General features: G+C 57.7%; 4 protein-coding genes across 11 annotated transcripts; 2 read left to right on the forward strand and 2 right to left on the reverse strand.

Moving 5' to 3' along the window:
- Window positions 1–258: 258 nt before the first annotated feature.
- PIK3R5 (phosphoinositide-3-kinase regulatory subunit 5) lies at window positions 259–40,031 on the reverse strand. Of its 4 annotated transcripts, none has more exons than XM_040081628.2 (19): window positions 39,950–40,031; window positions 19,559–19,668; window positions 14,449–14,549; window positions 13,738–13,806; window positions 12,951–13,089; window positions 10,248–10,317; window positions 9,525–9,699; window positions 8,492–8,645; window positions 7,990–8,073; window positions 6,664–7,447; window positions 6,137–6,287; window positions 5,909–6,034; window positions 5,576–5,701; window positions 4,761–4,854; window positions 3,509–3,585; window positions 2,889–2,982; window positions 1,606–1,688; window positions 1,317–1,429; window positions 259–400 (listed from the first exon to the last, which is right to left on the reverse strand). In XM_040081628.2, exons 2-19 carry the CDS (start codon window positions 19,653–19,655, stop codon window positions 259–261), a joined length of 2,679 nt encoding a protein of 892 aa, XP_039937562.1. In that variant the 5' UTR covers window positions 19,656–19,668; window positions 39,950–40,031. The 4 variants fall into 4 exon arrangements, with proteins under 4 accessions (XP_039937562.1, XP_039937565.1, XP_039937561.1 ...); XM_040081631.2 differs by lacking the exon at window positions 39,950–40,031 and adding an exon at window positions 28,840–29,135 and having other exon boundaries at window positions 1,317–1,426; XM_040081627.2 differs by lacking the exon at window positions 39,950–40,031 and adding an exon at window positions 28,840–29,135.
- Window positions 40,032–53,085: 13,054 nt separating this feature from the next.
- Window positions 53,086–139,299, forward strand: NTN1 (netrin 1). Its single transcript, XM_040081623.1, has 6 exons — window positions 53,086–54,109; window positions 103,678–103,866; window positions 117,513–117,662; window positions 119,995–120,048; window positions 132,181–132,255; window positions 138,902–139,299. Exons 1-6 carry the CDS (start codon window positions 53,086–53,088, stop codon window positions 139,228–139,230), a joined length of 1,821 nt encoding a protein of 606 aa, XP_039937557.1. The 3' UTR covers window positions 139,231–139,299.
- Window positions 125,693–231,148, reverse strand: STX8 (syntaxin 8). 4 transcript variants are annotated; one of them, XM_040081625.1, is made up of 8 exons: window positions 231,102–231,148; window positions 230,585–230,684; window positions 226,266–226,360; window positions 225,717–225,827; window positions 220,308–220,432; window positions 219,012–219,104; window positions 178,218–178,319; window positions 125,693–126,014 (listed from the first exon to the last, which is right to left on the reverse strand). In XM_040081625.1, exons 1-8 carry the CDS (start codon window positions 231,116–231,118, stop codon window positions 125,818–125,820), a joined length of 840 nt encoding a protein of 279 aa, XP_039937559.1. In that variant the 5' UTR covers window positions 231,119–231,148; the 3' UTR covers window positions 125,693–125,817. The 4 variants fall into 4 exon arrangements, with proteins under 4 accessions (XP_039937559.1, XP_058278893.1, XP_039937560.1 ...); XM_058422910.1 differs by lacking the exon at window positions 125,693–126,014 and adding an exon at window positions 138,788–138,918; XM_040081626.2 differs by lacking the exon at window positions 125,693–126,014 and adding an exon at window positions 145,500–147,478.
- A 946-nt stretch (window positions 231,149–232,094) lies between these two features.
- Window positions 232,095–240,705, forward strand: LOC120760924 (TBC1 domain family member 24-like). Of its 2 annotated transcripts, none has more exons than XM_040081699.2 (7): window positions 232,095–232,156; window positions 233,991–235,026; window positions 236,085–236,243; window positions 236,590–236,653; window positions 237,577–237,672; window positions 237,849–238,116; window positions 239,255–240,705. In XM_040081699.2, exons 2-7 carry the CDS (start codon window positions 234,101–234,103, stop codon window positions 239,398–239,400), a joined length of 1,659 nt encoding a protein of 552 aa, XP_039937633.1. In that variant the 5' UTR covers window positions 232,095–232,156; window positions 233,991–234,100; the 3' UTR covers window positions 239,401–240,705. The 2 variants fall into 2 exon arrangements, with proteins under 2 accessions (XP_039937633.1, XP_039937632.1); XM_040081698.1 differs by lacking the exon at window positions 232,095–232,156 and adding an exon at window positions 232,893–232,995.
- The last annotated feature ends 22,621 nt before the right edge of the window (window positions 240,706–263,326 follow it).

A 263,326-nucleotide genomic window follows, 5' to 3' on the forward strand; every position in this document is an offset into this window, starting at 1 on the left:
TCGCCCTGCCCTCCCACCCGGGCGCTGGCATCTGCAGATCCACAGGCAGAGATCCAGGAACCGCCTTCCTCCCCTGGCTGGGAACCCCCGAGCACCGGAGCACGAGGATCCCACGCCCCGAGGAGCAGGAGCAGCGCCACGCCGACACCACAGCCACTCTGCCGCTGCAGGAGCTCCTGGCCCGGCAGGGCTGGGCGTCCTTCTCCTCCTCCTGAGCCCGGATTGGCGCGGGATGGAGTCTGGAGGGACAGGGCTCCCCTAGGGCAGCGCCCCGCTGAAGGTGGCGATGGGCAAACACGGCAGGGACTGGAACTCGGAGGGGTCCTGGGGCGGCGCCGGGGATCCTCTCAGGGCCAGGCCGTCACCGTCCTGGGGCTTGTAGCACACGGAGATCTCACACCTGCGGGGGAGCACAGGGGAACGAGCTCTGGGGGAGGCTGAGAACCCTCAGGGGCAGCGGGAACGGGGCTGCAAACCCAGCGGGAATGGGAATGGGGCTGTAAACACAGCAGGAATGGGAATGGGGCTGTAAACACAGCAGGAATGGGAATGGGGCTGTAAACACAGCGGGAATGGGAATGGGGCTGTAAACACAGCAGGAATGGGAATGGGGCTGTAAACACAGCAGGAATGGGAATGGGGAATGGGAATGGGGCTGCAAACCCAGCAGGAATTGGGAGTGGGAATGGGAGTGGAAATGGGGCTGCAAACCCAGAGGGAATGGGAATGGGGCTGTAAACCCAGAGGGAATGGGGCTGCAAACCCAGAGGGAATGGGAATGGGGCTGCAAACTCAGCAGGAATGGGAGTGGGAATGGGGATGGAAATGGGGCTGCAAACCCAGAGGGAATGGGAATGGGGCTGTAAACCCAGAGGGAATGGGAATGGGGCTGCAAACCCAGTGGGAATGGGGCTGCAAACCCAGAGGGAATGGGGCTGCAAACCCAGTGGGAATGGGAATGGGGATGGGAATGGGGCTGCAAACCCAGTGGGAATGGGGCTGCAAACCCAGAGGAAATGGGAATGGGGTTGCAAACCCGGTGGGAATGGGGCTGCAAACCCAGAGGGAATGGGAATGGGGCTGCAAACCCAGTGGGAATGGGGCTGCAAACCCAGAGGGAATGGGAACGGGGATGGGAATGGGGCTGCAAACCCAGTGGGAATGGGGCTGCAAACCCAGTGGGAATGGGAATGGGGATGGGAATGGGGCTGCAAACCCAGTGGGAATAGTGCTGCAAACCCAGCACCTCTTTCCCACCCACAGCTCAGGGACGGGTCAGGATGCCCCATCCCAGGAGCTCTGGCTGCAGTTCCCACCTGGTTACGCTCTGCAGGATCTTCTGCTCATCCTGGTCCAGGCACACGGCGAAGGAGGACTGGACCCCGATGATCTGGACCTTGTCCACTTTGATCTGGGACACGCTGATCTGCTGAGGGGAAAGGCTGGAGTGAGGGAGCGCATTCCCTGGGCTGGGCAGGGCAGCTGTGGGCAGCAGCCAAGGGATCCCCCCAGGAGCTGCTCTCTCCAGCCCTGCTCCACTCCCAGCTGGGCCAGGTGACCTCATCTCCATCTCCCCAAATGTAAAAGCTCCAGGGCTGGGGTTACCTGGTTGAAACTCTTCTTGGATTTGGAGTTCTGCCTCTTGACCACCTCGGTCATGGTTAAGTTGAGACATTCTGTCTTCGAGGCTGCAACGGAAGGAAACTGCCGTGAGCTGGGGCCCTGCTGGAACCCAAGCGGCCCCTGCGCCTCTCAAAGCACCCCCGAACTGGAGCTGCGGCAGGATCCCGCTGCTGGGGGAATGCAGAGCAGTCCCAGCTTTCCTCCCCTCCTGCTCAGTGTCCTCTGTAATTCCAGCTGCTTTCCAAACACATCGAACCCCCTTGGGCTGCGAGCGGGAGCAAAAGCTCTGCGCTTCAGCGTGAGCAAAGTCTGCCTCTCCCCCGAGCCCGCCCGGAGAATTCCTGTGCCTGGAATTACAGTGACATCCTGTGGTCAGAGTGCTGAACGGGAAAAGCAGCGCAGCCAAGGGGATCCGGTTCCTCATTCATGGAGAGGTTTCTCCCGAGAGGAGCCGAGGGCAGCCCTGATGCAAACCCTGAACTGGAGCATGAACATCCAACTCGACGCTTCGAGCGGGTGAGAAACCCATTCCTGAGGCTTTTCTCCCAGGATTGGCTGCGTGGCTCCAGGGATGGGAGGCACAGGAGGGGCAGTGGGAGCCCCGGGGGGCATGCAGGGATGTCTCCTGCCACTCCCCTGATTATCCTGCTGACAAACACCTGCCAGGCACCAGGCACGCCAGGAAAAGGCACCTCAAGCCCCTCAGTCCCCTCAGAACCGGACGTGTCTGATGGCCAACAAGAACAAACCAACTACACGCACGGACCACGGAGCTTTTCAAAGGCTCAAAGCTTGATTAACTGGAAACCTAATTAGAAAAAAGGCTTCTGAGGCCAATCCAGGGGCTGGGAGCTGCGCCTGAGCTGCAGCAGCAGCTGAGGAAGGGCGTGCTGAGAGGTGCACGAGAGGCAGGGCTGCTGCGGCCGCAGGACCAGCACCTGGCCCTGGCTCCAGCCTCATCTGAAGTTTTACCTGCCGTTCCTTCTCGCTAAATAAGCGTTGTTCTGGAAAGCATCGCCCTCCAGTGACCACCCTGGGGCTGGAGCCACTCCTAGTGCAGTTTTGGGACAGGGGGACAGGACACGTCCCGTGTCCCTGCTGCGGTGCCGAGGACTGGCACACACCCAAGGCCTGCAGCACAGCGCAGGGAGCTCCCAGGAGTCTGCTGCGTTCTCACCTCTCTGGATCCAGCCAGGAGCTCCACTCCGGTCCCTCTCTCCCCCAGTGCCCCCCACCCTTCCCTGGGCACGGGCCCCCGCACCCACCGAGCTCCTCGTGCCTCCTGCAGGCCTTGCTGAGGTTGACGGACGTGCAGACCTTCTCCACGTCATTCCAGTGACTCCTGCCACTGGCAGCTGTCTGCAGGGACCAGCCACGGCCCAGGGGAGAGAAGCACACAACCATTCAGCATGGAAAAGACCTCTGAGGTCAAGCCCAACCCTAAATCTAACCCTGCCAGGTCCTTGAGCACCAACCCTACATCTTTAAAGCATCTCCAGGGATGGTGACTCCACCAGTGCCCCGGGCAGCTGTGCCAGGGCGGGAAAACCCTTCTGGTGAAGAAATATTCTCTCATACCCATTCCAAACTTCCTGTGGTGCAGCTCGAGGCCGTTCCCTCTCCTCCTGTCCCTGTTCCCAGAGCCTGACCTGCCCCGGCTGTCCCCTCCGGTCAGGAGTTGTGCGGAGCCACAAGGTCCCCCTGAACCTCCTTTTCTCCAGGCTCAGCCCTTTCCCAGCTCCCTCAGGAATTCTCCAGCCCCTTTCCCAGCTCCCTCAGGAATTCTCCAGCCCCTTTCCCAGCTCCCTCAGCCTCTCCCAGTGCTCCAGCCCCGGGGAGTCCTTGTCCCCAGCACGGGAGGTGCCCCAGCAGTGCCAGCACAGACCTTGCTGTACACAATCTGTAGTGTCAGTGGGATTGCTTCCCTGTCTCCATCTATGCCCAGCCTTTTGCTGCCTGGACCTGCAGGAAACAAGGAGCAAACGTCACACGGGGGTTTTTTATCCCCAGCCTCCCCTGGCTGCTGATGCAGCAGCACACCCAGGACCCGCAGAAAGGGGAGAAGGGCTTGCAGAGCGCAGCTGTGGGGCAAAAGGGAAAAAAAAAAAAAAAGAGAGAGAGAAGGTGGGTTAAAAGCTGCAGAAAGCAAAGAACGCAGAGAGGAATTACAACACAAAACCACCCTGAAAGCGGCTCTGGCTGAGCCGGCGAGAGGGGTCAGAGCTGCAGGGAAAACACAGAGCAATAAAGGGCACAGGGCTCTCGGAGCTCTGCCCACATTAAATTAGCCCTGAAACACTGCATCTGACACTTTATAACTGTTTGTTTTTACCCCCAGATAATTTTTTTGCCGCTGTGAAGCGGCGCCAGACGAGCCAAGGGGAAAACATCGGATTCGGCGCTGGCGGGGTCATGAGCTGGAGGGAAGAGCTCTTTGCCCAGGGCTGATTTTGGGGGAGCAGGGCGGGCGCTCCTCGCAGGGGGGTGTTTTACGGGCTCTGCTTCCGGGGACAAGTGGAGCTGGCAGCAAAGCCGCGGGTTAAAGCCATGAACGGCGTGCTCAGGTGCAGTTTTGGGGGCCGGCCATGAGGGGTCTGTGCGAGCTGCGCTTCGCCAGAGCGTCCCGTCCCGGGAGGAGCTGCAGCCAGATGTTCCTGCCGCTGCTTCTGCTCCCTTAATGTCACTAATGTTGTAAATGCAGGACATAAAAGCACAAAAAGTTACGCGCAGAAGGCTCCAGGCACACGCAGGCGAACCTGGCTTTGCCCAGTAAAATAAGGAGATGAAAAGAGGGATTTTATCAATGACGCTTTTGGACAAAGCACAAAGAGAAAGCAGTAAAAAGGAAAGATTTAGGGCTGCTGCATTTGGCAGGTGCTGATGAGAGGAAGGAAACGGGCTTGGAGGTGTTTTCTTGTGAATCCATTCTGGATTTAGGAGCAGCACAAACAATCAGGCGTTGCCATGGCTTCACTCCCGGAGGGAACACAGGCTGGGATGTTTCTCTCCCAAACCAGTGAGGAGCTGCCTGGATCCCGTCCTCCTGCAGCCCAGGCTCCCCCAGCCCCTCCTTCCCTCCCCTCCCAGCCCTGGTTTCGGACCCCAGCGCAGGTGGGGCTGCAGAAGCAGCTACAGACCTGAGGCCTTGATGGCCCTCGTGGCTGCTGAGTGCCCCAGCTCCAGGGAGTGGATGAAGACCTCGGTCCTCTTCTCCCCCCCGATGAAGGTGAGCTGCCAGGGGGACAAGAGAGAACACGTGGGGGTGAGGGGGCCCAGCCCGGCCAGGCAGCCCTCACCCCTCTCAGTCCCCAGGAAATGGGGCAGTTTGGGAAAATCCTCCCAAGTTCTCAAAGCACCTTCCAGCAGCTGCTTGGGGTGACACCTGCCTTTAGCTGGACTTCAGACCGCTCGAACAGATCCCCAAAACAACCCAAACCTCTCATTTTCACCTAAAACTCCACTCCCACTGGAAAACAACCCCACAATGACCCGGCGGCAGGGTGTGGGGATTGCTTTGGGAGCACAGATCCTGTGCAGCTCTGCTCACCAAGCCCTGCTGCAGCTGATCCCCAGCCCCAAAGCAGGGCCGGCAGCCCCAGATTCAACCTGCCCCAGGCACACAGCGGGCTGTGGAAAACCCGCCTCGTGGAGGGGCTGGGCTTGGGAAGCAGAGCCCTGGAGAGACTCCAGCGATGTGGAAAAGCTGGCAGCACCGCCAGGCACCTCTTTGTGCCACAGGGAAAGGCACTGGGGTGGAAAACTGTTGCGGGATTTCACGGTCTGGGCAGGAGCTGCTCTCGGTCCCTGAGCCAGGCGCATCAGCCGGGGCACCACGGACACCCGGGGCACAAAGGGGACCGAGCTGTGCCTCGGCGGAGCTGTGGCCGTGCCACACCCCCCGTGCTCCACGGGCAGCTCCTGACCCTGCACAGGCGGGGCCCCCCTCTTTTACCTGGGTCTGGTAGAGCTGCAGCAGCACGGGGCGCGCGGCGAAGCGGCAGTAGTAGAGGATCATGTCTGCCAGGATGGGCAGCTGCTCCTGGGAGTCCTCCTGCGGCTCGGCCTCGGGCTTGGCACACTGCGGCGGCACCGCGGGGCAGAAACGCGATGGGGAAGGCGGCGCCTCCGGCCACACCGGCCCACACCACCCCGCCGGGGACGGACCGCTCCTGCGCGCCGCCGGGAGCCGCGTCTGCTCCCCGCGCCCGCGGGGCGCAGCGGAAAGCTCTCCGAGCGGCTCCCCCGGGGAAGGAGCACCCCCGCCCTGCCCGGGGCACGCACGCACCTGGCACAGGACGTCCATGGGCAGGTTCATCAGCCCCAGCACGTTGCGCTCGTACCAGGGGTCCAGCAGGCCGATGTAGTGCGAGATGTCGTTGGTGCTGCCCTCCATCCCGGCCGCGGAGGGGTCCTGGAACCGCACACCGCGGTCACCCCGAGGGTCCCCTCAGCCTGCCCCGCCTCACGCAGCACCCCCGGGCCCAGCGGAGCCCCGCGGGGAGGGGACACCCACCTGCGCCCGGGGCGGGGGCTCCGCCGGGGCCGGCGAGGGGTGATGGTGCATCTGCGGGGCGGGCGGAGCGGCGCAGCTCCTCTTCACGGGGACGTAGAAAAACAGCAGCCTGAAGTACCGCGTCAGCGAGGGGCAGGAGCTCTCCTTGCGCCTGGGGAGGAGCGGAGGAGCGGGGCTGAGCTGAGAGGAGCTGAGAGGAGCTGAGCTGAGAGGAGCGGGGCCGAGCGGGGCTGAGCGGAGCCGAACAGAGAGGAGCGGGGCTGAGCTGAGCGGGGCCGAGCGGAGAGGAGGAGCGGGGCTGAGCGGGACTGAGCGGGGCTGAGCTGAGCGGAGCGGGGCTGAGCGGAGGGTCCCGGCGGGGCTGAACTGAGAGGAGCGGGGCTGAGCTGAGCGGAGACGAGCGGGGCTGAGCGGAGACGAGCGGGGCTGAGCGGAGGGTCCCGGCGGGGCTGAACTGAGAGGAGCGGGGCCGAGCGGAGGGTCCCGGCGGGGCTCTCACCGCGCTGCCCCCGCGGTGCCCGGCTCACCTGAGGTCGCTGTAGGCGCGGGCCACCTTGCCCGAGATGCGGTCCGAGCCGAACACCACCACGCGCAGCGTGCCCGCCCTGGCGTCCCCGTGGGGGTGGCTCGGGAAGGGGCGGCGGGGGAGCCCGAGGGGCCGGGGGGCGAGCGGCGCGGGCCCGCGCTGGCCCGGGCCGTGCTGCGGCAGCGAGAGCGCGCGGCGGGAGCGCGCGGGGACGCGCGGCTGCGCCGGGGACGCGCACAGGCTCTCGGAGCGCCGCAGCGACAGGGACAGCGACAGCGACAGCGAGCAGGGCCCCGGGCAGTCCCGCGGCTCCCGGCGCAGCGCCAGCTGCTGGCTCTTGCTCTTGAGCAGTTTGTAGAGCCTGTTGGTCAGGGACTGGCGGTGCTTGGGCGGCCGCCGCTCCGCCCGCAGCTCCGGCCTGCCCGCCGCGTCCAGGGAGCTCTCGTCGCTGTCCTCGGCGTAGCCGCTGTCCATGCAGTCCTTCAGGCTGGACACGAAGGACTTCAGGGACTTCCTGGAGACCGCGGTCAGCTCCGAGATGGACTCCTTGGAGGAGACGAAGAGGGACACCCGCGAGGGCCTGGAGCCCTCCTCGGACAGCACGGAGTACACGGAGTCGCTGGAGATGGCGCAGAGCGGGGACAGCGGTGAGCCCTGCTCGGGGGAGCCGCCGTCGGTCTCCACGTCCTCCTCCTCCTCCTCCTCTTCCTCATCGTCCTCCTCGTTCTCCGAGGCCAGGGGCTCAGCAATGCTGCACTCCTTGCTGAGGACATCGTTGAGGATGTCTGAAAGCAACCAGAGGGAGAGGGCGTCTGCCACGGGCTCCAGCAGAGCCGCGGCAAACGTGGTGACCCAGACACCCGTGCCACTCCTCACGGCCAAAGCTCTCCTCCATGCCGGTGTCAAGCAGGGAGCTGGAAACCTCCTCCCCGACGTGTTTAGATTCCCACAAAAAGCTCGGTTGCAATGCAAAGAAAATCGTGTTTCTCTCCTCGAGGTTCTGGCTGGCCCCTCAAAAGGCAAACTCCAGCTGGGGTTTTGCTTCCTTCCCACCCAGCTTGCACCATCCCTCCCTCCTGACGCGGGTTTAACCGGAGGGCAGGAGCAAAGCCGAGCCCTTGGCTCACCAAACCCCGCAGTGACCCGGCCTGGCTCCGTCAGGGCTGGGCCAGAGCTCTGCTCTCGCCTGCTGGGGCCGGCAGGGAAGGAGCACGGAGCCTTCCCACGGACAAGGCGCTTCCAGGAGCGGGGAAGCTGCACCAGCTCAGCACCTTCCACCCCTCCCAGGCTGCTGGGCCGGGCCGAGAGCTCAGCCAAGGCCACTCACCGAAGTTGTCCTGGTCCCAGCTGTAGGTGTAGCAGCGCGCGGGCGGCAGCGGGATGGGCTGCAGCTTGCGGGGCTGGGCCTCGCCTGCGGAGAGAGGAGGGACAGCAGCAGGTTTGCAGGGGTCCCCCAGCGCCACCCCGGCTGGCCTGGGGGGTGCCACCCACCCCCTGCGTGTTTCGGGCAGCCCGGGCCGCGCTGAGCCCCGGCGCTGCTGCCCTCAGCTCCAGGCGGTGCCATCGGGACGAGGGGACACCTCACACCTGCACAGCCACCAAGGGGTTCTGATTTAATGCCTTCATCTCACCCTTAGACCGCTCATTTCGGTGCTGTTTAATGAACCCGTTTATGGCTCGCGGCGTGGTTGTTAAATCGGCCCCGGGCCGGTGCTTTTTTATCTTTGCCCTGGGCAGAGACTCCGCAAAACCGCTCCCCAGAGCTGCTGCGGCAGCAGGGGCTGAGCTGGCAGAAGGCCCCGGGGAAGGGAGGGGCGGGGGATGCTCACCGGCGATGGCAGGGAGGGAGGCGGCCCCGGCGATGTCGCGCAGCGCGGTCTGGAGGCGCTCCCGGGCCAGCTCGGGGTCGCTGCTGGCCACCGCCGCCTCCTGCGCATCGGCAGCGCTGGCGTAGAGCTCCGAGAGCTCCTCCAGGGGCTTGGACTGCGGGGCAGAGCCAGGGCACACGGTCAGGGGGTCCCTCCACCGAGGCGCCACACGGGCAGCATCGCTAACGGGGTGATTCCCTCCCCTCCGCTGCCCCCGCCCCCCGAAAGTGCCCCCCAGCTTTTCCAATGAAAATAAAAATGACTTTGAAAACGCCCCAGGGGTTTTCTTCTTTTTTTTTTTTTTTTTTTTTCCTCTCCCTCAAGCGTTTCCCTGGTCAAACGCTTTTGCTGATTTTCAGATCTGCGGGCCCTTCCTCTCGCCACTTTGGGGTGGGAAAGTGTAGGAACAGGGTGAAAAGCTGGCACGTCATTTCTGTCTTTTAGTGCACCTAACGAGCAATTTGCAGGTTCACACATGAAGCTATTTTGAGAATGAGAAGTTCCTTTAACACAACAATCTATTCTGAAGGTAAAAAATAAATGCACCTGTAATAACAAAGAGAATCCCATGAGAATCAGTAAAGAAAATATTTAAACAATCCCAGAATGGGTAGATTTGATGGACAACTAAAATGCCTTTTACTAACCGATAGAATAATTAACAAGAAAGCTGTTAACCGATTAAAAGTTGCCCTGGAGGTTTGTAAAAGCAGTATAGAGGACAGCATGGGGCCGTAATAAAGAGAAGCCTTCTGCAGATTTTATCGTGGCACTCTGTGCGTCGTGGCCGCTCTTACAACAGGAAAGGAGTAAAAGGGGAGCGAGCCCTCTGCACACACTTCACAAAACACTTCAGACCTCAGGCCTAACTGAGAAAGGAAAAACGTGCATTTTTCCCCCGGGAAGCGTCACCAAAACTCTTTTCCCTTGCCAAGCCAGCGCTATTTTGTGTAGGAGACCCAGCAGCCGAGCGCCCTGCGCTGCCCCAGCCCACCTTGAGCAGGTGCTGCAGCCTGTCCAGGTCGCAGCGGGTGCCGAAGTTGGCCTGGTAGAGGTGCTGGAGGAGCAGCACCAGCGTGGAGCGCTGCGGGGGCTCGCTGGAGCTCAGCCTCTGCGCGATGGACAGGAACTCGCTCTGCACCTCCGAGCGGTTCAGCAGCAGCACGGTCCTGGGGACAGGGACACGGTCAGGCCGCGACACTGAGCCCACGCAGGGCTCACCGGGCACTGGGCTCATCCCCCTCCTGAGGAGAAGCTTTGGGGGTGGCACGGCGCTGTTTCCCAGCCTCATCCCCCTGCCTGCAAACGAGGGTGGCAGGGGAGGCTCAGCCCCGAGGTGCAGCGTCTGACTGCTCAGAGCTGCAGGGCTTTGTGCACCGGGGCTGCGGTGGACTCGCTCCTGGCTCCTGTTGTGGTGGTGGCTCCCAAAATCGTGGATGGCAGCATTTCCCAGCTGCTCTCCACCACGTGCTGGGATCAGCAGCTCCCTGGGGAGGAGGCTCTGCCTTCCCCTCATTGCAGCCCTGCAGGGTCGCTGGCACGGGGAGCCCTCAGACCCTGTCCCCAGGCTCTGGAAACACCCCAGCTGCTCTCCTCACCCTTCCCACAGCCCAGCCCGGCTCCCAGCCCTCCTCCCCAGCCCCTGGGAGAAGCTGCAGCAGTGCCAGCCCGTGGGGATGCCCCAGGGAGCCCCAGCAGTGCCCGTGGCCACACTTACACCGTGGAGCTCTGGTAGTTCTTCACAGGCAGCCCCTGCTCCGTCCTCACCAGCCTCTGGAACGTGATCCCTGGGGGAGAGCAGAGCAGTGAGGGACAGAACCCCTGCAGGCTGCTCTGACCAGCGGCACCGAGCTGGCTGAGCCCCCCAGGACAGTGCTGAGCCCCCCAGGACAGTGCTGAGCCCCCCAGGAGAGCGCTGAGCCCCCCAGGAGAGCGCTGAGCTGGCTCTGAGCCCCCCAGGACAGTGCTGAGCCCCCCAGGACAGTGCTGAGCTGGCTCTGAGCCCCCCAGGACAGTGCTGAGCCCCCCAGGAGAGCGCTGAGCTGGCTCTGAGCCCCCCAGGACAATCCTGATCTGGCTCTGCCCCTGCCTGGAGTGGGAATGGCAGCACCTCGTGGGGACAAGGCACAGCCACTGGCTGAGGGGCCAGCCCAGGAGCAAGGGAACTCGGGAGATGTGAAGGGTAAAATCCCAGAGTGATGGGACAGGAGACCTGCTCCAGCCCCCGTCCCTTCTGCCCCGCTGCCCATGCGGGATGGGAATTCCATGGATGACATTTCCCTGCTTCCCCCACTGGCTTTAGCCCCCAGGATGTCACACGGAGCCAGCAGGTCACTGCCACCGTCCCTCCTGCAGGGATGGAGCCCAGACCGGTGAGCAGGAGAGAGGCTGGGTGGGCAGCCACAGCCTGGGTGCCTCCCTGGGACTGTCCCCAGGACACCGGGTGACATCCGACGGGTCTGGGCGGCGACAGCAGAGCCCGTCACCAGGACAGGGACACAGCTTGGGAAAACCTGATGGCATCAGCAACATCCAGCCCTTATCCGTGCAGGGAGCCACACCCCACCCAGCCCAGCACCCACGGGGGCCCAGCACCCACGGGCCCACCCCGCTTCCCACAGGTGCCGCAGCAGTGGCCCCTCCTGCAGAGCCACCAGCCCCAGGGGGCAGATCAAAGCTGTTGTGTTCCTGGCAAATATTGACTGCGGCTCATTCCCCGTTAATCTTCACCCTCGTCTCCATAAAAAGCTTTGGCCTCAGCCCCGCAGCAGGTCAGGGGGCCGTGAAGCAAGCCTGGAACAGCCTGGAAGGTCCTGGCAGCTGAGCAGCAGGGGACACGTCCTCACTGCTGCTGGAGAGGGATCCCCAAAACCAGAATCCCAGAACAGCAGGGAATCCCAGAGCCGGAGGGATTCCCCAGCACGTCCCACACAGCACCTTCAGCAGGGGGAGGAAACCTCTGGGGACAAAGCTCCCCTGACACAGCCTGGGGCCCTGGGCATGGCACAGGAACGGGGGGCAGCCCCCACCTGGAGCTGTCCAGAGGTGTGTAAAGCACAGCCCTGACCTGGGCACAGCCAGAAGGGGCCAGGAGGGAGCTGGGGAGCCCCACGAGTGTCCCCATGGCCCTGCAGCTCTGAGATGAGGCTGGACACAGCCAGACCCTGCCTGGTGGCCGTGGCCATTGCCAGTCCAGAGCTCCCACGGCACAGCCTGGGATTTTTCCATCCTTTTGGTCCTTTGAAAGCACCTTTCATCCCATCCCCAGGCTCTCATCACACAGGAGCTGCTGCCCTGACAGAGACCCTGCATTTATCATCCCCCAGGGCTCCCCAAAGCACCTTCCCAGTTTGAGGGGGTGGGGAACACCCCCAGCCACCGCCACAGCCCCCTCCCGGGCCTCCCAAACCCTGCCTGGGATTAAACACGGGCTGCAATGTGCTCTGTGTGATAACAGCTCTTCAAAAGCCCCCAAAAGGCAGGGAGATTAGCAAAAAAAAAAAGGCTTTGAGAAATAATTGGAAGAGCTGCTCCACTGGGAACCACAGGACATCCACAAGGAGCCCTTAATTAAGAGGAGCACTGATGCTGCCCGTGCTTGTGCCCAGAGCTGGGTCACAAGGAGAGTCTGGGCTGGGAAGGACAATCCAGGGAGTCCCTCAGTCCTGTGGAAACCTCCATGGAAGAGCAGGCTCGGAGTCTCCAGCCCCCCTGATGCCCAGGAACGGCCCCGCTGCCGTCCCCTCGCTCAAAGGGCAGGCTGGGGGAGCAGCAGCGCTCTGCCGGGGAAGAGACGCTCCAGGCTGAAACCCGGCCAGGAAATCCTCATCCTCTGATCCGGGACAGCCGGGGATGCTCCTGGCACACAAGGGACCCACCAACACCGCCACCCTGCCCTGCCCCCCGCAGGAACTCCGGCCCACCCCCTGGCAGGGTCCTGACCCTGGAGAAGCTGAGCTTTGGGACGGACACTGCGCTCCCAGGAGTGGGGAGGGAAGGAGGGATGAGCCAGGAGCAGCAGGGGGACGAACCCCGGGGCAGGGCCGGGTTTGGCGCTGGCACAGCCGGGTTTGGAGCTGGCACAGCCAGGTTTGGCACTGGCACAGCCCAGGGCAGGGTTTGGCGCTGGCACAATCCAGGGCCGGGTTTGGCGCTGGCACAATCCAGGGCCGGGTCTGGCGCTGGCACAGCCCAAGGCTGCGTTTGACGCTGGCACAGCCCAGGGCCGGGTTTGGCGCTGGCACAGCCGGGTTTGGAGCTGGCACAGCCCAGGGCCGGGTTTGGTGCTGGCACAGCCCAGGGCTGAGTTTGGCACTGGCACAGCCACGTTTGGAGCTGGCACAGCCGGGTTTGGAGCTGGCACAGCCCAAGGCTGCGTTTGACGCTGGCACAGCCGGGGCGGGGCAGCAGCAGCGCTCACCTGGCGCCTTGAGCTCGTTGCTGATGAAGGTGAGCAGCTCCCGGAAGGTGTCACAGTAGGGCACGGGCCACGTCAGGAAGCTGTGGTAGACGCTGGCAGCTTTCAGGAGCAGCTCAGAGCCGGGTGGGAAGTGAGGAGCCTGCGGGCACAGGGACAGGAGGTTCGGCGGGAGCGGGGACGCCGAGAGAGAGCTCCAGGGTGTAGGAGTGGGAGGAGGAGAAGCGAAGCAGAGGCTCTCCCTGTGCCACCCCCCAGGGAAGGGCCAGCGGATCCCCCCGGGCACAGCTCCAAGAAGCTCCCTCCCAACCTCCCCAAGCCGGGCTCACGTGCCCAAGCCTAAATATAAATTCCTTCTCAAGCCCCACAGTCCGCACAGATGAGTCCCACACAGCCTGTGCTGGTGCAGGACCTGGCAGCAATGGTTTCCTCGGGATAATGATGCATTGTGCTGCGAATAATAATAATAAAAAAGGTGTTTCCTGGGAAGGCTCTGCTCCTTTTCATTCATGTTACCCCTGTGTTTTACCCAACTCTAAAGGGAAAAGAAAAAAAATCCTCTTCATTGTCCATCTCCCCTTCCGATTAGCCTAGCCTTAAAGAAATAGCTTCAAAACCCCTGAAGCTCATTTTCTTTGTCTCTCGGCTTGTGCAGTGGGTGCTTGATCCTGGTCCCTCTGGATTCCTACAGAATCTTTCATTTTGGGGTGAACTGACGAAAGCAGGATGCTCCAGCCTGATTTTGGTGTCTGTCCCGGGCTGGGGCCGGTGCAGCAGCCTCAGCACTTACGTAGAGCACAGCCGAGTAGAAGAGCAGCGCCAGGGGCGTCACCAGGTCGTAGTCACACCTCTCCTGCACCTGTGGGAACAGCCCCAGGGCGCAGGGATGAGCTTCTGGCCAGGAGCAGCGCCCAGAATCTCCCTGGAGGTGCTGGGAGACTCCAGCCCCACCTTCCCAGGCCTTCCTGGCCACAGCCCTGCTTGAGAGTGAGCCTCGAGCTCCCCTGGCACACGATGGGACGGTGGCAGGTCCATCTGAGCGTCCCTGCTGCTGCTTTGTCCCCTCTCTGTGACCCCACTGTCACCTGCCAGGCTGCTGGAAATCCTGCCCGTGTCCCCAGTGTCCCAGCCCAGCAGGAAACCCGGCAGAGCCGCAGCGAAACCTCCACCAAAAACAACAGGAAATTTTCCACTTGCTCTGCTCTGGAGCAGCAGCTCCATGGACGCGGCCAGGGGAGGGCTGGGGAAGGCTGGAGGATCCGCACAGAGCCCAGCAGAGCTTTGGGGGATCAAACCCCATCCCTGGGGATCCGCAGGGCTGCCCAAACAACGGCTACGAGCTTGTCCTTGTGGGACACAGCACCGGTGCCACCAGAGCCCGCTGACCCGGCCCCACACAACCCCTCACGGCCCGAATCCCCCACCCAGCTTTGCCAAAGCCCATCCTGAGCCAGGCACGGAGCTGCCAACGCCTCAGAGCCCCCCCGACAGCCCCACTCACCTCCTTGGTCTTGCCCAGGATCTTCTCCACCAGGATCAGGTAGTTACCGGCGTCCCGGCTCACCAGCTCCTGCAGGCTCCAGCAGTTCAGGCACAGCCCGGCTGTGGGGACAGAGACACGGTCACTCACGGAGCAATGGTCACTCATGGAGCAATGGTCACTCATGGAGCAATGGTCACTCACAGAGACACGGTCACTCACGGAGCAATGGTCACTCACGGAGCAATGGTCACTCATGGAGCAATGGTCACTCATGGAGCAATGAGTGTCACTCACAGAGACACGGTCACTCACAGAGCCATGGTCAGTCACGGAGACATGGTCACTCACAGAGCAATGGTCACTCACTGTCCCACGGTCACTCATGGAGCCATGGTCACTCGCAGAGACATGGTCACTCATGGAACCATGGTCACTCACGGAGCAATGGTCACTCATGGAACCATGGTCACTCATGGAACCATGGTCACTCATGGAGCAATGGTCACTCATGGAGCAATGGTCACTCACAGAGCCACGGTCACTCACGGAGCAATGGTCACTCACTGCCCCACGGTCACTCATGGAGCAATGGTCACTCACAGAGACACGGTCACTCACAGAGCAATGGTCACTCACTGCCCCACTGTCACTCACTGTCCCATGGTCACTCACAGAGCAATGGTCACTCACGGAGCAATGGTCACTCACTGCCCCACGGTCACTCACTGCCCCACGGTCACTCACTGTCCCATGGTCACTCACAGAGCAATGGTCACTCACAGAGACACGGTCACTCATGGAGCAATGGTCACTCACAGAGCAATGGTCACTCACTGTCCCACGGTCACTCATGGAGCAATGGTCACTCACTGTCCCACGGTCACTCATGGAGCAATGGTCACTCACTGTCCCACGGTCACCCACTGCCCCACGTCCAGGTGCTGGGGAAGGTGAATTTAAGCCACTGCACGGATCTGCCACGGCCCAGGGACACAATGCCGATGCCAAGACAGGCAAAGCCAAGGCTGAGGCTGCAGAGCCCCGCTCATCCCTCGGCGTGGGCCGGCGTGTGCTCCGTGGGACACTTGGCCGTGGCTCTGTGCCAGGCCTGCAGCTGAATCAGCAGGGAAAGCCCCCCCCCGCTGCCACACAACTTTGTACTTTCAGTGAATCAACATTTTCCAGCAGAGAAAGCTCCCGCTGGAGACTTTCCAAGCGGCTCGGATGCACTCGCTGGCAATTACAGATGCAATCCTCAATTTTCCTCTGCCCTGCTGCCATCCATCAAGATCCTGGGATATCTTGTCAGCGAGGGAACAGCCACATCGATTCAGGAATTCAGTGACGCTCCGGTTTTCCTTTGAGCCTCTTCCAGAGGATGGCACAAAGCCATGGGGTGGCTCCAGCAGATTGTCCAGATAAATCGATGTTGTCCCAGAGCGCTGCGTCCCCCAGGGAAAGCCCCAGCACGCGGCAGGGAGCCAGGGCAGAGCTGGCCCAGCAGGAGTGCCCAGAGCTGCTGGGAGCTTTGCTGACCTCAGCAAGGAGCTGCTGGACTCGGGTGGTGCCTTGGAAAACCCACCCTGCCCCAGCTGGGAGGAGGATTTACCGCAGAGCCTCTCCCAGGGGCTACAGGGAGAGCGGGAGAGGGACTGGGGACACTGGCGTGGAGAGGCAGGAAAAGGGGGCAGCTGAAGGAAGGCAGATTTAGATGGGATATTGAGACAAAAAGTCCTCCCTGTGAGGTGGGGAGCCCTGGCACAGGGTGCCCAGAGCAGCTGTGGCTGCCCCTGGATCCCTGGAACGTCCAAGGCCAGGCTGGAGCAGCCTGGGACAGTGGGAGGGGTCCCTGCCATGGCAGGGGTGGCACTGGGTGGGATTTGAGGTCCCTCCCAATGTAAACCAGTCTGAGATCCTTTAATCTCTGAGAGCCCAGTGGTGGGGAGCAGGATCCTCAGGAGGAGCAGGATCCCTGGGATCTGTGAGGTGTGGGGAGCAGGATCCCTGGGATCTGTGAGCTGTGGGGAGCAGGATCCTCAGGAGGAGCAGGATCCCTGGGATCTGTGAGCTGTGGGGAGCAGGATCCCTGGGATCTGTGAGCTGTGGGGAGCAGGATCCGCAGGAGGAGCAGGTTCCCTGGGATCTGTGAGCTGTGGGGAGCAGGATCCCCAGGAGGAACAGGATCCCTGGGAGGAGCAGGATCCCCGGGATCTGTGAGCTGTGGGGAGCAGGATTCCCGGGAGGAACAGGATCCCCGGGAGGAGCAGGATCCCTGGGAGGAGCAGGATCCCCAGGAGGAGCAGGATCCCCGGGATCTGTGAGCTGTGGGGAGCAGGATTCCCGGGAGGAGCAGGATCTCTGGGAGCTGGAAGAAGCAGGATCCTCAGAAGGAGCAGGATCCCTGGGAGCTGTGAGGAGCAGGATCCCCGGGAGGAGCAGAGAGGAGAGCAGCCCACGGCTCTGGAGGGGCCAAGATCACCAATAAAGATGCACCTTGAACAAACAGCACAAACCAGAACTGCCCCTGCCAGTCCCTAAATCCAAGGAATTTGCCCCAGAGGCCCGGGACACCCAGCCGAGGAGCTGCTGCCATCCCCTGCCCTCACCCAGCCTGGCTCCACCAAACCAGCGCCAGTTATTTCTCCTTCAGACACAGAACGAGCCAGGTTTATCTGCCAGCGGCGCAGGCAGAACCAGGAACAGCCCATCCCCAGCTGGGGCAAAGGCAGGACTGAGCTGGGCGTAACCCAGCGCCCCACCGAGCGCGACTAGCCTAAACCCAGCGTGACAGTGACCCACAGACAAACCTCCTTCGGGAGGGCAGAGCCTCTGGGAGCCAAGGGAAATCCTCCTCCCTCTGGGGGAAGAGCAGAGCAAAGCCCTGAGCAGGGGCTGCTCAGGGAGCCTGGGCTCTCCTTCACCAAAATCTCTTTTCTCTCTCTTTTTTTTTTTTTTTTTTCCTCCTACTCACCAGCAAGAAATAAAAATTTTTTCTTGTTTTTCACACTCTAACTTGAGCATGGTCTCCTGCCTGCAGCGCAAAGCAGGGCCAGCACTGAAGTGGTTCCTCCACCAGGAGGTTTTCCTTCCGAGCACTTTTCTAACGGGGATTTTTGTGAGTCAGAGACAATTCATTTTTGTTTGGTTTCTCCGATAAGTTCTGCAGAAAGATCTTCTATTTACACCGCTGAGCTGGCCACGGGCTCATCCAGGCTGTAAATGTGGGATGGCCAAACCCTCACAACTCCTCCTGGCTGACCTCAGCCCTCAGCTCCTCATCCCTCACTCAGGGGGAGCAATGTGCTGGAAACGATTACTCACCCTCTCCAGAGCAACCTTGTGAGAAAGCTAGCACGGAAAAACAAAGCTTTGGATGATTTAAAAATGGACAAAATTCAGCAAGACCTCAGCCCGAAAAGCTGTGACGTGGCATGTGTGTTATTTTGGTGTATGGAAAGGGTGAAAAAAAATAGGGGAAAGCAAAAAATTGGGAAACAGAAGTGAAAAATGAGGAAGGTGAAGGCTCCAGCCCTGCCAAGAGCAAGATGAAAGGATTCACTGACTGGTGAGGATCAGCCCTGCCACGAACAGCAATAGTGAAACTGTCATTTGTAGCTTGGGGAAGGATGTGACAACATCTCTGCTCCGTTCTGGAGAGGCAGGAGGGGACAGCCCTGGGCTGTGGGCGCTGCGCTCTGCCTTCCCTGAATCCCTCCTGTCACCACAGCCAGCCAACAGCTCCACACTCCACGAGAGCCCTGGGGGGCTCCTGGGGGTCCCCGGCGGCAGCACCGGGGCTGGGGCACAGCAAAGCCACCAACACCCACCCAGGGCACGCCGGAGATCCCTGGCACAGCACAAATCCTTTGGGTGAGACGGAGAGCTCTGAGGTGCAAAACGCCCAAAATCCTCCCAGGAATGTCAGGTCCAGAGCCCAGAGAGCCCCAGGAAGAGGGCTGGGAGCCAGGGGAAACCACTGGGGGTGGGACCCCGGGGACTCAGCAGCGCTGCCCCCAGCGCGGCCCCCAGCCCTGCGCACCCCAATCTTCGCTAATGAGCTGCAGAAGCCATGGAGACGCTGTCTGAGGGCTCCCCCAAGCCAAAGAGCAGCACCGAGGGGCTGGAGCTGTGAGTGACACAGGGACTGATTGATGGTAATTACAGCAGAGGTGAGCTCTGGGCACGCAGGGCTCCTCCGGCCACGCGCTGTCACCGTGCCAAGCACGAGGTCGCGCTTCCAGGCTTCCAGGAGCCGGCAATGTGGGTCACACACTTCAGGGCCTGCTTCCCAGAGCAGGGGAGAGGAAAAGGACACGGGAACCGCGGGCAGAGCTGCCCCAAGCGAGCCCCCAGGTGACGTTACGGCAGGGAAGTGGCACGGCCCCGGTGGCTGTGAGGGGGTGGCAAAGGGATTCCTCTGGGACCGGGCAGCAGGTGGGATCCCGCCTGCACCTCTCTGTTGGTCTTGCAGGGAAAAAGAAAAGCGGAAAGGGTTGGAAGGACTGCACAGACCAAAAGGAATCAGAACCTGACATCCCGCAGATTCTTTCATCCGCAGGAGGGTTTGGCAGTGATTTAGTCACAGCTCACAGACACGGCTCCGAGGCGGAACGCTCCGAGTGACATTCAGAAATTATTTCTGTTGTTTCTGCTCTGCCCTCACCACGTCAGCCCCAATCCCCTCCCAGCCCCCCGAACAAGGCTCAGCTCTTTATGGCCACCGCGGGATCTGAGCCTATCTGAGCCGGGGTTAAATGATAACAACAGCTCTGAGCCTGTGTGACAATGCAGCACAGCTCAGAGCCCTGCCCTGGGGGCCCTGAGCACCCTGGCTGATTGCACAAAGGAGCCTTTCCTGGCGCCCAACAAAGCCTCCTCCTCTCCCCAGCTCGCTCAGGGGTGGCTGGCAACACGCACGACTGCCCTGCGAGTCCTGACACGGGCCAGACCTGGCGTGACCTGCTCAGGGTCCTGGGACATCTTCCTGTCCCAGGACTGACCAGGCTGGACCTGACTCTGAGCGCTGGGAGGGAGAAGCACCAGCAGCACCCAGAGAGCCCTGGGTGAGAGCCAGGGGCCCAGGTGGATCACACAGAGAAGGCCGTGGTTAAATTGACAGGTCACCTACCAGCCCATCTGCTGGACACAGCGTCCCTGCTGAGCCCGTGGAGGCACCTTTCCAGCGCGTGGTAGATCCTGTCCTCCGTGCACGTGGTGTGCTGCATTTTAATTCATCTCCTGAATTCAAGAGGAAAGGAGGAGCACAGTTAACGAGGGATTGCATTTTAATTCATCTCATCTCCTGAATTCGAGAGGAAAGGAGGAGCACGGTTAACAAGGGATTGCATTTTAATTCATCTCATCTCCTGAATTCGAGAGGAAAGGAGGAGCACGGTTAACAAGGGATTGCATTTTAATTCATCTCATCTCCTGAATTCGAGAGGAAAGGAGGAGCACGGTTAACAAGGGATTGCCCTCCACGGCTGCAGCGTTCGCTGGCAGTGGCCACAAACCCCCTCCAAGTGGCCAGGGAACGCTGCAGAGCCGTGCCTTGCTGCCACAGAGCCAACGTGAAGGAAAGCTCCCCGTGCCCCTGTGGCAACGGTGGAAAACACCGAGGGGACGTGAGCCCAGCACACCAGGACATTGTGAAATCGTGGCTGTGGCCCTGTCACGCCCCAGCTCTCCTCCAGAGTTGGTGTGACCCAACCCTGGCTGGCAGAGACGTGCTGGGGAGGAAGGGCTGATCCCACCCCGTCCATATCCATCCACCTGGGACACCAGGAACAGAACGCCATGCCCTGGGGCTCTGGAGCAAGCAGAGGTGACCAGAGGGACATTCCCTCCTCCCCTGCGGCCCACAGGGACCCTGGGCACGCGTCCCCCTCTCCCAAGGCACGGGTCCACCCCAGCCGCGCTGCCCTGCGCCTGGCACGAGGAGCGCTGAGGAGCCGCGGGAAGGAGCGGGGAAATCGCAGCCCAGCAGCTGGGGCAGGCTCGTGGCAGGAGAAAGGCGGTGAGTAAGAGCCCAGAGTGACTCACAGACACCTCTGCAACAGCCAGCTCAGAAAACAGCTCAGTCCTCGCAGGGGAACGGGCTCCTCACCCCACACCACCCCAGCACCCCTTCCCTCGTGTCCCAGCACACGGCAGGGAGGGAATTTAAAAAAAAATACACCCAAGATACTGCCATAAAACACTCCAAGATATCGCCATAAACCCCACCAAGATATCGCCATAAACCCCACCGAGAAATTGCCATAAAACACACCAAGATATTGCCATAAAACACACCAAGATGCTGCCACAAAACACACCAAGATATCACCATAAAACACACCAAAATACTGCCATAAAACACACTGAGATATCATCATAAAACACACCAAGATGCCACCATAAAACACACCAAGATATCACCATAAAACACACCAAGATATCACCATAAAACACACCAAGGTATCTCCATAAAACACACCAAGAGATCTCCATAAAACACACCAAGACATCTCCATAAAACACACCAAGACATCTCCATAAAACACACCAAGACATCTCCATAAAACACACCAAGATACTGCCACAAAACACACCAAGATATCACCACAACACACTCCAAGATATCGCCATAAAACACACCAAGACATCGCCATAAAACACACCAAGAGATCTCCATAAAACACACCAAGAGATCTCCATAAAACACACCAAGATACTGCCACAAAACACACCAAGATACTGTCATAAAACACACCGAGATATCACCACAAAATACACCAAGACATCGCCATAAAACACACCAAGAGATCTCCATAAAACACACCAAGAGACCTCCATAAAACACACCAAGATATCACCATAAAACACACCGAGATATCACCATAAAACACACCTAGATACTGCCACAAAACACTCCAAGATATCGCCATAAAACACACCAAGATGCTGCCATAAAACACACCGAGATATCACCACAAAGCACACCAAGCTCTTTCCTTTCAAACCACACAAGGCACTCTTGGGGTGGTTTTTTCCTGCTGTGCCATGGACCACACACATAAACCTGAACCTCCTCTCCTCCCAGGGCAGTGCTTAGGGAAGCATTTTCCGTGGGAAAAGCCCCGCTTCATCCGGAGCACGAACTTTGCAAACTTTTCTGCTGTGTCGTCCCCTCAGCTGTCCCCTCCTTGCCACCCACCCACGCTGAGCACGATGACGGGGCAGGGGACTGTTCTGGAGAACGTAATCTGACTTTCAGGAGCCCTGTTAAGCATCTTGAGAACACCAAGAAATGCGAGTGCTGACGTCGGGGGTTTGGAAAATGCTTTGCTTTCCATGAGGGTGTCGAGCACCTCCAGGTGACCCCACCCCAGTGAAGGCACAGCCCTCTCCACACTGCAGGGACAACATCTGGTTTAAGAGTCCTCAGAGAAACCCATCGGCCTCAGGGTTTTGTCCATTTATCAACAGATGCCAAACAATTCCCGGCGTCAGGGCTCAGGGCAAGGCTGAACCCATCCCCTCTGAGGGTGTGAGCGCCCAAAAGGGTAATTTATAACAATTAATTTGTAATGATGTTCTAACCAATGTTTTTCTTAAAAAGCTGATTTCTCACTCAGTGATTAAAGTGAGTGTGAAAAGGCCGAGCACACCAAAGCTCAGCTTGGGAAGCATCCCGAGATTATTTGGGAAATTGTCCTTGCATGGGCGCCAGATCCTCGGGGAATTTCCATCCAAGATTGCTTAGTTGAGAGGCTTCATTCATCCCTGTGGGTCGCAAAGGTGAACAGACAAATTAAATGTTTCTGTTAATTAACACCAAACCGGTAAACATTTACTTCCTTGGTGGGAAGTGGGAACTTGCTGACCACCAGTTTTTAGATTTTCCCTCGTCCTGCTTGAGGCAAAAAAGTTTCTAAAAATGAAAAAAAAAAAAAAAAAAAAAGAAAAAAAAAAAGAAGTCTTTGAACAGTATGAAAAAGAATCATCAACAAAATAATCTTTTCCTGCTGAGCTGTGAAGCCACCAGAGCACCAGAGGTCACGGGAAGCCCTTGGGGTGTCCCAGACCCCTGGCAGGGAGTTTCCACTCAGCTGGGATCACCGGGCTCCACTGAGCCTTCAGAGCCCTGGGACCTTTCCCTGCCGCTCAGGAGCTGCTCCAGGCCCAGCAGCACGGGGCCCCTCGGCAGCCAGGGGGGCACGGCTGGGACAGGGCACAGAGCTGCTCTCCAGCAAGGAAAATAATCCCTTCTCTCCTTCTGAGTCCCCTCTCAGTAACTCCTCGGAGCTCCCTCTGCAGCGGCGGAGCGCAGGGCAGCCCGCAGGAGGCGAGAACAGAGGGAAGGGCTCAAAGATCCGCAGCGAAGGAGCGAAGAGGATCAGATCCCCCCTTGCAGGACTGCTGCGACCCAGCAGAGCAAACCCCCGAGCCTGGGGGCTGCACACGCTCCAAAATCCGCTCCTGCAGCCCAGCAAACCCCGGCAGACGCAGCTGAGCTCTCCCCTCCCGCGGCAAATCCCCGCAGCATCTCCCCGCGGCGCCGAGGGCAGGGCAGGACCTGCCAAAAACCTTTCCAGAGGGAATCCTGCGGGGGGAAAGCCTGCGGGTACCCTCGGGGCAGCACAAGGCCCTTTCCTGCCCGGATTGTTCTGAGCCCGAGCATCCCGGGCAGGAAACAGCGGAGCAAAAACAAAGCCCGTGGCCCTGGGGAGCAGCTCTGAGCTCTGCCCGGGCTCGGGGGCGCTGGGTGCAGGGACTGGGTGCCTCGCCTGGGTTGGTGCCAGGACGTGGCTCAGCACCCGGATCCGTGCTGCAGGAGGGCTTTGGGCACTGGGGGGTCCAGAACAAGGAGCATGACAAGGGTGAAGGAAACAGGAGCTTGGGCTGATGCTGCACCTGAAGGAAAAATCACTTAATTTGGTTTAAAGAAAAAGAATCCTGCCCAGAGCGGTTTTCAAGGTAAGATTCTCACACAAGCTCCCCAGAAAGGTCAACCAGCTCCCCTGAGCTCCACCTCAGCTTTGTGCCTCCTCCCGTCCATCCTCCGCAGCTCTGGAGATGCATCCTCACTGCAGAGGAGAGCTGGAGGTGGAGCTGTGCCAGGCAGGGCAGCAGCACGGGCCTGGGACCTGCTCCTCCAGCGAAACCGTTTTTCTTAGATTACAGAAGAAAATCTTGGGTTTCAGCTGTTTGCTTGCAAGATTTTACTGCCTCCCCTCCACCTCACACAGGAGCCAAAGATAGAAACCCGGAGCGAGGGAGGGAGGGAGCAGCCGGAGGAAGCCTTTGTAGAACACGGGGCAGTGCGGGGAGAAAGCTGCGATTTTCAAGAAAAGCTTCAGCCTCGGTGCGCGGCTCCGGCAGGCAGAGCTCCGCGCAGAGCAGAGATGAGGGTGATAAGGTGTGCGCTCAAACCACACCGAGGCAGGTCCCAGGCCATCCAGGAGGCAGCTGGTTTGACAAACATCCTCTCAGGGCGTCTGCAGAGGAGGCTGTGCCACCCAAACCCTGTCCCACTGAGCGGGGACGCTGTGGCGCTGGGGACAAGGACACGCCAAGGGACGAGGAGGGGCTGCAAAGCCTCGCCCCAGCCCCTGAGCCAACAGGCGAAGAGGCAGCAGAGCAGCAGCTCAGAGAATCGCCCCCAAAGCGCGCTTCAGGCAGTGATTTCGTCTCAAAGCAGAAGATAGAACTCCTGGCGCAAGAAGAAAATCTACTTCTGGAGTACCAAGAGCGCCTGTGCCTGCAGGATAACGGTGCTGAGGGGCAGGAATGACACAGGGCATCCCACTGCTCACAGGAGGAGGCTAAACCCGGAGTTATTGGTGGGAAATGGTGTTTTGGCAAGAGGAGAGGTGGCTGGCAGCTCCCTGGAGAGAAAGAACAGGACCAAGCCCTACCCCCGCAGCTTTTCTCAACTGCCACGCCTCATTTACACCAAAAATGTGAGAACTGGAGAGTCCTCGAAGAGCCACAACTGCAGAGCTCCCTCAGAGCCGGAGATCGCTCCCTGCTCTCGCTGTCTCTGAGAACCGGGCTGCAGGAGAGGCTCCCGCCACGGGGCAGGGAAAGCACCCAACGTGCAAAGCAGTTTCGGAGCGCTCTGAGTGTCAAACAGCGCTCACAGGAGGTGACACTGCAGGGGCAGCGCAGGTTTTACACCCAGGGCTGGCTGCCTGCTCCCCCTGCGCCAGCGGCTCAGGGTGTCCTGGGCAGCAGCAGCGCAGGAAGGGGGATGAGCCCAGCCCAGGGAATTGAAATTCACCCAGACTGCCACCAGCTACAGTGACACTGCTCTGTGAGCGTACCCGGGGCTGCTCAGCTGCGGTGAGGGGCACCCACGGTGGGCAGCGTGCCCTGCCTGCCCCTCCCCACCAAAGGCAACCCCCCCAGCATCACCCAGCTCGTGGCTGCGCTGGACTGGGCGAGCCCAGCACGGGTCTCAGCCCCGAGGCGCTGCTTTGCGCAAAGAAGCCCAAATGAACCCCCGGTTCCCGCTGCCGTAGGCCGGTGGCTCCGTGGGAGGGCACAGCGGTGGCCACGGTCACTCCACGGCCAGGACACGGATTCCTGTCACACCGGGAGGAAGCCAAGCCCGAAATGCACGTTTGTGGTCAGCTCTGCTGCTGCCCTGGCTGCCAGGCTGACCACGGCCACGCAGCACCAGGATGGGGCACAAAGAAAGGTCTGCAGTCAGAGGGAGAGGGTCTCCAGCTTGGGGAAGAGCTTCAGAACGCCCTGCAACGGATCATCACCATGAAAATGGGGAAAATGACATCTAGGAAAGGCAGAAACAGCCTGAGATGAGCAGCCCCTGGTCATCGGGTGTGTGTAACCAGCAAAGCCACACCTAAGGCATCGAACCCCAGCTAAAACCTGGAGACGGGGAGAGCTGTGTGCCCTGGGTGCCAGGCAGGGGAGAAACCCCAAATCCTCACCCCACGTCAGGCAGGATGGACTTTTCTTTCTCAGGGTCTCTCTGGTGCTTCCCTCTCAGGGCAGGGCCAACCCAGTGAGCTCTGAGAGGCAGCGAGACCCGAGGAGGGCGAGAAGGGGACAGGGGACAGCACAACCACGTGTGTGACACCCACAGCGCTCAGCACCGCGTCACCTCCAGCAACGCCACCCAAAAAGCCCCAAATCCCTCGCCCTGAGCACGGCCAGGGGAGGGGTGAGCCTGGGGAGGCGCCGGAGCTGCAGCGAGGAGAGGCTGCGGGGCTCAGGCAGCAGAGCTCGCGGATCACCGGTGGTTTCATCGCCCCAGCCCCTCCCGGCACAGCCCCGAGCGGCTCCGGGCTCAGAGCAGGAAACCCACAGGAGGCTCAGAAAAGCCTAAGACGAGTCAGCCCCGCTCAAAGGCCTCCATCCAAGCCCTTGGTGCCGCTGCGGAGGGGAGTTATTCAATGGGATTTCCCAAATCCCAGCCTCAAGGTTACTCACATTCGCAGCCAGAGCTTAAGGCTGGGCTCGGGAGGTGAAGGATCTGAGAACGCCAAAAAAACCCCAAATCCCAGAGGTGCAAACAAACAACAACAGCTCCAAGGCGTAACTGCCTTTGTTTGGGACATTTGGAGGCAAAGGCCCCACTGAAATAAAGGAAAAAATCCCAAATATCAGGGGCAGGGTCCCTGGAGCAGCCTCGGTGATAACGGAGATGCTTGACCTGAAATTTAGGATTGAGATTTCCCAAGGCTGTGCAGCCAAAGCAGCAAACTGAAGCACAGGAGGAGCCAAACCAGGGCTGCGAGAGACTCGGCAGAAAGAACAAAATAATCCAAGAAACTGCTCTAAGGTCAGGGAATTCCTCAGTGAATGGAGAGGATGTCAAGAAATGGATCAGAGGGTGTGCAAGGAGGGATGTGGAGCGTCACAAGGAGTCAGAACGAAACCTTGCAGCTCATCATTTCAAAACAATGTTTGCCCTCATTTGACTGTGATTCAAAAGGCAAAAATCAAGCCAGAAAAAATGAAACTTGTCTCTCCTGGTCGAAGGAGACATTTTGCTCCACACACCGGTCTAGAGTCCCACGGCAAAGCGCAAACCCCCAGCTCCCCCTGAGCTCTGCGATGGCCCTGCTGGAGGTGAGGCACTGGGGTCCCGAGGGCACCCCGAACCCCGAGCGTTTCCCCCTCGGAGCTGCCATAAAATCCGGTCACCAGAATTATCCTGTCTCAGCTTTCCCACCTTTTCTATTTTAACCTGCAGCGCTCACAGCTCAGCTCACACCTGGATTCGGCCGGGAGCTCGGGGCTGGTTCTGGACGGGCTTTTTGAAACATTTAAATATTTTAAAATAGAAACAGCACAGAGGGAGGCTGGGGGCGCATCCCGACTTCCCAGCTCAGCGCTCCCGGGCTGGCAGCGCTCACTCCCCTTCTCACTTACCTCCGGGGAGACCTCACGTTATTCCTGCGCTTTTTAACCCCGAAGGCGAACTCCAAAGAGCCGCGAGGTTTTTCTGCCCGAGCAGAGGCCGGGGGCTCCCAGCTGCAGCCTCCGGCAGGGATCAAGAGGCTCGGGGAGTGGAGGGGGATCACCTCCCGGGAATCCAGCTCCCTCCGGGAATATCCCGCGCTCTCCAAATGAACCGGGGAGGTGTAAAGACCCGGCTAATTAGCCGGCCTGGCCCCTGCGCTATTAGGGGCAGCCAATTAGCGGCAATTCGCTGTCCCGGCGGTGGGGCCGCGCTGGATAAACACTCGCTGCTGCTCTGGGGGGGCAAATCCCTCTGGGTGAAGAGCAAAGTGCTCTCGGTCACAGCTCCGGGACCCTCCCGGGCTGCTCAGCCCCTAAAGCCAGGCAACAGGAGCTGGTGCTGTCCAGCGCTCCCAGAGGGAGCCACAAATCCAAAACCAGAGCCCAGAGTTGGGTGAGACCCCCCGTGCCTCAGTTTCCCCTCCTGCTCGTCACAGTCCCTCAGCTGCCAAGCAGTGGCAGGTAAAGGTGAAGCAGAATTTTCTTCCATCCTCTCGCTTTTATCGCCTTCCCAATCCCATTTACAAACCTGGCGGGCAAAGCTGGCAGAGCAGGACACGCCCAAAAAAAAACAAAACCAAAACAAAAACAAAACAAAAACAAGCAATCAAAAAACCAAAACAAAAAACCAAACCAAAACAACAACAACAAAACAAACACAAAAAAACCCCAAACAAACAAACAAACAAAACCCCGAAAACAAACAAACCAAACCCAAAACCAACCAAACAAACAAGGCATTTTTATAATACATAAAAACATCCCAATACTTCGCCGGGGTTATTTGTAACCCACAAGAACCGCTCGCCTTAACCAAGACATCCTGCCACGGGCGCCCGGCGCCGCACCCGGCCACCCATCCCCAAAGCGAGCAGCAAAACAATGACACGCAGCCAGAGCTGCCCAGGCAGCAGCAAATTGCAGAAATAAAGCTGCACACGAGAAACCCACGTGTTCCCAGCAGCAGAGCTGTGGATTTGACCGCTGGGACCAGAACTGACTTGGAACTGGCTTGTTGTTGTTTTGTTTTTTGGTTTTTTTTTTTTTTTTGAACACCAAATTTCCAAGAAACAAAATACAGAACTGCCTCGTCCAGGCTCTTGCTGCCGCAGCAAGCCCTCGGCTCAGTAAAGCTAATTAATGAGCCAGGAAAAGTGTCAGTGGTTTGCTAACTACTGCACCCGGGGCTGCCAAACAGACAGATAAAGGATTTAGCTGGGGCCTATTCCAGCCAAAGGAGCTGGGAACCTGGCAAGGGAGAGCAGGAGATTAGAGGGGGCTGAAAAGAAAAGGAGAGGAGGGGGGAAAGGGACAGAAAAAAAAAAAAAAAAATAATGCCACTAGATTAGCAGTTGGAAAATGCAAGCATGTAAATCAGCTTAGGTCCCATATAATGCCACCCTTGTGAGCATCTGGGCACAGCAGCGCCCGGCCCGCCCGAGCCCGGCTTTATTTGGGCTCGGGAGTCCCACGCCAGCAGCTCCCTCACAAAAACAGCAGCTCTGTTTTCACCGGCCCTGGAAGTTCGCACAGGAAGCCAATTAGGGGAGACCTGGGAACAGAGGAAGATTCATAATCGCAATTAAGGCTTCAAAGTGCTGATCGCAAGCGCAGATTGGATCGGGCTGGGGGAGGGAAAAAGCCCAGCAAACCCTTTGAACCACGGAGCTTTGGGATAACCCCCAAGCTGGGAGAGCCCCTCATACCCAGGACCACCCCAAGGCATCACCTGGCAGAGAAGGGCTCAGCTCTGAGGGGCCCGGGAGATTTGGGGTTAAATCCACATCAGAGGGATCCAGCCCTGGTCCCTTACTGCTGCTGACCGTGGCCCTCGATCCCATCCCACCTGGAGATGGGCTCCGGCCCCAGCCGTGGATCTGCTGCTCCTCTGTGCCGCCGGCAGGAGAAAAGCTGAGGGAAAAGGAAACTCACCCAAGGTGTCGGGGCCACCCTGGAGATGTGGGGAGAGCCCAGAGGGGCTGCAGCAGCTCCTGTGCCACTCAGGACCGCTCCACTCCACCCGTGCCCGCTGCCAGCCTCACAGACACTTCCCTGTGGTGGCACCTCCTCTCCCCCAGCCCCTCCTCCCGGAGCAGCTGGAGAACGCCGTGCTCCAGCAGGGAGCTGAGCGGGGGGCTCGGGCTGCTCCCCTCGCTGGGGACGCTCCTCCTGCCTCCCCCCAGCCCCCAAAGGCTGCAGCAGGAGCCCTGAGCCCAGGCTGTGGGACCCCAGAGCCCACAGGGACAAGGTGACGTCCCCCAGCCACCTCCACCCACAGCGTGTCCCACACCGCTGCTGCTCTCCCCCGTGGGTCCAGCTCCCCCTCAGCCGCCCTGGGGAGCTGTTCCCAGGCTCAGAATCTGTCCTGTGACCTTGGAAAGTCCTGTGTGTCTCTGTGAACTCACTGGCTCTGGGTGTTTTTTGCATAAGCTCCTTTCCCCGGGATGTTTTGCCCTGGTGCCGGGCACGCAGGGCTCGGTAATCAAATGAGGTCAAAGGAAATTCCAGCCCACACCCCGGCAGCCTGGGTGGGAAGGGCCGAGAGCATCCCAGGAACACAGCCGGGACCTGGCTGAGGGCTCTCCCTCCCCAGCAGCACCAGGGAACCATCACAAAGTGGGAACCATCCCCTGGGAGCCAGCAGCATTCCACGGGATCCAGAACAACCCCGGGCGAGCAAGGACACGGTGATTCCCAAGGGCTGGGAAACTGGGAGAAGGTAACTCCCAGGAGCAGGGCCTGCAGCGCCCCATCCTCTGGCTCTCCCGACCTTCCCACCCCTCCCTGGTGAGGAGGAAGCCCCAGGCCAGGAGCTGACCCTGACCCCATCCCCACGCGGATCCCCCTCCCCGGAACAGGGTTTCCAAGAGCCACCCGCGCTTCCGCAATTTCGGAGATCTTCTTACCCCACCTCCCGTGCGCTGCGCCAAAAGGAGAAGTGCCGGGAGCCGGGGGGAAGTTGTGGCACCCTTTCCTACTCTGGAGGAGGATTTCAGGCTCCTGCCACATCCGAGGGGCAGCTCCGGCCGCGCAGGGCCCTGGTTTGGGGCAAGCGCTTCCAGGAACCCCAACAGTCGTGAGCAAGAAATTACAGAAATGAAGCCCGGGCAGAAGTGACCTGGTCAGAAACGGCCAGGCTGTCCCTGGCACTCGCCAGGCTGTCAGATCTGTGTCTGTGCCCACGGAGGGCTGGGCAGGGACACGCAGGAAAGCGGCTGCAGCGCCAAGCAAGGGCTCTGAGCTCCCTGAACGATGGCACGCGTGGGTAAGCTGGGCTCAGGCCACCCTGGGGCCTTCCCTCCTCCTCTGCGGGGTCAGTGCCCCTGCAGGCAGCTGCCTGGTGCTGGGGAGCGGCAGAGCCTCTCCCCCCGGTGTGTTCATGGAGCCGGATGCTGAAAGGACGGCTCCATCCTGACCAGCTGCTCCCAAAACCTGAAGGAGAGGCTCTTCCCACCATCCGTCACCGGAGTTTGCCCCACCTGCTCAGAGTGGGGGCTGCTTTCCAGTCTCAGCCATCACTCCTTTCCTTGCAGCCTGGAGTTCTGCTGCCACAATGGAAATTCCATCCCCGTTTAAAGGCAAGGATCTCCAGCTCCCCTTCCCCAAGGGGCTAAGCCCCGCTACCCGAAGCTTTCCCCAGCACACCTCAAAGTGGCTCAGCCCTTAACGGGTTCACTATTTACAAGTTCCTTCTGTAGCTCATCGCCAGAGAGGCACCTGGGGGTATTTTCGGAGGGAATATCCACGGGGGCTGGAATTACAGGGCATTAATTAGCAGGGAGAGCATCCCACAGTCACCCGGTGAGAACGCAACATCCAGAACTCCCAGCTGGTTGGGAGTCACCGAGGGAACAACACCACACGGGATCTGCCACCTCGAAGGGCTCCCATCCCCCCGAAAAACGATTTCCTCAGATGGACCAAGTCCTCAGGGACAGCCAAACTCACAGAGCTGGATGTTGGTTGGTCACACGGAGGGGCAGATTCACCTTCCCGAGCCATTTAGGTCTTTCCTGAGGTGGTTCATAGCCTGGCCACGCCTGCCCAGCCTCTCCTCTCCCATGGGGGCAAATTCCTGGCAAGGAAGGGTCAGGCTGGGGCAGGGCTGCCCACAGCTCCCGCTGCTCCAGGGCACACGAGGAGCTGCGGCCCAGAGCAGTGACCCAGAGCGGGAATCGCTCAGGTTCCATCGCTGCTGGGCAGGACATCCCCACCAGAGGAGAGGATTCAGCAGGAAAACCCAGTTCCCTTCCAAAAACTCCCCAAAGCGCAGCTGCTCAGAGAGGGAGAAACCCCGGGGGGATTGAAGTCCACGCTCACCCCCAGCCGCAGCAGGGAACTGCCGCTGCTGGCGCACGAATTATGGATCTTGACAAGGATTGAGCTGAACTGAGCTGTCGGACCAGGCTCTGAATGGACTCCTGGGGGAGCACCTGGCCAGCCACAGCCAGCCCCGGGGCTGTTATCGCTTTTTGGAGACGGCTTTTGAGGGGAACTCCGAAAGTCCCGTTCCTAGAGATGCTGAAGGACAATGTTCAAATTGAAGGCTGGGGAGAAAACGCGCCCCGGCGTGCAGGAGGTGGGGAACGGGAGGAACTTCCCACAGAAAGGCTACTGTGAGGAGACCACGGCCTCGAAGGCAGAACAAGCAGACTCAGAGTGGCAGGTGGGACACGGTCCTTGTCCCCAGGCCAGGAGGGTCCCCCAGGAGCCCTTCCAGCCTCCCCTGCACTGCCTCGGGCAGAGCAGCAGCCACAGAGCTCGGGGAATTCCTTGGGTGAAGAGCACCCCGACACTCACGGGGACTCCCTGAAAATAACAAACGGCTGGGTGGGGATCCAGCTCCTCCCTGTGCTGCTTTTCCTCTCCCTCAGACCCCCCAGGCCAAGACTGGCAGGTTTCAGCAGCCTGGGCTCTGCTTTCTGCCCAGGAGCACAGAGACAAACCCATCTCTTGCGCTCACCAGCGACAGAACTCTGCAATCGGCAACATCTCCAACCCCGCCTGGAATCAACACATCCATGGGGGTGGAGAGACCCCCCAGGACATCTCCAGCCCCTCCCCACCCACTGGGCTCGGTGAGTTTGGCAAAACTCGGCCAGGGTAAGAGTGGCCTCTGCTTTCCTCCTCAAAAACCCCAAGGCCAACAGAAATGACACAGATCTGATGTGAGTAAGAGCAGCCCAGTTTTATAGTTGGGTTTTCAGAGAGGAAATGCTCTTGTTCCTGGCAGCAATTCTGAAAAACCCTGGCCACATGATGCAAGAGTTAATTTTAGCCTCTACCACTCATTGTCACCACAGCGAGGGCTGAAGTTCCACCCTAACATCACAGGCAATTCCTGGCCCCAGGTGAAATTCCTGGCTCCAGGTGAAATTCCTGAGAGGATTTAGGCTGGGGACAGCCTGGTGTGGTCACAGCCTGGCAGGAGTTGGGTGTCACCAGCAGGGCGTGGTGGAAACCCCAGGGGTCCTCTCTAGGGATGGTGGAAGCTCAGCACAGGAGTTCCTGTGCCACAGGAGAGACTGGGGGGGAGGAAATTAAAAAATATTCAAGTGCATAATTTAGAGAGGAAAGAAAATGTGTTTCCCAGAGCAGAGCAGCAGCCCAAGCTGCTCCTGCTGGGGAGGAGCTGAAGGACACGGGAGTGGCCGGGGGCTGCTCCCAGCGCTCCCCAGGACACAGGGGGATGTCCCTGCTGGGGGTGGGGGGGTCCGTGGCCACTCACCTGGGGTGAAGGTGGTGAAACCCCGGTTGTTCCCGTGCTCAGAGACCCTCCCCACGGCCAGTGGGACACTCCTGCGGGGTCTGTGCCCACGCAGAGCAGGAGCTGGGCTCCTCCCATGACCTGCTGCCAGCGGAAGCTGCTCCAGGGAAGCGTTTGGGTCAGGAGGGCACGGCCCTGCGCCCCACAGGTCCTACAGCAGCTGCCCTGTCCGGGGCCCTCCTCTGGATCCCGGGGAAAATCCCTCTGCACTGAGCCAGGTCCCGTGTGGGTGGCACTGTCACCCTCAGGGCAGCACCGACCGGGAGCGCCGCTCGTGGCCCGCTGCGTGCTCCACCGGGCCGGCGCTTCCCTGGCCTCTCCAAACCCTTCCCGAGGGTTCTCGCTGCCCACAGCCGGCCCGTGGCTCCTCACTCTGCTGCCCCGGCTCACAGGGAGGGCTGCTGGGTTTTACCTGCTGAATAAAACCTCTCCCAGCCTCAACGGGGTCAGGGACCACCCCAGCAAGGGGGCACACAGGGGACCCCAATCCCCGCCCCGCTGCCTTCCCCTTGGAGCTCCCTGGTGACGCAGGAGGGGAGAGCTGGTCCTGATTCCTTCTGGCCCTTGGGGAAAACAAGTTTACACGTGAGATTTCAATTGGCTCTGTCTCTGCTTAACTCCTCCAGCTGTGAAACAAAGTGAGTGGGAGACAAAGCCCTACAAACAAGCAGCGTGACCATTTCTGAGGGCTTTTTGTGAGCTCCAATGCCAGACCCACTAAACAGATTAACTTCCAGCATAAACAAGCAAGTAAATCTTTCCCCCAAGGCCCTGTGTATCCAAAGGAAGCTTTAGAAGTTGCTTCCTGCCATTGTGGAGGCCCTGCTGGGAACCCAGGAGCCTTTTCTGTCCCTGGCTTGGTTGCCCAAACCCTTGAGTTGACTCCCAGCACCTCTGGCTGCAGCAGCACAGAGGACAGATGACGGCCGGTCCCCATGGCCCTCAGGCCGAGAGCTGGAATTCACAGATGTGACAGGAGGGTGTGAGCCCTCACACAACCCGGCATCCCCATCACAGCGAGGGGAAGAAAGGAACCCCCCAAATGGAGAGGGGGGCACCCGTCCAGCAGAGGCCAAGCCCAGCAGCTCCATCCCCTGAGCACCCTCAGACATCCACAGCAGCACCCATGGCTCCTTGTGAGGGACAACAACGAGCACAGAGCCTGAACCGCTCCCAGCCCCGTGTCCAGCCCTGGAAGAGGCAGGTGCAGTGCTGGAGGCCGTTCCCGAGCCCCAGACCTGCCGAGGTGAAGGGGGCCAGGCAGCACAGAGGGAAGGTGCTGCCACTGGGGACGTTGGGATGGTCCCACTGGGGTCAGAGAGGTCCAAGCCCCAGGGCAATCCGTGCCCTGAGCTGAAATTACAAAAGCCATAGCTGATCAAACTATAAAAGCCATAATCTAAGCAAAACCATCCTTTGGGCTGGCCTTGTACAGCCAGAGCTCCATCCCCGGCAGCCCAAAATTCCATGGGGAGCACAAGGCAAGAGGTGCCCCCTTCTGCACACGAAGAACCCGTCCATGGCTCTCCATCCCCTCTCACAGCTCAGGGACTGGATGTGAAGGTGACACCACAGCCACAAGTGACACCAAGGGCAGCCCAGCTCTGAAGAGCCTCCAGGGAGGCTGGCACAGCCCTGACCTCAGAGCAAGCCCCCAAACCCCCCAGGCACCCATCACAGGAGCAGGAAGCTCAGCACAGGAACCTCCAGCTGCTCCCAGGATGGGCTGGAGCGTCCTGGCACAGGGGCTTTTCTCCCCACAGGGGACATCCTTCATCCCAGCCCTGCTCCTGGGGGCTGAGCACTGACCGTGAACACCCCAGCCCAAAGGCTCCTCCCTTCCTCCTAAAGCATCACCCTCATGCCCATGCCCTGTGCGGAGCCGCCCTGGAGCAGGTGGGACCTCATTGAACTCTCAATATCCTCCACCGCTTCCGAACCCGGCACCGGGATCTGGCAGCTCAGGGCCGTGGAGTTTCCAGGCTCTGGGTGATAAAATGGGTTTGCAACCATTCCTGCACAGCCCGGAGCTCCCCAAGGGAGCAGCACCCCTGGCGTGAGACCAGATCAGCCTGGGGACAATCCCGGGCGAATGAGCAGCCCTTGGGGAACGCTAAGCTTGATTGCAGCCCAGCTAATTGATCCAGGGAGGCCTCGGGCAGGATCCCCACAGCTGGATGAGGAGCAGCAGGGATCTCTCCCAGGCTGGAATTCCCTCATTCCCGCTGCAAAGCCTGCACACCTGAGCGCTGCTGTGGCTCCCCCGGGCAGCTGCACGCTCCCCTGTCCCCGTTTGTGGCCTTTGTCAGCACAAAGACAGCGAGGGTGAAGAAACATTGGCGGAGTTTCACGTGTACAGACGGCCAGAAACAATGAGAAAAGGGAAACGCCACCTGAAAGGACGGGAGCTTGTTTGCCGAGAAGCCTCTGGGCCGAGGGTTTAAATAGACACAGCGCGAGGGGGGAAGCAGCTGAAAGGGGAAGCGTTTCATCCTAATTTGAGACAACGAAGAATGGGCCTTTGTGGAAGGGACGAAAAACACTTCTGCAGCTCGGGGCAGCGGCGCCTTTCCCAAAGGGAGCCCACGGCGGCCGCGCCCCATCCACACCGCCCCGCACGGCCACCACGGGGGCGAAAACACCCGGAGCGGCCAGGGAAACCCTCCGAGGCCGGATACAATCACGGCAAATCCCCTTCCCCGGCAGCCGCTTAGGGCAGTCACAAGATCGGGGCGAAGCTGAGCCCTTCCTGGTCAGACACAGCAGCGCCGGGAGCGGCGTGAGCGGGGACGGTGCCCCGTGTGCCCTGTCCCCGTCACACGGGCTGCTCGGGCCAGCTCTGCTCGCTCCTGCTGCAGCCCGCCCCAAAACCGGCACCGGTCTGGGAGCATCCGAGCGGCTCTCAGCGCCAGCGCTGCGGGGATTCGGAGCGATGGGACAGAGGGGACGCCGAGCCCCCGCCCCACCTCTCACAAACACAAACAGAGCCCTTGCGGCACCCGGAGTCACTGAAAGCCGTCACTGATGATTGCCAGTGATAACTGTCGCTGACAAGTGTCACAGCGCCGCGGCACCACCCCACGCAGCCCGGGAGCGCTTTCCTCCTCGCCTTTAGCTCCGGCAGCGCCTGATGCTCACATCTGCCGCCTCCAAACACGTGCGGTCCCTCTCCCTGGCCGCCGCAGCTGGGGAGGCCGGGCCCGGGCACCCGGAGCGTTCCGGGAAGGAGCAGCCCAGGTGGGAGCGCTCAGCCACAGCTGCCCCGGCCTCACCAACCCGGGGACTGAACCTGGGCGAGCTCCCAGCCCCTGCGGGTTCAAGGTGGCTGAGGTGAAACCAGCCCAGCCTCGGGCTCCAAACCCCACCCCGAGCTCCCGGAGCATCGCTGTGCTCCGGCTGCACAGAGCCAGCTCCCGTCCCGCCGCGCCTCCGCCATCCCGGCCCAGCATTCCCGCTGCTCCAGCCGCCAGCTCAAGTTGATTTTTTGTGTTTTTTTTTTTTTTTCCTCTCTCCCCAGTGGCAGAGCTTGAAATCAGAGCTGAACAAGCCTGAAGGAGCTCCTGCCTGGCCTCTCATGTATTCCAGATGCACACGCTCCAATCGCCGCCTGCCAAACAGGATACGAGGCGCAAGGAAATAAAGCATTTTATCTTCAAGCTTTTCCAAGAGGGTATTAGAAACAATGGGGAGGAAATACAAAATTAACACTAGAGAAGAGCAATTGGCAGTGCCCTTGCGAGGCCGTTCTTCATTACGGGGCTGCCTATTCAGCGGCTTTCATTAGGAAAATCACATCGCAGAGCCATTCCCAACAGTGTCCCTATTTCCTAATTAGGCTTCGCCAAAGAGCCGCATCTCTCCGCTCCCGCCCGGCGCACAATCACAACAATTACCATTTCACTGCCCCCGGCTGCCGAAAACACCGCAATTAAAGCATCTGAGGAGTCACACGGGCGCCTCGGCGGGGAGACGAGTTCTCACGTCGTGCTAATTGGCGGCCGAAGAGGGATCAGAGGGACGGGGACGGCGGGGCTCGGTCTCCGCGCTGGGAAAGGCGCTGGGGGGCTGCGGCCGCCCCCCGGGCTCCCACCCAGGAGGGCGCGGACGGGGCTCGGTGCCAGCAGCGAGCGCTGGTGACGGGTCCTGTCCGCACCCCCGGATCCTCGGGAAGATCCTTGGGTCACACCCCCGTCACCAAGGAACCCTGAGCCAGCACCAGGTGGTCGCAGCCCTGGCGGGGTTGCAGAGGTCACCTGGAGTCCCCATGGTGGCTTTGGGGAGGTGGGACCCTGTCCTGACACCGGGCATGAGAGCCGGGACGAGGATGGAGAGTCCCGAGCCTCTGAGGAAAGCGGGAGCAAAGGAGAGAGGAGGGAAAGAGCCGGGATTGCATCCACAGCTCCCGTTTTCCTGCAAGCAGTGACATTCCCAGCACGGAGCTGCAATGAGGGCAGACCTGCCTGGCAGCAGTGCAATGCCCAGGGGGCTGGGGGGACAGAGCTTCCGTAAAAACCTCATCCCTCCACCCCATCCTTTCACCTGGAAGCTCAAAGCGCCGCTGGGAGCGGAGTTCAGACGCAAAAGGAGCCTCCCGTTGCTCAAAGCACCTGGGGCACTCACCTGAGCGCTCTCCCCTGACACCCTCGGGCACGATTTTCCACTTGCAGAACAATAAAGCAAATCTGGGCAGCCCTGCAGTGCTCAGCAGGCACCCAAAAATGAGAAGTTGAAACTACCCCAAGGTGAGCTGCAGCACAGCAAGGCCTCCCTGCCGTGGGGTGTCCCTGGTCCCCAGCAGAGGCAGGGCACTGATTTTGGCATCCCTCGGCCCTGGGGCTGCTCAGCACGGGCAGCTCGCCCCGCCAGAGCGGCTCATCCTGCCGGAGCAGCCACTGCTCCTCTCCAGCAACACTTCCCACTGCTCTCGGTTCTTCTTTCTCACTGCACAACCCACATCTTCATTTCCACCTTCAGCAAAAAGGCAGTGGGGGCCGGTTTTGGTTTCTGTCCCAGCTGGATGCTCCGATCTCCCTGGGGAGGAGGGAGAAGCCAGCGGCACCCTCCTACAGCCCAGCGCTGTGGGGCTGCCCTCACCCAGCCCTCCACCTCCTCCCTCTGAGGAGACACCTCCAACACGCCGCACGCCCTTTCCTGAGCCCCGGGCCGGCTGCAGAGCTGCCGGGAGCAGGACAGGGGTGGCCCCACAGCCCCAGGGAAGGGTGCAGAACTGCCGGGAGCAGGACAGGAGTGGCCCCACAGAGCAAAGGAAGGGTGCAGAGCTGCCGGGAGCAGGACAGGGGTGGCCCCACAGCCCCAGGGAAGGGTGCAGAGCTGCCGGGAGCAGGGCAGGGGTGGCCCCACAGCCCCAGGGAAGGGTGCAGAGCTGCCGGGAGCAGGACAGGGGTGGCCCCACAGAGCAAAGGAAGGGTGCAGAGCTGCCGGGAGCAGGACAGGAGTGGCCCCACAGAGCAAAGGAAGGGTGCAGAGCTGCCGGGAGCAGGACAGGGGTGGCCCCACAGCCCCAGGGAAGGGTGCAGAGCTGCCGGGAGCAGGACAGGGGTGGCCCCACAGCCCCAGGGAAGGCCGAGCACCGAGCTCTCCCCTCCTCAGCTCAGCAGGACCGCATGGCGAGGCTGCAGCTGCCCTCGGGGCACGCTGACATCCCCGCTCCCGCTGCAGCACACCTGGCTCTTCCTCCAGAAAGCTGCAGAGCTCCCCCGGCATCACCTGAGCCCTCCGGCCTCCCGCAGCCACCGCGGCCGAGGGATGGAACCACTGCCACCACCACAGCCGGGCTCTGGCTCCTCATCCTCTCACCTATCTGTGTTTGAGCTCTAATCTGAGCAGCACTCAGGGCTCCAAACCACTTTGCAACCGGGTTTCGGAAACACTTCACGACTCCATCCAAGTTTGTGCTTTGAAGAAGAGAAAAAAAAAAAAACCCCGAACACCAAACCAACGGACCTTTCTGACAGCCAGGGAAATGAAAGCCTTGACATCCTGCATAATCCCTGGAGTCTGCAGCAGACCGAGATTTAGAAAATCGACCTAAATGGGAGAACAAAATAAATGGCAGCTGTTCAGCATCAGGGCGAGCAGCAGGAGCAGCAGCAGCCCGCAGCTGCCGGAGCAGTTTCGCTGCACCGGGAGCAGCAGAGCCCCGAAACCAGCGCCTAGCAAAGCTAACGTGCAGGGCGACAGCGGCCGGGCTGGCACAAACATGAAAACAAAGGGCTGAAAGCTCTTTTCTCCCGCTTTCGTTAGTGATTTGAATCAGCACAACCTTTTCCTCCCTCGAGGCTCACCCCTCCAAAGCAGCTCAGCATCCTCTGGGTGCAGGCGGGAGCGTGGCCCGGGGCCGGGCACTGCCTGGGTGACACTGGTGACACTGGGAGGCCACAGAGGCACCTGATGGAAGGTGCTCCTTGGAGGCACCACAGTTATCACGGGCCGCTGCAAGAGGAGCCCGGGCACAGCCCGGGGCTGGCGCGTGTCCAGCCCCCGGTGCTGAGGGGTGACGCTGCCGCGCTTGTCACATCCCAAACCACATCCTGTTGCCGAAGCAGAGCCTTCCCTGGGGCTGCGGAGACCCAGCCGAGGGAGCAGCAGGAGGCCGGTGACCTTTGGGTCCCTGAAGGGACCCGCTCGTGTTGCAGTGACCGGGGCTGAGTCACCGCCGCCCTGCCAAAACTCCGGGCCAGGACCGGAGAGCCCCCGGGATTTCCCGGGGACCCCGCCACGGCACGGTGGTCCCCGGGGGCGGGCAGGGGCCCCACACCTGGCCCCGAGCAGCAGCTCCGTGGGGCCACGCGGAGGAAAACAAACACAGAGTCCCCAAATGAGTCACGGCAGCCGGGCCGTCCCCACCCGCGGGCGACACCGGCTCCTCCCGGCCGGGCACGGGCTGCAAGGGCACCTCGGGGGGGGACGCGGTGTGGGGGAGCCCTCCCAAGAGAAACCCGGGGGAGCCCTCCCAAGAGAAACCCCAGCTACACGGTACCCCCGCACGACACCGGCTTCTGTCCCCCACCCATTACCCCATTTACAGCGAGCCCCCCGCAAACGACACGGCCCCTCCGGGCACGGCGGTGCCCACCAACGCCCCAACCCACGCCGCGAATACAAGGGAGCTCTTCCTCCACGTGCACGGGGTGTACGGAGCCCCCAGCCCCGGTTACCCCGGGCTCGGTGTGCGCACGGTCCCCTCGGTCCCGGTCACAGTGTGCGCACGGTCCCCCGGTCCCGGTCTCTCCCCACGCCTCCCGGCTCTCCCACCTGCGGGGCGGCTGCCGCCGGGGCTCCGTGCCCATCCTCGGCCGGCCCCGCCGGGCTCTCCCCGGGCTCTCGCCGGGCTCCGCTCCGCTCCGCTCCGCGCCGGGCGGCACCGGCGGCACCGGGGCAGGCGGGGCAGGCGGCGGGTCCGCCCCGCACATGTGCGCCGTCCGCCCCGCCCCGGCGTGCCCCGGTACCTGCCTCCCGCCCCCCGCTTCCTCCGCCCGCCCAGCCCTTCGTCCTCGCCTCCCTGCATCCAGCCGTCCCGGCCTCGCTGCCAGCGCCCCGCCGTTCAGCCAGCCCCTCATCCCCTCGTCCATCCGTCCGTCCGTGGATCCATCGGTCGTGGCACCACCAGCACTTTCCCTTCCGCCCTTCACTCTTCCATTCATCCACCCCTCCTCCTGTCCCTGACTCCTGCACAGCCCCTCATCCATCCGTGCATCCATCCACCATCCTGCTGTCCACACATCTGCCCTTCCCTCCATCAATCTCTCCTTCTTTCCATGCAGCCATGCACCTTTCCATCCATCTGTCCTTCCATCCATCCATCCATCCATCCATCCATCCATCATCCATCATCCATCATCCATCATCCATCCACCCATCCATCCATCATCCATCCATTATCCATCATCCATCCATCATCCATCCATCCACCATCCATCCACTCATCCATCATCCATCCATCCATCCATCCATCCATCCATCCATCCATCCATCCATCCATCATCTATCCATCCATCCATCCATCCATCCATCCATCATCCATCCATCCATCCATCATCCATCCATCCATCATCCATCCATCATCCATCCATCCATCCATCCATCCATCCATCCATCCATCCATCCATCCATCATCTATCCATCCATCCATCCATCCATCATCCATCCATCATCCATCCATCATCCATCCATCCATCATCTATCCATCCATCCATCATCTATCCATCCATCCATCATCCATCCATCATCCATCCATCCACCATCCATCCATCCATCATCCATCCATCATCCCTCCATCCATCATCCATCCATCCATCATCCATCCATCATCCATCCATCATCCATCCATCCATCCATCCATCATCCATCCATCCATCCATCATCCATCCATCATCCATCCATCCATCATCCATCCATCCATCATCCATCCATCCATCCATCCATCATCCATCCATCCATCCATCCATCCATCATCCATCCATCCATCATCCATCCATCCATCCATCTATCCCTCTCTCCCTCTCTCCGTCTCTCCCTCTCCCTCCATTCCTCCATCCTGTCCATGATGTTTTCCCTCTCTCCCTGCACTGTCCTGTGTCCCACCTTTTCTGGACAAGCCCTCAGCCCCTCTGTGCCAGTGCCAAGCCCAGGCTGGTGTCACCAGGCTGGGGACGTGCTGCCGGTGTCTGCCCTGGTGGCACCTGGGAATGGCCTTTGGCCTTTTCCTGTCACCCCGTGGCTGCTCCTGAGCAGAGGCCTGTCCCTCCTGGGTTCTGTCCCCTACACCTGTCCCCAAGCCCCACGGAGCGCGTGGCCGGTGCCGAGAGCAGAAACCCGGTCAGGTTCCTCTGCGGATTTCGGTTTGTCCTAGAGAGTGACCGCTGCCGCCGCTGCTCCGAGACTCGAAACCTGCTCGAGGGCCAAAATAGCTGCGGGTTCTGCAGTGAAATTCCAGTGAATTTCAAAAAAAGCAACCCCAGTCAGAGCCGAAATCCCCTTTCATTGGTGACCCACGGGGACAAACGCGCGCTGTGCAAAGCACAAGGGACGAGAGCCCCGGGTGCCTGCGTCACCTGCGCCAGGTGAAAGCCCCGTGGAGGGACACGGGCTGGGCCCCACCAGCTGGGCGGCCACCAGCAGTTCAGAAGAAATCCAAGGCAGCAAAAATAGCGGGACAGGGAAGGTCTGGTGTCGCTGTCACGGTGCCACCTGCCCCAAGGCGCTGACCGCAGGAACAGCCAAGGCTCAGGTGGAGCTCTGTGTGCCGGCTCCTCCTGGCCTGAGCCCTTCCCTGCATCCCAGTGTGGGACACCAGTCCGACCTTCCCCAGCCCTTCTGCCCCATTCCCACCTCCTCATTTCACACCCAGCTCTTCAGGCAGATCCCTGAGCCGGAGGGACTGGGAGGTGTCCGAAGGGCCGAAGCTGCAGAGGCCAAACTCCTCTGGCTGCTGGGGCCGCGGTGTGTCCCCTCCTGTGCCCTTCCCTCCCCACCTGAGGCACCGGGAGCTCCTTGTTTTGCTGCTGGGGGCCCGGAGCAGCTGAGGAAGTTACCAAACATGGGCTGGGGGGGCTCGCGGCAGCGGAAGGAAGCGGAGGAGGGCAGGGAGGGGCCGTGCCAGGGCGGCAGCGGTGACAAACAGCACGTGGGGCCGCCAGGCTGACACAGCCAGCTCGGGGAGAGGGCTCTGGAGCAGGGCACCTCCCAGGGATGTCGACACCAGCAAGTTCCTGGGAGCTCCCTGGGGCAGGGAGCTGTGTTCCTCATTATTGCTCGCTGCTCTGGGTTCAGGGGATCCTCCTGCCGCACCAGGGTGACAGCAGGCAGCAGGAAGTGATCCCAGCTGGCTTTGGGGGTCACACAGAGAGCGGGAATGGCATCCCCAGGGGCTCCCACCCACGAGGAGAGGCAGCGTTGAGCCTGGCTGTGGTGACTCCAATGATGCCAAAGCTGTTGGAGCTCCAGCCAGAGCCATGGAGCACCGGCAACTCTGGCACATCCCAGCTCAGTTCCTGCCCCTGGAGCTGCTGACCAGCCCCAGCAGGAGGAGGAAGCTGAGGCTAGGCTCTGATGTGCTCATCTAGACCTTTGGGTTTTCTGTGAACACCCCAGAGTCAAAGAATGGCTTGGGAAAGGACCTTAAAGGTCACCTTGTCCCAAACTCCTGGCAGGTGAAGGGACACCTTTAACTGAACCCATTGCTCCAAGCCCTGTCCAGCCCGGCCTTGGACACCAGAGTTCAGTTCATCGCAGCCTTGTTCCTGTTCCTCTCTGCTCCACACCCAGACACACTCCCTGGAACAGCAGCTCCAACCCAGCCCCAAGCTGGGAATCGAGCATTTCAGCCCCCCAAAAAAGCCACGAAGTCACCAGCTCTGTGCTCAGGCCAAGCTCTGCAGAGTGCAGCCAGCACATCTCCCCGGGGTGCTGCTGCTGCTGCTGCTGCCGCGCCGAGGGTTTGGGTTGGGGACGCGTGTCCCTGTCCTCGCACAGCCCCGAGGCAGCTCTGTGCTGCTGGGGCTGCGCAGGGGAGCCCTTGCTTCCCTCTCCCTGAGCTCCCCCCGGGACGGAGCATCCCGGGCCCGGCAGCGCAGCTCTGCAGCTCTCCCCGCCTCCCGTCCCTCGGAGGGAAGGGGAAGCAGCGTCACTGAAAAGGGAACCTTCTCGTCTCTGGTTTTCCCCACAACTTGTGTTTTTCATTTCTCAGTGCGCGCTCAGAGGATCCTGACAGACTCTTCCGCAGCCCTTGAGAAATGAAACTGGGGCAGAGACCTCGCTGCGGGCAGATCCGACACCGCACGTTCCCCTTCCACCTCCCGTGGACGAGGTGACATGTAACTTTACGTGACCCAGCCTGCTGAGGTGTCAAAGGTTTTCTGGCCAGTTCTGGGCCAGGAGGGCTTCAGAGCTGTCCCACTTTCGGCAGATGAGTCTGATCTGCCCTGATCCGGGGCTGCCGGCATTCCCAGCTCTCCACCCACGCCCGGCTCCGGGCGGGATTCAGCCGAAGCTGGAGCCCCACTCCTCACTGCCCAGAGCTCCCTGCCCTGACAGCAGGGGGTTCCTGTCCGGATCCCTGCCCGGATCCCTGTGGTGATCCCTGCCCGGATTCCTGTGGTGATCCCTGCCCGAACTCCTGCGGTGATCCCTGTCCAGATCCCTGTGCTGATCCCTGCCCGGACTGCTGCCCGGATCCCTGTCCGAGTCTCTGTCCGGATCCCTGTGGTGATCCCTGTGGTGATCTCTGTGGTGATCCCTGTCCGGATTCCTGTGGCGATCCCTGTCGGGATCCCTGTCCGGGACAGGAGGAGCGCAGGCAGCCCCGGGAAGAGGCGGAGCGCTGGGAAGAGCCGGGCTGGGAGCCGTTTTCCCGTGGGCTGAGGTTTCCACCCCGTGGCCCTGCCGGAGAACTGCACTGATGGAGGGGGTTCAGCATCCCCGGGGCTGCGGCTCGGCCGGCCCTGTGCACCCAGCCGGGCGATGGATCCCTGGAAAACACTTCCCAGGGAGTGCTCTGCCTCTGGCAGCCTGCCTGGGGCAGCCCGCAGGAGGGGCGATGGGAGGGTGCTGGAATTCCCGTGGTGGCTCTGGTGACCCTCAGCCCTCCGTCTCGGCCACCTCTGAGCGTCCAGAGCCAGCAGAGCCTCCACCTCCCAAAGCACCACAGCTCTGCTGAGCTCCTCGGCCACCGAACCGGGATTTGAGCTGCGTCCTTAACCAGGACTGAATAAATCCGGGCAATCCCTGGAGCTGGCTGCAGCTGCGCCTGCGCTGTGCTACCCCCGGGCCTGAGGACAGCTGGACACGTCCCCAGACAGACACACGTCCGGAGGGGGAGGTGGCAGTGTTCTAGGGCGGTGAGCCTGGAGCAGTTTGTCCTTCCCCAGGTCACAGCCCTGTCGTTGCCGTGTGCCACCCCTGTCATTGCCATTGCCATTGCCGTGTCCCACCCCTGCCATTGCCATTGCCATCGCTGTGTCCCACCCCTGCCATTGCCATTGCCTCTCCACTTTTGGATGCACCTTTTATGCTGGCCAAGGTGTAAATCAGGTGTAAATCTGAACACCTGAGTAGACACCGCTGGTTCCTGCACCCCTCAGGAGCTGGGCTCTGCCTTCCCAAACACAGCGGCTGAAATTCCTCGGCAAGGGACATCCCAGAGCAGAGAGGGACAGCCGAGATCCTCAGCTGGGACACCTTAGCGGGAGAGGGCCAGGCCCAGAAAAACAAGGACGGGGATCCCGGCCCCTTCCAGCCCCCTGGAGGGGTCCCTGCCCCCGGAGCCATCCCCAGTCCCCATCCTGGGCTGGCGCTGCGACCCCAGCAGATGGCAGCAGGGCCTCAGGGTGAGCTCCTGTGGCTCCTTTCTGTCCGTGAATTTCCTATTTTCCCTGCTCGCTTTAAATAAAAATGATCCCCCCTGCACAAATCCATGCAGATGCGCCTTGGGATGAGCTGGAGCGGGAGGGGGAGGCTTGCCCTGCCCCTCACCCGGGTGACAAACCCGGTGTCCTCCGCAGGCACCTGAACGATGCACCCACATCAGCCCCGAGCAGAAAATGGGGTTTGTGGCGAGGGTTTGTCTCACCCTCGGGGAGATGGGAAAAACGGGACAAAGATCTCCCCCAAGCCAAGCAAAGGAGGCTGGAAGCAGGACCGAGCCGGGCTGGGGCGGCCCATCGCCAGTCCTCCTTTGGGGTAGCAGGGCGGGCAGCACGAGGGGAGGTGCCCAGGCGGGCACAGGTAGCTCTGAGTGAGGACTACACCAAATCCAGGCTTGCTGCAGCTCCGGGCAGGAGGCACCCCCGGCTCTCTGCCGTCCATAATCCCTTAAACCTCCATCCGTTCTGCGCCGTTCCCAGGGGCCACCTTCATCCCGGTGCTTTAATTCACAGCTTTTGTGGAGCCACCCCGTGCTCAGCAAAGCCTCCGAGGTGCCATCAGCGGGTCCAGGCTTAAATCTGCAAACTGGCGAGTTTAAAGCAGATCATAAACCCAACCCTCTGGATTATCAGCAGGGTGGGTGTGTTTGGGTGTGTTCCAGGTGTCTCCAGGTCCGGCAGTGCAGTTTTGGGTGCCACGAGAACGGCTCACACGCCTCACAACCCTCACAGCAGCGATATTTGGCTGCTTCTGTCACCATTTAATCAACGGTGTCACCAAATGACCCGTGCCAGGGGGCAGAGCCGCGGGCAGCGCGGTCCTGGAGCAGCCTTTGAAGGATGCGAGGTGTTTGCAGCTGGAATTCCGAGGGGCAGCTTCTGCGTGCTTGCAGCGGGACGCTCGGGCCAGGCAGGATCGGGGGATGAGGATCCAGGGGATCCAAAGCGGGCGCTGCGCCGAGAACGCGCTTGCTTCTCCAGCAAAAGGTGAACAGTGAAAAACAGCGCGGGGTTACCGGAGCCAGGGAGGGAAGGGACGGGAAAAAGTGCTGCACCTTCTCCTCCCGCTCGTTCCTGAGGCATCGGGAGCGGGGATGAGACCCGCAGCCACCCCCGGCTGAAGTTCGGAGCTGCCTTTCCTGCCACGGGCGGCCAAGAGCTTTACTGAGGCTGCGAGCATCTGCTCAATGTCTGGGGAAACTGAGGCTGCCCCGGAGCGCTCCGTTCGCCTTGCCCCACCGCCGCCTCCATGCCCTCCCCTTCGTGCTTCCTGTGCTTTCTCCTCCGGCATTCCCGGGGCTCGGGCACCCCGGGATCGGCTTCCAAGCGGGCCACGGTGGGGCTGAGCAGCGGCCGACAGCGAGGAATTCGGCTGGGCAAAGCAGCTGCCGGGGGCTGGGGGCCGGGGGCCGGGGGCCGTGCCGACCCCGCAGCACGCAGGGGATGATGCTCGCTCGGGCAGAGCCGTGCCGGGGCTTCGGGCTCCGCTCGCTCAGACCCACCCGTGCCCGCTGGCCTGGGCCATGAGAGCACCGGTGACGGCTGGAAGGACGGACAGAGCGCCGGGACAAAGCCGCGGAGCTCAGCCCAGCACCAGGGGTGGCTCCGCATGAGCCCAGGCCTGGGATGGGGCGGGATGAGCGCTGTGTGTCCCGGGAGGAGGCACGGGAAGGTTCCTCGGGAAGGACGGAGCCGTGGCCGCATCCCCAAAGGCCCGGCCGGGCTCGCAGGACGCGGCCGGATGCGAGGCCTCCGTTAGAAGGCTGGAGTCTCTCGAGGGCCACTTCGTCCCCGCTTAATACATCCTTAATTATAATTAGGTCAGGATGGCTGCCAAAAGGAGCCCGAACGCTGCGCAGCGGCCTGGGGAAGGTGCTGGAAAACTCGTCCTGACCGATGGCAGGGCTCTGTTCAGGGTTCTCTCTGTTCAGGGCTCTGCTCAGGGCTCTGCTCAGGGCTCTCTCTGTTCAGGGCTCTGCTCAGGGCTCTGCTCAAGGCTCTGTTCAGGGCTCTCTCTGCTCAAGGCTCTGTTCAGGGCTCCTTCTCTTCTGCCTCCCCCGATTTTGGGGTGCCAGGAAGGCCCCAGCACGCGCCGTGCCCTGTCTGATATCCAAGGACATTTCCCTTAAGGAAAGTACAAACCCAAAGCGTGGACGCGGCTGTTGCACCGCCGCCTTTGCCCTGCTCCAGCCTTGCTGGCTCAACCCCTGCAAATCCGCCACTCCTTCCCTCGGGGACAGGGCGCTTTCTGGAATATATGTACATATATATTTATTACTTCTAAACAAAAAAGAAGCAACAAAAGGCCCCGTTCATCTGCGATGCAGGGACAGAGCCCGCCTCGGGACAGCTGATGTGTCCCACGAGCCCCTGCCTCGTTTGTGTCGTGCTCCGTCTGCACCCATCCAAACCAAGCCGTCGTTTCCCTAGGGAAGGGCACGAATAAATCAAAGCCTTTGACAGCTCTTCCATCCGGGAGCGCCCCTGTTTTCCTGGGAATATCTGGGCGCCGCCGTGCAGCAGCGGCTGGATCCACCTGCGAGTGCCTGAGCCGCTCTGGCTCCTGTTGGGGCCGGCCGGGAGCTCTCCTGGCTGCTGGGCGTCCCGCAGCTCTGCTGAAAATAAATCAAATATTACTCACTGAGCTTCCCGGCCTGCCTGCCCTAAAGAAAAAAAACAAAAAACAAAAAACAAAAAACACATTTTGCAAGAGAAAATATAGTATTCCGGAGGCTTATCTCACTTGGTGGCAATTGTGGGTGTGTAATTGAAATCCGAGTTGATCATTAGAGGTTCACAGAGATGCTGAATAGCCCAGTGTTCAGTGGTCTCTGCCAGCCACCGCCAATTTACATTAAAGGCTTGATTCCTCCTCCAGCCCACTTCTCAGCCCCTGGGAAATCTCGGTGCTTATCCCTCGTTTGCGAGGACGGTCGAGTGAGAGGAAAAGCCTTTTCTGGCTCTGCTGTGGCCGCTGCCCGGGCTGAGCCGGGATGTTGCTCCTCTCTGTCCGTGGGCATTTGCGGGGGGTTCAGCGCCAGCCCCACGCCCAGCTCCCCCATCCCAAAGGGACAGTCAGGCTCGGCCCGCCCTTCCCGAAACTGTTACTTTTTCATGTCAAATTAGTTGTGTTTGAGGGGTTTTTGTGGTGGTGTTTTTCTTTTTTTCCTTTTTTTTTTTTCATTTTTAAAATTTGTTTTGTTTTGTGACTTTTTTTTTTTTTTTTTTAGTGGTTTTGTTTTGTTTTGTTTTGTTTTGTTTTGTTTTGTTTTGTTCTGTTTTTCCACCCATGAATGAGAGGAGCCAGAGGTGTGGTCTCCCGGGAAGCGAAGAGAAAACTGGATTAGGGGCCAAAGAGCTACAAAGCGATCGGGGAAATTACACTTGTTTGGGAGCAAAGCGTAAATATTAGAGCGACAATAATAACAATAACTGCCTGCCGGGAGCCAAGGAGCCTTAGGGTGGAGGATTAAACGTCATGTGCAAATGCTGTCAGCTGTGCTGGCAGAGAGACACCAGTCCGGAAAGAAGAGCCAGCGGTGCCTTCGTCCCAAATTCCCTTGGGGCCGCTCTGCCACCCTTTCTCCGCGGTGTTTGTGTGACCCTCCGAGCCAAGGATCCGCATCCCTGCACAGTCCCTGGCCCTCCCCCTTCCCCCTCCCATCGCAAAGAAGGGACCGGCTGATCGTTTTCCCATCCCGGGCCGGCCCTTGGGAGCTGAGGGAATTCGGGAATGCCCCGGGCTCTCTCGGCGGCGGCTCAGGTGCCGGTGAGCGGCTGCAAACGGGTTTGGGGACAGCGGGGCTGCTGCTCCCCGCGCTGCGGCACCGGCGCAGGTGACCCAGGGTCCCCGTGCTGGGGAGCGGGGAGGTGACCGGGAGAGCCCGGAGAGGCCGCCGGAGCCCCGGTTCAGCCCCGCCCGGAGCCCCGCGGTGCCCGGCGGCCCCGCCGGAGGTGAGAGATGCGGCAGCGGCAGGGTAGTGCCTGGGCAGGGGCAGGGGACCCGCAGCCGGACCCGCAGCCGGACCCCGCAGCCGGACCCCGCAGCCGGACCCACAGCCGGACCCGCAGCCGGACCCGCAGCCGGACCCACAGCCGGACCCCGCAGCCGGACCCCGCAGCCGGACCCCGCAGCCGGACCCCGCAGCCGGACCCGCAGCCGGACCCGCAGCCGGACCCCGCAGCCGGACCCACAGCCGGACCCACAGCCGGACCCTGCAGCCTCTCCTCGGCCTCTCGGCCCGGCTCCGGCCGCCGCTGCCCCCGCGCTCGTGGAGCGGAGTTTGGGGGGGTTTGAGCGGAGCAGCCCGGGCCGCCCGCCGTGCCCGTGTTTAAGGGATCGAGGAGATATTTTCACACCTCAAACCGCCGCCCCCCTCTCCCCTCCAGCCCCCATCGCCTTGATTTAGCCCTTGGTAATTAATTTGGCATTTCAGAATAGCTACTGGGCTGGATAATGGCCTCATTCATCTCCCCAGCCTAATCTGAACAGAATCTGGAAGAAAAGCTTTCAGAAAGACAGAAACTGCCATTCGGCAACTGCTCAAAAGAACTGTCACTCCAGGGGAATAAATCGCTCCTGATTATTTCAACCCGGGTCTTCTCTGCTTTTCCAGCCGCTCCCGGTCCCGCCGGGGAACGGCCCCCCGAGCGCCGAGCACGAGAAGAGCCGCTCGGGCCTTCCCCCTCCCTTCCGCAGGCCCGGGCCGTGCAGGGGGAGGTGGGCGAGGAGCAGCGCATTGTTCCCGGGGAGGAGGACGAGCTCCGGCACCCGGAGCCATTTGACTTTTAAAACAGGCTCCGAGCGCCGGGGCCGCCTTTCCCGCGGCTGGAATAAAACTCCTCCCGGTTCTCGGGCCGCGGGACCTCTCCCGGGACAAACGGGGGACAACGGGGCCGCACGGGGGCGGGCCGAGCTCCGGGCGGGGACCGGGGGACCGCGGATGATGGATGCTCCGGTGTGGTCCAGCGGTTCTCCGCTCTCGGGGCAGGTACGGGAGATGCTCCCGTGCTGGTCCCATCAGTGTTCCGGCCCCGGTGCTGGTCCCATCAGTGTTCTGGTCCCGGTGCCGGTCCCATCAGTGTTCCGGCCCCGGTGTTGGTCCCATCAGTGTTCTGGTCCCGGTGTTGGTCCCATCAGTGTTCTGGTCCCGGTGCCGGTCCCATCAGTGTTCCGGCCCCGGTGCTGGTACCGGAGATGCTTCGGCGTCTCAGCGGGGCTGACTTCGGCAGGACAGGAGGGAGTCCCGAGGCAGGACAGGCCCGGGAGTGGCTGGTGCTCCATGATAGGAAAGTCAGATTCGAAGTGGGGGGCACGGGCTGCTTCCCCGAGCATCCCCCGCTCCATCCTCCCGGGACGGCCCCGGAAGGGCCCGGCAGACTCGGGCCCGAGCTGTGCCTCGGTCCCCGCGGAGCTGCTTACACGCATTTAATAGCTCGAGGGCGAGGTAATTAGAGGAGAAAGCCTCAGTAAATCACGTTAATGACCGCAAGAGCCATTACAAACCCCGGGGGTTGTGAAACGCCGAACAAACCCAGCGAGAGGGGCAGCAGGGAGGCGAGAGCCGCGGCCGCGGGAAGGGCGGCGGGCAGCGCGGAGCCCCGCGCTCGGCAGCGCCGGAGGTTGTTAAATTAACACCCCGCTAATGGGATTAGGCGGCACCTCGGCCTTGCGGGGGACTCCCGCGGCGGGCAGCTTTCCTGAGATTCACCCCAAGTTTTGCGGTGAGGCGGGGAAGGACCCTGCGGGCTGTGAGGGGCCGCCGGGCGACCTTGGGAAACCCTCCCGGGGTTTAGAGCAGCGCGGACATTTCAGCCCTGCCCTGGGCACTGGGGGCATTCCCGGGGCCGCCAGAGGGTCCGGGGGGTTCCGGAGCAACCGGAGCCAAACCCGCACCTTTCCCCGGAGTAAGGAGGGGCCGGGCAGCGGCACCGGCTGCCCCCCGAGCGGGCCCCTGGCGCAGCGCCCGTCCCCCGGTCCCTCTGCAGCCCCGGCCACGGGCGGCCACGGAACCCGCGGTGACAGCTGGCCCCGGACACGCGTGGTGGAAGGAAAAGCGCCGGGCGAGTAAAGCGGAGGATCACAAACGATGAGCGGAGATGCTCGCGGCGGGCACCTGCGGGGCTCTGTGCGCCCGAGCTCGGGCTCTGGGTTCCCATCCCCGCCGTCCGCACCCGCCCGGAGCTGGGGACGGCCCGCACAGGGCCGGGATGTCCCGGGGCCTCCCGCAGCCTCTGGCCCGGCTCGGCCCGCAGGGTCCGGGACAGCTCGGTCTGAGTTATCCCGATCCCTCCGTCCCAGAGCTGGACGGGAGCGCACCCCCCATCCCAATTCTGCAAATGAGGCAGCGATTCGCGAGTGGGGCCAGGACTTCCTCCGGGGCTGGGGTATCCAGGGGCTGCCCCTGAGTGTCCCGGGGTGGCTCGGGTGGGACCAGAGGGGCCGGACACCCCCGGTCCCATCCGCACACACCCCTCCTGCTCCCGGCGATGGAGGGCGCGGCAGCGGCACGGAGGGGCTGCTTCCCGGGGAAGAGTTAACAAATCCCGGGAGCGGCGGGGCTCGGGGAGCGGCTGGGGGGGGGTCCGGGGGGAGCGATGGGGGCAGGGAGGCTGCGGAGCCCCCGCTGCCCTGCAGGGAAGGCGGTTGCATTGCCAAAGACGCCCCGCTGGGCTAGCAGGCCCGGGAGCAGATTAATCAGGCACTAATTCAATTTACAACAACCACTTTTATTCAGCTCGGTGGCAAGGAATTCAAAGCGGGGAGAGGGGCGGGCGGAGAGGAGGGGGCGGAGGCCGGGCCGGGGCTCGCCGCTGCCCGGGCAGCCCCCGAACCCTCGAGGGGACCGAGCCGCAGTGCCAGGGCCCGGCCGCTTGAGTGACACGGCGTGGGCAGCGCTCCGAGAGAGGGCACCTCCGTTGGAAAAATAAAAGTGCCCTTTTAATTAAAGAGGGAGAGAAGGGGGGCGAGCGGGGCGGCCGGGAGCCCAGGGAGGGAAACTCTCGGCTCGCTCCCTGCACCGTCTCTCGGGATCTCGGTACCGGGGGTCGGCAGGGGGGGTGGGAAGGGCAGCGCGGGGCTGGGCCACGGCCCGGTGCGGGACAAGTGCGGCCCTTTAACCCCTGCATCGCCGGCAAAGCTGGTGCCCCGTCTGTGCCGGGGCCATGACAGAGACACTGCCTCTCCTCGCCGAGATCAGCCCCCTAAAACAACCTGCCGAGGCTCGCCAGGCCCGCTAGTTCCCGTGCTGTGTTTCCCGCATTAAACTTCCCCGGCAGCGGGATTTCTGTCCCAGGGGCGAGGGCCGGTGCCCCTTCGGCCCAGCTGAGGGGTCAGTCCGTGTCTGGAGAGGGGAGGGGAGGCCAGCAGGGACCAGGTGGGAGATGTCCCCATCCTGAACCCCCCGGCGTCCCCACAGGTGGGCGTGGGGCTCCTCCCGGCCGCTTCCCCCTTCTTTCGAGGAGCATCCCCAGCTGCAGGGCCCGGGGGGGGGCCCGGCTCCCCCAGCGCCTTCGGGGGCGCGGAGGAACGGGGGTGAGGGCGAGGGCCCCTGCCCGGCTCCTCGGGGCGGCTCGGGAGCCCCGCGGAGGAACCGGCGCCCATCGCGGCGGTGTCGAGGCGGGCTCCGTCCCACTCCCATCCCCCGCGCCCTCCCCGAGGCCTGTGCGCGTCTCTGGCTGAGCCGCCAGTGGATGTCGTTGTTCTGTTCCTTGAGCGCGATGTCGCTCCTTTAGCATGACCTCAAACGCGGCGGGGGCTGGGACCGCCAGTCATTCTCCGTGCGAGGGCCGGGGCGGGAGGCAGGCGGGACCCAGCCCCGCCGCCAGCCCCACTTTTGTGGTGCCGCCGCCGTCGCGGTCTCCCCTTTCTCCGCGGGGCTGGCCGCGGGGCGGGCGATGCTCCGGGCTCCCTGAGCCGCCGCACCGCTTCCCCGGCCCAGGCGCCCCGCGGAGCGGCGCGGTCGAGCGGCGGCTCCCCGGCGCTGCCCCGCGTCCCCCTCCCCGCCGTGCCCACGCAGGTCGCGCAGGATGCCGCGGAGGGGAGCGGAGGCGCCGCTGGCCCTGCTGCTGGCGGCGGCGTGGCTGGCGCAGCCCCTGCGCGGCGGCTACCGCGGCGTGAGCGTGTTCGCCGTGCAGAACGCGCAGCCCGACCCCTGCTACGACGAGCACGGGCTGCCCCGCCGCTGCATCCCCGACTTCGTCAACTCGGCCTTCGGGAAGGAGGTGAAGGTGTCCAGCACCTGCGGGAAGCCGCCGTCGCGGTACTGCGTGGTGACGGAGAAGGGCGAGGAGCAGGTCCGCACCTGCCACCTCTGCAACGCCTCCGACCCCAAGCGCGCCCACCCGCCCTCCTTCCTCACGGACCTCAACAACCCGCACAACCTGACCTGCTGGCAGTCCGACAGCTACGTCCAGTACCCCCACAACGTCACCCTCACCCTCTCCCTCGGCAAGAAATTCGAGGTGACCTACGTCAGCCTGCAGTTCTGCTCGCCGCGCCCCGAGTCCATGGCCATCCACAAGTCCATGGACTACGGCAAGACCTGGGTGCCTTTCCAGTTCTACTCCACGCAGTGCCGCAAGATGTACAACAAGCCGAGCCGCGCCGCCATCACGAAGCAGAACGAGCAGGAGGCGGTGTGCACCGACTCGCACACCGACGTGCGGCCCCTCTCCGGCGGCCTCATCGCCTTCAGCACCCTGGACGGCCGCCCCACCGCCCACGACTTCGACAACTCGCCCGTGCTGCAGGACTGGGTGACGGCCACCGACATCAGGGTGACCTTCAGCCGCCTGCACACCTTCGGCGACGAGAGCGAGGACGACTCCGAGCTGGCCCGCGACTCCTACTTCTACGCCGTGTCCGACTTGCAGGTCGGCGGGCGCTGCAAGTGCAACGGGCACGCGTCGCGCTGCGTCCGGGACCGCGACGACAGCCTGGTGTGCGACTGCAAGCACAACACGGCCGGCCCCGAGTGCGACCGCTGCAAACCCTTCCACTACGACCGGCCCTGGCAGCGAGCGACCGCCCGCGAGGCCAACGAGTGCGTGGGTGAGTCCCGGCCGCTCCGGTACCGGGGGGAGAGGGACCGGGACGGGGAGCGGAGGTCCCCGGGGGGCACGGGGAGGGAGGGCAGAGCGGAGGAGCCGCGGGGAGCGGCAGCGAAAGGCACGGGGACATCCAGGGACACGGGAAGCCGTTCAGGGACACGCAGGGAGATGGAGAACAGGGTTAGGAGGAGGACGGTGAGGTATCGGTACACATGAGGACGGGACACCGAGGGACCGTGGAGCGGGGATGTGAAGGCACCCGGGAGCGCCGGGGATGGGACGCTGAGGCGCCCTGCAGCTCAAAGCAGGGGACATTGTGGTACTCGGGGGCTCGCTGGTGACAACACCGAGGGACCTCCAGGTGCAGAACAGCTGGCACGGGGAACCCGGGACCACCGGGCAGGGCACGGGAGTTTGGGGCAGGGGACACCGAGACGTGGGACGGGGACACCGGAGGCACCCGGCGGCGCAGGACGGGGTTAGCGGGGGACTCCGATGGGCAGAGCAAGGGGAGGCTCGGAAACGCCAGGCAGGAAAACCCAAGGAGCTCCGCAGAGGGGATAAGAGGCATTCAGAATTCCGGGAAAACGCCGTTCGTGTCCGGGGAGGCGCGGAGGGGCCCTGGCTGGCCGGGCAGGGTCTCCGGTGCCGGGCACGTCCCGGCCGGGGGGCCGCAGCCCAGAGCCCGGCTCCGCTCCGGGGATCCCGGGGCTGCCCCGGGACACGGGCTCGGAGCCGCCGCAGAGCCCGAGAGGCTCCGCTCGGGCGGGACCGGGACGGGCTCTCTCCTTTCCCGGGGAGGGAAGGCGGCCGGGAGCAGGGCAGGGAAGCCGGGCAAAGCCTCCAGCTCCGTCCCTGCACCCTCAGGAGGTGCGGGCGGCCCTGGGAGGCGGCGGCGGGGACTTGAACGAGCCCCGGGGCCAAATGAGGACCGGGCAGCAGCAGTTTCGTTCCATCTCCAGCGAGAAACGCGCCGTGCCGGCTGTCCCGGGGCGGACACCGAGCGTCCCTCGCCTCTGCCGGGGGGATAAGAGTTGAGGGTTTGGGGAGTTCTTCCCCACACATCCCGCAGAACCTTCCTCCGGTTTTCCACCCCCGCTTCCCTGCGGGCTCCCCGCGCCCTGCCGCTCCTCTACTCGCGGTTTAGGGGCCGGTGCTCAGCCGTGTGCCCGTGGGGACCCGATCCCGGGGATGGGATTCCCGGCCTGGGCTCGGCTCCCCGCGCCGGGACCCCCCGGCCCCGCGGAGCGCAGCCCCGGCCCCGCCGCCGCCTTGTTTACACGGAAAACACGGCCCCGTCTTCCAAAATATTTGCAGCTCCGACGATAGGAAAAAACCCTCGCCGAGCGGCCGGGGTTGGCCGCCGATTTTTTCCCTTTTCTTTTTTTTTTTTTTTTTTTTCCCCAAATCACAATCAGATGTGTCCCTTGCGGAGAGCGCAATTTCTTCGCCGGCGTCTCCAGCAGGGAGGCACGGCCAAGCCGGGTTATCAGGCGGGGACAGGGGCTCGCTCCCGCGGCCCGGTGGCAGCGGGGCACAGGCGGTGGCGGCTCCGGGGACGGGCGCGGGGTCCCGGCACGCTCGGGGCGATGCTCGGCCCCCGGCCGGGCTCCCGTCGGGCCGGGGGAAGCGGCCGGGAGGTCCCCGGAGAGAGCGGCGGGTGCCCCGAGGCTGCCGGGGTCAGCTCCGGGTTTGCTTTTCCGCCGTCCCGCGGGTCCCGGCAGCTCCCGGGATCGGAGCTCCGGGTCTCCCTTACTCCCCAGAGCCGCCCCTGGCCCAGCAGCGAGGCCAGGGGGGCAGGAGGGCTGCGGCTCTCCCAGCCTCAGCGCCGCTCCTGCCTGCAGAGTCCCCGCTCTCAGCGGTGCCGTGAATTTCGGTGCGGTCTCGAGGCGCTACCGGACCCCCGGTCTACTCTGCGGGATGCCCAAATGCTCCTGAAAACCCTTCTAATTCGGTTAGTGCGCTGGCGCCGTGCTCCTACCGTCCTTCTCCCTTCCAATTTATTTCCAATAAAAGGGAAGCAAGTTCCCAGTTTCCAGTAAAATATGTCACTTTTATGCCAGGCTTTGCATTTCAGACCGTGCGCAGCCCCAGCCGCGTCAGGCTTCTGCAAACGAAAATCGCTCTGGTTTTCCCTTTTCCACCGGCTTTGCTGGGAAGTCAACGTTTTGCAAGGATGAAGCTACCGTAAAACAATTTTTCCCGCAGCCCGGCCCCGCTGCTCCTTCCCTGGGGCAGCACCTATCAGTCCGTAAAAGCAGCCACGGCCAAAACCCCCGCGCCGCCCAGCCGAGCCCACACGGCCCGGAGTAATCCCCGCAGATAAAGATCACAATAACCCCATTCAGCTCCCACCCCCTCGCTCATGACCGCCGGCCCACCCCGGTTTCTCTCCCAAATCCCCAGAGAAAGTCAGGCCGGGGGTCAGCGGAGCCGCCTGCGCCGGGCAGGGCCAGGGGACGAGCGGGAGCTGCGCCCAGCGCTGCACGGGGATCAGAGCGGCCCGAGCCGCCGTGCTGAGGGGAAGGTGAATCGGACAAACCGGCTGAATTTGCACCAGCCAGCGGTGGGAGAACTGGTTGCTTTTTTTGGTCTATATTTTTTTTTTCCCAACTGAATTTCCTTTTTTTTTTTTCCCCTTTTTTTTTTTTTTTTTCTTTTTTTTTTTTTTCCTGGAGAACCGTTGGGAGCTTTATTTTATTTTATTTTAATTTTCCTTTTCATCCAAGGAGAAAAATCGTAGAACGCGTCTGCTTTGCTTAAAAAATTTGGGTGTTTTTCTTTGGTAAGCCCATTTCCCCTGCCAAAACGGAATCTTTGTTCCTATTCATGCTTATTTGGGGCTGAAAAAGAAATGCTCCGGAGTTTCTGACAGAAAGTCAAAATTTCCCACGGGAACGGTTTTTGCCAGACAGATCGAATTTTTCTTCATAGCTCCTTGCGATATCCCGGCGCTGCGCGTGGAGAGGACGGGGCTCGTCCCAAGGAGATGAGATGTTCTCCAGGGATCTGCTCCTGCAGGGCTTTTCGCAGCTCCAGGTTCCCACCGGCTTCACCTGGCAAGTAACTCATCCACGTAGAGCTTGGCCTTGCGGTCCGGCTTTGGCCGGGCGCCTGGGAGCCGGAGCGCTCCAGGGAGGACTCAGCTTGGAGGAGAGCTCGGAGGTCTGTTCTCCATCCTGCGCCTCTCCAGCGCCGCTGGGCCGGCTCGCTGCTCAGGTCCGGCCCGAGCCCCCTTCTCCAGCCCGGTTTGTGCTGCTGCGGCTTCCAGCTCCCCCGGGAGAGCAGACTGCAGCTGGGAAAGCTCTGAGCTAAAACGCCGTCAGAGCTCAGCTGCCGGTGCGGGGAAATGCGGGCGGGGTCTTTGATCAGATTTAACATCACTGAATTACCGCGGGCAGCGTTCCGCGGTTTCTCCGCGATCGCGGCGCCGTTTGGAGCGCTGGGGATGAACCGGACCAGCGCCCTCGCTCCGGTTTGCACAGAGCACCTTCGCCTGGGATCAGGCGCTGCTGGCCAAGGCTGGGTCTCGTCCCGCTGACAGCTGAGCTCCAGACTCGGTTCCCAGCGCCGGATCCCCGCGGCCTTTCCCCCGCGGAGGCCGGGGATGCTCCCGGCACCCGCACGTGTTCCTGACGTCAGCGGTGGCCGCAGGTGCCGGGCGCCGCTCGGGTTTTGGCCCTCCGCGATGCCTTGAGAGCGTTTAACAAAGCGGGGAGCGAGCGCGGGGAGAGAAAGGAAACACATTGTGTTCCCAGATAGGGGATTTGGCACAGGCAGCGCGGGGAGCCTGGCGCTGGACAGGCTCTGCTCCGCTGCCGGAGGGTTCCCAGGCCGGGATGTGTCTCATGTCAGAGCAATTTCCGAGCAAGTTTCTCATTCGGCGGAAAGGAAACTTCGCCTCGGACAAGGAGCTGACCGGGAACTCTGCGAGAAGCGCCCGTCAAACCCTCCCGATGGAAAACTTCCCTCCGGTCAAACCCGGGGCTTTGTCACCTCCGTGGTGGTCCAGGGAGGCACCTGCAGGGCAGCGCTCGCTGAAACACCGAGCGGGGCCCCTCATCACAACCAGCGAAATCAAATCCTCCCACACAGCCAGCTCCTCTCGCTCCGCTCCCGCGGAGGGATGGGAGGGAGGGATTTCATGCCAGGGAGTTCCCGGTGTCCCTTGTTAAATTCAGGGAGTCCCTTTCCTTTTCCCTGCATTAATCTCCTCCACCTCAGAAGTTTTCCCAGTTCCCGTCCTGTGTGTAGCCATTCTCCCCAGGCTGGCACGGTGGGGTGCTGGGGACCCCCATGAGATGATTCCTTCTCCTTGGCCTCCAAACGGAGGAGGGAGCAGAGCTGGTGGCGGCTTTGGCGCTGGACAGTCCCTGCAGGGATTGCTGTGGCGCCAGTGCCCGTCCGCAGGGTCCAGGCACCCCTGGAGCCGGGCAGAGTGGGGGCCAGGGCCAGGCCTGGGCTGCCAGGGGCTGACAATGGCTCACAGGGGCCGGGATGCATCCGGCCAGGAGGGGCTGGACTGTTAGGAGATGTCCTTTCTGCCTTCTCCTCTCCCGTGGTGGCTCAGGGCTCTGCAGATGGTTTATCCTGAGGGGACAGAGGGACAGAGGCGCTGGCTGCAGCGGTGGGAAGGGACTGGCAGGGACCTGGGCACACAGGGGCACATCCACCGCACCCTCTGCCCCGTCAGCTCCGTGGTGACATGGGAGTCAGGGGAATTAAATGGTTTTGCAAATCCCTCTGTGAGGAGAAAAGGGGTCTGAGTGTCCCCATGCTCACCCTGCTTATGGCCACGTCTGCTCGAGAGGGATGGGGAAAGTTTCAAGCATCCATCCATCCCTTCCTTTTTGCTTGGAGAAACAGCCACATCCCCAGCCTGAGCAGAGAGGCTCTGAGCAGGAACCCCAGGGTCCCACAGAGGATCCCCAGGGTCCCACAGAGGATCCCCAGGGTCTCATAGAGGATCCCCAGGGTCCCAAAGAGAATCCCCAGGGTCCCACAGAGGATCCCCAGGGTCCCACAGAGGATCCCTGGAGTCCCTCAGAGGATCCCCTTGGTCCCAGAGCAGGATCCCCCCTGTGTAACCTCCTTTGTCCGCCCGAGGCTGTCGCTGGTGCCTGGATGTGGCAGCACAACACAGCTCTGCTGTGCTGGATCCAGCCAGGGTTCTGGGGGGTTTTTGGAGCCGCTCTGTGGTGGTGCTGCCCTGAAGATAACAGCAATGTTCATAATTTCCGAAATCCAGGTTTGTCCTGGCCTCAACTTCCCCATTTATAGGGAGCAAAGGGAAGGGGGCTCTGTAAAATCCTTCGGACTGGGTTGAGAAAGGCACGAAGCATTACTGCAGCATCCTCATGCTCAGGAAACTGCAGCTGGGGAAGCTGCACCAGCAACTGCAGCAGACCCTGCAAGGGCCGGACTTCTGGCGGCTCCACTGCCATCCAGGGAGCCTCAGGCCCTTTCCAGGCGCTGCTGGTGCAGCTCCCAGCGGATTGTGCCGCACGAGCAGGGGGAGCTGTATTGCTGAGCAGATGGGTGCTGTAGCCATAGAAATCCTCGCTCCCGGAGCTGCTGAGGCTCCCATTGTAGCCTCCCAAGGGAGCCTCGCATGGGCAGAGCTTTCTCACAGGCTTTTATTCTCAGGAAGCTTAAAGTTAAACTGATTTCCAACAGAAAGGTTTTTACACCAACAAACAAACAAACAAAAAAGCGCAGTTAAGGCTAAAACAAAACCAGGCTTGGCACTCCCGGGTTGGACACTTGCCTTCCCTTGAGCTTGTCCACGGCTAATCTCTGCCCTCCTCTTTCTGGGCCAAATCATGTCATCCTTATTCAGCCTCCGCTGTCCTCGCCTCGCAAGCTCCCTGTGCCTGCCCGGGGGGACGTGCTGCCTCTGCAGGGACGCAGCAAAAAGCACCCGAGGGCTCTGGAATCCCCCCTCCCTGTAAAAGCACTCCCGGGAGTCTGGGATTTCTGTCTGGCCTGTGAAGTGGCGGCAGTTGGGCACACGAATTTGTCTCTGTATTCCTAATTTATCTCCCCTTCATCCTCAGGGGTGGGAGATGGATTTTTGTGACCACCGAGGGTTGATGCCTTTTTGGCCTTATCCCTCTCCTGCCTCCCTTTTGTGACACCCGGGTTTTTGGAAGCGGTTTTGGAAGCTCCTGTGTTTTTTATGGGACTGCAGGATTTCACTCCAGGGAGCTCCCGGTGTCTCTTATTAAATTTCGATGGTTCCTTTTCTCTGCCCTGATCGATCACCTCCACGTCAAAAGACTTCCCGGTTCCCATCCTGTGTGTAACCGTTCTGGGGTTGGGCTGTGCAAGCAGAGTTTTATCGAGGGCTTTCTGGAGGATTTCGGGGTGCTGGGGTGCGGTTTTTCCTCCACCACCACATCTGCTCCGTCCCCAGGCTGCCTCCGGAGCAGCGGCCGCCCTTCGGCCTCTGCCGCTGCCAGCGGGAATTTCGGCTTTGCATGAGCCGAGCTCCCGTGCCAGCATCGTGCCCGATCCGCGCTGCTCCCCGCACGGAGCGGCCGCGGCCGGGGCTGGCACGGCTCCGCCCGGCTCTGCTGCCCGGCGGGACGGGACAAGCTCGGGCGTGAGCGGGGTCAAAGCACGGCACAGGGACGGGGATGGGACAGGGATGGGACCGGGACAGGGACAGGGATGGGACAGGGACCGGGATGGGACCGGGATGGGACAGGGAGAGGGACAGGGACCGGGACAGGGACCGGGACAGGGACAGGGACAGGGACCGGGACAATCCCGGCTCTGCCCGCGGCAGACTCGTCCCCGCTGATGGCGCTCCGAAGAGTCCCGAGAGCTGCGATGGGGCCGGCTGGAGTGACAGGCAGGCTTTTAAAGAGATATCTGGATAATGGATTTGGTTTATAAGGGGATTAGGATGCCCTGGGGACTGATAAGGAGACAGGGAGGCTGCTCCTGCTCTCAGCCAGGGCAGCCGCGGAGGTTTTTGGAGAGAAGGGAAGGGAACGGGGGCTCGGCCGCTCCCGCTCCATCCCAGGCAGAGGGACCAGCAGCACGGAGGGGCTCATCCCCACACTGAGAGAGAGTTTGCTTTCGGCTCAGCGGAAAACGGGGAATTAATGTTGGAGGGGGGGAAAAATCCCATCTTCTTTTGGGAGATACGGAAGAAACAGATCCTGACCCGGCAGAGCACGGGAATGGAAGAGACACTCAGCTCTGCTGGGAGATGAATTTACGGGAGTATTTTGAACACCGCTGGTTTTAGTGGAGTTTACAAACCGATGGAGTGATGTGGCCAGAGAGGTTATTTTTGCTCTGGGGCTCGGCGGGCACGGGGGCACAAACTGGGCACAGAACTGCTGCTCACAGCAGGCACCTCCTGCATCGCCGGGATTACAGAGGGCAGAGGAAGGAACGGGCAGGGAAAGAGCCCGGATCCGTGTCCCACACACAGCTGTGAGGCCGTGGAAGAAATCTTCCCGGGCAGAAGCTTCCGCGGAGAGAAATTTTCCTTTCCAACCTTTTCGAAGTGTCTTGTGAGTGGCGTGAGGTCTGGAGGTTGTGTCTGCCCGGTTCCTGTTCCCCTGGGGATGGATGAGCCCAGGAGAGCTTGGCCATCTTTTGCCAAAAACGAGCAGCAAAAAGAGATTGTGCAGGCAGGTGAGTGAAATTCCAGAACAGGAAAGGGGGAGCAACCTTGGGAATCTCTGCTTGAGGATCGAAGCTGCTGCTGCTGCATCTCCCTCTTGGGGAGAGGACGGAGAGCCCAGGGCCTGCACCCAGCACCCCCAATTTCCCCCGGGAAAGGGCAAAAATGCCATGAGAGGCAGGGGCAGGCAGGACAGTGACAAAGGCTGGGAGCAGCCCGGCGCTGTGGGGTTGTCTTACAGCAAATTTCTCATTTTTGACGTGCTGGCCTGGGGAGCTCCCTCTGCCAGCAAGAAATGGGCACAGATCTGTTGGCGGTGCCTCACGGAGCGGCGAGAGCCCTCGGCAGCGTCTCAGTGCACGAGGGAGCGGGGTGAGGAGCCCTGCCCCTGTCCCAGGTGGGAACTGGAGGAGGAGCGCGGCAGGAATGCTGCTGGCTCAGCGCTCCGGGCTCCGAGCCACGTCCGCGCTGGGTCTGTGCGCTCCCAGCTGTTCCCTCCCCGGCCCATCCTCGCAGCCGGAGCGCTCCAAGTTCAGGGCCCGGCACGGGAAGATGGATGAGGAGTCCACGTCATCTCCCCTGCGGTATTTCGGAGCCATCCATCACCCAGATCCCTGCCAGGCTGCTCCGGGTGGATCGCCGCGATCTGTGCTTTGTTTTCACCCAGGACAACAACTTTCATTGGAATTATCATTAATTATCCTACGGGAATAATGAATGTCCCTTAATGGCCGCTCTGTGGGTATTTAGGGTGCGGGCTCAGGCAGTCAGGCCACAGTGGGTGAGGAGAGAATGGAAAGCGAATCTGATTGGAAAAGGGAATTGTAGCGCTCGCTGGGGGCTGCCCCAGCCCTTGCTGTGCTCTCACGGCCCCAAAATGATTTTCCCTCAGGGTCTGAGGTGTCACCTCTGCCTGCTCAGGAGGTGCTCTGGGGAGAGCTGGGCCCTACCTGCAGGCAGGGGAGACCCAAATCTCCCTGCCGGCCGCCTCCTCTTCATGTAAATCCTTCCCCGGACGGGTGGCCCTGCCTCCTCCCGGCCCACCGGCTGCCCCGGCAGGCAGCCGTGCAGCCGGAGCCCGTTCCAGCAGCAAAGCGAGCCCTGGGGAATGGGACAGAGGCACCGGGACACTGGAAATGGAGCAGGGAGAAGGAGGGTAAAGGATGGGAAGAGCCGCGGACAGGGGGAAAGAGGCCGGGTTAAAAATCAGAGCTTGCGGCGCACCAGTGCAGCCCGAAGAGCATCCTCGGGGTGGGCGAAGCCGCTCCCGTTGTTTTCCCATCTGATAAGCGGAGCAGAACCAGCCCCGCGTTTTGCCTTCCTCGGTCAGCGCGGCCCGTCCCGAGCCGGGCCCGATCGCTGCCTCATCCTCCTCATCCTCCTCATCCTCCTCATCCTACTCATCCTCCTCATCCTCCTCATCCTCCTCATCCTCCTCATCCTCCTCATCCTCCTCATCCTCCTCATCCTCCTCCCCCTTTCGCGTGAGGGAGTCAGCTCTGGTTAATGTTGGAGATGGGAACGCGATTACCGAAAGGCTCACGAAATGAAATCGCTTCCCTTCAAAGCGGCCGCGGAGGGAGGGAGGGAGTGAGAGAGGGAGTGAGGGAGGGAGGGGAGCGGCGCTCTGGCAGCGGCCGTGGCCGGGAGGATGTCGAAGCAGCCTGGTGGCCGGCGCTGCCCCGCGCACAATCGGGCTCTGACAGCGGCAAGGCAAATACAGACAGCAGCTTGTGTTCGCTCACAAAGGCTCCGCGCCCCGCCATCCCCGGCCCCGGGCTTTACACCCTCGGCCCTCGGGCAGAAAAAAAACCCAAAAAACCAAAAAACCCACCAAAAAAGAGTCCTGGGAGGGTCGGAGGGAGGGGAAGTCGGCTGAATATTTGGGGATGAATTGAACTGTGCAAACACGCCTTTGGGAGGCTCGCGGGGCAGCGCCTTGGATCAGCTGCCCGCCGGGGCTGGAACGCAACCGCTGCGCTTGAAAGGGCGACTTTCACGCTGAAGCAAAACGGGACAAAGGAAGATAAATGAAACGGGCTCCCGGCAGGGTTTGGTTTGTTTGTTTTTGTAACTCGGCTAATATTCCCGCATTGTTCAGCCCAGCGGCCCAGTGTCTGTCCTTCACACGCTGCTCGTAAATCGGGGCTGGGCGGGCGGCGCGGGCAGCGGGCGGTGCGGGAGGGATGGGACCAGAGGGACGGGGATGTGACCAGCGGGACAGGGATGGGACCAGTGGGACAGGGATGTGACCAGAGGGACAGGGATGGGACCAGAGGGACAGGGATGGGACCAGAGGGACGGGGATGTGACCAGTGGGATGGGGATGTGACCAGTGGGACGGGGATGGGACCAGAGGGACAGGGATGGGACCAGAGGGACAGGGATGGCACCAGAGGGACAGGGATGGGACCAGAGGGACAGGGATGGGACCAGAGGGACGGGGATGTGACCAGAGGGACAGGGATGTGACCAGAGGGACAGGGATGTGAACAGTGGGACGGGGATGGGACCAGTGGGACAGGGATGTGACCAGAGGCACGGGGATGGGACCAGAGGGACAGGGATGGGACCAGAGGGACAGGGATGGGACCAGAGGGACGGGGATGTGACCAGTGGGATGGGGATGTGACCAGTGGGACGGGGATGGGACCAGAGGGACAGGGATGGGACCAGAGGGACAGGGATGGCACCAGAGGGACAGGGATGGGACCAGAGGGACGGAGATGTGACCAGAGGGACGGGGATGGGACTAGAGGGACGGGGACAGGGACAGGATGAGCGGGACACTGACAGGGACAGGGACAGGGACAGGCGGCTTCGGCCCCGGCCCTGGGGGCCAGGGACTGTCGTGTCTGCGGTGCCGGGAGTCGGGAGCTCTGCGCGGTCGCGCTGAGCCGGGCAGGTCTGAGCCGGAGGGGGAGCGCTCAGCCCCGTTCATTCCCAGCCGCTCCCGGGCTCAGCAGCCACGGCTTTGGGCAGTTCAACATCTAACAGAGATGTGTCCGGGGGTCTGTGCCCCAGCAGAGCTCTGCCGTCGCTTCATTCCTCAGCTGAGCGTGGCAGGTCCTGGTGGATTCTCACGGAGCTGGCAGCAAATCTGCCGAGATTTGTCCAGGTGGAAACATCCCAGACAAACCGTGGGGACATCCCAGACAAACCGTGGGTACCAGTGCTGATGTGCCAGCCCTCTCCATCCCATCCCATCCCATCCCATCCCATCCCATCCCATCCCATCCCATCCCATCCCATCCCAAGGAACAGCGCTCATCCTCCCCGTGCCAGGGGTGGATCCCTGCAGAGCTCAGGCTGGGATGCGAATTTGGGCTTAGGGATTGCAGGGTGGACTCTGCCAGGTTGATACAGGCGCTCTTTTGATTGCAAAGATTAGAAAATCCCCAGCGCAAGCCTCTCGAAAATTCCCTCTCCCTCCGGATTTCAGGCAAAGCAGGTTTAACACCGCAGCATTTCTCTAGTGTGGGCTGAGCAAGCAAAATTTAATAATCAGCCGCATAACAGTTTAGCTCAAACCAAAGAGCAAGAGCCGCGTCGCCTTTAAAACATTTGAATAACATTTAATATCCTCCGTAGCATTTACTTTTCACAAGCCTCTGCAAAACCACCAAAGGCTCACAGAAATTTGGCCAAACTGACTTCTTCACAAAGGCAGCTCCCAGGATGAGCTGTTTGTCAGTCTCCACTTCAGAAAAGTTTCGCCCAATCAACAACAACAACAACAAAAAAATCCCGACAAAACCCCAGACAGCGCCTCACGTGCTGGGGGCGACCAAAGAAATCCCCTGATTTGGGTGAGCAATGAATGTCCCCGGCAATGAAAAGCGAACAATTTGTCGGCAGCCCCTGAGCTTGAAAACGAATGATCCAAATTATTCAGCGAGTCTCCCTGGATAGTGAATCCATTGAAAGGGGATCGAGACAGAGTCATAAATTATTCATTACCCAGAAGAGAATGAAATGCATATAATCATAACAATAATAATAACAACAACAATCGTTACACTAATAATAGCAGCCGGAGCCCACGCAGCTCTGCCCGGAGAACCAGGGAGCCATGAAACCTCCCAGAGTTTATTTTCCATTTATCCCAGCCCCTATTTAGAGCAGCTGTGTTAAATAAAGGAATGTAAAGCGGCTCGACATTTGGAATAACTGTATTTATTGCCAGTGATTGGACTCGCTCTCCTTGGTTGGGGGTGATGGGAGACCTGAAATGCTGATGTTGTTTGCCTGCAGTAAATGATATCTCTGCTCTTCACGGCTTCCTTTTGAGGTGAAGTTACGGGGATTTTAACATCATTAAGCCCCAAAAATCACGTAACACTGAAGTAAGAAACAACCGTTAAAGTTCTGACTTTTTACCTGAGGACGAGAATTAGTTCAACAGCATGTTACAGCACAAACGTTCCGATCTGGAAACTGAGAACTTGCAGGGACTAACAGTGCCTGCCATCTATGAAACACGTTGTCAATCAAAACAACAACAATTTTCTCAAAGGCAAAACACAAAGCCAAACTATAAACAAGACAAAAAAACCCCAACAACAACAACAACAACAACAAAACCACCAAAAAACCCCCAAACCAAAACAAAAAAAAACCAAAAAACCAACACCAAAAAAACCAAACTAAAAACAAACAAAAAAAAACACCCCACCAAAACAAAACAAAACCCCCCAAAAAAAAAAAAAAACCCACCAAGACCCCCTCATCTCCTGGATTTTAAGGTAGCAAAAAAACTTTGTGCTCCTGTCCTTGGCAGGGAGCAGCTCCATGAGCTCCCGCTCATCCCTGCTAATTGCTCCACAGAATGGATTTCTCCATGTCCTGGGCTGCTCTTAAGGAGGCTTTGGAAGCAGCTGCAGCGGAGGCATGTCTTGTCCCCGTGTCACAGGAAAATTTATTGGAGTGCATGGGCTGAAAGAGAAGTGGGCGGTGCTGGCCCGACACATCTCGCTGGGCTCTGGCTCCTCCTGGCTCCCATGGGACCCGGGCTGTGGAGTCACCCGGGAGCCACCGAGCGCTGCAGGGGCTCAGGAGAGGCCACAGCACTTGTCACCCAGCATTTGTCACCCAGCCCTTGTCACCCATTCCTTGTCACACAGCCCTCATCACCCATTCCTTGTCACCCAGCATTTGTCACCCAGCCCTTGTCACCCAGCCCTCATCGCCCAGCATTTGTCACCCGGCATTTGTCATGCATTTGTCACCCATTCCTTGTCACCCAGCCCTCATCACCCATTCCTTGTCACCCAGCATTGTCACCCAGCCCTCATCACCCATTCCTTGTCACCCAGCATTGTCACCCAGCCCTCATCACCCATTCCTTGTCACCCAGCATTTGTCACCCAGCATTTGTCACCCGGCATTTGTCACGCATTTGTCACCCATTCCTTGTCACCTATTCCCTGTCACCCATTCCTTGTCACCCATTCCCTGTCACCAATTCCCTGTCACCCATTCCCTGTCACCCATTCCTTGTCACCCATTCCCTGTCACACATTCCCTGTCACCCATTCCCTGTCACCCAGCCCTTGTCACCCATTCCTTGTCACCCAGCATTGTCACCCATTCCTTGTCACCCATTCCCTGTCACCCATTCCCTGTCACCCAGCCCTTGTCACCCATTCCCTGTCACCCAGCCCCTGTCACCCATTCCTTGTCACCCATTCCCTGTCACCCATTCCCTGTCACCCGTTCCCTGTCACCCATTCCCTGTCACCCATTCCTTGTCACCCATTCCTTGTCACCCAGCATTGTCGCCCATTCCCTGTCACCCATTCCTTGTCACCCGTTCCCTGTCACCCATTCCCTGTCACCCGTTCCCTGTCACCCATCCCGGCAGTTTCCCGTTGTCGCTGGCACGCCTGGCCTTGGCAGGGGCAGCCTCATTCCGGTGCCTTTCATGTCCCCGGCAGTTTTTGCTGCCCTCGGGACCCGAGGTTTCCTTTGGGCACCTTTGACTCGGAAGTTCCTTCCAGCAGCCCCCGGGGATCTCCTCTCTGGGGGAGCTCTCTGCTGGGCCCCGCCGAACGCTCGGATCCATCCCTGCGCCCGCCCCGCGGTGGAAGGAGCCCGGCTGCCGCTCCGGCATGCAAATGAATCAATGAATCTCCGTCCGCGGCGCAGGGGCTCGGCCGTGGCGCCCGGCCATCTCCCGGGCATTTCCCACAGGTCACCCCCCGGTCACCAGGAGGGCTCGGAGGGGCCCCAGGGTCCTTTCTGTGCCTCCCTCGGGGCTTCCTCCACCTGCTGCTCCCCGGGAGGACAGGGGAGGGTGGCTGCTGACCCCTGAATGAGGGGGAAATTATATTTTTAAAGCTGAGGAGCGGCAGGTTGGGCTGGGAAAGGGTGAAGAGCTCTCCTCATCCGGCTCTGCGGGCGCTGGGTGCCACAGGGGGGCTCAGCACCCGCAGGGTTTGGGGTTGGGCGGCTCGGGGCTGCAGCAGAACCAGCCCCTGGGGACAGTTTGGGAACAGCCTCACAGAGATGGGTTTGGTTTTTGGGGGGGAATTAATCTGCACCTCAGGGCGAGCCTGCCCGCTTGGGGAAGGGACATGAGGCAGGGGCAGAGCGGCTCCGGCGTGAGCCTGGTGCCATCGGCTGGGCTTGGGGACACGTGGCACACGTGGAGCCCCTCGCTGTGGCGCGGCAGGAGGGCCGAGCTCGCACATCCTCTGCTGCCGGGCAGCTGCGAGGCACGGAGCAGAAGAAAGAGTTCCTGCTGGCATTTTTGTTGGAAGTCGCCTGAGTATTAAGTGGAGCACGGTTTTCATTACCAGCTCCATTTCGGTGCAATAAATCACGAACTAGAAACACACTTCTGGCCTGGATTCTGCCCTCAGCTCTGAGTGGCAGCAAGCAGAGGCAAAACCCAGCCTGGGCTGCAGCCTTACAGCCCATATGGTCACCTTGTGGAATTCATTTCTTCTGGTAATTTCTGTGTAATTAGACAGCACCGGGGGCTGCTTCCTCTCCTGGGCAATTACTGGCGCTGATCTCGTGCCAAAGGTGCAAAGCACCGCACAAACCTGCCAGGACAGACCAGCTCAGCCCCCGGGTGACAATCCAGACCCTCAGCAAGGGCACCCTGGACACCCCCGGGGCCCTGGCAGGAGGTGAGGCCACCGAGCAGCGATTCAGCGCAGAGCAAGCCCTTGCTGGTGGGCTGTAAAGGGAACGCGGAGTGTTTGTGCGAGCTCCAGCTGCTGCTGGAATATTTGGGAGGTCATTCCTGCCGAGCAGGCTGCGGGAACCTGTAATTGCAACAGATGCTCTCCAACAGCGGCGGCCCCGTGGGGGAGCAGAGCCGCTCACCCCCCCCCGGGCAGGAATCTAATTTATATCTCATAAGACAGTTTTATTTTTCGGGATTACCGGTGGATTCCGTGCCAGAGAGCCCCGCGGGCTCCGGCCGCTGCCTCGCTCCTGCCTCAGACAGGGGGAGTGCAGGGTCGTAAAAGAGACTGCTCGTGCTGGGTTATGGGGCCTATAAAATTATCCCTGCGAGGAGCCGGCTGCCCGGTTAAAGGAGCAGTTTAAATGGATAACAAAGGCGGCCCCTCGCCCCCCTCGCAGCTTCTGTACGAACCCTGAGCTTCCACGGGGAGCAGAGCCGCGGAGGGTCGGTCTGAGCCAGGCTGCTGTGTGCTCAGACGTGTGCTCAGACGTGTGCTCAGGTTTGTGCTCAGGTTTGTGCTCAGATGTGTGCTGAGATTTTGCTAATATGTGTGCTCAGTTGTGTACTCAGGTTTGTGCTCAAATTTGTGCCCAGATTTGTGCTCAAATTTGTGCCCAGATTTGTGCTCAGATTTTGCTCAGATTTTGCTCAGATATGTGCTCAGTTGTGTGTCCGGATTTGTGCTCAGATATGTGCCCAGATTTTGCTCAGATTTTGCTCAGTTGTGTGCTCAGATGTGCTCAGTTGTGTGCTCAGGTTTGTGCTCAGATTGTACCGAGATTTTGCTCAGTTGTGTGCTCAGGTTTGTGCTCAGATTGTACCGAGATTTTGCTCAGATTTTGCTCAGATTTGGCTCAGTTGTGTGCTCAGATTTTGCTGAGGTTTGTGCCCAGATGCTGCTTCCTGGAAAATTTCTGTGTGCAAATGTCTCCGCTTCCAATGGGACAGAGGACAGAGAGTGAGAGCGGCGAGGAGGAGGAGGAGAAGTCATTCCTCGCCTCACCGCTGGTTTCCGTGGGTTTTGGAGGGAGCCCCGCTCTCCCCCTGGGCAGTTTGCTCAGGGTTTGGATGGAGGGCGGCCCTGGCCGCCTGGGGGCTGATGGATTTGCTCCTGCTCTGCCAGAGGCAACAACGCAGCCCCGAGCAGGAGAGCCAGAGACCAGAGGGGAAGGTGCTGCCTCCAGTTTGGCTGCCCGGAGTGCTGGGGGGTGGAGAGCACCTGCAGCCCCTCCTTTGCTCTGGGGGCTCCCCAAAGCCAGCCCCAGCTCAGTGGGGCACAAACGGCTCCCCAAAGCCAGCCCCAGCTCAGTGGGGCACAAACAGCTCCCCAAAGCCAGCCCCAGCTCAGTGGGGCTCAAACGGCTCCCCAAAGCCAGCCCCGGCTCAGTGGGGCACAAACGGCTCCCCAAAGCCAGCCCCAGCTCAGTGGGGCACAAACGGCTCCCCAAAGCCAGCCCCAGCTCAGTGGGGCACCAAACGGCTCCCCAAAGCCAGCCCCAGCTCAGTGGGGCACAAACAGCTCCCCAAAGCCAGTCCCAGCTCAGTGGGGCACAAATGGCTCCCCAAAGCCAGCCCCAGCTCAGTGGAGCACCAAACAGCTCCCCAAAGCCAGCCCCGGCTCAGTGGGGCACAAACGGCTCCCCAAAGCCAGCCCCAGCTCAGTGGGGCACAAACGGCTCCCCAAAGCCAGCCCCAGCTCAGTGGGGCTCAAACGGCTCCCCAAAGCCAGCCCCGGCTCAGTGGGGCACAAACGGCTCCCCAAAGCCAGCCCCAGCTCAGTGGGGCACAAACGGCTCCCCAAAGCCAGCCCCAGCTCAGTGGGGCACAAACGGCTCCCCAAAGCCAGCCCCAGCTCAGTGGGGCACAAACGGCTCCCCAAAGCCAGCCCCAGCTCAGTGGGGCACAGGGTCACAGGCTCACCCTTTCCCTCACTCCTTCCTCTCAAGGCACCAGAGAGAACCTGGGAAAGCAGGAGCTGAAACCAGCTACAGCAAACAGAAAAAAATGGCCAAAGCCTCTCAGAGGAGAGAAAACCCCTCTGGTTTTACCCCCAGCAGCACTGTGCACTCAGGAGCCGTGGCTGTGCGTGGATCTGAGCATTTTGGGGGACACAAAGGGTCTGTCCCTGCCCCAGGGTGGATGCTGGGGAAGCAGCCACAGCCTCTAAATAACTCCCCAGGCTCCCAGCCTCCTGAGAGTTTAATTTTTGGGAAGCTTTAACATCCCCAGCTTAGCAAGCTCTGAAAGAAAGGTCAGCTAATCCTTCCCAGCGTCTGAATGAATTCAGGCCCAGAAGTGAGATTACTAAACGGGGGAGCGGGAGGCGGCAGAGCTGCATGGATACGGGGACCCTTCCCAGAGCCAGGGCTGGCTTCCTAAAGAAATGGACCCTTTATTCCAGTCCTCACCCCCTTCCCAGGAGCAGGGAGGGGCTGGGCAGACGTGGCCAAAACACCCAGCTCCTCCCCTGACAGCAGGGCTCGGTGCAGGGGAGCCCTGAAAGAGACCTGAGGTCCCCACCCGAGGGACAGCGGGGACACTGCGGTGTCCTGTGGGCACTGAGCGGTGCCCATGGCCTTTGGATGGCCTGCCCTGCAGGTCAGCTCAAGCATTTAGGAAAGAAACCCCAAACCCGGGGTCCTTCTGTCCCTCTTTGGCTGCCTGGGTGGCTCCAGGTCCCTGTGTGAGGGCACGGAGGTGCCAGCAGGGCGCAGGGTGACACTGACAGCACGCCGGTGGCTCAGCCAGGAGCTGCTGGCCCAGTGGTGGCCCTGCGTTCTCAGCGTGCAGCTGGGAGGAAAGGAGAGGCTGCTCTTTGCTCTGTGGTGGCTCCAGCAGGGTGGGGTGCCCCGTGCCCACCTGCAGAGCACCCCGTGCCAGCACGGAGCTGCCAGGTGCTGCCCCGGTGCCCTGTCCCCCCCTTCCCCACCTCACTGGGGTGTCTGATGGGAAAAGCCCGTCCAGCTCCCGGTGAAAGCCCGAGGCCAGACCTTCTCCAAGGCTTGGTTTTTCTCTCAGAGCCCTGGGAGGAGCCACAGCAGAGCGGAGGAGCTGCCTGACCCTCTGGGTGCTGTCTGCAGCTCCTGCAGGGGAGCTCAGCCCCTCCCTGCTATCCCAGGAAAAGCAGGGGGAGGGATCACTCACCCCCTCAGCCCCCTGGGGGTGCTCCCAGATCCCTCCTGCAGGGAGTAAACTCCAGGTGCCGCCGGGAGGGATCTGTGTGATGGGAGGCTTTAACACCAGCCGTGGCACGGCCGTCCGGATCCGTTCTAGAGGCATCTGTGCTGCTGTGAAATCCAAAATTGAATTACACAGGAGCCTGGATTCTGAGTAAATGCCCAAATTAGGGCCAGGAAATGCTCACAGCCGGTCCCCAGAGGTGGCTTTCACCGGCACCATCAGGGCAGGGGCAGGGAGGTGCCCTGCAGGGCTCCGGGATGTGCTGGAGCCAGGAGCAGCCTCCCTTCCCTGTGACACCCGTGACAGCAGCAGGGACAGCCCGGTGCCGCCAGAGGCACTTCGAGAGCAGGGTGAGTGCAGAGGAAAAGGGCAGGGGCTCACGCACAGGGACAGAGGTGCAGCACAGCCTTGAGCTGCAGGGCTGAATCCAGCCCCGTCTGCCTTTTGGGGAGGTGCTTTCCTCTCACTGTGTGGGGAGTTCCCAGCTGCAGCCCTGATCAGAAACCGAACTGACGTTGGAGCGCCTGAGCACGACATCTGCGGTGACGTGCGGTCCCTGGCCTGGGGACACTGAGGCAATGAGCCACCAGAGAGGCTCCCCGCTCCTAATTCTCCTCCTTTCCCCAGCCCTGCACTGCTTTTGCTCCAGTTCTTGCTTTACCGGGAGGATCCTTGCTGTGCTGGGGGGCATTAACCTGGCGCCTGTGGGCTTTTGGGGGATTCTCCTTTAGCTCGGTCTGATTTCAGGCTGGGCTGGTTCCCGGGGCGCCTGCACCTTTCCAGCTCGTTTTGCTGTCCCCAAGCAGGGACAAACATTAACCACAGGCGGCTGTGGGACAGACGCAGCGAGTCCCCTGCGCTGGCAGGAGGAGAGGGCTGCGCCAGGAGGGAGGAGAAGGGGACAGCGCTGTCCTGGGCAGGAGAAGCGCGTCCCTGCCGTGTCCCTGCCTGTCCCCTCGTGTCCCAGCCCCGGCTGAGCCCATCTGAGCCTCCCCGCGCCCCCTCCTCAGCTCCCGCTCCTCCAGACGTTGCCCCCAGCTATTCAGCCTCTCTCCGGATCATTAAACATATTGAGCAACACCAGTCCTGTGACTGGTTAATTAGTAAAGACCTGACTAATTAGTTAATCGTGTTTACCGAGTGCTTTGAGAGTGCTCAGTGTTATTATTTTTAATTATGGCTGGCCCCGGGTGCCCCTCCCCTCCGCATGCCGAACCTTGCGGGGTTCACAGCCTTTGTCTCTGCTACCCCAGGCTGGGCTTGGGGTGGGAATTTGCCTCTTCTCCCCTCTCCAGGTGTCCTTAAGAGCCTCTTGGCGGGGATTTAGGAAAGCCCCTCGCAAATTTCCATGCACTCTGGCACACTGAGCGGGCTCTTCCAAAACCATCCCACCCCTGGAGGGGTCAGGGTTGGCTTGGGAGGCTCTGCAGAGCAGAGCTGCCCTCATCCCACATCCCTCTCCCCACCTGAAGGGACGATCAGCCCACATCCAGCCTTGATCTCCCTCCCTCCCCGAATCCAGCCCTCAGTGCCGCGGACACCGCGGATTTGAGAGAAATCAGATTCCCGGCAGAAGACGAGGCAGGATATTCCCAAATCTGAGCGGGGCAGGCCGGAAGGAGGACGGGCAGAGATTTCATCTGCCCAGAAGAATGTCACTGGGGTTTGGCAGTCAGGGGAGGGTCTTGGCATCTCTGAAGAATCACCCGGTCTGATCTCTTTGGGACGGTCTTAGTTCGTAAAAATGTCACCAGCTCGTTAAGCGGCCTGGTAAGGAGCCGCCGTCGCCCCTTATCGCTGTGGGATCTGCAGGGGAGGCTGCCAGCACAGCTGCGGGAGCAGCCGCACCTCCGCGGGGCCAGCGAGGGGACAGCTGGCTCTGGGGCACACCACGAGCTGTAAAAGTCACCCGGGGCTGCCACGGCGGCAGGCCTTGGGGGTATCTGTGTCCCTGGGAGCTGGCTGGGAGCCAGCGTGACAGTGACCCTCGTGCTCCCAACCCTGCTGTCCCCGGGCTGCAGCTGGGAGCTCCTGTAGAACCCCCAGAGGCGTGGTCAGGGCCTGTCACCTCCGGGTGACACTCACCTGAGTGGCTGATGTCACCTCTGGGTGACACCTGAGTGGCTGATGCCACCTCCGGGTGACACCTGAGTGGCTGGTGCCACCTCCAGGTGACACTCACCTGAGTGGCTGGTGCCACCTCCGGGTGACACTCACCTGAGTGGCTGATGCCACCTCCAGGTGACACTCACCTGAGTGGCTGATGTCACCTCCGGGTGACACCTGAGTGGCTGGTGCCACCTCTGGGTGACACTCACCTGAGTGGCTGATGTCACCTCCGGGTGACACTCACCTGAGTGGCTGACACCACCTCCGGGTGACACTCACCTGAGTGGCTGATGCCACCTCCGGGTGACACTCACCTGAGTGGCTGGTGCCACCTCCGGGTGACACTCACCTGAGTGGCTGGTGCCACCTCCGGGTGACACTCACCTGAGTGGCTGGTGCCACCTCTGGGTGACACTCACCTGAGTGGCTGGTGCCACCTCCGGGTGACACTCACCTGAGTGGCTGGTGCCACCTCCGGGTGACACTCACCTGAGTGGCTGACACCACCTCCGGGTGACGCTCACCTGAGTGGCTGGTGCCACCTCTGGGTGACACTCACCTGAGTGGCTGACGCCACCTCTGGGTGACACCTGAGTGGCTGGTGCCACCCCTGGGTGACACTCACCTGAGTGGCTGGTGCCCCCCTCGGGCCGTGCTGATGGGGTGTTGCTGCGGGGTCGCGGAGGCGCTGGCTGGGAGGTGCGCAGGAGTTTCCCTCTGCACTCTGGGTCTCCTCCTGGAAATCCTCCCTCCCTTCAGAGCTGCCGGTGAAGGGCAGGGCAGCCTGCAACGGGCAGCGGTCAGGACGTGGGTGATAACGGGGGTGGGGGGCAGCCTCAGGCTCTGAACTGGTTATACTGGTCCAGAGAAAGCACCCGCTGGTGCAGGAGCCTGCTGCCAGTCTGAGCAGCACCAGCAAGCCCGGGAGCTGCTTGAGCACGGAGCGGCCACCTGGCAGGTGGGGTTTCTCTGTATTTGGGGGTTTCTCTGTAGTTTGGGGGTTTCTCTCTCTGTAATTCGGGGGTTTCTCTGTAATTCATGGATTTCTCTGTGGTTTGGGGGGTTCTCAACCACAGATGGGATCCGTGCGGTTCATTTTCCTGCCATATCAGTAGTAAGAGTGGTTTAGTGGCTTCCGCTCCTATGGATCACACATCCAGCACATTTTCAAGTGGTTTATTGGATTAACTGGCAAGGGATAAGGGCTTAGATGAGGGTGGGACAGTTTGGAGTGCGGAAATCTGATTCTCAGCTGTGCTGCATTCGTGTCCCCACGTGTAGAGGTCAGAAGGGGCCCTGGACTCGGTGTGGGCTGTGGCTCCAGCCTTGTCACCCCCAGGAGGGAGCCCGTCCCTGGTGCCTGCAGGAAGGGCAGGAGCACCAGAGGCCGGTTTAGTTTCCTCCACAACACCAACTTTCCTCCTTGTCCTCCCTCCTCGCTGCCATCCTCCTCTCCGAAGCCATTTCTTTGCTCCACGCAGCTCCTCCTGCAGCCAGGGCTGGGGGAAATTCCTTTCCTGCAAAGTCCTCCTGGGCAAGGCAAGACCCTGAGCCCTGCTCCTCAGCCTGGGGGCTGCCAGGGCGGCACCCTCGGGTGTCAGAGCCGCCCCCCAGCCACAGGGTTTCCAGGCAGCAGAGGCTGCTCCATCTCAGCCTCTTCAGAGAGAGAGAAACCCGGGCAGGCAGGGAGGGAGGGAGGGAGGGAGGGAGGGAGCCACGGCTGCACCTGGGAGATGTCATGGTTGGTTTTCCAGCTCGGAATGGGCAGTGACAGCAGCTCCGTGGGGGCGTGAGCAGGCGGAGCAGGGCAGATTTATGGCCGTGGGTCAGGCTCAGGCTGAGCCAAACCTCCTGCCTAGCATCAGTTTTATGAACGAGACGAAGTGCAGAGCCTCCAGCGCGGGCGCCCCTGTGAGAGGAGAAGCCCTGGAGAGCAGGAACAGGGGGTTTGTGAGGGGCCATCCTGCCCCTCTCCCTGCTCTGCTCGGGGCTCTCCTTTCCGGGCGGGCTCTGGGGGTGCAGTGACCAGGCGTGAGCAGCCCCAGGCAGCTGCTGGGTCTGGTCCCACGATCCCAGAGAGCTCACGGGCTGTGAGCCATGAGCGGAGCAGCTGGAGGCCGGAGGAAACAGGAGGCAAGAGCTCCCCTCTTTCAAAACAAAATAAAATTTGCAGCAATTCCCAGCCCTGCAGGAGGGAGCAACGGCAGGCAGGGAACTGAAACCTCGGAGACAATTCCAAATTCAGCGCCCTGTTGGGCACCGGGATCGCCAGGCCAGGGAGATGCTGGGGAGATTGTCACGGTACCGCAGGACGCGAGGGCCCAGGCCATGCCAGGGCTTCTCTTTCTGGCCAGAACCGAAACTCTTGTAAACTCAGAACCTCATAGAAAAGGTTTGGCCAAATTCCTGTAGGCTCCCGGCTCTCCCTGAGACCGGCGTGGGACAGACCTTTCTCCCAGATGTGGTGAGATTGTCACTTCATCGCCGTCTGGCACTGAGAGCTGGGCTTCAGCCGGGCTTTGACGAGCCACTGGAGGATGACGCAAGGGTTATTGTGACTGCAGTGTCCCCACGTTGTCCTCTTTGGCAATGCCTTTTGATGTCCCTCTTCAAAGGACGGGGGCAGACCCTGCGCTTTCCCTGCCAAGGGATCACCAGGAAAGTCTTGGCAAACCCCAGCAAAGTGCCTGTGGTGTTGGGGCTCCTCCAGGTCCTCCACCTGAGGCAGGCAGGGTGACTTCCTGATACTTTTGCTGCGCCAGACCTCGTGGCATCTCCCGGCTGAGCTGGGGGGATCGGTGGGATGAGCTGTTTGCCCTGAGCCGCTGGGTACCCACACAACGCCCCGGGCAAACAAAGGCCGCAGCTCAGTGGCTCTTAACGAGTTCCAAACCCTCAGCTTGGACCTGTAATGGGATGAAAGTGCCGTTATTTATTTATGGGATTCAGCTCGTTCCATCTTGGGCACAGCCGCTGGAGGAGCCGGTGGCAGCTGCTTCTCTGGAGTTCATGGAAGCATCCCACTGATCCCAGCGGGAAATGCCAGTGCTGGGATACCCGTGCTGCTCCCTCCGTGCCCGGGATGAAGGGACTGCGTGTCCAGGCAGCTCCTGCCTGCAAAGGCCACAGCTCTCCAGGTGGCTCAGCAGCTTCCAAACCGCACCGGGTTTATTTTCCAGGGAAGCTCCCTCCAGCTTCTCTCCCGGCTTTTACTCTCGGTGCTGCTGCGGTGCCTGGTGAGCCTCAAACACCTCCTGGCCCCAGGACCCGTCCCCAGAGCCTGCCAGGGTGCCCTGGGGACAGCCAAGGAGGGCAGGGTGCTCCTGCAGCCCAGCCGGGCAGGTCAGGAGGGGAAGCTGCTGCAGTGCCTGTGCTGAGCGTTTGGGAGCAGCTGCCCGCCCTGCAGCTGGGTCGGAGCCTGGCTGTGGCGGGGAGGGTTCCACAGCCCCTGAGCCCGCTCAGCAAAGCCCGACCTGGCAGGGAATGGGGCAGGAGGGGTCTCTGTCCGGAGAGCGGGGAGCTGCTGAGCCTCGGAGCCACATCCCCAGGGAGCGGGGCACAGGGCTGGGGGTGCTGTGGGACAGGAGGCTCTGCGGGGACACGGAGGGACGAATGGAGCCAGGGGAATCTTGATCCAAGTCAAATGCGAGGATCCTTCACTCCTCCAGCACCGTGGGCAGGCCGTGGAGCTCCTCACGCCCGGATGCAGAGGATGGCTGCGGGTGTTGCGGCCCCAAGGAGTGACTGTGGGGGACAGGGGGGGCCCAGAGGCTCTATTGACGCGTAAGGGGAGCTTGACTGCCTCTTTGTGTTTGTGCTGGTAGGAGAAAATGGAGCATTGTCCGCACCCCTTGGGATCGGGAAGGGATTGGGGAGGCTCAGCCTTGTTCCTGGGGAGCGAAGCCCAGCGAGGGCCGTCAAGCAGAGGAAAGCCGTGTCAGAGGAGGGATGTGAGGGCAGATTACAGCGGATCCCTGGGGCGGCATTGAGCCGCCCGGCCCTGCTCGGCTCAGGCGTTATCGCTCCCCCGGCCGCTGCCTGGCAGGAAAACCCCAGCCGCCGCTGCCCCACAGCCCGGGTTGTGCTGTCACCGTGTCCCTGACGGGCTGCCCTGTCACGCACGCCGTGGGCTCCCCAGGAGTCCTTCCCGGGGTGTTTTGGTGCCGCAGCTGGTCGGTGGTGCCCGGGATGGGCTGGGCTGTGCCGAGGGCTGGGACAGCCCAAGCTCCGTTCAGCACAAGGACACCCCGAGCCAGCAGGTGGGACACGGACACCCTCCGTCCCAAATCCGTTTTTGTTGCTGGAATCCTTTTTTTTTTTTTCCGTTGGGGATGATGCTGCTTGTGGGCAGCAGCGAGGCGTGGGCTCGCCCCTGGGAGAGCGATATTATTCCCCTCCTTTTGTGCCCGGGCCCATGTTTGGATTGGGAAACAAAGCTGAGCAGTTTGTGCCTCCTGTTGGAAGCCTTCCTGCCCCGCTGGGGATCCGGGACCTTTTCATCTCAGCCCCTGCACTCCAGAGGCTTCTGCCTCTTCCCATCTTTAAGTCTTTAGTAAATATCAGAAAAGAGAAAATAAAGGCGCTCCCCAGGGCTCGGGAGTGTTACCTTCCCTGCATTAAACAGAGGGGGGGAAAGGAAAACAGCCATTTATCCTCATTTTAGCATTTTTCATGCGGCGCTTGTGGAGAGTAAATAATATTTAGCCTGATTTTGCAAGCTGGGGATGCTGTGAAGCAGGGTGGGTTTTGCTCTTTGTGTGTGCACACAGATTTCGGGGGGTTCCAGACCCCGAGCCATGGGAAGATGAACAAAGCAGTGCCAGGCAAATGCCAGCTCCGACGCTCCCGTCCCAGCAGCTGTGGTGGGCAGGGCAGGGACAGGGAGAGCTCAGTCCCCTGGAACCATCTGGACACAACTCAGCAGCAAAGCTGCTCCCTGAAACTAACCCAGGAGTCAGGAGAGGCACAGGGGGGTGTGTCCTGCAGGGAAGGAGGTTACATTGCTGCTAAGAAAGGAACAGTTTAAAGAACTGAAGGACTAAAGTTTAAAGAACTCTTTAGTTTAAAGAACTAAAGAACTAAGAAAGGAACAGTTTAAAACCATCCAACTCCTCCTAATTTACTGTCTCAGATTCGAGGTGGATGTTTGGGAGACGCTCTTCCCTTTCCACGGAGTTTGTGATTATCTGGTGGAGGGCAATTCAAAACAGGACAGGAATAGTTCCCTTTTATTTTATTTTGTTTATTTTTTTTGTTGTTGTTGTTGTTTGAAACTCAAACTTTTGGCTTGGCTTTCAAAACCCCAAATGAAATCATTTAAATCCGAAATACACCCAAAAATGTTCCTACTACGTTTTGATGTTTTTCCACGGAAAAATGAAAATTCTTCCTCCCACAACCTCCAAGCCCGCTGTGATTTGTGTCTGAGGCTCCAGTGATCAGCTCTGGGTCTGACACCCAGGCACAAGGCGAGCTCAGCTCCGTGCTCTGACATCCACGGCAGTTGCACAACCCCCTGTTATTCCCTCTGCAGAGGAGCACTGCAGGAAGAGGTTTCCTGGCACAGATTTGGGGATGGCACTTCTTCTTCTGACTAATGATGTTCACATGTGGCTGTTGTTCGTTCCTTGCTCTTTAATGCTTCCTTTGCCTCCCAAGCCCGGCCAGGTTTGCAGTTGGGTTCATCTGGTGCCTCCAGGGCAGCTGTTTGTGCCTGGGGGTGATGGAGGGGCTGGGTGCCTCCAAGGCGGCTCAGGGGACATCCAGAGTGTCCCTTGCCCGCCGTGCCGTGTCCCCTCTGCAGAGAGCTGCCACCTCAGGAACACTCCTCCCTCCCCAGCAAGGTGCCCAGAGCCATCCCGGCTTCTGCAGGAGGCGTGGGGGGGGTCAGGGCTGGGGGTCCCAGGGAGCACCAGGACCTGCTCCTGCCGGCCTCGGGGCAGTGGGGAGATGTGGGATGTGGCAGAGGTCACCGTGCCACCCCTCCGCCGTGTCCAAACCTCGGAGCAGGCACCAGGGCAGGGACCAGGAGCACAAATTTACCCGCACAAACAGGTGTGCGATTGGGAGCTCACGGGAAAACAGCCCCTTCCCAGGACCCCCTGAGGAGCTGCGGGGCCTGAGCTCCCCCGACTCTGATTTTCAGCCCCTCGGTCACTGGGGTGAGCCAGGTCCACCCGGTGCCAATTCAAGTGTGGAAGGAATGAGTTCGCTGCCCTGGCAGCTTGGGAGGGCTCCCAGAAGCCATCCCCTGGGCTGGGAGAGCACAGGAGGCATTTGGGGCTCTCTCCATCACCTGTCCCGGGGCTGGGAGTGACAAACTCCACCAGCAGCACTTCCCAGGGGACCTGCCACCCTGCCAGTGACAAAGGAATGCTTTAACTTTAACCATTCCCGGTGTGCTGGGGCTGATTGAAGGCTTTTCCCTGGGGTGTGTGGGCCGGGGTTGTGCGTGTGCCCCGCTCCAGCGAGGAATGAACGTCTGGATCCAGCTCCCTGCACTCCGCGGGTTCCCCCAGGACTCCCCTAATGGCCACGTTTGGTTTGCTGTGCCTCGTTATTTCCCAGTTTTCCAGCCCTCAGCGCCAAGGGGGGGCTGCAATCGATGTAATTCTTACTCAAAACTTCGAAAACTTGAAGGAGGAAAACCCGGCCGTGAAACAGCTACAGAGAGGAGTAACAAGTGTGAGCTACGGCCCTGCCCTGCGCTTCGCCTGTGATGGGGTTGTTCCACCCAGGGGGAGATGCTGGAGAAGGGAAGGTTGAGTGGGTTGTTTTGCTTCATCTCTCTGCTGTCAGAGTCGCCGTCCCCGGAGAATGCAGATCTCCAGAGAAATGTGCCTCCCCTTTGAGAGGCAGCGCACATGCCCAGCTCCCAGCAAAGGACTTTTGTTCTGCCCTGATTTATACAATTCTCTGGGGGCCAGGAGAAGTGGCTGTCATGGTTGCAAGGATTACCCGCGACTGGAGGCAGGGGTGGGCTGTGCAAGAATAATTTGTTCTCCTGGCTGGGCACGGAGATCCCGCTCCCCCTTCCCCCGTCCCCCAGCCCTGCTGAGCTGACTCCCAAGGTCCTGCTCTGCCCTGCCACGGGGGATCCCTGTCCCCTCACAGAGTGGGGGACAGCCTGGGGACGCTCCAGCCCGTGGCCCAGGGCTGGAAGGGGACGCTGAGCATCTCACCCAGAGCAGGGGATGCTGCCAGCAGCTCACTGCTCACCCTAGAACGTGCCCAGGGCCGAGGCGCAGCACCCAGGGGTGGCAGCTCCTCCCCTGTGGCTCTGGAAGGGATTTGGGGTGTCTGGCTCTGGGGTAGCCCATGTGGCTACTGAAGCACAGGCTGAGGCTTCCCCCAGGGCCGCAGCCGGCTCCTGTGCAAGCTCTCCGTGAGGAGCAGCCCCTGCACGCCCACGGCGTGGGGTGAGGTCTCTAAACTCCGCTTCCAGGCGAGGAAAGCCCCTGAGCTGTTCCCGGGGTCCAGGCATGTCCCCGGGGCTGCTGGAGGAGCTGAGCTCGTGGTGGTGGACGTGGTGGTGTCCTGTAGAGCCCAGCAGCCTCAGAGGGCTCCATTCCTCCATCCAAGGGTCACCTACCGCCTCCAGCAGCACCTCCGTCATTCCAGGGAAGGACGCGGCTTCACTTATCCGCTGCCGGAATTTCTCCGCTTGTTTGTTTTGTTTTCATCCTGTGAGGAGCAGCAGCAGGAGGAGGAGGAGGAGGGTGGTGCCTCCGCACGCACAGGGCCGGCCACCTCTGAACCCCAGCGCCAGAAGCCCTTTCCATGCTCTATAAATTTTATTGGCAAATCTGTTTCTCTTGGGGGAGGTGTGGTGCTGGCGGCGCATTTCTTTGCTCCGCGGGTAACGCACCGTGAAAGGGCTGGTGAAACTCCAGCTCCCGCTCCGATGGATCCTCCCGGGCAGGCAGAGGTGACACAGGCTGATGGCATTTCCAGGCCGGCTGTCCCCCGGGACCGAGCAGACGCCTTGGACGGTGCCGAGGTTGCTCTTGGCTGCGGCGCTGGTTTGTGGTGGAGGAACGCCTGAGGAGCCAGGCACAGGCTGTGTCCCCGGCGGCGCGGCAGGGCTGGTTCCCGTGCGCGTTCCACGGATTGCCGCGGGGACACGAGCTGCTCCCAGCCCCGGAGGGCTGGGGAAGGTGAGGGAGGGACAGCCCGGGTGCCACACGGCCCCGTGGCACAGAGCGCTGCTGGCTGAGCGCTCCTGCGAGAGCGCCTGTCTGCACCAGGCTGTTTTGTTAACCTCAGGCTGCAGCCTGGCCCTTTCCAAGGCTCTGATGTTCTTGGAAAAGCCCGGGCTAACGAGACACCTTCCCAAACAAGAGCAGGCACAGCTCCCAGCAGACTGCACCGAGGTGGATCTCCCTGCGCCTCAGTCATTCCCTGTCCCCAGCACCTCTTGGCTTCAGCCCTGCAAACTCCACCTTTACCCAGCCCCTTCTCCACCTCCCTCCTGCCAAGCCTCACCTGCCTTCTGACGGGACGCGGCACCAGTCTGAGAGCTGTGCGGACCCGAAGCACAAATCCTCTCCTGCCCCGTGGTGTTGGAAAGCCCCGTGCAGCTGGAGGCAGGAGGAGGCAGGGGTGTTCCCAGGCTGGGTCAGGGATGTGCCTGGGGCCACCCAAGGTGTGCTGGATGGAAGGCAGACCCCGCTCGGGAGGTGCCAAGGTGCCTGAGCAGTGCTGATAGTTCTGTGCTCACATCCAGCTCCGCGGTGACACCAGGCAGGGATCCATCGGCAGAAATTCCCTCTCCCTGCCAGCTCCCCCTGCCCTCAGCAAACACCCAGCCCTTCCCTCGTGGAGGGTTTCGCCTCAGCCTGGCCAGGGACCAGCGAGGTGCACCCGGCACCGACTCCACCTTTGCCCCGAGGGGCTCGTGGTGGCCAAGAAACATAAAGGCTTGTAATGCTTTGTTGGGCCAGGGGTAAAGGGGATTTGTGGCCAGAAGGTTCCCGTGTTATGTAAGGCAGGGTGAGCTGTATTTGGACTGGCAGAGGGCAGTTGTTTTCACTCAAGCAGAGCCCAGCTCACGGCTGCTTCCTCGCTGAGCTCTTGTTCACCTTGGCCTCAGCAGCCCCGGGTCAGGGCGGCAAGGCTGTGGCTCCTCCGTGGGAAGGGAGAGGTGCAAAGGGCAGCACAGGACAGTCCGTGTCCTGCCTGGGGCCGGGAATCGGGCTGGGGTCAGGCACAGCCCCTGCCGCCCTGAGCCCCGGCACAGCGTCCAACACGGGGCTGGGTCCAGCAGCTGCCCCGAGCTCCCTCCCAGTCACTCCCAGTTGGGAGCTCTCAGGATCCCGGTGGGAGCATTCCCAGCACTGCCCTGGATGGAGCTGGAGCAGAATCTGAGCTGCAGCACGGAGCCAATTTTACTGAATCGGGGCTTTCAGCACTCGGAGCTGCTGGGAAGGAGTGGGAGCTGGGCACGGAGGTGTGGAGCATCCCTGGCTCGGCTGCGCAGCACCGGGAGCACGGCGGGATGAGCCGGGGTGGGAGAGGGCCACGGGCAGCAGGGAGGGGACCCCCGAGCAGGGGGCACAGGGTTTGCTTCCACCTGCCACCCTGGGGAGTTTCTGTGCCAGCAAAGCAGGATTGGGTGTGTGGCCACCTCTGCACTCAGACAGCCGAAATGCAGCTCTGCGGCTGGGGCTGCAGCCTGAGCAGTGTCAGAGCAGCCTCTGGGCACAGATCCCATCCCTCCGGTCATGTCAGGGGTCAGGAACGGGCAGAGCAGCAGATCCACAAACTGAACCCAGCAGCCAAGGGTTGTCTAAAGTTTCCTGTCCACAATCTTTGTAGAAGACCTGAAGCTGACCTGAAGGAACGAGACATAAGTGTGATGCTTGGCACAGAGAAGGTTTTGCAGTCCCTGCTGAGTGAACTCTCTCGAAAGGTTCATCACTGACCTTGGGATTGCAGAGATGTCTCAGGGGTCACGGGCTGATGTCTTTCAGCCAGAGCCTGTGTCTCCCATTTATAGCCACGATGCCCTAAAAGGAGCTTTTCTGGTCAAGTGGGGAGCCTCGCTAAAGCTGCATTATAAATCAGACCGAACTTTGCCAAAAATGCGGTGAAAGGCACCAGTTGTGGCAGGAGATGGGCCAGGAGGATTTTTCCCTCGGTGCAGTATAAAAAGGGTGGCAAGAGCAGCAGCAGCTCTGCCAACAAACCACGGCAGGGCCTGGGGAACCTTTCCTACCCCTTCCTCAGGGCTGCTGGCACAGGGAGCTGCAGGATCCTCGCCCGCTTTATCTGGGGTGGCTGAAGCAGCCCGTGTCAAAAGGGGATGAACACGACACAACGGAGCCGGACTTTGTTTCCGTGCTCTGGGATTCATTCAGGGGGATTACAGGCGCTTTTCAGCCCACCACCACCTGGAGAGGCAAATACAAGGCGGCGCTGCTTGCGCTCGGCTTCCCACCAAGCAGCCTCAGTTCTGCCGCAGCCCGAGCCGGGCAGGGTTAGAAACGATCCGGGCAGGAGCGGGGCTCAGCCCAGCCGAGCACGGGCGTGTGTCGGGCTCACGGGGTGCTGGAAAGGGTTTGGTGCAGGCTGCACAGGCCAGGACCAGCTCGGAGCGGGCTGCAGGCTTGAGACCGAGCTCCGAAGGGAGCTGCAGCCTGCATTTACAAGGGGATGGGGAACGGCACGAGGAGTAACGCGGGAGGCGGATGGGGCTGAGTTAGACACCGCTGCGGTCCGGGGAAACCCCTCCATCCCCGTTCCCTGGGGTGGGTTTTGTTGTGGATGGAGGGATAGATGACATCAGGGCAGAGGGGCAGGTGTTGTTAGGGGCTGTGGCTCTTCTCCGTGCCCCCAGGGGAGATGGAACCACCCTGGGATGGAGAATGCAGGCAGTTCCACATTCCCTGCACTGCTGGGCCCTAGGAGAGCGTCCCAAAGGAACCCCCAAAATGGATCTGCAGTGCTGTGCCAAGGGAGAGGAACCTGAGCTCCCGAGGGAAGGGACATCAGGGACAGGGTCGGGCTGGTGGGCCAAGCCTGCTTTCAGAAGAAGCGATGCTTGTCCTGGTGAAGATGAGTTTGTTTCTCTGCTTGTGATGGGAGTCCCCCAGTGTTCCAGGTGAAAACACATCCGTGTTCCAAGTGCAGTCAGCAGCCATCCCCCTGCTGAGTGCCAGGACCTCCACCCAACACCCCATGGCAGCCAGGGAGCGCTGAGGGTCAAATACAAGAAGCTGTCAGACCCCCGGGCGCTAAGGCAGGGCTGGGGCCGTGTCCCCTCTGCCTCAGCCTCTCCTGGTACCGCCCTTGCCAGGCTGGCCTTTGCTCCACGCTCTGGGTGTGACAGCCAGGTGACACTTCGGTGACGGGTTTGTTTGCCTCGTCTCCACCCCCGAGTCCTGTTTTCTGCGGCTTTTGGAGGCATTGTTTCCTGCTGCAGGAATATCCCCGCGGGCCCTGCGCATTCCCTGACATCAGCGGGAGCGGCCCGTGGGCTCCCGAACATCTGGGTTCCGGGGAAATGCCGCGTGCTCCCGCCGGGATGGCTGGCTGTCTGTTAACGCTCAGAAAATGATGTGGATTTCCTGCCGCGGGGAGCAGGCTGCAGCTCGGGGTTATTTCCAGGCGCCGGAGGTACAAACCGTGGCGAGCGAGGATTCACAGCCTGGTGCTCAGCACCGGGCAAACCCACGGGCATCCCAGGGCTTTGGGTTAGGAAGGGGTCACCCCGGGGAGGGCAGTGAGGGGAACTGCTGGGACAGAGCACCCCGAGCTGCCCTGGGTGGGTGGGGGTGGTTGTCCCACGCTGCCCCAAAGCTTGGCCGTGGACAGAGGCACCCACCACCCCTGGGGACAGAGGCACCCACCACCCCTGGGGACAGAGGCACCCACCACCCCTGGGGACAGAGGCACCCACCACCCCTGGGGACAGAGACCCCCACCACCCCTGGGGACAGAGACCCCCACCACCCCTGGGGACAGAGGCACTCACCACCCCTGGGGACAGAGGCACCCACCACCCCTGGGGACAGAGGCACTCACCACCCCTGGGGACAGAGGCACCCACCACCCCTGGGAACACCCCGTGGAGCGGCCGCTGTTCCGCAGGGCAGCTGGGCTGCGAAACCAGCCGGGAAATCTTGTGTGGCAGAGGGTTTGCGCATCGGCCCCTGCTGCAGCCGGGCGTTTGGGAGCTCAGAGCGTGGGTCTCTCCCAGAGCTGCGGCTTTGTTTTGGGGCCAGCAAAGGCAGAGGCAGGGCTCTGGGCCGGGGAAGGTGGGTGTGGGCTGCTCACCTCCAGTCCGGAGGGGTCTGCATCCCAGGACGCAGCCCCGCAGGAGCCGGGAGTGGGCGAGCGCCGGCGGCTCTGGCCAAGCTGGGAACTGCAAAAGCTTTTCTGTCCGGAGGTGGGCTCGAGCTCAAGCCTGCTTCCTTTTCCCTGCCAAAGCATCTGCGGTCCTGCACACTTCCCTTCCCCCTTCCCCGCAGCATTTCAGGCCGTGGAAATGTTTGATGTGAGCCCCCCGGCACCGCTCCCTGTGGCTGGGTTCTCTGTGGTTTGATATCCCTCCTCCGGCTGCCTCGAGGTGACCTCGGCTTCACAGCGTCCTTTCACACCGGAAAACCAAAATATTGCGTTTCAGAATTGCCCAGACGGGTATTTCCAACGAGCTAACCGGAAAAGGAGCGTTTCTTCGCAGCTCCATCACCCCGACTTTCTGAGCAGCTCCAGCTGGTCCCAAGCTGCTTTAATTATCAATAATTTATTTGGCTGAAGTGTTCCCAGCCAGGGTGGGGTCCTGGGGCCGGTGGGTCTGGGTCCTGTGGTGACCCCTGGGATCCAACTGTGATCCCTCAGGGCCAGCTGTGATCCCTGGGATCCAGCTGTGATCCCTGAGGTCCAGCTGTGATCCCTCAGATCCAGCTGTGATCCCTGAGGTCCAGCTGCGCAGCATCACAGATGTGGAAATCGGGTGTCAGGGCTGTAGATGTGCAGTGCCCAGAGAGGAGCCTCTGGGCCAGGAGCACTCCTGAGACACTCCAAGGACGCAGCAGATCCTCTGCCCTGGCCAAGGGCAGGAGCTGGTGTGCCACCACGGGAGGTGGCTGTGCGAGAACCAGCTGCCCTGGCTGCCTCGGCATTGCAGGGGATCCCCGTGGGAGCTGGGGGTGGAATTGGAAGAGGATCCCACTTGGGGGGTCAGACCTGGGTTTAAAGGCTGCTCTGTGTCTGCACTGTCCCATCAAACCTCCGCCATGGTCCGTGGGTGGCAGCAGGGTGGGGGACAATCCCCCCTTCCCTTTGACCCCCCTCAAAACCCCTCCTTGATCTGCGTGGGATCAGCAAGTCCCAGGAGGGGTCTCCAGCTGCTCCTGCTGGCTCAGGCACGAGGAGCCCACAGCAGAAACACTTCTGGCCCTTCAGGACCGAGGAGAAGCAGGGATGTCCTCCTGGCTGGAGACCTGGGGGCCGCTGAAATGAGGAACGCCCGGGAAACCACGGGCACAGCAGCACCGGTGCCCGGGGGGTGTTTCTGGGCTGCTCAGCATCCTCATCCCAGCAAAGCCAAGTTCCCACTGCCACATCAGGCCCTTCCCTGAGCGGGCATTGTGATGGAAAAGCTCCTGAAGGCCCTGTGAAGTCACTGAGCCTCGGTCTGTGGCCATGCTGGAATGCACTAACCAGGAGTTGTTCTGAGGTCAGAAAGGAATAAGTTGTTTGCAGACAATTGATGTTGTTATTAAAAACATCCACGGCACAGAGCAGGGGGAGGGAGGTCCCTCTTTCCTGTTTGGGAAATAGTTTCTCACTGCATCCATCAAACGAAAGAATTCCGTATGAAAAATTAATTTAGAAAAAAAAAAGTTTCTGGGGCACACGCGCCTGAAAATGAACCGCAGCAGGATCAGAGGTTTGGCTCAGAGCAGCATCCAAGACTCAGAGGCAGAAGCCAGATTAAAACCCAGGACTGCTCCCAGCCTTGCTGGAACTGGAGGAAATGCAGTTTCCTTCAGAGAAATGCAATCCCCTCTCTGTAACTTTTGGGCACAATTCAGGAACTGCAGCTGAAGGCCGGAGCAGTCTCCCACTGAGACAGACTCCGTGTGAGTCTGGAGCAGCAGCTGGGCTGCAGGGAAGCGGGGATCACGTACAAAAAGGAAGGAAAACCTCTCAGATGAAGGGATTAGGCTGCCACCCTGCCCCACACGGTGAATCTTCCAGCCCAGGCTTTTCCAGTCCTGTCCTGCAGCAGTGCGATGTCGCCTGAGGTGTCACCTGAGGTGTCAGCTGAGGAGCAGCCACACCACAGGGACCTGTCCCACCAGAGCCAGGTCACCCTTTCAGCATTCAGCACCGCCTGGGCCCTGGCTGCCCCTGTTCCCAGCCCCTCTGTGGGGTCACACATCCAGAGACCCTTCCCATGGGATGGACAGGAGGGAGGACACCCCGGACATGAGCCAGTCCCTGCAGTGTCCCTGGCATGTCAGGTTTAAGCTTTGGGCGTAGCTCCAGGGTGTTTTGGGCTGGGGATCTGTTCGTGGCTGCTGTCAGGATTTGTGGGCACGTGGCTCAGTTCCTGCCCGTGCCCAGGCTGTCCCAGCACCATCCTGGTCCTCCCTGCCGGCGTGCTCAGGGACCAGGACACGGGGAAGCCTCCCCTCGTGGCGTGGGATGGGCAATTTTAGGGACCAGGTGGCACCAGCCAGGGGCTGAGCGGCACAAGCGCATCCCTGAGCATCCTCCTCACCACGGCCAGCGCTGCCGCTCCCACCCCACTCCCAATCCCATTCCCGGGAACGTCTGCACCTCGGCAGCCTCCTTTGGAACCGGCCGGCTCTGCAGCCTGTGCCGCGGGCACTCGGAGCTAATTGCCGGTGTTCAGATGATTAAAGGGTCCCGATAAAATCTGCCTGGCAGCGACAGGAGCGTGCGGTGGCCGCGGCGTCCCCAGGGCGAGGGAGAAGGCGGCTGCTGGGACACCCGGGCTCCATCACACCCCTTCCTCCCCCCTGCCCTCCAGGGGTTGCCGACACCTTCGCTCGGGCTCTCATTCCTCTGCTCCAGGTGTGCGCTGGCAGTGACCCTGGGCTTACAGGTGTGACCGGGGTTGGGGCAGTGGCTGCATGGCCACAGCCCCCTGCAGAACAAGGGCATTGGAAAAGGTGGATGATGTGGAGTTCGGAAAGGGGGGACCACAGAATCCTCCTCTGCCCCAGGGAACCCACTCCCGGCCATTCCCATTCCTGGAGTTTCGGCCGAAATGAAAAGCAAACACTTCCCACAGCCCAACCAGCCTTTGCTGCCTTGCAGGTTTACGTGTCTGGCTGTTCATGTCAAGCTCCTCCCCAAATGCCTGCCCGGTTTCCAGGAATGCTGTCCCATCCAGGGATTACCCATCCTCCTCAAACAATCCTGGTCTTCCCTGGCCTCCCTGCCTGGGAGAAAAAAGCAGCGAGGGCCAGGCTGGCCAAGGCAGTGTCCCAGGGCTGTGGCATGCACGGGAGGCTGATCCCAGCAGAAAAGCTGGGAAATCCCTGTGTTTGACTAGCTTTGATCTGGATTAAATCCCTCAGACACGAACAGACTTCCTGGGCTGTATGTTTTGACTTTAAACCATCAAAGTTTGCCCCGAGCGACCCCAAAAAGTGAGCAGGCAGCTGCAGGCCCTTGGCTGGGCAGGGAGGAGCTGCTGCATTTCCAGGTGTGTTGTCCTTGCCCGAGGGGGGCTGGAGGGTCAGATTTGGATTCGGGATTGAGTAGATGTCTGCCTGTTTCATCCTTGGTGCTGCTGAGTCAGTGGGATCACTCCAGCCCCACACCACCTCGGGGCTGGGCTCTGTGCAGAGCCAGGGGCTGCGTCCTTCACAGCGTGTCCCCTGCTGCTGGCAGTGTGTCCGTGCCCACCCATTCCCCTTGTCCTGCACCACCGGGAATTCTCCATCCAAACGCTGGCTTAAGGCAGACGAGACCTTCCTGAAAGTCCCTGCCCTACCACAGTCCCACGACACCAAAGAGATTTGTGTCTCCAGCTCACAACTCCTTTCTGTAGGAGCCTCACACCTCCGCTGTCCCGCAGCCTTGGGGTGGAGGAGCAGGGAGGGACGAGCACACACAGACCGTGAGCTCCTGGAGATGCTGCACGTGAGGAGCACAGGGTGCTGACCCAGCCCGCCACACCCAGAGCCTCGCTGGGGGAGCTTCCAGCCAGCACAGCTGGGAAAGAGCAGAGCAGAGAAATCAGGCATCCCACGGCAATCCCACGGTGATCCCATGGCAATCCCATGGCAATCCCATGTCAATCCCATGGCGATCACATGGTGATCCAACAGTGATCTCATGGCGATCCCACAGTGATCTCATGGCAATCCCATAGTGATCCCACGGCAATCCCACAGTGATCTCATGGCAATCCCACAGTGATCCCATGGCAATCCCACAGTGATCTCATGGCAATCCCATGGTAATCCCATGGTGATCCCATGGTGTTCCCACAGCAATCCCATGGCAATCCCATGGCAATCCCACAGCAATCCCACAGCAATCCCACGGCAATCCCAGGGAAAGCGAGGAGGGGAAGTGCCGTGTTCCAGACGGGATTGGGTGTGGGACCCCCGGGCTGGCCGCTGCTCCCTCCAGGGTGGGGAAATGGCCTCAGAATGTTCTGGTGCAGGGGTCTGGGTGTGAAACGCGGGCAATGCGGGTCCCATTCCTGCGTGGAATCGTGGTGCTGCGTTCCGTGGACGCCCCGCAGGGGATGCTGAGCCCAGGCGGGGCCGCCCGGCCGCCCTGAGCCCGGCACAATCACAATCCACATTTCTGCCCAGAGCCTGCTGCAGAAAACCATTAACAGTAGCGCAGCTGCCCTGATAAGGCAGGATAAGCCTGTCAGCTTTCGATAAAACCCCAATCTCCAGGAAAACAAAACACAGCAGTGCCCTGTCGGAGTCCCGGGGCCGCCCAGCCTGGCGGAGCAGGGAGCTGTGGCGTGGGGGGAGCGGGGCAGACAGCTCTTCCCAACACCCCCTGAAATACTGTCTGTCCTCGCCGTGATAACATCTGGGATGTCAGGCTCGTCAGAAGGAGTTTTCCTTCCCTCTCAGATGCCCCGATAGGGCCCGGAGATAAGGAGATAAGATAGCTCAGTTTGCGCAGAGATAAGATAGCGCTGTTTGCCCAGGGCGGCAGCAGGGCTTTGTCCGCAGCCCCGGAGGTGCGAATATCCCTGAGCAAACACGGCTCTTCGCACCTGTAGCCTTGTCCGAAAGCCAGCCCCGAGCGACGCGGGTCCAGGTGAGCCGGGGTGAGCACCCTGTCCAGCACCGTGATTCCTGCTCGGGCTGGGTTGCAGGGTTAGCTCGGGCTTAGGAAAGCTTGGAAGTGGAACTGGAATCCACCTCTGCAGAGCTTTCCCGGCTGGAGCTGTGTTTTTGTGTCATCCAACATCATTCTGCAGATCCACAGACAATTCCGGCTCCTGTCACCCAGAGCCCTCAGCCTTGGCCACAACAAAACCCTGCCAGGATCCCTCCCCCTACTCCCAGCAGGGAAACTGAGGCACAGCGGAGTTAGGCCAAGCCATGACAGGACCTTTCCTGGGTCTGGAGAACATCTCCTCTCCAGGGCAGAGCGGCTGAGCAGCAGGGGCTGAGGCCCAGCTCTCCAGGCCAGCCCCGCGCTCGGTGCCGCTGTGCCGGGTGGAAGGGAACGCGCTGAGCTGCCAACGGCTCCCCTGAGCCAGCTGGGCTCGGAGAGAAACCAAAACCCCTCCCGAGAGCCGTCATCTGTCAGCCTTGGGTTACTGCCTGGCACCTCGAGTGGCCAGGCTGAGGTTTGTCACTCACGGGAGCGGGAGCGCTCCCAAAGCCACCCTGAGCTCCATCTCCCGGGGAGAGGCAGGGGCAGGAGCAGCTCCCAGAAACGTGTGACAAACAGAGGAGTCCCCTTGGACAGTCCTCCTCCGGGGGTTTTGTCCGTGCTGGGGGTTCTGGGATCTGCCTGCAGGGTAAGGTGCTTCCCCAGCCCCAAGGGGATGCTCTCTCCAAGGACGGGGTCATCCTCTGGGGGGTTTCCCCTGCTCCTTGCTGCCACGGGGGTTTGGGCTCTGGGGTGTGGGCACACAGCTGCAGCCTCTGGCACTGCCCGGGAGGGCGAGGATCCTGCAGAGAGGAGGGAAGGCAGCACTCAGCCAGGCCCGGGGAAAGGCCAGAAGGAGAGTGGAGAGACTGCAGAGGGAAATCTGCGGGAGCCGCTCCTCAGAGGAGCTTTTGGTGCACGGGCACCGCGCTGGGGACGCCGCCGGCCCGGGGAGGGATGAGGAGCCCTGCGTTGTGCCCAGCTCCGTGCTGGCTCCTGGCAGCAGCCAGGGTCCCTTCGGAAGCGGGGCTGGCTGGGGCTGGTTTAACAATTCCCCTGGCCCCGCTCCAGAGGAGGTTGGGAAATGAGCTGGGGTTAAAACAACACAACACGTTCCTGAGCGCTGTTTACGAAGAGGAGCCCGGCACAGCCCGACCTCACAGGAGGCTGAATGAGCAGGGAGCGGGCACGGGAGCGGCGTGGCTTTAAGCCGGGTCTGCCCTGGGGGAAGCTCAGCCTGAGCTGGTTTAAAGCCGCCTCGCTTTGCTTTCACCCCTGGCTGTGGGGAAGCACGGCCAAGTTTCCCGGCTCCCTGGGGCACCGATGGAAGCGGAGCTGAGGCTGTTTGTGTCCCCCGTGCTTCTGGGCCGAGCAGTTTTAATCCAGATTTGAAAAGCCCTTGACTCTTTGCCGGGCTGGTTGCGTTATCAGCCTCGTGCATTTTGGGCAACCTTTGCTCTGAATGAGCAAATTCTTTCAGTGTCTGTGCTGTGGCAGTAACACTGAAGAGGCTGATCCCTCCCTGGGCAGAAATGTGGGAAAGCTTAGAGGAAAATGTCCTGGAGGATCACCTGGAGCTTCGGGGTGCTCAACCCCACCTCGTGCCCTCCTCTGGAGATTCGGGGCTCTGGTTTTACAGAAACATGAACGTATTGGTGAGATCAGGTGCCTGGGATGAGGGTTTTGGCGATTTGGAAAGCATTCCCTCATCCTGCAGCAGTTCCGAGCTGCTCGGAGGTCGCCGGGCTGGATGAGAAACACCGAGGTGTGGGACAGAGAGAGGAGAGAGGTCTTGGGAAGCACCACAGCCCTGCAGCAGCGGAGGGGAGCTGCTGCTGAGATCGGCACCAGAGAAGAGGGAAACCACCAGGGCACAGCCTAAGTGGGTAAATTGTTCCCAAGTGGATTCTCCTTCACTCTAAATAAACACGGATGCTTCGGGAGCACCTTGGAGCTGGGCTGGGGGCTCTGTGCTGTCCCTGATGACCCAGGCACTGCAGCGTGAGCTCTCCCATCAGCTCCTGCCTTCCGACGGCATCGGGGTGAATTACGGGATGCAAACAATTCGTTTCAAAGGATTGACAATCTCAGGAGACTGGGCTTGGATGGTGAAATTAAACAAAGCAGGCTGATGACAGGCTGGTATCATCTCCCAGAGTGAAATAGAGTTCACTCCTTGACTTTTCCCTTCTAAAAAAAAAAAATAAAAAAATTAAGCTCTTTCCAAGCTGAAGTTTATCTGCAAACTTTCTGCACACCGCCTGATTTGCAGAGAAAGATCTCCTGGTCAAACCAAAACCAAAATCTAATCCTGGTCAAAGCTTTTACTGGATGTTTTAAGCTGCACCGGGGGAAGTTAAGGCGAGCCATTAGAAAAACTTTGTTACAGAAAGAGTGGTGGGGCGTTGGGATGCGCTGCGCAGGGAAGCGGCGGAGTCACCGTCCCTGGAGGTTAAAAAGCGCCTGGATGTGGCACTCAGTGCCATGGCTTAGTGACAGGGTGGTGTTAGGGCATAGCTTGGACTCTGTAGTGTTTGTGAGTGTGTCACAGCAGGACCCGGTGTGGGTGTGTCACAGCAGGACACAGGTGTGTCACAGCAGGACACAGTGTGAGTGTGTCACAGCAGGACACAGGTGTGGGTGTGTCACAGCAGGACCCGGTGTGAGTGTGTCACAGCAGGACAGAGGTGTGAGTGTGTCACAGCAGGACCCGGTGTGAGTGTGTCACAGCAGGACACAGCTGTGGGTGCACAGGTCGGACTCAGTGACCCCCAAGGGCTTTTCCAGCCCCGCTGGCTCCGTGCTCGTGAGCAGTCCCTACGCTGGCACAGCAGGACCTGCTGTGGCTGCAAGGTGCTGGGCAGGACAGGACAGGGCAGGACAGGGCAGGGACACCCTGCCCACGCCACAGCCCTCAGGGGACACCTCCTGGAGCTCCATCCCAGCGCTCAGAGCTGGCTCCGGAGGCAGACTCCTGCTGAGGCAGACTCCTGCTGAGGCTGAAGGCTGATCCTGGGACAGCTCCGGCCGGGAGAAGGCTCCGCTCCGGTCTCAGGGCAGCGCTGTCCCCCCGCAGCACTCCGCAGCAAGCGAGGGCAATTTACAGCCCATTTCCAGGCTCTTGGAGCCCAACCGTGTGTGCTGCACCAGGGCAAGGCCGGCTTTGTGCTCCCCATCCTGTGTTGAGTAAGAGCGCTTTTGTCTTGGGAGAAAATGCCTTGGGTGAGAGGCTGCCGCCAATCCCGGCATTTCGATGCGGCACAACGGGGCCGTGGGTTCCTCCTCCAGCCCCGTCCCCTGCCCACGGACCCCCCGCTGCCCGGTGGCCTCGAGGGAGCCGCTGCAGGTCACTGGACACGTCCCCAGGGCTCCAGCGAGGAGCAGAGCTCAGCCGGACCTCGAGGGCTGCCAGCAGCTGTTTGCCACGTGTGCCGCCTGGCAGTGGGGAGAGCTTCACTGCCCAGAGATTGTTCAAATCTGGCTCAAAACCCGAATATCTGGGAGCTGTAAATCTCCCAGGAGCGAGTCCTGCTCTTGCTGCTCTGATGCTTCCTGTGGGGCCAGAAACACCACGTGTAGGGCCAGGAAATACCTCAGGGGTTCTGGTGCTCCAGTCCAGGCTGGAACAAATAAATGTGGAAAGAGCTGTGGAAATCTCTCCCTCGTGAAATGAATCCAAACCTGGGTCAGACCCCAGTGCGGCAGGTCGAGTTCCCAGCGGTGTCCGTGGCTGTTGGGATCAGCTCCCGTGGTTTGTGGGGCTGAGGATGGACGGGCAGCCGCAGTCCCTGGTGGGCAGGGATCCTCCAAAGGGATCTGGCACAGTTGGGAAGAGTTTTGGTCTCACCAGGCTGCAGGAAGTTGATAATTCTGAGTGCCAACCGTTAACCCTCAGCAGCTGATGTGACAGGAGTTGTTCTTTCCTCTTGGGGGCTTGATCTGTGAACAGCTCTGGACTTTCTCCCTGGGTCTGCTCTCAAAACCAGACACCACATTTTGGGATTTGGCCGTGCCAAGCTGTCCATCTGCTGCCCGCTTTGGATGGGCACTGTTTCATCTGGCTCCGGGTGTGGATGGACAGCGTTTGCTCCTCTTCCCCGCTCCCCAGCATCTGCTGGAAGCTCTCCCTTCCTGCTGCTGGGCTGACAGTGACCAGGGCAGGGCTCCCTTGAGTCCTGATGGACGGAGGTGAAGCTCAGGCAGGAGGGGTCAGGGTGGCCCTGCCACGCTCAGCACCTGAGAATCCACCAGCAGGGGATGTGGGCTTGGTTTGGGCAGTAAAAATCAGATTTTCAGGGAGTTCAGCTGCAGAACTCCATCAGCTTGGACCAAATGTCCCCCCTTTTTCAGGGACTGAGAAATTCAGCCAAGCCTGAGCAGCTCTTCCTAGAGACAGCAACAGACACATCCCTCGCAGAGAGCAGTGTTTTTCTTTTTAAGCCTTGGCTTCAAACATGAGGGCAATAGATTTTCTTTAAGGACATAAATCCCCAAATTTGTTAGGGTTGGCACAGCACAGGATTTTTCACTCGCCTTGTTTCTCGTTTCCAGCTGAATCATTTTAGCAGGGACTTTTCTAGAAACTCTCAGCCTGACTCAGACACCCAGTCTCAACCATTTCAACCCAAACACTGAGTCCGGCTTTTTTTTTTTTTTTATGGAAAAGAGAATGGGGGTCTTATCCTTGGCAATCCCAGGCGGGTGTCAATGTTCTGTGACCAGCTTCGGTGTCACAGAGAGTTGCTACACTTTGCAGAGCCGACGCTGACAGCAGGACACGTCCAGAGCCTCTCTGTCCCTCGGGCGTGTGGGGGTTTGGGAACGGGCAGAGTGGGAAGTGAAGGGCACTGGGGCGGTGCAGCCTCCCCAGGGAGGTCCTGACTCACTCTGATGACATCTCCTCCAGAGCTTTTCCACAGAACGGCCATTCCTGAGGATTTCCAGGCTCGGAGAAGTGTTCTGATCCCCAATCCCTTTCTGTGCCGAGGGGAGATGTCCTCAGCGTGTTCCTCCCCAGGATCCTGCTCCCCTGCCTCTCCTAGGCTGGCACTTTGGGAATTCCCTGCTCCCACGGGCGGAGCGGGCTCAGAGGCATCTGTGCCTCATGAGGAGTGATCAGAGCGTGAGGGGCTCCCCAAAAAGCCCTCACCCCAGGGGGGTCCCAGCAAGGCTGGGCTCTGCCTTTCCCTCCCTGCTCCCCATCCCCACTTGCTGCAGGCTGTGTCTGCGGCTCCGGCCCCGGGGGCCACGCCGGCCACAGCTGCATTTTTTGTGGTGTGTCCACACACTTCCCTCCTTCCTCCAGCTCTGTCTGGCAGGAAAACCTGGGCCTGGCGCAGCCCTGGTGTCTGCCCCTCGCAGCCACGGCACGCCCGTGGATTTCCCCCCGCCTGAGCCGATTCCGAGCCTCCTCCTTACTCACACTCAGCCGCTCACGCAGATGAATTCTCCTGAGCAAACATCTTTGTTTGGTGCTGGCCAGCTGGGGCTGTGCTGGGTGGCACTGGGACACACGGGAGGGCCTGGGGACACCTGCCCTGCGAGCAGAGCTGGGTCTGACCCCTCAGTCCCACGGCTCCAAGCTCCTGGGGCCACAGGTGGTGACTCTGCTCTGCAGGACTTTGCCACTGGTGTTCATCCTTGAGTGGCCAGTCTGCTGCAGCAGGCACGGACAGAAACCCTGGGATCATCCAAACCCCAGGAGAGATCCTGTGAGGTCACAGCAGGCACGGACAGAAACCCTGGGATCATCCAAACCCCAGGAGAGATCCTGTGAGGTCACAGCAGGCACAGACAGAAACCCTGGGATCATCCAAACCCCAGGAGAGATCCTGTGAGGTCACACCAGGCACAGACAGAAACCCTGGGATCATCCAAACCCCAGGAGAGATCCTGTGAGGTTACACCAGGCATGGACAGAAACCCTGGGATCATCCAAACCCCAGGAGAGATCCTGTGAGGTCACACCAGGCACGGACAGAAATCCTGACCCAGCCTGGAGTATTCCAAACCCCAGGAGAGATCCTGTGAGGTCACACCTGGAATCACTCACCGGGCACAGCCCTGGCAGCCGGTGCAGGACTGGTGTGGCCCAGTGACCTGCAGTGGTGTGAGAGCTCATCCAGCCCTTCCAGGTTCACGCCCAGCTGCTCCAAAGCCCCAAACCAGTGGCAGTGGCTGGAAGGACACTGCAGGGACCCCCTCCTGCTGTCTCCACGGGTGATTTCTCTCCGCCTCCCACTCCAGACAGATCTCCACTGCCCCTGGCTGCTTCACCTCTGTTGTCCCCGTGGGTGTTCCCTTGACCATTATGGTCAGAAATAACATCCCTGAAGATATCCCTAGGGATTCCCTGGGAGCAAAGCCCCCCCAGGATGGGCACAGGCAGGGACTGGGACTCTGCTTGTCAGGATTTCTCCCACAGAAAAGAAATAAAGGCTCAGGCTGAGCTAGCAATTTTCTGGGGGGGAAAAAAAAATGTGTTTGGAAAAAGGATAATTTTGAGGAGACTGAGACTGCTCATAAATTCAAGTCAAATTTAGAGATTACTTTCAGTCTCTGGATTCTTCCATCCTCCCCTTTTCCTTCCCCCCTCCCCCGAATTATTGTCTGCAAAAATTAAAACAAAATGTTTTGGGGCTTTCGTTTGTTTAAAAAGCAATTTGCATTTTGGAAATTGCCAAAATATAAGCTTTGGGAGGGGTGGGGTCTTTTGAAAGGGCAGCATTGTCATTGCTGAATGAAAACCACGGAGAGGAATTCGTCCTGGGAGACTCAGGGCGCTGGGGACGTGGTGGCAGCACAAAGACCACAACCACAGCTCCCAGCACACAGCCCCATTCATGTCCCTCCTCTCCTTCTCCCACACGGAAAATCCTGCCCACCTTGACCTCCTCGAGGGATTCGTTTGACCGAGTCACTGGTTTTAACACCGAGAAGATTCCGCGGTGTTTTCTCCACCCGGCTCCAAGCCGCAGCTTTCCTCTTTCCCTCTGCAACCTTTCCCAGGTTTCGGAACATCTGCGTTTAAATGAAATCTGGTTATCCAGAGCCGAGCCTGGCAGCTCAGGTAGGGATGCTGTGATGCAGCTCTGCACATCTGTGCACAATAAAGTCCGGGAACAAAAGGCTTGTGAGGTCCTTGGCAGGGTAAGGGAAAGAAGAGAGCGGGAAGCAGCAGGGCTGCGCTTCGTGGAGCACCCGGAGCCAAAACCTCTCCTCACAGAGCCCTCAGCACCCGGCCCAGGTTTTGCTCGCAGCTGGGGGTGCAGGGGTGTCCTCTCCACCAGGTGCAAAGCTCGAGGAACAGAGACCATGGCAGTCCCGGGAGGTGATTTTTGTTACAGCCTGCAAAGGCGTTCATAGAAAGAAAAGACGAGTTGCTAAAGAGACACTTGAATTCAGGGAAATTCAAACCAAGAAGCAGTGGCAGAAAATTAAAGCCAGGCCACGTCATGTTAGGAACAAGGCAAAAGGCTTCAGCACAGCAGGGGATTAACCTCGGGCCGAGCAGAGGGAGGGCGGGAGCCGCGGTTCCTGAGCGCCTCTGTCCAGGGAAAATGTGGCCAGGGAGCCACACGCCCTGGGGACATGCACGGGTTTGGAGCTGGGATCCAAAACCATCCCGACCTGCTGCTGGGACCAGGGACGTGCCCAGGCACTGCCCGCGCTCTGCACCTCCAGAGCGATCCCACCACGGCTGTGCCAGCCTTGTCCCCACACGGACTTTGTGACGCCTGGGTGGGACATTCCTTACATTGCCCCAGCTCCTGCATCCCTGTGTGCCACAGTCAGGAGAAATGGGATGGGCATTTTCCTTCAGTCCCCCTGTCCCTGTGTGTGACTGTCAGGAGAAATGGGATGGGCATTTTCCTTCAATCCCCCTGTCCCTGTGTGCCACTGTCAGGAGAAATGGGATGGGCATTTTCCTTCAGTCCCCCCATCCCTGTGTGTGACTGTCAGGAGGAATGGGATGGGCATTTTCCTTCAATCCCTCCATCCCTGTGTGTCACAGTCAGGAGAAATGGGATGGGCATTTTCCTTCAGTCCCCCTGTCCCTGTGTGCCACAGTCAGGAGAAATGGGATGGGCATTTTCCTTCAGTCCCCCTGTCCCTGTGTTCCACTGTCAGGAGAAATGGGATGGGCATTTTCCTTCAGTCCCCCTGTCCCTGTGTTCCACTGTCAGGAGGAATGGGATGGGCATTTTCCTTCAGTCCCTCCATCCCTGTGTTCCACTGTCAGGAGGAATGGGATGGGCATTTCCCTTCAGTCCCTCCATCCCTGTGTTCCACTGTCAGGAGGAATGGGATGGGCATTTCCCTTCAGTCCCTCCATCCCTGTGTTCCACTGTCAGGAGGAATGGGATGGGCATTTTCCTTCAGTCCCCCTGTTCCTGTGTGCCACTGTCAGGAGAAATGGGATGGGCATTTTCCTTCAGTCCCCCTGTCCCTGTGTTCCATTGTCAGGAGAAATGGGATGGGCATTTTCCTTCAGTCCCTCCATCCCTGTGTGTCACTGTCAGGAGGAATGGGATGGGCATTTTCCTTCAGTCCCCCTGTCCCTGTATTCCATTGTCAGGAGAAATGGGATGGGCATTTTCCTTCAGTCCCTCCATCCCTGTGTGCCACAGTCAGGAGAAATGGGATGGGCATTTTCCTTCAGTCCCCCTGTCCCTGTGTGCCACTGTCAGGAGGAATGGGATGGGCATTTTCCTTCAGTCCCTCCATCCCTGTGTTCCATTGTCAGGAGAAATGGGATGGGCATTTTCCTTCAGTCCCTCCATCCCTGTGTGCCACAGTCAGGAGAAATGGGATGGGCATTTTCCTTCAATCCCCCTGTCCCTGTGTGCCACTGTCAGGAGGAATGGGATGGGCATTTCCCTTCAGCCAGACCAAGCCTCTCCCACCGGGCATTCTGCAAACACACCAGGCTACAGGCAGCGCTGCCAGCTTGCCCTGGCTGATGGCCAGCGGTGTGCAGCTCTGGCCACTCCAGCCCCGGCACTCAGGGTGGACACAGGATGCAGTAATCACAATTAAAGCCCTTCTCCCTAAGATTGGCCTCTTCTGACTGCAGAAACAGCTGGATCAGGGCAGGGGGATGCTGGAAAAGCAGCCAGGTGTATGGGGTTGGGAGGGAACCGCTGCCCAGCTGTTTCCAGCTGTTTCCTGGGTGCCCTGGGGAGTGGAAGGAGGAGGCAGAAGGAGGCTGAGCTGGTGGAGCCAAAAGGAGCTGCGAGGTCACAGTGAGGGGGTGGCTGTCACTCCCTGGGCGCCCTGGGGAGCTCGAGGGAGGCCGTGCTGGTCCTGGAGCGGGGCTGGACCAGAGCACACCATCCCCAGCTCGCTCCCTGCCTCCCTGGAGGGTTCATCCCCCGAGGCACCCGCAGTGTTTCGCTCGTTCACTCTGCATGAGGACAGGCGTGGCTGTTTTGGGGAGCTCCTTGCAGCTTCTTGTGAGGTTCAGGCTCTTCCCTTCTTCAGGGTTTTCCTGCTCCCGGAACACCAGTGGAAAATTGATGCTGGGAGCGGAGCTGGGAGGAGCTCTGCGCACTTATTCCTGCACATTCCTGTGCAGCTCTGCTCTGGTGGCACCAGTGGAAATGTTAGCAAAGAACTCGAGAAAATCCCCAGAGTTCTGTTTTCCTGGCTTTGCAAAAGCATTTCTGCTTATCAAGCAACCCGAAGAAATGTGAAGATTTTCACTCGCTCTTCGTGTGGGCTCAGCTTTGAATTTTAAAAAGGGATTTGCCAATGCAATCTTGCAAAATACTCCAGTGCCAAGTCCAGCTCTCCTAAAATACAAGTTTTAGGAGGAGGTGAGCTTTCGCTCTCCTGGGAAAACATGCATTTCTGACAGATTTGAGGCAGAACTAAGGCTTCTGTGAGGCCACGCCACTCCCTGGAGAAATGTCCGCTGCCGTTGATCAACAGGCACCAAATCCTGTGGTTTGTGGCACCAAAGGCAGAGCTTTCAACGATGGAGATGTGCCCACCACAACCTACAATAGCCCTCAGACTGAGGGATTTAAATCTTTTTCCCTCTGTTTGAGCGAGTCCTGAGGCCGTGCCATGGCTCCGGGTGCTGCCTTGGGGGTTAGGTGTGGCCAGGAGATCATTCCCTGTGTCCCAGCCCGGGTCTGCACCCTCAAGGCTGTGCCCTGAGGGAAGGAGCCAGCCCTGACTCCTGCACCTCCGGGAAAAGGGTTTCACCTCTGTGAACACAAGGCTTGGGAATTCAAACCCCCCACTTGCTTCCCGAAAGCTTTGCTAGCGCGTTCTGCAGGGCAGGAACGCCCTCGAAACCCCTTTCTGTGGTGTGGGCTGGGGCTGCTCAGCACGTGTGGGACGAGCAGAAAGCCGAGCAGGGCACAGCAGGCTGCTCTTCCTGAGCCTTCCACGGAAGGGCAAAGCCCTGGAGCGGACGCACACGAGTGCCCGGCGCGTGCTCCCGCGCTGCTTGGAGCCGCTGAAACTGCAGCTTCAGCACATGTGGGGCTGGGCCAGATCTGAGGGAGCCCTTCCCTCCGCAGGCAGGAGCGCTGTCTCCCGGCTCCCTCGTGGTCTCGTCCTGTTGGGGAGATGACAAAAGCTCCTGCGGGCTGCTGGGCTCATCCCAGGAGGGCCAAACCGCGGCTCAAAGCTGCGTGGCAGGGATCTCTCTCCCTCACGCCCGGCGAAGCCGCTCCCGTCACCATCGGCACGTCGGCGGCTGCCGCTCCTGCCCTGCCAGCCTCGGTGGGGACGTGAGGTTTGGCCTGGCTGCGCCAGGCGGAGGAATTCGGGCGGCAGAGCACGGAGAGAGCGGCTCCGTCCCGCTGGGGGCACGGGCACGGGGGGTTCCGCTCTGCCCTGCGCCGTCACGGCGTGTGTCAGCCGGGGATCGCTCCTGAGAAACGCTCCGGAGCTGAGCCGTCCCTCGTTCTGGGCTGAAATTCGATAATTAAGCAAATACAGCGTGGCTTTGTGTTGGGAGAGCGCACCGTAAGGTAAACAGGAAGGAATGAGGGATTAAGACGTCTCTGCTCTGAGGGAAGGTGACAAGCCCGGAGCTGTGACACCTCGGTGCCGAGGCGAGGGGCCCAGCTGCGGGCTGGCATGGCACAGCTGCATTGTTCAGGGGTGAAGAGCAAATAAAAGCCACGGGAAAAGAAAACAAGCTATAAAATTCTCAGCAAAGCACAGAGCCCCAGCAACTGCCTCCTGATGGCCCCGTGACAGCTCCGGGGAGAGGCGGGCGAGGGGTCGAGCTTTTGAAGTCCCGAAGTTGTCCTTTGCAAAGGGCCCCTGGTAAAATAGGCTCGGTGTTGACTTTAGGCTGCATATGGTGGAGGAATTGGACGGCTCAGTCACAGCAGTCAAAGCAGGGGGGCACTTTTTGGAATTTGGCTAGCTGGGTGTCAGGCGGGGCCCGTCCCAGGCGGGGTGGGGGATGAAATGAGGATTAGCGGCACGGTCGGGGCTGCAGGTGAGTGACAGAGCCTGGGGTGTGGAAAGCTGAGGGAGAAACCAGCCGGGAAGGTCCTGGAATGGTGTTCAGAGCTGAAACGTGTGTGCGTGTCAGAACTGGGGAGAGTGGGGACAGTGGGAAGGTCAGGAGGGTGATGATGGAAACCCCTTCCCACGGGGACAGAGGGGGTCCTGAGGTGCTGGGAATTGGGGGTTTCTCAGCAGTCTGGGGACCTCTGCACTGAGCAGCAACAGCACGAAGGGAGATGAGCGACGGGGGAAAGCGACAAAGCTGAAGGTGCCAGGGGGTTCGTGTGCTCTGTCCCCTCACCACGGACGGACCCCTGTGCTCACAGCCCCCCTGACGCCCACACTGCCAGCAGGGACAGGCAAAGCCGCGTTCAGTGCAAGTCAGGACAGTGAAATGTGACCTTGGCAACCTCATTCTGCCCTCCAGAAAGCCGGGCTCAGCTCCCGGCACAGGCCAGGAGGGGATGTGGCCGAGCACCCGGCTTCCCACAGCCCCTGGTGCCTCCCACCCCGTGACCCCCCAGCCCGACAGGGCGCACGCAGAGGGGCTGGCGGCTCCCCCCGGGGTTGGCACGTCCCTGTTGGGCCACAGATGGTGACGATGTCCCCTCTTTGCCTCTCCCAGCCTGCAACTGCAACCTGCACGCGCGGCGCTGCCGCTTCAACATGGAGCTGTTCAAGCTGTCGGGGCGCAAGAGCGGCGGCGTGTGCCTCAACTGCCGGCACAACACGGCGGGCAGGCACTGCCACTACTGCAAGGAGGGCTTCTACCGCGACCTCAGCAAGCCCATCTCCCACCGCAAGGCCTGCAAAGGTACGGGCTCGGGGATGGGCTGGTGGGAACGCTCCGCTCCTCCTTCCCCCGCCGCGCCCCGCGGCTCCGCTCCCGCGGCTCTGCCTCTCGCCGAGCTCCTCCCTCACCCAAACCCCTCTGAGACTGGGTGGTTTTTTTTTTGCCGTTTGGAAGGAGTTCTCATGCCCCCACATTCCCTGCCGTCACCTCTGCAGCCTCCCGGCGAGGACAATGCCACCCACCTCCCCTGCCATCACCTCTCGCTGCTCTCCCCGCTGAGCACAGGCTGTGGAAATAGGAGCCCTCACTGCTGAGGAGGGCTTCAAATTATCTCGGGGTTTATCGCTTACAAATCGGGCTTCATCTGCTCCTACCTGGCCATCGCCCTGCAAGGGCAGAGGGGCACGAAATCCCCGGGACGGCTGAGATATAGAATTTAAATCAGCCTCCTCCGAGCCTCCAGCTCCCACCCTCCAGGCAGAGCTGAGCCCACGCGCAGAACCTGTCACTCCTCCGGACCAGGAGAGAACAGAAAAAGGGGAAGCGAGTTTATTTTGAGCTCGGAGTATTCTGAGGTTTCCTCGTGTGGCCGTGGAGGCGAGCTGGGATTCAGCTGGGGCGGGAGCAACAAGAAGAGCAAATCCTGCAAACGATCCCTTTTAACTCTCGGCTGCTGCTGGAAGGGATGGAAATCCTGAGCCCGGGGTGCAGGGAAAGGAATCAAACCAACATTAAAAGGCAGATTAGAAAATGCTGGGGTTTCCCCCAGAAATGCTCAGCTCTTTTTTCTCTAAAGATTCTTTTCAACAAGAAATGGAAAGATTTTTGGCTTTGGATCGGTGTTTTTGGCTGGCAAGTTTTGGGTCTCCAGCATTTTCAAATTTTTTGCTTTGTTTTTTGGTTTGTTTGTTTGGTTTTTTCCTTTCTGAGAACAGATTTTTTTTTTTTCCTTTTCTTTCTTTCATTTTTTTTTTTTCTTTTTTTTTTTTTTTTGCCATGGCAGAAAAGAAATCCTTTTGTCAGACAGTCCTAATCCCATTTCTCAACCTTGTAAAAAACTATTCCAATGAGCTATTTTTGATATTTCCCAGGTGCTCATTCCTGCTTTTCCCAGCTCTCCTCTGTGGCCAGGCAGCTGTTCCCCTCTCCTGTCTGTCCCTGGCCCTTCACTGTCACGGACAGCACCGAGTCCTGCCCAAACCCTCCTGCAGGTGGGAAACCTCTGAGCCATTCCGTGCCTCGGTTTCCCCAAGGGAGCACCGAGAAGACCCCACTGGCCTCCGGGGTGTTTTCAGGCTGAATTCCTCCCTTGCAGGATCATTCTCGCTATTAAATCCTCTTTGCAATTGCCCCGTTCTCCTGCTCTGCCTTCTCGAGCCTGTGGGGCAAATCCACCGGCCCTACAACAGCAGCCAGATGGATTTCCCCACAGCAGCCCTTTGAAAACTCCTTTTCCCGAGCTCTGCTCCCCACAGCATCCCTTTGAAAACTCCTTTTCCCGAGCTCTGCTCCCCACAGCAGCCCTTTGAAAACTCCTTTTCCCGAGCTCTGTTTATCACACAGCGGGGTTTATGCTGCCTCTGGTTTTCTCTCCCGACTCAGGGCTTGTGCTGAAATAACTGTTGAGAACGAGCAGGTTTAAACCCAACCCTCCCACTTTACAGCTCCAGCCAGCTCTCCATTGATAACAACATTCATTTGCCATCCCACCAAACCAATATTCCCAGAGCCTCATCCCGACTGAAGGTGGTTAAAATTAAGGAATTAACCACGCTGAGATCCTGCCATCTCCCTCATCACTGCCTGCAGCCAGCAGGACCATATTGTCTCTATATTTTATCTGTATATTTTATCTCTATATTTTATCTCCATATTTTCTCTCTCTATATTTTTTCTATATTTTCTCTGTATTTTCTCTATATTTTCTCTATATTTTCACTATGTTTTCTCTATATTTTCACTTTGTTTTCTCTGTATTTTCTCTCTATATTATCACTATGTTTTCTCTATTTTCCCCTCTATATTTTCTCTATAAAACCTGATTCTTTAATCCATCACATCACTCTGACCATGTCCCACACATAACAAATTTAAATAAAAGCATCTCAGAGAGCCCCGGTGCTTTGGGAGCTGCTGAGGAGCTCGTGGCTCCCACCCACCCGAGCAAGATCTCGGGTGATCTCGCAGCAAAGAGCTGCCAGAGACAATTTTTTTCATTAATTCAACTCCATTTACTCAGCCTAACAGACACATCCAGCTAAGCTGCCTCTCCTCGCATTCCTCTCTCCCACTCCATCCCATGCACGAGGTGCCTCAACTCACAGCACGTCGAGCATCAGCAAATTAAAGAGGCTGGGGCTGCCTTGTTTGAAACGGTCGGTTTGGGTAATTATGCAGGAACATGACATTGCAGAAATGCTTGCACAATGCCTCCTCCTTTTTAACTTGGAGAAAAGGAGAATTCCACAGAATTTCGCACGTGTTGCAGGGCGCGGGTGAGGCTCAGGCAGGGAAAGGTGAGCAGAGAGCAGAGCTGGGCAACATCCCCTGCCCAGCTCAGGGCTGCGTGCTTCCAACGGCCAAACCTTGAATAATTGATAAACAAAAGCCGTTCGTAACGGTCTGAAGCTGGGATCAGCGGTGCAGCTGAAGGCACAAGGAGCTGGGGTTTGAGGATGCTTTTCCCAGCCCTGCCAGGTGCTTTGCTCCCTGCTTGCTTCCAGTGGTTTTCCTCACAGAAACGGTGAAAGCCTGGAAGTTGTCGGAGACGCCCTGGGACAGGGCTATGCCAGGCAGGCCGTGGCACGGAGGCTGCAAACCACGGGCAGAGGAATTGATGACAGATGGAGCGGGGATATTGCACGGAGCGGCACGGCTGGCGGCGAGCCAGAGCCTGCCAGGCTGGAGCCGGGCACGGAGCTGGGCACGGAGGATGTGGCTGCTCCGGGTGGGTGGCCAGGCGAGCCCTGGGACACCCAGGCTCCCCTGGCACTGCGAGGTCAGACTGCAGCTGATCCCTGCCCCAGCCACGGACCCTGGGTCCCGCTGCTCCTCCTCCAGGGGTGGGTGGGCTCATCCCAGCGGGAGGGGGAGCGGGATGCCCTCGGTCCTGGCACACACATCGCACAGCCCCGGGAAGCAACAAAACTCGGGGAGGAAGAAATGTTCATGTTTTCGGACTCAGACAAGGATGAATTTCTTCCTCTTTCCTCCCTGGTTTTTGAGAAATCACCCAGAGCTCCCGGCACGCTGAAGCCCTGCTTCCAGTTCCTTCTGCTTTCCCTCTGCTCCAAAGGATGTTGCAAGTGAAATTCCACATCTGGGTCCTGCAAACCCTCGTCCACCCCGCTCTGTCATGGGCCGCTGTAAATCAGGGCCCTGCTGTTGGCTCTTTTGATTAAATTCCCTCCTGATATTTGCCAGATTATTGGCACTAATTTAATTCCATTGGAGTGGGGAGTCTGCAGGGTTTTATAGCCTGGCTGTAAAACAGCTCTGCACTTCGGGGAGAGGCTTTGCACACTTTTTGATGAAGAGATGACAAACGAGACGTGCTCTGCATGCGCTTGTGCTGAGGCTGCCAGCACAAACCCCTCGTGCAGGGCAGGATTTGGCACCTGGAGAGGTCACATTCATCAGGGCTCAATGTTTTGGGAGGAAATGGGATTGTCTGTGTGCCTGGTGCTGCCGCAGCCTGGGGAGTTTTCCAGCTGTGCTGGAGGATCTGGTGCCTCGTGCAAACCCCAAACAGCATTCCCAGCCTCCCTGCCCATCCTGGCCTGCCCCCACCAAGGGTCAACCCCTGACATTTGCATCTTGGAGGCGGTTTGGGCTGGAGCACAGGGAGCTGAGATCTGTCCCCCTGGGCTCAGCCTCCCGGCCTTGATTTCATGGGTGCAGATAAAAGGTTTTTCCCCACCCAGTCGCAGGCATTGAGTGAGGGAGAACCCAAACCCCTTTGGCTCTGGGTGCTGCCCAGCAGAGCCCCCGGTGACAGGGACAGTGGCACCAGTCCCTGTCTCTCTCCACTGACTATAGAGGGAGCTGCGTGACCAGCTTAGAGCTGAGAGCTCGTTCCCTGGAGCCTGGGCCAGGGGAGACGGAACCTCGCTGCTCCTGCGGCCGGGTCCCGCTGGGAAGCTGGGGCGCAGGAGGTGGCGAGGGGAGGACAGCAGAGTCTGAGGATGGGGTCACTGCCACCACAGGTGTCCCACTGCTGGTGTCCCGCTGTAGGGCAGGGACACCCTTCTGTCCATGGTTCCAGTCGTGGTCAGCATCCCTCCAGCCTTGGAGATGTCTCCTGATGGTGGGTGGGGCAGGCAGAGGAGCTCCCAGCTGAAGAGTGGTGCCAAAGGCATTGGGATGGCCTGGCTGGATCCCCACACCCGGGCCAGAGGGCCAGGGGGGCAGCAGGGTCAGCAGGACCAGCAGGGCCAGGGGGTCAGCAGTGGTGGCTCCTGCAGGGCACTGTCCCCATCCTTTCCCAACCTCAGGGCTCTGTCCCCATCCTTTCCCAACCTCAGGGCTCTGTTCCCATCCTTTCCTCACCTCAGGGCTCTGTCCCCATCCTTTCCTCACCTCAGGGCTCTGTCCCCATCCTTTCCCAACCTCAGGGCTCTGTCCCCATCCTTTCCCAACCTCAGGGCTCTGTCCCCATCCTTTCCCAACGTCAGGGCTCTGTCCCCATCCTTTCCCAACCTCAGGGCTCTGTCCCCATCCTTTCCCAACCTCAGGGCTCTGTCCCCATCCTTTCCTCACCTCAGGGCTCTGTCCCCAGCCTTTCCCCACCTCAGGGCTCCGCTGGGACCAGCACAGCTCTGCCCTTGGCCTCACCTCAGGAGGGGCTGAAGTGCAGCCTGAGGGAGCTGCTCCCCTCTCCAGAGCTGCCTCATTTTGATGCCCATCTCTCCCTGTGGTTTTAAGGCAAACTCCAAGGCAGTACTTTCCAGGAATTCTCTCCAGGGAATTGCCCCTGGTGGCCAAACTTCCTTCCCTTCCTTTTGCTGCTCTCTGGGTTCCAGCTGGAGCTGCTGTTGAGACGAGAGAGGAGCCAGCTCGTGGTGCTGGCAGGGCTTGGCTTGGGCTCTTGGGTCAGGGCTTGGTCATCTCTGAGAAATCACATCCCTGGAGAAATTCCAAACTTCCAGGCATCGATCTGCCAAGCACAGGTTTTAATTTCTCCCCAGGACTGCGGAGAGTCTCCTCCACTGCCACGGGATCCATTTGCTAGTTGCATTCCCACCCCGCATTTGCCAGTGGCTGTGCCTGAGTCACACCAGCCCCACAATTCCTCATATCGGTATCACTGCAAACCCCGAGAGCTGATTTATGGCCTCTGCATCTAAAACTTGTCATCACAACAGCCCCACACACACAGACCATGGCAGGAGGTTTCTAGGAATGCAGCCGCAAGCTGTCCGTGCTCACAGGTCGCTGTGGGAGTGTCCTGGGGCAGCTCGAGTGTCACCGAGTGTCACCGAGTGTCACCGAGTGTCACCGAGTGTCACCGAGTGTCACCTCCTCCACGGCACCGCCAGGACCCGGGGCAGAGCTGCACCACTCACCCTCCTGGGCTGAGAAAAGAAGGGACCTGAGCATCACTGAAGCTCTCACGCTGTTCTGAGTTTGTAGAACGAAACCAAAAGCGGTGGTTTCTTTTTTTTGTTCAAGTAAGACTCAAGCTCAACACAAGGCACCTCCCAGCTTTTTAAAAATCCATTAAAATCCACATTTTGATGATGGATGGGCAGACACACCAGATCAGGCAGCTGCCTCTGTGCGAGGCAGGGCGGGCAGGGTTTGCTGAGCTGTGGAATTCGGGGCGAGGCACTCCTGAATCCAGGGAGCCGGGAGGAGCACGGAGGAGGCTGCTCAGAGCCCTCAGAAGGAGCTGGAATCTCCATTGCCACATGGGAACCACCTCAGCACCTTCAGAGGAGAGACACAGCTCACAGCCGAGTCCCAGTCCTTGGCACGCGTGTGGATGACCCAGGCGAATAGGAAAATGTAGACAGCTTTGATTCCCTGACCAGAGCCGGCCCCGCATTCCTGAAAAATCGCATCCTGGCAATGCTGGTGCCCAGGAGGGGTTTACTGGATAAACTGGGGGCCGGCCACCTTCCAGACTGGGCTTTGGGTTCGGGTTTCCAGCAGAGAAACATCCAGGAGCAATCCCGGAGGGCAGGTCGGGATGTGGTTTGTCAGAAGTGGTGACACAATAGAGGGGAATTTGCACCCTATTAAGAAAATAAAACCCAGCTAAACCCCGGCTCTCCGTCGCTGGTCTCAGGCTAAGGACAAAAGTTGCTAAATTCACTTGCACAGCCAGACCTTTGCATATCCACCAGACAGAGGAAAGAAAAGGAATAATTTGCCTTCCCCATAAATGTTTTCCGATAATTGAGATAATTTCCTGCTTCAGACCAGTTCTCAGGAGTGGAAAGTGCTTCAGGCTCTCAGATCCTGAGAATTAAACCCAAGCTCAGCCCTGCTCATCCCCACACTCTGGTTTTCAGCCTACTAAAATGAAAAAAGGTTTTTGTTTGTTTTTGGTTTTTTTTTTTTTCTCTGGTAGGAAAGGATTTCTTTTCCAGTTAAACAGATGCTTCTCAGAGCATCCCAAACGAGGGGCTGGGATTTGTGTCCCAGGAGCTCTCTCTGGGGTTTCTCCCTGCCCTTGGGGTGTTGGGGACTCTCCCCACCTTGGACGTTTTGGTGTCCCACAAGGGCTGTGCACACCGAGAGGATCCTTTCCTGCACAGCTTTTCCAGCTTCTCCCTCACCTTCCCCACTGCCTCTTTCCCCCAGGCTTGTGGCATCCTCATTATCCCCGAGACTTCTGCTCCGCTGCCAGATTTGATTTTTATTATTAGCGGGAGAATGCGCTTGTAGGAACCTCGTTTCCTCCAGAGCCAGGCTAAAAACGCATCAGGAGCAGGAAGACTTCGCCTCTCTTTTTTTTCCCCTTCAATAACGGCATTCCCAACCCACTCTTGCTCGTGCGGCATCTCCCACGAGAGCAGGGGGAGCTGGGTTTTGCTTCAGAACCACGAGGCCACTATGCCCCAGTGAGCTGCTGCTCTCGGCCTGGCCAGGGCTGCCCCTGCCGGTCCGACATTTCCGATGGAAAAATCAAAGGGATGGCACCCCCCACGACAAATCCCAGGTCTCCCCAGCAAAGTGGGGTGAAGGAAACCCCAGTGCTCCACCTCAGCATCCCTGGCAGCTTCCCCAGCCCTGCTGGAATCACGTGGGAAGTGGGGACTGGGGAATTTCGAACGATTTTGGGCCGAGGGAATTTTCCAGCATTCGGGGAAGCGCTGCCATAATTGTCCCATTGTGTGTGTCACTAATGCCTGCCCGCAGTGCCCCTGCCCAAAACGTGGATTTACTGCCGGGGTTCCAAGGCCCCTCCGGATTAGCGGCGACTCCGGCTCACTGGAGGCTTTGTGGCCCCGTCTGCTCCTTGTTACGGAGGAGACAAAGCCAAGGTCTGATCTGTGAAATTTGGCCCAAACTGCAGGGCACCAGAGCCCTTGGCTCCCCCGAGCGCCAGGGCAGGAGGGGAAACGGGAGAGCCCTGAGAAGCGGCGCGGGAGGAGGGACAGCAGGAGACACCCACAGATTGTTTGGCTCTGCCCGATAAAAGGAGGAATTCATGTTCTGCTGGCAAGAAACCTTTAAATCTCCGGGAGAATGTGCTGAGGGACACCGAGCACGAACACGATCCCTTGGAGGGCTGAATCCAGCTCCCCGTGTGGCAGACAGGCTGCGGGGCTCAGAGCGGTCAATGGTTAATATTTAAAGTCGTTATCGGTATTCAGAGTTAGCACGGAGAATTTCCACCCCCGAGCCGCTTTGCAAACCAGCTGGGGCCAGACTGGGTGGGTGCACACCGAATGCCAGCTTCCCTTCACCGTAAATCCGTGGGATTTGCGGGACGTGCTGCCCGCGCTGGAGATGCTCTGGCGGTGCCTGGGGGCTCTCCCATCCCCACGGGATGTCCCCAGGGCCAGCACAAAGCTCTCCTCAGGGCTCAGGTGCACAGGTCCAGCTCGGAGCTCCCTGATCCATGGACAAGTAACCGGGATGGGTATCCAAAGGAAGGAGCCCTGCTTGTTTTGGGTTGGTTTCCCAAAGACAGGAGCTAAAGAAAAGCTGTGAAAACATCCTGTCCTCCTCGGGACCCCTGCAAGGTCACCTCTGGGATGGATTTCAGCTGGCGGGGAATCCAGGAATTCTCACACCTCGAGTTCCCTGGGAAGATGCGTTCAGAGCGAGCAGGATTTAAAGTACCTGAGCTCCTAAAGATGGTGGTGCAGGAAAAAAAACCCAAAAAACTCTACAACAGCAAAACCTCCTCAGTTAAGCAATAATGCCAGAACCACCCCTCTAAACACTAAACCATAAGGTTGAACGAGACATGTTGGCTGCATCAGGACGCGTTGTTGAGGCAACAGGAGAATTTAAATTGAATTTGTTTTGACATTTTGACGACAAACCTGGGTTTGTTGCCGTTTTTTTCCAGCACAAGTTCTCTGTAGCCACATTTTTTTTTTTTTTTTAAATTCCTGTTTAAGTCTTCGGAGAAAAGAAGGGAAGCAACCAAAGGGAAGCAATTTTTTGGCCATGATTCTGGAAAAGCATTTTAAAGCCTGGTTGAATATAAATGCGCACCTAAGGCACATTGGCTACCTGGGATTGAATTCGTACTTCAAGCTGAGTGTGAATTCTGGATGCAGGAGCCTTCATCAATGATTATTGTAAATGAAGGTGTTTTTTCACCCAGGTTAATGCATTGTTGGGCCCCTGCTCAGTGCAGAGGCTGGATCTGGAGCCCTGTGAGGTTTGTGATCCTGGCCCAACGAGGGTGACAAGAGGAAATCTGGCAAACCCAGCCTTTTTTTTTTTTTTCTTGTCCAGGCAAAAGGGTTTTTCATCACCCTGAAAGCCTCCCAAGGAAGCAGCTTCCCCGAAAACAGGAAGATGCTAATTCTCAAAAAATGCAGATCTTCTCAGGCACCTTCTCCATAAAGGTCACACTCGAGGAGAGCTGAGCCTGGAGATTTATCCCTCTGTTTACCTTTCACCACACGTGTGTGGGGCAGGATTAGCGGCTGGGAAATGCCTCCGCCCGAACACCGGGGCTGCGGAAATATTTGCAATTTTGTCGTGCTATTTGTCAACCTTCGGTGGGGCAGAACCATCTCAGCAAGTTCAACCACCTGAACCGAAAAACCGTGGGGCTCTTTTATCCCAAGCACGGCCCCGGGATGCTTCCAGGTGGTTTTTAACCCCAAGCCTGAGCTGAAGCGCAGGAAGGCGTCCCTGGCTGGGCTGGGCTGGGCGATGCTCTGCCCCAGCAGGCTCGTACAGAAAAGAGGAGCTGATTTGGAAGCTCCAGACAGAGCTGTAAAAGCCCAAGGCAGCCAGTTCTGCAGAGCCTGGCCCCGGGGGAAATCTCCTGCCTGGCAGCGCTTATATCCGTATATATATTAATCCCAGCTAATGTAACTACAGATGTTCTCATTCAGAGCCCTATCTAATCCTGTTGGGCCCTTGCCACGGTGTCTCGTAGCAGGAGTTCTACGAGTTAATTACGCGCGGTGCAGAGCAGCGTTCCCTTTTATCCCCGAGAAGGTTGCCTTTTCAGCGCCCTCAATGTCCCTTTGTCGCCGGGCTTTGAGGAGCGGTGAAGAGGAGCACCTGTCTGACCTTCCCGGCGCTGCGCATTGCTTGGCAGCCCTCCACCGTCTCTTGGCAAGGCGTTCCCGATCTTTTCCGTGGGCGCTCTCCGTGCCTTTCACGCCAGCTCCCAGCTGAGGACGTGCTATTGATTTCTATAGCGCCCTGATGTGAATTCAGAGTTTCTCTCTCTCCCCCCCCTTTTCACGGCGCAGCCTCCCATCTCGCGGCTCTTCCGAGCTCCGCTGCAATCAGCCAGATGTTTCATTGACTCCCAGATCTTTTCCTGGAGTGGATGCGGTTAATTGGGACCCTTCAGCGCGGATGAGCCCATCCTGTTCCCTCCTTCCAATTATGCCTCCTTCTGCGCTCCGGATTTTGGCTGCTCTCCCCTCATCCTCCCGGCCGCTTCGGCTCTGTCTCGCAAAGAGCGGCGTGGTCTCCTCACAGCTGGAGCTGCCGGGCTCAAGGTGCTCCCCCGGGAGTGCTCCCAGCTCCCTGCTTTCCAGGCCATGGTTATTTTATCGGGAAAATCAGCTCCTGGGAGCAGAGCACCCCCGCCGCTGCTCTCACTGCCCCTTAAAGCCTCCCCACAGATTCCTGCTCCTTGTTTTCTCCTCCGCAGCCACGTTTTCAACCAAGCAAACAAAGAAAATAACTTCATTTTTCACTAGGAATCTCTGCCACAGACACTCAGCATAAATTTTTCTTAAAGGTTTTCTGAACAAACGAAATCCTGGGAGTTATTTCCTTCCCCGGTATGCTCTGACAGAGTGCAGACACCCCCTTTTCCTGCTCCAGCATCATCCCCGTCTGCTTCTCTCCCATCTCCTCCTCTGTGCGGTGATCCTTGCAGGCAAGGCATGAGGAAAATCCTCGTGTTATCCTCCTCCTCATCTCAGGGATGTCCCGCACACTCTCGTGTCCCGTCACAGAGTGCCCTCAGCTCCGGCACTGCTGAAATTCTGCACCTCGCTGGGTGAAGAACAAATCCACAAACCCAGGGAAGTTCGGGGATGAAAGCCAGGGAAGTTCAGGAACACAAAGGTGTTCCGTGAGTCCCGAGGTGCCCATGGGAAAGGCAGCGGCTGTGCCAAAGGGGCTTTTGCCCCAATAACCCCCCGCTGGCATCCTGCTGCAGACTCCCCTCACTTTGGGGTTACAGCCCAAAGGAATTTGAACCGGATCGGGAAAATCAGCATCAAGCACCAGCAACCCGGCCCTCCGTGGCTGGGGAAGGAGAAGAGCCTGTAATTGCTGGCTGCAAGTGTTTGCGCTGGCCGGGGAACTGTAAATTACCTTTAATTGCTGCTAATTGCTGGCGCTGGTTCAGTTTCTCGAGGACGGGGACAGCAAATCCACATCTGCGGGCGCTGCCGGGAGCGCCGCTGCTCCCCGGAGTTCTGGGGGCACAAAGACGCACCGGGCACCACGGGGTGCCCGAGGGGCCCAGGGGGACGCTGGGGGACACAGAGCCCCGAGAGGATTTTCCCCACGGTGTGGCAGAGCGAGCTGGCAGAGACCGGCCGGGATCTCACCCGGCCCGCGAGTCCCTGGGTCACCCTGGGCACATCACATCACCCCGGGCACATCACATCGCCCCAGGCACATCACACCCCGGGCACATCAACCCGGACACATCAGAGTGCTCACAGCAGCCCTGGGGACACAGGAGACAACCCCAGAGAGATTCCTCTGTGAAAACAACCCCGTGAGGGAGGGAAGCAGCGGCAGCGCGATTTATTTATTTATGTGCTGGCCAAGGAGCGCTCTGAGCTCCCAGCCCGGCCCCCCAGAGCCTGAGTCCGGGGATCTCCCTCGTCACCAAGGCTTCTTTCCCCTCCCTCGCTTCCCTCTCTGGTCCCAGCTGTCCTGCCGAAATGAGGGTGATCCTCTCCCATGGGGGGATTCCTCGCAGGAGAGGATGCCTGGAACATGAGGAGAGTTCATCCCCATCCTCCTGCCCTTTGCCTCTCCTTGGGTAACCCTTCCCTGATTTGCTTATTTCTGTATCAACTCCTGACTCCCTGCTCTTCTTTAGCTCTTTTCTCTCCTGTTCCTCCTCCAGGCCTTCGCTTAACGCGTTTTTCCTTCCCCCAGCATTACCTGAGCCTTCCCTCGGGGCTGCATCGTGAGGGTTTTCCCACCTAAGCATCGCTCTGCTCATCACCAGCCACGCTGATCTCACGTTAAAACCTTTCCAGTCTAAATTAGCTTTAGAAAAGGAGATTCCTGCTGTGGGCAGGTTTGCAAGCAGCAGTTTCCCAGGGAGCGCTCAGGGCAGCGGGGAGAGAGGGACTTTCAATCAAAACCCCCAGATCAGAAGGGTTGTGGAAAGAGGGGGAAAGAAGCAAAAGCTTTGTCGGTTTCTTGAGGGAGTTTTTTCCCCTCTCATGTGAAAAACCATCGGGTTTTGGCAAGGCTCTGTCTCTTCCCACCCAGGACTGGTGGGTCAGGGCTGGTGGCAGTTTGCTGGAGCTCTGGGATGTCCCCAGGGAGAATTTGGCCCTCCCAGTGCGGGGCTGCTCCAGGCACCATCCAAACCCAGCCTGGGAGGTGCTGCCAGTGAGGCTCAAACTGGGAGCTGCCGGTGCAGGGAGCAGGATCGTGCTGGGGTGGCTGGGAGGGAACCTCCAGCCAAACACGGAAACTTGGGAACCCCAAAGCAATGCGGGATGTGGTCTGCTGGCCCAAAGGAGGCAGATTCGGGGTGTTTGAGAGCCAGGGGGCTGCAGAGCAAACCAAGCAGCGCTGCAGGGCCCAGGAAAAGCCCTCTCGGGGGGGATGTGCCCAGTTTGGGGGTTTGGAGCCACTGCTCCCATGGGGATGCTGACCCCAGCGCAGCCCCTCCAGGGCCCAGGCGGTGGGATGGTTTTTCCCTGGCCCCTGTTTCTGGCTGTGTCTCCAGCTCCCCTGAGGGGCAGGAGGAGAGGGATCAGTGCTCTCCAGGGAGGGATTTGGCCGGCTCCTTCCCGAGGATGCTGCAGAAGAAAAGGAAAGCTTTCCTGCCTGCCTGTCCCTGCCACGGCTCAGCAGGGGCAGCCCACAGTCTGGCACGGCGCTTGCAGCTCTTAGAAATCAGGGCTGTTAACAAATGTGCGAGGCCCTAATCCTTTTGGAGCAGTGATGATAACAAGCCCTGATGCCTTTTTTTTTTTTTTTTTTTTTGGTGGCTTTTGGCTTTTCTTCTTCTTGCCTTTTTTTTTTTTTAAAAAAAAAAATTCTTTATTTTAAAAATTTTTTCCCCCTAAACCAGCTGCGCCGGTGGAGTCCCACTGTGGGAAATGAGATGGGTGAATGTTTTCAAGTGCAGTATTTGCATCCCCTGCCAAACCCTTCACATCTGCCCAGCTCTGCCGTCAAGGCTGCATCCATCTGGCCGGGAACAGCAGGTCCTCCATCCCACAAGGGCATTTCCTTCCTGTGCCCGTGGTGCCAGCTGCCGGGGATGCTGCTCAGCGGGAAGGGTTCGAGCGAGAGCTCTGAAAGGACCGGCTGGATTTTTTTCTTGGCGTGCACGTGAAATGAATTCCCAAGCCCTCTGGAAGGGATTGCTGCCTGCCTGAGCTCGGCGTGCCCGGGGGCTGGGTTTGTGCCTCAGCTCCAGCCCTGCCAGCGCTCCCGCGAGCCCGGGGAGGTCGGAGCCGCTGGGTGCGGGCAGTGGGCGCCGCTCCCTGTCTTTAAACACTCCCAGCTCCCGATGTCAGCACTCGTGGGGTGAGGAGCTGTGTCCATGGGATCCATCCCCAGGATCAGCCGTCCTGGCTGGGCTCCTGTCTCCGCAGTGGGGCTGGGACAGAGCCACCCCTCGCCAGCGCTGTCCCCAGCCCCTGTGCCGAATGCCAGCTCTGTCCCGGGTCACGCCGGGGTTTGCCGGAGGTGCGGAGCCTGTGCCGGGATGACCGCCCTGCCGATGCCACCCCGCCAGCTGTGCCAGCTGTGCCCACCCTGCCCTGATCCTGCTGTCCTGTGTCCCCCCGCAGAGTGCGACTGTCACCCCGTGGGTGCCGCCGGCCAGACCTGCAACCAGACCACGGGCCAGTGTCCCTGCAAGGACGGCGTCACCGGCATCACCTGCAACCGCTGCGCCAAGGGCTACCAGCAGAGCCGCTCCCCCATCGCGCCCTGCATAAGTAGGTGGATCTTCTTTCCGTGTCTGTGGAGTAGAGGTTTTGACCCCTAAAATCCTGCTGGAGCAGCTGCCCAGGCTGGGGGGCTGCTGAACCCCACCAGCGCTCGGGGGCAGGAGCTGCCCGGGGACCCCCGCACTCCACTCTGCCCAAACGTGGCCCAAGCAGCTCACCTGCCTTGCTGGGGGGTTCTGAGAGTGCAAGTCTGCTGGGAATTCAATTTGGATTCACGGAACAGAGGTGTCCCCAGAGCACATTTATTTAGGGGTGCCACATCGGGGCTGGATGCTAAAGCTGATCGCTACAAACAGGTTTTTCTCTCCAAAACCAGGCTGTGCTGCCCTGGCACAGAGCTCAGGTCAGAGGAGCTGCTCCTTTGATGGAGTTGCCATCACAGCTGAGAACACCTGGATTGCTGAAGGGGCTCTTGCACTCACACAACCTTCCCAGGAACACGGGCAGTTTCACCTTTGGCTTCCTTGGGTTTGCTTTTCAATCCCCTTCCCAAGGCTGCCCTCAGCCCCTGCTCCTGAGACAACAGCAGAAGCACCAGGTGCAGCTCCCAAAATGCAGCATCTGCTCTGCAAACACCTGGATCCCCCAGCGCCTGCTGAGCTCTCACTGCCTGGGAATGTGGGCTGTAGCCTCGTGCCCCTCTCTGCTGCTGTGGGGTTTGCTGCTGCTGCATCTTCCAGCGGCTTCTGCACCCCGTGGGACATCTCCACCTGCCCTAAGAGAGCAAAGCACCAAAATGAGTGTGCCTGGGATGGGATGGGATGGGATGGGATGGGATGGGATGGGATGGGATGGGATGGGATGGGATGGGATGCGATGGGATGGGATGCGATGGGATGGGATGGGATGGGATGGGATGGGATGGGATGGGATGGGATGGGATGCGATGTGAAGGAGGAACTGCTCCCCTGTGGGTGATTCCCTGCTGCTAAAAGGAGAAAAGGGCCCAGCAAGAAAAGCGGAAGTTGAAGGAACCAAGTTTGTTGGGAACCCACAGTCTGCTCCCACACTCAGCATGGCCATTGCCAAATTCTGGGGCAGACACCCTTTCTCCACCTTCTCCTGCTGAAGACAACACACATTCCAGGGTGGTTTGGTGTCACTGGGGATTCATTTTTCCCCGTGTCGCAACGGGACCGCAAGAGCCCAAAGCAGATGCTTGTTGTCCCCAAGACTTCCAGCCGTGGCTCCAGCCTGCTCTGCAGCAAGTGTGCACAAAGGTTTATCATTAATCATTCCCCAGGGCCAGGGGAAATCAGAGAGTAAACTGTTCCTTGCATCAGCTCCCTCAGGAGTCGTGGCACTAAATAAAGACAGACCCAGGATTTCAACATGGCCCGTCCAGGGTTTGGGGCTGGGCACAGTCACTCACTGCTCGGAATTCCCTACTCCCAGAGAAGAACACCTTGGGGAAGGAGCCAGACCCCCGTGGGGTCTGTGTCAGGCCAGGCTTTGGGATCTCGGTGCTGCCTGGCACCGTGTCTTGTGCTGCGTTTAACTGCACGGAGGTGAGTGACCCCAAAACCCACCCGGTGCTGGCTGGCTGCACCCCTGTGAGCTCAAACCCTGCCCCGGTGGCCGTGCATTCTCCAAGAACACAAGCAGGAAGAGGCAGACGCCCACTCCCAGCTCATGCCTAAATTCCACTGTCAGACTGGGCTGCTGGGGTGCTCCCCCAGCAGGATTCCCAGGAACGCAGGGAAATGCCGGCACCGTGCCCCAGGTGCGGGAAGGACACCCAAGGGGAGAGCCCCGCAAAGCTGGGACGGTGCAGCTCCCTCCGTCCGCAGCCCATCCTCTCCACAGGCCTGGGAATGAACACCCCAGAGCGTGATGTGGTTTCGGCTCCGCAAAGCTGGCCCCAAACCAGAGCCAGGGAGCAGGGAATTGGCACCAGAGGTGTTTGTGCTTCCTTTAAATGTGGGAGGCACGCCTGGCACCCCAGCAGAGCTGCAGAGCCGTACCTGCTCCCTGCCCCACCGGGGAGCGCCAGCACCGCCTCCGGGCTGGGTGACAGCAGCTGGAGGGGACGGGCGGTGACAGCAGCCCACAGGGGCTGGGCACAGTGCAGCACACAGCCAAAAGCCGATTTTTTTTTTTTTTGTTAAACCCCCCCTTCGCAGCACCCCCAGGGATGCCCGGTTCCCCAGCTGCCGTGTACTGGTTTGGGGGTTCATGCTGGGAGCCCCCCTTGCTGGCAGACGTGGCTGGGAGGGGAACCTGCAGGAACCTGTGCAGGGACCAGGCTCTTTGGGCTTTGCAATAACTGCTCGTCCTCTTCTCTCTCTGCTGTCGCCGTGCGCCCCTGGCCGTCCCGCAGAGATCCCGGCTGCTCCACCCACCACGGCCGCCAGCAGCGCCGAGGAGCCCGCAGGTACGTTCTGCTTCTCTCCTTCTGGAGCGTCTCCGTGCTAAATGTCTCTCCAGCAATCATTTCCCTCGAGGTTAGTCGCACCAAAGGCGTAAATCCTGTTGTTTGTACCGGGACCCTCAGCATCCTGAGGGATTGGTGTTCCTCGGAGGGCAGGAAGGTGCAGGAGGTTTTCCTGCTGGATCTGTGAGCACAGGGGGGGTCACCCAGCCTTGGATCCGAGTGGAACCACGGCTGAACCCCCCATGTCACCGGGGGACCCCTCTGTCCCCAGTTCCCCCATGTGGGCTGGCTCCGAGCAGGAGATGACAGCAGGAGCAGGGTCCCAGGAAAGGCTGTGCTGTGCCTGGAGCTTCCAGGGACATTTCAGCCCCAGCTGTGAGGGACATGAGGTGTAAAAGCTGTTCACTTTTGTCTCAGCGGTGCAGGAGGGTTCATGAACGAAGGGGTTTGTACTAAACGGGATGGATGTCACCTTGGATTGATCCCTGGGCAGGGAATGTCACCAGGCTGTGTGAGCAGGAGCAGTCCCAGGCTGTGTGCTCAGGAGCAGTTCCAGGCTGTGTGAGCAGGAGCAGTTCATGAACGAAGGGGTTTGTACTAAACGGGATGGATGTCACCTTGGACTGATCCCTGGGCAGGGACTGTCACCAGGCTGTGTGAGCAGGAGCAGTTCATAAACGATGGACTTTGTACTAAACAGGATGGATGTCACCTTGGACTGATCCCTGGGCAGGGAATGTCACCAGGCTGTGTGAGCAGGAGCAGTTAATAAACAAAGGGATTTGTACTAAACGGGATGGATGTCTCCTTGGACTGATCCCTGGGCAGGGAATGTCACCAGGCTGTGTGAGCAGGAGCAAAGGGACACCTTCAGCCCCCAGTGTCACGGGCAGGTTGATCCCAGGGGTTGTGTGGGACTGATTTAAGGGACACTTTAAACACAGCAGAGCTGCTGTCCCCTGCCATGGGACAGGGGCTGTTTGGGGAGCTAAAACCCAGCTGAGATTGCATAAAGCCGAAAACTGAGAACATCCCAGCAGGGTTGGACCCTTCCTGGACTCCCTGACTGGAGGCTGGGAGAGGGTTATCCATGGTCTGGGAGCGATGAGAAATGCCTGGAGAGTGCCTTGTGGATCCCTGTGTCCCTGGAGGGCCAGATGCCCCCATGCCCTGCCCAGAGGGGTGACCAGGGACCAGGGCATTCCCCAGGAGCCTCCTGTGCCACCTCCCAGTGGAAGCCCAGTGAAGGCTGAGCTGAGCTGAGCAATCCAACAGGCCCAGAATCCCAACATAATTCTTCTCACTGGGATTTTATTGGAGTTTTTAAGCACTGCTTTGTCCAAGGAGCTTGAACCCTCTGTATTTCATCCCTTTTCCTCAACAGGGAGCATCCAGCAGCGCTGTGTCTTGGCATCTCCCAGCTCCCACCTCCACCCTGCTGAAATCCGCGGGGTGTTTGACAAATCCCTAAATCATTGTCTGCGAGCCAGAGCTCCCATGCTATGGGAGAAGCAGGGCTTGGAAACAAGATGGAAAAAGCAATTAGTGGGAGGCTTTGAGCGCAGCCAGTCGTGGGAGAGGCGCTGCTCCGTTTCCTGTGCTCACCACGAGGGACAGAAAGTGGCCAAGAGCTGAGGGAGCATCACCCCAACCTGAGCCTGCACCAGGGGCCAAAGCTGGCCTTGGAGCCAGGGTGGGGCAACCTCGGCTCTGCTGTGGGGGGTCCTGCCTGGCTCTGCTGCACTCCCAGGGGTCCCAATCAGTTTGGGAAAACAGGCCAGAACTGGATTGTTTGGATGAAACGCATCCATGCTCTCCCATGCCGGGAGGTTGGAGGATGAGGAGGGGCTGCTCCTCGTTGCTGCTGCCAGGCAGGAGGAGCTTTTCTGGTGCTTTTTTGGTCCCCCTCAGACAGAAGAGACCACAGTGAAAGGGCAAACAAAAATAGCAGCGAGGGGGGTGAAGGTTTACAAACCTGCCAGTCAGTCCTTGTCTTATCTGAATCAAATCCAGATTTTCTGGGGAATGATTATCTGAGGTGGATGATTTCAGGCAGTGGGCTTAAATAAAACCAGGTGATTGGATTGATGCAGCTCCCCGTGGTTTTCCCCTGTCTGCAGTTTCAAAACCAGATCTGGCCCTTCCAAATGTCCTTCTGGCCCCTTTTGTTCCTGGCTGGTGAGGAAGAGGCTGGATGTAAGTGCAGGAAAGGGAGAAGCCAGCTCTGAGGGATCCCTGGGCTCCCCAGGGCGCACAGACCCAGAGCAGCTTTGGCTGCAGGTGGCAGATTTCCCAGAGGGCAGAGGAGACCCAGTGCAGAGCTGGATGCACGCTGAGTATCCAAAATTCAGCCCAAATCCTCCCCCAAGAACCAGGAATGGGGCAAACTTCCCTCCCTGATGAGCAGGAGCTCCTGTTTCAGCACCACTTGCAGGTAGCCGGAGTATTCCTGTCCTAGAAAAGGTTGTTTTCCCTTTGTCTGAAAGTCCAGGCTTTGATTTCTGCCTGCCCATGCCCAGACTGAGGGGATGCAGAGCCGCCCTCTGCTCCCAGGTGAGTTCTGCCTCTCCTGGGACAATCCCAGGGTGAGCAGGAGGGAGAAAGGCAAAATGCAGATTTCAGGGGGTGGCCACAGGCTGGCAGCCCGTGCCCATGGACAGACAGGGATCCCTTGGGTGCTCTGCCCCAGCACCTGCATTGCCCCAGGGCACAGGGGGACATGGATTAAATCCCTCTCCCCCTGCAGATCCGGGCCTTGGAGAGCTGAGGGGTCCCTCATTCCCAGCCCTCCTGCACCGGGACATTCCCTTGGGAACGTGGCCTTTTCTGCCAGCAGCTCCTCCCGAGCAGAGCCAGCACTGTCCCCAGCTCACAGCTCCACAAACACCGGCACCATCCCCGCAGCAACAGCTCCAAGGGAAAAGTGTCAGTAGGAACGGGTTAAATCCCCCAGAGCTCCATAAACACCGGCACCATCCCCGCAGCAACAACTCCAAGGGAAAAGTGTCAGTAGGAGCGGGTTAAATCTCCCCCAGCTCCATAAACACCAGCACCATCCCCGCAGCAACAGCTCCAAGGGAAAAGTGTCAGTAGGAACGGGTTAAATCTCCCACAGCTCCTTCTCATCAGGAGCAGCAGCTGGAAACGAGGAGTGACCCCCCAAGAGCCTCCACACATCTGCCAGGGTGCCGGGAGAGGAGAGTGTGGGGACAGGAGCGCAGGAGCCAGCCCGAGCTGCCTTCGGCTGTGAAGCAGGGACCTGTCCCGGCACGGATGTTCCCTGAGCAGGGCCCAGCCCGGGATCAGCAGTGCTGGAGCTGGGAGCAGGGCTCAGCCTCCTCCCCGCAGGGCTCCTGCCAGGGGAGCAGCCAGGCCGGGCCACGGGCGGCTCTCCGCGGGGAGGATGCTCCCAAATCCAGGGGTTTGCACCGCTAGGGAGAAAAGCCCTTGGCCGTGGGGAAGCGTCAGCCCTGCGGAGAGCCGGGAGCATCCCAGAGCCTGGGAACAAAGCGCTGCCGGCTCCCTGCGGCGCAGTCGGGAGGGGAAATCGTCATTTCATTCACCCTGGGGTAAATCTGGGCTCAGCCTGGGAGCCTGCAGCTTTGTACCCATCCAAAGGAGGAATTCATTCAGCCCTGCCTGGGCTTTCTCTGCCTTGTCCCAGCTGTAAGCGAGGTGATGGATTGGCCGTGTGATTGACTGACTGATTGATCAGCAGCAGCCAGCTCCCCCTGAAAGGTTTCTCACGGCGGTGCCCAGTGAATGCCTGGGAGCACAATAGGGGACAGGGGCTTCCAGTGAGGGAGCTCCTGGTCACTTCAAAACAGCTCCGAAATCTGAAGGGAAAAAAAACCCAAACCCTAAACCAACCCCTCAGAACTGCTGAAATGCAGACAAGCTTCATGCACAATGGCACCGTGCTCTTATCCTGCCGGTGCAGGGCTTCCTGCAGCCCCACATCCATCCATCCCTGCATCCCTGCATCCCTGCACCCCCAAAGCCCTGCATTCCTCCATCCCTGCACCCCCAGAGCCCTGCATTCCTCCATCCTCACATCCCTGCACCCCCAAAGCCCTGCATTCCTCCATCCCTGCACCCCCAAAGCCCTGCATTCCTCCATCCCCACATCCCTACACCCCCAAAGCCCTGCATTCCTCCATCCCTGCACCCCCCAAAGCCCTGCATTCCTCCATCCCCACATCCCTGCACCCCCAGAGCCCTGCATTCCTCCATCCCTGCATCCCTGTACCCCCAGAGCCCTGCATTCCTCCATCCCCGCATCCCTGCACCTCCAAAGCCCTGCATTCCTCCATCCTCACATCCCTGCACCCCCAGAGCCCTGCATTCCTCCATCCCTGCATCCCCGTACCCGATTCCCTCCACCCCAAACCCCTCCATTCCTCCACCCTCATTCTTTCACTCCCGTATCCCTCCATCCCTGCAACCCTTTATCCCCACAGCCCACCACAGCCGAGCCTCGAGCGTCAGTCAGGACTGAGCAGCTCCCTGTGCCCATCCGGGGACATTTCCAGAGGCTGATTTCCCCTGGACACACAGAGCTCTTGTCCCGGCACCAGCTCCCTGTTTCTGCGCCTCTCCCCGAACACAAAACTGATTTTTCCCTCGGCTGGGAGTGCTGTCAGGCACGGGGAGCTCGGCTCCCGAGGACAGATGTTTTCCTAGGGATGTATTTCACGGTGCCGGCAGTGGCTCTTGGCAGGGCACCCCTGGATCTGCACCCCCGACGTGTCCTGGGGCTCAACATCGGGATAAATCCTGTGGGAAGGGACAGGAAATGCGCAGCCCCCGGGACAGGGCTGAGGAGGGGGCAGAGCTGGTGTGGAAGAGCTGTAAACTCCGCCTTGGTGCGGAGTTTTCCAGCTCACTGTTTGCTTTCCGGTGCAGTGGCACAGCTGGCACAGCTGCGCTGTCCCCGCGGTGCCACCAGCAGCCATCGCCTGCCTCCTGCTCCCTTTAAATCCCGGAAAATTGGGATGCTGCTGCTAAGGCCGCAGCTGCTGAGGGCACGGCTGTCCTGAAACACCAAAAACCCCTCGGGCCGTTCATCCCCATCCCCAGCCCGGCACCGGACAGCTCCGGAGGCGGGGGGTGAACTCCCCCCGAGCTGCAGCGGGGCCGGGCTGGGGGCCGGGGGCTGGGGCAGCTCCCCCTGACCGTGACCAGAGCTCCCAGGGACGGACCCAAACCGTGCCAGGACCCAGCTGCGAGCCACAGCCGGGGCTGGAGCACTGAGCACCAGGGGCCTGACCAGGACATCGCCGGGATGTGGTGGGGACAGGAGAAGCTGGGGTCCTGGGAGTACCGGGGCCGGTGGCCCCAGACAGAGGTGGAAGGGGATGAGGAGGTGGATGGGGCTGCGGAAGTGGAAGGGGATACAGAGGTGGGAAGGGGCTGAGGAGGTGGAAGGGGCTGCAGAGTTGGGAAGGGGCTGCGGAGGTGGAAGTGGATACAGAGGTGGAAAGGGATGAGGAGGTGGAAGGGGATACAGAGGTGGGAAGGGGCTGAGGAGGTGGGAAGGGGCTGCGGAGGTGGAAGAGGCTGCGGAGGTGGAAGGGGCTGCGGAGGTGGAAGGGGCTCCCGGGAATCCCTCTCTGCCGCTTTCCAACCGCTCCAGGCGAGAGGCTTTAATCTAATTACATGCTTTATTTGCGCCAATTTGTTTTTCAATCAATCTTGCTCAGCCAGAAGAAAGGAGGCTACTGTGGGCTCATTTGCACCTTCTTGTTCCAAGGGAGAGGTTAATGGTCGTTATCCGCTGCGATCCGCTGCCTGCCCGGGACACAGGCAGCGAGTTCCCAGCGCCGGGATTCCCGGAGCCGCCCGGGATCTTTGGGACGCGCTGATTGTCAGGGCTCGGGGCGCTCCTGCCAGGTGCCGTCCTGCAGGAAAGGTTTTGTGCGTCCATTGCCAGGGGTTGCGGCGCGGTCCCAGGGGAAGGTTTGGGTCTGCGAAGAACAAACGAGAGTGGAAATGACTGCTCGCTTTTGCTGCCCCGCCGGGGAGCGGCACAGCTCAGCGCCGTGGTGGCAGCCCGGCACGGGGCAGGGCTGGCCTCGGTGCCCCCGCACTCCTGTGCGGGTGCCAAGGGCTCCTCAGCCCGCTTTGGAGAGCAGGAGATGCTCCCATGCTCAGCAGGTGCGGTCACAGACCCACCGCAGTGGGACAAACCCCTGCCAGCTCCTGGGGGCTGCAGCTCCCACCTGGGAGGTGACCAAGGACCGACCGCGGTCACCGGGTTAAATACAACCCTGTGCCAGGGGCTCGCTGTGCACCACGGCTCGGCACAGAGCCTCTGGGGACAGATCCGGGCCCTGGAATCCCTGTGGATAACACCTGTGGGTCACACAGCAGGCACGGCTGGAGCGGGCCAGCCCCAGCTCATCCCAGCTCATCCCAGCTCATCCCAGCTCATCCCAAGCCTGCAGTGGTGTCCCTGGACACCGCCCCGGCCAGCTGCTGTCCCTGGCCATGCTGGACGATGGCCAAGGCCACCCTGCTGGGGACACCAGCTGCCCTGCAGCTGGCCAGGGATGAAGGGCACTGATTTACGCATGATAATTAAGGGCACTGATTTACACATGGTAATTGCAAAGGGCAGCGTGCAGGACAGCGGGGTCACAGCCAGGGGAGAGGGGAAGGGCCAATTAGTGATAACAGACCCGGTTTAGTGATAACAGACCCGGTTTTGTGATGGCAGACCCATTTAGTGATAGCAGACCCCTGTCCACTCAGTGGCCTGAGGAGGGTGCAGCAAAGCACGGGACAAGCGATGCCAGGGCTGGAATGAATAACCTGGGAAGGATCCTCTGCCTTCGCTCGGCTATTTCATTAAAGCTTCTTTACATTAAAGCAGCCAGCTCTGAGACAAAGACTCCCAGCGGAGTCCTGCACAAATTAAATTACAGCAGTGATCCCTCACAGTCACGGCGTGCTCTGCGAGCCAGGCGCTGCAGCCCCTGTGCTCGTCCCTCAGGGGTGATCCCATCCACGCTCCGGGAAAGGAGAGGGCTCCTCCAGAGCATCCCCTCCCTCAGGACGTGTGCTGAGCACAGGCCCAGAGCCAGCAGCTCGCAGCAAGCGGAGCTGGAGCTCTCCAAATGACTCTAACAGCCCTTCCCCAGGACCGAGGGAGGAGATGGTAAAATAATTCTTTGGGATGGAAGCAAGGGGAAACACCGAAGCTGAAGGAGTGAACCAGGTCATCTGGGGAAGTCTCCGGAGGTCTGAGAGCCAAAGGCATCCCTGCCATGACTGCTCCAGGGCCATCCTCTCCTGTCCCGGTGCTGGTTTGCATTTTATCCTGTGTCCCTTGGGAATGTGGCTCCCACCTGCCCTTGGGATAGCTCTCAGAGAGGTTTTCATGCCCAGGGGAACACTCTGAGCCCACACTCAGCCCCAGAGCAGACACACATTGCTGCCCCTGCCCTCCCCAAGGACAGCCCCCCGTGCACCCCCTCTTGCTCCAGGAGCTTTTCCTCCAGGCCCCAGCCACAAGCTGAGGATGTGAGGCTGCTGCTTGTAAAAGGGGCTGGAATTTTCTCTTCCAGAGTCTGAACAGCCCGGAGGAGCCCTCAGTCCTGTGGGGCTGGGGCAGCAGGAAGCTCTGCAGAGCCATGGAGCAGCTGCACACGGTGTCCTGCGCATCCCACGGGCTGCAGCAGTTCTGGGCAGCACCCGCAAGAGTTTTGTGGTTGTTGGATGGGTCAGGGAGCCGGCCCAGGCTGTGGTTGAGAGCAGGGGGTCTGGGCACAGACACAGCTGAGAGCTGGGATTCCCCAGCTCCCGGTGAAGGGAGGGATTGCTCAGGTGCAAAAATGCACCCCCCTCCCCCGGGCCCTCTTGGGGGTTGTGCAGCACCGAAACACAAATCCCATGGCTCGGGTGGGGACAGACCCTCCCCAGCAGGGGCTGGTGGAGGGCCAGGAGCTGCAGCACTGTGCAGGTTTAGGGGTGCCCGTGGGGAAGTTCAGAGATTTGGCCGGAGCCGGAGGGGAGCTGGAAGCTGCCGTGTCCCCCACGGTCACTGCTGCTCACCCCCCTCCCGCACAGGGGATTTCTGACCAGGAGCACCGGGGAGGGAGAGCAAAGGGCAGCAATCTGCCAGCTGCTCAGCACCAGCCTCCCCTGGCATTGCAGCAAGTCAAAGCAGCCCTGAGCCGCTCTGGGGGTGTCTGGGACCCCAGGCAGACCCCACTCCCGTCCTCTCAGTCCTGCTCTCTCTGGTAAAGGAATCACGGGCTTAGGACTCGATATTTGGAGCTGCACCCTCATTTAGTGCCTCAGTCTGCTTGCACATCCTCCCCAGCGAGTACAGGAGATGGGGGCACCCAGACCCCCACCCCAGAGCCCCCAGAGCCCCCAGAGCCCCCAGCCCCCGGGAGGGAGGGCAGGAAAATGCCCCTCACCCCCAAGAGCCGGGGTCAGGCTGTCAGGGCTGGGGCTCCCCTGCTAAGCCACAACACCTCCGCTTTGGATGGCAGCCCGCAAAGGCATTTCGGGCCCTACCTGGGGGAAATCAATAGGAATTTAGCTGCATAAATTTGGATTAGAAATCTGAATCCCCTCGGGGATCTAAGCCTCATATCTGCATTTCCAGTTAGGTACCCAGGCCAAGAAATGTGGCTTTAATCGCTCTATCATGTCAGAATCAAGGGGCCTTTAATTTCCGTTCCCGACATGTGGCTTTCGCAGCGGCTCAAAGCTGATTTTGGAGCTGCAAGCGCGGCAAGAGGCGCCCGGTGCAGGGTCTTCCCTGCAACAGCACTCAGCACCCGCAGCTGTGCCGCCAGCACCTCCCTCCTGCCCAGCCCCGAGGATGTTTAAACAGAGAAAAAATTCAACTTTCTGCAGGGGGAAAAAAAGGAAAAAAAAAAAAAAAAAAAAAGGAATTAAGCAAAACAAAGAAGGTGTTTAGCTGTGAAAAGTCTCTGGCCAGCCAGAGAATTAGCTCTATCAAGGGGATGGGCTGAGCTGCGAAGCTGCTGAAGGCTGTGCTGACACGTTTTACTGAGCTGCGAGCGACACGAACCAGCCGCCCGCCACCTGCTCCCTCTGCGAGCGAGCAGCTCCAGCGGCCTCTCCCGAGCCTCTGCTCATGCGGGAAATGTGGGGAGTGGAGGAGCGGAGCTTGCCCCAGCCCGGGATGTCCCCACACCAGGATGCGGGGCTGACCAAAAACACCCACCCCGAGGGCTGGGTGTGCTTCTGGCTCGTGGCTCCGATGCAGGATTTGCGCTGGGGTTTTCTGCAGCGGAGCAAACTCGGGGAGGGAAGGGCTGGGAACAGGGCCTGGATGTCACCAAGGTTTGTCCTGCAGCGGGGGACACGGGCTGAGAGGGGCTCAGGGAGGTCCTGGGATTGTTGGGGGCAGCTCCAGGGCCAGGAGGACGGGCAGGACAGCAGCAGGACAGGCAGGGACACTGGTGCAGCACAGCGGGACAGGGAGCTGGGGCTGAGCCCATCCTGCTGCCCCCCACCGCTCCTGCAGGAGCTGCTGGACAGGGCTGGGCACTGACCCCCAGGCTGCAGGTGTCCTTCAGGCAGCTCCGGGAATTCTCAGCCGGCTTTGTGGCTGGGCATCACCTCCCGGGGGCAGGTTACACCAGGCTGATCCTCATGGAGAGGGGCCAGAGGGACCTGCAGGACAAGGGGCCTCTGGCACAGCCGGGCAGCACAAGTCTTTGACTCCAGGTTTGTCACGTAAAACATCTGGGGAGACACTGTGCGGGAGTCTCACACCATTTGTGTGTCCTGAGCGCACCACGGGTCACCGAGCCCCACATCCACCCTCTCCTCCCCTTCCCACAGCTCATCCTTCCTCCCATCATCATCCCCAGCTCCACCATCCCTTTCCGGCGAGGAGCAGCAGCTCAGCACAGCTCCCCCAGACTGCTGAAGAGTCACTCGGTGAGGAGAGCAGGCTGTGTCCCTGGCAGGACTGACACCACATCCTGCAGCATCCCCTCTGCAGCACCACCCCACACACGCAGAGCTCAGTGCCTGCCCAGAAAAATCCCAGCTGCCCTCCCAAAGAGGCCCCAGAGGGTCTCCAAGTCACCCAGGAGGCAGAAGAGCTCTCCGGGAGGGAGGCAAAGGAAATGAACCCGAGGAAATCCCCCACCCACGGAAACCAGCAGTGGCATCTGGTGATTCCCAGTGATTCACACCAGCTCGATTCAAACCAGCTGAGGCCCTGGCACAGCCCGTGGGGCTGGGGAGCGAGGAGAAGGACAGGGCAGGGCGGATGTGCAGCCAGAGCTCCCAGGCTTGTCCCTGCTCCGTGTTCACTGCCCGCTGGTGTCACCCCTTGCTCTGCCCGGGGGCTGAGCTGCGACGGCAGCAGGGAACATCCCCAGAGCTCCAGGATTTCTGTGCCAGGGAGAGCCAGCAGCAGCTCGTCACAGCCTGACAAAGGTTGTGATGTCCTGGGGACATCAGCAGCCTGGCAGAGCAGCCTGTCTGTCCCTTGGCACTCCCTGCTCCCCCAAAAAGCTCAGGGGAAGCTTCCCCGGGCTCTTAGGTCACTGCACATTCAGTTCCCTCAGAGAGTTTTCCTTCGATGTTTATGGCCAGGAACATCTTAGCAGCGCATTGGATGGGGAAGGTTTCTGTTCCCTGAGCTCAGTGACAGCAGGCAGCCACGTCCCACGGCGTGGTGGCATCCCGCCACGTGGGCACGGCTGGGGCACATCCCCTCACCTACAGCTCTGAGGGAATTCCACTCCTTCCTCGGCGCACTTCAGCTTTTACTCGGTGTTCAGAAATGCTAGGTGAGAAAAGCAAGCGGGAGGCGTCAGCGGCTGGGAGCCCTCGCTCATCGGGGTCCGCAGGGGCCTTGGCCGCGTTGTAGCTGGGCACAGATCTCAGTGGGGCTCGTGCAGGAGGAGGATCTCGGGGTTTGGCTTTGGCCCTGGCTGGAGGAGCAGGAAGCCTGGCTGTCCTGGGGGGTCTCTCCCGAGGAGTGGGAGCAGCGGGGAGCGGTGGGGCTGAGCTGGGGACTCCGCACGGCCACGGTGAGAGGGGCCGGGGCACTCGTGGGTCACAGGGCTTGGTGCTGAGGGGGTTCCTCCTGGTCTTGGCACCCAGTGTGAGCTGGCTGCGGGATGCCAGCAGCATTCCCACATTCCCAAGGACCCCCAGCGCTCCGCTGGGGCTCTGGAGCGGGTTCCACACCTGTGCTCCAGCACTGCTGGGGAAGGACGGTGCTGGGACAGACGAAGGGCTCTCACAGTGCCAAGGCCCCCTGCTGCAGACAGCTGTGTCCTCTCTGTCCCTGCTCCCTGACTCGGGGGATTCTCCGGCACCTGTGGGCGCTGAGGAGCCGTGGGTGTGCGTGGGCAGCACGTCCGTGAGCCCAGCCAGGCCGGCACGGCCCCGGGGCGGCCGGAGGGCGCTGCCCGCCCTCGGCAGGGGCAGCAGGTCCCGGGGCTGTCCCCAGGGCCGTGCCGGTGGCCCGTGGCCAGCGGGGTGGCAGTGCCAGCGGGCAGTGCCAGGCTCCCGGCCAGCCCGGCGTGTCCCGGCGGTGGGGGCCCATTAGAAACGAAATGTTCCTGCTGGGGGGGATTTTATTTGCACACTTCAGTAGAGTGGACACCAAAAGGCTTTGCTAATGCTTCACGGGCCGCTAATTTCCTCTGTGACCCGCATTGTGGCGGGCTGACCCCAGCCCGAATCCCTCGGCAATGAATGCCAAAGGCTGACACCGGCCCGGGTTAGGGGTGACAATGGGGCCTCTGTGGGCTCCGGGCAGGCTCCAGTCGGGAGCTGGAGAACAGGGGGAATTTGTGTGGCTCTCAAAAGCTCTGGGTGGCACAATAAGGGAGGCCCCGGGGTCCCCCAGGAAGACAGAGGCGGCCGGGGAAGCCGGGCCGGGGGAGGCGGAGGGAGGACGGGCTCCTTTGTCAGCAGCTTTCTTTAGAAAGGAAGGGTTTTCTCAATGCCCCCTCCAGACCCAATCGGGGCCCGGCAGATGGATATCACGGGCACGCTGCTTATTCACGGCGGGCCGCAGCTTTGAGCCGGGCCCCCGCCCCCTTCCCCACGGCGCTTTCTTCATTTTAAGGCCGATTTGTTTTGTTAATGTTTTCTTGCCCTCCCCCTCTCTCCGCGCAGATTGCGACTCGTACTGCAAAGCCTCCAAGGGGAAGCTGAAGATCAACATGAAGAAGTACTGTAAGAAGGACTACGGTGAGTGTCCCCTCCGCCGGGGACCAGCGGCGCCCGGGGGATGCGGACCAGGAGCATCCCGGCCGCGGTGGCCCCGGGGCCAGCCGGGGTCCCGGGGTGGCCGCAGCTTTGGGGATGGCTTTTCTGCCTTTGGGGATTGCTTTTCTGCAGAGGCAGCCCCGGGCGGCGATGCTCGGTGGAGCGGCGATGCCGAGCGTCACCCCGGAACGCGGGACGAGCGCGCCGCAGCCGCATCTGCGGGCTGTCGCGGCGTCTGCAGGACACCCGTGCTCTCCAAGGGCTCCCAGCGCCTTCTGCGCTGTGACGGCGCCGTGTCCCCTCTGCTCCCGCCGCGCTGTTACGTGCCACAGCTTTTCAGTATTTTAAAATATTTAAAATGTAGTTCGCTGTGGGGGTGAGCAGCAAGCAGTTCCCTGTCACCTGGATGCAATCCCGCCAGGATTCCCAGGAGACTTCAGAGGGTGGCGCAGCCCTGCGACAGCTCACACTGGGATCTGTCGGAGTTTTGGGTGACACGCTCAGATCTGTTCGAGGTCTGGGTGACACACTCGGCTCTGTTGGGGATTTTGGGTGACACACTCGGATCTGTTGGAGGTCTGGGTGACACACTCGGATCTGTTCGAGATTTTGGGTGACACACTCGGTTCTGTTGGGGATTTTGGGTGACACACTCAGATCTGTCGGAGGTTTGGGTGACACACTCGGATCTGTTGGAATTTTGGGTGACACACTCAGATCTGTTGGAATTTTGGGTGACACACTCAGTTCTGTTTGAGATTTTGGGTGACACACTCGGTTCTGCTGGAGGTTTTGGGTGACACACTCAATTCTGTTGTAGGTCTGGGTGACACACTCAGATCTACTGGAGGTTTGGGTGACACACTCGGATCTGTTGGAATTTTGGGTGACACACTCGTATCTGTTGGAGGTTTGGGTGACACACAGATCTGTTGTAGATTTGGGTGACACACTCGGATCTGTTGGAATTTTGGGTGACACACTCGTATCTGTTGGAGGTTTGGGTGACACACTCCGATCTGCTGGAGGTTTTGGGTGACACACTCGGTTCTGCTGGAGGTCTGGGTGCCACTGACACTCCATTTTGTTCAGGGCTCCCCTGTGGGCTCCAGCAGGCCCTGGGGAGGTGTGGCTGGCTCCAGAGGCGTCTCAGGCAGGAGATACCCACCCCCGGAGCAGTGAGCAGGGCGGAGGCGCCGCCGGAGCAGGGATTAGGGGAGCTGGAAAGAGCTTTTCCCTTCTCTTCTCTCACTCAGCATCCCTTCTGCAGCTGGCTCAGGTGGGGGGACACAGTCGCAGCGCTCCTCTGGGGTGCTCCCACCAGACCCCCTGGCCTTGGAAGGGTCTCCCACAGCCCCACGGCCCCAACCAGCCCCACAGCCGCGGCAAATTTGCTTTTTTGAGGACAAACCGCGGCGGTGAGGCAGCGGGGTGAGCGATGCCGGGGCAGCCCAGGCTTTCAGCAGGGCCAGGGAGGGAAGAAAGGGTTCAAAAGGTGCAGGGAGGGATAATAAAGACTTTGGGACTGACACCCCAGCAGGAAGCCAATTAGGAGGCTCTTTTCCTCACCGTTCTGCTGGCATCGCCGCGCTGAATGTCCTAAAAGGCCCTAATTAGCTTGAACAGAGCTCCTTCTCCCGCGGGCTCAATCGGGAGCTATCATCCGCCCCGCGCTCCTCAATGGGGCTTTTTTAGCTCCCCGCTTCATTCAGCCTTTCAAAGGGGATATTTCCCCTTATTTATTTCTCGTATCTGTTTGTTTTTGTCGGGTTTGTGGTGGTTTTTTTTCTTTTTTTTTTTTTCCTTTTTATTTTAATTTGGGCTTTTTTTTTTTTTTTTTTCCCCCCAGCGCGAGATGGGTTTGGGTGCAAATATTTGGAGAGAAACAGGAGGCGGGGAGGGGGGATCCAGGGAGCGGGGGAGGCAGGAACAGAGGCAGAAAAGCTTTTTCTGGGTTTGTTTCGGCTGCGTGGGGGAGCGCAGGGCGCTCAGCTCCCAGAAAAGCGGGGACGGAGGAGGGGTTTGCTGGGCTGGGGGCAGCTAAATCCCGGGGAGGCAGAAGGGATTCTGGCTGAACCCACCGAGGGTGGGGATTCCCCGGAGGAGAGGGGATGATGCGATGAGAGCAGGCGATGCTGACCCAGGTGAGGCGTGAGCATCCTTTACTCCCTCAGGCACCACGTCTTCAGCCCGATTTTGGGGATCTTTCCCCTCTCTGTGCGGCGTGACCGTGGTAAAGGAAGCCTGCAGTTTTTAAATCTCCGTTTTGCCCCCGATTCTGAGCCGCCTGTGCTGCAGCAGGGCCCGATCCTGCACGGGTGCTGCTGGAACGCTTTTGTACCGGCAGTGTGGTCCCAGGCGTCGCCCCCGTGCCGGCCCTGGGTCCCCATCCCAGCACTGGGCAGGGAATGGGGCTGAGGAACAGAATCCTCATCCCATAGGTGAGATCATCTGCTCACTTTGCCCTTTCTTGGAAAAAAAAAAGTAAAAAAATCCTTCCTTCAGCGGAGCCTTCTCTTAGTCACCCCCTTTGTCGAGAGGAGCTTGGCAGGGGCTGCTGGAAAAAAGCAAAACGTGTTTTCAGAAGGCAGCTTGAAAAGAGGGAGAGAGGGAGGGGGGAGAAAAAACCCTGAATCCCCAAAAAAAACCCAAGGAGGGGGGGAAGCACCAAGCCCGGCACTCACAGCCCCTTGCACTGCTTGGGAGGGGGAGAAATCCCATCCCTGGAGCTGAGCAATCCCTGCTGGAGCCACGTGCTGAGGGAGAGCCGGGGCACTGAGGGGTCCCCCAGCACCAGGGCACACCCAGGGATTAGGGATCATAAATCTCCAATATTAAACCAGTAGGAAATTGGCAACTGGAGCGAGGCAAAGCCGCCGCCAAATAAATTAAAAACTGAAAAAAAGAAAAAAGGGGGTGGGGGGGAAAAATTTTCACATTTTAACACTTTGCTCCAGCGAGGAGCCAGCCCTTTACATTCCCAAACCCAGATGGTGTCGGGGTCACCTTTTGCTGCTGGTTGGAATAAAATCCACATGGACTCCACTTGTGCAGTGAGAGGGGAGCCAAGCCTTTGGAAAAGCTTGGAATGGGACATCTGTGCCTGCCACCGCTGTCCCCAGCACCCCCTTCCACCTGGCCATATTAAAGCCCCTCAGACCCTCTGTTCTCACTGCCGCTCCTTGGGATCTTTCCCAAATTTCCAGCTCCCACAGACAGGTCCATGCACAGGACATGTGGGATATTCTGGGATTCCACGACAGGATGCACAGATTTGGCCCTGCAGCCCAGCCCTGAGTCAGCCTTAGCAGGGGAAGCCTTGAACTCAGGAGATTTACCACAAACCCCAAATGCAAACTAAAAAAAAAGGAATTAAATAATTAGGTTTTCCCCGGGCTCCCTGTTTTCATGGCAGCCTCAGCAGTTTTGGAGCCCTGGCTCACGAGCTCTGAATGCTGCAAGCCTCTGCTTTGCTTTCATCCTTCAGCAGCCGCCCTCAAACGTTGTCTTGAGGCTTTGGGCTGGGTTTTGTTTTTATTAACATCAAACCATCCACCCCTGAGCTTTCATCTCCAGCTTCCAGCCTTTGGGGCTTTCTTGTGGCTGGAGGCTCCCAGCCAGGCCTCGAGGAGCCGGGAGCATCCCTGAGCTCTGGGGGGTGACCGGGGACCCTCCCTGCCCTCCACAGCCCCGGGACCACCGGGTCACCTTCTTCTGCCCAAGAACCACCACGTGGTGAGAGCTGGACGGCAGCGTCCAGGTGGGGTTTGGGGTTCAGGAGTACCAGGGTCAGGTGGGACATGGTTCATGGGACAGCCCCTGCCCTCACCAGGTTCCAGCTGTCCCCAGCTGTCCCCAGCTGTCCCCAGCTGTGCCCAGCTGTGCCCAGCTCCTCAGGCCCGTTTGCTGCCTGGGAGCTCCCTTGGGAACAGAGCAGGATTCAGGGAGGTGATCCTGGAGAAAAATCTCTGGGTCTCTGCGAGTGCCTGGGGTGCAGCAGCCCCAGATTGCCCCCAGGGCTCGGCTGCCCAAGGTTTGCAAAGGTCAGGGAGGGGCAGGCACAGGGCACGGGCAGCCCCGAGGCAGCAGCAGGATCAGGAGCTGGTCTGGAGCCCCTCCTCACTGAAACCAGTGTCACCAGTCTGGAGCAGAGCCTGACCTCGCTAAAACCAGTGTCACCAGTCTGGAGCAGAGCCTATCCTCGCTAAAACCAGTGTCACCAGTCTGGAGCAGAGCCTGTCCTCACCGAAACCAGTGTCACCAGTCTGGAGCAGAGCCCCTCCTCACTGAAACCAGTGTCACCAGTCTGGAGCAGAGCCTGTCCTCGCTAAAACCAGTGTCACCAGTCTGGAGCAGAGCCTGTCCTCGCTAAAACCAGTGTCACCAGTCTGGAGCAGAGCCTGTCCTCGCTAAAACCAGTGTCACCAGTCTGGAGCAGAGCCCCTCCTCACTAAAACCAGTGTCACCAGTCTGGAGCAGAGCCTATCCTCGCTAAAACCAGTGTCACCAGTCTGGAGCAGAGCCTGTCCTCGCTAAAACCAGTGTCACCAGTCTGGAGCAGAGCCTGTCCTCGCTAAAACCAGTGTCACCAGTCCCAGCTGGAGCCATGGAAGCTGCAGCTCCTCTGATTTTGTTCTCCTGCTCCAGGTCACCACCTGCTCCAGGGGACCACAGCAAGGGGAGCACCACCCCCATGAGGAGCCACCATCCCCTCTCTCCTCCTCCCATCTGCTGCCCCCGGGGTGTTTCCAGGGATGTTTCTCCACCCCTGGACAGTCCTGTCACGGGGTTCAATGGGAGCATCAGCCAAGTGAGAGCAGTTCGGCACAAAGCCGAGCTTTGTCCCAGGAGAGGGCAGGTGAAGGACAACACCGAGCCCCAAAGCCAGCTTTGGGCTGGGGGGGGCACAGCAGAGCCAGAGCCCCAAATCAGGGAAGAACTGAAACCTCCTTCATGAGAAGGGAGGCTTTAAATCCCTGAGGTTTTCTCAGGGGACCCAGCTTAGGTGCTTCCAGAAATTCATCCCGGCCCATTCCTGCCGCTCTGCGTGTCCTGTGTCCCCTGGGAGGTGCTGGAACACCCAGACAAACACTAAAGCTGGGCTCCAAAACCCGGCTCAGGAGGAGCTGAGCGTCCTGGATGTGAGGCTATGGGCAGAAATCTGGCTGTCAGGGCAGGCAGCTGTGGCTGCGCCAGCCAAGCCTTCCTCAAAGCTTTCACTCCTTCCACTTCATTAATAAAAAGGGGAAAAATAAGAGACGGGGGCCTTGACATAAAAAAAAAAAAAAATACAGACTGTGTGTTTTAGAGCAGAATTTCCTGTAACCACCTCTCTCCAGTTCCTTTTCATTCATTTTCTCCATTTTGTCAGTGCAGACCCAGGCAGGTCAAAGGTTTAAGCTTTTTTGGAAAGATTTGTTTCCAAAAAATAAAAATTGGCTACTCTTCACATTTTGTTACCTTCACACCAGACAGGGAAATACACAGTCAGAGCTTAGGGTTGGTTTTTTTCCTTCCCCCCGCCACCCCCTTTTCTTTTTCCCTTTTTTCTTTTCTTTTTTTTTTTTTTTTTTAATGAAAGCATCTGGCCTCCATGACATGCTCTGAAAAAAATACCCCATATATTTTGCAACGTGTTAAAAAGCTGTGCTGGGCTGCAGAGCTCTGCTTCCTCCCAGAGCCTGGAATCACTTGGTTTTAGAGACAGGGGGATGCTCCTCCACCACCAGCCCAGGGGGAAAACTGGACACTTACAAGGCCAATGGCAGAGTTTTCCCTGAGGTTTATTGAGTTTCTTTTACCTCTGTTAATTTATACAACCAGGACTGGGGCTCAGCCAGGCAGGTGAGTGGGCAGGGGTTTATAGCTCCCACAGCGTGGAGGGAAGAGTGGGGAAAAAAGGGAAGAGCTCAATGATTTGGCTAAAAAAGCTCTCGGTGGTTGTGCTGTGCCAGCCTGTGCAGAGCCTGGCCCATCCTCAGCTGGGATTTCCCTCTGCTGGTGGGGATTCCTCATCCCACAGCTGGCAAACAAAGCCAGGAGGGCTGGGCAGGCCCTGCCTGGGGAAGGTGCTTTCCTGGAAGCTGATTTGTATCCCTGATCCAGGAGAGAGCAAGGGCTGGAGTGGTGGAGGGCTGAGGTTCCCTCAGTCCATGGCTACAGAGGAGATTACGCAGCATCAGCCATGGGCTTGGAAACCATCATCATCATCATCCTCATCATCCTCCTCATGATCCCCGCTGGTGCAGGGATCACTGTGTTCCTCCCAGCTCACTCTGGCTGTGGCAGCTGGTGGTGTCCCAGCCCTCTGACACCAGCAGAGCTCCTCGGAGCCATCCAGCGCTTGCAGAGATGTTTCAGTGGCTCTGCCAGATGCAGAGCTGGAGAGCATCTCCCAAGCCTGTGGTGGCCTTGGAAGATTTGCTGAGACCCTCAGGTGCAGCACTGGCTGCTCCCGTTCTTGGGGGGTGGCCTGGGGACAGCGTTTTTGGGCTTCCACGACCCTTGGCTGCTGCAAAATCCCTCTCCCTCACACAGCCCATTGGGTGAGGCCTGCAGTCCGTTTTCTCCTCAGCAGCCCGAACAGTGACACCTTTTCCTCTCTTGCCTGTGTGTTGTTTTTTTCCAGCCGTCCAGATCCACATCCTGAAAGCAGAAAAGAACGCGGACTGGTGGAAGTTCACGGTGAACATCATCTCCGTCTACAAACAAGGCAGCAACCGGATCCGGCGCGGAGACCAGACCCTGTGGATCCACTCCAAGGACGTGGCCTGCAAGTGCCCCAAAATCAAGCCCATGAAGAAGTATTTGCTGCTGGGCAACAACGAGGACTCTCCCGACCAGAGCGGCATCATTGCCGACAAAACCAGCCTGGTGATCCAGTGGCGGGACACGTGGGCCCGGCGGCTCCGGAAGTTCCAGCAGCGCGAGAAGAAGGGGAAGTGTAAGAAAGCCTAGAGGAGGAGGAGGAGAGGGAGAGACTGACTGTGCATGCTGCTTTGTGTAGAGCTGGGGCGGGCAGGGACCGGCTGCCAGGGCGGGCTGGGGGGGCAGGGGGACGGCGACCACGGCTGGGGAGTGCTGGGCTTGCACCTCATATTCCAGGGAGGACAGGACCCAACAGGACCCAAGAGGACTCAACAGAACCCAGCAGAACCCAGCAGAACTCAACAGAACCCAACAGGACTCAACAGAACCCAAGAGGACCCAACAGAACCCAACAGAACCCAGCAAAATCCAGCAGAATCCAGCAGGGCCCAACAAAACTCAACAGGACCCAGAAAAATCCAACAGAACCCAACAGGACCCAACAAAATCCAACAGAACCCAACAAAATCCAGCAGAACCCAGCAGGGCCCAACCAAACTCAACCCAGAAAAACAGGACCCAGAAAAATCCAACAGAACCCAACAGGACTCAACAGAACCCAACAAAACCCAACAGGACCCAACAGAACCCAACAGAACACAACAGGACTCAACAGAACCCAACAAAACCCAACAGGACCCAACAGAACCCAATGGGACCCTGCAAAATCCAACAGAACCCAACAGGACCCAACAAAACCCAACAAAATCCAACAGAACCCAAGAAAAGCCAACAAAACCCGATCACACACATGGACAGAACCCACAAGTGGGGTGCGGGCGTGCGGCACCTGGGACCCCCCAGCTCCCTCCTGCCCCGCTGCTGAAGAACTCAGAGACACCAAACTGCCTTCCAGCTGCCAACATCTGCTGCCTCCAAAGCACGGCACGGGCACATCCACCCTGTAAGAAACTAATCAACAGCACCGCTGGAAATTAACTCCCCATCCCCAAAACACGTATTTGCAACTTAGGCTGACTGAGACAGCTCTTGTAGAGGAAACTAAACCGAGACTTTTGCTGAGGACAGATCCGAGGATCGGCGGACGGGGTCTTGGGGGGCTTTGGTACCCGGCAGCCGTGGCCACCACCCGCTGATGGTGCCTGGGGCGGCTCAGGTCTCCAGCTGTGATGATGCTCTGGGTCCACTTTAGGCACAGCCAAGAGGGGACAATGTTGGTGGGTGACTTCCTGCTGTGCCTAACTCCGGGAACGGCTCCGTGCTCTGCCCCTGACCCTGAGGATGCTGCCCCCACCACGCTGAAGGAGTGTGAGCCCAGAGCGTGCCCTCTGCCTCTCCAGCCACCCGTTCACAGGCCAGGAGTCCCCAGGATAACCAGGATCCCCAAGGAAACACCCACACCTGACAAAAAATGAGTTGGCCTCCAGTTCCCATGAAGATCCTGCCAGTCTCAGTCCCTGAACCCACTGTGGCCACCCCTGAACCTCCTCCATGGGCTCGGTCCCCTCGGCTGCTGTCAGGATCCCTTAGTTGGTAGAAAATCCCTGCAGGTGACACCAAGGTCCTGGCTGGTCGCTGGTTTCACTCCCAGATTTGGGCAGCTCTCCCAAACCCACGGCAGCTCTGCCTTTGCTCCCTCTGGATCTCCCCGAGATCCCTGTAAAAGATCTTGGGGACAAACTGGGGAGCAGAGGACGCCAGGGACTGTCCCCAGGGGCAGTGGGGCTGGTGCAGAGCTCTGAGGCTTGGCCGGGTAGAGCCCACACAGGGCAGGGCCCAGGGAAGGGGTCTCAGCCAGGATCAAGGTGTGTCCCACCTGGAGCTCTCCTCCTTCTCCTGGGGGGACAAACAGCCAGTTGAAAATCCCCAGTTTCCAGTCATTAATGCACTGAGCACAGTGGAGGCTCCCTCAGCTCAGACTGGAGCATCTTCCCCCTGGGCACCCTGCGGGCAGGACTGGCTCTGGAGCTGGCACCCCCGTGCCAGGCTGCTCCCCTGCCCCGGGAACGGGGATATCCAGTTCCACCTCAGCCATGGAGACCGGGAATAGCTGGGGCAGGAAGGCAGCGAGGGCAGGACGGGACCTGGAGGAGAAGTAAACATTAGTCGCTATGAAAAGCAAAACCTCCCCGATATTTTTCCTTTTAGGAAACTTGGAAACATCTCTTTTATGACATTTTCCAGTGGTTTTGCCTTGTTTTATAGCAATTGACAATATTTATATAATGACATAAACCACCATAAAGCAGGGCAGCCATGTAAATAGGTGCAAAGAGGAGGCTCCCAGGGCTGCTGGAATCACCACCTGGAGGGACCCAGCTCTGCGGAGCCTCCCCTGCCACCACAAGGCCCTCCGAATTAATCTGGGTATTAGGAGAAAAATCCCACCCTGGACATCAAGCAACTCCCCTGCCTCCAAGTCTGTGTTTCCTCTCCTTTCCCAAACTGGACTTGGTTTTCCTTATCTCGGAGCTCAAGGGGAGCTGACGGTTTTGCAGCCAAGGGAGGTGAAGCCGCCAGGTTCTGAGGGATAAAATCTGACCTCAAGTGTCTGAATGGAGGCTTAAAGCCCCAAAACTGCTCTCCTGCATTCAGCTGCTGCCAGGGAACCCCAAAGCTGGGGACAGCACATCCCCAGGTGGCCGGGACGTCCCCAGCCTTCAAGTGGTGCCTAAAAGTAAGAGAATCCCCCCCAAAGCCAGTTCTGCACGTGGAGAGCAGGAAGGAAAGGCCAGGGAACATTGGGACCTGGGAACTGCCCACAGCTCACCCGCACACCCAGCGCTCACTCTGCTTCCAGCCTTGTCAAACACAGCCTGGACACCCCAAATCCCCCCAGGGACACCCTCCAGCCCCTTCCCTGCTCCCACTGCTCCCGGAGGCTGCAGAAGACCCCCCCCCCCCCCCACGGCCAGACCCCTCCAGGCACTGACACAGCCTGGGGGCTCAGATGAGTTGGCACAACAGCTGGATCCTGGCACAGGGGGGAGGTCCCCAGCCCCGTCCCACCAGGACCTGTCCCTCCATCCCTGCTGGAGCTGTGTTCTCTCAGGTCAGAGCAGGCAAACCCCTCCCTCCACCCAGGGTCCCAGTGCCCTCCGGGCGCTCCCAGTGACCCCGACCTGCTGCTGGAACTGGTGCTGGAACTGGAGCAGCCTCAGCTGGGAGGGCAGAGCAGCCCCACTTCAGGGCCCCGAGGTGCAGCTCTCCCCTGCAGCCACCCCTGCTGGAGGACATCCCCAGGAGGACAGCTCTGGTGCTCACCCACAGGGACACGATGTCCCCTCAACACCTGCACGGCCGGGGGCAGCTCTGGGGGACCGAGCCCGTCCTGACCAGCGAAGGAGCCAGCCCTGGGGACCCCGAGGACGGAGGGGTGGCCGGGAAGGGGCTGCGGTGCCTTCAGAGAGGCTTCGGAGAGCAGCTGAAATGCCAAAACAATCATCACTGACCGTAGCACCCGACAGAAGTCGCTTGGTCTCGTTTCTGTTCGTTCCGTCGTGTCCGTGCCCCCTCCCCGCCCCTGCCTCATCCCCTCACAAACCTGTGTTCGTTTTGGGGTTGGTTTTGTTTTGTTGTTGATTTTTTTTAATTTTTTTTTTTTTTTTATTTCTGTTAATATCTTGAACTGTAAATGTTGTTTAGTTACGACCATGGCAGACTGCTTTGGGCGATGTTTCTTTACAATGCATACTAATATATTATGGTTATTATATATGAATATATTTAATGACACGTGAAAAAGTTGTGGATTTTCTTATTGCTTCTTCGAGTTGTTTCTTTTTTTTTATTTTTCCTTTTTTTTTTGTCCCATTTTGTTTGTTTGTTCCTTAGATTGGCTGTAATTGACCCAAAGGAGCCTGTAACTGTCCAGCACCCCCTCGGTAGAACTAAAGTCAGAAACCAGTTGAATAAACTCTTGTAAACTGTAAAAATCTCCAGGAATTTCTGTTGTTTTTATTTTTTACCACCCCATTTCTCGGTGAGCCTGTGGGACAGGGACGTGGGCAGGGAAACGCTGGTGTCTGTGGGGGTCCCCTTGGCAGGGCTGAGGTGGCACAGCTGCCTGTGACTGGCAGTGCCAGCCCTGTCCCTGCCCAGCACCCTCCCAAGCGGCCCTGGGGACAGCGGGGTCACCGTGGGTGGGTGGCTTGGGGGGTCCCCGCCAGCCCCTGTGGGCTCAGCTGGGGCGCAGCTGTGGGGACAGCCGAAGTTTGGAGTCAGGAAAGCTGCCAAGCCCACTCTGGGCACGTTTCTGTGCCATCCAGAGGCTGCTCCGCGGCGCTGGCCCCTCCTGCCCATCCTCTGCGGGGCTCCGGCAGCTCCATCCCAGCACCAGCGGGGCTGAGCCCAGGCAAGGGCTGGTGGCACCCACGGCATGGAGAGATGGAGGTGTGTGGGGGGGAACTGAGGCAGCAAAACACTTCCAGGGACAAAAAATCCAGGCAAAAGGATCCCCAGGCGCTGGGGGTCAGCCCAGCTGACCTGAGCCTTCAGCAGCGCTGGCAATTTAGGAATCCAAAAACATCCCGGGGGGCGGAAATCTCAGCTCTTTATTGCCCAGACAAATGGGCCACGAGCGCTGCTCCGAGGGGCAAATGGCCTTCCCAGATTGCAGGTGGCCACTTGGCCCAAGGTGGCTCTGGAAAGGGGGGGATGAGGCTGTTCCCACGGAGGGCTGGGCCTGGGGTGGTTTTCCCAGCCTGGTCCCACCAGGCAGTGTGGGAGAGCAGCTCACGCCAGGAATGAGGGAATGTGAAAATGCCTCCCAAGATGATCCCTGTCCTCCTGCAGGAGGTGGGGGTTTCTCCCAGGGCACCGGGATGTCCTGGAGCTCACACCAGGCCTGCTCCCAGCACTGGGATTTTCCATGGAAGCAGCGGAGCACGTCCTCCAGGGGAGACTCGGAGGAGGTGCCAGGGAAGGCGAAGCCTGGGATGTCTCTGGGCACATTCCAGGAAGATCTCTGCTTGGAGAAGCCGCTCCAGGTTGGCAGCTCGGAGCCAAACCCCGGCGTCTCTCGTATTTTAACCTTCCCTTTTCTTTAGTGGGGCAGGGAGACAGAAAAGCTTCCCTGCACACAGCAGAGCTCTGCCAAATCCGCTGCTTTTTAATAAAACTCCTCACCCACACGACACGATAAATGTTACCAAAAGGGCAAGGCTGAGAACCTCTCTGTGCACATCCAGCAAATCCTGGTGTTTCCACCCTCCCCAGGCACTCACAGGAAAAATGTGTTGGGAGAACCCAGTGGGTCAGAAAGCGCCTCTGAGGCCTTGGTCAGAACAAAGTCTTGTGGAACGCTGCTCAGGATGAGTTACACGTCCATCCTGCGTGTCCTGGGAATCCAAACAAAGCCGTGATTCCTCCCAGAAGTGACACTTTTAACCAGAAGCCCAGGCCCGTGGTCTCATCTGAACAAACCCCGTGTCCCTCTCCTGCTGTCCCTGAAGATCCACGGGGCTGCTGCAGAGCTGGGAGTGAAATCCTGCTCCAGGCTGAGGCTGCTGCCGAGGAGCAGCTCCAGGAGCATTCCCAGCGCCGCTCCCGCTGCAGAGCTGCAGGAATGCCCAGATTTGGAGCTCCTCTCCAAAGCCTTTCCTTGTCTCCACCTGGAGGAGCCGCGCTTAAAGCTCCATTTCTAATCTGACATCAGCCCCCTGCAGTGTCCCCTGGAAAACCAGGGGACATTAAACCACCTCTGTTTGTCCCTCCCCTCCTCTGACAGCCACAGGTGAAGCCTCTCCCAGAGAAAACTGTCCAGGCACAGCCTGGGCTGGACTCGCAAAGGCTTCGGGGATTTTCTGCAGCAGAGCACACGGAACCCTCCGGAGGAGCTCCGACCTCCACCCCTGCTCCAGCTCTGGACGCTGAGGATGGGCTGGGCACGGGCACAGAGCTGAAGCTGGAGGGCACAGCTGCATGGATCTCTGCCTTTTCCCTCCACCAAGCTGCTGTCTCCCCTCTCCAGGAGCACAGAGCCAGGGAAATGCTCTCTGGGTCCAGGGCACAGCTCCCACAGCTGCAGGACACGGCACCACCCACGGCAGGCGAAGAGGAGCAGCTGTGGATCCCCGGGAATGTTCAAGGTCAGACTGGACGGGGCTTGGAGCAGTGGAAGGGGTCTCTGCCCATGGCAGGGGATGGGATTTAAAGTCCTTCCCATCCAAACCAGTCTGGGATTCTGTATATTCCAGCTGAGAGCTGTGAAAGGAGACAGCACCAGGGCAGGTGAGGGCCAGCCCTTGCAAATCTCACAGATCTGTCACAATACAAACAAAGTCTGACAGAAATTGCTTACCTCCCTCTCCAGACCAGCTCTTAGGATGTGGCAGCGTTGGATAAATCATTCACAGACAACACAAGACAGTAGGAAACAATAAAACCTCAGGCAGATGAACTGTGTATAAATGGATCAGCTTTAATCAGTATTTATTGCTCGCTCTGTTAATCCTGAAATCAAACTGGCATGTGTAACAAAATAATTATTCTCTTGGCCAGAAGCAAACATTTAATACTTCTTTTTCATTAGTTTTGAAAAGGTAATCCTTCCTCTCAGCTGTAGAAGGGTGTGAGGAGCTGTCAAAGGAAGAGCCAGAGCTCAGTGAGGATGTGAATTCTGGAGCATCTCCCGAGGCCGGGCTGGCAGAGCCCTGGGCAGCACACGAGGGCAAAGCTCTCCACTCTCACAGGCTGGGCTGAGCGCTGCTGCTGCTGAACCCCCATCCCTGGAGATCAGTAGATCACCAATAACCATCCCTGGAGATCGATAACTCACCAATAACTGTCCCTGGAGATAAATAATTCACCAATAACCATCCCTGGAGATCGATAACTCACCAATAACTGTCCCTGGAGATCAGTAAATCACCAATAACCATCCCTGGAGAACGATAACTCACCAATAACCATCTCCGGAGATCAATAATTCACCAATAACCATCCCTGGAGATTGATAACTCACCAATAACTGTCCCTGGAGATAAATAATTCACCAATAACCACCCCTGGAGATCGATAACTCACCAATAACCACCCCTGGAGAACAGTAAATCACCAATAACCATCCCTGGAGATTGATAACTCACCAATAACCATCTCCAGAGATCAATAATTTACCAATAACCATCCCTGGAGATTGATAACTCACCAATAACCATCCCTGGAGATAAATAATTCACCAATAACCACCCCTGGAGATTGATAACTCACCAATAACCATCCCTGGAGATCAATAAATCACCAATAACCGTACCCGGAGATTGATAACTCACCAATAACCATCCCTGGAGATCAATAATTCACCAATAACCATCCCTGGAGATCAATTAACTCACCAATAACCATCCCTGGAGATTGAAAACTCACCAATAACCGTCCCAGCAGATCAATAAATCACAAATAACCGTCCCAGCAGATCAATAACCCACCAACACCACCCTGACCCAGCCCGCAGTGATTCCCTGCAGCCCGTGGGGTCCTGCAGGCGCAGTCACTCCCCAGGACCATTCCAGGAGCCTCTTCTCTCCCCGAAGGAGGGACCCTGGAGCAGGAACGCCGCTGTTCTCCCCAGCGCCCTGCACTCCGCTGTTTGGGTATGTGAGATCGGCAGGGCAGCAGCACCAGCGCGTCCCCAGAGGCAGCTGCAGCAGAGGTGGCTCCGTCCTGCAGCTGCAGCTGCCTGGGGAAGGTGGGAGAGTGGGATGCGATCCTCTTTTCCCACTGAGATGCTCCAGGCCCCACCGAGCCCCTGAGCCACGCTCCAAGGACAGAGGGTGTCTGGCGGACGCTGCCGCTGTGGAGTTCGTTCCCAGCAGAGGAGCTGATTTCCAAGGATGGAGCTCTTTCCCAGCAGAGGAGTTGATTCCCAAGGATGGAGCTCGTTCCCAGCTGTGGAGTTGATTCCCAAGGATGGAGCTCGTTCCCAGCTGTGGAGTTGATTCCCAAGGATGGAGCTCCTTCCCAGCAGAGGAGTTGATTCCCAAGGATGGAGTTCCTTCCCAGCAGAGGAGCTGATTCCCAAGGATGGAGCTCGTTCCCAGCAGAGGAGCTGATTCCCAAGGATGGAGCTCCTTCCCAGCTGTGGAGCTGATTCCCAAGGATGGAGCTCGTTCCCAGCAGAGGAGCTGATTCCCAAGGATGGAGCTCGTTCCCAGCAGAGGAGCTGATTCCCAAGGATGGAGCTCGTTCCCAGCAGAGGAGCTGATTCCCAAGGATGGAGCTCGTTCCTGCACAGAGGTCCTGCCCAGGGCAGGGCGCTCCCCGGAGCCCCGCGCTCCCCTGGAGCAGCCGCTCCGGCGCGGTCGGGGTTAACCCGTGGGCCAGAGCGCGACCACGGCGATGGCGATGAGCAGCAGCACGATCACCACCAGCATCCCTGCGGGAGACACAGCGAGGCTCAGGCTGCCGCCCTCATCCTTTACAGACGCTCCTCGGGGGTGGGATCCCCCCTCCTCCCCGCCGGGAAGGATTCCCCCTGCTCACCCCGCACTGGTGACCCGAGCAGAGGCCTGGACCCAAACCCCAGCGGGGCAGAGCTGTTCCTTCCCCTCCTGACCCTCCAAATCAGTATTTTCCGGCAGTGCCTGTGTGTTCAGGCAGGTATCTTTAGGTATCTTCCTACCTGAACACGTGCCATGGAAACATCAAGGGAGGTGTTTAACTCGGAGCCAGGCCAGCTGAGCTCCGCTAGAATCCCTCCGTACCATCCCGCTGGGGCAAAGGACTACTCAGGAGGAAATCCAGACCGCACCAGGAAATTGTTTCCAACACAAAGTCCTCCTGCTCCCAGACAGAGCTCTGTGCAGAGCTGGGCTTTCAGGCGTGTGCCTGACTCGGGGGAGCAGGGATCCTCCAGCTCTGGAGAGAATCCCGCAGTGCTCTGCCCCACCTGTGCCCGTGGCTCCGTGTGCCCCATCCTGCCCCAAACCCACCGGATCCCTGCAGAAGTTCATGACAAACGAGCCCTCACAAAATGAGATCTCCTCTCCTTAACCCCCCATTTCTCAGGGGAACCCACCCTTTCTCTCCCACTTTTTAGAGGAAAGGAAGACATGTTGTAGTGAGAACATCCTGGATCCACCTCCCAAACCACCCCCGATGAACAAACTCCTCACCCAGCTGGATCACTGGGCACTGGCATCACACTCCTGGGCTTAAACGAGCTTTTAATTAAGAGGCTTTTATTTGTGCTCAGTATCTGCTCCGTGCCGTCTCCCTGCCCGAGCTGAGGGAACACAGAGGGCTCCAAGGGCGGAAAACCTGTCCCTTCCTCTTCTCTGCTCACTGAGCACTATTACTCAACCACTTGCAGTATTTACAAGCCCAGCTCATGGCAATTAAAAAAGGATGTATTGAGATCAACTCCTCTTTCCAAGCTGGAAAAGGATATTAGACACCGCTTTTTGTAAATAGTGTCATGTTTTCTGTGCAGAAACTGTTCCTCTGCCAGGGGGCCAGGATTTATTTTTTTTTTCCCAGGGAAATAAGAGTTGCCACCAACAGTATTTTTTTCTTCTCTTGTGCTCCGCTGAAACCGTTTATGATCCCTCTGGCAGTGGGAGCCATTCCCTGTGTCCTGACCCCCATCCCGTGTCCCCAGTCCCTCTCCAGCTCTCCTGGAGCCCCTTTAGGCCCTGGAAGAGGCTCTGAGCTCTCCCTGGAGCCTTCTCCTCTCCAGGCCGAACAGCCACGACTTTCTCACCCTTTTACTCTCATATTTTTTACACCTTAGCATACATTTTGCAGTTTTCAGCAGAGCCAGGAGCAAATAATTTGCCTAAATAGGGAAGAAGTGAGATCTGATAAAGCTGCCACATCCCCATTCTCTGTTGTGCTTTGCACTGGAGGGAGAAGTTTTTAGAGGGTGCAAATCCTTCGCACAGTTTCAGCCTAACCGAGTTTATGGACTCCAGCAATTAAAGAGACAACCGAGATCAGCTGCTTGGAAAATACTCCATAGGCGTGAATTTGTAACGGTGCAGAGGGGAGTTAATGGGGTGTAATTATCCTTTGACGAGTCCCAAGGAAAACTGCACTTAAACCCCAGATTATTCCCCAGCAGGAGGAGGGGAAGGTGGGGGACTCGCGAAGGAGGGCACAGCGAAATGAAAGAAACCTCCCTTCATTCCTGGGAAGAGACTGGCATTCAAAAATTGCAGCCAAACAAGCCGTGGCCAGGCGCTGTCCTTGTCCTTGTCCTTGTCCCAGCAGAGCTGCCGAGCACAGGGACACCAGAGCAGGACTGCCCACAGCACACACGCACCTCAAAGCACACACAGACCAGATGCTGCGCACATTCCTCCCCTGTACCACACAACTGCAGGTTAGAGGGATCTGAAGGTTTCAGACCTGGCTGTTTCACGTGCTTTCCCCACAAAAGCCGTGGGTAGGATCTGACAGGAATTCTGCGCTCTGAGGTCCCTGTCTGCTTTGCCTCTTTTTTTTTGCTCAAATGCTATGAAATATAAATACTCGCCTTGACAGGCAACCCTCAAAGAGAAGTGCAGGAATCAAAGCCATGCTTAAAGTCAACAGGAGCCGGGAGAGAACAAAGAAAAGCTTCTCGTGCAAAAGGAAACAGTGCCAGGAATACAGATCCAAACTGCATCTCTCAGGGAAAGGTGGGAAGCAGAAATCTCTGGGCAACTACGGAGCAAATAATCAAGGCAGGCTGCAGTAAATGCCACGCTCCTGAAGCTCCCTCTGCTAAAGGCTGTGGGGCAGAGCTCCAGCTGCTGCTCCAGCTGCTGATCCCGGGCAGGAATGCAGGGAGCACATTCCCAGTTCCAGGGCATGTTCCCTGGCAGGATGGGATCTCCCCAGCGTTCCTGGAACGGTGGCACTCACAGCATGTTACTGCTGAGCTCCCTGCCTCAGGGGGCCCCAATGCTCCAGGTCTCACCAAACCTTTTCCAAACAAAGATCCCATCTTCAGATACCAAAGGAAAGTTAAATTACATGTGGTTTAATGCTGCTCTTTGGTCTGTCTCAGCTCTCTGTCCAGCCCTGAGAGCAGAGGTCCTGGGGCAGCCTGAGCCCCCTGGACATTCCCTCTCCCCAGATTTGTCAGCTCTGAGGGTCACTGCTTTGGGGTTCCTCACGGACACCCTCCCCAGGGATTTACCCCCCAACCACCAACTTTCCAGCTTGGGTTCACACAGAAAAGCAAAACCTCGAGGTCCAAATGCACCTGGAGGGCACCCAGGACAGGACTGTCCCCCCCAGGGCACCTCAGTGACCAGGGGAGGTGCTGAGGGGGGCTGTCCCCTCTCCACGGGTGCCCAGCCCCAGATTCTCTTCCAGCCTGGAAGCAGATTGCTGGGGCAGCCCCTCCCCACAGGGACAGGTCTGGCCGGCGTGATCCCATCCATCCTCCCAAACCCAGCTCAGCTGGAGCCTCGGGATGCAGCTGTGCTTGGGTGAGCTGGGGGGTTCTGAGGGCTCAGCACTGGGGATGTTCAGAGAGCAAACACAGCCCCGTGGTGGTTGGCTCCTGGGGGCTGAGGGCAATGCTGATTTCAGCCCATTAAAAAGAAAAAAAAATCCAAGGAATTGTGCGTGTGTGGCCAAGTCCTCTGCCCTGGCTTTGGCAGCTGCAAGGCTGCATCCCCGTCCATTTCAACCATGTCCAACTGGCAAATCCCAGCCCAAAAATGAGATGTGCCCATGGCAGTGCCCTGGCTCTGCCTGCAGAGAGGAGGCGCAGGGAAGGCAGCGAGCCCTGAGCCTCCCCCTGCTCCCTGCCAGGGAGTATTTCTGGGAACAGCAGCTGTCCTTGGGGTTTTCCCGCTGATTTGAGCGGAGTGTCATTCCCAGGTTCAACACTCGTGTCTTTTATAGATGATAAAATAATAACAAACAGCATGCTCGGGCTTTAAAGAGCCGGTATAGCTACAACTGTATAGTTACATTATCTGGAAAAAGCAGCTTGGCTTAGGCCAAGGAAGTTTTATTCCCACAGAACTGTCTATCCAGAAGTTTATGGACAGGTCTTCTTTTACAAGGGACGCGGAGCAGTAACTTATAAACACATAATCGTTGTTTTATAGGGCAGCAGAGAGGCAGGGCGAGGATGGGAGCTCCAGCACGGGCTGCAGAGGCCTGGCTGCTCTCCTCGAGGACTTCTATTTAATATCGCGGCTTTAAAGAGCCCAAACTTTATCTGCTCTTTCAGTGAGTTAATTTTAAGCCCGTGTTGCCAGATATATGGCAGAAACCCTGCCCAAATCCCTTCCAAGCTCGGAGGCTGGCTCTGAACCCTCTGCACATACCTAAAGCACTACTTGCACATGGCAAGCACCCCAAGAAATCCATCTTGCTGTCCTCCACGCTCCCTAAAAAAGATCCAAACACTTTCTCCCCCCCAAGCCATAAAACCCTTTCCCTCTAACGTTTTCTCCCCGCTCCGGGCATTCAGTTTGTGCCGCACTGAGAAGCGCTCGAGCTGAAATCCCACGCTATTAAGCTGGCTTGTGCGTACACACAGCCCCGACGGCCACACCTGCAGCACCGAACCCACCTCTCTGGAGGCTTTTCTTTATTAGTTTTGTGACAGCCAAACGTTTCCTTGGGCGAGAGGGGCCGGGGAAACGCTCCTTCCCCGACGCCCGGAGGAACCGGGCCCTTATTGCTTTTGACCTCCCTTTTCAACTGCTCTGCCCGGAGGAATTTAACACTACCATTGTACCTCTCGGCCTGACATCAAAATCATTGGCAGGTCCCAGAGAAATCGAGACCAGGCTCGGTGAGCGGTTATTAAAGGCTCCAAACGTTCACGTGTTTCGCTGGGGTCTAGAGGAGGGGAAGGAAAAAGACACTCCTCGAAAAAAGCTGAGCCCGTTGGAAACAACAACTATTGCATTATTAATTCCTTATTTGGAAGAAAGAAAAGCCCAGGTCATTGCTATGTGAGGTGAAAAAAGCGCTCGGTCTATGAGTTATTGCACATTTGGAGCTGCTCATGCGGTGCCAGATCAACCTGAAGAAACGATTTATCTGAGGGAAAGGTGCAGACTTTGTTTGTGCACATTAACTCCTCAGTCGACATCAGTTCACCCGCTGGAAATTGCATTTTTGTGGGGTTTGGTCACCTCAGGTTGGAGATAGGATCCTCCCTGGGGAGCACAGATGAGTCTGGTGCTCACACAAGCTTTGATCGGGGTGTGGGGATACCTCGGGTCACTGACAGAAGGGCTGTGGGCAAACAAAGTGTGGCTAAACCCCAGCAGGATGAGAACCAGCACCAGCAGAAAACAAACGTCACATCAGCCCCAGAAGCAGCATCAGTGAGTTTCTATCCAAACCTTTAAGACTTCGGCGATCAAATAATCCCAAACTTCGTGTCCCAAACCCCATGTGCAGCCTGGCCGAGGGAAGGGAAGTGAGATAAGTGTTTCTCTTATTCTCCATTATTGTTATACTTCAATGTGCTTCTCTTTTAATCTATTTTTCAAACTCCAGACGCGTGCCAGGTAATGCCCTGAACTGCTTCCAAGCACAACGGCACCGAAATCCCAAATTCCTTCAAGGAAGGAGCGGCACAAACCCAACGTCGCCAACAGCCCGGGGCTTTGCTCACAGCCTCCAAACCCGCCGCTGGCGTTCCAGCGGCCCTGGCGTGCTCAGCCGCTCCAGGGAAAGGTCATCTCCTGCCTTGGGGGGCTCAGCTCCAGTGGTCTGAGGTGCCACATCTGACTGTGCGTCTGTCAGACCATTCCCGAGCCTCCTGCACTGCCCTGAGAACCACAAGGCAGGAAGGGCGGCCCAAGGGCAGGAAAGTTTCCCGTGGAAATTAGGAAATTTAAATTATTTCACCTTCCGAGCCACCAGAAGTGAAGCTCGGAGAGAGGCAAGAGGTTTGGAGCTGAAGACAAGGCAAGAGCACCACAAGAACGAAACCGTCACAAGTTTTAACTTTCAGAGGAGTCTGTGGGAAAGGGAACACTCCGAGCTAAATTTGTATCTCCTCTAAATAGCAGCAGGTAGCTGGGAGAGGACAATGGTGGAGAGATGGCTCGTGTACCTCGGAGACACCGAGACTGAGCCAGACAGCTTCGAAGCAATCCACACCTGAACACCTTCTGCAAAAACACCGGGAAATAAAATCATCTCCTGCACTCACCATCGCACCAAGAGCAGGTGTGAGAGGCAACAGCTTCCCTGGGTGACACCCCATGCCCAAAACCCCAAATCAACCCCAAATCAACCCCAAAGGGGCAACCTCAGCCCACCTCTGCCTGTTGTGAGGGGCGGGCTGGGGCAGAGCTGTGCGGATCAGCCAGCCCCCAGCAAGCCCCGAACTGGAAACATCCTCCTGGCTTTTCCTTTTGTTCTTCTGGAGTGACTTCACAGACTTTCCTTGCTTGGCCCCACACCATCACCAGGCTCCTGCCAGCCCCAAAGGTCATCGGCAGATGTGGTTACCGGAGTTCTTTGTGTGTGGCTTAGTTTCCTTCTCCCTTTTTTTAATTAAACAAGGACAGACACACACACACACAGAGTTTCCAATTGTCCTTCCTCCAAACTCTGGGACATCCTTTCCCTTACATCAGGGACACCAAGGAGCAGCTGAGGAACACTCAGCACTTCTGAGCAACAGAGCTCCAGCTCGGAACGGGACCTGTGGAAGTTTCCCAGGCCTCGATGTGCACTCAAGTTTCCCAGGAGAAAGGAAAAAAAAAACCAGCTCAAACAAGAGCACAAAGGTTCTAAAAATCCCTTATTGCATGTGAGGGTCACCCAGTTCACTCGAGTGAGCCCAGCCAAGCCAAAGGTGTCAGCTGAACCCTTGTGCTCTGGAGAAAGCAGCAGGAAGGGTGAGAAGGCACAGGTTTAACTGGGATATCCCCTCCCCACCAGAAGATATCCCACAAGCAACGGGGAGCAGAAGGGTTTGCCATGAACCGTGCCATGAACCCTCAGGAGCTGTGCTGGGGAGAGCAGCTGGGACCAGGGGACAGCCAGGGGAAGCTCTCCCCGCAAGAACAGAACACCTCAGGAAATCCAAGGGTTTCCAATGACAATCCATCCAGGTGGGACCTTCTGCAGCACAAGATCACTGACCAGACTTCTCACCGCCCTCCACACGTGGGAGATTCACCAGGCCTGGCTGCAAGGAGCCTGAGCCCCGTGAAATGCCCGAGATGGGGCAGTGTCCGAGGGCTGGGCTCCTCCCGGCTCTGTGCCTCCACGGATCAGCTCCAGCTCGGCCCCCCTGCCCTGCCCAGCCCTGCCCAGGGCATGCCCAAGCCCAGCCGGGCAAACTGCGAAGGGCTTTGCCGAAAGGAGGGGCCGGAGCCCAGCTCTGCTACCTGCAGCAGGCTGGGAAGGGGCAGAAGCTGTGACAGATGATCCCAGCAGGGAACTGCTGTCCCCGCACCACTTCCTCGGCCAAAAACAAATGGGCAAAGAAAAACAATCGAATGAAAGGCCAGCTCTGGCGGCCTGGCACAGAAGGGACATCTGCCCACGTCCATCTGCCACCAGCCCCACAGCCTGGCTTTGTGCTCGGTGGGGTCACCGCTCTGCCATTGTAGCTGCCTGAACTGCCTCACCAGGACACCAGGGCCAGACAGGGAAAAAGGTGGGAACGTGGGGAGAAGGAGCAGGAGACCACCAGCTCTGCCTAGATGCATCCCTGAATTGTCCCACCGGGCTCTTGAATCGCTTGGGGAAGGATTATCTTTTGCCTCTGCCTTTGTTTTTCGCTCTGGCAAATGCTGGGATTGTTCCCTCCCTACTTCCGTGGATGTACTACAGCACCAAAACGCTTCCAAAATGTTTCAAGCATCACATGAAAAAAGAAATAAACAAGAAATACAAATAACCCCAGCTCAGTCAAACGAGCGGAACAACGACAGCAACAAGCTCCCAGCCTTGCTGGTCCATCTGAACCTGCAAGGACAACTTCCCCAAGCTGAGCCTAAAAAAGCACCAAAAAAGATCATCTTGTGTTCCTATCAGTCATTTAAGGGCAGATTAAGTGTTCCTGAAGGCTGGTCCATGTGTCTCCCATTTTCCAAAGTGCCCTGCTCGCCCAGACAAGGGGCTGCTGGCTCCCAAGTGCCCGGGACGAGTGGTCAGGAGGGCTGAGATTGCCGAGATTTCCATACAAATTGCAAAGCTCCTAAATGGCTTCCTCAGCACAGGGCCGGGGGTGGAAACGGGAGAATATTTAATGATTAGTTCCTTATGGCTCCCACATTCTTGAAGCATATTTCTCGCAGTCCCTGGAACCCTCCTGCATTCTTGATTGCAAAATGGCAATAAGTGATTTCCTTTAAAAGCCTTGTCTTTTATTGGAATACTAAAAATACCCCACTAGCCCCACTGCACTGCGCTCTCTCTCTTTCCTGGACAGGCCCCATCAACCCTGATGTATTCTATTTTGAAGACAGCAATAAACATTTCAGCATGGGCCGTTCAATCCACTTCATAATAGATCTTGCATTTCCAGTGGAGCCCTTCTAGCACCATAAATCATCTTTACACAGACTTAAGTATGAAAAACTCCAGCTCAAAACCAGCATGGACTTTTTTTTTTTCTTTTTTTTTCTTTTTTTTCTTTTTAGGAATTAAAAACGGGCACAAAACAGTCAAGAATTACAAGTGTGACAGCTTTAAACACGGACCCAGTGGGCTGACCCTGTAAAGCAGGGCTGCTGCAACGGTCAGAGCCACGCTGCGCACGCCGCTCCAGCCAATCCACTTGACACAAACCTACCTCGGTGGGGTGAAGTTCAGAAAAAATTCCCTGCACATCCACTCCATCTGAACAAACACGGCTTTCGGATCTGGGAGCCTCTGGCTGCTGCTGATTTTAAAAGCCACAGATGAAGATTAATGACCCTGCACGCCTGAACTGCTTCCACACACCCAAAACTCCTTTTGTTTCTCCGGCCCGTACGGACTGGGAGCCCAAACTGCTCTCCCCTCTGCTCACGGTGTCTCTCTCCATCTGCAGAGGCCTTGGAGAACAGCTCAGAGCTGATTCCAGGTGCACAGCGAGGATTGATGTCCTGGCTGAGCCAAGGAGCTTCTCCAGGAACAGCGGCCGAGCAGGTGACCGGGAACGGCGACAGGAGCAGCTCAGCCTGCAGCACCAGAGCCTGGCTGCGTGCAGGAGGCAGCAGGGATGGGACCCCGAGCCCCAGCAGCGCAGGGGTCCCCAGGAAGGGGAGGTTTGGCTGGACGAGGTGCCCCAGCTCTCCGAGCCGTTCCCCCACCACGGTCACTCCCCTCCACACGCAGGGGCTCTGCTGGGACCTCCAACCTGCTGCTCTCACCTTCACTCTGCTTCCCCACAGTGCCTCGGGGCAAATTCCCTGTTCGTCTGTGGGTTTTTTCTGTCATAAAATAAAGCTGAAGGCAGTGGGGCTTTCCCCCATCTCTTGTCACTTCTGAGCAGTTAGTGGCATTTAGTTGTTGCTGCAGATGACCAGGTCCTACGTTCACTGCAGATGACCAGGTCCTACGTTCACTGCAGATGACCAGGTCCTACGTTCACTGCAGATGACCAGGTCCTACGTTCACTGCAGACGACCAGGTCCTACGTTCAGCAGCACTTGTTTCTGTACAGTTCTTCCCCGATCCCCACGTGGATGGAGCACAGGCTGCAGCCTCCAGCTGAGCCCAGCCCAGCCCAGCCCTGGTGGGACGTGGTCGCTCCTCCCCAGTGCCAGAGCAAAGTGAGCCTGGCTCTGGCGCTGTGGCTGGACAATCCACAGGGATGGACACTCCCTGTTCCAGCCAGCCAGCCACAGGCTTTGCTGGGACTCGGTTTCCCTTTCTGGGGTGAATCTCAGCTCACCGAGCCCTTCCCCACCCGCAGCCGGGCTCAAACAGCAGGGCCTACAAAATAACAGCTGCATCTGGCAGGGATTTTCCAGGCAGACCCCTGCAGAAACCGGGCTGAAACCATTTGTGCAAAATGGTATTAAAATCCAGCAAGTTTCACCGAAATGCTTAAAGAGCCACATGAGAAGATGCCGAGGTGGGTTTTTTTTCCCAAGCACTTATTTCCAGTTGACTCATTCCATGACTTTTATCTGGGTGAATCTCTCCTCCAACAGCAAGGACCTGCTCTGGAGAAGGACACCTGGAGTCATCACTCATGAAAACACCAGGACGGATCACGGAAGGTTCTAGTACAGCTGAGTGCTCCAAGCAGGGTCAGCTTAGGGAGCTGGGCTCGATGATCCTTGGGGATCCCTTCCAACCTGAGATATTCCATGATCCCAGCATTCTAAGGCCAGGCTCAGGTCGCTCAGGGCTGGAAACCCTTAAGGACACGGAGCTGCTGGGGGATCCCACACTCTGGATTCCCTGGATGAAACCCAGCCAAAGGAGTGCCCACCGTCCCTGCTGCTCTCAGGAAGGGGCTTCCCAACCCACCAAGAAAAAAACCTTGGCTTCTTCCTGGCTGGATCTTTGAACATTCAGGTGAAACCTGCTTGGTTTTGACCCCAGTAGCACTGTGGATTAAGAGTGTTTCACCCCAGGTTCTGCAGGGGTGTAGCAGCCTGCCTGGAGAATTCTTGACGCAGATACAGCTGTTATTTTGTTGAGAACTGTGTTTTCGCAGCTCAAAGAACAATCCTGCTTTTAGAAACTTGCTCAACCTTTGGCAATGCAGCCTAATCAGCAGAGAAAACTGCAGAAACCAGCAACCAAATACTCCTGATTAATACCATTTACAGCTGCTAACAACTACAAGAACCTTCTAGAAATGCCAAGGGAAACAGGGTGGGTGAAACAATGCCTCGCAAACAACCGAGCCAACATACACAAGAACTGCGATAAGAAATTAGGTTTGACTTGCACAATCGCTTTAAAAGTTTTTGGAAAATGGAGCCTGAAGAGCAGGAGGCTGATAAAATAACAGAGTTCAGTAGCAACGCGAAAATGTCATGCCGATGGAGTAGGGAATTCAATCCTTGCCGAATTCTTGACATCACTTAGATGTTAACAGAAGTTCCTTCTCCAAAAAAAGAAGGCAAGGCATCTCTTAAAGCCCACACACAGATCTCTGACTCCTATATGCAGAGTACTACACAGAACTATTTTGGTTTTGGACGACTGCATTGTCTCATGTGTCAGGATGACTATTTGATTTTCTTTTATATTTTAATTTCAGCCTCGAGCAGAGCCAAACCTGTACAATTTATGCATGTGCAGTGCAAGAGGTCCCCTCTCATTTTGTGTCAAAAAAAAAAAGAAGAGAAAGGAGGAGGGAAAAACCACAGTATCATTTAATCTCTGTACTTTCCTAAAACCTGAGAAGTTTATACGCTTTTAACTCCAGTTCCCTGCTTTTTCCTCCCCACATGACAGCTCCAAGCTGCCCCAGCAGCTGTACCTTCAAAGGAAAAAAGGGAATTGCTGCTCTGAGGACCCCAGGGTGCCAGGAGCGGGGCTGAGCTGGTGACACTGCTGTGTCCCTGTGTCCCTGTGTCCCTGCCACAGGCACAGCTCTGTGCCCTCACTCTCTCTGGAGACTTCTGCTCAGCAAACCCTGGGAGAACCTGCACAGAGCAGGATGCTTTGGAAAATCTGCTCTGCTGCCTGGTGAAGCTGTTGATGTCCCATCCCTGGAATTGTCCCAGGCCAGGCTGGACGGGGCTGGGAGCAGCCTGGGACAGTGGGAGGTGTCCCTGCCATGGCAGGGGTGGCACTGGGTGGGCTCTGAGGTCCTTCCCAACCCAATCCACTCTAGGATTCTATATTTTGCACCGTATTTTCTTTTTGGAGAACATTTCTGCTTTTCAGCTCCTTAAGGTTATTCCCAGATACGTGTGGGGGTTGACAGAGAAAAAGGACAAATATATAAAGTTAAGGAAAAAAAAACCAAGTGTGTAAAGCTTGGAGCCTGTTGTCAAACAAACCACCAGCATAAAAATACTTGGGAGCCATAAGCTGCCTCATTTACTAATTCTTTTTTTTTTCTTTTCCTGGAGTCTAATCCTACGCTTAAATCCTACAGAGCTTTTCCCCTCACACTTCCAGGGGGAGCAGAAACCCTCCCAGCAAGAAGGCACATAAATCTCCCTGGATCATTTGTCTGAGTGCTGCCCCTGCCCAAACACGGGATGCTCCATATGCTTTTGCAATAGCCCTGTTTTGATAGAATTACCAGGACTGTCCCTTATTAATCATATTGCCACTACAAGCCCCTCTGGGGTGTTTGCTTATCCCAGACTTTTCCAAACCCTTCCAGTTAAAACCCTTCATTTGTTAAAAGCTCGCTGAAGATGACCACTGTTAGAGCAAAACCCTGCTACCACAGCATAGAAGGGAAAATAAAGGGGGAGAGAGGGAAAATCACCTTTAACCGTGACTTTCCCTCTATTCCCAGAAGAACTTCCCCCAAACACCGCTTTCACTCTTTGCCTCCCTGACTGTGGAGCCTGAGCCGTGGCTATTTAAGGCAGCATAAGGATTCAAGGAACACTCTCCTGGATGTGACCATTTGAGCCGGGATCATTGGAAGAGATTTGGAATTGGCTCGATCCTCCAGTGCCCCGCAATCAGCGAGCTCATTCCAGGCTCTGGAGTGTTCTCAGAGCCAGGCTGAAGTGCTTTGCTGGCCGGGGAACAAAGCCCCTGGCACCCCGCAGGACTGAACCCCGCTGAGGTGCAAGGCGTTTCCAAACGCTCCCAATTAACCAGAAGAATCCACAATTAAGAAAGTCGCGGTCCCCGGGCCGACGGAAGAAAGGGAACGTTCAGCGCAGCACGCAGCCCTCCACAATCCCGGCACGGGAGCGGGGAGCGCGGCCAAGAGCAGCGGCGCTCCCGGGGAGCCCGGCTGCCCGCTGGAACCCCGGGCTTCCCCGGCTCCCTGCTCCAGGCCTGGGAGCACCACGGACGTGGAACTGGCCTGAGCTGACCTCCAGCCCCTGCCCTGCTCCCGGGAGGCTGCGAGGATGCCACGGATCAGCCACGGCTGCGGGAAGGTTCTGCTCCTGCCAGCACTGCCAGTCCCACTTCCAGTGCCATTTCCAGTCCCACTTCCAGTCCCATTTCCAGTGCCATTACCAGTCCCATTACCAGTGCCCATTTCCAGTCCCATTTCCGGTGCTATGTACAGCCCCCATTTCCAGTCCCACTTCCAGTGCCATTTCCAGTCCCATTTCCAGTCCCACTTCCAGTGCCATTACCAGTCCCATTACCAGTGCCCATTTCCAGTCCCATTTCCGGTGCTATGTCCAGCCCCCATTTCCAGTCCCATTTCCAGTGCTCATTACTAGTCCCCATTTCCAGTGCCATTTCCAGTCCCATTTCCAGTCCCTACTTCCAGTGCCATTTCCAGTCCCCATTTCCAGTGCCATTTCCAGCCCCCATTTCCAGTCCCTATTTCCAGTGCCCATTTCCAGTCCCTATTTCCAGTGCCCATTTCCAGTCCCATTTCCGGTGCCCTGAGATTGAGCTCCAAAGGAAAGGGACTCCGCAGTGCAGAGAAAACACACTATGGAAGCTTCCCACCCACTCCACGTGGGCTCTGATGGGGAAGATCCCCATTTATCCCCCAGCTTTTACATTGTTTTGAGGACTCTGCTGTCTGCAAAGCATTAACTCAAACCAAGTGATACAACTCCGCTAAAATTACACTCCTAAGCCAACTACGTCCTTCTGAGTCACAAAACAAATATGCCTCTCCGTGCACTTTTGGAATCGCAGCGTGGATTTCATTCTGATCTTCCCCCAGCCCACAGAGAGTTTACAGAGATGATTTCTCACGTTTCCCTTCCCTCACAAACCCCAGGGATCACGCCGGCGCTGCGCTAACCGAGGCCGGGCTCCGCCAGGCGCGGGGCAGCAGGGAGAGGCTCCCCGGCTCTCCGGGCTCTCCCTGCTCCTGCAGGCGGGACCCTGCAGCCTCCAGCGGCGCTCCGATGGACTCCACCTGGATGCAGTCATTCCCACCGGGAGCTGCAGGCTGAGCCCTGGGCAGTCTGGGCAGGGCACTGCAGAACTGGGCTTCCCAGGACAGTGGGCAGGGATGGGGCTGTTCCAACAGGCTCTGAGCTCACCTGGGGAGCTGTCACCTGCCCAGCACAGGGGCAGGAGCAGCAGGCAGCCCTGGACCCCTGCAGGTGTCCAAGGCCAGGCTGGACAGGGCAAGGAGCACCGGGGAGCACCCTGGCCCTGCTGCGGCAGGAGTGGGACAGGAAGATCTTCGAGGTTCTGTGATCTGTGAAACCCAGAAGGGGCTGGAAAGCAGAGAAATGGAACCAGCCCAATTTTAAGAAGATGGAGTTGCACCCCAGCACCTGCACCCACCTTTGTGGCAGCTGGAGACCAGAAGAAGGGGGAGAGGCAGACTCACAAAAGACTCAGAGCCACCTCAGAGAGGGAAAAGTGACACCACGACTCCAGCCTGGTGCCACCCTGCCAGGGCCCTGCGTCAGTGACTCTCCAGTCATGCTAAAAGAATTTTATATTTTTTTAAAAGGTTTCATTGATTCCTGCCTCGATCACTTCAAAAGCTCCACGCAGCATTACAGCAGGAATAAAATCATCTGCAAATGGTTAATGAAATGCATGTTAGGTGCAAACCATTGGCACTGCAGGGTTTGATTTGCAAGCCACAGAAGATGGCAGTAATTTAAATAAAACCTGTGCAGTTTATCCAGTGCTTCAGCCTCTCCTCCTGCCTCTGCTCCCATCCAAGCCAGCACAGGCTGACCACGTATCACAGAGCCCATCTCCAGGCGGGAATTTCACTCACAGTGTTTGGCTCTAGGAGCAGGCAAATTAAAACCAGAGATGAAGGGATGCTTCTCCTTTTATTTTTGGCGCTATCAAGGTTTGGTGGGAGGGAATCCTAATAAAATTTAAAAGGCAACACTTCTAATGGAGCATCCTTAATTTTAAAATGAAGAGGTGCACGCAGAGATTAGTTTCTGCTTGCTAGCAGCTCTTTTTTTTTTTTTTTTTTTTGTTATTTTGATATTGTTCACTGTGGTTTTCATGGCTTTGAGGAGAGGTTTTTAGCAGGACCAGCTGCCAAGAACATCTCCCAGTTAGCTGCTTTGGCCATCAGTCAGTAGATGCCATTAACACAGCAGTTTCTATCTGCAAATCCAATAATTCTAGAGCTACCAAACATCATTTTCCCTCGAGATTCAGTTTTGGTGGAGAAAAACAATCCTTTAGAAGACAAACCACTTTTGTTTTTAGGTTTTTTTTAGTGTTTTAGCTACCAAAACACATGGTGCAGCCTGGAACAGAGCTGCCCATAAAAGCTCTGCTCCTCAGCCAGCCTGCCAGTGAACATGGGAAACTCCAGGAACCAACTCCAGCCGCTCCAATTAACTCCCAGCATCTTCCTCAGAGCCCAGACAATCCCGGGCTACTTGTCATGCAAACAACCTGGGAGCTTCATTCTCCTGGCTAGGCAAGAGGAGGGCTAAATGACTGAGTTAAGTAGATTACTGGGGAAGGAGTCACACTCAGCAGCTTTATGAGATGATTAGACCCTGGGAAATTCACACCCCAAATCCCCCGGCCCTGATAGTGAACATCCACCACCAGCTCCAGGATCCACCGCCACCAGGAACCTCCCCTGGCAGCATTAAATATTCATTTCCCACTGGACTTCCATCTAGCTGCTCCCCCCACTTGCCCAGAAAGGAAGATTATGTTAAAAATTTGACAGGGGAAGAAGTTGCAGCAGCATTTAGCAAGCCTGCAGGTCACGCTAAAACTCCCCTTTTCCAGAAAATCATCATTGTTTTTGGAGTGAGATCGGAGCAGCGTCACCCGGAGCGGAGATGAGAGCCCCCATGGGCACCTGGGGCTGCACAGGAGAGCAGCAATCCTGAGCCCTGAGCAAAGCCAAGCCTGCACAGCGCAGCAAAGCCTGCACAGCAAAGCCAAGCCTGCACAGCACAGCACAGCACAGCACAGATCACAGCACAGCACAGCACAGCACAGCACAGCACAGATCACAGCACAGCACAGCACAGCACGGCACAGCACAGCACAGCATGGCACAGCACGGCACAGCACAGCACAGAGCACAGCACAGCACAGCACAGCACAGCACGGCACAGCATGGCACAGCACAGCACAGCATGGCACAGCACGGCACAGCACAGCACAGATCACAGCACAGCACAGCACGGCACAGCACAGCACAGCATGGCACAGCACGGCACAGCACAGCACAGAGCACAGCACAGCACAGCACAGCACAGCACAGCACAGCACAGCACAGCACAGCACGGCACAGCACAGCACAGCACGGCACAGCACAGCACAGCACAGCACGGCACAGCACTGCACAGAGCACAGCACAGCACAGCACAGCACAGCACAGCACAGCACAGCACGGCACAGCACAGCACAGCACGGCACGGCACAGCACAGCACAGCACAGCACAGCACAGCACAGCACAGAGCACAGCACAGCACAGCACTGCACAGCACAGCACTGCACAGCACTGCACAGCACAGCACGGCACGGCACGGCACAGCACAGCACAGCACAGATCACAGCACAGCACAGCGCAGCACAGCACAGCGCAGAGCACAGCACAGCACAGCACAGCACAGCAAAGTACAGCACAGCACAGCACAGCACGGCACAGCACGGCACAGCACAGAGCACAGCACAGCACAGCACAGAGCACAGCACAGCACAGCACAGCACAGCACAGCACTGCACAGCACAGCACAGCACAGCACTGCACGGCACAGCGCAGCACAGCACAGCACAGCACAGAGCACAGCACAGCACAGCACAGCACAGCAAATCCTGCACAGCAAAGCCAAGCCTGCACAGCGCAGCAAAGCCTGCACAGCACTGCACGGCACAGCACAGCATGGCACAGCAAAGCGCAGCACAGCGCAGCAAAGCCTGCACAGCAAAGCCAAGCCTGCGCAGCACAGCACAGCACAGCACAGCACTGCACGGCACAGCACAGCATGGCACAGCAAAGCGCAGCACAGCGCAGCAAAGCCTGCACGGCAAAGCCTGCACAGCACAGCACAGCAAGCACAGCACTGCACAGCACAGCACAGAGCACAGCACAGCACAGAGCACAGCACAGCACAGCACTGCACAGCAAATCCTGCACAGCACGGCACAGAGCACTGCACAGAGCACTGCACAGCACAGCACTACACTGCACTACACTGCACTGCACAGCACGGCACAGCACTGCACCGCAAATCCTGCACAGCACGGCAGCTCCTGCAATCCCCACAGGGGGAATGATCCCGGCAGAGGCAGGAGAGGCAGCGGCTGCGGCAGGGCTGGGGACAGGCTGTGCTTCCGGGGCTCTGAGACCCCCGTCAGGGTCCGGGTGGGAGACGGGCGATGCCTGTCCCTGCACCCACCGGCGCACAGGGACTGTGGGTGGGCACTGACTGCCGGCAGTCCCGGCAGCGCTGGCAGCAATCCCGACTTTGTGCCAACTCACGGCGCCGCGAGGAGCGACAGCTTCTGGGAGAGGCTGTTCCCCAGACGGGGCTGTGTAACACTTGAGGTTTCAAAAGACTCCAAGGTGCACAGGAGTCTCTACAGCACTGTTCAGCAACCCTCCATTATCTAAAGAATTACAGCCCCCCCGTTTTCTGGAGCTATATAAAGGACGTAACCCTGGCACACCGGAGAAGGTGAGCGTGCCGAGAGCTCGCCCTCCTACCTGGGGTATTTTTATCAGACATGTCTTTAAAAATACCTCTCAGAGAAAGTCTCTTATGCAAGAAATTAGACAGCTGAGGAGTGCTGAAGTGCAGTCTAATCAAAAGAAACTCCAGCACCAGGGTTGGTTTCAGCCCTGGCTCCTGAAAGGATAAACTGCTCAAACCCGGCGAGCAGCAAGGGCTCGTCTGCCTGGGAGCTGCAGGTGGGATAGCTCTGGAAAGTCCAGGGCTAAGTACTCCTGCTGAGGGAGTGGAGGTTATTCAGCCTGGAGAAGGCTCCAGGGAGACCTCAGAGCTCCTTCCAGGGCCTAAAGGGGCTCCAGGAGAGCTGGAGAGGGACTGGGGACAAGGGCTGGAGGGACAGGACACAGGGAATAGCCTGAAGCTGAAGGAGAGTAGGGTTAGATGGGATCTTGGGCAGGAATTGTTCCCTGTGATGGTGAGAGCCCCTGGCACAGAGCAGCTGTGGCTGCCCCTGGATCCCTGGCAGTGCCCAAGGCCAGGCTGGAGCAGCCTGGGACAGTGGGAGGTGTCCCTGCCACGGCAGGGGTGGCACCGGGTGGGCTTTAGGGTCCCTTTTCCAATCCAGACCCTTCTGTGATTCTCCAAAGACCCAAGAGCAGAAATCACACATTTCCTGCCTCCCTGATCCCCGTTTCTTTCTTGACTAATGCTGACCGAAGGCGTGCAAAGGAGATGGGGTCCCCCCTCTATCCCGGGGTCTCAGGTGAGCCAGCCCAGGGCCCCGGCACTGAGCAGAGCCCAGGCAAGGCCAGGCTCAGCTCACGCTGGGCTCTGTGTCCTGAGCCAAACCAAGCAGGAAGCAGACGACTGGAACTTGTCTGCTGTGAAACTCCTTCAGTCACATCCCATAAAAATACCTGAGTGCCCACCTAGGGACACCACTCCCTTCTGGGAGCTGCCTCCTCCATTTCCAGGCCATTTAACACAGAAATACTCCCCAGTTCCAAGCCCTCTGATGCCTTAACCGTGTCCTTGCTGCCAGAACTGGCAGGGCAAAAGATGGGCACCAAAAAGCCACCAGCACCACTCTGATCTTCATTGACACGAAGGAGCATCAGTTCCACTCCTTCCTGGGAAGAGGATCCGCAGTGTTCCTCTGGCAGCCAAAACACTGCACGGATTTTGTAAGGGGAGCAAGCCTGGGCATCCTGGAATCACGGAATGGTTTGGGTTGGGAGGGATCTTAAAGCTCATTCCCACCCCTGCCACGGCAGGGACACCTTCCACTGTCCCAGGCTGCTCCAAGCCCCACTGTCCAGCCTGGCCTGGGGCACTGCCAGGGATCCAGGAGAGCTCTGGGCACCTGTGCCAGGGCCTGCCCAGCCAGGATTTTGGGCAGCTGCAACCGAGAGCTGTGCCTGAACTCAGCTCTGCCTGTCTGCTCAGGGCTTGCAGAGCACAGGACACAGCGAGCCTCCATCCCCCAGCTCCTGATTTCCAGCAGGATCTAAATTTGTAAAGCCTGGCTCTGCTGCAGCACAGCAGCTCCTTGGATGCTCGTGGCTGAGCAGATCCAGTGGCAGAGAGGTCTCAGAGACGCATCCCAGCACAGGAACCGCTTCTCATCACGGGGCAGGGCTGGCTGATATTCCAGCTCCAGATATTCCTGACGGTTTCTCTGTTAACCACGACAGTTCACACACAGTCTTGCTGTGAGTGCTCCACAAAGGACAGGGGAACTCGGGGGCGGACTGAGCATCCACGGGCACAGCTGCATCCAGATCCAGAGCAAACAGCATCTCCCAAATGCCAAAGGTGACAGCAAACAATTAAACCACTTAATGACGGCAGTGGCTCAGAGGACACAAAATCAAACACAAAATGTTAATAATGCCGTCATTACCACAGTAACCAGCAAAGCAGGAGCAGGGACACTGGGAAAGGTGCAGAAAGGAAGGAATTCTGATTCCAGCAAAGGGCTGAGGTGCGGTGAGAAGTCTGGAGAGCCACTTCTCCCTCACATCCAACATCAGACCTGCAGCTCTAACAAAAACGGGGGACCAGCTTCCATTCAAACCCCTACCCAGCTCCCAAGGGATCCGAGTGTCTTGTCCAAACACGAGACAAATGGAGTGTTCCTAGGTCTGAAAACACAGACTGCACAATCCACAGGAAGAAATCCCATCATCTCATCTCAGGAAACTGGGAATGGTGCTGTTTATGGCACCGCCTTGCCCCATGTTGTAAAACACCCAGCATGAATCATTTGGCACTGCTGCTGTTTTTCTAGAAGGCCTAAACACGGGGCTTTTCCCCTCACTTTTGAGTCTTTCATTCAATATCAAGGTGGGAAATGAATATTTGTGCATTTTACTTAAATGCCAGAAAAACATTTGCTGCTTTTCTAGCAGGAATGAGTCACTTTGGCTCCACTAAGGTGCTTTTCCAAAGCTTTTTAGCATCACTGCTACCTTGCTAATGCTCTAGAGCTAAACACAAAACGTTGTCTGCTGGGATCCCCCAGACTTTACAAACGCTGCAGCAGAACCAGCACATCCTGCAGGAGCTGGAAACCTCAGAGCTAAATAAAATCTCCAAGCCCAGGGGGAATAAAGCCAGGAACACCTTCACTTCCGGAGAGGTTACACTTCCCAAACTCCTCCAATCTGGCAGATTCGGGACAAATACGGCGGTGACGTTCCAAACCTACCCCTCCTGACACACACTGTGGTGTGTAAACCACTGATCCTCTCACAGGTAACCAGGAATGAGCAGCCAAGGGGCAAATGCCAGTAAAACTGCACATTTCCTGTGCTCCCATAGCAGCAGTGACCCATGGCAGTGCCAGCAGTGACCCATGGCAGTGTCAGCAGTGACCTGTGGCAGTGCCAGCTCCCACACCATCAGTGACCCATGGCAGTGCCAGCAGTGACCCATGGCAATGCCAGCAGTGACCCGTGGCAGTGCCAACCCTCACACCAGAGATGACCCATGGAAATGCCAGCAGTGACCCGTGGCAGTGCCAGCAGTGACCCATGGCAGTGCCAGCAGTGACCCATGGCAGTGCCAACCCTCACACCAGAGATGACCCATGGAAATGCCAGCAGTGACCCGTGGCAGTGCCAGCAGTGACCCATGGCAGTGCCAGCAGTGACCCATGGCAGTGTCAGCAGTGACCCATGGCAGTGCCAACCCTCACACCAGAGATGACCCATGGAAATGCCAGCAGTGACCCATGGCAATGCCAGCAGTGACCCTCGGCAGTGCCAGCAGTGAACCATGGCAATGCCAGCACTGACCCATGGCAGTGCCAGCAGTGACCCATGGCAATGCCAGCACTGACCCATGGCAGTGCCAGCAGTGACCCACGGCAGTGCCAGCACTGACCCATGGCAATGCCAGCACTGACCCATGGCAGTGCCAGCAGTGACCCATGGCAGTGCCAGCAGTGACCCATGGCAGTGCCACCCCCCGTCTCTGCCCCGCACTTCGGCACCGTGGCACAGGAGCCGTGTCCGTGGCCCTGTCCCCCTCCAGCCGGCCCCTCTGCACGGGGGGCCGAGCTTCACACGTTCCCAGCCCGCTCTGGACAAAGCCCGGGGGTTCCATAACGAGGTCCCGGTGAAAGGCGCCCGCACACATCCCGCCTCCGGCCGGGAGCAGCTCCGGCTGCGCTTCAAACGCGCGGAGCAACGGCTGCGGCGGGGTTTGCGGCTGTGAACGGCGATGCCCGGCCTTCTCCCGGCCTCTTCAGCCTCCTCTCCTCTCCCTCGGGCTCCAGACGTGGCCCTGGGACGCAGAGGAGGGAACAAAGGGGCTGCTTGTGTGTCAGGAGCCCTCGGAGGGGCCGTGTTTCAGTCCACCCTTCTCTCCAAAGCAGGGCGGCGTCTGGAGAGCTCTTTAGGAGTTTTCGTCTCATTAACATTTCCATGAGGGATCAAAGAATATATTAAAAAAATATCTAAGTACAATTCCTGCTACGCGACGGCAACACGTAAAAAAAAGCCCTGCTGAGATGCCTTTCCCTGCTCCCTGCTCCCTGGCATTACTGCTGGATAATCGTCTCCTCAGGAACGCAGCTTTTATTCCCACCGAAAGCCTCGGCACATCCATCCCACCGAGCCCCCGCTGCCCCGCGCTTTTTCCATCATCCTCCTCATCATCATCACCACCGTGCTCCTCCCCAGCAGATCCCAACCCTTCCCTGGCACGGGGAGCAGGAATTGCTGTGTGCCGCCCCTGGGCTGGGAGCTGGGAGCTGGGAGCTGGGATGGATGGCGAGGGAGGATTTTCTCCTGGAGCAGCACTTCAGGGAGCTCGGGATGAGCCCTCTCCTTCCTCCTGCTCCTGCCACACCTGGAGCTGCGTCCCCGCGTCGCCCACAGCCGGCCCCATCCCCAGTCCCGCCGGGCTCATTAGGGATGCCCAGCAGCACCCCACGGACAAAGCCACGGCAAACAAAGTGTGGGGAGAAAGAAGGGGGGGAGAAGGGGATTTTTTTTTTTTTTTTTTTTAATTCCCTTTTTTTCCCCCGAAGAAAGGAGTGCGGAGGAATTCCTCTTTCACTGATCTGTGGAATACATTAATATCCCAAGTGTTGGCACAGCCTCCCGCGCTCGGGGGCCCAACAATGCCAGCAATGACTCCGAGTCTGGGATCTTCAAATAAACCACCCCTGCTGTCATGGCCACCAGGAAAGAGAATAACAGCAATATTAGCTGACCTTCATTTTGTTGTTTCCCCGGACCTGACTGCTAGACCTCTGTTTGCCTGTTACTAGGATCTCTTGGCTGAAAAATGTGAGCATTTCCTAGAGGATAAAGAGGCAGTTTATTAGGTAAATAAACCAGGCCCTGAGCAGCCTCCGCTGCCTGATAATGAGGAGGGAAGGGAAGGCCCAGACCTCCCTGCACCACCTAAAACAACCCCAGTCGAGGCTCTCTAGCCACCACCACACGCATATTTTTCAACAGACAGCTGATGAACAAGAGAAGGTCATTCCTGCCCAGCCAACTTGTGCTCAGAGGCGTTTGCTGAGAAAACTATAGGCCATAAAAATCCCAGTGGGCACCGTCTGTATCCTATAAAACTGGCCCTCCATGGAAGCAGATAGAGGTTTAAAATCAGCGTGCTCTTTCAGGCTCCTGACAAAAGAAAGCATCCAGGGGAAGATGTTTACAGAGGAGGGGTGGGAGGGACAGCCTGCACCATTCCCTGCTTCCCCCAGCCCCACAGTGCCGAACGTAATTAATTATCGGGCACACAATGACCCAAGGGTGAGGCGCAGCACCTCCCTCAAAGGGCTACTGCGAATCAGAGCCAAGTTTTCCAAGTTTTCCCAGCGCATCTCAGAGATAAATGCAATAACCAGACGGATTCAGAAGCGTGGCTTGGAAAATGAAGTTTCCATGAAACACAGCCAGTGGTGCTGCCCTTGCCAACAGAGCAATGTTCTGCTGCAGGTGTTCTGAGTATTTAGGAGGTAAGTATTACACGGGAGCTACTGTGTGTCACAATCCACCCGGGGACGTGGGACAGCACAACCTCAGCGCAGCCAGTGCCCCATGAGCCCCACAGAGCCCAGAAGCCACCAGAATGTCACGCCAAAGCCAGTGGCACGAGCTGCTCGTCCCGCAGCAGAAGCAAAGCCCTTCCCTCCCCTCCCCACGCCTCTGAGGGAGACAGGCTGCACATTCCGGGCTCCAGCCCCAGGCTGCTGCTGCAGGAGAGCGCTGCTGGATGTGCACAGCTGCTGGGTGTGCACACGGCGTGCCACCGAGCCCACCTGGGCCAGGTGACAGTGACAGTGACAGTGACGGTGCGGCTGTGCCGCCCAGGGCTGCGCTCACACCGCAGCGAGGCCCAAGGACGGGGTGTAACCTGCACCGATGGCTGTATTTCAACACAGAGCCCTGCCCCAGCCCCTCCCCAGCTCTCCTGGAGCCCCTCCAGGCCCTGGCAGGGCTCGGGGCTCTCCCTGGAGCTTCTCCCCTGCGGCTGAGCACCCCCAGCTCTGCCAGCGCTCTGTGACCATTTCTGGGCTCTCCCCAGCAGCCCCACGTCCCTCTGCTGCTGTTCCCAGGGCTGCAGGTGGGGTCTCAGCAGAATGGGGCACAGACCCCTTCCTTCCCCTGCTGCCCATGCTGGGACCAGCCCTGGACAGGGGATCTGGGGGCCAGGGGATGTTGAGCCTCTCACCACCAACACCCCAAGCCCTTCTCCTCAGGGCTGCTCCCGGTCCATCCCCACCCGGGCTGAGCAGGACCCTGCACTTGGCACTGCTGAACCTCCTGAGGTCACAGGGACCCCCCAGCCTCCGAGGGGCCGTTCCCACCCGAGCCCCACATCCCAGGGAGCTGCCAGCACCCCGAGCACAGCCCTGGAACAGGCACACTGCCCTGGCCGGGCACAGAGCCCTTCTCCTTCCCCGAAACACACCCAGCAATCCCAGATGTGGGATGAACACGGCTTCTGCTGGAAGCAGGACTCCTGTGCTGGAACGCCACCAGATGAGTGCAGCACAAAAATCTGGGTTCTTCCCCTTCAGCCAATACATTTTCTAAAGCAACTCCAGAAATGCCCCCCTGCCCCCAGACCTGAGAAGTCCCCCACAAGGGCAGGGCTCCCTTACTGCTCTTCCCATGTGCCTGAGGACACTCCTCCTCCAGCCCACGATGGCAGGAATCCGACTGCACTTTTGCAAAACAAGAAATATCTGAGATGCCAGCCCCTGTTGTGATTTATATCCCCGGATTCTGGTGGGATCAGCATCCTCCATGCATCTCCCAAAGCCCTGAAGAAACAACACAACCACTTGTCCCTAGCAGAGTAATTTCTCCACTGACCACATCCTCCGTGCATTGTTGTGTCCCTGCAGTGCCCGGGGCTCTGGAAGCAGAATTCCAGATGCTGGACCCTCGCTCTGCCCGGGCACTGTGTGCTCAGCACAGCTCTGCCTCGGCCTGGATTCAGGGCAGCACCACCAGGAGAGGCTGCAAAGACTGGGAGCCAGAGATTGAAGCAGAATTTCAGTCTGCAGGAATTCCCACCAACGTTTAACCCAGACGATTTCCCCCCCTTAACCGAGGTTTTAACGTGGCACGAAATCCCCGAGCCTGAACACCGTTGTGTTTCAGCTCCGGATCAGGGAGAGCAATTATTTTGTCATTGAGCATATTAGGAAAGAAAAGGCAGAAGGAGGCAAGTTTGAGCCTCTTTGGTAATGTACAAATTAACACATTTCATCACCGTTTTCAGAAATATAAATTAATGATTTAATTCTGCAACACGTATCCTTGGAAACCAAGCTGCAAGCAGTCGCCCTTGGGTGTTTCGCACAGTTCCGGGTTTTCTTTGCAATATTGAAATACAATTAATTGCTTGGCCTTTTGCAGTGATGGACAGCTCGGTGAGCAGGGTGCCCAGGGGATTATCTCACCCCCAGATTTGTAGGATCCCGCTACGTGGGCTGACAACAGCTGCTCTAAATCTCCTGGTGGGTATGAACAGGCACTGGTGAAGTTCAGTCTGTTTGAACAGCTGCATATGCAAATGTAATTAAGAAGATCTCTATTGCCTTTTGCTCCCCCTCTCCCCTCACCCTGGCTCCTGATGGGGAGGGTTGGCATTTCACCGCTCCACGCTCCAGCCTCTGCCTGATTTCCATCTCACAGCCCCTCTCGGGGTGTCCTTCACATCAGGGCTGAGCTGCTGAGCACGGGGTTATTCTGCCACCTCCGAGCCCTTGGGAAGCAGCCCCAGGAAACCTTTCCCCACCTGGTTTTACACACTTGTGGCTGCCCTTCACCCTGGCTTTGTGGCAGGCTGCCGTGCACCCTGTGTGAACCATTTCACTCCTGCCTCTGTCTGCCACCCCCGCCCAGGGGTGAATGAATATTCAGGGAGATGCTCTTGGGTCACCACAGACGGAAAAAGGCACGTGGGAAGGGGCTGGAGAATTCCCGAGGGAGCTGGGAAAGGGGCTCAGCCTGGAGAAGGAATTCAGGATCCCTGCAGAACCCGAGGGGAAGTGCAGCACCCACACAACTGCCCCCCACGAAATGTAAGGAAGAGCCAGCTGTGAGCAGCCCCAGGCCTGTCCGACCACGCCGGGCAGGAGGGAGGCTCCAGAGCAAACCAAGGCGAGTTAGAACATGGAACCAAAAAGCAGAGAAGGTAGAAAACACCCGGAGTGCACCGAGGGGAAATGGGATCACACAGAGCTAATCAGCTGGTCAGATAATGAATTTTCTAGACAAAGGGAGTGAGAGAGAGATCCTACCCACACAGACTTCAGCAAAGTGATCCAGCCCCACGTGGGAACTCCTGAAATGAAAACCCGGGGATTAGCACAACTGGAAGGGCAGGAAACTGGTGAAAGGGGAAGTGGTGCTGAAAGAAGGATCAGAATGGATGGAGGTCACGGGCAGAGCTCCTCCAGGAATGGTCAGCAGGCTGATCTTATTAAATACTTTTATTAATGACCTTGGCACAAGAAGTAAGTGTGCTAATGAAACCTGCTGCTGACACGAAGTTGGAAAGCAGCAGCACACGGGAAAGCTGGGACTGGGCTGGGGGAAAAAATGGGTCACTGTGAAGATGAACGGAGGAAGGTTGAAATTCCACGGGATGGGAGAGGGAGCCACGCACTGGGGACAAACAATAGCTTTTGCTGTGAGCTGGAAAGAAAATGAAACTTGAGTGGAAAATGCTCAAGAGTGAGAAAGGCCCAAGCAAACAGCTCGAAACCAAAGAGACTGAGGCACCAGCACGGCGGACTTGCAGTATTTCCAACAGCCAGAGAAGTGCTGGAGCTGCTGGAGAAGCCAGCTTACAGAAACTGAGAGAAGGCTCCAGGGATGCTGCACTCGGTTCCTGTGGTCAAACATCCAAAAGGCTTGAGTAGGAAGAAGGGTAAAAAAAAAAAGGCTTGGCCAAAACCAGATTAATTTAGGAGATTCAAACGTAAAGACACTTAAATGTAGAGACACTTAAATGTGAAGACACTTGTTCAGCCCTGCAAAGCAGCAGCTGGGAGGGCACACGGAGTGATCTCTTGGACACACACATCTGAGGGGAAAAATAGAAAAGAGGAGAGGACTATTCAGAACAGCAGAACAAGGGCTGCACGTGGGCATCATGAAGTAGCCCTGACAAGTCCAGGCTGGAAATAAGTTTATGACCATTTCAGCCTTGCAATAGGAGTAATGGGGGGGAAAAAACAAGCTTGTTCTCAGAAATTTATCTTGAAGGGATCCTGTGACCCAGAAGGTCCCATCTTTTCCTGCTCAGCACACACAGAGCTGACAGCACCAGGCCATGCTGCGCTCCCCACCTGGGAGTCATAAAGAAAATCCAAACCACCTTTATTTAAAAAAAAAAAAAAAAAAAAAAAACCAAAAACCAAAACCATTTATGACCGCTTAGATCCATCCTCTTTCATCAGCTGAATCCATTCCAACACCTCAGCAGCAGCAAATGTTTGAGAAGTGAATACAGTGAGTGTGAGGAGGAGGAAGAGGAGGCAGAGCAAGGCCGTGGGCTGGCTGGAGGCACAGGGGCACTGCAGGAGTGAGCACCAGGCTGGGGGACGCTGCCACCAGCACGGGCCCCAGCTCAGGAAAACAGAAAATCCGCCAGGCCAAGAAACCTCCTCCCATCAGGGTCTGGACAGGTGACTCAGAGCGGGCAGCGCTGAGGAATATCAGTGTAACTTCTCCAGGAGTCAGACTGCAGGAAAGGCTGATCTCATGGCAACTGAGCCAGCTCCTCCTCTGCTCTGAGAAAAAAACAAATGGACGGGGACTTGCTCATCTAAACACACAGGGTACGTCACAGGAACAAACCTGAGCGACTGCCATCGCAACTTATAAAACAAATTAAATCCATGGCAAAAGGAAGCGAAACTTAGAACAGAGAGATCACAGAACCTGGCAGAAAAAGGCCCCAGCCTGCATGAATCATTATTTTCTAGAGGAAACCTTATATAATCCAAGCTCCCCTGTTTTAAAACAAACCAAACCTTCCAAAAACTCCAATTAATGGGTTTAGCCAAGCTCTGCTTTTAATTCAGGTGTTTTGGTAAGATTAAAAAGAAAAGCCCAGCTGGTCCAGATTAATTTGATGTAGTTTACACCCTGCTTTTGGCATCCCCAAGCCCTCCCTGAGCAGGCAGACAGAGGGGGGCTGAGAGCCTCTACCTGGGGCCGAGGGAGGCGCTTGGATTGCATTGCCATCTTGTGGAACAGGAGGAAACCGGGGGAAAACTGCTCAGGCTCCTCTGTGCAGGGGCTGCTGCTGGCAGGACACAGCTCCTGCCCCAGGGGATCCGCTCCGTGGCTGCTCCTCACTCACGTTTATCTGACAGGGCAGAGGGACGCACACAGGGAGAACAAGGTCTGCTGCCCTCTATCAGAAATAAAAGCCCTCTCCTTTTGTTTTTATTTTTTGCTTGTTTTCACTGTGACAAAGTCACGATTTTCTGTGCTGCTTCCCCAGGAAACAGAAGCTGCATTGCCCAGGTCCCCTCCCCAGCTCCTGGCCTGCTTCAGCAGGACCTGAAGAGCATTTCTGCCTCCACACACGGCACAGCTCAGATGCTCTGCACAGGTCACATCTGCCACCGGGGCTTCCAGCAACTTCCATCCCCCAGCATCTCTCCATTAATGATACATCAAGTTATCTGCAGATTTTTAAATGCAGCTCTTAAGAGGGTGTTCCAAGGGTTGAAGCTTCTCACAGAAAAGTCACTGAAAAGGCTGGCGAGTGTTACTGTGCAGAAAAGCCTGAAGGTGCCCAGCCTGGGAGGGAGAGGACAAACCAAGCCGAGAGCACGGCTGGTGAGGCTGAAAAGTCAGGGCTGTGCACACAGCCACCCCTGGAGCAAAGCTGGTGCAGGCTCAGCCTGACTGACCATCCCTGCGAGCGCTCTGGGGAAAGCTCGAGGCAAACCTCCGAAATCTAAGGAACTTACACATCCCACCAGCCCCCCAACGCCCAGCACTCGCTGGGAAGGGATAAACCCACGCCAGGCGGCGTGCAAACGTTTGCCTGCGGATGACTGATGATTTTCAGCAATAATTTCATAAATGCAGGCAGGCTGGAGTCCGTCCCGTGGCTAATGTGCTGCTGCAATCCCAGTGCCACCAGCGCGGGGCTGCCCCGGGGAGCCAGGACAGCCTTCCCCTGGGCAGGGCTGTCAACAGCTCCGGGGCCAGCCAGAAAAACGGCCCTGAAAAGAAGCTGTGGATGGAACAACCCGCCCAGGACAACCTGACGGGCTCCTGGCACAGGCAGGCGATGCCAAGGGCACGGCCCAAACCCCAGCGGGCACTGGGAACAGCCCCCAGAGCTGGAAAGGAGCTTTGCATGGGAGGGAGATGTTGAAATATTGATTAAAGTCGGGTTTCACCAGCAATACTTTGATTTTACGATTGTACTGGCTGCTAACAAAGACACACCCATTAATGCGTTACATTCCTGCTTGTAAAACGGGGATTATTCCATTATTCCAGCCAGTGTGCTCCGCTTGTATCCACAGCCCGTGGCTCCAGCACAGGCACTCATCAGGAAAATAAAAAGACATCACGACTTCAAAAAGGAGGGAAAAACACATTAACAGCCACATGCTGGAACAGAGTGGAGACTGGGTCTGAGCAAGGGGGAAGGCCGAGCACTTCAAATCCAAAGTAAGGCTCCAAACCCAGAGAGCTACCGAAGATTTTATCAATTTAAACCATAAAAAGGGCGCTCTGACAGAGTCCCCTGGCAGGTGCCACTTTTCCTGCAGCTTGGCCTCATTCCAGGGACAATCATACACACAGGGAGGGCGTGTCCCATCCCAGTCGACCAGTCCATTCCAGGGCCTGGGATAAGGGCGCAAAAGGGATGGGAGCGATGCCGTTAGAGCCGGTGTCCTCAGCGTGACTGTCCAAAGCTGAGCTGGGCAGGAGGAGGCGCCCATCTGAGGCAACACGGGGTTTACTTATCCCCAAACTGTTATGCAAACACGGGAAGACCTATGGGAGCAGATGGAACAGGCACCACAGGCAGCGCTTCTCACCAAAGCCAAATGTCTTCTCAATGTGCAAAGGGTGAGAGAGGTCACCCCCAAGGAATCCAGCCCAGGATCCTCCCAGCCTTCGCTTCTCCCATCCTCCTCCTCCTCCTCTGAAATTCCCCAGGCAGCCAGGATGGGCTTCCCGAGTTAAAGAGACAGCCTCAGCACACAGCAGCATGTCTGCGGCTGCACTTGCACGAGGAACACAGAAGTGGGGAGAAATCCCTCCTGGATGCCACGGGGCTGACTCCCTGCCTGCCCCCATATCCCGCTGAACTGCCCCGGACTCGTGAGGAAAACACAGCCACAGGAATTAAGGGGAGACTCCAAAGGCACACAGGGGTACTCAGCACCATCCACGTGCTCTCGGTTTTAAATTAAACCCATCTTGCATCAACATTCAAGATCTAAAATAAAAGAGTCAGTCATGAACTCTGCAGTCACGCCTTTAATTCCATCTGCAGTTGGTACGAGAGAGCTCGCAGACAAATGACTCCGACGAGTCAACTTTAACCTCCAGAAGAAGCCACAGGTTTTCATCAACCTACATCAACCAAGCTTTCAAAAGGTTCTCACTGGTGGAGAACCAAATAAATCCCTGGAATTGTCAGTGCTGGAAAGATGCTTCATCGCCAGCCTGAGCTGGGGAGCATCTGCAGCCTCACTGCACGGAAGGAAATCTCCCAGCAGCCACAAACAGGCTGTGACCACACCAGCCCTCGGCTTTCTCTTTCCTGAACTACACAAACCAAACTTCAGCAGCCTCTGAGCGTAAGTCAGATTTCTGCAGAGCACTGTGAGCTACCCAGCAGTGACCCCAGAGCCAGACACGCTGCTCCCAGAAGCACACTGCCACCACCTCCCTCACCTGAGGGACCCCATCCCGCAGTCAGCCACCCTCCCCACGTGAAGACATCTTCTGCCACCACCCACAGCATCCTCTCTGGCCAGGGCTGCCGGCCCCCAGCTGTCCATCCGAGCCTGCCCGTGGCCGTCAGCCGCCCGGGGCCCTGCAGAGGGAGGCCAGCTCGGCTGCAGCAGCCTGCACATCCCCACCAGGAGCATTTCGTGCCTGGCAGGCTCCGAGCGCCGCCGGGGGAAGAGCTCGTTCTGCAGGACACCCCGGCCTGCCTCCCCGCCGTGCCAGCTTTGTCAGAGCCGGTAGCGAGTCTGTGTACAGCTAATTAACACGCACGGCTCTAATTTCAGCCCGTTTCGTACAATCAGGATATTGTGCGAGGCCGGAGTCAAACGGCTCAAGGAAATCAACTGCACCAGCACTCCAGCACAGCCAGACAAACCTGCTGGAGATGTTTGGAGTGCTCGGCCTTGTGCCTTTGAAAGAAGCTGTCCTGGGGGGGGAGAGCAGAGCAATTAGCAGCAGTTAATCAGTGAAGAAGTGCCCCTGTAGGGAATGGTTTGTGCTGAGGCCATTTCCTACCGCAGGACGTGGATTTCTTGTCCACCATCCTCACGTGCCGTGTCTGGGTGCGCAGCCGGCCGTCCGTGCTCTCCACCAGGTTGGTGAGGTCGTCGATGATCTCTGGGGAAAGAGGAACAGCAGCGTGAAACCGGAGCCCACAGCAGCCCTGCTCGCCCACCCTGGGCTGAAAGCTCCAGAAAGGAGCCTGCTGCATCCTGCAGCGCTCACAGCACTGAAAGGACCCAACCCTGGGAGACACCCGAGAGGCAGATCCACCGCAGCGCTCCACTGCAAGGGTGGAGGAGAAAGTACAGCCTGAGGTGGAGGAAGAACGCAGCCTGACACAGCAGCGCTGGTCTAGGAGGTCAGGGAGTACAGGGTGATGGCAAGCCGAGCTGAATTCCCTCACCGAGCCAGCGTGAGGGAATTAGTGCCTATGCTATAGGAAATCTATAGGAATTGCAGTCCCTGGAACTCAACGCTTGGTCACGACATCATCACTAAGCCACATCCACCATCTTCATCAAGGCTTCTGAGAGCACTCAGGGCAGCCCTGACCACGCAAGCACTGAGGTCACAGAGCCCTGCCTCGGTTCCCTCCTGGAGCTGTGGGTCTGGCAGCTCTCCCTGCAGCCCAGAAGCTCCTCTGGGAAAAGGAAAGTGGGCAAAGTTTCCCCTACATCGAGTTTTAAGAGAGGAGAAAGGGAAACTTCAAGCCAAGCCACCCTCAGCCTCCTGTAACTGATGGCTTTAATTTTGTCGTGGAAAGCAGAGCTGGTGCGAGGCTCGCGCTGAGAGCGGTTGATGGGATGGCCGAAAATGAAAAGCCACAATCAGGCACTAAATTTCCCTCTCGCTGCCTGTTACGCTCTGATTTCCCTGGAACACACGGCCAGTGCTCCTGGTGCCTGAACACCCCGCGCCCGGCCGCCCCCAGCCCCGCAGGCAGGAGAGGCTCCCTCTGTGCACCATCAGGAGAGGACAGCAGCCAAGCCCCGGGTGCCGCTGCACAGCCTCTTGCCGTGGTTCCACCTCCAGCCCCCTCCCCGCCACTGATCCCTGTCTCTATAAGTCCTGCCTGCCTTTGAGCCAGGCCTGGGGACAGTCCCCGTGCTCCCCTGTGCCCCAGCAGGTCCCGGCACTGCAGCTCTGCCCTGGGGAAAGCCTGGCCTCTGCGGCCCTCAAGCAACAGCAGCAGAAGTCAGAGCACCCAGCACCCAGTCAGCAAGGCGGGATTATCACAAAGTGATATCCTGCCCAAATGCATGGATCATAACCCTGGAGGGATGATGGCAGGGGGTTAAAGAGCATTTAAAGAACACAGCTCCCCTCCACAGGACGGGGCCCTTACTACTAAGCCTTTATTGTCTTATTCCTTCAAACGAAACATTTCCCAAATGTGTCTGTAAGGAAAAAGGGGGTGACAGTGAAGAGGGCATTCCTTGCACTTCCCAAACGCCCCTGTGACACCAGGAGCCTTGTCCTCACACCAGCAGTGCCAGTGTGTGACAGCAGCCCTTGCAGCTTCCCTGCTGTCATCCCTGTGGCACCAGGAACTGAATGGGAATGGCTTTCTCCACCTTCCACCTTCCCAGAGCAGATCACAGAAACTCCTGAGCTGGGACTCACCAGGATCATCCAAGCCAGCCCCTGTCCCTGCACAGAGCCCCAACAATCCCACCCTGGAGCGCTGTCCAAGCTCTCCTGGAGCTCTGGGGCCGTGCCCATTCCCTGGGGAGCCTGGGCAGTGCCAGCTCCCTTTCCCTGATCTCCACCCTAATCCTCTCCTGACACAGCTCCAGCTGTTCCCTCAGCTCCCAGATGTTCATTAAGGAGGGTGTTTATGTTCTCAGTCTTGTCAAGGAACAAGCACTGCACCAAATACAGATAACACCAGTCTGATGGTACACAGAGATAACAAAAACCACATCAAATTATCAAAGTTCTGCAGGCACAAAGGAAATGTCCAAGGCACACGGAGCACGGAGGTTCTGCTCTCCTGGAGAGCTGAGACATTTAAGCATCATCCTCGCAGTGCTTGTTTCCATCTGCTCCACAAAGCCTCCGTCATCTCCACTGAATCCCTATGTAAAATGATATCAGCATCTAAAATAGCCTGTGCTTTGAAAACATACAGCTCCCCTAAAACATGAGCTCCTGATTCATGTCCTGCAGCCCAAAGCACCCCTGAATCCCCACGAAGGGAGGGCAGAGGGCAAACATCAGCCACTTCCCTGTGTTTTACCCTCTGGATCTGACCCTTCCACCCCACCAACACTGCTCCATTCCAGACACAAACCCTCCATATTTCTAAAGTTGCTTGCAATACTGAAAATTATTTTTCATCAGTATTGTTGTACTCGATATTGTCCATCCTGCACCAAAACACATTTTCCCAAGGGATGGGAGGCATTTTGTTTCAGCTCCAAGGTTTGCTCGGTTTGCAGTTCAGATATTCGCTCTCCTCCCCCTTCCACCCGACTTTCCCAGGTCCGACATCTGCAAAGCCAACAATATTTTGGGGAAACTTTATCTGTCCTGCATGATTCAGCACGCAGGAAGAGCAGGACAATGCTGCCTGCAAGGGCAGGACCGCTCATGTTTGCCTCTCCACCAAAAAAAAAAAGTGCTGCGAGTTCCCATCGTTGTCAAGGACAAAGTGATAAGCACGCTTGGGAAATTGGAGACTTTCCTCTGCCAACACTGACCAGACCCTCCTTGAAAAACATCCTGGTGAACAAGCTGTAGCTAAATGAGAACAAATGTGAGCAGGAAAATTTTCTGTCATCATTTCAAAGCCCAAGGCACTGCAAATTGGGATTCTGTGGAGAGCCTCTCCTCTCCCATCCCCTGCCAGGATTCAGTGCTGAACCAAAGGGCTGCCCTGGACATCCTGGAAGAAGCATTTCTCCAGATATTATATATATATAAACATGTTTTGTGACTCAGTCAGGTTCCAGGGGAGCTGGGCACTTCACCCAACACACAGCCCAAAGCTCAACGAGCACCCAGCCCTGAGACGTCTCAGCTGGGACCTGGAGAACCCCGGAGTGCTCCTGGCAGGGTCTGAGCAGCTGGAATGGGGAGGAAGCACAAGGAGGTTCTGACCCCAGTCCCAGCTGAATCAGAAGTCCAGCCCAGCAGGTTCCCCAGGCCAGAGTGTCCCTGTAACCAAAAACACCCAGGAGAGAAACATCCATCCATCTGTCCATCCATCCGTCCGTCCCCTGCACACACGAACCCCCTGTCGTGGTGACAGCCCAGCACAGGGCAGTGCTCAACCTCCCTGTGAATGAGAAATATTTCTCCCCACTCCAAAGCAAAGGAAATCGGTGTTGGACAAGGCGGAGCTGAAAATGAGCGCTGGATTTCTAAGGTGGGCGCCAAGCAACCCACGGCTCAGGAACCCCCCAGAGCACTGCACAGGTTCCCACCTCTCCTGACCCGTGACCCCCTCTGCCCTTCAAGCTGGCAATTCCACGTTCTCCCACCTCCCATTCAGCCGGCTCTGCGAGGAACAGGCTAAAAAAAGATGGAGAGAGACCTGAAGAGAGGGAAGGAGCCAGGTGCCCGCGGCGGGAGGGAGCAGACGGGGAAGGCAGGCTGGCTGCTGGTGACCTTCCAAAGGACACTCCTGTAACACGGCACCGCAAACCACAACTCAGCCAGGAACGCTCATTTAGCCAAGGTCTCCTTTCAGGGAAGCAGGATCTTGAAGCAGAAGATAAAAACCCAGCGCCCAGCCCCAGCACTAAACTCGGAGTCGCTCAGGCACAGCTGAAGCGGGAGAAGTTTGAAGGTCAGTGCTGGAGGTGAGCTTGGCCAGGAGCTGGAGTCCCCTCCAGCAGCAGGGACTGCTCAAAACCCACAGTCCCCATCCCTGCAGACGTGTCCCCGTGCTGCAGCACCAGCCCCCAGCCAGGCTGGACGTTCTGGAGCTGACCAGGAGCCCAACATTCCCCACGGGAAGCGCCCAGAACCTGCAGGAAGGCAGCAGCACCGCCAGGTCTGCTCAGCTCCCTCCTGCCGGGCTGTGGCAGGGGAGCATCACCTGTCCCTACAGATCCAGGCGCTTTTCCTGGTGATCCAAACGATAAAACCTGGGAGGGAGCCCCCAACAAGGGCAGGATTTCTTCAGGTATGTGTCAGACAGCAAAATCGTGGTGGGATCTGAGGTCAGCACCTGAAACCAGGACAAAAGTCATGGCAGGTCTTCCCTGGGGACACAGTGCTGCCCTGGCTCCTGCAGCCACGGGACCAGCCCCTCAGGAAACTGGGATCAGTTCCACCCAGAAAACACCCAAGGAAGGAGCAGCAAAGCCAGCCCGTGACAGGAAAAATGTAGGTTGATATATTCTGAAATACTTGACTTGGTTTGTTCTGGGTCTTTTTTTGGTTCAAAATCGCACAGCAGCAGTTTTTGATCTGAGGCAATGTGGTTTGGACAGTGCAGAGCAGGCTGAGCGTGGGTCTGGGTCAGAAGAAGCATCCCTGAGGAAGAGGTGGGAGAGGCTGGAAGTGCAGCCCTCTCCCATTCCACATAACTCTGCCTCCCAGGAAAGGGAGAGCTGTTTACTGGAATAAGCCTGAGCAAAGTGAGGAAAACATCCTCCTATTTTTTTTTTTTTTTTTTTTTTCCAAAACCAAATTTATTTGGTTTTGTTTAATAATTTGCATTAAATGTGCAAAGGAACAACCCTGCAGCAGTGGTGAGGGCGGGCTCGTACACATCCCTGAAACCACATCTGCTAAGAGCCAAAAAAAAGCAAAGATTTATGCAAAGGACACCAAGGGAAGACAGATGATAAAAAACTGAGCAGAAGAAACTGCATGGGATCCTAGGAATTTCTCAGGGAAAAAAGCTCATCCTTCATTTCCTTTTTCCTTCAGAGACCTCGCTGCTGCCGTGAAAATCAGAAACGTTCTGTCTGAGTTCCTGAAATCCCCGACACCTCCTGGGAAAGGCTGGTTGTGCCTGTCTCCAGCCACGGCGTGGATAATTTCAGAGCCTCCCGGGGGCCCCGGCTGGAGCTGTAACTCATCCCTGCAGGAAGGAAGGGAACGCAGAGCCCGGCTGAGCCGGAGCAGCCTGCGCTGTCCAAAGGGATCCTGCAGCTTCTCTGCTCTGCTGCCCCTCCGAAGGCCACCAGCTCAGGCCTGCCCACGGCACAGACCCCGCTCCTGCAGCTCTCCCAGCTGCCTTTCCCACGTCCCCAAGGTCTCTGGCATTCCCGACACCCCCCGCCACCGGCCTGGGGCCGGACGCCCCCGGCAGCCCCATCCTGTGTCAGCTCAGCCACCGACTCCTTCCACAGCTGGCCAGACGCTTTCCAAGGGAGCAGTTTTCCCTGGAAAGCCGTTTGGCAGGTGGCACAACCAGCTCCGTGGGGATGCCAGCGTTTCACCTCCTCCAGGGCTCCCTTCGTGCTGGAACCCCTCCCTGGCCAGCCTGGAGCGGATGACCAAAGGAAATTCTCTTCTGCCAACAAATCGAGGAGCCCAAACTGCTCCAGGGAGCAGGAGCCCCTGGTCCAGCTCTTGCAGCCACTCTGTCCTTCCTCCCCTTCCAGCCCCGAGCCAAGACCCCGCCAGCAAACAGCGTGAGGGCAGGGGATCCCACCACAAATGAACACTGCTCCATCCTCTGCAGGGCCCCAAGAGCAGCGAGGACGCAGAGGCACGGGGCAGGGAGCAAGGGGCACGTTCCAGCCAAGGAAGTGTCCCTTTGGAGAGGACACACGGAGGTGACGCTGTCCTCTTGTCCCTCTCAGTGATGTTTCTGCTGTTAGGGAGCTCCTTCACCAGACACTGAACCCCCGACCCTGGGGAAATGAGCAGCTGCTTTCGGCAGTGAGAGCCAGGCAGAGGCAGAGCTGGAGAGCACGAGGAACTCCACGTTTCAGTTTGCAGGAAGCCGTGGGGGGGTTTTCCCTAATCTTTCCTCACTCCAGAGCAGGAAAACGACCCGGTTCCTTCCCATCCTGTGTCTCCCTGTCTCTGCCCATGTCCCACACAGCTGCACCACCTTTCTCAGGGCACGTGAGTTGTTTTTTTCCTTTTCAAACCCTCTCCTTAACTCATCCTTGGGTAGGATGACCATCTCTTCCCATGGAGTGGAACAGGTTTTAGGGCTCTGCATACAGGACTGAAAACCAATTGATTTTTTTTCATTTGTTTTCTTTAAAATGGGTAAAAAGCCGCGTTGGGTTTTGGCAGCTCCATCTCTGCCCTGCGCCCGTTCCCGTCTGTGGAGTGAGAAACCCAAAAGCCAAGCAAAAGCAGCCACGTGAAATCCAGCCCTGGAAGAGAGGAACAAACCTGGGGTTTGACCAGTTCAGCAGAGCGGTGCTGCTGACCAAAGGTTTCCTCAGAACTGTTTGGATTTTCCGTGCACTGAAATTTATGGATCGCTCAATAGCATTTATCGATGAGTAATGCACCTCCATGGCCTACTCCACTGAGTCATGGAAGGCTCCAGGCAGCCTTAAGAAAACACACAGGGAACTCAAATCCCTGCACAAAACCAATTAGAGAAAGGCTGGAATTCAGTGGAGCAGCCAGCCAGGCTTTCCCCCCCTCCTTCAGGTCCCTGGTGCCTCAGGAGAAGAGCTGGATACCAAAGAAATGAATCATACAGGGAATGCCAACCTCTATATGTCCAAACCCCAGGATTACAAGTTAATAAGAAAGCAAAGCATTGTTCCAAGTGCCAGGGCTGTGAAATGAAGATTGCAACTAATGCAAGTCCGTCAGAAACCTGAAGAACCTTGGCACGGTGTGCCAGCTGTGATGTCAGGGCAGAGTGAAGAGAAAAAAAAACTGCAGTAAAACCCACAAAGCCAGGAATCCTGATTTCTGCAGCCGTGGCAGGTTTTAGCAGCCCCTCTGAGGTGTGCAGCTCCCCGTGCCAAAGGCAGCACGGGACAGCGCTCCTGGGCTTCTCCTGCCCCAGCTCCCCCTGCAATCCCCGCGGTGCTCGCTGCTCCAGGGGCACCGGGACACCGCCACCCCCTGCTCTGACGGCTCTGCACTCCCAGCAAACACCAGGAATCCTCCCCGCACCGTCCCCAGTTTCACTGAGGACATTTAATCTCTTCCTTGGCAGAACTTCCTGTAAACATTAGAAACCCCAAAAATACAAACTTCTCCAAGGGGTCACACCGACTCGTTCCTCCGTGTTCCAGCCGCCTCGCTCTTCAGCTCTTTTAATTAACAGGGATCTCGATGGTCCCTGGGGACAGGGGGGTTCAGAAGTTCTGCCTGGGCTCCTGCTGGGAACGTGTCAGGATGTGAACCGGAGGCAGCGTTTTACAATTCCCACAGGGATATTTCTGTCACAAAGGTGAACACGGCAGCGCCAGGGCCGCAGCGAGGCCGGAGGGGATCTCCCGCCGCAGCCCCACGGGCTCCAGGTGGCACAGGGACATTTCTCACCCTTCCCTGTCCCTGCCCTGCGCCCAGGTCGCATCCCAAGGCACTCCACGCCTTCCTGGCAGAAGGCGCTGCTCCTCCCAACAGCAGCTCCAGGCCATGCCAGCTTCTGCCTGAGGGATTCTTCCAGAGGAACAGCAACTCCTCCATTGCCAGGACTGCTCCTGCCTCCTGGAGCTCACGTCAGCAGCGACAGACTGGAAGGAAGGAGCTGCCCCAGGGCCCTGTGCCCTCTGCCTGCCCCTGGGAGTGAGGAGCAGCCCCAGCACCCAGCTCAGGGCGCCCAGGACCAGCCCACGCCCTCCCCACGCAAACCCTCACCACCCTCAGGGCTAAATCCTGCCACAACAAGAGGAACCTGGTGGTTCAGAGCCTCATCACCCGCCCCAGGGACGTCCAGGCCCTCTGCTCCTACCCCACAGCACCTTCCACATCCATCCGAACAAATCCGACCGTGCCTGGGTCAGTGTCGGACACCCCCGGGCGGCACGGCTCTCTCCACCCTCCCGAAGCAGGTCCAGGAGCAGCAGATGGTGACTGGAGGTGACCCAGAGCCACCCAAGGACATCAGCTGCGGAAGCCCTCACGGGCTCATCCCCGGCCGCAGAGCGACACGGGCGAAACAAACACCGCTATCAACTCCAGCTCGCACGGCTCCTAGCCAAGGGTGGTTATTTTAAAGGCACGCACTGAGGAGCTCTCCCTTCTCCAGCTGCTTATTTTGTTTGATTCGAACAAACCCCACGGACATTCATTTTAGCTGTAGTTAATTGAATAATTTCTCCGGGGAACGGTTCAGGGACAGTTTTAATGCAGGCTGTTTCCAAGAGCCATTACTAATTGGCATCTGCCACAGCCCCAGAGTGCCAACCAAAACAGTGCTTTTGGATGTGACTGGAACTGCTCTCGGCCCAGATGTGTTGAGAACTCGCAGTGATAGAAGGCAGGCAAGAACTATATTCACATGATACGGCCTTCTGAGTTTCCTCTCCCAGTTATCTGCAGGCAGATAAAAGTCTCCTCCCTGGAAGTATTCGAGTGCAAAGCCGTTTGTTCCTCCCCCTTGCTCCCTCCCTTGTGTTTAAGGCACAGCAGTGCAGTCACCTGAGATCAAACACAGCTTTTAGAACAAAAATCTCGTAGGAATTATGAGAAGTTGCCCGAGGTTTACAGCAGGGGCTGAATTCCCAGTGCCCCACGCCCAGGGCTCTCCCAGCTCACCGCTCTCACCGGGCTCTTTGCACTTGTAATCAACAGCTCTTTTTATTCAAATCCCAAACCCAAGTGCCCCAGCGACACAAACAGAGATTTTGGGGCTGGATACCCAAACTTCCAGCGAAATCTTCAGCTTGTAGGGACTACGTCGCCAAAATTATTTCCCTACAGACGCCACCCTGGGAAAAAGCAAGCAAGTGCTGCTAACAGATAAAATCCCCATAAAAGCTGCATGTCTAGGAAAGCCTGGAGCACCGGGAGGCTGGAAGGCCGCTTCCATGGCTGTAACAAATCCCTGCCAAGCAAAACACTTTTCCTGCTACAAACGTGTTTGTGCTCTGCAAACTGGCAGCAGAAAATGACAGGACAGAAGCTGTTTCGGACTCCACGTTTGTTTGTTTTCCCTTTATCCAAAATCTAAGCAGGATTTTTTTTTTTTTTTTTTTTTTAAGCATTGCCTTCAGAAACTGTTGGTAGCACTCAGCCCTGCTTTCTCTTAGCAACTCTCATTTTCCCCAGGTTTTTACACCATTGCAGCCCTTTTCCATAGATATCAACAGCTTTCATTACAAATGCACATTGGCTGCCACAATTTCCTAAGGTGGTTCAGCAAATCCCCAAAAAAACCTGTTTTGGCTGCTAAACACCTCAAGCTGAGGTTTCCGGTCCATTTCACAGAGAAAGAAACCAACAAAACTCCACAAAAATACCTACAAACCAAAACAACCAACATAAAAACAAAAACATCAAAACAAAAAGTCCACAAGAGCCACATTACACCCCATAAAACACTATTTGGCTACTAAAAACCCTAAGCTGAGGCTTCAAGTCCATTTTGCAAAGCAAAGAAAACCAAAAACCTCACAAAAACGCCAAAACAAAACCAAAAATTTTAAAAAAATTTAAGAACTGGTGTTGCACTCCAGGCAGCTGTTGCCACTTTTAAGATCTCCTTGGCAATTCCTGCTCCTGCACCTCCTAAAAGGTGGATCCACCCCAGGAACGCGACACGATCCTTGCGGGTACCAAGGAACCAGCCCTTAGTCCGCGGAGGGAAAAAACACAAAACGCAACAGCGAGGCGGAGCACGGCATCCACGCTGCTCACAGCCTCCTCCAGGCAGCTCTGCACCTTCCTGCCACCGGATAAAAACCCGCACTCAGCTCCTGGCTCCGGGGCAGCGCCCTCCGAGGAGGCAGCGCTGAAATCCTGGGATGGCTGCAGGCTGAGCAGGGCGCACGAACTCACCCCAACCCAGGGGAAGGGAAAGTCAGCCCAAAAAGCAGGAGCGTGTGTTCCCGCAGGTGGGAGGTGCGGGGCCATTCCCACCCCACGTTTTTCACATGAAAACACACATTTCCAAACCAGTGGAACTCTTAATTGCTGTCCGAACCCCGGCAGTGGAGAATTATCCAAGGACTGCAGACTGGGGGGGCTCTTGGTTTCGACGCAGGTTAAAGAAGATTGGAGAAAATGATCAGCACAGCTGGAGACCAAAACATGGAGAGCAGCCTGGGGAGGAGAAGTGGGATGGATGCAGACTCCAGGGACTCGGACTGAGGGGTGCCTTCCTTCCCTGCCAGTTTCACTCATTTTCAGAGCAGGCAGCGCCCCTTTCCCGTGGCACAGACACAAGGACCACGTCCAGGAGGGTTTCCTGAGGTGATGCCCTCACCCTTCAAAGGAAGATGGGGCTTGTGGTGTTTCCTTTTTGCCTTTTTTTTTAATGAAAATGCACTTTAGGAAGCCAACGAGCACCTTCCCCCAGCCTGACCCCACACGCTGTGTTTGAAAGAGTGACCCAAGCAACAGCCTCTGCAGAAACCCAACGGCAGGGAGCTGCACAGGTAAATTTAGGGTAAGAAAAGTCCACTGGTCTAGTGCTGGCTCTGAACCATGGGAAGGATGTCATCAGCCTCAGAATTCCCAGCTTTTGGAATTCTGGGAGTCCACGCAGCCTTCTGAACGACCCCAGTGCTGAGAGCCAGGGGAGATGCCACCCTGCAGCCCGTCCCCATGTCACAAATCAGTGACAAACACGGCAGAGGAGGGCAGGAGGAAAGATCTTCCTCACCAGCCCACCCCTTACACCAACTGAGAAGCCCAGGAAAGTGCCCCAAAACCAGACTCAGAATGAGCAAACACCTCTGCCAAGCGCTGAAAGCCGACTGCCGGCGGGTCCTGCAGGTCTGAACATCCACTGCGCACATCCAAACCCCTCCTCACACACCTCAGCCTCACCTGAGCATCGCCTCACTCTGCCCAAGACGTTCAGGGCAGGGGGAAAGGCAGAGCCAGGGAGCAGTGGGAGGTCAGGCCTGCAGAACACAAGTGCCATTTCAATAAACACTGGCCTTGGGAAGGAGCCAGCAGAGCATCAGAGCGCTCTCCACAAGAGCATCACGCTGCGGACAGCTGCAGGGCATTATCCTCTTGGATCACAAACCAGGAGGAAAGCCACTTCAGGACTGGGCTATCAATCACGGGAGGAACCAGAAAACTTGCAAGTGCTTCATGGTTCCAGCATTGAAAGCAGCTGATAAAGCTCAGGTCAACGCAGGCATCTGGGACTGATCTCCAGCTGACACCCTTCATCAAGCCCCGCTGGAATCAGTGACAAATTGGGGGAATTAGCATGAGGAACACATCACCTAAGGACACGTTCAGAGCTGGGCAAACAGCAGGGATTGGATGCCCTGCAGCGATGGCACTCCGTGGATCCCGCTGGCATCAGCGCCCTGCCTGCCCAGCCACCTGCCCAGGAGACTGCCAGGCCAAAGGCAGAGACACATCCCCAGGGCTGACGGCTCAAAAATATTCCATTCCCAGCCTGCAGGCATGGAAAAAGTTGTGATTACTCAGAGAAGTGGCTAAAACAACAGAAAGGGGGGAAGAAGAACTTCCACAGATAAGACGACCTCGAGTCCAGGCATCCCCGTCAGCCTGAGCTCATGATTTTCTTTCTTCCCACTTCCTTCCACCGAGAGCTGTGCCAACTTTCCACATGCCCTGCCATGGATTTTCTGCAGATGTGGCCGAGCGCTCGGTGTTTGGGGTGGCTCTGTGCCCGTGGATTCCTGCAGAGCAGGGGGAGGGAACCCTCCCGCAGCTGCTCTGCTCCTCTGTGCCCTTCCCAAGCTGGAATCCCCACGGGGATCCCCTGGCACGAGCAGCCCCAGGCTGAGGGGTCGGTGCCACCGGGCTGGGGACGCGGCTGCACCCCGCTCTCACCCCCGGCGTGACGAACCCCAGCGCAGGAAGGAAAGCTCCAGCCTCCCTCCGCCTTTATCACGCTGCACAGACAGCGTTTATCAGACTGCAGAGATTGCTGGGGCTGCTCTGCTTCGCCTGCAAGAGCGTGCAGGGCTGCTCTGATGGCTCTCGATGCATGGCAGCAAGAGAGCACAGCACCCTGCAGCGGCCAGAGCTCAGCGCCCAACAACATCTTGTTAACCAAAAAGACATTGTTGCCAAGGAGAAATCAATTTTAAAAAGGGAATATATATATATATACACAGCAAAAAAAATAACTCCTGGTTCTATGTGTGTAATCTCAAAGTTGTTTTTTCTAATTATTCAGATTAGGGCATCCCCCTTTTAAAAAAGATACACTGGTACTACAAATGGCAGTTTTGGCCCAGAGGTTTTATTTTCTTCCTGATTTTTAGCCAGGAAGAACATTTTTGTCATTTGTTAAACCTGCTTTCTAGCATACTTGTACTCATCTGTTGTTCCACCACCTGGAATAAAGGCAGGGATCCTTCTGAACCGAGCAAATATCAAATACCTGAGTGCACAGAACTCGCCTCTGCTACAGTGAAGTCGCTGTTCTGCTGAGGCTTCCTGAGCCTGATCAGAACACGACACCAGCAGGATTATTAGCCCCAAATAAAGAGCCACGAGCGTTTTACAGCTCCGGTTTTAATAAATCCCAATAAACCCCATCATATTTCCCAAGGCACCTGGAGAATGACCTGCCCTGCGAGGTCTGCCCTTTCTACCTTTGAGGCTAGGATCTCAGTTTTAAGACATCTGGTAGTGCAGACTCCTCATGTTTGCTCTTCCCATACGTGCTGGGAGAAAGTTCTGGATGTTTTCATCATTCCTCTGAAAGGACAATGAACTCTGGCTGCATTGTTTCCAACCCAAATAATTCTGAAACCCAAACGGGCATTCATGGGTAGAGGCATTGTACAAATCTTCACGAGCACAAAGGATCACATTCAATGGCTTGGCTGAGGCCATTGTGTTTCTCTCTTTAAAAAGATGTTTTGGACATTAAACACCACTATTAAACCCTTTTCCAGTTCAGTCATGACCTTGCAGCCTGCGCAGACCTTTCCCCCTGCAGTGGGCATCTGGTGAACAAACCTGGGCCTTCCTCCATCCCCCCTGCAAACAGGGATAACTCTAATTCTGGAAAACTGTCAGTTTGCCAGATCAGAAAACGTGAGCTGCCATCTTCAGCCATGAAAATCAGGGAAACACAGTCATTTCCAAGCGAGTGCCTGCAGCTGTCCCCACGCTGCACAGGGTTTAGCGGGAGCAAAACCCAGACCGCCCCTTAACCTGCCTCATCTCGTGAAGATGCAGAATTTGATCTCCTGACATTTTGTAAAACCTCAGGAAGCCCCCGTACAGGCAGTGTCAGGTGCTCCAAAAGCCACAGGGAACTCACAGCCTGGCCACGCTTCCAAGTGTCCTGATTGTGAAGTTTCACATCCCCAGCATTATTTCAAGGCTTCAGATGTCGGGTTCGGGGCCCCAGCCTTAAATTATTTTTTTCAAACCCTCTTAAAACGCATTTAATCCTTTGTTTTCCTTGCGAGGAGAAAGGTTTCACATCTGGACTGTCAACCTGCATTCCACAGCATTAGCCTGGCAAACCAAAGCAGCTGAGCTGTAAATCTCCCAGAAGAGAACTTGTCATGGAAATCGAAACTCAGCTTTAACTGCGGGCCCAGCTCAGCAAGGAAGCCAACACAAAAACGCCAAAACAACGCGGGCAGCCCCAAGACAACTTTGGAAATGAATCCTGCTTGTCTGAGGGAGCAAACCAACCTCACCCAACGCCTCAGACTGAAGCAGCATCACTTACCTGGGTTTGATCCCAAACACACACCTAAGAGCCCACTGAGAGCAACTCACACCCCTGGATTTTGCACCATTTTCTGCAGCCAGTGCCCCGATTTCATGAGCACAGAGCAGTTTCCAGCAGTGCTTTGTGAGAGCTGAGTGCTCAGCCCCTGTCAGCTCCAGCCCCTGCTCCCTTGGGCCCCCAAACTGCTGCGTACCAGCGCGGGGACACAGGCAAGGAGATGGAAAGCGACAAGCTGAGCTCCAAAGGTTTGAATTCCTCCAGCCAGATTTCAAGGGAAATCCAAATCCAAACTGAGAGATGCAAAACTGGTTCAGTGACAAAACAGAATGGCGAAAATAATTAAAAAAAAAGTACCAAAATCGCCCAGGACAACAGCATGTGACTGAGTGTCTCAGCGAAGGTCATTAAAAAAGTGTAAATGTAACACTTTTGATCATTGCAGCATATATTTGTTAGGTTTTTAGATTTAAAAGTGAGCTGCTCAAAAGAAATCAATTTCTGCCAATAATTTGTTTCCTTCAGAGGGAAAGCAGTTTTGGAAAAAGACAGCTGGAGGTTAATTCAGCTCTGGAACAACCTGGAAGAGAGGCCTGGCAGATGCACCAAAGATCCTGAGCACCGGTGGTGGGCTTGGTTCACTCCTGTCGGCACTCACTTCCCAAATATCCAACAGCCCAACTCCATTATTCCTTACACTTTACACCAGAGCACTTTATGAAACCTCTCTCCTCCCAAACACGCAACGCAGAGCCGTGTGTGCTGGGCTCCGAGGATTATTTTGCTCCTTCAGCTCGGTGTCTGAGCCCACCAGGAACGGCTCCACCGCTGCTGAACACCATGGCAGAGTCCTCTTTGCCCAAAAAGCTGGAAAAACGCTCTTCAGCATCATTTCTGCTGGATTGACAGCACTGCTGCAGGGCTCTGCTGCTGCGGGGAGGCTGCCAGGAAATCCCCTCACCCTGTCAGAGCCACACCTGTCACCCAGCTGCTGACACAGCTACTAAACCCACGGCCAGTCTCAAGGAGCAAGAAAACTCGGCGAGATTTTTATCCAAACTGACACAATCTGTGCCTGGACACCCAAACCAGTGTGTGGGAGCACCCTGCCACGCCCCACACTCTGCAGCAGCGTCCTGAGCGTCTCCACATCCTGCTCTGCTGCTTCTGCGCTGGCACCCGCCGCTTTCCGCGCTCCTCGCTCCACGTGTCCCTCCTTCCCTCGGCCACGGGAGGAGGATGCTGCAGCTGTGGATGTGAGAGCAGAGCCCAGCAGCCCAGGCAGGCACCAGAGCAAACATCTCCTCCTGGGCTGACAGCACTGTCGTAATTCTGGAGCAAAGGAGCCCCCACCAAAAACGGGCGCTGGTTTGCTGCTGGTTACGCTGGGCTGAGGTAATGGCTCTGAGCTCTCACAGCACACTGGGTACAATGCAACCTTTTGAAGTCCAGCAAAGGGAAAAAAAATAAAATAAAATAAAGAGGGTTTTGTTGGGTTTGTGTGGGGTTTTTTACCCCCTTTCTTTTTTCTCTGAAAGATGCGATACAAACCGGCCCGATACACAGTTAGAGGTGATCTCATCAGGCCATTCGGACTGAAGCAGGACCATCACTTGGGAGGGGATGCGCTGGCCAGACAGCCCTGACTGGCCTGTGAGCAGCATTCCTGTGGGGCCACAAGCACAGCCCTCATCACACAGGCAAGGCATGGCTGCCGGCTTTCGACCCACGCCGCACGGAAAAGTGGGATTCGGGAGCAGCGCCCCGCACTCACCGCTCCCACGGGCACGGGGGGCTCCCACGGGCTCCCTGCCACCTCTGTGCATGCAGGGAAAGGAGCTGCAGGCATCCCCACTCCCATGGGCTTCCTGCCACCTCTGTGCATGCAGGGAAAGGAGCTGCAGAGATCCCTGCTCCCACAGGGACAGCCCTGCCACCTCTGTGCATGCAGGGAAAGGAGCTGCAGAGATCCCTGCTCCCATGGGCACAGTGACAGCCCTGCCACCTCTGTGCATGCAGGGAAAGGAGCTGCAGAGATCCCTGCTCCCACGGGCTCCCTGCCACCTCTGCGCATGCAAGGAAAGGAGATGCAGAGACCCCTGCTCCCACGGGCTCCCTGCCACCTCTGTGCATGCAAGGAAAGGAGCTGCAGAGACCCCTGCTCCCACGGGCTCCCTGCCACCTCTGTGTATGCAGGGAAAGGAGCTGCAGAGATCTCTGCTCCCACGGGCTCCCTGCCACCTCTGTGCATGCAGGGAAAGGAGCTGCAGAGATCCCCGCTCCCACGGGCTCCCTGCCACCTCTGTGCATGCAAGGAAAGGAGCTGCAGAGATCCCTGCTCCCACGGGCACAGTGACAGCCCTGCCACCTCTGTGCATGCAAGGAAAGGTGCTGCAGAGATCCCTGCCGTGCTGACTCCCACCAAACAGCGCCGGGAGCAGCGCAGGAAAGGCACTTGGGAACTCCCTGAGAACGGGAAAATGTGGTTTAGAGGCTTCCGCCCGTCATTTCTCCTAAACTCCCTCGCATCTTTCCACCGAGCTTCTTTGGGTGTCTTTGTTGCCAAGCTAACAATGCTTGAAAGCGAAGAAAGTCTCGTTTCTGAGATGTTCCTGCTTGCAATCGAGCAGCAGGACTGTTTACTCTCCTAGCAGTGATGGAATTAAACAATTTGTCTTTGAAAACTACATAAGCCTTCAGCGTGACATCCCCCCATCTGCTTTTGAGATTAAGGTACTTTGATTTTTACCAGCTAAAGGTTTATGAACTGCTGTATAAACCCAATTACTCTCATAGTAAATTATGTAAGGCTTACATGTTATTTTTTAAATTTTCCCCCATGGAGTACTCTGGAGATTCAGAACAGGAAAGGATCACTGAGGCATTCGGAATTAAAAACGTGCAACGGGGAAAACCACGGAGCTCCCAGAAACTTGGAATAAAAAAGAAAAAAAAACAACCTCGACATCATTAAGTGAGGATGAGAGACACCACAAGAGAGGTTTTTCAGGGGAGGACTGGTTAAAAAACAAGGGAAAGAAACCCTGTATGTCAGTGGGAGGGAGTTCTTTAAAAACAGATTAAGTTTCATCTGAGGCAGTATTTATTCCTCTGATTGAAAGCAGGGACGGGAGCGATGCTGGTGCGCTCACTCTGGGCGTCAGCAGCACAAAACACGGGCAGGACAGTTGGATTTGCAGGAGGTTTCAAGGAGAGCATCCCCAGAGCACCAGGCTGAGCCCTGAGGGGCCGTGGGGAGCACGGGACAGGGACCGAGCCCACCGCTGCTCCTCCACAGCGGGGCTGACCCGGCAGGTAAAAACCACCAGTCCCAGGCAATAACCAAATCTAAAGCTGGCAGGGGCTGAGAATCCTTCTGGGCACCACTTCTGGGACACCTGGCAGTGCCCGCAGAAACTGGGAACTCTGGAGCACAAATCCTCCCCTCCCTGGAGCAGCTCCGGGGCACAGAATCAGCCCCAGGTGCCACTGCAGCCACTGGTGAGGTTCCCCTGCAGGGCACTGGGGTGGCACCAAGGGCAGGCAGCTGCCACCCCCTCGAGCTCCCCACGAGAAAGGGGAGAAGAAAAGCTCAGAGCTCTCCTTGCAGCTTCTCCTGTCGGCAGCCAGCGCCCAAACCAACCCTGCTGCACAGCACCTTGCGCTTCCAGGTGGGAACACGCAGCACAGGGGTCTGAAAGCCCCTGAGGGGGCACAAAACCCATGAGAGCACACACAGAGGGTGCTGCCCTCCTGCTGGCCGTGCCCAGCCACGGCTTCTCCCCGCTCTGGGTCCCTCCTGCTCCCCCCTGACACACCAAACCCCAGCTCGGCCCCTGTGAGGACATACAGGGCTGTAAGAGCCACTTTCACACCCTGATACATCCTTTTTGCCCCCTCTCTCCACAAGCCTTTTTGTTTTTGAAACTTTGAGTGTTTTTGTTCACTTGGTGCACTTCTCCCCCCACTCACCTGCACCTACGAGATCTCCCAGTGCCCGCAGGAGTCAGGCCCCAGGAATGAAGGGTATTAACAGAATTCAGCACTTTCCACACCAGGAAAGGGGCTGATGGCACTTGATCCTCTGACCCCAGCATAGATCCACTCTGCACTAAATCAGTTTAGCTGCCTGGGTTCCTCCTGGCTCTCTCTGTCACGCTGGTGTGTGACAATGGGTCACGTCCTTGCAGGGCTGCTGTGTCAGGAAACCTCCCAGACCGGTGCAGAGCACTGTGCCTGCTTATCACAGCCTGAACTCAAACCCTGATCTCACATTTCCTTCCCAGAGCAGCTCCCTCCTGCCAGAGCACCCCTGCCCTGCCCGCGCTCGTGGCACCGATGTTTCGTTTGCAGAGTTCACAGGATTCCCAGCGAGTCCTTGTCACCCTGGGCGAAGAGCAGCTGGCTCTGGGGACGGTGCCAGCAGCACTCGCAGCTGCCCAGGCTGGGCACAGCCACCCCCTGCCCCCCTGCACCCACCAGCGCCCAGGACTGCTCCACCCTCCACACTTCAGGGCTCTGCTTTCACTTCAGCATCTACTAAAGCTCCTTTTTTACGTCTCCTCCCACCCCACACCCCCCAAAATCCTCTCCCCTGCCCCGTTACGATTCCTCTCTCCTGGAGTACAGCTTGCTGCAGGACAAACCAAGCACCCAAAAGCTTCTTTTGCAACACGAAGCTCGGCCGGCTCAGTGTCTCTGTTGCACAAGCACGGCGACGCCGGTGCCAAACACGCCTGTGTCAGCTCCAGCATCCGCAGGGATCTCCCAGCCCAGCCTCTCTCCAACCCCAATTCGTTCCGGGAGGTCCTGCCCATGCCTCCCCTTTGTGCGCTCGGCTCTCGGGGTGTCGGAGGGAGCCGGAACAAATCGCTGCCGCGGCGGTGTCAAGCTGTCGACATGACCACAAGGCTGCCGAGGCTGTGAAAGGGCTGAGCTGTGCCACGGCTCTGCGCCCGGGCACCGCCCAGGGGATGGGCAGGAGCCCTGAACCCAGCTTCCCGCTCAGGAAAACACTGCTCAGCGCACGAAAAAAGCCCAATGCGCGCCCTAAGGAAGAACAAACGCTCCAAAGGTCCCTGAAAAAGGAAATGAAAAAAGCTTCCCGAGCTCCAGCCACAGAGAGGTCTGAGAACCGGAGTGTCTAAGTTTGGTTTGGCTGCTTAAATGTCACAGAAGGTTTGAAATAAGCTGTGTTTTACCTGGGGTGGGAATCCCACCTCAGGGAACTTCCAGCTGCTGGGGCTGAAGGAGTTTTACAAAGAAGCAGCTCTGGGGTGATGCTGCCGGGAGCAGCGTCCAGAGCTCCTGCAGGGACACACAGACACTGCCCCCAGCACCACACCCTGAGAAAACTAAAATACTACCACCAAAGCAAGAGGAAACAGGAACTAAAAGTACTAGAGATGGCAAACTAAGAGAATACTCTTTTTATTTTTATTTTTTTTAATTATTTTCATGGGTTTTTTTCCCTTTTGGAGAAGAGCAGGAAGGTAATTTCCTTAGGCAAGATGTTTTAATTCACATTTTCCTTCTGACAGCTCCTGCACAGGCCCACCAAAACAACCCGGGGAAAAGGTCAGACACAGCTATACATTAAGCAGCAAGGAAAAACAAGGCACATCCCACGCTGAGGACACGCTAATGGCTCCTTGGAGTCAACGCTTCCTTAATTCACTTTTTAAGACTTTCAGTTGCAAATTTTTTATTCAGCTTTCACAGCACAAATAGCCACAAGAAAGCCACCCAAAGCCCCAACTCCCCACGTCAGGATTATTTGATATGAAGGTCACTTCCTCCAGCCCCAGGCAAACTCCTTCAAAGCCTTTAAGAGACACCAGGAGAAAGGAACAAGGAATACTCGTATCGATTTTAGGATACGAGACGCAGGTCAAACCCTGAGCGCACAAAAATAATTCCTGCTTCCAGAGGAACAGAAAAGCACTGAGCACTCAGGAACGCCCCGTGCTGGCATCTCTGGGGTGCGACAGTTCGTTTCTGGAGGCGGATTAACGTGCCCACAAAAGCCTCCCACGTCAAGGCGGCTCTGACCTCTCCAGACTGGCTGCCAACGTGATATAGGTCCAAAAGAAATCACCCTGCTCTGCTGTGAAAGAACAATAAATCGGCTTCCTCGAATACAGTGGTTAAAGAATCCGAGTTCCTGACCTTGGATGTTTCCCCAGTAGGATGCTGTGCTGTAGGGAACAATCGGGATGACATTTGCTGAAACGGGGGGGGGATTTATGATATAATAGGTTGCACATATGTGCCAAAAGAGGAGAAAAAAAACACAAACCCTCTTAAATCCAAGCAAATCAAGATTAATTAGCTATTAAAATAGCCCGGAGAGCGCAGTGCAGTACAGGTGGTACAACAAACCAGCTCCCTCTCCCCGCACGGCGACTCCCGTTGTTTTTGGGGTCGCGCCGTCCGTGGATCTGCGAGCGCACTCTCACTGGGAAAAGCAAAAATTGCTCCTCCTTTGTCAACTCCTGCTCCCTGCAACTCTCCAGCTTTGCACTTTCATAAACAAACCTTACTTCTGTAGGAATCCCCCCTAAGTGCACAGGAAAATCCCGTTTTTGCCTGGCTTTGATCACCGGGACAGGCTCAGGACGAACTCGGGTGGTTTTTACGACGCTCCTCGTGCTGAGGAGAGGCCAAGCTGCTCCCATCCACCTCCAAGTCTCCCCCCGTTCCTCCAGCCCGGAGAATTTTTGTTTCCTCGCTGCTAATTGCAATTACGGGTGTCCCACAGATGCCTCCCACGCCCGTGTGCGTCCAGCAGCAGCACGGAGCTCCCTCCTCACCGGCCACCACGGCACCCCGAGCCCTCCGTCCCTCCCCGCCGCCCTGGGATGCCAACAAGCCGTCCGTACCCCGCAATCCGCTCGCCTTCCCCCTTAATCCCGGCAGGAGATGCCATCAATGCATCCACAGGGCGGGACAGAGCCGATGTTTCTGTGAGCCTGGGGTGGAAGGGCTCCGCTGCCAGCAGGAGCTCTGTCGGCACAAGGAGCCCGCCAGCGCTGCTCCAGCAGGGGCACCGCCCCAAAGGAGCCGGCATCCCTGGAACAGCAGATCTGCCCGGGCTGTGGTCAGGCAGCAGCAGCTCCCACGCTGAGCCTGCCCTTCCCTCTCTGCAGGGAGGGGACTGAGGTGCCCCCTCTCCCCCTGCACAGATCTTCATCCCACGCACCTTCACCCTGCCCTCCACATCCACTGGGAACACGATGTAGGAACAGACTTCTCGCAGGCATGGTCTTTGTCCCCTCTAACCCTGAGAAGCTGAGCCACATCCCTCCTCCCAGGTGATTTGCTCTTTCTTCCCTCCAAAACCCTTACTGTGCAACAGGGTGGACCACCGTGGGATTTGTGTTCGCCCCGTTTTGGGCAGCTCTCAAATGTTAAACACAAAGGCATTTCCAGCGCTGGCAGCGGCGCTGGGCGTCCCTCGGTTTGCTGTGCACAGCCCAGGAAGGTGAGACGCTGCCCCACCGCTGCCCCACCGCTGCCCCACCGCTGCCCCACGCCCACACCTGGCACGGAACCCTCTTGTTACGTCCCCCCCAGCCTGGGAAAGCTCCAACTACTGACAGACAAAATAGTGAACGTGAAAACTCCTCCTGAGCACATTGCCCTGGTGGAGAGGGGCAAGGATCAGCTGCCACAGGGACCTGAGGGCACCAAAACACTGAAACCTGGGCAAGAGGACATCCCTCCTCCCCAGGCTTCTGGAAACCTCCTCTAATACTTAACTCTCGTCACTCAGCTGTCTTCCAGGACATTTGAGCTGCTTGTTAAAGACTCAGCATCCTCTGCCACTCATCTGGAGAGGGGAAAAGCTCCTCGATCCACTCTTGTAGGGGCAGAGCTCCCTACACAGAGAAAGGGGCTGCCCAGCAGAAACCCGCCCTGTGAACACCCTGGCCCCAGCTCGGAACGCTGACAGACAAAATCAGCAGGGAAAAGCCAGGAATCCTCCCCAGAACTCCCTTCTGCGAAGGCTTCGCCGCTTGGGGAGAGATGAAAGGGGCGCGGGCAAACCGAACGCCCCTCCATCCCACGAGTATCGGCAGAACACGTCCTCAGGGCTTTGCGTGTTCCAAAAACACAGCCTAAAAGTGAGGGGAGATTCCTCCTTCCCCACGCGGCTGGGGCAGAGCAGAGCGGAGCTGTGGCAGCACCTTACCCTGGGATCACGACGTCGCTGCTCCGGCACTGATGGACGGATTAATTGGAGACAGCTGCGAGGAGAACGCTCCTAACGACATGATTCATTAGTTTTCATAGATAATTGCCTCTGCTCATGGCCTCACACTGAATCATTCATTTCGGGAATTTTTTGGGGGGCATTAAATTTAAATGCAGTAATCAGATTTGTTAATCCCTGGGACAGGGCAAACCAAACACAATTTTGTTCGGGGGATTGTTTGTACTTTCAAACGTTGACATGAATTCAGCAGCAGGGAAAAATTAGCAGCATAATGTATGCTCATGAAGGTTAGAAATTATTAATGGTAATCTTCCTCCCTCCCTCCTTCCCCCAGCGCTGGTGACCAGACTGGGCACATTTCTGCCTCCTTCTGGACTGCAGGTTCCTTCCCTGGATGCATCTTTGTGCCTTCCACAATCCAGGGGCTCTCTCGGAATACACGGAGATTTCCTGATAATTTTTTGATAATAAAGTCTTTCCACAGAACGAGAGAATGAAAATAATTGGTACTTGGGTTTGCCACTCTCTGGATTCAAAATACAGCTGGTTTTTCACTGGTGGTGTATTATACATCAAATAATCAGTTCCAAACGCTGTTTAGCTGGTTTTATTACTCTGAAATAGCAGCACATATTCACAGACAGAGACCCCAGAAAGATCTGCAGATCCAGCCCAGTTCCCTCCCTATCAAGTCACAAACTTTTTACTCATCTGAACTCCACTTTAAAAACTGGCAATTTTTTGCCCTTTTTTTTTTTTTTTTTTTTCTGGAAGCCCCTTTGGAATTTTTTCATCTCTCAGTTAAAAAAGAAAAAAAGAAAAGTAATTTTCTCAACTGTACTATTTATGGTCAATTCATTCCCATTTTTTCTTGAACCAACATCCTTCTCCAGCTTCAGTAGTTTTTTTCCCTCCCCAAAATTTTACTGCCAAAACACGAACAGAAAGCAAACCATAATCTGCAATCCTTGCCCAGACTGCACAGCCCAGACATCAGAGCCCTCTCTGTGCTTTCCCACTGACCTCACTTCTACTCTGCACCTTCTTCTCCTCCAATTTACCCTTCTGAAACAAGAAGCAGAGCGTCCAGAGAGCATTTTGCACAAAGCTGTGTCCAGGTGCGGTGCCCTGTCTCGGCCCCAGGCACAAGTGTCACCTGCTCCAGCTCATCTTCTGTCCCCATCAAACCAGCAAAGATCTGCTCGGGTTTGGGGCCAGCTCAGGACGTGCTCATCAAAAGCAGCCTCAAGGCTTCACCCTCACACCATCCCAGGAGCTCCACCCTCGTCATCCCACGGCCTGAACCACGCTGAGGAGAACACCGAGGATCTGGAAGAGGAACCTCACGTCAAAGACGCCACAGCTTTCAGAGAAGAGCAGCTCAGGGGAAATCCCTTTCTTGGGGGACCTGCAAACAAAGGGCAAAGCAGAGAACCCTGCCCAAAACCTGGGGGTACAGGAGAGAGCAGCTCTGGCAGCACAGCTTGGACTCCTCTAAATCCACACGCTACTGCCGAGACCCTGACATCAACGTGCAGCTCCTCCCCTGCCGAAGCTGCACCCACGCGCTCGTATTTATCCTCCTCGAGGTTTGGGGGGACGGGGGATTGCTCCAGGGAAGCTGGAACAAATTAACGCTGCCCCGAGGGTTGTTGTTTTAAGAGAAAGAAGCAGCAGAAGCGCAAAGGTGAGCCAACGAGCTGCTGTTTTCTTTTAGCGAAGCGTCCGACAACAGCGGGCGGATTTGGTCGGGATCCATCCCAAAGGCCACACGGTGATAAGCTCCCGGTGAGGCTGGAACTGGAAATGCTCCCAGGCCCTGCAGTCACGTCCCCAGTTCTGCAATACCTCCGAGCATCACACCCCTGTCACCGAGAGACCCCGGAGGAGTCCGAGGCACCCGCGAGCGCTCCTCACCTCTGCCGCTTGTTTGTGTAACTGGAGACGTGTCGGGCCCTCTCCCGCCTGATTTAAGCTCCAACAAAGAACAAAGATGCTGAGATATCCATCATCCCAGCAGCGCCCGTGGGGAGTAGCTGCAGGAATGCAGCGCTTCCAGGGCAGCCTCCCCTTCCTGAGCACAGCGAGAGCACTCGGCAAGGAATTCAGCTCTCCCAGCACAGCCAGGGCTCAAAACCCAAAGGAATTCTCCTCTCCCAGCACAGCCAGGGCTCAGCACCCAAAGGAATTCATCTCTCCCAGCCCAGCCAGGGCTCAGCACCCAAAGGAATTATCTCCCAGCACAGCCAGGGCTCAGCACCCAAAGGAATTCTCCTCTCCCAGCACAGCCAGGGCTCAAAATCCAAAGGAATTCTCCTCTCCCAGCACAGCCAGGGCTCAAAACCCAAAGGAATTCATCTCTCCCAGCCCAATCAGGGCTCAAAACCCAAAGGAATTATCTCCCAGCACAGCCAGGGCTCAGCACCCAAAGGAATTATCTCCCAGCACAGCCAGGGCTCAAAACCCAAAGGAATTATCTCCCAGCACAGCCAGGGCTCAAAACCCAAAGGAATTATCTCCCAGCACAGCCAGGGCTCAGCACCCAAAGGAATTCATCTCTCCCAGCCCAGCCAGGGCTCAGCACCCAAAGGAATTCTCTCCCAGCACAGCCAGGGCTCAAAACCCAAAGGAATTAATCTCTCCCAGCCCAATCAGGGCTCAAAACCCAAAGGAATTATCTCCCAGCACAGCCAGGGCTCAAAACCCAAAGGAATTGTCTCCCAGCACAGCCAGGGCTCAGCACCCAAAGGAATTCTCCTCTCCCAGCCCAGCCAGGGCTCAAAACCCAAAGGAATTGTCTCCCAGCCCAGCCAGGGCTCAGCACCCAAAGGAATTATCTCCCAGCCCAGCCAGGGCTCAGCAACCAAAGGAATTCTCTCCCAGCACAGCCAGGGCTCAAAACCCAAAGGAATTATCTCCCAGCCCAGCCAGGGCTCAGCACCCAAAGGAATTCTCCTCTCCCAGCCCAGTCAGGGCTCAAAACCCAAAGGAATTCTCCTCTCCCAGCACAGCCAGGGCTCAGCACCCCAAGGAATTCTCCTCTCCCAGCCCAGCCAGGGCTCAGCACCCCGCAGGACCTGCCTGGCCTGCAGGCACCTCTGGCTGCTCGGTGCCGTGACCACAGCAGGTTCCTGGAGCCCTCACAGGCAGAACCCTGCCTGTGTTATTCCTGCAGGAATTCAACACCTGGAAACAGCAAACCCAAGAGCCAGAGCTGTTTGCAAAGAGGGGTTTTGGTTAGTAAATGCAGAAACCCACAGAGGAGTTTATTCTCTTGCTCTCTCAGAGAAATGGAGATGGTACACACACGAGTGCCATGAAAGGAACTCATTTCCAGGGAAAACTAAAATACCAACTTCCCCTTCATTTACCGAGGGAAGTGAGCACCACTGGGGAAAACGACTAAAATAAATCAGAGGAATGTGGCAGCAAGCCCAGTGAGGAGCCAAAGGGGTCAAACGCTGTCCTTGGGAAGCAGCACAACGGGACCACACTCGGCACAGGAACAGCTCCAGGACTCCAAGGAAACCTGGGCACAAGCCCCAGGAGCTCCTGCCTGAAAGGGGCAGGACAAACTGAATTGCAGGGTCAGCAGCTCTTCCTGCCCAGCAGCAGGAGCACCTTGAGCTGAGCAGCTCCAGGGAAGCAGAACTCGAGTCCTTCCCCTGTTTACCTCACTGCATCCCCTCTCTGGAGAAGAGTTCATCAGGCAGAACTTGAGGAGGACCCAAACAGCCAGGGCTGCTTTCAGGAGCAGGAGAACCAGACGAGCAGAGCCACAGCTCGGGAGGAGCCGAGCCCCAGCAGCGGGGACAGACACGGTGCCAACACTCACCGCTGAGCTTTGGGCTCAGCACCTGGCAAAACACAGCCGGGGGCACCACGGGCACCTCGAGACTCCTCCTCACTGAAGAGCTGGATGTGCTGGACCTGCTGAGCTTTCCCTGGTGTGTGGTTGGGCAGCAACACTTCCACCTCCTCCTCCTCCTCCTCCTCCTCCTCCCCTCAGGCAGCACTACCTTTTTTTCCAACAGTTGGGCAATTGTCTGAGGAAGTCTGAGAGGGGAAAAACACATTCCTCTGAAACAGCATCACTGCCAGGCACAGGAGTGCAGGCTCACCCAGCCTAGCTGCTGACCCCTGCTTAAAAAGCACCTTGAAAATCAAATATAGCCGTTATTTCAGGCAATACTGAAAACAAGAAGAAAAGCAGTGCCCTCCTCTTCCAAAGGACAAAACGTACCTTTGCATCTCTAACTCTCCTTTTTCAATGTTTTGTGGGTTTTTTTTTTCCCCTGTGCTTCTCTCCCACGTGGAAGGGATGAAGAAATATTAGGGAGGGTGGTGGCTCAGGACAGTTTAAGTGTGCATGAACCGGCTGTTCACTCTCAGCACAGCACTTGTGCTCCAAGGGATCATCACCCCGAGCCCATGACACCGCTCCTTCCTCCAGCAGACCTTCATCAGCTCCAGCTGGAGACCCCTTTTTCTTCCCCCAGGGCCAAAGGGAAACTCTCTGATATTTTTCATGTTTAGGATGTGGGGAAGGACACGCAGGAACGCTGAAACACATTAAAGTGCTGAATTTCTCTTCCCCCCACTCCTCCCCGTTTTTTTTTCCAGAAGAAGAGTCTTGCAAGCCCTAAACCAGCCCAGAGGAGCAGAGTGCACGGGAACAGCACCACCAAATCCATGGATCCACGGAGCCCTCTGAGCACCACACGCTCAGAGCAGCCACCTCCAGCTCCACTCCAACCCCTCAGCTGGTCTAAAAACCATTTTTGATTTTGGAGGAACAGGAGGAAGAGCATGCTCTGCAGGAGGGAACACAAAGCACTGGCCCTGCAGCACTGGGGACAGCTTTGGCTGTGTCAGCAGCTCAGCAGCTCGCAGCTTCGGGCAGGAAGAGCTGCTGCCAGCAGTGACATGTTTTACCCGAGGTCTCAAAGCTAAATTTGGAGAATTCAGTGTTTTATCACCATTGCTCTGATCCAGAAACACCAGAGGATGTGATGGGAGCTTCGGTGGAGCGGCCGTGGGCAGCCCAAGGACACTTGGGCAGGACCAGAGCTGTGTCTGTGGTTGATTTTCACACAATAACTGTCAGTGAGAACTTCTGGAAAGCTTCTCCCTTTTCAAAAACCAAACCTCTCACTGAAGCCAGCAGTGCCAGTCAGATTCTGAAATGTTTTTATCCCTAACTGAAGGACGGGGGTTTGGCTGTGTTTGTGTTTGGCAGTGTCTGTACATTTGGATGATTTAGGCAGACCAGATCTGCTGCCTTTACTGCCCAGCTGCTCCATTTAATCCCTGTTAAAACCGGTTTTCCCCTTCCCATTTCTTTAAACGCTACTGGGAGGCTTGTTTAAAACACGTCCCTTATAAAGGCTCCTGGCAGCTCTGAAATGAGAGTTTTCCTTAATCTTCCTGCTAACTTCAGGGGATAAACTGTCCAGCTGTCACCATGTCACAGTGTGGGTGATGTTAACGAGCTGGAGGAGAAGCCAGGACACAAATCCCGAGGTCCCACTCCACTTCCCTCTGCCCTCACTCCAACCAGGAGCTCCTTGAGGAGCTCTGACAGACCGGGAGCCCCCAAGTCCTGCAGAAGAGCCAAGCACCTTCCAGCAAACACTGACTGAGATTCTCTAAATAAAGTCCTCTTCACCAGGAGCACGACGGTCCCAAGTGTCCAGCAGGACTCGGAGAGCAGGAAAAAGTTCTTGGGCATCCATGGACCTGGATGTGCCTCCCTGGAGAGATGCTCTCTGCAGCTGGCTGCAGGCTCAGGCCCACATCTGCACTTGCAAACAGGAACGTTACTCCTCCTTCAGCTCAGCTGCACATCAAATACAGGCAGACTATGATAAAAAAATAAATGCAACCAGCTTTAGCAAATATCAAACAGGAAAAACTCCACACGTATCAGAAATTATATTAATTTGGCTTGGTGTCCTGTGCCAGTTAAAGCCTGGCGTGTGCTCTCTTTAAAAGGTTCCCCTGTATTAATGGGGTTTTCCTTCAATATTCACAGAAAACTGAAAGTTTCTCTCTCAGCAGGCACTGAGGAACACTTCTTACCCTCAGAATAAATCCGTGTGGAGATGCTGCTGCTCAGGGTCGTTTGCCATCACACGTGCCCTGTGAATGCTCAGCAGAAAGCAGAGTGAGAAACCTGCCTCACAACAAAGCTCTAAGGCTTCTGTTAAACCAGCTGTGATCATTGCATCTTTGATTTACGTTTGCTTCTGAGGGGTGCAACCTTCCCTCACTCAATAAAACCTCCTGCCCCTCCCTTCCTACAGGAATTCCAGCTGGACAGAGCTGGGTGGGAAGCCCAGGGCAGAGCTGGGGGTCACCTCCACTTCGGAGAGTTCCCTTACGCCAGGAAGTGGAACAGAAACCTCTCCAACAGCTCCGTGCAGTGGGGGACAGCTCCCAGCTGCTCTGTCCTGCACACTGCCAGGGGCAGTGCCGGGCTGCCCTAAAGCCCTGCTCCCCTCTCCCCAGCACCTGCCCCGGAGACAAGACCAGTTTCATGAGCTCAGGGAGGTTTAGCAGCAGCACCAGCCACGGAGGGTGAAGGCTGGAACAGAAGGGAGGAAAACACTAATTTTACACTGAAACCCTCAGCCCTTCCCTCTCAAAAGTCCTGTGGTCTCCAGCTATGAAAGTCATTTTCTTTTCATTGAAAACACACCACCCACATCAGCCACCAGCAAAACTCCGGCAGCTCCCATTGTAACAAAGCATGGGATGGAGCTTCTCCACAAGAAGTGAAGCCACAACAGCTTAACCAGTGGAAAGAACCTCACTGCAGCCTAAAGAACCACAGTGCAGCCTAAAGAACCTCAGTGCAGCCTAAAGAACCTCAGTGCAGCCTAAAGAACCTCACTGCAGCCTAAAGAACCTCAGTGCAGCCTAAAGAACCTCAGTGCAGCCTAAAGAACCTCACTGCAGCCTAAAGAACCTCAGTGCAGCCTAAAGAACCTCAGTGCAGCCTAAAGAACCTCACTGCAGCCTAAAGAACCACAGTGCAGCCTAAAGAACCTCAGTGCAGCCTAAAGAACCTCACTGCAGCCTAAAGAACCACAGTGCAGCCCCAGTTCAAGTCTGAGCACCCCTAAACTGACCTGTGATTGGTGTCATGGAGCAGCTGCAAAACCCAGCACCGACCCCAACTGCCACAGAGAGGCACCAGAAAATCGTCACCCAGCCCCGAAACTCTGAGCTCTGATAATTTAGCACACGAATGTGCCGTGCTGGAGCCTCCTCTATCCCCAGGCTGGTGCTCCGAGGCAGCTTGGACCTAAAATAATAATTTCCAAGCGCAAATACCTTTTTGTGACGAGCACATAGGAGGCAGCCCACGTCCTAAGCTCAAGCAGAAGGAAGCTTTCCTCCCAGCTTATCTGCTTTTCTGTTCAGTGCAGGCCCCACGTTTCGGAAGGGCACCGCAGAGCTCGTTTCCCTCTCCGGTCTCACACCGCTCGTTTTCCTTGGCAGGACCCCAGGCTATCTGCAAACGCTGCCTGAGAACGGCTGCAGCAGTGGGACACCCCCGGCAGCTGGGCACACAGGGATGTGGGACAGCTGGGCTGCTCCAAAATAGGGGCAGAGTCATCCCCAGCAGAGCCCAGGGGATGCAGCAGTTTGAGAGGCGAGGAACGCCAAAATGAAGAGATGTCCCCAGCCCGCCTGTGTTACCCTGGTTTTTCTGAGTTTCTTTATTAGCCTTTTGATTTTCATAAATGGAGTCAGATCTTTTAGTTACTGTACAATATTAGAGCAGTTTTCTACCTTTCCCACAGATGTAACATAAACAAATCCTTTGTTTTTCATTCTTTGTCCTTTGTTTGCATATTTCTAACCTGAAAACAACTGTAACTGACAATTCGTCTGGCCACTGAGGCTGAGGGGTGGAAACCCCAAAAAGCCAATTTTCTGCTAGACCCACAAATGTATAAAAAGTAAAAATAAACAAAGGGCTCTTCTTCTCTCCGCTCTCTCAGCTGGGAGCTGGATCAGAAGAACCTCTGCGAAAATCTCTTTTCTGCGTGTGATTTCTTTGTGTGTCTCGGTGACATGCCTGGAATGGTCCCGGCGGGCACCTCCTGCTCCTGTCCCAGCCTCCAAACCAGGCACAAGGAGAGCTCCTGACCACCCCTGCAAGCCCCAGCACAGCTTGATCAGGGGAATATCATCTGAGAAAACAAAGCAAAGGAACAGGTCCCTGCTGGAGCATCCCCCGGGGGATTTCCGAGCTCGGCCAAGTCCTGATGGATTTTTGCTCAAGCCAAGGACCACCCCACATCAGCCCCCTCCAGCACTACCTGTCTGTGCTACAGCACAGATAACAGACCTCTGCAAGGTAATTAGAATCATTAAAAGGTGCCCAGTCCAGTGTCCTGCTCCTAACTGGGAACCCTGGGGTCCCTCATCCCCAGTCCAGAGTCCTGCTCCAAACTGGGAACTGTGGCCTCAGTACCTCACAGCCAAATCCATCACATTTTATCACAAAGGTATTGTGATAAAAATATTGCTGGAATCCCTACCCCGAGCTTGGAAAAAGGCTGTCAGGCCCAGATGTTTCAGACTAAAGACTGGCCCCAAACCAACATTTTTCAGCAAACTTGGTCCTGTAAGAGAATTTCCAATGAAATGCTGAGATCAAACACCCCTGGAGCTGTTTCAGCACAATGCGATCCACGCAGCCAAAATCCAGATTTGATTGTGCCCCTGCACTTGATGCCAGACACTTCATACTTTGGGACCTCGTGTACCTTGTGTGATTTATTCCCTTCACGCTGAAGTGTTCCTTGTAAAACTGCTGGGAGAAAGTAAAGTGGAATTTTGTCTGCTTCCACATCCAAGACTCGTACTACTGTTGTGCTGGAGGATTATTCCAGTTACTGATGTCTGGAAACAGCAGTTCCCCGGGAACAACAAGCACATCCCACTAGCCTCCCAGAGCTCCCTGGGGTCAGGGGGAAGGGCTGGAGTCAGGCAGCAAGGCAGAGGATTTTCCACAACACATGGCACAAACAGGAAAACCCCCACAGCACCTTGGTTTGGGATGCAGAGGGATGGAACACATTCAATCCACGAGGAATTCGGACAAAAAGGTTACAGCCCAGCTTGCAAGGAAGTTACTTTAATTTCTAGAAAGAGTCATAGCATTTAATCAGGTTTTTAGTGATATTGGGATGCTGTAAGATATCAAAACTTCACCATTTTAAAAGAATGCCACGTTTATGTCACATTAGTTTTGTTTCTGACTGAAACACAGCTCTGAGGAAGCAACTGCTCCCAGCTTTCCCTCTGCCTGCAGCAAGCTGCTGTGCCTCTGGAACTGAACAGAGAGCTCTGACAAATCGCAATTGTGAGCGGTGCTGGCCGCCAGCCCAAGGTGGAACACTTCCACCCCGGGGGTTCGGGCACGGGCAGTCAGCAGCTCCTGAGGACTGGACAAAGCACTCGGAGCAGCAATGCATTCTGCAGAGGAGAACAGGAGAGATGGGAGAAGATCTGGGAGGAGGGATGAGCTGGCCACGCACCCGGAGGTAATGGGAAAAGCAGGAGCATGTGCTGGAGAGCCCTGAGCGGCCGGCCGGGGCTGAGTAAGCCCAGTTCAAAGCACTCCTGAGATTCCAGCAATTCCTCACGAGCACAACGTGCCCAGAAACGTGGTTTTCTCCTCCTCTCCTGCGCTGGAACCGTGCAGCTTCCAGCCCTGCAGGTTTTCTGGGAAATCTATTAAAAGGCCATGAAGTGCCCAGCAGCCCTGACCGAAACCACCACGACACAGGAGCACAGGGTTCCAAGCAAGCAGGACTCCCTTAAAGGCTGGATGTCACCTCTCCAACAACTCCTGGGCAAGCAGCTCCTCCAGGGATGTGGCTCCCAGCAAGCAGGACTCCCTTAAAGGCTGGATGTCAGCTCTCCAACAACTCCTGGGCAAGCAGCTCCTCCAGGGATGTGGTTCCCAGCAAGCAGGACTCCCTTAAAGGCTGGATGTCACCCCTCCAACAACTCCTGGGCAAGCAGCTCCTCCAGGGATGTGGAACGGAGCAGCCACCTCCTCCTTCCCCCATTCAAAGCTCAAAAACCCTCCCAGAAGGGGAAGGCACAGAGGAAGCACTGAAGTAATTTAATGTACACGCTGAAGGAGAAACCATCAAGCTGTATTTCACTGCCACAAATAGCAAATATTTAAAAATAAAACATTATTTTTAGCCTAAGCGGTGCTTAAGGACTCGGGAATAAACCATTGCCCAGAGACAGGGAAATGCCATTGTGAGAAAAGGCTGAAGCAGCTCAGGGAACACCAGCTCAGGGCAGAGAGAAAGCATTTGGGATCCGGTCTTAAACCCTAAAACCCTCCCTGATCCAGCCAAAATCCAGAGGAAAATCAGTCAGGCAGAACACCTTGGAGCATCTACAAGGGCAAAATCAATGAAATAATGCAGAAACTCGCACAACATTATCCTCTAGCAAAGGCCGTTCTGCACAGGGCAGTTTATCCCCTGCCTTTCCTTGCCACAAGCAGTGACTGCAGGGTCAGGATGCAGAATTCCAGCTGCCCCCAGACAGGTGGGGATTTACCAAAAAGGGGCCGTAAAGGAGAACAGACTGGGTTTGTCCCTTCCTGCTCCCTCAGGATGCACGACACACATCCAGAGAAAGCAGGCTGGGAAAAGAAATCCGCTCTCCACAGTTCCCAGCTTGAGATTTTCTTGAACGGAGGAGAAGAGAAATTAACATGGGGAAAAAAAAAATCACCAGCATTTTGAAATACCTACAATTACAGTTCGGTTTTGTTTTCTTTTCAAACAGTTTAAATCAAGAAGAAGCAGATGGGGAAACCCTTGTGTGCTAAAAGTTGAGGCTCCTACCAGAGCTCTCCATCAGGAAACCAAAGACAAGGCTTAACGAAGAAGATGTTTAAGATCATAATTCTTATAAAAAAAAATCCTGAAAGGCTTAAAAGAAGCTGGGACCCGATTTCCCCGGCACTCTGCTCCCTGTGCCGACAGATGGAAGGAGACAGCTTCCCCCTCCCAGCGCGGGGTGGGAGAGGTAGGGACCGACTAACTGTGGAAAAATCCACATAATTGAGAAGACAAATGTTGAAGAGTTATTTTACGGCTGGGAGCGCTCAAGGAAAAAGGCTGCCCGTGCCAAGGGGCCAGGCAGGCTCATTGTGTGTGTGAGCAGCCCTGGCCTTCGTCCCTCCGGGTGCTGGGAGCGAGCGCTGCGAGCACCCCGAGAGCCAGAGCGAGAGCGGCGGCTCCAGCGCCCGGGGAGCGCGGAACACCCCCACACCTGGGCTACTCCTCACCTGAGGGTGCTGTCAGGAGGCAAATGCAGATCCTACACTCCGTTTTGTATAGATAAAATATATCATTCTACATATATTATAGATAATATATAATATATATCAATTATGTATAATATAATGTATATAATATAATGAATATAATATAGAATATATAGTATATGTGTTATATAATATATCATATACAATGAGTATAATATTATATATGTTGTCTATATGGTGTATATTTTATATATAATATATATTACATAGCCCATAGCATAATAAATATAATATAATATAATATAATATAAATTATATAATATAATATAAAATAAATTATATTATATATTATATTGTATCATATTATATTATATATTATATATTATAATATATTATTATGTTATATTATATTATATTATATTATATTATATTTATAAAATATAATCTACTATATAATATATTATGCTATTAAGTATAATATATACTATAAAATATATACTACATACTATATAATGTATGTAATATGTAATTCTTCATATATACTATAGAACAGATAATATATTACATAATTCTACCTGTATAACCTATAATTCCATCTGTCCCACCCAGGAATTTTCAGCAAGGCCACATTATTTTTGTCATGACCGGAATTTAACCAACTTTGCAAAAGGCAACGTTACTTGGACTCTAAACCAGGCTTTAGGGCTTCTCTGACTAGCTAATACAGGCACCTAAAATCCTCTATTTATTTAAAACTAAACTTGCATTTCTACCTCATTTACTGAGGATAATGTGTGGATTTACGTATTTTAGTTCCCCTGAAGGCTCTAATTCAATCCTCACGTTTCTGGGCGCTCCTGAGCCTGGTATGGATTTGGCCCAGGGGGATTCCTACTCCAACATCTCCCCCCTGTCTTTGAGCCTGAAGCCCCTCTTAATTACTTTATTAATCATTTGTTGAATGCATGGGAGCAAACACGGCTCCATTAACAGCACAATTATGATGATGATTAATATGCATGGGGCACACCACCCACTGCTGAGGCCATTTGCTGCTTGCCATGAGAAGCCCTATTTTCAGTCACTCAGAATGATGAAAAGCTCTAACGACCCAGGCTGGAGATTCCCAGCTTGGAGCCCTGCTTCCAGATGAATTTTCAAAAATAAAATGAAATAAAGTTTCAGCCAAAACATCCCAGCCGTTTCAGAACAATGCAGTTTGTTCCACGTTAAGGCTCTGCAGTGGCCTCAGGAGCTGCAGCACCCCAATGTCTTCAGTGACACACACAGAAGATGGAAAAGGACCCACGAGGGGAACTGGTTGAGCAAGAACGCTGGAATATGGATGGGTGGTTTCCAGAGTGAGGATTAGGCACATTCTGAAGGGGAGATTAAAGATCAAATCCATAAAAGCAGCAGAATGAGAAGTCTGAAGGAAGCCAAGTTACAGAAGAGAGAAGAAAGAGCGAGCTGGGGAAGGAACAGAAACTGAGAACTCATCCAGCTCCTGCTCTAACTCAGCTGGAGCTGTCTGGAATGATCCATGCTCCTAGAGGTGTCCCACAACAAGGGCTTCCCAACCTCCTGACACAGGCTGGGCAGGATTTTCTGCTCCTTCCGACCTCGACTCCATCCTGTCACCAAAAGCCTCCCTCCTCTCTGGAAGCAGCTTCTCTCCATTCTCCCAGAGCCTCGTGCTGCCCCGTCACCCTCCGTCCTTCACCCAACGCTGCTGAAACTGCCCTGAGCCCAGCTCCAAGCTCCCTGTGCAGTTCCCATCTGGCTTGGAGACAGATCCCTTCTGCAGCGGCTTCCCTGCTTATTCCACGTTAGTTTTAAGAATACCAGGAAATTTCACAGGTAAACAAACACTGCAAATACTGAAGCAGCAAAATCTTGTACTTAAAAGGTTAGGAAACACTAGAAATACTTTTTTTGTGTAGACACCTTTCTCAAAGCAATGCAGCTTCAGTGTAACCTTGGTTTCCACCACCCAGCAGGCAGCACAGGCAGGGTTACTTCCTTGACAGATACCCAAATAATTTGTTTTTTCCTCATCACCCAGCACAAGGCTGCATTCCTCATGGACTGCACACAGCTCCAGCTCTGCTCCGAAGAGTTAAAGCTCCCTCCCAGACCTTCCCACCATGCCCTCCTGACAGCAGGCCTGAGTGTATTTTGATTTTTGACAGCTTCCCTGGGAGACGAAACGTTATTATTCCACCTCGGATGGAAAAATAGGAAAGCCAATGGTTAAAGTTTATTTTGGATGCTCACTAAAAGAGAGTTTGAATCTCTCTTTTTTAAAAACCACGTGCAAACCAAACCTTATCCACCTCTCCAAGCAATACCGAATATATCTGGATGCATTTCAGGGACACGCTCTCGTGGAGGACTCGGCACTGGCAGGTTCACACTTCTGGGCTCGGTGATGCTAAAGGTCTGTCACAAGGAAATGATTCCACACCCCCAATCCCTGCTGGGGGGCTGCAGCCCACCCTCAGCCCCAGCACTCCCCGATCCCCTGCACCCAGAGCTGCAGCAGCTCCAGAGCCCGCGGTGTCCCGGGGTGCCCGGTCAGCTCAGAGGGAGCCGCTCCTGCCAAGGCTCAGGTCTGACCCCCGGGAAGGGTTAACCCCCTCACTGCCAGCTCCTGGGCAGCACCACTGACAGTCTCATGCTCTGAGGCAGCGTTTATCTGCTGCTGCGCCACAATCGCTCTCACAAGCCTGGCCTCGCCCCCTGAACGTTTCCCCACGCCTGGCAGGGACCCTTCAAACGGCTTTTGTCACCACGTGTGCGCAGTTCAGGCCCAGCAGAGATGGAGTCCCGTGCACAAAACGAGGCAAGACCTGCAGAAAACAGCCTGCAAGTGTTCAGGACTAAAAACACACCCAGGAGTGCCCTGTATAACCTCAGATCTGCCATTCCCCACCTTCTCAGGGCTCACACCCAGCCTAAGTGTTGCATTTAGACCGCTCAAGACAAAGAGCAAAGTTAATTTTTCCCCTAGGAAGGGTTAAATCCGCTTCAACAATGTGCAATAAAGACAGAGCAGCGCCCCAGCGACACCGAAGTTGTTTCTACTCCGTACAATAAGCCCAGGAAGCAAAATTAAAAATCTATCTGCACGGTCCGAGGTCACTCAGGCTAGGGATGGTTATTTTAAATCTGAATATTAGAAACATACGGGCCTCTAGGGAGGTTCCTAGGCGAGCTGAACCTGCAGGGAAAGCTGAACACCTCCAGAGCCCAGCAGGCAGGGCTGGAGCCATCTCCAAGGGGCTCACGGCAGGCAGGGCTGCGACCCCAGGGGATGACAACAGATATTGCTTAGACAAGATGATGAACATTTCTGAAAACTCAATCTTTAATCATTTCTGATTTACAAGCTAATCCTAACAATGATGCAATGCATCCCCAGCCGCGCCGGTCTGAGGCTCGTAACTCAAGCACAGCCCAGGCACCGTGCTAATTAGTTTGCATTACAGCAGAAACGCTTTAATAAACAGAAACGTGAAACGACTTTTGGATCTTGCAATAGCCACGCAAATCACCTTTAGGAGAAGCTCTTTAGGGTCCCTATCCTGACTGGGCTGGCTGCACCAGGAGCTCAGGGGAATCACATTCCTGCTGCTGGTTTTCCGTAAGTCTTTGCAGCACCAGGAACATTTTCGCTCCCTTTAGTGACAGCAGGACAATTCTCCAGGTGAGCACAGAGCAGCAGCCAGAACAGGGCTCAGCCTCAGGCGTGTCGGTGGCACAGTCAGGGTAACAAAAATCTCACAGCAGGCTGAGCCGAGTCCTCCCCTGGAGGATTTTGAGCCACCCACTGTGAGCAGAGGTGACGCTGCAACCTTGGCTTGCAAAGCTATTGTAAACAAAAACGTAACGCCACAATTTCTGGTGGGTTTCAGAAACTTGATTTTGAGGGGAAATTCCAAACGTTACATAACCATACAATTAAAGGATCATTATGAGGGATGGTTTGCTGAAACTGCTCAAGAACATCCTGACTGGCTACAGCATTCTCCCAAGCAGGGAAAGGACATCAAGTGTCTGATTCTGCAGCTTATCTGTTTAGGAACTCGTTTATGCTCCGCTCTAAACTTTAGAGGAGCCGGAAGCAAAGGAACCCATCCTCAACAGAGCAAAGCAAACGGACACTGAGAGGGAAAAATGCCAAACAGGGCAAGTTTTGCAAGCTCCCAATATTTACCATCCATCCCAGAGTACTCCATTCTCATGCAAGCATGTCACAATGAGAAAACAACATCTCTATAAGGGTAAAACAAACAGCATTCACAATTTCTGAAAGCATTCTTCCACAATTATTGCACTAGATTAGATTGCCTCATCACCAGGGCCAGAGGCCATTTACACTATTTTCTTTCTTTTTCTTTTTTTTTGGTGGAACAGATGAAAGGATTACAGAAAGTTTTCTGGGGCCAAATTTGGAGCTAACGATGGGAAAATTCTTTTTGCTAATCCCCAGTGCTAGCAGACTCCTGAGGCTGGAAAAAAAAACCCAAAAAACCAACATCTCCTGGTACCCCGCTTCTATTCTGCTCACCAGCGCAAAAATCCCCGCTCAGGAGGTTGGCAACAGCTTTAATCAGAGCCATAAAACCTGCAGTGAAAACCTGAGGGAAGAACCGGGTGGGACTGCCATTAAAACCGGGGTGACACAATGGGTGGGACTCAGCCCAGCTGTACCCCAGGGGGAATGGGATTTTTCCAGGATACGCTGTGCCAGGCAGGCTGGAGGGATCCCACCTGAGCAGGGAAGGACGTGGGGCTGGGGCAGGCTGGTGTCACCCGGTGCCCCAGCTGTGCTGCCCTGGGACACTGGCAGCACCGGGACACCTCCCTCCCAGAGGCACTCATTTAACAAACACAAAGGAATCCGCACCAAGGAGCTGGCTGGGGAGGAGTGAACTCGGCATAATTAATGCAGCGCTGGGCGCCGGCGCATCCGCAGAGGCACAGCTACCCCAGCTGGCACTCCGGGGAAAATCCTCCCGCCACCTCGGGCAGCTGGAACTGCCCTGGCACGGAAAAAGCACACCCGAGGAACCAGGCTGGAAAATCAGCACCCGGCTCCCTAAAGCCTAACTCATTCATGCACTTTAGCAGCTCCTCCTGAATGAAGCCAGGTTTGATTTTAACAGCAGCACGAGCCGCAGGAGGAGGGAACGTCCGCAGCGGGTCAGGGAAGTGGAAGTCGAGCTTCCCACAGGAAGGGGAAAGGTTTGATGGAAAATCTGACTCGAGGAACGAGAAAGGTTGAAGCAGCACTTAATGGAGACGAACTTCCCGCGCCTCCCCAGGACACAGACGATGCCATTATCACTCAGCAGCGGGAAGGAAAGGGATTCCAGGGCAGGGGAAATTCCAGGGCAGTTATCCTCATCAACCCGAGCGCAGCAGCGACACGAGCTTGGCAGAGCGCCTGAGCAAAGTCTGCTCACGGCTAAGCACGGGGCACGAAGTGAGATGTGCGCAGGGAAAACAGCCCCTGGAAAATATTGCCAAGGACTTCAGCTTTTCCAGGGTGCCAGTGGCAACAAAAAGCCTGACCTTATCCTCCCCCCCCCATATCCGCCAAAAAAGCCCAAAAAAAAAAGCGGATTGCATAAAGTCAGCGGAAACATGGGAGCTCCACTTGCCTGGCAGGGATGAAGCCAAGTGCTGAGTGATCTGCCCCCACATCTGTCAAGTCAGGCTGCTTCCCGGCTCCTTTGGACACCTCCGGCCCTCTGGTGACGCTCCCTGCAGGGCTGGCAGGTGTGTCCCCGCGGCGCTGGGCGCTCTCCTCGGCACCAGCACACACAGCCTCGCCTCCCCCTGCTCCCAGCACTCAGCAGCTCCCCTCTCCTGAGGAGCAGCTGCCTGAAGCTCAAGGCAGAGCTCCCATGAAAACACGGGCATTTCGCTCAAGGCTTTGTCTGTAGGACGAGCAACGCCAGCGCTGTTTGCAGTATTTGTGAAAGGGAGGGTTGGATATATCCCGTTTCACAGATTATTTCGAGGCCTCATTGCTAGAGGAAGTCTGGCAAAAATGCAACGGCACAAAACACAGAACCTACAGTGTCCCAAAACCCATCAGAATCCCGGGAACCATCCCCACCCACGAGAGAAATGGAACACAGATCGTGTATTTTCCTGAGGAGGAACCAAAGTTTTACAGAGAGTCCATAAACATGCTCATGCTTCCCACCTGTTTCCTATTTAGACCAAAAAAAAAAAAAAAAAAAGGCAATTAATATGACTTTTTAAGCAACGATTAATAAAAAACCCCCTATGAGATGGGACCCCTAATTGAAAATGTCTTTCCTGACATGAGGCACAGGATCAAAACACGGCAAGAGCACTAAGCACAGTCTCTCCCAGCTGCACAAACCCTTCCTTAACAACCTAAGGATTAATAAACAAAGCCATGTTCCAGGCATTCCCCATCCCTCCTGGATTCAGCCATGGCAAACGGGAGAAATCCCTCCTCCTGCCCCAGAACAGAGCTGCCATGCAGCTCCTCACGGCAGGGATGCGAATTTGGGATCCCCCCACGCGGAGCAAACTCACAGAGAGAAGCAAAGGGGAAGCGTCACCCAGGAAGAAGCAGGTTTTGGGATCAGATCTCAGCTATCATTTATTAGCAGGGAGAAGGACACTGCCCTGCTCAAGCCCAGGATGAAGCCCAGGGGTGCAGCCTTCGTGGGAGGGAGGAGCTGGCAGGGCCCCACGGCTCTCACTGGATTATTCCTGGGAAAAGAATCAGCACCCAGCTCCCCAAAGCCTAATCCATTAATGCACTTTAGCAGCTACTCCTGAATTGAGCCAGGTTTGATTTTAACAGCAGCACGAGCTGCAGGAGGAGGGAACATGCCCAGCGGGTCAGGGATGTGGGAGCTTCCCACAGGAAGGGGAAAGGAATGGGAAAGTCAGGAGCGCTGGAGGATCTGCCCTCCCAGGGCCAGCTCGTGTCACGTGCACAGTGAAGCCAGCAACAGTGGATTCACCAGGAGAGCAGTGGCAGTGCCCCTCTGGAAGGAAATAGCTGCTGTCCTGGTTCAGCATTGCATTTAATGTGACCTACATCCCAAACACAAGCCTTTGGAGCAAACAGTGCAATGCTTCTCCTTCAACCGCTGGCTCCATTCCACCCGGTCACTCAGGGAAGACACAGAATGAGAACGCTCAAGTGAAGCCCTGCACCAACCAAAACCTGCCAGGAAACACAAAAACTGCAGGAGATGGAGCACCAAGTGAATTCTGTGCTTTGGAGCAGTGATCACCCATCTCTCTGCTGTTCAGAAGTCGGGCCTGGGGAAACACCCCAAGTGTTACACACGGGACACAGCCCCAGGGAATGCAGCAGGAAAATCAGGTGATGAACCAGAACCTGCAGCGCTTGAACAGGAACCTCTCGTGTCAGCTGCCTGCTCTGGGGGCAGGAGGAGCAGCTGTGTGAGGAGAGAAAAGAGCAAACCCCAGCCTTACACAAAAGGGAGGCAAAAGTCCTGTCCTTACCGTTCTGCTCATCCAGCTCGTTCCCAATCTCCTGCCCCATTTGTTTTTGCCGGGATATGATTGAAGAAAGAGCATCGAGTCCGGCGTCTTGTTCTGCACCAGGAAAATATATTAAATTACTTTAAGAAGTTGCTGAAATGCCAGGCTACATAAAATAGCTAGGAGTGAAGGGGAAAAAAAAAATCTACTCTGTGCTTGAAGGGCTAAAATGTATTAAGAAAAAACACATGAACACAACATGAAAATTAATCCTTATGGCAACAGTTCTCTTGAAATAATCTGAATGATGGGTAAATAATTTTTCTGCTCTGGCTGGGACGTTTTGCTGAGGATCCAAAAGAGAAAAAAGACATCCAAGAATTTAACACTGAGCTGTTACTCAATCATAAATGCAGGGGATTTTCTGGCACACGCAGCGAGCTCCTGATTAGCCTTTTTAAATTTTCCGAGCAGCTCGTAAGATGGATAAAAGAAAACAGGTGATGCAAACACCAAAGAATCCAAAGAGATTTTTAAAGCTGCGAGAGGACACAGAGGGAGAGGGGACGAGGGCAGTGGAGGTGTGATGTGCTCCCAGGGCCCTGCAGAGCCACATCCCCTGTGCCCCTCAGCCTAAGGGCGCAGCTCTCCCTGCCCTGAGTGCCAGGGGTGGCACAGGAGGAGGGTCGGTGCCCAGGGCACCCCTCACTTCAACAGCCCTCTCTTCAGCCTCAATTTAATTACCTCTGATGTCATTAAAAGCGCAGTTGAGGCTCCTCCCGGGCCAGGCAGATTCTCTGAGGTGCACACAAGCTGTACCCACGCAGGGTGAAGCAGGCTTTATCTGATTTCCTGCCATCACCTCCCATACTTGAATTGCCTGGAAATGACCTCATTAACCACCTGATCCCAGGCTGAGGTTCCCCAACACTTCCAAAGTCAGAGATTCCTTATGGGTGCAGAGGGCCAAAATCTAAAGACCCTTTTTGGATGAGTTAATTCTTACCTCGTTCCAATTCAACGAGGCATTTAATGCACCCGTTAATTAACACCCCTGCACCCAGAGCAGCTATGTGATCACACTGCTCACCAAAACCACGAACATGGGCAAAAACAGGACTTCCAAAACTTAATTTGAGAAGTTGCATCCATTTAAGATCATTGCAAGCACAGAGCTGCTCCTGCAAACACAGAGAGAGGCTGCCTGGAGCTGCTGCATTTGACGTCTGTAAATAATAACACTTCAGCACAGGTTGGTGCATTGAGGTTCGAATAAAGGCTCAGAGATGCTCAAAACAGCCAGAAAGGCTCTTGTACCTTCAATGATCCTTCTCTGCTGCTGCCTGAGCTCATCAAAGCCAAGGCCTCTGGTCTCCTCCGATTCTTCCAAGAGCCAGGGGTTGGTGACGCCTCGTTTGGCCCCTCCTGCCATGAGGCTGGACCTGAAAAAATCCCAGTGAGTGATTTCCAAGCCCTGGCAGACAGGGCTGAGCACCCCACGGGCTCTGCAACCCCAGGAGGAATCAGCCAAAAGCAATCCCCAGGAACAAATCCCTCTCCCAGGCTGGAAGTGGTAAGGAAGGAGGGAATTCATTTTACAGGGATAAAGGGATTGTACAATAGACCCACAGACTGTATAACATATCAATTTAAAATGCTGTTTGCACGTAGAACACACAACATTCCTGGGAATACACATTATTCCTCTATTTGCTACGTGATCAAAGCACAGACTTACAAAAATACTGCTACAGCCTCAAACACGGAAACAGAGATGTAAATCAGGTGAGACTTTTAATTCCCTGCAATCCTGACCAGGAACATCCCCGAATTTCAAGGACTGTAGGTGGACACAGCTCCCTTCCTGCATTTCCAACCTGAACGAGAAGCCAGGAACACACACTCTTGAATGGGAGGGTAATTAAATAATGGGTTTTCTTCTCAAAGAATTATGACTTGAGATTGCTCACATTACAGACACTTCCCTGGTGACCACAGAAAACAAGTTTTCCATGTCCAGGGCACATAAATCCAAGCAGTAAAATGAAACCCCACTTAAATATTTCCTCGATAGGAGATTTCTGGTTTCTGCCTTTCAGCTCTTCACTGGTTTCTCCCACAAGAAGAAAGACTGAGAGTGCCCCGAAGCCAGAGCTGCAGCTCAGGTTTGGGGGAGCCATGGTAGGGCTGCTTCCCCCCACAGATGTTCACAAGTCGGAGCTTTTGCCTTCTGCTTCCCTTCCTTTAAACTCTGCATTTCATTCCCATTTCACCTTTTCCCTGCTCTTTCCCAAAGCACTCCCACAAACAACCCAAGAACAGAGAAGGTTTTTAGGATCTCTCAACTTCTCAATGCTTTTTTTAACTACACCCACACCTAAATTCAAATGCTGCAGCTGTTTTTGGCGCTTTGAAGGGAGTTTTTCACCGAGGTGCTCTGGTGCTGCCCAGCGCCCACAGGTGCCGGACATCCCGGTGTGGCCAAAGCCCCGGGGCAGAGGTGACCGTGAGCAGGGACAGCGGGGCCAGGGGGGCTCCGGGCTCCGCTGGCCCTGGAGGTGTCCGAGCGCAGCCCCGAGCTGCGGCCGGAGCTGCTGCGGGAATCCCGGGCAGCTGGGGACATCTCCTGGCCGTGGGATGGAGCAGCACCGCTGGAAAACTGCCCACGGCCGGCACAGAGCTCGGCAGCTCCTCTCCCCGCCCGCTGCGACCCGGGCACCGCGCTCCAGCTCACGGGGAAGGCAGAATGGAAAACGGGAAACCACGGAAAAGTAGGGAAAAAATAGGGAAAAAAAAAAAAAAAAAAAAACGGAAAAAAAACCGGAAAAAAATAGGAAAAAAAAAATAGAAAAAAAATAGAAAAAAATTAGAAAAAATAGGAAAAAAAGAGAAAAAAATTAGAAAAAATGAGGAAAAAATAGGAAAAAATTAGAAAAAAAATAGAAAAAAATTTAGAAAAAAATAGAAAAAATAGAAAAAAATTAGAAAAATAGAAAAAAAATTAGAAAAAATAGAAAAAATAGAAAAAAATTAGAAAAAATAGAAAAAATTAGAAAAAAATAGAAAAAATAGGGGAAAATAGAAAAAAATAGAAAAAAATAGGGGAAAAAATAGGGAAAAATCAAACATTTTTTAAAAATAGCGGCTAGAAAGCACTTTTTATAAACCCCCACCTCTCCTTTAACCACCCCAGTGATGCTGAACACCAAAGCAGAGGCAGCCCTGCTGTGCCACGGCCAGCTGGGTGTCAAGGGCAGCACCAGAGAGGAGCTGGGACCCTTCCGCATTCCAGGCCCGCAGCTCCATTGAGCTTCCATGGATTTATGGAGGCTGGCAATCAGGCTGGCTTAGACAAACTTGCACCCACCTGCAATGCCGTTCTGCACAGCGGCCAGCTTTCCCCCCTGCTCTGGGGGATTAAATCTGCTCTTTCATCCCCCGGGCTCACAAGCGGCGGCAGGTTTGGGCAGCGTTAACGCCGCCAGAGATGGGAACGCCGCCGCAGCTCCCCCAATTCGGTTCAATTAGCAGGACACAAAACCCAGGGCAACAACACCTGACAAAGCCGTTTAACGAAAGCGAGGGGAACGTAAAGCTCCCTGCTCGCTAAGAAACGGCCGAGGCAAGCAAATCCGCAAGCCTTCGCGGCTGCGCCTCGCTCCCTCCCGCCAGCGCCGTGCCCCGCTCTCGCAGGTTGGGTCATGGCAGCGCTCAGCTCGTTACAATCATCTTTGTGACATGTTTGGTAACTTCCTCCCTCCTCCCAGGCTGCCCCGCCTGGCCCGGCCGGTGTGAAGATTAAAGCTTATCCAATTAGCCACCCACCGCCTCCGCCAAGTTAATCACGCAAGCCGGGCCGAGCGCTGGAGCGTGGGGATGGCTTTTGATGATGGGAGCAGATTTAACTAATTACAAGGCTCAGCGATGCGCCCGAGTTTAAAAGGTGACGGGGTTTAAGAGCGGGGAGCTGCGCCGCTGCCGAACAAGGGAGGGCTTGTCTGACCGCCCCGCCGCTGATCCCCAGAACGCCCCCCAAGGAACTCGGGTTACTCAACAGGCACCCACTTCAGGCCAAGGCCACACATCGAGGCTCAGCGCTCCACGGGACCGATCAGCAAGACTGAGCCTCACACAAAACCTGGGTCATATGACAGCTGGGTGGATGATCACCTGGACACCCCCCAACGGCAGAGGGGCTCTTTGAAGCACCCGGGGTCACTCCCCACAGGGTGCCGCAGGACCGGGGCATTCTCTCGCTTACAGCGCTCCCTCTGTATTTTTAGGAAGCTCCAAGATAATAAATAAAACAAATATAATCTTAACATACGAAACAGAAACCCTCTCTACCTCTCCAAAACCCATGAGAGGCCACACGAGCACAGGCACTTCCAAAGCCCCTCCAGGTACCATCCCAGGGGGAGAAGAACCTCTCCTGATGGGAAGCCTCCAGCACCCCCTGCAGCTGGCAGAGGACTTCCAGCCCCAGCAGCACGAGAACTCTGTCCCCACCTTCCAGGAATTTCCACGGTGCTCCTGACACCACTTCCCTGTGGTTCACTGCTCCCACTGCTCCAAGGTCCGGGAGCTGCAGGTGCTGGCTGGGGAGGGTGTGGGACAATCCTGACCACAGCCAAAAGCACAGGAACCCTGGAAAGCCCCAGCCATGGATGTGATCCTGGGACTCAGGCGTTCCCCTGGATGGACAATTCCCTCTTTTCCACCTGCCAGAGGTGAGGCCAGCCCCATCCCAGCTCAGGAAGCTGCAGCCAGGAGGCTCCAGCAGGAACTGGGAGGGAGGAAGGACACCAGGAAGGACTTTCAGAGGCACCTGAACAACTGCTGTTGATTTTATTTCCTGAACAGCACCTGCCCCCCACAAACAACAGCCAGATTCCCAGAAGCATTCGACACCTGAAGCCAGGCATTCGTGGATTAAAGCCTGTTGGGCATTAGGCAAAATTCCTGCTTGGATCAAGGCTGAAATACCTTCCATCTGTCAGGAGAAATGGTGACCCACGCTGAAGAGAAAAAAGAACATGGGCTCATTTAACATGTACCCGGGGAAGCTCTTCCTGAAGGTGCTTTGTGTCCCACAGATAGCAGAGGCTGTCTCTGTTTTTGAGGCATTCCCAGAGACACCAAGGAAGGCCAGTGAATTTATTGATTCTGCTGACTGATCGATTCTCCAGCCTGAGACCTGCTCAGACAGAGCAGGAACATTCCCATTCCTGTCCCCACAAACATTTAAACACTCCAAAAGCCCGACGTGTGACATCCAGAAAGTCAAAATTCCCGGCTGCTTTTCCCACTCCTGCCCTTGGAATGCAGTGAAACCCTGGGAATTCTGCCCCATTGGAGCCCCCGCTCTAACAACCCGCACAGATCTCTCCCGAGGAGAAAAGGGGGCAGAAGGCACTGAAATCGTTGGGAAAACCCAGTGGAAGGAGATGGAACCGGCCCTGCTGGAGGGGACTCCTGCAAACAGCACAACTTCCCCTGGAAAATCCCAGTGGCACCTTAATGAAGGCCGGAAGGGGCAGGAATGCTGTCCCCGAGCCGCGGAGCGTCCTGCCCGCAGCTGTCACTCGGGATCAGCCCTGAGAGCGTTAAAGCACAGCCCCGCAGCCAGCCACAGCTCCCAGCAGCTTTCAAAGGATGTGAAACTCACTGAGTGGTGACCAAACGTAAACCAGCTTAACTCCAGGGGAAAGCTCCCAGCCCCAGGCCCCGGGACAAGGACTGTGTGATCAGTGGTGCAGGAAGGTTAATGAAAGGAAGGGCTGCTGGCAAGAACAGGACCTGGGCACCGCGGGCTGTCACTTCAGTGCTGGATTAGATACGGAAAAGCAGCACAGGCCGGGCAAGTGTCACTGCTCAGCTTCATCAAACTCCAGGTGCCGATTTTTCTAATGCAGGGGAAGCTGAGTCAGCTCCAGGCACATTCCAGGGTGGGCTCTGCCACCCCCAGAACCCCAAAGCTGGGCCAGGACTCTGCAAGGATTTCAGAGGGACCCCGAGCTGGGAAGGGCAGCGGAGCCCTGCAGACCCTGGGGGCTCCTGCCGGGATCCTGCCACATCACAGCCCCACATTTTGCTGTTTTACGTGTTTGGGGTCACTCAGTGGTAGATTTGAGAGCCAAGACAACACCAGGAGCTGCACTGAGCTCTGGAGAATCCAAACCTTGAACAATCGCTTGGGTTCGAGCCCGGTCTGGAGGTTTATCACCTGCAGCAGGTGCCCGGATATACAAAGATGACAAACAAGTCACCATCACGTGTTACGGAATGGGCTGGAAGGGATCTTAAATCCCATGGCAGGAACCCTTCCACTGTCCCAGGCTGCTCCCAGCGCTGTCCAGCCTGGCCTTGGGCACTGCCAGGGGTGCAGGGGCAGCCACAGCTGCTCTGGGCGAGAAGGGCAGCACGGGCTTGGGGTGTAACAAACACCAGAGCACACAGGCACCGAGGCCAAGCCCTTCAGCACCTCACTGGAGCAAACATAAACACCCACAGGAACGCAGCAGAGCATCAGCTGAACTCTGAGCAGCACCAAAACCAACACCCCCAACAGCCAGCACCCACAGGGAACTCTGCTGTCACTGACAGAAACATCACCTCCACACAAATCCCTCTCCTGTGCTACCCGCAGGGGTCAACGAGCTCCGTTATCACCTCAGGGCCGCCCCAAGCACAGATCCCTTGGGACTGGAGGGGACAGTTCCCTACCTGCTCGTGTCTGGCTCCGGGCCCTCGTTCCTGTAGGATGCCTCCAGCTGTTTGTGCCGTGTCAGGAGGTCGTCCACCAAATTCTGCCTCCTGTCCCCTTCCAGCTGCGTGCTGATGGCTCTGGGTTAAGGACCAAACTCAGAAACAACGAAAAGCTTTCATTTCACAGCATAAAATAATACTTGTTATAGATTCCTAAAAGAAATCACACTTCCTGATCGTCAAAAATAACAGTTTTAACTCAAAAAAAAAAAGGTATAAAATAATACTTGTTATACATTCCTAAAAGAAATCAGACTTCCTGATCGTCAAAAATAACAGTTTTAACTCAAAAAAAAAGGTATAAAATAATACTTGTTACACATTCCTAAAAGAAATGAGACTTCCTGATCGTCAAAAATAACCGTTTTAACTCAAAAAAAAAGGGTCTAAGTTCTGGTGACAAACTCTCCTGCAGAGGGAACAAAGGGAAAGCCCCGAGCGTGTGGCAGAGGGGTGCCAGCAGGTTTTGCACCGTGCCCCGAGGGGCAGCGAGCTGGTGACAGATACATCTGGCGTGTCGACACCGCCCGCAGCAGCAGCTCCCTCAGCTGCTCAATCTTCTCCTTGAGGCTCTGCAGCGACGACCTGATGGCCACATTGACCTGGAGGAACACAGAGATGGTCACTGCCTGATGGCCACATTGACCTGGGGGACACAGAGATGGCCACATTGACCTGGAGGAACACAGAGATGGTCACATTGACCTGGGGGACACAGAGATGGTCACATTGACCTGGGGGACACAGAGATGGTCACATTGACCTGGGAGACACAGAGATGGTCACATTGACCTGGGGACACAGAGATGGTCACATTGACCTGGAGGAACACAGAGATGGTCACATTGACCTGGGGACACAGAGATGGTCACATTGACCTGGGGACACAGAGATGGTCACATTGACCTGGAGGACACAGAGATGGTCACATTGACCTGGGGGACACAGAGATGGTCACATTGACCTGGAGGAACACAGAGATGGTCACATTGACCTGGGGGACACAGAGATGGTCACATTGACCTGGAGGAACACAGAGATGGTCACATTGACCTGGGGACACAGAGATGGTCACATTGACCTGGGGACACAGAGATGGTCACATTGACCTGGAGGAACACAGAGATGGCCACATTGTCCTGGGGGACACAGAGATGGTCATTACGTGGTGGCCACATTGACCTGAAAGAACACAGAGATGGTCACTGCCTGATGGCCACAATGACCTGGGGCACAGAGATGGTCACTGCCTGGTGGCCACACTGACCTGGGGACACAGAGATGGTCACTGCCTGGTGGCCACACTGACCTGGGGACACAGAGATGGTCACTGGCCTGCTCTGTCAGGTCTACGTGACATTTCACCCTCCCTCATGACAGTATATTTAACTTTTACTGCAGGTGGGAAGGGCTCCACTGCAGCCCCAGAGAGGCTGCTCAGAGCCAGAGTCACTGCAGGCTGCTTACAAAACAATGGAAGGGTTTCACAAACACAATTCTAAGGCATTAATGAATGTGGAAAGCTGTCTTTCAAGTCTTTATAAACACACTTCTTCATATGGGCAAAACATTTCAGCACATTTTCATATTTTCCAGATAAATTTCCAGCTCTTTCCTCTGATCTACAATAAAAATACTGGCACTTCTTTTCCCACCGGGTTTCTTTCCCAGCTGCCAGGATCAGAGAGAAGGTTGCTTCAGGTTCACACATTCCCTGCACTGAACTCCTCCAGACTTGAACCTAAGACACCAAAGAAATTCAGATTGTTCCATTTCTCCTCTCAGCAGCACTCAGGACTCTCAAATCCTTTCTCAGCACCGACCTACCCAAGATCCAGATGTGTCTGTTCTCAGTAAAAATGTGATTCACTCGTTCTCCCCTGCTGCAAGCAAACCCCAGGCTTGCAGGAATCCTCCTGCCTGCTCCCCACCCCTTCCCAACTCAAACTCACATTATCCTCTGAGTCTGTCCTCCTCAGACGTTATTTCTTTTCATTCCAGTTATGTTATGCAGAAAAAAGCCCACTCTAACTGCAATTAACGATGCAAGTCGTCCTAATTAAGACTTGCAGTGCCTCCTGTTTACGAGCTGTGGCTTTTCATTTGTCCTCAGCTCCAGGTGGAGGATGCTGCGTTTGACTGACTGAGAGCAGCAGCAGAGCACAAAGGTGACACGGCCAAAAAAAAGTCACCAAATGCAGCCACCTGGCCAGAAACTGCAGAGAGAGAACAAAAGATTTCACCTCCTTTACAGAAAACGAAGAAAGAAGAAAAGCAGAAAGAAAAACCAATGGAGGTTTTATCACCAGCTTAATAGAGCAGAGTTCACAGATGGCAAGGGCTGGATTAAAATCTTTCCTCACGGTTTATTTTTCCATTTTAGATTTTATGCTCTATTTTTGGCTCAGCAACAAGCAAGAAGTTTGTCAGCTGAGCTAATGGCAAAATACTATAAAAACAAAAACCTGTTTACATTCTCCCTACAAAGCCAACATTGCACAAAGACATTTTCCTGCATTACAGCACTCAGGAGGCACGGGACACGCGGCTGCTCAGCCGTGGGATTCTCAGCGGCATTTCTGTTATGAAAACACCTCTGTCGTCGTTGGAAACTTGTTTAGAGTAGAACCAAGCTCTGCCAAATGCTCCTCTTTACCTGTTAATGGATTAAAGGGAGCTGGAAAACACAGGGCACGGGACAGATGATTTTATGGAGAGGTCAGTCACCTGTGCAATGTTTCCATAAAACACAACCTTGGAGAGTTCCAAAAGAAAGGCTCCAAACAACACCAGCCCCACGTTTCACCGGGGTTTGGGCTCCCCAGAGGTGGCACTGGTGGCAACAGAGGACTTTGCCCTCCATAAACACAGACAGCTCCAGCAGCAGCCTTTTTATTGGTCTTCTGTACAATTCTGACACTTCACCATCCTGAAAGCAGGAGTTCAATCTGCACCTCCAAACACTCCAAAGCCAGGGAAAATACTGTTCTCAACTTATTTGGGGTTTCTGGAACCCCTTCTCAACTCCTGCTGAACCGAGGCAGCCATTCAGCTGCACTGATTACTGTGCACAGCCTACACACGTTTCCTCAGAATTTCTTCCCAGGAAACATTTCAAAGCTGACATTTGACTTGAACACCTCTCAGCAAAGCGAGTGGCCCAGCAGATCCAGTGATGGGGCACTGCATTACATCCCTGATACAGAGAGGGGGGAGAAAAACCTCTGGGGCTTTAAGTATACAATTATTATAAACAACCAGCTCCAGGGCTTACAGCAATTTTCATCTGAACACAGCCAAGGGAGCAGGTAATGACTCAAAGCTGCTCCTGAAGGAAAGGACGAGGCTTTGACCCCAAGGGAAAGCAGCATCCTTTATTTTATTCCTTAAACAGGAAGTGTGAAAATGTGGAGAGTGCAACATTCCTGGGAAATGCTGCTTCTCATTCCCATTTAACTCTGGGCTTGCATTTTGTTAGAAATGCAGCTAAAACAAGGATGCAAAATTCCTATTCCCTCTGATCTGCAGCTCCTGCAAAAGGCAGGAGCCAGCCCTGGGAGAGGAACATCTCCTTGCTCACAGAGAGAGGGCACAGAGCAGCTGCTGAGCATCCCAGCACCCCTGAGCCTCTGGAGCAGCTCCATCCCAGCATCCCAAAAACCCAGCATCCCTGAGCCTCTGGAGCAGCTCCATCCCAGCATCCCAAAAACCCAGCATCCCTGAGCCTCTGGAGCAGCTCCATCCCAGCATCCCAACATCCCAGCATCCCTGAGCCCTGGAGCAGCTATATCCCAGCATCCCAAAAACCCAACATCCCTGAGCCTCTGGAGCAGCTATATCCCAGCATCCCAACATCCCAGCATCCCTGAGCCTCTGGAGCAGCTCCATCCCAGCATCCCAACATCCCAGCATCCCTGAGTCCTGGAGCAGCTATATCCCAGCATCCCAACATCCCAGCATCCCTGAGCCTCTGGAGCAGCTCCATCCCAGCATCCCAAAAACCCAGCATCCCTGAGCCTCTGGAGCAGCTCCATCCCAATACCCCAACATCCCAGCATCCCTGAGCCCCTGGAGCAGCTCCATCCCAGCATCCCAACATCCCAGCATCCCCGAGCCCCTGGAGCAGCTCCGCCCCGGCAGGGACAGCCCCGAGCCGGGCGTGCCCAGCACCGCCGCAGCTCCTCGCTGGCAGCGGCGCTGCTGAGCCCAAAGCAGCTTCGTGACCCTCGCTCCCTTTACAGACACTAAAGGGACACAGACATTGCTGCCGTGGGGCACGACCTTCCCCCGCGGGGATCGCGACAGCGACAGCGACACAGCCCGGCCCCGGCCCGCCCCTTCCGCACCTCCTGCCGCCCTCCCTCGGGCCCGCATCCCGGGAACCCTGCATCCAGGAAATCCCGCATCCCGGGAACCCCGCATCCCGGGAATCCTGCATCCAGGAAATCCCGCATCCCGGGAACCCCGCATCCCGGGAATCCTGCATCCAGGAAATCCCGCAACCCGGGAACCCCGCATCCCGGGAATCCTGCATCCAGGAAATCCCGCATCCCGGGAACCCCGCACCCCGGGAATCCTGCATCTAGGAAATCCCGCATCCCGGGTATCCTGCATCCAGGAAATCCCGCATCTCGGGTATCCCGCATCCCGGGAATCCTGCATCCAGGAAATCCCGCATCTCGGGTATCCCCCATCCCGGGAACCCCGCATCTCGGGTATCCCCCATCCCTGGTATCCCCCATCCCGGGAACGCCGCCCATTTAACCGCAGCCCGTGTCCGGCACAGCCCAGCCCCGAGCCCCCCGAGCCCCTCCGTGCCGGGGCACCTTGGCCGAGCTCTCCCCGCTCCGCTGGCAGCGATTCCGCTCCTGGATCCTCTCGGCGATGTCCTGGGCGAGCTGGCGAGCGGCGGCGAGCAGCGGGAGCCTGCGGGCACGGCAGCGGCTCAGCGCGGGGCCGCGGGATGGGCTGGGCTGGGATGGGATGGGCTGGGCTGGGACCCGCCGGGATCCGATGGGATGGGCTGGTATAAGCCCCGGGAAAAGGCTCGGGAAGGAAAGGCACAGCACCCCCAAAACACGCACCCGACAAAGCCTGGGATGGGCTTTGGTGAAGGACCCCGGGCAGGGCAGGCACAGCACCCCCAAAATACACGCGCGCCTGGACGGGCTTTGGGGAGGCACAACCCCCGTAGCCCGCACAGCCCGGCCCCGCTCCCGCCGGACCCCGCAGGCTCCGGGCGCCCCGCAGCCCCGGTCCCGCCCCGCAGCCCCGCAGCCCCGCAGCCCCGCAGCCCCGCAGCCCCGCAGCCCCGCAGCCCCGCAGCCCCGGGCCGGCGCTCACCAGGGATCCGGAGCCATCGCGGCCCCGGAACCTCCCCGGAGCTTCCGCCGGATCCTCCCGGACGCGCGGCGCGCAGGCGCCGGGAGGGCACGGAGGGGAAACGGGAGAAGGAAATGGGAGAGAGAGGAGAGAGAAAGGGGAGAGAGAAAGGGGAGAGATGGAGAGGGGGGAGATGGAGCGGGGGGGGAAGAGGTACCGGGGCCGCGGGGAGCGGTGCGGGGTGCCCGGGGCCGCGGGGAGCGGGGCGATGGCGCTGCGGTTCTGATGTGCGGGGCAGGGACAGAAGAGGGGCAGGGCAGGTGTTGATGGGGCAGAGGGGCAGGTGTGTGGGGTGCAGGGACAGAGATGCGGATCTTCAGGGTTTACAGGGCAGAGGGGCAGAGGCTCAGTGCACAGAGGTTTGCAGTTCGAGGTGCGCAGATGCGGATGTTCAGGGTTCAGCGCACAGAGGTTTGCAGTACAAGGTGCACAGATGCAGATGTTCAGGGTTTACAGGGTTCAGCGCACAGAGGTTTGCAGTACCAGGTGCGCAGATGCAGGTGATCGGGGTGCAGAGGTGCACGGCACACGGTGCAGATGTGCACAGCGCAGGACCTGAGCTGTCCCCGCTCCTCCCTCCCGTCCCTGCCGCCACATAAAGCCAACACTGAGCGGTACACCGGTTCCCTTCCCCAAATCCCAGCCCTGTCCCCTGTCCCTGCCCATCTCCCCTGGTGAGCGCCGTGGCGGTCGCTGCCCTCCCTGCCCACGCCGATGTCCCCGTCCCCCGGTGCCGGGTGACACTGGCGGTGCTGGCACTGTCGCTGCGGTGGGCGCAGCCCCTCGCTCCCGCAGCAGTTCTGTCCAAGCCCTTCCCACCCCTGATCCGGCAGGATTTGGCCTCTCCCTTTGTTTTTGGATGCGGTCGGTGACGCAAATGGGGCACAAAAGCACCGCTGGGGCGCGTTGATAACGACAGTGATGACGAGAGCGATAGGGACAATCATAACAATAGCGATAACGATATTGATAACGACAACCAGCGCATCCGAGGAACTGGGCCCGGCACGGAGACGGTGAGGAGGAGGAGAGGCTCCTCCAGCAGGGAGCCAGGCTGGAGGTGCCAGAGGATGCTCAGGGAGGTGCTGCAGGGGCAGCCGGACCTGCAGGCAGGAAGGCAGATCAGGAACAACCTGCGGCTGCTCTTATCACAACAGAAACGATCCGATTTTATAGGGAAATGAACATCCTTTAGCGCGGCAGGATGCCAATGAAAGTGCCCGCTGAGCGCGGCCGGAGCCGTGAGCCCTGCGGCGGCGCCGCCGGCCCGGGGCGATGTCCTGGGAGCCTCTCCCAGCTGCTGGAGGCCGCTTTTCCTCCAGCCCGGCCCTTCTGCCCGTGAGCGCCCGCTCGGCAGCTCCGCAGCGCGCCCGGGGCTGGACTCCATCGGTACCGAGCATCCCCGGGGCAGCGGCAGCGCCGGAGCCCCCGGCCGTGCCCGCAGCCCGGCCCGGGCGTGCGAGGGGAGCGAGCGGCGGAGCGGGAGCGCCGAGGTTGTGCTCGGGGAAACCGAGGCTTCCCGTACCGCTGGTGCTGCCGTTCGATGCTATCTCGGCCCGCGGGGCGCTTGCGGCCCCCCGGCCGCGCTCGGCGCGGAAGCGGGGCTGGAAGGGGCGATGCGGGCGCGGAGCCGCTCCACCCCTCGCCGTGTTTACCCCAAATAAACGCCGGGGCCGCGGGCTCGCCCTCGCCTTAAGAGCGCGGGCGGGTGCGGGCCCGGAGGGGACGCGGCAGGGGTGGCCGAGCTGGGACATGCTGCAGCTGGGGCTCAGCCTGCCCCGCTCCCCCGGGGCCGCGGCCGCCGCCTTCCCCATGGCCGAGCCGGCCGCGGGCGAGGCCGCGGGCACCGGGCCAGGTGAGTGCGGCCGGCGGGGCCGAGGGGCCGGGGCAGAGCCCGATTCCTGCCCCGAGCCCCCCGGCTCGTCCCGGGGCGGGCGCAGCCGCAGCCTCCCTTCGGCACCGGGGCACCGGGGGCTCGGGCTGATGCTCCTCGGTACCCGGGCAGGGCAGCACCCCGGGGACGGGACGGGGTGAATTTGGGGTGCAGACAGCCCCCGATCCGGCCCCGGCGTTGTCTCGGCCTGGTTTCTGTGGCCGGGAGCCCCCGTGACCGTGCCGGGGTCAGGCTGTGCCCGGGACAGGGAGCGGGGCCGAGCCGCCGGCTCCAGCAGCTCCTGCCCTGGACCAGACCGAGCCCGACCCGCTGCTCCTGCTGGCCTTGGGCCAGCGCCGAGCTGAGCTGGAGAGCCGCAGCCGGAGCCAGCCCGGGCACCAGGACCCTCCCGATGTGCCACCGCGGGCTGTCCCCCCGCGTCCCCCCGGCTCAGTGAGAACCCATCCCTGACCCCCCAGCAACCGAGCACGGCCACGAGGAAAACATCCGAGAGCTAAGGAGCGCGCTGATCGCCTTTATCCCTGCCCTTAATGAGCGGCCGGCAGCGCTGAGCCAGGCGGGGACAGCTCCGTGCCCGTGCGGGGCTCGGCCCGGGCTCTCCCAGCCCCGGGGAAACGCCGCTCCCGTCTCTCTAGGAGGAGCTCGGGCTCTGCTCTTCCCAGCGCCGGGCCGGCGGCTGCCCGAGCCCTGCCCCGGGACCGGGAGCTTTCGGAGCGGGGAAAAGCCCCTGGGGGTGTGAGAAGAGACCCTGGCAGCCGGCTGGGACCTGGCCCCGCGCTTCTGCAGGGCCCTGAGCCGATGGGAGCGGGAGAGGGCGAAGCCTGAAACCCTTCCCTTGGCAGGGGAGAGCAAGGAGAGCCAGGAGGTGGCAGCGAGAGCTCAGAGCGGCCCCGGGCAGGGTGAAACGCCGTCGGTGGGGCGCTGGAAGCGCTCAGCCCGCGCTCTTTGTCCCGCAGAGGCGCTCGGCTCATCCCCGGTCAGCATCGTGGTCACGTCCGAGGCTGACACGTGGGACATCGACACCTCCTCCTGCCCGGGCTGCGGCCAGTTCGTGGACTGGGACAAGATGCCCGAGGCGCAGCGGCCGGCGCAGATCCCGCGGGACGTCCTGGACAGGCCCCCGAAGGAGCTGAAGAGGCTGGCCAGGGAAGGCTGCTGGGCCGGGAGCCATGCGGGCCGGGCCCGGCTCTACCCGCGGCTCATCCAGCGCGTCTCCTGCCGCCTGGTCACCCCCGACGCGCCGGTGTACCGGGACGTGGCCGGCCGGCTCTTCGGGAAGCCCAGCGTGAGCTCCCACCCTCTGCCCGAGTTCCTGGAGGGCTGCCCCGTGCCCACCTACTGCCTCAACCCGCACGGGGTCACGGCCCTGAAGAAGATCCTCATCTGCGTGGGCGCCCTGTTCCCCGACATCACGCACAGCCCCCTGCTGCCGGCCCTGGCCGCGCTGCTGCTGCACTACAGCCGGGACGAGGCCCAGTGCTTCGAGAGCGTCTCGCGCCTGCTGGCCAGCAACGCTCCCCACGCCGCCTACATCGACCAGTCCTTCCTGGCCCACCAGGCCTCCTGCATGACCTTCGGGGACCTGGCCAACAAGCACTGCCCGGCGGCTCACAAGCTGATCGCCGGCGCCGCCGCCGACGTCCTCGAGGTCTACTCGGAGTGGCTGCGGTGGCTCTTCCCCGGGCTGCCCTTCGCCTACGCCGTGCGCGTGCTGGACGTGTTCCTGCTGGAGGGCCAGAAGGTCCTGTACCGCATCGCCCTGGCCCTGCTGAAGCAGTTCCGGCTCTCGGTGGCCCCGGCCGGGCTGCAGGGCTCCGACGTCAAGGCGGAGCTGCGGGCTTTCGTCGCGAACATCGCCGAGCACGTCACCGTGGAGAAACTCCTGGAGAGAGCCTTCGGCATCCGGCTCTTCTCCCGCAAGGAGATCTGGCTCCTCCAGATGGCCAACAGGAAGGCCTTGATGGAGAGGGGCATCACCGTGGTGCAGAGGAGGTGAGGAGAGCTCTGCGTTCCCCGGCTCTGGCGGCTGAGCAGGCAAAATGTGAATTCCTGTGCAGAGCACCCGGGGAGAGCTGCGGGCACCTCCCACAGCTGTGGCTGTGCTGGGCCCTCCCAGCCCCTGGGGACCCTGTCAGGGCACAGCCAGGGATGGGGACTGTCAGGGGACAGGGCACAGCCAGGGATGGGGACTGTCAGGGCACAGCCAGGGATGGGGACTGTCAGGGGACAGGGGACAGCCAGGGATGGGGACTGTCAGGGGACAGCCAGGGATGGGGACTGTCAGGGGACAGCCAGGGCTGGGGACTGTCAGGGGACAGGGCACAGCCAGGGATGGTGTCAGGGGACAGGGCACAGCCAGGGATGGTGTCAGGGGACAGGGCACAGCCAGGGATGGGGACTGTCAGGGGACAGGGCACAGCCAGGGATGGGGACTGTCAGGGGACAGCCAGGGATGGGGACTGTCAGGGGACAGCCAGGGCTGGGGACTGTCAGGGGACAGGGCACAGCCAGAGCTGGGGACTGTCAGGGGACAGGGCACAGCCAGGGATGGTGTCAGGGGACAGGGCACAGCCAGGGATGGGGCTGTGTCAGGGGACAGGGCACAACCAGGGCCGGGGACTCTGACAGGGGACAGGGCACAACCAGGGCTGGGGACTCTGACAGGGGACAGGGCACAGCCAGAGCTGGGGACCCTGACAGGGGACAGGGCACAGCCAGAGCCGGGTACTCTGACAGGGGACAGGGCACAGCCAGAGCCGGGTACTCTGACAGGGGACAGGGCACAACCAGGGCTGGGGACTCTGTCAGGGGACAGGGCACAGCCAGGGATGGGGCTGTGTCAGGGGACAGGGCACAACCAGGGATGGGGACTGTCAGGGGACAGGGCACAGCCAGGGCCGGGGACTCTGACAGGGGACAGGGCACAGCCAGAGCCGGGGGCGTTGGCAGAGAGCTCACGGTGCGAAGAGCAGGACAGAAGCTGCTCGTGGAGCTGTGTTCCCCAAAGCAGAGGGGCCCCACAGCTCTCCCTGATGTCCCTCCCCTCGCAGGCCGTCCTTCCACCTGGCTGTGGACATGCAGAACTTCAGCTCCAGCGTTGTCACGGCGCAGGAGATGCGCCTCGTCTGGTCCTGGATCCCCGAGCGCTTCTCGCTCTTCCCCCCGCTGCTGCTCTTCTCCACCTCCCGGGACGGCTGCAGCCTGCAGAGGTGAGGCCTCAGCTGCCCAGCGGGGCCGGGCACAGGGGGAAACCCGGGCAGGGCTCGGTGCTGGAGAAAGGAGCAGCGAGTGACCGGGGGCACCTCTGGGGCTGCCGGGGACGCTGCTGGGCTCCGTTCAGGCCCCGGAGCGTGGCTGAGGGGGGCGGGCAGGGGCCGGCCCGGGTGGCCGCCGGCACCTGGGCACCGCCCGGGCACACGGAGCCCTGTGGATGTGCCGCAGGGCTGTCCCCGTGTGCCACACCGTGCCAGGCACGCTGGGAGCGGCCAGGGACAGCCAGCACAGCCTGCCCAGGGCTCGGCTGTCCCCGGCCCCACCCCTTGTCCCTCCCGGCAGGTTCTACACGTGCTGTGAAGGCTACGAACCCACGGTGCTGCTCATCAAAACCACCGACGGGGAGGTGAGCGTTTCCCAGGCAGCTGGGGAAGGGCACAGAGTGGGTGACCCCACGGGCACTTCTTGGAGCACCCACGGGCTGGGGGTCCCTGCCCTGCCCCACCCCGGGTCTGTCCCAGCTCCCAGGAGAGAACAAACTGCACCTCCGGCCACCAGGACACAGCTGAGCCGGGGAAACAGGAGGGGGTGAGGGGGAGAGCGGCCACGAGGGAGATTTTAACTGAAAATGCAGTGCAGGATGGAGCTGGCACAGCAGGGTTTGGGGATCTGGGATTGCTCGGTGCAGGATGCAGCTGGCACAGCAGGGTGTGGGGATCTGGGATTGCTCGGTGCAGGATGGAGCTGGCACAGCAGGGTGTGGGGATCTGGGATTGCTCGGTGCAGGATGGAGCTGGCACAGCAGGGTTTGGGGATCTGGGATTGCTCGGTGCAGGAGGGAGCTGGCACAGCAGGGTGTGGGGATCTGGGATTGCTCGGTGCAGGATGGAGCTGGCACAGCAGGGTTTGGGGATCTGGGATTGCTCGGTGCAGGATGGAGCTGGCACGGCAGGGTTTGGGGATCTGGGATTGCTCGGTGCAGGATGGAGCTGGCACAGCAGGGTTTGGGGATCTGGGATTGCTCGGTGCAGGATGGAGCTGGCACAGCAGGGTTTGGGGATCTGGGATTGCTCGGTGCAGGATGGAGCTGGCACGGCAGGGTTTGGGGATCTGGGATTGCTCGGTGCAGGATGGAGCTGGCACAGCAGGGTGTGGGGATCTGGGATTGCTCGGTGCAGGATGGAGCTGGCACGGCAGGGTTTGGGGATCTGATTCCCCAGGGGCCAGGGCAGAGCCCCTGCCCTGCTGAGCCCGGGGCGATGCCCGGCGCTCCCGGGGCAGGCTCTGCTCCCGGCCCATCCCCTGACGGCTCCTGTGCTCTCTCCCAAGGTGTGTGGGGCGTTTCTCTCCTCCGACTGGAGCGAAAGGAAGAAGAGCGGAGCCACGTCGGGCTTTTTTGGGACGGGGGAGTGCTTTGTGTTCACCGTAAGTCACGGTTTATGTCCGGCTCAGTCCCTTCATTTCCGTCCCGCCGGGACACCCCGTCCCTCCCCTGCCCCAGCTCCGGACGCAGCGCTCGGCCCGGCCCCGAGCGGCAGCAGCACCTTCCCCCCGCGGTGCCGAGGTGCCCCGGGGGTCACCGGCCGTGTCCCGCTGCCCAGGTGCGCCCCGAGGCAGAGAGGTACGAGTGGGTGCTCATCAAGAAGCCGGAGCTGGCCAAAGCCGTGCCGCGCTCCCGGCAGCGCTCGCCCTCCCCCGCTCCCGAATCCCCGCTCGGCTCCAGCCGCGGCTCCAGCCCCAACCACCTGGCCGTGCCCTCGGCGCAGAGGAGAGGCCGCCTGTCCCCGTTCCTGGCCATCAGGCACTTCCTGCTGCCCTCCAAAACCGCCTCCATGTTCATGTGCGGCTCCCGGGACGGCATCGTGATCGGTGAGGGGGATGGATGTGGGTAATGGGGATGGATATGGGAAATGGGGATGGATGTGGGAAATGGGGATGGATATGGGTAATGGGGATGGATATGGGAAATGGGGATGGATATGGGTAATGGGGATGGATATGGGTAATGGGGATGGATATGGGAAATGGGGATGGATATGGGGAATGGGGGATTGATATCGGTAACGGGGATTGATATCAGTAATGGGGATGGATATCGGTAACGGGGATTGATATCGGTAATGGGGATGGATATGGGTAATGGGGATTGATATCGGTAATGGGGATGGATATCGGTAATGGGGATTGATATCAGTAATGGGGATTGATATCGGTAATGGGGGATTGATATGGGTAATGGGGATGGATATCGGTAATGGGGATGGATATCGGTAATGGGGATGGATATCGGGAATGGGGGATTGATATGGGTAATGGGGGATTGATATGGGTAATGGGGATGGATATGGGTAATGGGGGATTGATATCGGTAATGGGGATGGATATGGGAAATGGGGATGGATATGGGTAATGGGGATGGATATGGGTAATGGGGATGGATATGGGTAATGTGGGATTGATATCGGTAATGGGGATGGATATGGGTAATGGGGATGGATATGGGAAATGGGGATGGATATCGGTAATGGGGGATGGATATGGGTAATGGGGATGGATATGGGTAATGGGGATGGATATGGGAAATGGGGATGGATATCGGTAATGGGGGATTGATATGGGTAATGGGGGATGGATATGGGTAATGGGGGATTGATATCGGTAATGGGGATGGATATGGGTAATGGGGATGGATATGGGTAATGGGGATGGATATGGGTAATGGGGATGGATATGGGCAATGGGGATGGATATGGGTAATGGGGATGGATATGGGAAATGGGGATGGATATCGGTAATGGGGGATTGATATGGGTAATGGGGATTGATATCAGTAATGGGGGATTGATATGGGTAATGGGGATTGATATCGGTAATGGGGATGGATGTGGGTAATGGGGATGGATATGGGTAATGGGGATGGATATGGGAAATGGGGGATTGATATCGGTAATGGGGATGGATATGGGTAATGGGGATGGATATGGGTAATGGGGATGGATATCCATAGGCGGAGGCGGAGGCCAAGCGCTGTCCCTGGACGCCAGCCTGCTCTGGGGACACACGGAGCACTGCGAGACCTTCGACAACCCCCCGCTCTGCCAGGAGAACTTCCAGGTGCAGCTCTTGGAGGTGTGGGGCTTTCAGAGCGCCTAGTTCCCGTGGGGACACCCCACGTTCTGCAGCCTCCGAGGGTATCCAGGATCCCCCAGCCCCGGCAGAGATTCCTCCTGTCCCTGACTGGAAGCGCTGAGGGGATGGCAGAGCCCTGCCTGCAGTTTGTGGGGTGCAGCGACAGCCCCGAGAGGACCCCACGTTCGGGGCTGAGCCCTTTGCTCTGTGCCCAGCCCGGGGCTGGCGTGGGGCTGCAGGGCTGGACACGCAGGAGATTCCCCTTTGGGACCGCTGGGATGGAGCATTTTAACGTGGGGGGAAGGTTTGGTGTCACTGGGGTCACCAGGACGGGCCATTTTAACGTGGAATGGGAAGGTTTGGTGTCACTGGGGTCACCAGGACGGCCCATTTTAACGTGGAATGGGAAGGTTTGGTGTCACTGGGGTCACCAGGACGGGCCATTTTAACGTGGAATGGGAAGGTTTGGTGTCACTGGGGTCACCAGGACGGGCCATTTTAACGTGGAATGGGAAGGTTTGGTGTCACTGGGGTCACCAGGACAGGCCATTTTAACGTGGAATGGGAAGGTTTGGTGTCACTGGGGTCACCAGGACGGGCCATTTTAACGTGGAATGGGAAGGTTTGGTGTCGCTCAGTCAGACATGGGAGGGTTGGAACCCTGTGGCTGCAGCAGGAAAACCTCTCCCACCCCAAACACACTTTCCTGGGTGGGGTCACCTCCCACCCATCCCAGCCCTGCAGCCACTCAGGATGGGAGCTGTGGCTGCCCCGGGGCTGTGCCAGCGCTGGCAGGAGGGCACGGCAGGGGCAGGGTTGGCAGAGCTCCCAGAGGGCACACGGGGAATGGCTCAGAGCCTCCACAGGGCACCCAGGCACACCAGGAATGGCTCAGAGCCTTCTCAGGGCACACAGGGAATGGCTCAGAGCTTCCACAGGGCACACCAGGAATGGCTCAGAGCCTTCTCAGGGCACACCAGGGATGGTTCAGAGCCTCCGCAGGGCACACCAGGAATGGCTCAGAGCTTCCACAGGGCACACCAGGGATGGTTCAGAGCCTCCGCAGGGTATCCAGGCACACCAGGGATGGTTCAGAGCCTCCGCAGGGCATCCAGGCACACCAGGAATGGGGTGTCTGGGCCAGAGCCACCAGGAGGGGAAGCAGCAGGAATGAGAAATACCCAGGAGAAGGGAATTCTGCCGTGGGAAGTGCAACCCCCGACTCATCGACCACCGCCACAAACGGAGCCGGCCCGGCTCCAAAGGAGGGAAGAGCTGCTCCTGTGGCTGATCAGGATCCAGCTGGCAACCAGGGCTTGGATGCCAGTTAATAAAAAACAAACATCAACAAAGCCGTGTGATCAGCAGTCAGTGATGCCCTTGTTTGTTAAAATGCGTGAGTAGTGCCGAGTTTTGACGGGCAGGGAGCCCTTTGTGGGAAGCCCCAGCTCCTGGAATAAAGAAGTAACAGCAGGAATCGCCGGGCTCGGGGTGGGAGCTGGCTCTGCACACTGGGAATGAGCCCGGGCCGGGACAGCGTGTCCTGAACGCCCTGCTGCCCGTGTCCCCACTGACACCCAGGACACGGATGGGGACAGCAGCTCCCCGACCCGCCAGCGCCGGGGATCTGAGGCTGGAAATGCGCGAAGGGCTCGGCTTTTCATGTGGCGTCTCTGCTTTCCTCCCAAACAAACCTCACCCATGCCCTGCAGGGGGTGGGGAGAGCCTCCAGCTCCCGAACGGTGAGGAGGTGATGCCATCCCCAGGCCGGGACAAAGAGCAGGGGGTTCACCCGGAGAGAGGCGCTGGGCACTGCGCTGCCATCCTCGGCAGGAGCCGTGCCTGCAGCTGGGGGCACCTCACACCCTCCCCAGGGCTCCCATCCTCACCCTCATCCTCATCCTCATCCTCACCCTCACCCTCATCCTCATCTTCACCCTCACCCTCACCCTCACCCTCACCCTCACCCTCACCCTCACCCTCACCCTCACCCCCATCCTGGTGGGAATTCCGTGCCCGTGCCCGCGGTGATTTCCATCCCGCTGCTGCTCTCCCGGCGCTGCCAGGCACGGGAAGCTCCGGCCCCGTTCGGGGTGCGAAGGTCGGGATGGGATGGGCAGGAAAACGCCTCCCGAGGCTCAGTCCCTGCTGCTCCTGCGTGGGCAGAGATGCCCCCGTGGGTGTCCCAGAGCTCTGAGCCCCCTGCCCCGGGTGCTTTGTGCACAGACAGACGGACAGACAGACAGCAGAGCCTGGCACAGCAAAGGGGCATCACAAAACGCTCAGCGCTTGTTTCTTCCCTGGGCTCGCTTGTAGTCTGCAGGAGCGGGAATGGTTCCACACCAGGCACCGTCCCAGCTGCAGGAAATGCCCCTTTTGCCCCCGCAGCCTGTCCCTGCTGTCTCTAGAGCCGCCTGGAGTCCACCAGGCAGGGGAGGTGTGCCCGTGGAACCGCCGCGGCAAAGGGGAAATGGGCGAAGGGAGGCGAGCAGCAGAGCTCGACTGAACGCATCCCATCTCCGACTCCGCCTCGCCCGCAGCCCCGCGGCGCTCCAAGGAGCTTTGGGAGGGATTGCTCCTCTCCCGAGGCTGCCCTGCTGCTCCCCCTGCCATGCAGGGAGCAGCGCTCCGCGCCCTCCGGGCTCCCCCAGCACGGCTCAGGGCTCTCAGCCCCCCCGAGGACGCCCCGGATCCGAGCTCCGGTGCTGGATGCTCGGTCCATGGAGGAGGGAAGGAGGGAGGGAGGGAGGGGTGTGCGGCACACCCAGCTCACCCTCTCCAGAGCTCAGCCGAGGCCTCTCCGAGCGAAACTAAATTAACCTCGAAAAATTCATTTCACAAATGACCGCGGCAATTAGCTGCTCTTAATGAGCTGCTCCGCTCAGGCTGATGTCTGAAGGTCCTGGAGGAAATCAGGATGCGCTGCTGATGCCCCTGGCAGCCCATTCCCACCTCCTTCCAGGGAGGAATTCCCACGTCTGTGGCCCCAGTTTTCTGCACACGGGTTTCTAAGCCCAGAGCCCAAAACTCTGCTGCTGCACCACTGATTGCCAGGGGCGAGGAAAGGCAGTGGTTTTCTGTCAGGTGACCGGGAAGGACACAGCACAACAGGATTTTTGTGTGGAATCCACAGAGAAGGCCCGATGGAATTTTATTATTTTATTTTATTTTATTTTATGTTATTTTATTTTATTTTACTTTATTTTATTTTACTTTATTTTATTTTATTTTAAAATTTATTTCCTTTCCTTTCCTTTCCTTTCCTTTCCTTTCCTTTCCTTTCCTTTCCTTTCCTTTCCTTTCCTTTCCTTTCCTTTCCTTTCCTTTCCTTTCCTTTCCTTTCCTTTCCTTTCCTTTCCTTTCCTTTCCTTTCCTTTCCTTTCCTTTCCTTTCCTTTCCTTTCCTTTCCTTTCCTTTCCTTTCCTTTCCTTTCCTTTCCTTTCCTCTCCCCAGTGCAGCTTCCTCCGCTCTGAGCGTTCCCTGCTCTGATCTCAGAGCTGAGATGATCCCTCTGGAATCCCGGGCACACAGCAATTCCTGCCAGGCATTCCCTGAGCAGTGGCACTGTGGAATTGGAATTGAGACAAATCTTTTCCCGCTGCAGCATCCCTGGCAGTGATGCCATCCACAGGCATCGCTGCAGGGGCAGCAGAGGGAAAAACACCGAGTGTCGGGGGGAGCTCCTTCCTAAAATCGCCACGGAGCTCTCACCAGTAAACTCGAAATCCCCCAAACCAGATCCCTCCAGCACGGGGCAAACCTGGATGGAGCCGAGCCTTGGAATCTGCTGCAGTGTCCAATTTCTGTGCCAGAAGTGTCAGGGAAACAAGGAAAGCTGCGGCGGGATGTTTGTAGGGTTTTGCTGAGCTGCACGAAAAAAAAATAAATAAAATTAAAATTAAAAAAATAAAAAAATGTGTGCAACAATTTGAAACGTCCCAAGGCAGAACCCAACCCGGCTGTTTCCCCCAAGCTTTGTCATCTCCTGGGCCGTATGGTTAAAGAGGATTGGAGCGTTGCAAACCCGCTCCGAGCGGGGCAGGTTTCGCAATCCGCCCCGGAGCTCTCCGGAGGTATTGCCCGTGCCTGGTGGGCGAGCTGCTGATTTCAGGATCTGGCTCCCACCTCAAATAACCTCTCAGACTTTTCTATTTTATTTTATTTTTATTATTATTATTATTCCTGTATGCATTTTTTCAACCTCTGGCAGTGGGGCTGAGCTCACACTGATGACTTTCTCTTGATGGCAGCCTAAATGTGGGTCTGGTCTCTCCGTTCCCAGATTTTCTTGCAGGAATAAACCATTTTTTGACATTTTAATGTCTCTGCTGAGGCTGGTAGGAAGTGGTCAGCATATTCCAGCTGGATAGAGGCAGGCAGGCAGGCAAACAGAGCCGTTTAAGCCTCTGCAATAAAACTGTTTTTGCAAATATTTACAAAGCATTCCTCCCTTGCTGTTTTCTGGATTCTTGTATTTTCCGATTATAAGGGGAAAAAAAAAAAACAAAAAAAAGAGTGTCCTTTTGGACAATAAATTTGGATTTACTGGCGATTTGGGCTCTGAGCCCATTTCTTGGTCAGGGTGGTCCCTGACTCAGGCACCAGAGACACCCGAATGCTCCAGATGTGATTACAAGGGGATTTATCCCAGGGTTATCCAGAAACAGCCACCCCAGGCCTCCAGGAGACCTCTCGTTCCCCCGGAGCTCCCAAGCCCGTGATGTGCCTCTCCCTCTTCGGGACACATCCCATTTCCAGAGGTCAGCCCTGGCTGCTGGCGGTGGGGGACAGCTCCGAGAGGCACCAGTGGCACCAGGAATGGGAATGTCACTGCAGGAGGGCAGGGAGCGTCCCTGGGGAGATCCAGGGCACAGCTGGGAGGAGGGAAGGGCCAGGAGTGAGCTGGGGTGAGCCCGGACAGCACAGAGGGCCTCAGCAAAGGGGATGGGATCCATGGGATGGGATCCATGGGATGGGATGGGATGGAATCCATGGGATGGGATGGGATCCATGGGATGGGATGGGATCCATGGGATGGGATCCATGGGATGGGATGGGATCCATGGGATGGGATCCATGGGATGGGATGGGGTCCATGGGACGGGATGGGATCCATGGGATGGGATGGGATCCATGGCATGGGATCCATGGGATGAGATCCACGGCATGGCAGGGCTCTGCCAGGACTCAGAAACCAGCCAGGAGCTCTGTCCATGCCCGGGTCACAGAGTGCAGATAAATCTCCTGCTCGTTCCAGCCCCCCACACCCTGAGTGCCCCAGCCTTGGTCCTGCAGAGCTCCCAGCACATTCTTCAGGACTGAATCATCCTGGGGGTGAGAGGACATTCCCAGGGCAGCGAGGGAGCTGGGAAGAGAGGAGGGGAGAGGGACAAACAGTTTTGGGTGCCTGCATGGCCCCGGCTGGGTTATTTATAAGGGCTGAGGTCAGGATTTAACACCCTCATTTGTGCTGTGTGAGCTCTGAGATCAACCTCCAAATACTGCCTGGTCCCTGGGGCATGGAGCCAGCCCCAGCCTGGGATCTCCTGCTCCTGCTCCTGCTCCTGTCCCTGCTCCTGCTCCTGCTCCTGCTCCTGTCCCTGTTCCTGTCCCTTTTCCTGTTCCTGCTCCTGCTCCTGTCCCTGCTCCTGTCTCTGTCCCTGCTCCTGTCCCTGCTCCTGTCCCTGTCTCTGTCCCTGCTCCTGTCCCTGTCTCTGTCCCTGCTCCTGTCCCTGCTCCTGTCCCTGTCCCTGCTCCTGTCCCTGTCCCTGCTCCTGTCCCTGTCCCTGCTCCTGTCTCTGTCCCTGCTCCTGTCCCTTTTCCTGTTCCTGCTCCTGCTCAAGAGGAGGCAGCGTTGGATCAGAGCAGCTCCCGGCGCCCACAGCTCAATCCTGCCCAGAGCCACGGGAATTCCATCTGGGGAGGTGTTTCTCACCATGGTTCCCTTCTGGAGGAGGGCAGAGGACACCCACATCCCTTCCCTCCCACCCAGCTGGGCCGTGGCTATTTGTCCATCTCCTCCCAGGGGCTGGCTGCCCTCCCCCAGGCGTGGAGGCTCCAGGGCTGACCCAGCTCCTGCCAGCACCAGCACAGCTCCGGGCACATCCCTGGCTGAATTCCAAACACTCCGGGCACGAAGCTCCCCCCTCCCAGCCTCGCAGCCCTCTGCCGTGCCCGGGAAAAGGCAGGCGTGGCTGAGATGAAGCAGAACCAAAGCGTTGCGTTATCCAGGGCTTGCACAGCCCGGCCAGCAAACATCACCAGGGATCTGTGGGAAAAAATGGGATCCACATGGCAATTCACACTCCAGCTGCTGCCTTATCTCCTGCGAGCCTTATCTCCTGTGAGCTGGAGCTGGAGCTATTTTCCTTTCAACCGACTTAAAAAAAAAGTGTCGGTTTTATATTTATATATTAGGCCACAATCCCATGGGAAATTAATTTGCCCAACAGCAGAAGTTCTGTCATCGCAGGCATCAGTCAGTCTGGGAATGGGGATCTCCAGACCGGGCCCAGAAATCAGGGAAATGGCTTAAAATAATAACCAGGGAGGATGTGGGAGACTGAGCGAATTACAGCAGCTCCTTCCCAGCTGCAGATGTCTTCTGAGGCGTTTTGTGGTGGATCCAGGGATGCAGAGCCAGGGCTCGCTGTGACCCCACCTCTGGGCTGAGGGAAGGGTCTCAGCCCACACCAGCCATGGGGTGGGCAGGGATGGTCCCCATCGTGTCCCTGTCCCTGCATGGGCTGGGGACGATTCTCCTGGGTGTCCCTGGGCAGGGTCTGGGGGTCCTGGGTATCCCCACCACCAGAGCCATGACAGCTCCAGCCCCAGGGAGCCTCATCCCAGCCCTCCCCGGGGCTCCCAGCACAGCCCAGCTGGGGCTGGGGGACCTCTGGGACCTCTTGGTGGAGGGGACACAGACCCCCTTCCCTTTGGGGACAGCTCTCCTGCACCACTGTCACCGCCCTGCTCTGCCTCCCGGATTTACAGATAAATTACAGCTCTTCCTTCAAATCCACGGGCTTCCTTTGAGCCTCAAAACGTTCATTTAAGCCTCAAAATGTTCCTGGGAGCTCTTATCCTCCCCTCCCCGCTCTGGCCAGGCGGAGCACACGGGCTGGGCTCGGGCTCTGTTATCTCCCCACTCCAGAGCACACCCGAGCCCTCCAGGTCCATGGACAAAGCCTGTTTTCTCACGGAGACACTCCCACCTCTGGGAGCGCTCAGGCTGGGCTGGCAGGACCCTGACTCGCAGCCAAAACCCACCAGATCCACGCCAGCCTCTTCTTCCCACCGCGGGTCTCTTGTTGGGCTTTTTCTATCTGAAGAGAAAAACCAGTGTGGGCAGTGAAGGGATTGAGGCAGAGGAGGGAACTGGGATGGGCTCAGGGGATGGATGCAGGGGAATGAGCTGGGATGGGCTCAGGGGATGGATGCAGACAGAGCCGGGATGGGCTCAGGGGATGGATGCAGGGGATGGATGCAGGGGATGGGCTCAGGGGATAAGCTCAGGGGATGGATGCAGGGGAATGAGCCCAGGGGATGGATGCAGGGGATGGAGCTGGGATGGGCTCAGGGGATGGATGCAGACAGAGCCGGGATGGGCTCAGGGGATGGATGCAGAGGAATGAGCCCAGGGGATGGATGCAGGGGATGGAGCCGGGATGGGCTCAGGGGATGGATGCAGGGGATGGGCTCAGGGGATGGATGCAGTGGATGGGCTCAGGGGATGGATGCAGGGGAATGAGCCCAGGGGATGGATGCAGGGGATGGGCTCAGGGGATGGATGCAGGGGATGGATGCAGGGGATGGGTGCAGGGGAAGGAGCCAGGATGAGCTCAGGGGATGGATGCAGGGGATGGGCTCAGGGGATGGATGCAGGGGGATGGGCTCAGGGGATGGATGCAGGAGAAGGAGCCGGGATCGGCTCAGCCGGGATGGGGAATGAGCCCAGGGGATGGATGCAGGGGAATGAGCCCAGGGGATGGATGCAGGGGAATGAGCCCAGGGGATGGATGCAGGGGAATGAGCCCAGGGGATGGATGCAGGGGAAGGAGCCCAGGGGATGGATGCAGGGGAATGAGCCCAGGGGATGGATGCAGGGGAAGGAGCCGGGATGATCTGATGCTCCTGCAGATAAGGAGGCTCCCTGGGAGCCCCGAGCTGCAGTTTCACACGGGGCAGGGAGCCCGGCAGGAGCAGCAGGCTGGAGCCATGCTGGGAAGCGCCATCCCGAGCAGCTCCAAGGCTGACGTCAGGGCAGCCCTGGCTCCGGTTTCCTCACCACATACCTAATTTTCCCATATAAGGCCAAGGGGAGCAATAACTCTCCTGGCAAGCAGATCAATAAAAACAGATGGTGGGCTCGCAATTAGAGATTAAGCACATACCAATCCAGAACAAACAGGCCATAAATCATACGTGAAGGAGGGTATTTATAGTTTAGATCGCATTCCTTAATTAATTCAAAATGGCCCAGAAGAGAAAATAATACTGAACTGGCCTTTTCCTGCTTTGTTCCTGCCTTGCTTTTGCAAAGCTGCATTCTTTCCTTGGGGGGAGCAGGGGCAGAGCGAGGGATGCAGGGAAGGGAAGCGAGGGCTGGGGTTTGGGAATTGCCAGGGGGCAGAACTGGGGTGAGCAGCCGGCTCTGAGGGGTGCAGGGAGAGGGCTGGAGCACGGCCCAGGCTGGATGTGCCTGCACACTCCTGGGTGTCGGTTTGCACATCACCCGTCCCCAGGGTGGCACCGGGAGCCCTGGGATGGAGGCCAGGGGTTCCCACGTGTGACAGTCAGACCCCGGAGCCAGGGGCAGACCTGTTCCTCACGCAGCAATCACTGCACTGGGTCTCCTTTCTCTCTAAAAGGACGAGGAGCTCCTCGCTCTTGGGGCACTGCCGGGCTGGAGGCAAACACGACAAGGCAGAGACAAAACAGCCCCCAAAACTCCTGAATTCTGAGAATGGACCCGGGCCAGAACCGAGGAGGGGTGCCAGCCTTTCCAGAGCACCCCCGAGACTCCAGCCCAGCCCTCTGGGATAGTTGGGAATTATTCATTTTAATGACCCCACGGCACAAAGTGCCACATCCACTTGTTTCTGGAACATTCCCAGGGATGCTGACTCCAGCTCTTCCATGGGGAGCCTGATCCTGTGCTTGACATCTCCTTTGGAGAAGAGATTTTTCCTGATGTCCGAGCTGACCCTCCCCTGGTGCAACCATTTCCCCTTGGCCTGTCACTGGTCGCCTGGACCCAGAGCCCGACCCACAGCTTGCCACTTTTCAGGGATCTGGAAAAGCCCCTCGCTGCCTGGGGCTGGGTGGGAACCTCATTTTCCCCTGCTCCCCTCCTTGCCAGGGCTCAGGGGGGGCAGTGCCCATCCCCGGATCCCTCTGGCACAGCTCTCTTCGTGGGGTTTTTGGGGGGTTACAGCTCTGCAGCCTGTGGGGTTTTTGGGGGAGTTACAGCTCTGCAGTCCGTGGGGTTTTGGGGGAGTTGCAGCTCTGCAGTCCGTGGGGTTTTTGGGGAGTTGCAGCTCTGCATTCTGTGGGGTTTTTGGGGTTGTAGCTCTGCAGTCCATGGGGTTTTTGGTGTAGCTCTGCAGTCTGTGGGGTTTTTGGGGTTGTAGCTCTGCAGTCCGTGGGGTTTTTGGGGTTCTTTGCAGACCCCACAGCACGAGGAGCAGTCCTGGCAGTGGGTCCCCCCTGAGCACAGCCCCCCCACCCCAGGGCTCCCTGCTGATGGAATCCTCGTGGGGTCAGAAGTGTCTGCCACCTCTGAGGGGCCAGCCCTGGCAGGGAAACGGCTTAAAATAATAAAATAATGATGAGACGACTTCTCGGGATGTGCTTTGTGAAAGAAAAGGATTTAATAATGACAAAAATGACGATCAGTGTCAAACAAAAGGAACCTAAGCCAGACAGTGCAGAGAGAACTCCTGCACTGGCTAAGGCAGTCCAAAACAAGCCTTGGGAACTCCTGGGCAGTCTTTTAAATACTGAACGGTCCAGGTGGGATTTTTGGCACCCTGCCCAATGAAATTGGTTTTGAGGTCCATGTGTCCAGCCGGTATCTCTGCTTGGTGGCACCTGGGCAATTGCTGGGAAAAGAGCATCGAAGTTTCTGGGTCCTTTACCCCATAAGAGCAGCGAGGGGTGAGCGTTAAACCTTCCCCTAAATGGAAACCCCTGCTGGGGTGTGGGGCTGCATTCCTGCCGGCATTCCCGGCCGGGCAGGGCGCCGGGAGCAGCGCATCCCTGCCCTTATCTCCCTTCCGTGCGATGGATGGGGACTGCGGATGCTGGCGCTGTGCTCCCCAGCTCCCGGGGCTGTACAGCCACCGCGAGGTGACATTCCCGACATTCCGGCACCTCGGGATGCGACACCCGTGCCACCGAGGTGGCCGCACCCCTGGGACTGCCCTGGAGCGCTGACAGGGATGGACACGCTCCCTGTGCTGTCCTGGGATGGACACAGGGATGGACACGCTCCCTGTGCTGCCCTGGGATGGACACAGGGATGGACACAGGGATGGACACGCTCCCTGTGCTGCCCTGGGATGGACACAGGGATGGACACAGGGATGGACACAGGGATGGACACGCTCCCTGTGCTGCCCTGGGATGGACACAGGGATGGACACGCTCCCTGTGCTGCCCTGGGATGGACACAGGGATGGACACGCTCCCTGTGCTGTCCTGGGATGGACACAGGGATTGACACGCTCCCTGTGCTGCCCTGGGAGGGACACAGGGATGGACACAGGGATGGACACGCTCCCTGTGCTGCCCTGGGATGGACACAGGGATGGACACAGGGATGGACACGCTCCCTGTGCTGCCCTGGGGTGGACACAGGGATGGACATGCTCCCTGTGCTGCCCTGGGATGGACACAGGGATGGACACGCTCCCTGTGCTGCCCTGGGATGGACACAGGGATGGACACAGGGATGGACACAGGGATGGACACAGGGATGGACACAGGGATGGACACGCTCCCTGTGCTGCCCTGGCAGTGCCCATGGTGCTGGACACGCTCCCTGTGCCCGCAGCAGGCAGCCAGGAACGCCAATCGTGTCCCAACCACCAGGAATTCCGTGCATCCTCCGTGCTCAGCACTCGCTGGGAGTGCCTGTCCCCTTGCAGCTCCTATCTGCCTGCTTTCATCTGCTGTGAAATCACTGCAGGAATTCTCCTCTCGCTCTTACTCATCCTCCTCCTCCCTCCTGAAAAGAAAAAAAAAAAAAAAAAAAAAAAAAAAGCCCGACCAAAAATCGCCCCAACCAAAGTGTTCTGCCGGTAAATGTGATAAAAATCTCCTTTCCATGCAGATTCAAGGTGAAGTCAATCAAAACCTTTACATCTCAGGACAGTGCATTCGCCGGGGGTTTCGCATTGTGCATTCGCGGTGCCCTGACTGAGGCAGGTGCCCCTGGGGCATCAGCCCAGCCCAGGGAGCAAACCCCGAGCCGGTGTGTCCGGGATCTCCCGGGGACACCTCCCCTGTCCCCCGGTGCCTCCGCAGGTCCCTGCGGCCCCTGCACCGCGGCTGCGTCCGCCGGCAGCTCCCCGAGCACCCCACCTGCTCCCCCCCGCGACACGGGGCTCGCTCCTCCTCGCCCCGACCCGTGCTCCCCTCTCTCAGGTTTGCAGCAGGGGTGGTGTTGCCCTGTTCTTTCAGCCAAAAAAGAGTTTTGCGTTTTTGCAGTGGAGTTTCTCAGCGTGTAACATGAACAAAGGGATTGTTTTCCATTCCTCTCTGAGGAGGGACAATTGATGGAATTCTAGTGTGGCCAGTGGGGTGGAGAGGTGGCAACCTCCTTCTCCAACCCCTGCACATTGTCCAGGATCTGTATAAATCGAGGTCAAATAAATAAACTGCCCTTCTTTTTGCTCTGAAATTGCCAGAGTTTCGTTCTTTTCGTGTCCTCTGGTGACAGGGTTCGGTGATTTTCTGGGTCCCTCAGGCACAGAGGTGAGCGCGGGGTGCCTCGAGCAGCCCCCTCCGGGCGGGCATCGCTGCCGTGCCCACGCGAGCAGAGGTTTTTCGGGAAGCTGCGGCAGATCCCGGCTGAGATGGGAGCAGGACCTTTGCTGACAGCTCCCACACCTCACCCCGTCCGTGGCATCAGCTCTGGCATCGCTGCGGAGCCGGGACCCGCCTGCGCCGCCCCGGGGCTGATTTCACCACGGGGCTCCCGGGGCTGCTCCCGTTGATGGGGCTGTGGAGATGGAGATTAAATTCTGCATTTCCCCTTTTGACAACCGCACCACATCAGCACTGAGGCGCGGGCCAGCCCTGCCTGGCCGGGTGAGCCGCCCCACCCTCAGCGCTTTGCACCCTCAGCAGCTCCGGGGGCGCTGGCAGAGCCCTCCTGGGAAACTGAGTCAGCATCCAGAGCAATGCCGTGGTGTTCTGTTCGGTTCTGTTCTGGCTTTTTCAGGCACTGCAAAGAAACCTGTGCCACTTTGCTCCTGGAGATGTGCCCATCCCTGTGCCCATCCCTGTGTCCATCCCTGTGCCCATCCCTGTGTCCATCCCTGTGCCCATCCCTGTGCCCATCCCTGTGTCCATCCCTGTGCAATCCCTGTGCCCATCCCTGTGTCCATCCTTGTGCAATCCCTGTGTCCATCCCTGTGTCCATCCCTGTGCAATCCCTGTGTCCATCCCTGTGTCCATCCATCCCTGTGCCCATCCCTGTGCCCATCCCTGTGTCCATCCCTGTGCAATCCCTGTGCCCATCCCTGTGTCCATCCATCCCTGTGCCCATCCCTGTGCCCATCCCTGTGTCCATCCCTGTGCAATCCCTGTGCCCATCCCTGTGCCCATCCCTGTGTCCATCCATCCCTCTGCCCATCCCTGTGTCCATCCCTGTGCAATCCCTGTGTCCATCCCTGTGTCCATCCCTGTGTCCATCCCTGTGCCCATCCCTGTGTCCATCCCTGTGTCCATCCATCCCTGTGTCCATCCCCGTGTCCATCCCTGTGTCCATCCCTGTGTCCATCCATCCCTGTGTCCATCCCTGTGTCCATCCCCGTGTCCATCCCTGTGTCCATCCCTGTGCAATCCCTGTGCCCATCCCTGTGTCCATCCCTGTGCCCATCCCTGTGTCCATCCCTGTGCAATCCCTGTGCCCATCCCTGTGCCCATCCCTGTGTCCATCCCTGTGTCCATCCATCCCTGTGCCCATCCCTGTGTCCATCCCTGTGTCCATCCATCCCTGTGCCCATCCCTGTGTCCATCCCTGTGCAATCCCTGTGTCCATCCCTGTGCAATCCCTGTGCCCATCCCTGTGTCCCTCGGGGCTGGCTCCAGCAGCTCCAGGGTTTTGTTTTTCTCCGCTGCCCCCGGCGCTGCTCGCCCCCCGAGGGGAGTGAGGTCAGAGGACGCTGCAGGAGCTGCAGGAGCTGCAGGAGCTGCAGGAGCTGCAGGATTGCTCCTGCTTTCCCAAGCCTACCTGCCAGCCCCTGCTCATGCACACAGAGTTTGGCACGAGTCACCCCGGGCACAATTCCCCCCTGAGAGCAGAGGGAACGCTCTCCGTGTGCAGTGCTGGGTGTGAGCGCAGGGTGTGCCAGAGCTCTGCACATCTCCACCCTCACGTGGGTGTCTGGGGCACGGTCCTGCCCTGCCCCTGCTCCTGGCCGTCCTGTGGGGCTGCACTGGGCTCTGCTGCCCCTCTGCAGGGAGCTGGGAATTCCCTGGGCAGGGGAGGGGCTCTGAAAATCCCCTTCCAGCTCACCAGGGTGAGGCAATTCCTGCCCTGCAGGGACCCCTCCCCAGCCCCGCCAGGGTCACAGCAGCACCACAGGGGGCTGGGCTGGAACAGCAAAATCCCCAAAATGCCAGAGTCTGTTGCCCTGGTTTTTCTGAGTTTTTTATAGCCTTCTGAATTTTCATAAAATGGAGTCAGATCTTTTAGTTACTGTACAATATTAGAAGCAGTTCTACCTTTTTCCCGCATATGTAACATAAACAAATCCTTTGTTTTTCATTCTCTGTCCTTTGTTTGCATATTTCTAACCTGAAAACAATTGTAACTGACAGTTAGTTTAGCAACTTGGCTGAAAGGTGAAAAACCCCAGAAGCCGATCTTCTGCTAGACTCACAAATGTATAAAAAGTAAGAAATAAACTAAGAGGCTCTCTCTCCGCCTAGATTCAGCCTTGAGCCGGATCGGAGGAACCTCTGCGCTGGAAAATCTCTCTGTGTGACTGCTTTGTGTGTCTCGGTAACAAGAGTCCATCTCCAGGGCTGGCCTGAGCAGGATGCTCCCGGCAGGATGCTCCCGGCAGGACGCTGGAGAGGTGAGAGGGCGCTGAGTGCAGAGGGACAAGGACAGCACTGTGCAAACCCCAGGAATAAAGAACCCACTTGCGGGAAGTTCCTTTCCCCGCCCAAGGGCTGCTAATCTCCTCCTGGCACGGCCCTCAGCCCCAGCTCTGCACGGAGCCCACCCCTGCCCGGGCATCCCAGGATGGCCCATCACATCCCACAAGGTCTCTTTGTTCAGGGAGAGTTTCAGCTCCTGGGAGAAGGGAGTCGGCTCCTTCCTAAGGAATTAAACTCCGTAAGCTCGGACAAAGCGGCAGGGTTTGCCCGTGGGGGGGATCCAGAGGGATCTGGGATCTCTCCTGCTCCTGCTGGGTCCCCAGCAATGCTCTGGGTGCTCCCAGCTCCGTGGTGGGAAGCAGGGGCAGAATCAGGGATTTTATCCCTTCCCCCTTCCCCCCGAGCTCTGTGCAGAGCCCCGGCACCCCGCAATGCACAGGAACTCCTCTGCTCTTTCGGGGAGCCAGAAATCGAGCCCAGCACGCCAAAGTGACCTGTCCACGCTCACACCGGAGCGCGTCCAGCCACGCCTGCACCATGGGAATTACGGGGAGCCCTCTGTGCGTGGGGTGGAGGTGAAAAGTCAGGATTTTACCCCATTCCCAAAGGCTTTCCAGTAACGGAGCACTTGGAATGAGGCAGGCAGCAGCTTGGTGTTCAAGGCAGAGAGCTCTCTGAAATCACTGCCATTGCTTCCAGATATTTTTCTTGCTGATTCTGAACTTGTTTCAGAGCTCCCAGGGTGCACCTGCGAGGAGTGAAGTGCACTAATTACTAACCCGAAACCGGTTGTGTTTAGGATCCCGAATTTGTGCTGCGGGGCCCTTCCAAGTTAACTGTACCAGCCTCAGTTAATCCTTTATTTGTGGAGAGTCAGCCTGCTGGAAACAAACAGAGGGGAGGAGGAGCTGGGACACTTGGGTTTGGTTCTCTGCTCTCACCTCTGCCACTGACCCTTGGCACGACTTGGCAGAAGAAGCCAGGCCTGGCGGAGGAGATCCAAAGCAGATTTAGGAGATCTGCATCCAACCCCTGGCTTTGGTGCATGCTCCCTCGGTCAAGCAAGGAGCCTCCTTAAACCCCAACCCTCCAGCAGCTTGCCCAGGTTTGGGGTGATCACAGAATCGCGTCATCACGAGGATGGAGAAGCCCTCTGAGATCCTCAAATCCAACCCGAGACCCGCCACCACCTTGTCAGGCACACCAGGCACGTCCTGGACACCTCCGGGGGGACAGATCTCTCTTCTCGGGGATGAGGGCAATTCTCTGCCCCCCTGGCGTTAGGACAGACGGGGTTCGGCCATCCAGGCTGCCTGAGGAGCTCTGCTGCCCCTCGGGTGAGCACCCCACCCGTGGGGAGCGGAGCGGCGCCGAGCCCCCGAGCCCTTCTGGGGACGGGGACATTCCCGTGGGTGTCGCTGGCCCTGCCTGCTGGCACCACCCGGATCCGTGCGTGCGCGGGAGCTCCCCCAGCCCGGGCTGCAGCTCCGGGGAGCGGGGCAGCTCGTCCCACGTGAAATCTGCTGCAAGCCAAACCAGAAAACACTCTTGTCTCGCCGGGCGGCAGCGAGGCAAGGGGCCGAACCAGCCGAGCTGGATGGAAACCGGTCAGGCAGCCCTGCTCAGCGCAGCCAGGCAAGGGGCAGCTGCAGGGAACACTCCCGCAGCTCCTTCTCGGGGCTGCGCTGGGCAGGGACGCTGCGGGAGCCCCGGGTGCCGGCTGCTCCCGCAGATGGGACAGGGACAGCGGTTGTCCTTGTCCCCGGCAGCTGGCCGTGCTGCAGGTGGCTGCAGGGGCTCGGGAGAGCAGGGCGAGGAGCAGCAGCACGGCCCTGGGTGTGCCCCCAGCACGACTGGGGCCGAGGGACGCCGTCGCTCGCTGGGGATGCTCACACAGCGCCGGCATGGAGAGCTCCTTCCAGCTCGCTCCTCACCCAGGGATGGGCACAGGCGGACGTGATCCCTTCTGGATGGTGACTGGTCTCTGGTTCGCTTTGCTGCCTCAGCTCCTCTGAGCTGGATTCTGCAGCAGCAGCGACGCCCCTGGGGCTGCCCAGCCTGGGCTGGAGATGGTCCCGGGGTTTGGAGAACGGAGTGACCCCTAAAAACGGGGACGAGCTGCTCCTCACGCCTGCACCGCACAGCTGAGGGTCCCGGGGGGAAGGCAGGAGCCAAAGGCAGCCCAGAGGGAGGGGTGCCTCACCCTGGGAAGGGGTGGCTCCGGGAGCTCCCTGCCAGAGCTGTGCCTGCAGAAGGTCCAGGTGGATTCCAGGAGACACCCAAAAAGCCATCTGTGGAGATTCGCTCAACCAACCAACCACAGCGGGCTCGGAAAATCTTGCACAACAGAAGCTGGAGGGTGGGGAAGGGTCCAGGGGACAAGCTGTACCTGCTGACACCTTCTGACTCTCCCCTGGTCACTTCTGCCCACTGTTCCCATTGGATTTCTCCTTTCTCCTCTCTCAGCCATTGACTCTCCCTCTCCCCCCATAAAGGTGGTTTCCAGAAAGAGAAAACGATGTGATTGTGGCAGGGGACAAAGGGAGGGAGAAGTCAAAAGATCAAACCCCTTCAACTGGGAGCTGGGAGCCAGGTGGTTCTGCTTCAGCTCCAGGGGTTATTTCACTTCTTGGGGAGTTTTTTAACCAAAAATCTGAAACCCAGAACATTTTCGGGGGGAAGGAAAAAAAAAAAAAAAAAGCCCCAAAAAACCATTTAAACATTTGAGGAAAAACTGTAACAGAGACCTTGGCAAGGATAGATGGACACCTCACCAGGGACACACAGACCCCTGGCCATCTCCAGCTGTCACAGCTGTGTGCCCCCATCCCTAGAGCCCCTCAGGGAGCTCTGGGATTTTCGTGGATCCCCGCGACGGCGCGTTCGCAAAAAGCCCAAACCAAAACCCCACCAAAACCCCAAGCAGACAAACAAAACCAGCAAAAAAACCCAAACCAAACTACAACAAAATCCCCTAACCACATGTGAGCTTTGGAGCATTTGAAATCTCGACCCCCACGAGACGCCCTCGAGTAAGAGCATTTTTAAATATGAGAAGCAAATGAATTGCGCTCTGCCCCCCGGGCTCTGGAGGGACTTTTGGCTCCGAGAGAGCCTTTCCCTGTCCGTGGATGTGCTGCCCAGGGCTGGGGGCTGGCCCGGGGTGGGATTGTCTCCCAGACATCCTGCAATCCTCGCTCCTGTCAGCTCTGCCGCTCTCTCCTCCAGCGCTGGGCTCTGGCCGGGAGCCAGGGTCTCTGAACGTTTCCAGAAGGGCTGGCAGGAGTTCAGCCCTAACTCATCGCAGGTCCTGCAGGCGTTCGGCTGCGGGTGAGGATCGGCCTCTTTCGGGACCCTGACAGGGAGCTGAAATTGAAACGGGAGGATGGAGGGGAAGGAGCCCGATGGAAAAATGGAATTCCTGACGAGATGTGTGTACGAAAGCCGCGCCGGCCGCGGGTCCTGCTGTGAGTGACGAGCTCTGCTCCCCGCAGCGTGGGCTGCCGTCCTTTAAAATGCTCGGGAACTGCCTGGATGTGGCACAGTTACCCCTTCACACGCCCTAAAACTGGTTATTTCCAGGCCCCCAGAGCTGAGGGTGGCCCCTGGGCGCGGTGGCACCGTGGTTTTTTTGTCAGCGGTTCCTCATCTCTTTGCTGCAGGGCTGGAATTAGGGGAATCCTTCGCCTCGAAGCTCTGCTGGTTCCTCCTGCGCTGTTGGTGCTTTTTGCACCACGCGAACCCATCATTGCTCAGCACTATTCAAACACAGCCCCTGTGCGAACGCTCCCCCTCCGTGCTGATTTCCGCATGATTTAACATCGAAAAATCCCTTGACTCTCTGCCCTTCGGGCACAGCAGCACCTGCAGAGGCTGCTCCGGTGATAAACAGCACAGAAAAAAGGGGATTTTATTCTTTCTGGAATCAGGTTTTAGCTTCCACCCTGCTGGCGACTGAATAACAGCACGCATCTGAAATGACAATAATTAATAAACAAACCATGACAGAAAGCTGACATCCATTTCAGCCTCTTTAAACCGCGGGGTGTAAGCGCAGGCAGAGGAAGGGAGCCTGCTCAATATGCAGCACCAGGATCCCTCCGCGGAGGTGGGGGAGGTGGCAGTGGCTCCATCCACCCGAAATTCCTGTGCTCATCAGACTGGTGCCACGGGGCTGTGCGGGCTCTCTTCCCCGGGGCTGTGCATGGCTTAAAGGGATGCACAAATCCCTGCACCAGGAGCGGCACTCGGGCACCTGAGCCCACCGGGGACCATCCCTGAGGGACAGCAGACACCTTCCTGCAGTGCCCTCCAGCCAGGGTTAGCACCCAGGATAATTAACAGCCTGCTTGTTTGTTTGTTTGTTTGTTTGTTTGTTTTACGAACAGCCCTTTCACAGGCTCAGGCCAATCTCATCCATCTTAAACAGGTGAGGAAAGGCACGAGTCCAATTAAAACCCAAATCACTGAGTCATTTGCAAATCGCCTTTGTCTTCTTCGCGCTAAAGCTGTGCTGAGCGTGGCCTCCACGGTGCCCAGCCCTCCTCTGTCCGGGAGCTGGGAGCACGTCAGCCTCTCCATCCCCCTGGCACAGGCCGTCGTGCCAAGGTGGGCTTCGGGAATGCTGCCAGCGTGGGAGCAGGGCGGTGGCCATGGGAATGGGGACGGGGAGATGCTCACAGGGACAGGGACAGGCCCATGGGAATGTTCCCAGAGGAACTGGGAAATGACCGTGGGGATCAGGTTATGCTGATGAGGGCTGGGATGCCCCTGTTCCAGGCGCTCTGCCCCGATGCCACGCTGCAGGAGCTGAATTCCTGGCACTCTGCATTCCCGGCACCCGGGGCTGTGCCACCCAAGGGCTCCAGGCTGCGGGCTGCGGCTCTCTCCCACTCCTCGCAGCAGCAGAGCTCAGCCCAGTGCCGTTTGCAGGGTGGGAACCAGCACTGGGGATATCTCAGAAGCCATGCCGTGGCCGAGCTGTCCCTGCTGGGATTGATGGAGGGCTCTGCTCCAGCCCTGTGCCAAGGGGGCACTGAACCTTCCCCACCTGGCCCAGGCACGTCCCCTTCTGCCAGCTGGGGACACCTCACCACGTGGACAAAGGCATTTGAGCCTCACCTGGGTGAGCTCCTGTGTCACCTGCTCGGGGTGACCCTGCCTTGGCAGAGGGGCTGGATGATCTCCAGAGGTCCCTTCCAACCCTGGGCATGCTGTGATCCTTTGAGGGCCATGGCTTGGGGACAAGGTGACCCTGCAGAGCACATTTATAGGGTCTGGGGAGGGGCAGGCACTGCCAGCAGGATCCCAGGGCTCAAAGGGGGACACACCCTGACCCTATGCACATCTGTAGGGTCTGGAGAGGGGCAGGCACTGCCAGCAGGATCCCAGGGCTCAAAGGGGGACACACCCTGACCCTATGCACATCTGTAGGGTCTGGGGAGGGGCAGGCACTGCCAGCAGGATCCCAGGGCTCAAAGGGGGACACACCCTGACCCTATGCACATCTGTAGGGTCTGGAGAGGGGCAGGCACTGCCAGCAGGATCCCAGTGCTCAAAGAAGGACACATCCTGACCCCATGGACATCTGTAGGGTCTGGGGAGGAGCGGGCACTGCCAGCAGGATCCCAGTGCTCAGGGTTCAGAGGAGGACAAGCCCTGACCCTGACAGGACCCTGTGAGCTCCTTTCCCCTTGGCACAGCCCCTGTGGGGCTGGGCTCTGCAGGATGTGCTGTGTGGGCTGTGCCAGGGGTTAACTGCTGCTCGCCCTGCTCATCCTCACGGCCCCAGGGCGTTCATCGGCTGGGATCGATCCCCCAGCCCCGGGAAGGGGTTGGCATATGAGTTACAAACTCACCCACCAGCTGATAGCCGAGTATCGGCTGCTTAATTAACCCAGCGGAGTTCAGTCAATCATGAAATTGGATTGAATGAGACTGAATGAGCCCGTGGCTGCGGGCTGCCAAGGGAGCTCCCCGCTCCCCCCGCAGAGCTGGGCGCTGCCACACGGGTGGGAGCAGGCACAGGGACCGCAGGGACATTCCCCAGCCAGGATTTATCTTCCAGCTGTTATCTCCAGCGCTCACCTGCCGGGTTTCGAGAGGAGGGGGCTTCTCCAGCCGGCATTAACCGGAGTCTGGAGCTGCTGTCCGCCAGGCTGGACCCTCCTGCTTCCAAAGCAAAGAGCAAAAACCGCGGCGGAGACCTGTGAAGATCCATGGGCGCCTCCAGAACAGGGTAAAACAATCTGTGGGTCATAAACTGACAAGAGGAGAGCGCCCTGCTCCCTCCCAGCACGCCTCCTCACAGAGGTGAACTGGGCCAGGACAGAGACCCTCCTCACCTGTGGGACGGTGACACCAGGGATGGAGAGCGTGAGCCGCAGCACAACACGTCCCAAAGCCACCGTGCCTGTCACTGTCACTCCCTGCAGGACGCAGGAGGGTGACAGCAGCTGGCACATCCTCCTCTGAGCTGGGGGTGACCAGGAGCTCCAGCCTGGTCTCTGTCTCCTCTTCCACGGCTGGAGCTGCGTTTTGCACCCTGGGACGGTGAAAATCTCCAGGTAAGAACCTCGGGGCCAACCTTGCAGGGCAGTAAAGCCCTGAGCGGAGCAGGTGTGTCCCACACAGACCGTGTCCTGGTGTGCTGGCCGTGCTCCCGCTGGCCCCAGGGGCACCCTGAGCTCCCCAAAGCCCGGGGAGGAGCTATGGTGCCAGGCTGCAGCTATAAAAAGCCCCGCAATCGCCTTCCAAGCTGGTGATTCAACAACAAAACGCAAAAGTAATATTAAAGCTGCCTGCCGTGCCAACTGCTGGCTGTCTGCAGCAATAAAAATGCCGTAAATCTGCTCCAATTAAAGACTGCAGAGTCTAGCAGGAGGCTGGGAAAACCCCCAGTTAGGCTGGGATTGCCTGGGCAAACCCTGCACGCCACCGGCAGGGCACCGGAGCTGCTCAGGGCTGCAGGGCTGCAGCCTTGGAAAAACGCACACTTGGGAAGTGTGACAGCGTTCTGCGGGGTCACGGGAGCCTGTGCCCCTGTCCAAACACGAGGCAGGGCTTGGGGGAGATTCTCTCTGTTTTTTTCAGGCAGACACAAGCTCTCGTGGTCAGGGGAGGGCAGAGCTGGCAGACAAATCCCTGCTTTGAGGGAGAAGGGAGGTTCGGATTTCTGGATGGGTTTAAGCCGAGATTTGAGAATGAGCCTTCCTTCTCCTCGAGGGAAGAGCCCTGCACGCCAAACCCTTGTGCTGAGAGTGGAAGGCACTGTTGTGAGAATCCTGCTCTGCCTTCCCCGTTTCTGCTCCTTCCCTGCGTGCTGGGTGCAGAGAAGAAGGACAGACAGCATGGAGAGCTGAGCACAGGTCCTCCTCCACGCCCGGGTATCGCTCCAGCACCTCGGGATGCTCCGTGGAACGCCCTGGCTGCCAGCACGGCCCGTGAGGAAGGCTCTGCAGGGCAGGGAGGTGTGCTGGGAGCCCGGCAAACGCGTCCCTCGGCAGCCCAGGCCTTGCCTCACTCCCTGCAGAGGTGGCTATTTCTGCTGCTGTGACATCAGGGTCACTGCAGCCTGCCCGGCCAGCCCTTGTGCAATCCCCTGTGGAGAGCAAGGAGCAGACTTTCCATTCCTGATTTAGAGAACTCTTAAAACTCTCCAGGACTGAAATATATGCTGGGTGAGACAATGGAGCTCGTGTTTGGTGCTGATCCCTCCTGTTTGGGAGGGTTTCCTATTGACACACGGCATGGAATAACCGGTGTGGCCCTGGAGGACATTCTGCTGCAAGAAATAAATGTAACTTCATCTTACTGCCATTTAGTACAGCCCAGAAAGCTTTGAAACACAATCATCAAGCGTGAGGCTCGAATTTCCCATTCCTTTCAAGCCATCCACGTAGAAATGTTTATTATAAAGCAATTTTCTCGTGGAATAATTTATCTTTTATCCCCACACCTCTCTGTTTTGATCCCACACAACAAAGCAGTTTGTACACGAGCAGTTCTGCCTTTTCCTCCGCCTTCCTTCAAAGGAGTCGCAGCCTCGAGCGTGACCTCACCTCTGACATGGCAGATGGGCACAGTGACATCTCTTCCCTGTGGCAGGGGAGGAGCTGAGGCCACCCAAAGCCACAGCAGCTCAGGACTTGATCTGGGAAAAGAATTTTATTTAGGTGTCCCCTTGCCACCGCTAAGCACAGACATTGTTCTGTGCGTATGAAGCTCCTGCATTTAAATATGGAATCCAAACCCTGGCTCAGAACTGTTCAGGGCTTGAGGTTATGGGGGACAAATCTGACCCAGAAAGGGGCCAAGGTGTTCTGCTCGGTGGGGGCTCCTGGGGGGGCCAGACCCGGGTCTGGAACCCTTGGAGATGCATCCAAAAACCTCCCACAGACAGAAGGGGAGGACACCAGCCTCCGCAGGAAACAGAAGGGCCAAAGAGTGAAGGGATGGGGGGTTTTTGGCTCGTCTGTGGATGCTGCAAGGCCGTGGGGCAGGACAAGCAGCTGTGGGGTGTCAGGGGTGCCTTCCCCTTGCAGAAGTTTGGTGCTGTCCCAGGCAGCCTGGGGAGGCTGGGCAATGTCACAGGACATGCCAACAGTAGCAAGACCTCTAAATCAGAAACAAATGGAGCATTTTTTACTTAAATTCTCTGTGTTGATTTAAATGCATCAAGCGCTGCTTCAGGCTTCAGTGGTTCTTATTGACCTGCCTGGTGCCAGCTCTGGGAACACCCATGGGACAGGCTTGGCCTTCAGCACGCCCTGGTAGCCACAGCAGCAAGAGACTTCTGTGTAAAGGTACAGAGACGATTTTAGGATCTATTCTAATTTCTACTCTATTTCTATTTCTAATTTCTATTTAAATAAAAATCCTACATGGAAGATGTTTCTCTCTGCTTTGTCCAGCCTCTACTCTTTCCAGTCTCCTGGGTCAGGCAGAAATGTTGTTTTTCCCTCCATGGGTTAAAGACATTGAGCAGATTTGGAGAATTCCTTCCTAACAGGAGCTTTGGATAAAAATAATAGTGTCATAAAAATAATAACCCAACGCTCTACCCTGTCACGCTCCACATGGCATCTACAGGATCCGCAAGGATTTTCCATGGAAATCATTTCCTAGAAGAAACCAAACTCCTCAAACAGCTTGTGCCTACATTACTGCTTTCTGGCGTTTCTATTTCTCTTTTCAACGATGCTGAACGTGCAAAGATGGGAGTTTTCTGGAAGCAGGGAGATGTGGAGGTGCTGCCCTGGGGTGCGAGGGCATCGAGGTTTGGATGCTGCACCATCCCCAGCTCTTGGCTGCCTCGAGGGGCGACCACAGCTGGTGACGCTGCTGCTCCTGCTGCTGCTCCTTGCGCCCGTGATCTTTCCAAAGGGAGCTAAATACTCATCAGGCTTCTCCGCTGGGAAGTTCTGGCGCCGCCGGGGAGCTGGCGTTGCTCTGCGAGCGCTGCTGAGCGACTCACCTCATGGAGACCCGACGGCTGAGCAAGGGAAAAGCGTCAATCTTGGGACGTGCCCGTGTTTAGGCAACCCCAGATCCACGTGGGGTTGCCTCAGCGGGCTGCCTGGGGGCAGTGGCCAGCGGGCCGGGCTGCCCGGGA

This window comes from Hirundo rustica, chromosome 18, assembly GCF_015227805.2.
Source record: "Hirundo rustica isolate bHirRus1 chromosome 18, bHirRus1.pri.v3, whole genome shotgun sequence".
In the NCBI taxonomy this organism is placed as follows: domain Eukaryota; kingdom Metazoa; phylum Chordata; class Aves; order Passeriformes; family Hirundinidae; genus Hirundo; species Hirundo rustica.

Coding starts and splice junctions, on each gene's coding strand:
- LOC120760924 (XM_040081698.1), top strand. CDS start 232,893: ATGCTGCAGCTGGGGCTCAGCCTGCCCCGCTCCCCCGGGGCCGCGGCC. Junction 232,996..233,990: donor GGCCGCGGGCACCGGGCCAG/GTGAGTGCGGCC, acceptor TTTGTCCCGCAG/AGGCGCTCGGCTCATCCCCG. Junction 236,244..236,589: donor GACGGCTGCAGCCTGCAGAG/GTGAGGCCTCAG, acceptor CCCTCCCGGCAG/GTTCTACACGTGCTGTGAAG.
- STX8 (XM_040081624.2), bottom strand. CDS start 199,012: ATGCCGGCTCCTTTGGGGCGGTGCCCCTGCTGGAGCAGCGCTGGCGGG. Junction 178,320..198,824: donor GAAGGCGAGCGGATTGCGGG/GTACGGACGGCT, acceptor CTCTTTCCCCAG/AGATCATCGACGACCTCACC. Junction 147,479..178,217: donor CAAGAAATCCACGTCCTGCG/GTAGGAAATGGC, acceptor TGTCTCCCGCAG/GGATGCTGGTGGTGATCGTG.
- PIK3R5 (XM_040081628.2), bottom strand. CDS start 19,655: ATGCAGCACACCACGTGCACGGAGGACAGGATCTACCACGCGCTGGAA. Junction 6,035..6,136: donor AGCCCCCGCCCCGGGCGCAG/GTGGGTGTCCCC, acceptor GTGCGGTTCCAG/GACCCCTCCGCGGCCGGGAT. Junction 1,689..2,888: donor CAGGAGGCACGAGGAGCTCG/GTGGGTGCGGGG, acceptor CTTCCGTTGCAG/CCTCGAAGACAGAATGTCTC.
- NTN1 (XM_040081623.1), top strand. CDS start 53,086: ATGCCGCGGAGGGGAGCGGAGGCGCCGCTGGCCCTGCTGCTGGCGGCG. Junction 103,867..117,512: donor CCACCGCAAGGCCTGCAAAG/GTACGGGCTCGG, acceptor GTCCCCCCGCAG/AGTGCGACTGTCACCCCGTG. Junction 117,663..119,994: donor CCCCATCGCGCCCTGCATAA/GTAGGTGGATCT, acceptor GCCGTCCCGCAG/AGATCCCGGCTGCTCCACCC.